This window comes from Vipera ursinii, assembly GCF_947247035.1.
Source record: "Vipera ursinii genome assembly, chromosome: 7".
In the NCBI taxonomy this organism is placed as follows: Eukaryota; Metazoa; Chordata; class Lepidosauria; order Squamata; family Viperidae; genus Vipera; species Vipera ursinii.
The window spans coordinates 18,568,685-18,781,217 of NC_139521.1; the positions used below are offsets into that span (position 1 = coordinate 18,568,685).

The 212,533-nt window shown below is 41.4% G+C and overlaps 1 protein-coding gene across 1 annotated transcript; it reads right to left on the minus strand.

Moving 5' to 3' along the window:
* Positions 1-34,174: 34,174 nt before the first annotated feature.
* On the minus strand, positions 34,175-174,995 carry GABRB1 (gamma-aminobutyric acid type A receptor subunit beta1; the record flags this gene model as incomplete). Its single annotated transcript, XM_083366933.1, has 9 exons — positions 34,175-34,599; positions 37,372-37,613; positions 52,817-52,969; positions 53,063-53,200; positions 68,831-68,913; positions 98,085-98,305; positions 173,729-173,796; positions 174,542-174,633; positions 174,916-174,995. 9 exons carry the CDS (start codon positions 174,993-174,995, stop codon positions 34,252-34,254), a joined length of 1,425 nt encoding a protein of 474 aa, XP_083223059.1. The 3' UTR covers positions 34,175-34,251.
* Between the last annotated feature and the right edge of the window lie 37,538 nt (positions 174,996-212,533).

Genomic DNA, 212,533 nt, shown 5'->3' on the forward strand with positions numbered 1-212,533 from the left:
ATGGCTGTTTCCCCTCTCCCCATTAAAGGGGCTTGTCTTTCTAACCTATAGAACGGGCCCCAACCTATGGTCTGTGGCCTGGTACCAGGCCATGGCCTGTTGGCCACCAGGCCCCAGGAATAGTTGGTGAGCCCACTTGTAACACTGCTGTGTGGGTGCTAGCAGCCCCTTTTGCACATGTGTGGGGATGCTAGCAACTGCCCCAGTCATGGGGGTGCCAGCGGCCCATTTGTGCATGTGTGTGGGTGCTAGTGGCCTGTTTGCCTAGGCAAACTGCGGTGCCAGTGTACATGCTCTGTGTGTGTGTGAACCATTAGTGCATGCGTGTGAGCGCCAGCGTTTGTGTTGTAGGTGCCCACTAGTGCCATTGTTGTGTATGTGCCTGTTTGCGCATGCATGCATAGGGCCACATGCATGGACATTTCCCTGCTGCTCCCTTTCCTTCCAGGTCACTCTGCTATAGAGTACATAAACAAGTGTCCCCAGCTTGGGGCTGAGCCTGGAGCTGAGACCGATGAAGAACACCAAAGATCCTGCGCAGTTCCTGGATGGTCCTGGCAGTAGTCATAATTGGGACAAGTGCGATCTCTAACCACTTGGAGTGACTGTCCACAATGAGGAACAGCTGTCCCTAAAATGGTCCTGCGAAATCAATGTGGATTCTTGATCACGGCTTGCGTTGCTTCCCAGCGGTGGACTGGGGCTTTTGACATTTCAGGCCGGGATTGCTGGCAACTGTAGCAATTGTGTACCTGGGTCTTGATGTCTTTATCCAACCCAGGCCACCACAGATAGCTTCTCGCAAGTGCCTTCATCCGGACTATTCCCAGATGTCCCTCGTGCAGAGACTCTAAAATCCTGTGCCTCAAGGAGCTCGGGACTATGACCCGACTCCCCCAAAGAATGCAGCTTTTATGAGCTGAGAGCTCATCTTTCCTCAAATAAAAACTCTGGAAGTTTGGCCCCAGACATTTGTCCAACCATCCTGTGTATACCCAATTCAACAAGTGGCTAAGTGTCTTGTTTGTGGCTGTCTCAGCAGCCACATCCCCAGCATGAAGGGGAGACTCCAGCAAATCCTGGATAGCCAGGATGTGGGCCACTGGAGTGGGGTCTGGTTCTATGTGTGGTAGGGACAGCCTGCTGAGGCCATCTGCATGGCCCATTTCCCTGCCCAGTTTGTGAATCAGCCTGTAATCATAGGCTGAAAGGAAGATAGACCACCTCAGCATCTTGGGAGATAGAATCTGAGGTGTTTGTTCTTGGTGAACAAACACAGAAGTGGCTTGTGGTCCGTGAAGACTGAAATGGTGGCCGTACAAGTAGTCATGAAACTTCTTTATACTGGCCACTGGCCAGCACCTCCTTGTCTGTTTGTGCTTAGTTGCGTTCCGCTGAAGATAGAATCCTAGAATAATAAGCAATGGGAGCCTGCCTCCAATCAGGCATTACATGCTCAACATGGCCCCTACCCCATATGGGGATGCATCACAAGCAATGCTGATAGGCAGCTTTTCGTTAAAGTGTGTTTGAAGACAGCAGTGATTTGACTGCTGAGAATCTTTTCTCGTGAATACTCGTCCACTGCCACTGTGCCTTTTTATCCAAGAGCCTGTATAATGGCTGTGCCACTGTGGCCTTGTGTGGAAGAAAGGCATGGTAAAAGTTTAGTAAGCCTAAGAAGGCCTGAAGCTCCCCCTTCAACTTGGGGCTGGGAGTCTGCTGAATTGCTTTGAGTTTTGATTCAGCTGGATGAATGCCTGAGGCAACTATGCGGAAACTGAGGAACTCGGTTGAGTCCACCCCAATCTTGCATTTCTCCCTCCTCAATTTCAGCCCCACTTGGCAAAAACGCTGAAGGACAGCCTTAAGCCATTCTGCCAAAACTTCAACTGACTCCCCAGCTATGAAGATGTCATCAAAATAGGGGCACACTCCTGGGATGTTTTTGAGTATGCGCTCCGTCATGCTCTGGAAGAGCCCGGGGGCTACACTGACCCTGAACTGTAGGCACCTTACTCTGAAGGCCCCCCTGTGGGTGAGTATGGTCTGAGCTTCTGCTGTGGCGTCATCCCCAGGCAGCTGCTGGTAGGCTTCAGCCAAATCCAATTTGGCAAACACATGATCTCCCTGTAGTGATGCCAAAATATGGCTGACTACAGGCACCGGATATGTGTGTTGTTGAAGTGCTCAGTTAATCGTACACTTATAATCCATGCAAATGTGCACCTCCCCATTGGCCTTAAGTGGCGTAACTATGGGGGTTTCCTACACACTGCTATCAACTGGCTGCAACACACTTTGTTCCACCAGCTTGTCCAGCCCTGCATCAATTTTTGGTTTGAGAGCAAAAGGCACTCTACGAGGCTTGATCCATATTGTGGCTATGGATGGATCAAGATGGAGGGCAATTGGAGGTCCCTTGTGGGACTTCCGGTTTGCCTATGCACCCGACATGGACGTCTGGAGGACGGTTCTCGTCTTCCACGTCCAGTTTCGCATCACTGGGGGCCCCTAAAAGGGCCGAGGAGTCACCTGGAGGGTGACCAGCAAGAAGAGGCTTTTTCAGAAATGCGGGGGAGCCGCAACCCCCTGTTAGTGCCTGCATTCCCTTTGAACCGGCGGACGAAAGACTGGCCATAGCAACATAGCCGGTTACTAGGTTGCAGACAGCCGAAGTCACACTTACCACCAGGCAACATTAAAGCAGCGTGGAAGAGACTGGTAAGATTCCTCTCTGATATTCCAATCTTCTTCCTTTCACCTAAATAAGCTGCTAAATACTTTCCCCCCTGTGGAGAGGGAGGGGGGAGTTTCAACCCTCCCTTCAAGAGAGCGGCAATCTAGCTTCCAGGGGCATTTTTTTAAAAAAAGTTGAAAAAAACAAATTGATCTCATTTAGAACTTTATAACTTGTGGAGTAAAAGCTTTTGAATATCTACTTCTTACCTCCTACTCGTATTTGAAAATTTGGCTTTGTTCTTCCAAAATAGAAGAAATAATTGAAAGAGATTTACGATATCCCCCTAAAAGAAACAGAAAAGAAACTTTCTAAGCACTTGGGAGACACTCAGTGGCCAAACTTGAAATTGAAATTGAAATTGCAATTTGATACTCTTTAAAAAAAAACAGAAGAGAGAAGAGATTTGGCTGGCTCCATAGAAAAACAAGATAAGACTAGCCTTCAACACCAGATGTGAGACTCCACCATGGAAGAAAATCAAAAACAAATCTATGTTATGTTGAAACTATCCTACCAAACATATAAGTTTCTGTCTACAGCCAGCGATGAAATAAGAGCTTTTGGAAAAACCCCAGAAAGTGTCTTGGAGAAGCAAATTCAAATTTCAACTACAACTAATAATTTATTGGGACAGAACACAACAGAAAAAAATTGAACAATTAAATACATTGATGGAAGAATTAACTACTCAACAAACACAGACACTTGAAGATAAAAGTGAAACAAATGGAAGAAAAATTGTATAGTCCTATATAGTTATATAGGACAACTACATCAAGAGATGAAAATAATGAAAGGATTTGGTGTTTTCATCAGACCCCTCAACCCTTCAAAAAGGAAGATTGGAGGACCACTTCAATACGATATAACAATACAAGAATTCTTTGATGACCCTGAAGCAAAGAAGCGAAAAATCATATGGCAAAGGAAAAAAAGCAAGAATAAGACTGAAAAGAATGGACATATCTAAGAGGCCTGAAACGGAATACCAGATTAGACAGGATTGTACTTGGATTATGAGAGATTGTTTTGATGAATAGATTAAAATACTAGCTAATTAAAAAATAAAATAAAAAACTCAGTTTTATGAATATTAACTGTTAAATTAAAATACTGAGCTGTTTAAATGAAATTGATTAAGATGTATATATGTTAAGAGTGATATAAATGTAATCAATATATGTGGATGTAGTGATATGAAAGATGAAAGGATGTATTAAATGTTGAAATGGGAGAAATTTTTGGCTAATTTTTAATATGTGGAAATTATAATGAAAACAAGAATATTATATTGTTTTATCAACTGGTTGATATGGAAATGAAATAGATAAGAAGTGTATCTATATCACCAGGTATTAGAAATTGTGTAAAGGAAGGGAGGTCACCTATAAATATAAAATTGAGAAACTTTCAAACGTTTAATTTTAATATTAATGCAAAATTAAAGCTGGAAAAATATATAAGGTGTTTGATGTCTTAAAGATGGAATGTTAAAATATAAAATATTAAAGTATTGATAAATGTAAGAAAACTACTTAATAACTGATGGATAAAAATAAGTGTTTATTTATATAAGAGATAAATTGCAGATTTGTAATAATATGTATTTGTACGAATGGAACTATTGTAACCCAGACACCACGTTGCTTTTTAAAGATATTATTGTGATATTGGAAAATCAATAAAAAACTTATTAAAAAATTGGAGGTCCCTTGTACTCCTAAGCTAGGGCTGAAAACATCAGCAAATTCCTGGCAAACTGCCGACAGATCCGCTGCTTGCGTTCTGTTAATGCCAGTCACATGGATGCCCAATGCATCAAACCAGTCTAGCCCGATGAGGCTTGCACGGTTGCCTTCAACCACCACGACGTCCAGGGGACCCTCAAACTCTTTGAACTGCACATTGAGTGTAGCTTCTTTAACCGCTACGTGGGAGTTTTCAAAATCAACATGAAGTTAGACGACTTGAGTTTAACTCGTTTGCTGCTATGATTGCAAATGTGGTTAAAAGTTCCTTGGGAAACTATAGAGAGGCCGGACCCAGTGTCCAGTTCCATGTGGCATGGGACTCCTTGAAACTTGACCTTGAGTCTAAGCTCTTTAAGGGAAACACGCTCATTCTGCTGGAGCAGTAGCCAACTCTGTGTTACCCCGGGGCCCCGGTACCTTTTCTGGGAAAGTCGTCAATTGGAGCGTCCCTCTGGTGACCCTTACAGATGGCGGCGATGTGGCCTTGCTTGCCACATGCCTGGCATGTTGCTGTGCGGAACCTGCACCCCGAGCATCTATATCAGCCTCCATAGCCCGCACATCGAGTGAAGGGAATTTCCTTGTCAAATGGCCGCTGGCTTCTTTCTGGTTGTCTCTGCAGCCGATCAATCTCAAGGTCCATGTCGGAGTCTTCGGCTCTTTTGGTGTCCTCGTGGTGGACGGTTTCCAGGCTGGGGGTGTTCTTGGAGGGCCATAAGGCTTTGACGGCACCCCCAGCGGCTTCTTCGGCCATTACCTCCTTCAGGGTGTCTTGGAACATGAGGGTCTCCCTTGCAAACAACTTCTGCTAGAAGTCCCAGTTTCTCAGCCCACATACTAAACGGTCTCGCAGCCTCTCTGAGGTCTGTAAAGTTGCAAAGCTGGGACACCTGATGTAGGGCGGCTATGAACTTGGCAACAGACTCCCCTGGTTGCTGCTCCCTGTTGTGATTCAGGGTCAGCCTGTGGGTTCGGCAGTTGGGTCGGATGACTCAGATGAGGGGGAGGAGGGGGGTGTTGAAGACCTTGCTGATGATAGCCCTCAGGCAGGCCCCTCCCACTTGGTCACCATGGAGACCCAGCTGTGTGAGCCTGACAGTGTGGATGAAGATGACCCACAGCTGGCCCTGTTCAAGGACGCCCGATGCAGGAGGCAGTCAAGTAGGAGTAAGCAGAGGAAGGCAATGGGGCTTCTCGGAAGGAGGGAGAGAGAAGCCACGCCCTGAACTCTTTATAAAGGACTTGTGTGGGGAGGGCTGGTTTGCTGAAAGCAACCGCTCAGATAGTGTTTCAAAGCTCCTGTATCTTGGTACGTGTCTTGTTTGTTTTTTGAAGTAATAAATTTGGCAGACGTCATTCCAGCCTCTTGCCGTTTATAAAGGGGTTGCCTTTTCTGCAGGGCCGGTAGCAGGCTGGTACAGAACAGTTTGCTTTCAGCCCCCCACCCCTTACTAATATTATGGAGCAGCTATGTGCTGAGAATGCCCAGCTCACCCAGCAACTCACTTTGCTGGCAGCTCAGGTGGCTCAACTGCAAGCTCAGGTTCATGCTGCACCCCGACCATCACCCCCACCCAGGGGAAAATGCCAAGTTGCAATGCCGGATAAATTTACAGGCACTCCAGAACTGTTTCCTGCTTTCCTGGGACAATGCCAGCTCTTTATCAGCGTGAGAGCAGCTGATTTCCCCACTGACCGGGATAAGGTGGGGTTTGTGTTAAGCCTTCTTTCGGGTGATGCAGCTCATTGGGGCATGCCTCTGCTGGCTCAACCTAGCCCATTGTTGGACAACTTTGTGGGGTTTTGTGACCATATGCGTCTGATGTATGATGACCCTATTAAGACGCAGACTGCTATTCGACGTCTGAAAGCTCTGAGGCAGGGTCAACGCCCCCTACAGGGCTATATCAGCGATTTCCGGCTGTTTAGCCAGGATTCTGCCTGGAATGAGGCTGCACTCGTGGATGCCTTCCAGGATGGATTGTCGGAAGAGATGTTGGATGAGCTGGCCCGTGTGGATATTCCCTCAGACCTGAATGGGTTGATCCATCTCTGCCTGCGGATCGATGCTCGGTTGCAGCAGCGAAGGAGTCGCTGTGCCACCCCACAGACCCCTGCACCCCCTGTTGTGCGTGAGCCCCCAGTTCAAAGGGAGGAGCCAATGGAGCTGGGTGCCGCCAGGTCTCATCTATCGGTGACTGAAATGAACAGACGACGATCGGGGGGGTTGTGTTTTTACTGTGGGGACCCTGGACATTTGGCTGCTTTTTGCCCAAAGAAGCGACAGCGGGCATCAGTGATTGAGTCTGCCCCGAGAAAGTCCCCTACTTTTCTGTCGGGAAACGCCCCGAGCCCGATCTAGACGGTGTGATAGATCGGGTGTCCCACAAAAACACTGAGCAATGTCTTTCCGATGCTGCCTGTGGACCTCCACGGCATCTGATATTGGAGGCACGTCTGATCCTTCCTGGCAAGCCAGAGGGGATTCCAGTCCATGCCTTAATTGACTCTGGGGCCACCACAAATTTTATGGACTCAGCATTTGTGGCCAAATGGGCTGTTCCCCAGTGCCCGGTGGATCCGCCCATGTTAGTGGAGACTATCGATGGTCGAGTGCTCCTGTCTGGGCCTATTACGGCCGCCACACAACCATTATGTATGGCCATCAGTTCCCATGTGGAGGCCATCCAGTTCTATATTACCTCAGACCTGCACTTCCCTGTGGTCTTGGGACTGGCGTGGCTCCGGGTGCATGACCCACAGATCTATTGGTCACAGAACTTGGTCACCTTCCCAAGCTTGCAGTGCGTGGACCACTCCCGCCATATCTGTGCCGGCCAGGTGGAGGGTTCCCCAGGGGTTTCCTTGCCTCCTGAACTGTCTGACTTTGCTGATGTGTTCAGCGAGACAGAGGCGGATCAATTACCCCCGCACAGGCCCTATGACTGCCCCATTGATTTAGTCCCTGATGCGCCTCTCCCAGTGGGGCGTTTGTACTCCATGTCGGACCCCGAGTTGGCTGCATTGCGGGACTTCCTGGAGAAGAATTTGGCCCGCGGTTTCATCCGGCCCTCGTCCTCGCCAGTGTCTGCACCCGTGCTCTTCGTCAAAAAGAAGTTGGGCGAATTGCGGCTTTGCTGCGATTATAGGAAACTCAACGCCATCACGGTGCGCAACCGTTACCCGCTGCCCCTCATCCCCGAACTCTTGGACCGACTCCGGGAGGCTAAGATCTTCACGAAACTGGATCTGTGTGGAGCTTACAACCTCGTCAGGGTTCAGCCGGGTGATGAGTGGAAGATGGCATTTGGTACTCGCTATGGACATTTTGAGTACACGGTGATGCCGTTTGGCCTGACCAACGCCCCCGCCGTGTTTCAGCATTTCATGAATGACATTTTCCGGGATTTGTTGGATCAGTTTGTCATGATCTACTTGGATGACATCCTGATCTACTCCCCGTCGCGTGAGTTGCACCATCAGCATCTCCATCAGGTCCTGCAGCGACTCCGAGAACATCGGCTGTTTGCCAAGTTGGAGAAGTGCCAGTTCTACCGGGTGACCATCGATTTCCTGGGTCACCGCATTTCTCCTGAGGGCATCGCCATGGAGCCGAGTAAGGTTGAGTCTTTGCAGAGTTGGCAACCCCCGCATCGCGTGAAGGATGTTCAGCGACTTCTTGGATTTGCCAACTATTACCGAACTTTCATCCCTGGGTTTGCTGCCTTGACAGCCTCCCTCACCCGGCTCCTGCAGAAGAAGACTTGGTTCCAGTGGAACGCTCCAGAACAACAGGCTTTCCAGACTTTGAAGGAAGCCTTCATGAAGGAGCCCATCTTGAAGCATCCTGACCCGCAACGGCCGTTTGTTGTGGAGGCGGACGCCTCTGACATTGCCATTGGGGTGGTGTTACTCCAGGCAATGACGCCCAGCGGTACCCTCTTCCCTTGCGCGTACCATTTGCGAAAACTGAACCCTTTGGAGCGCAATTATACAATCTGGGAGAAGGAGCTGCTGGCCATCAAAGCGGCATTCGAGGCCTGGAGGCATCATCTGGAGGGAGCGCGGCATCAAATCGAGGTCCGGACGGACCATAAGAATTTGGAAAGCCTGCAGACCGCTCGGAATTTGAACCAACGCCAGATCTGGTGGTCTCTTTTCTTTGCGAGGTTTGACTTCCGGGTTCGGTACATACCTAGCGAGCACAATCAAAGAGCGGATGCTCTGTCCAGGAAGCCCGAATATTCCCGAGTTGAAGACAAGCTTCTGCCCAGGACAGTGATCCCAGTCGAGTCTTTTGCTGCGGTGCGGGAGCCGGTTGATATACGGGCTCGGATCCGGGAAGCACAGCAGCAGGAGGTGTGGGTGGCTCAGCGGAAGGAGGAGGTGGGGCCTGATTCTCCTTGGACGGTCACGGATGGACTCTTGTATTATTGTGACCGGCTCTACGTTCCGGGAGGGCCACTCAGGGGACTCATCCTCAGCCAGTGTCACGATAACCCGGCGGCGGGGCATTTTGGCCTGTTCAAGACCCTGAACCTGGTCTCCCGTACCTTCTGGTGGCCCCGAGTCCGACACGACGTCCAGTCCTATGTCACTTCCTGCATCCCATGCAGGCAGGCCAAGTCAGCGACAGGGGCCCCGCCTGGATTACTGCAGCCCTTGCCGACACCCAAAAGACCCTGGGGGGCTGTGTCCATGGACTTTCTGACGGATTTACCCCCATCCTCTGGTTTTACAACTGTATGTGGTGGTGGACATGCTGACCAAGATGGCGCACTTCATCCCCTGTCGTGGCTTACCGTCAGCCCGCGCCACTAGTCGTATGTTCATTCAGCAGGTGTTTCGGCTGCACGGCCTCCCTGATAGAGTCGTCTCTGATAGGGGGGCCCAGTTTACAGCCCGCTTCTGGCAGGAGTTGATGCATGCGTTGGATATCAAGATTTGCCTCTCGTCCGCGCATCATCCTCAAACTGACGGGGGAACCGAGAAGGTCATCGGTATCCTGGAACAATATCTGCGCTGCTACATCAATCTGCAGCAAAACAATTGGGTGGACTATCTGGCCATAGCTGAGTTTGCATTTAACAATTCGCAGCACACCTCCACACAGATGACACCATTCTTGGCCAATGTGGGATATCATCCCCGGTTTTTCCCCCTTTCTCCCGTGGACTCACCGGAGCCGGCAGCGAACGACTTCATGGCAGAGTTATAGGCGATCCATCGATTGGTGCGACGTCAGTTAGAGAAGGCCAAGGCCGATTACAAAAGGTTTGCTGATCGGTCAAGACGGGATACGCCTCCACTATCGGTGGGAGATCGGGTCTGGTTGTCCACCAGGAACCTACCGTCAACACGGCCGGTGAGAAAGTTAGATCACTGATATTTAGGACCGTTCCCAGTCGAGGCTGTCATCAATCCGGTCGCCTATCGCTTAACTCTGCCACGTTCCCTGCACGTGCACCCAGTCTTTCATCGGTCTCTGTTGGTCCCTGAGCAACCGGCCTGTCCACTCCGCCGAGTGGAACCTCTCCCATCAGTACCTCGTGATGGAGGCAGCACCCCTGAGTACGAGGTCGCCAGCATCAGGGATTCCCGTTGGCTGAAAGGTCGTTTCCAGTACCTGATTGAATGGAAAGGTTACGGACCAGAGGACTTCACCTGGGAAGACGCGACCGCTGTTCATGCCCCGGCGTTGGTGACCGCTTTTCATGAACAATTTCCATCTCGACCGCATCCGGATCGGCAGACCCGGGGGAAGGGCCCTGCGGTGCGGGATAGTGTTGTGATTCAGGGTCAGCAGTTGGGTCGGATGACTCAGATGAGGGGGAGGAGGGGGGTGTTGAAGACCTTGCTGATGATAGCCCTCAGGCAGGCCCCTCCCACTTGGTCACCATGGAGACCCAGCTGTGTGAGCCTGACAGTGTGGATGAAGGTGACCCACAGCTGGCCCTGTTCAAGGATGCCCGATGCAGGAGGCAGTCAAGTAGGAGTAAGCAGAGGAAGGCAATGGGGCTTCTCGGAAGGAGGGAGAGAGAAGCCACGCCCTGAACTCTTTATAAAGGACTTGTGTGGGGAGGGCTGGTTTGCTGAAAGCAACCGCTCAGATAGTGTTTCAAAGCTCCTGTATCTTGGTACGTGTCTTGTTTGTTTTTTGAAGTAATAAATTTGGCAGACGTCATTCCAGCCTCTTGCCGTTTATAAAGGGGTTGCCTTTTCTGCAGGGCCGGTAGCAGGCTGGTACAGAACACTCCCATTGTTCGAACGTGTGCCTCCATGCAATGACAGAGAGCTTCGGCTCGAAATGGTCCTTGAGTTTCTTAAGATCTGCATAGGTGACCGACTCTAGTGTGGCTGGAGTGAATAGGTTTTCAGCTATGTCAAACATTGCCTGGCCACACATGCACAGGAGCGTTGCAGCCTTCAAGCCATCTTCGCTAACTTGGTTAGCTCCCAGATAGTTCTCGATGTGGGAAATGTATGAACTCCACCTCTCGGGATACGCCATGTCGAACTCCTCCAACTTGCCGACCTTGGCCATGTCTTTGACCTCTCAATGCCTTGTGCTGCTAAGGCTTCTGTGCTGGTCCTTGGGACAGATCCTTAGGACGTGGTTGCCTCCAGCATGGCCTGCTGGCAGATGGGGGCACGTAGTTTCTGCCAGGGCTCTGATGCCTGGCCTCACCCCTAGTGACTTCTGGCTCTCTTCTTAAGTTTATTATGTTCACACAGAAGCAGCGCTAATTGCTGCTTACCTTCTATTTATACAGACTGCAACCTAAAATGCAAACTAACAGTTCTGGAGACAAGCAATCTGAACTTTAAATAGTAATGGTCGTTAACCATTACTCAATGGTTTACAAGCAATTTATCTCAGTACATAACAATGGGGATGGTGTGATGTTGTAACTCTGAGGATAGGACATAGGTCACTATTTCCAAGGTTGTTAAACAAATGGTTGTAAGTTGATCTACTTGTACTATATGGTGCAAATATATCTTCTGCTAGTAGCAAAGTGAAATAAATCTCAACGACCCTTCCTGAAATAATAATAGGGAGTGTCACAGAGGGTCAGAAAGGATGGCCTGAACATTTGGTATTCAGGAAAATGAGCCTTTGGCCATGCCCAAATGGACAGCAGAATGCATTTGCAACCTGTTCCCAAGATCCCACCTATGACAAACTCTTGAGGTTTAACTTGTACATGTGGATCTGTTGTAGGATCTTCTTACCCTCTGGCAGCATAGTAATTTGTTAGTGAGCTGTTGTTTTCTAACAAAAGCATGCCAGCACTTCTGAATTTTATATGGATCTCAAACTAGCATTTCCTCATTTGTCTAAGAAAAAAATCTAAAAAAATGATAGAAAAGGATGACTTGCATTTTTTTCTAGTAGTTTTGTCAACAATGAGGTGAACAGTACAACCAGTAGTTAGCAGAACATATGGCTATAAAGTAACCCTTTGTTCAGAAGAATAATTTTTATTACATGTCTTCACTTGCTTAAAAATCTTATATACTGCTTCAGAGTGCTTTATAGCCCTCTTCAAGCTGTTTACAGAGTCAGTATATTGCCCCCAACAATCTGGGTCCTCATTTTATTGACCTCAAGGATAGAAGGCTGAGTCAACCTTGAGTCGATGAGAACTGACTTGCTGGCAGTCAGCAGTCAGCAGAATTAGCCTGCAATACTGCATTCTAACCACTATGCCACCATGGCTCTTGGAATGAAAAATGAAAATAAATACTGGTTTTTAACAAAATGTAAATTGTGGTCACATGACTATAGCATGCTGCAAATGGCTTAAATCAGGGGTCTTCAAACTCGGCCCTTTTATGACTCATGGACTTCAACTCCCAGAATTCCTCAGCCAGCATGCCTGGCTGAGGAATTCTGGGAGTTGAAGTCCATGAGTCATAAAATGACCGAGTTTGAAGACCCCCTGGTTTAAATGCAGGCTGGTTACTGAGTGCCTGTAATGCGATCATGGGACCATGGGAAGGCAGCCATTAGAACTTTTTTTGGGGGGGCTGTCATAACTTCAGATGGTTGCTAAGCAACTGGTTGTAAGTTAAAGACTACCTTTAGTGCAGAGTACCGAGGACCTATGGAATTAGGTTTTCTTCTTTCAAAAGAAAAATATGTTGACAGGGTGAAACCTAGCAGCAGATACTAAATGCTTGTTTCACTCAAAACTGGGTAATAATTTATTTTTGATTGAAATTGCTTTTCTGGTCATTTGTATCTCCCACTTTTATTCTTATTTGATCTTTTGGGGGGATGCTCAAAAAATACTTTTGATTCATCAAGCAAATGAAAACTGATTTTTTTTCCTATGGAAAATATTAGCAGCCAGAGACATAAGATGTTGGAAACTGTTGGGATTTTTATGGTCAGGAATTGGTTGAGAAGGTATCTGGGCAATCATGTGTACACAATGACATTTAAAATATAGTATATTTGAATAAGCTGTTATTTAATAGTTTCTATCTTTTTCATTCTTTGAAGGTTGTTTTACAACTAAAATGATTCCAACCTCAGAGCCTTCCAGTGGTGAGAAACTGGATATTTATTCTAAAAATGCAAAAAGATTTTTTTCTGAGATGCAAAGTTCAGCACATAAAAGAAGATGAGAAATTTTAATTGCAAGCTTACCATGAATCAGAGTGCTAATCTGTTTGGACCAAAATCAATTCAATACATTTAAGCTAGATTTCCAAACTGTGCAATAGAGCAAAACTTGGATTTTTACAGTATGTCCGAAAAGTTTTGAAGAACTGAAGGTGCTGAAAATTGACTGGAATTTATATCACATTAGCAAACATTGTATCAAACCATTTAGTGCAAAAGAAAATAAATTTTGTCAATTTGCTTGGGATTTGTTAAAATAATTAAATATTTGGACTACCATGTGATTGTCATAGTTAAAAGCAAAATACTTTGTTTTTAACTTGCTTAAGAACAATGTTTTCTAGTACAAACTGAGCTTTGTCCCCAAATTAAATGGAGCACATCCACTTAATTAAGTACATCAGTTTGAAGATGACGTTAGGAACACTCTTATTCATGTTAAGTGGACTTATGACATTAGAGTATTACTTGTATGTGGGAGAAATCAATAAATGTTTTTATAAGTAGGTCACAGAATTAATACAGTATTGAATCTTATACCTATCTGATAAGACCATTCAACTAATGCAGATTTATTAGTCTATTTCTGGATGAATTAAATTTAGATGTGTTCTTTCGGTCACGAGATATTTTAAGTTTAGGCTATTGGATAGCAACAAAATGATTATTACAAATCGAAGCCCACATAAAGCCCCTGCTATTATTAAATTCAAGCTTATATAACTTGTAGAAATGTAAATGTTCATTTACTATTGCCTCCTGGAAGCAAAATGCAGAATAAATTTGTATAAGTCTATAAATAAACTATTTAAATGAAGACTTTAAAACAATTTGCCTCTCTGTTTTATATGAAGATGTTTTGTCCTTTTTCTAGCTTAATAAAAAGCAAATCAATGTGTTGATAGTGTAAATTATGAAAATCATCTTGTCTAAAGCCTTACTTGACATTTGGAGATGCTTGGAGGGGTTCTGAAAAGCTGTTTGTTGGACAGTAGCAATCATTGTTTCATCTATCTTTAATGATGTAAATGCATGGTATTTGTAGTGTAATATACTCAAAAATAAAACAATTTAAATAGAATTGCAGGAAAAACAGGAACTGAAACCATATGTGGAGTTACAAAAAAGTGAAACCCTAAATAATTTTTAACTATTTAACAGTAATGATTTGGACTTAGACTTTAGTAAAGAAGCCTTTTCATGGGTGCACAGGACTCTTTCTGCTAAACTACCAGCAAGAATTGAAAGTTTCTGTCCAATTACCCTTGTTACACACCTCACCCAGGAAGGAATCAACATTAGATAAATAAGAACAAACAGTAAATGGATGTAGTGCCACTGAGGACTACTTGTATAGTACAGTTTGCCAGCCAGCTACAGATCCATCTGGTGATGTTGTCTATTCCACCTTTTTCTAGCTTACCAAGGAGTAGGTTGTGGTCTACCAAATGCCTTACTAAAATCTAAGTATACTACATCCACAGCATTTCGCTTTGGTGAGAAACAAAACATTTTCAAAGAAAAACCAAAAAAGTCCAGTTGCCTTTTGAAAAGCATCTTTGAGGCAATCATAACCTGGATGATTGAGAATCTCCATAGATACCTACCTGGTCATGCAAGCTGTTAAATATCAAACATGAAAACTCACCTTTTCCACTTGGCAGTGATGATGTTACTCAATAATGAAATCTTGAAAGAGAATGCCAAGGTCACAACAATCCCACCCTGAAGTATGAACTGTCTCCACTGCTGCACTAACACAACATAATGCAATTTTTTGATGTTGTAGTCACATAGTTATTCATCTTCAAGTTTTGATCTTCTTGATAATCAAACAAGTATGAATATACAGCTAGTGCCCCTACCATTACTAAGCTTTTTTATATATTTGTTTGTCATGGAGACTAGAATGATGTATTTGCGAAATGCCTCTTATGTTTTACACAGACAAAAAAGGGAGATGTAGCCCCAACATATAAAAACATGATCAATTTTTAGCCTGTTGCATGTTAACATATAATGCTCCACCAGTATTTAAGTGCCAGTATTTCAAAGAGTTTGAACAACAAACATTATCTATAACTTTGAAATGTGTGAAAGCAAGAATTGGTGTCAAAGCCTTTTCTGTGAGAGTTGCCATAAACCAATTATGAAAATGATAAAGGAAGCGAGGCAAGCAACTTAGATATAAATATTCTATAACAAATGTTTGATATGAAACCTCAAACTATCATCTTTGGAGTAAAACACTACAACTGAAAGCTATTTTAAAAATGTTTATTCGATTATTAGGAATACATTAACTAAATTTACATTTATTACACTTTAATAAGCTATGAAAAATGGCTTAATGGTAAAAAGTAGATAATGCTACTCTCTTAATTTATCTTTGTATTTTTAACCTAGCTGCTGCAGCATTTAACAGGACAATAAAAATAAATACACCATAAAAAACAGGAGGCCAATGGCAGTTTTCATATGACAGTAATGATTATTGTTCTCATTATACTTAGAATCGGTATTGTTTTTTAAAATATAGAAAGGTAAAATCAAACCATATGAAAAAGCAAGAATAGAATCAATGTGGAGAGAAAAATGGTGGGACTAGGGATACTGAAATTTATAAGTGATGAAGACAATGAAATATTTAAAAGAAATGTTCCTGTGTCACTGGAAAAAAAGATAAGTTACATGAATATACAAATGACCCAAGTGGGATGTAGTTGTTAGATCAGAAAATTTTAATTAGAAGTTGAATGGCCACCAACCAGGGATACTTGTCACCTTCCAAATTGTATGAACTTTGTCATTTTTCAAAGGTAGAGCTAAATACTTGTGAGGTCTGGGCTCACACCTGAAAGTGGACACAAAGCTCATATGGTTGTCTAGAAAAAGTTACTGTTAACCTGGCCTTCTTTCATGGGTTATTGAGAGGATAATTTAGTCAAAATGTACCCTGAGGAAAGACATTGTACTACAGGTAGTCCTGGACTTATGATCACAGTTGGGACCAGAACTTCCATTGCTAAGCAAGGCAATTTTAAATGAGTTGTGCCTGATTTTACATCCTTTTTTGTCACTGTTGTTAAACAAATCATTGCAGTTGTTGATCATACAATTGTAAAGTGATCTGGCTGTCTCCATTGACTTTGCTTGTCAGAAGCTAGCTGAGATCACAAATGGCAGCCACATGACTCTGGGATGCTGCAACCATATAATAAATATATGTCAGTTGCCAAGCACCCGAATTTTGATGATGTGATTGCAACAGTCATTGGGTCCAGTTGTAGGTCACATTTTTCAGTGTCATTGTAACTTTGAATAGTTAAACAAATGGTTGTAAGTCAAGGATTACCTGTAATGCAATAAACCCGGGGTGTCAAACTGCTGGCCCGTGGTTCAGATGCGTCATGCTGAAACCACACCCATCCCATTGCCGGGAATGGAAAAAAAGTCGCAATACGTTGCGACATGTCACTTGATGTTGCGAGTTTGACATCCCTGCAATAAACGTTAAGATTTAATTTGCTTATTTATAAAACAATAGTCATGTAAAATACAAATGGATATTTTTACAGAGGCCTTGTTTTAATTGCAAGACTGCTTAGAAAAGTCTTAAGTTATTTATTAACTGTACTTTTGAATTTAGAACACTGATAAGAGAAAGGTGGGGGATAAACCTATGGACTAAACAGAAGAGTAAACCTCTCACTTCCAACAACTATCAGAATAAATTAATGCTAAGAACTCTCAGAGGTGCCTACACTTTCATAACAAATAGGCACTATGTTAAGAACTATAAAATTATTTCCATCTTGTACTGCAACTTCTCTTCAGGTCAGTTTGTAGATATGTAGTTTATATTTTGAACATTTGAGTATTAACCAATTTAGATGCTTTATGATGAAACACTTTTCACAATTTTATTTAATGCCATATTCCTTTCTGTTACTTAGGAGAGTTCTTGCTATAATTTGTACCTTAAATTAGTCCTCCAGAGAACATTTTATGTGATTTACCTGAATTAAGGCTGTACAACTCTGAGTGCAACTTGGTCAAAAGGATAGTGGGTATGCAGAAGCACTAATCAGGAAAATAAGGGGGATAATGGTTCCAGAAGAAGCCAACTCACCAACATTTGTACACATAGAGGCAGAAATATTTGAAGCTGAGAAATATTACCATCCTTAGTTAAACACAAGGAAGGAAGCTTCTAAAGTGCTATTGTAACTGTTATGTTCTTAAAGAAAATGGCAATAAGTGACCTTAACATACTTTACTTTTATTTATTTATTGGCAGCTTATTATTTTGATGATCAATGGCATCCTGTTCCCAGCTGAAATTGGCCCAATGATATGAAATGATCAGGAACAATAGCCTTGCACCTGATGCCTTCATGTTGTTTGGGTCCTTGCTCTTATAATAAATCAGTTAAATTAGCCTATGCAAATAATCACAGTATTGTGGGCTGTATGGAATTTTGAAACATATAAAATATACAGTATAATCCAAGAAAACATTTTGGAAAAACATCTAAACATTTGTGTTGACAGCAAATAAAATTAATGCTACATTAAATGGACATTTCTTTACATATGTGTAGCACCCTCCTCAAACATGCATTTATAAACATTAAATAACTACCTTAACAAATATAATACACAAACTGTTACACAAAACACAAAACAAACTTTCAGGTTTGAAAGTGTAAAAAGCATATACAGAAAATCACATTGCTCTAACAGATCAAGAATTTGAATTAGATAATGCAGCATTTATTTATACAAAGTAGAAAAGTTAATCATAAAAACATTAGTCTATTTCTCTTCCTTGGCATTCTGTTAATTTTCATACTTCCTAGAAATCTTTCCTTTCAGTTTGGAAAATAAACATCTAAGGAGATGATCCCTTCAGCAATTAGTTCCCATAAATTGCAGTTTTGTAAAAGCTATCTCAATCCATGTCAAAAGAATGGTTCAAAAATATTTTGATTTTATCTACAAGCAGTGAACAGAATTGAAACCTTTATTTGTATTTTAAGTTTTCATGAAAAAATGTATTTGGCATTTCAAGATAGATGGTTCATTAAATGTGTCTCGAAGACTTTATACATAAGATTTCCAAGAAAAAAAGCAAGTTCTTTACATTTATAAAGGAGATGTTGCAATTGTGATTTGTATTAGTAACTTCTTTTAATTAAGTGTAAAATATTTGATTTGGGAAGACACAGTGATAGTTCTAATAGTGGCACTAACATATTAATTTCATTTATGTCTCATCTTTCTATGTAAGCAGGACAGGTAATGTAATTAACAATAAAAATTCAAAATAAGTTAAAAACAACTACATTAAAAAAGCAGAAATAAAATTTACTGTAAAGAACATACTTATAACAAAATTCAAAGCACTAAGGTACACTGCTAAAAAGAATGCTTAAAACTGTTATTCATTCCTTTTCTAAAGGTTTGTGTGGCTGTGCAAAATTCATCTATTTGCAAGCTACCTTCTGAATGAGGTGCTGAAGCAGCAGAATAAAAGCTCTGGCCCTTTACATGTGGGTACAATAAAAGGGTGGGGCTTCATTTGCACTGCTGCCACCACCATTTTGTCTTTTTTGCCTCCCCTGCAGTTGCTGCTATTCTGAAGTGTGTATGGGGGGAGAGGAGCACGTTTAACACAATTGTCCCTACAGATCACTGTAGCTAGAAAAAGTCAAAGCAAAACAAACTACTAGGTGCTAAATTGTTTTAAGGTGTAAGCATGAAATAACCAAGGCATATTTAACTATTGCTAGACTCAGTTGGCTCAGGAATAATAGAAGCAGGTGCATTTATGGAATGTGTAAGTAGTTTTTTGCCACAGATGTTACTTGGAGACAAGATACACTGTATTTGAAAATCATTTGTAGAGGATTGTATGATATGGTACTTTCAAGCAAAGCATAATGCCATTCACAAATTATTTATTTATTTAAAAGCCTTAAATGAGCATCTTAAAATCACAACTCTGGACAGCTCACAAGAGTTATATAAAACCAAACATCATAAAACAACAACAGCAAAAAACAGTGAAAGCAGAAACAAACATGCAGCACTAGAACCAATCCCCTTCAATGCAGCCAATACTATCATCTTCCGCCTCCAACTTCACCCTGTCCAGGCTTGGGGCAACGGCCAATTCTTAAGACTTAGTTGAGCTCTCATCTTTGCCTTTGATTTCTTTCTAAACTATACCCAGCCACAAACTGGAGAGAGGGGGACAAATGATGGAACAGAAAACCTGATTTTCAACTCCAAATCTGCCTTTTCTCTACCTGAATCACAGTGTTATCCAAGAGAAGAGTTTGCCTTATGACATGGCAGGACATAGCATGACATTGCAATGTATGTTTTATCGTTCTGATGACATCTCATTCAGCTGTAGGCCCCCTGCCTAGATCCTCAATCTTGTCTTTTAGAAAAAAAATCAGAAATATTATAGCCTTCAACAATTTGGCAGAAATTTAAAGGTTCTGGCAACTTAATTAAATGATGATTCCTGGCAGAGGAATTTATTTATGAATAATTTTTAATGGAAAATTATGGAGGTTTTTTAAAATTTGGAGATTTCTTAATTGGGATGCTGTAGGGGCAAATAGATTCTGGTTATGATTTTAATGGCTTTTGAATTGTATGTCTGTTTTTTTTTTAGTTTTCTGAGAGCTTATATGGAGTCAGTAGTATACAAATAATCAATCAATAAATATGTTTTAGTAAATTTGCCTAATGTCATCTAACAAAGGGGTTCCCAATGTATGGTCCAAGGCCTGTACTTGGGCCGCAGGCTCTTGGCCAGCGGGCTGCGGAAATGGCTGGCCAGTGCGTGCATGTGTGGGCACGCATTCCCCTCACTTGTGCTAGTACCTGCGGCCCCATTTGTCTATCTGCATGGGCATGAATGGAGATGCTAGTGCAGGGTAGGTGTCCACAGCTCATTTGGGCATGCGCTGCTAGCCTGGGTGGTTTGTGCATGTGCAAATGGGCTGCTAGCTTCTGTGAGGGCTGCACAGCTGTTTGTGCATATGCATGGTGCCAGCACATGCCACATGTGCAAATGGGGCTGCTAATGCTGTTTGGTTCTGATAGACGAGGACTCAGAGTAGTTTAACAATGAACGAGTTTATTGAATACACAAAAGTCAACTGTCAGCTGTCAAATGTTGCAACCTTTTATAGGGGTAGTGTTTGAACTGTAACCAATCAACGGAGTCTATTTTCCCGCTTCTAGTTTATTGCATCCAATGATTGCACCTGAATCTCCCGCTCAAAACCCTGCTATAATGCAATCTGCTAATTCCCTTGTTAGCAACTATTTACATACACAACACCCCTTACCCCCCAGTTGTTGTTATTTCTGTACAAAATCCTTTAAATATTTTGGTGGCCTATGTATTCTAGAAGGGTATCTATTACTCTGGCTGCTAGGGACCCCTCTTTCTGATTGACTGCTTGGCTGATTGTCTCTGTTGGACCTGGGCTCTAGGTTACCAGACTCTGATGTTTCCCTGTTGCTGTTTTGTGTATTAGTTTGTGTTTGAAGATCAGCGGTCACTGGCCTACTTCGCAGGGGTACCTCCCAGTCAATTTGACTAAATTGTTGTTGTTGGGTACCAGGGGATGAGTTATTTTGCCTTTCCTCTACCTCACTCTCTGGTATGTTGTTATCACTGAACCTGGATGTACTGTTTCCCCCAAATATACTTTGGTCCCCGTCTACTGGCAAGCATCCGCTAGATCTCTTCCTCAGCTGATCTATGTGTCTTTTGCTGATCCTTTTCCCTTCCCCCTCAATAGTGTACGACAGGGGACCTAATATTTCAGTAACCACCCCTGGAATCCATTTGTCCCCTTGGGCATAGTTCCTGGCCCAGATTAAATCCCCCACTTTAAATGTTCTATTTGGAATGTCCAATTCAGCACTTGGTAGAAGTCTGTCAGGGTGTAATCTGTCCAATTTGGTGGTTAGTCTCCTTCCCCACCTCATTTCAGCTGGACTTTTGCCTGTAGCAGAACATGGGGTCGTATGTTGGGCCAGCAAGAATTCGGCCAGTCTTTGATGCCAGTCGCCCCGAATGATTCTTTTTAAGGCGTCTTTCGTGGTCCTCACATTTCGTTCAGCCAAGCCGTTGGTGGATGGGTGGAAGGGTGCTGATGTCTTGTGTTTAATCGAGTTGGCCTTGAGGAAATCCTGAAATTCAATAGATGTGAATTGTGGCCCATTATCAGACACGATTACATCCGGTAACCCATGAGTGGCAAAGAGGCCCCTTAATACCTGTATTGTTCTTCCTGAAGTTACTGAACTGACTGGTACTACCTCTAGCCATCTAGAGAAGCTGTCAACCACTACCAGAAATGTTAACCCTTGGAAAGGTCCAGCAAAGTCAATATGAATCCTGGACCAAGGATTTCTAGCTAACTCCCACTTATGCGTACGGATGTGTTGTTGTTCTGGCCTAGAACGTTGGCACAAATGGCAATTGGCAACACATTCCTCAATGTCGTTGTCCAGTCCTGGCCACCACAAGTGACTCCTAGCCAACGCCTTCATCCGTACTATTCCTGGGTGTCCTTCATGTAATTCTAATAAAATAGCTGATCTGTGGATTCCAGGAATAACCACACGATTTCCCCACAGTAAGCATCCCAAATGAACTGACAGTTCATCTTTTCTTCTAAAATAGGGAATGTATTTTGCATCCGGGTTGGCGTTTGGCCACCCACTCAGGACCCAGGCCATTATTTTCTTTAAAGTGTGGTCATTATTTGTTGCCACAGCTATGTCTTTAGCAGTTAGAGGCCAATCAGGAATGTCCTGTAGGGACATTATTTGTCCCACAGGGGCAGGGTCTTCCTCCGTGATGTTTAAGGGCAGTCTGCTAAGGGCGTCAGCATGTCCCATGTCATTGCCCGGTCTGTATTGGAGGGAAAATGAGTATGCTGAGAGGAAAATGGACCACCTCAGCATTCTGGGTGACATGATTTGGGGAGTCTGTTTATCCGTGGTAAACAGTCCCAACAGGGGTTTGTGGTCAGTCAGTATGGTAAAGTTCCTACCATAAAGGTAGTCATGGAACTTTTTTACTCCTGCCACAATTGCTAATGCCTCCCTGTCTATCTGAGCATAATTCCGCTCTGCCTTGGTTAGTGTCCGGGAATAATATGCAATTGGTCTTTGTATTCCTTGGTTGTCTAAGTGGCTGATCACAGCCCCTACACCATAGGGCGAAGCATCGCACGCTAGGTAAATTGGTTTATTTTCTATAAAGTGGGTTACAGTTGATTGGCTGGAAAGAATGTCCTTTAAAGTTTGGAAACTAACTCTATGTTTGTTCAGCCACTGCCAAGGAGTCTTCTTATCTAAGAGTCTGTGGAGGGGTTCTGCAATGGCAGCCTTGTGTGGCACAAACGTATGGTAGAAGTTTACCAAGCCAAGGAAGGCCTGTAGTTCAGCCTTGTTCCTTGGTTCAGGGGCCCATTTAATTGCTTTAATTTTGTCAGGGGTAGGGTGGATTCCATTTTTGTCAATCCTGAACCCCAAAAAATCAGTGGACTTAACTCCGATGCTACATTTTTCCTTTTTTAGTTTCAATCCAGCCCTCCTAAATCTGCCCAATACCTGTTCCAGCCGCTCTACTAACATTTCCTCGTTTTTTCCAGCTATCAAGACATCATCAAAGTAAGGGCATACTCCAGGTATGCCCTTTAAGGTCCTCTCCATCACTTCTTGAAAGATGCCTGGAGCTGCTGCAATACCAAATTGCAGTCTGTGGACTCGGAACGCCCCCTTGTGGGTAACAATCGTCTGTGCTTCTGCAGCCTCTTCAGAAACAGTCAATTGTAAGTACGCATGCGCCAAGTCTAGCTTGGCAAACATGGCGCCGTCCTGGATCGTGGCGACGACCTGCTTCACCGTCGGGACCGGGTAAGCGTGTTTTTTCATTCCAATGTTCAGGGTGGCCTTGTAGTCAGCGCAGATTCTCACATCCCCATTGGGTTTGAGGGGTGTGACAATCGGCGTTTCCCACAAACCACCCTCAACAGGTTCTAATACACCTTGGCCTACAAGCCTGTCGAGCTCGGCCTCGATTTTTTCCTTCAAGGCGAAAGGTACCCTTCGGGCCTTAAGCCTGATTGGTTTTACTGAGGGGTCTAGGTTAAATTTAATTGGGGGCCCTTTGTATTTACCCAGAGATCCATCGAATACGTCTGCAAATTCATTGCAGACTGATTCGAGGGTCTTATTTTTAATTACTGAATTTATTCCCCCGATCCAAATGCCCAGGGCAGGGAACCAGTTAAGGCCAATTAGACTAGTCCTATGTCCCTCAGTAACTATTAATTCTAAGACCCCCTTAAATCCCTTAAATTTAACGCTAAGGCTAATCTTTCCTTTTATTTTTATGGGGCTTTTTTGGAAGTCAGTTAATTGAATGTTTGTTGAACTAAGTGGAATTTTTCTTCCACTTATTTGTTCAATCCTCTCAAGGGTTACACTGGAAATGACACTGAAGCCCCTGAGTCTATTTCCATTCTGCAAGGAACCCCTTGCAGATGGACTATGATTTTTAATTTTCCTTCTGGAAAATTGCAACCTTTCCCATTTCTCCTGCGGTTGACACGCGCCACCTCCCCTAGATTTGGAATTTTAACCCAGGGTTTAGGGGTCTCCTTGCCACTGAAATAAGGGGTTACCTTACCCTCGGGCCACACATCGACTTCGTGAAGGCGGTTGTTGCGAGCACGGCTCCTACAGATGGCCTGGATGTGGCCGGTCTTTCCGCACGCCCTGCACTTTGCGGTACGGAATCAGCAAGAGGCGCGGGGATGGTTGCCTCCGCAGCTGCCACACCAGTTCTGGTTGTCGATGTCGCGCGGTCTGGTTGCGGTGTCCCTCCATGGTCGTTGGGCCCCCGTCGCTTGTCTTTGCGGAGTTGCGGGTTGTTGACGGCGGTTAGGTTCAGGCCCTTCACTTCTGGGTGGTCTTGGCGTCAATTTCCCGAATCGCCTAGAGACTTCAGCAATATCTTCTACCCACTGCTGGTCCGCCTCCCCGCAGTCCACATAGACCTCTTGGTTGATCTCGGACGCCGCTGCCATGCTGCTGCGGGGGGGGGTCGCGATACCCAGTGGATTCGTACGTTAAAAGTTCATCGATCACTTCCTGCAGATCGCCAGTGGGTTTGGCGATTATTCTGTTTTGTAGCTGCTCGTCACGCAAGCCCAGTACTACTCGGTCCCGAATTCTTATTTCTAAATTGTCGTATTTACATCGTACTGCGGCTTCCCTGACGGCAGCGACAAATTTTTGTATGGATTCTCCCGGTCTCTGGTTCCTCTTCTCAAAGATGCGCCGCCAGAAGAGTTCGGATCTCCTAGGTGTAAAGTGGACCTTTAGTTTGGCTAGGAGGTCGGCATAAGGCACGCTTGAGACCGGTTGCGGTTGACACAGTCCGACAGCGATTCGATAGACCGGTGTGCCGCAAATCGTCAATAATGCTGCCGCCTTTTTCCGGTCGTCTGTGATTCCGTTCACTAACAGGAACCCTTCGACTTGTCCGATGTATTCTTCCCAATCCTCGGGGAAGTTTGGGTCGAATTCCTTCAGTGACCCAATTTGCGCCATTCGGAGAATTTTCTTATTCTGCCGCGGCCGCTCGGTTGACTGTGACTCGTTTCTGAATTTGCCGCTTTTGCGCGACAATTCCGCCAATTCTCTGGTCTTCTGTCTATCCCACCTTCGTCGCCAATTGTTTGGTTCTGATAGACGAGGACTCAGAGTAGTTTAACAATGAACGAGTTTATTGAATACACAAAAGTCAACTGTCAACTGTCAAATGTTGCAACCTTTTATAGGGGTAGTGTTTGAACTGTAACCAATCAACGGAGTCTATTTTCCCGCTTCTAGTTTATTGCATCCAATGATTGCACCTGAATCTCCCGCTCAAAACCCTGCTATAATGCAATCTGCTAATTCCCTTGTTAGCAACTATTTACATACACAACAAATGCCATGCCAATTTTGAAGCTGCTCTCCTTCCCTCCGGTCCTCGAGCCTGGAAAGGTTGGAGACCTCTGATCTAGCAAGCTGATTTCAATTCCCATAGACACATACAATAATTCATTAAGAATGATGACTTATAGTTTTCCTTCCAACCAATATAATCTATCTAACTTAAGATAGTGATTTAGTCATCTTATTGAGCTGTACTTCCATATATTCATCATGTTAAATTCTTTCTTAATTAACAGAACAGTAATTTTAAACATGGAACTACTGCATTTTACAGCAATGATTAAGCAATATTGTACAGACTTTAAGTAGTGATAATTTGTTGGGGTTATATTAGGTAAATGACCCAATGGTCTATAAAACAGATTTCTGATCTACATTTGTAAGCATTGCTAAACTATCTTCATGTAAAATTAAATGCTAAAATATATTCATTTGCACAATTTCATATTGGATAAAATAGCAGTAACAATAGCATTCAGACTTATATACCACTCCATAGTGCTTTGGAGCACTCTCTGGGCAGTTTACAATGTCAGCATATTGTCCCCAACAATCTGGGTTCTCATTTTACTGACCTCTGAAGGATGGAAGGCTGAGTGAACCCTGAGTCCATCAGAATTAAACTCCAGGCTGAGGGAAGAATTAGCCTGCAATACTGCATTCTAACCACTGAACCACTAGGGTTCAATATCTGAAAATCAAAAAAATATTCTAGGTAGATCAGATGAGGTAGTATAAGTTTGCAGAAGAGGGTGTGATTTATTAAAGAAAATCTTAACATTTAGTCTACTTTGATATTTGGTTTTGGGTTAGTAAATGCTAAATATCTACTTTCACAAAGTTGTGTTGAAAAAAAAGGCAATAGGACTTTCAATGTCTTTTCATTCAGAAGTTGTTCAGCTAAAAAGCTTCTAATGACTTTTTCCCCTAGTTTAAGGACATACATGTCCAATAAAGAGTACAAAGATGTGAAAAGGCTGAAATATGTATCATGACATCACAACGCATGTTTCATTTCCTGCCCCTTAACTCATTCCACTGATACCAATGCCTATATTTACGGGTCAATTCACTTTGGAAACATCAATATTATACAATACACAGACATAGAGAAGGAATTCAGCAGGGTGGTGGATGGACATGGATGACTTTTGTTTCCCACTAAGTTCACACCCCAAATTGATCAGAATTATAGACGTATTCTGATAGTGTTATATTTGCTCAGAGTCTTTCTGACTGAAAAACACATCTGCTTGGTTAAATAATTAACTGAGGCTGCAGAATGAATAAAACATTTCCATTGTCATATCCACCATCTACACAGATTCAATTAAATGTTGGTGCCACTTTGCTTTTAATCTTAGGGTGGCATTAGCTGTTCAGAGATGAGAAAGAAGAGTGATGGAAGTAGGAAGTCCTCTTATTGTCATGCAATTATATTCTTTTGAGGCAAACTATTCGTTCCAATTAATCTTAGCTTGACAGATAATATTTTATCAGATTTCCAAGGTCTAAAGATAAATGGCAAATGAAAATAGAGCTACTTATTTCATTAGTTTCTGTTTAGTGCCAAATCACTTGCAAAGCTTTGACAAAGTTTAATGACCTGGGAGACAACTAGTTGGGATTAGTTTTTGTTAATGACCAGTTTCAGGACTCTTAGTAGAAAACACATGAACATTTGGATATGGGGCAATTTATGAGTATATCCCATTATAGAAAAGATTTGGAATAGGATTTTGTGAAGTGCCTGTAGGAATTACTGCCTAATAGAGCTCTCCTATGGATGTGTGTCTGGGGTTCTTCTAAAATATTTTTTGGAAATCAGATTTTAAAATAGAGACTTGAACTGATATTTGGAACCAATTTTTATCAATGTCAAGAAAATGGATCATAAATCAGTTTTTTAACTGAGTTATCTCCTAACCACCACTCCAAATATATCGTTATTTGTGTCTACTTTGCATGCTAGCAGTACATGGCAATGAATTATTTTTTTTACCTAATCATAATATTAAGTATTTATACATTACAGTTTGGTAGAACAGTGAGAGGGCACACACTTCTCTATAAAAAAGGAAATCAGTCAAGGCTTATTTGAACAAGGCACTTTTGTTACAAACATGGATTCATATTTCATGGATTTCAACACCACTCTCAAGAGTGAAGGCACAGGCATAGCATGAGGAAAGTCTTTTAACTAAAGCTTAGTTCAGCTTCAAAGAAACTCTTTGCACTTTTGGATAGTTCTTGAGCTGATAGGATATTAGGATAACAGTTCAACAATAAAGAAGGAAGATACTAGTACTAATAAAACTTCAAATTTCCTTAGACATTTAGATTGGAAAAAACAATAGAGGACTTGTAATATAGTAGCTGAGGAGCAGTTGAATGGAATTAAAAGTGATAATTTAACTCAGTATTTTTCAACCTTGGCAACTTTAAGATGTTGCATTGGCTGGGGAATTCTGGGAATTGGTCCATACATCTTAAATTTGCCAAAGTTGGGAAGTGCTGAGTTAACTGTTGGCTTAATGAAGATTAGATCACACAGAACTATTCCAGTCAATACTGTCCAAAATGTTTCCTTTTTTAATCAGCTTTTATTGTAATTGTTCTGGGGCTTCCAAACCAAGATAAATGGCTTATTTCCAAATGGCTACATTGCATTAACTAAACTGAGGTTTTCTATCTTTTTTAATAAAAGATTTATTGAAAATGTATTATATTTAGATATCCATCACTTTTAGGAGGATCATCCCAATGAACAAATGCTCTGGGAGACAAGTAATAGAACACAATAGTCATATTCATTACTTATTTTATTTCTTAAGGACAATTTGTTTGGACTTTTCACCCATTCCCATAAATATTACACAGTAGGAAATCCTGTTGTATTCAGAATGACATTATAGCCTCAGTTACACAAAAGCTGACAACTTTTGATGGTGATCACATCTTTTAATAGGTAGATGACAGCCCTAGTAGAACAATACTGCCCACCCACAATTTGCAAATGTAAAATTGCTTTTTTGTATTAAGTGATAACTCTGCTGAGACTCCAAAAGCTTTGTTAGGGTTCTATATGCTCAATGCATATATGTTGTGTTGTGTGTGTACTGTCATCTGTGATCATTGTCATTCCTGAGGTACAGAACTTCGACATGTGAATGTTGCATGAGCAATAACAATGGCTGGTTTTATATTCAATGACAAATGCATCAGATTTTAGCTAGGATAACATTTGTGGATTGATCATGGAATATGTGATATTAAACTCATACTCAAATAGGAGTAAGTTTTAAAAGCCTAAACATACAACATTGAAACACATAAAAGCAGGAGAAATGGCAAGTTGTTTGGCTGTTTGGCTGTTGCTGTATCACTTTCTTGATCTTAGACCATTGAGGGATGTTTTTGTATAATTGCCAGTTAAATTATAAACTTTATTTTCTCAATACATGCCCTTTTCTAGCTAAATTATTTTTAATAGCCAACAGAAGTCTGGCTTCCTTTGAAAAAGATACCACTCATGGTATACCACTTCATTGATAAGAGAATTTTGGGCTAACATTTAATAGTACAATTTTTTCCTTTTCATATTGCTTGTTTTCTGAACAAAGGAAAACAGAGCTTATACACACACACATGCATACCATATATTTAGGATGAGCATCATGCCATGCTGCTTAAAATATCTTTTAAAATCTTAGGGAAGAGATAAGAGGTCTCCTATACTAATATGATCTCTACTGTAAGTGCTTCCCTCTTTATCTTTTAACTCTACATATTTTTTCACTGCTTGATTTAACATTACCAGTATCTCGGTTTTATTCATACCTTCTAGAGCAATGTTAGTCTCAACAACTGTAAGGTATGTGACCTTCAGCTCCCAGAATTCCCCAGCCAGAATGCTTTAAATATATCTGCTTTATCTCCTAGTCTGATGTTTTAAATGAAGACTGAATAGCAAATTTAACAGGGTTTGAATACTGCTCACTGCAAACTATGTTGCAAGGAAAAATTAGCTTGGTATGGAAACTTTTATTTCACATGAATTTTCTTGACATATTTCAGCCAACAATTTCACTTTAGCACATTTAGTAATGGGGTGATCTATGTGAGAATCAGCAACCCAATTGCTCCTTTTCTGGACTGATAATTGTTTATAGGGAGCCATTATAAGAAATAATCAGAGCAAGTTTGATATAGTCATTGGGGCATAGCAATAGCACTTAGAGTTATATATCATTTCATAGTGCTTTACAGCCCTCTCTAAGTGGTTTACAGAGTCATCATATCGCCCCCAATAATATGGGTTTTCATTTTACCAACCTCGGAAGGATGGAAGGCTGAGTCAACCTTGAGCCAGTCAGAATGGAGCTCCTGGCAATGAGCAGTGAATTAGCCTGCAATTCAACATTCTAACCACTGTGTCATCATGGCTCTTGAGGTTAGAAATTGAAAGATTGTGAATTCTAGATCTGCCTTGGGCACAAATACAACTGAGTGACCTTAGGCCAGTCACTCCCTCTCTGTCCTAGGAAGCAGACAATGGAAAAACATTTCTAAAATATTGCCAAGAAAACATAAGGGACTAATCCAGGCAGTTATCATGAATTAACAATGATTTAAAGACAACAAACAAATAAATGAAAACCCATGTGTTCAACTGTGTCATATCAAGTTTTGCAACAGATGCTTTGAAGGCAATTTTCAGCAAATAATTATATGCTAAAGTTTCCATTTTCAGTTATGTAAATACTATAGATTTACAGATTAAGTCAAAGCACTGTATTGTTCTGTATCCTGAGTTTTCAGTGATATGATAAACACAAGCTTTCATAATAAGGGCACTTTAGGATAATAAACTCACTGTATGTAACTGATGTGGTCTAATTGGTAGGTGACATTATCAAAAGTGTGAACTGAATCTTGAGGAGATGGTACACACCTCCATTACACCCATCCTCTCACATTTGATTAGTTATGATCATCCCTCAATGCGCAGAAAAAGTTAGATCTATTACATTTTTATTCATGCATCCCTCCTTAAAAACAAAAGCCTGGGATTTGAGCTATGAAGAGGTTTGCTACCAAACTATTTAACAAAGAAACCAGATTGTTTCTATAGCTTTTAGGAAATCAATTATACTTCACTATTAATGTATACATTTGGATTATTTCATGTTTTATATATATATATATATGTATATGTATATATATATATATATATATATATATATATATATATATATATATATATATATGTATATATGTATATATATATGTATATATGTATATATATATGTATATATATATATATGTGTGTGTCTGTGTGTCTGTGTGTCTGTGTGTGTCTGTGTGTGTGTGTGTCTGTGTCTGTGTGTGTGTGTGTATAAATTACTAACAAAGAATTAAGGGAGACTAAGATGCATTTCTGACTCATTAGTCTTCATCAGTCAGTCATAACCTTCTGAGATTCGAACCTGGGCTGATTGCACCTTAGGCAGTGTTTTAACTCTTGAGCCACAGGTTCTCTCTTGCTTTGTTAGCTTTCTGCAAGGGGAGAGATATGTGTCATATGTTAACTATTAGATTACCTTGCTAGGCCCCAAACACGGGGCAAATCTTTATTTCCTGTTTTCAGCCTTATCTCAAAGGCCATCGAACAGGCTGTAGTCACACCGGACAGTTCATATATTTGTGTAAATTACTAACAAAGAATTAAGGGAGACTAAGATGCATTTCTGACTCATTAGTCTTCATCAGTCAGTCATACCCTTCTGAGATTCGAACCTGGGCTGATTGCACCTTAGGCAATGTTTTAACTCTTGAGCCACAGGTTCTCTCTCGCTTTGTTCGAATCTCAGAAGGGTATGACTGACTGATGAAGACTAATGAGTCAGAAATGCATCTTAGTCTCCCTTAATTCTTTGTTAGTAATTTACACAAATATATGAACTGTCCGGTGTGACTACAGCCTGTTCGATGGCCTTTGAGATAAGGCTGAAAACAGGAAATAAAGATTTGCCCCATGTTTGGGGCCTAGCAAGGTAATCTAATAGTTAACATATGACAATATATATATATATATATATATATATATATATATATATATATATATATATATATATATATATATATATATATATGTATGTATACACACGTACAGTATATACATATATGTGAATACATGTCTGAGCACAGCATCTCTCTGCTATTGTTGAAAGCAGTTATTGTCAATAATTGGACTCTTAAAACTGGGCCCTCTTTTTACACTGTTGTGTGATAATCTAAAAAAGTGACATTGCTTTCATTAATAGCAAAGGGGGGAAGTGTGTGTTTACATTTGGTCCAAAGGATATTCCAAATTGTTTTCAAAGGATGCACTGACAAGGGAGAAAGACACACAAAAGAGAAAATCTGATGGTATATAATGAATATAACTTAAGGCTTTTTGTATGTGGCCACACATCAGTGTTACTAAATTAAAAAGGTTTCTTATCCTCAGGAAAATTTTTTAAAAACTTGATCTTTAATATACAGTCAATACAATATTGTGCCATTCTAATGCTACTCTCAATGGGGGCACTCTAAGACAGAAGTCCTCACCTTTTTGGGCACCAGGGACCAGTTACATGGAGAGAGGTTTTTCTGCAGGCCGGAGGCGGCGTGGTTTTGTGTACTGCCTGCATCTAGTGGATGGAGCTTTGCTTGTTTGTGTGGACCGGTTGCTGGCAAGCCATGGCCCAGTACTGGTCCATGGTCTGGGGGTTGGGGACCCAGCTTTAAGATGATGTAATCGAAATATATCCCTATGAACTGGGTCATTCATCCAAATTGGGGAGGGAGGGAGGAGATCCAAATTGTACTTGATCATGTTCTTCTCATAAAATAATTATTAATTGTTTTACTAATACATAAAATAAATAGCCTTCTACCCTATAAAATAATAAAGTAATAACACACCTTGAATTATTTATGACACTATTCTTTTTTCATGCATTTTGGGGCTATTTATCGGTGCTGCAAAAATTCAGATCACCAGTAGATGGCAACAAAAAGATCATGTCTGCCATCCAGGAATTTTGCTGATGTTTGCAGGCCAGATCTGGTATGGCTATTAAAGGGTTATAATTGCTATACTGTTGATTACTTAACTCTGGCATGCTTTACCCCCCTAACTCAAAAGCAGAGGCTGTTATCTGAAGGTGCAGTATCAAAGGGAGGCTTTTATTATTTACATTCCATCTTGATTTCAGTTTGGATTATTTTTCTCATGTCTGCTATTTGCATCAAGAAGAAACTATTATGGATACTAAAATCAGCTTTCCTGAAAATAGTAGTTGTATGGTAGAATGCTATTTATTTGGATTAGAATGGCAAGAAGGAAGATATTAAAGGTCCCCTTTTCTCATTCTATCTCCTACCATAGTAATGAGCCAAATTTTGGTGGCCAAGTTATGCCGCCAATATTTAAAATTTTGTAATGAAGACTGAAGACCATGAAATGGTATTGCCCAAATCACATCTATATAGTAGCCAGGTTTGGAGGAATTTGGAAGCCCTCCCCAATTTTTTTTTAAAGGGGAGCCCATTTTAAGGCTTATTGTCAGATTTCAATTTTTTCCACCTCAGAATAAAACAAAATCTGTGCCACTGATTTTTGTTTTTTAGCAATTATAGTCAGAGAAGGGCTTTGAAGTTTGAATGATCTTGGGCTGGTGACATTAGGGTTGTTCCTTGCTAAAGAAAAAACATAAAAGAACCAATGATGTGACTAGAGATACATTCACCTTGGCATTTAAAAGTTTATGCCATAGCCATAGCTTTCCCCATGGAATGTAAATTTCTATTATCTGGCAAAAATAATCCATACGGAATTCTTAATGTCTTTCCCTCTTCTCCCAACAATAATTCCCAGGATTCCTGGGATAGAGGGATGATAGTTAAAGCAATAACCTGATACAGGTTTAAAGTACTCTTTAATGGAAGTGGAAGGGATTTTTTTCTTCTTCCGGCAAAACATAATGTATTATGTTACATCAATATGCTAAAGTAAAACTTTGAAAGTATTGTAGACTTCTACTGGCATATATATTTTCTAGCACTGTCACTGCATAAAGGTATCCTTATTGACTGAATGTATGAATTGTAGTCAATTATTAATGAAAGCTATATAAATGTATATAAGAATAAAGGAATAATTGTGAAGAAAATAATTACTTTTGTTTAAAGGAATTCCATTAATTCATCATAGCAGTACTACTTTTCTAGAGATTAACTTTTATTGTGTGAGAGAAAAACCATGTTCTTTCTAAGCTATTTCTTACCATCTCCAATATTAAAAGATCTGTATTAAAAGCATTAATCGTTTGAAAAATATATATGCCTGTTTCAGCAGGAGCATATTTTAATTTACAAAAATGTTTGAAAATTACAAATTAATAAATTATTTAACAATGCAGCTCTTTTTCCCATCAATATTGGTAGACCTCTGTCTATCTGTGTACTTTTTCACACTGTAAAATTGTATATTGTTCTGGTAGCTTATTCATAATAAAAGACATGCACAGAAAACTAATGTGTAATTTGTCAGGAGTTGTGCAGCTGGGTCTCCTCAGTAAATGTATATATGACTGAAGCTATCATCTGTCTTGCTTTGCAAACAGATGTTTTAATTTTATTCGGCAAACACTATTGTGATGCCAGTAGACACTGATTTTTGGAGGGGGTGGGATTAGACATAATTTAATTTCACATTTTAAATGTTAAGAAAAAGAAAAGATTACCAGAAATAGTGTTAAACAAAACAGGAGAAAAGCATTTGTGTCTTCAACATAATTGCTCATTGAAAGCAGATCTAAAAGAACGATAAGATATTAAAAGAGATACTTTTGTTTTTTGGAGTATACAAGATTTAAATTGGGCGATATGAGTAAAAGGACACTCTAGCCCACTGAATAGCTGGACTCTATACTGCGAACCTTCATTAAGGTTGACAGAAAGTGAACAGAGGAAAAAATGGTGTCTGGGATGACTTGATGGAGGGATCACAGCATAATTCAGTGCACATAATAAAGCCAATAGACAACATTAAAAAGAATAAAAGTGATAGGAAAGACCATTCTGGACCACTTGTCTATGGAATTAACATCAGTCAAATCTGGGATTTTGACTTTGAGCTGTGATGCTCTTCTCCGTAGTCGTCCCTTTTGGTGGGTGGTACGTTTCTCCAAGTTGCTTCTGCTGTTGAGGTCTTTCATAGTAGGTGGTCTCCGGTAATGGATGCTGGCACTGTCATAAGAGTACATGGTGGCTCTCGGATCATTCAAACTCTCAAGGACATCGGAGCTGCTGACTTCATTTCTCATTTCCAAGGTAGTAAGAAGGATATTCCCACAAGTGTCAATCTAAAGGAGGGGTACACTTTAGAGAGAGTCTCTATATCACTAGTGCTCTTTACATTCCTGCAGGTTACCTGAAACAATGGACCACTCAAGATTGAATGACACCCCCCCACACACAAAAAAAAAAAAAGAATAGGAAAGTCCATTCTTTTAAAAGACATTTTAAAAACTATGTTATTTATTTGTGAATAGTCCTGTTGCTTTCAGTGAAGTTCAGATTAATCAAAACTAGCTTCAGCACAATACATCTGAAGTTCTATACTGTAAGAAGCACCAAGTCTGGATTTTTTCTAGATTGTGCTTGTTCAGGGAATATTGAGAGAATTTGCCGAAATAAAATGTTGGTCTGATTTCCTAAAAAATTTGTCATTTTATTTCAGTTTCAGTTTATTCTTTCATTTCTGGTATTGGCAACATTCTTTATTGTCAATTTTATATTAATTTTGCAGCATTAAGAGATGTACATCAGAAACTTAAGCTTATTTAATGACCGCAGTTGTGACTGGAATCTTAACAGTTAAGTGAAACAATTACTAAGAGAAACTGCAGTGCTTACAATTTATTTCAGCTTTCTTTCACTTTACGAATCTATAAAGGTTGTAAATGTGAGGACTGATGTAAAGGTACTTTTCATCACCACTGTTACTGTGAATGATTGCTCAGTGAGGTAGTTACTAAATGGCTACTCCCTTAAAATCTAAGCACTTTTTACCCTGATGATTTCTAGAATAGAAGCTATTATTTGAGCAAAATCAAGAAGAGAAACGGACAGTCTGTGATATGTTTCACTTGGGGTAGTTTCCTGCAACACATTGTCACTGAGGAATAAGTGCTCTCTGTTGAAATGGGGCAATGATGCCACTCAGTAAGGTTGGGATGTACTTAGTGGCATCTACAAGGTGGCTGGGATGGGAGCGTGGCTAGCAAATGACAAGAGAGTGTCACCCTGATACCATGTAAGCTTCCCTTCTTTTGTTCATGCCTTATGGCAGACCACTGAGACAAAGCTCGTGTTCTGCCGTGCTATGTCAATTTGACAAATGCAATGGTTCCTGCAGCTGCCTCTGGCAGTGACCCACAAGACCAGACTTTGTGTCCTGAAATGTTTCATCAAATGTTTTTCAGTAAACCTATGGCAGAGAAATCAGTTAAGTAGGAATTTCCTGAATGGAGAAATAGACAGAAGTCCAGAGTCACAAAACAGAGACAGATAACATCAAACTTTTAAAAATCATTAGGTGGGTTAACAGATGTTAGGCTGTTTATGAGAACTAAATGGAATTTCCATATCCAATGGCAATGAATACTGCAAGGAAGGGATGCTTTTACCTAAAATAAATATCAATGTTTCATGAGGCTAGAATGCATATGCTGTTTTACATATCTGAGTGATATCTAGAACAGCATCTCTCTTTCTGCCTACCATATAAGATCTAACAGATCATCTTCCTGAAGATTCAGATCTTGAAAGCCTTTAAACATTTTTTTAAAACTTAGCTTTTTCACCAAACTCAGTGTGTCTATTTGATTATACTGTTGGTTTTGGTGGTATTATATATTTCTCTCTATTATATGAGGCTCTTTCTGAATTGCTATTGTTTTCTGTATATTACATTAATTAAGATCATATATTGTTCAGAATTGGCTTGAAGCAGCCTTAAAATTAGAATTGTAAACAAACAAATCAATGAAGTATTAATTACCAAGCATTCAAAGAAATTAAATATTTCCAAATGTTGTTATACAGTCAACTGCATCGACAGTGTAAAAATAATTTATATCGTTTCTTTTCTCTGTTGTAAAGGCAAATAACCATGAGCACTAATGTTTTAAATTGGTGATTTATAGGGCCCCTTCACTTAAAGGACTTGTATGCCCCACAGCTTATTACAAGGCAAGAATGGATGAATTAGTGCTTTAAATTAAAGCATTACAAACAAGAGTACTCCATTTTCAAATGTGTTTTTAAATCATTTCAAACCACCTGATTGTGCAAATCATTGGGCTATTCGGAACTTGTAGTGATGACCTATTATTACTTCTTGTGATCTTGAGGTTATCTCTATTGATGCAGCCCAGGATCACATTGGTTTTTTTTGGTAGCTGTAGCACAGTGCTGGCTCATACTTAAGTTATTGTCCATTAGAACCCCCTACATCACTCTCACAGTCACTATTGTTGAGCCAGGTACTATTTTGTACCTGTGCATTTGATTTTTCCAGTCTATGAGCAGTACCTTACTTTTTTTTACCACTGAAGTGCATGCATCTCGTTGGATTCTTTATTTACTTTACTCTGATATTTCTTGTATCTCTCAAAAAAAGTAAACTCTCACAACAAGGTTCATAATACAATAAAAACAGATAATCAGTGTAAGTTGATCAACAGATTTTCCACACTAATTGTAAAGTTTTTGCTTTATACATATATTTATGGATGTATGGAATGCACAAATATATTTGTAGGCTAATTTTGAGAGAAATATTTAAACAATAAATACTGGTATTAGAATAACTGACTATTGAATATCTTACACTAATTACTGATATGATGAACAATTGAATATTCTGAATTCTTTCATATTCTTTAAATCAAAAATTGTTTTTCCAAAAATTATTTTCCAAACAAGAAATTAGGCCACTTTATAAAGCATATTTACATTTGTAATATGTATTCACTAACAAATTATCTTGTTAGGGGTGTTATGATCTTCTGCTTCAACCATGCTTGTCCAGATAAATAGGAAACTATATCAAGTTTCAGAAAATTGGTTACCTGAACTTTATTCATCTCCATTTTCTTCCTCTCATTGGTGGCTTTTTCTGCCGCTTTCTTCTGATGCTGAGGGCCTTTGCCAAAGAATGTGTAGTTGACAAATGCATATTCCAGTAAAGCAAGGAACACAAACACAAAGCAGCCCATAAGGTAGATGTCAATTGCCTTCACATATGGGATTTTGGGAAGGGTTTCCCTGAGGTGAGTGCTAATGGTGGTCATTGTCAGCACAGTGGTGATTCCTACAGAGAAGGAAAGAGTTACCTTTCTAAAGACATACTTCATTTCTGAAGATCCCACTTCATAAAGAATTCCTAACACAGGCATCCACCTTGCTGTCTGAGCCATTTCTATATTGCTCTAGTTTTCTATGCCTTTTAGCATCTTTTCCATTGTATCAATCAGATTTGGGAATTACAACTCTGAGGTCTTGCCACAGTGAGTAACTGAGACCTTTAAAACTTTGGGACAATGGGAAAAAATATGAATTTGTTTCTCTCTAAGGGCAGAAAAAGCTTAAGTACCATGTTCTGAATAATATATATAAAATTTTGTATATTTTATTGCCTCATAAATTGCAGAATATGTGCCAATTCTTAAGTTACAGGAATTTCTCTACAACTACATTTCATCAAGTTAAAATATTTGACTTGGATGTTTGATCTAGGAGCACATGTTCCTAGGAAAGTCTAATATGCATAAGTCAAAGATTTTGTATAGAAGTTTGTGAGTTAAATGTATATAATTCTGACAGATATACATTATTGTTGAAAAATCTCTGACATTTTGGGATAAATTTGCTTCACCATGTTTTCTTCCCACCTGCAGTATTTAATTATTTGATTATGTGCCATCAAATTGCATTTCATTCTTAGTGACTACGTTGACAGATTTTCTTCAGGATGATCTGTCCCCAACCAGGCCCTTTGTTTGTTCTAATGGTATAACATTTGCCATATAATCAAGCCTATCCACCTGGCTGTTGGACATCCTCTTTTCTTTCCTTCCTTGTTCTTCACATAATATTTGCAAAATTTGATAATTTGAGCCTAGGTATTTGTGCCTCGGGTGAGAATTTTGGATTGATTCTATGATTCATTTCTCTGCTTTCTTGGCTGCCTATGGTATTCTCAGGAGTGTTCTTCAACAAACTAAAGTTCAAAAGCATCAATAGTCTTCCTATCCTGCTTCTTCAACTTTTGCTTCCATAGAGTCATAAGGAAAACCACTGCCTGCATAGCCTTGTTCCTATATATAGAAAATATCTTTTATGGAATATTGGATGTGACACTTTTCTATACAGAATTTCATCTTTGTTTGATCTTCTTTGAATTAGTTTGGCTACACATACTACTACTAGACTTCAAGATAAAAGAATCAATCCCAAGCACATTCATTTTGTCATGAGCCACTCAGTAATGTCTGACCTACGACCACTCTTTGGATCAGCACTTTCCAAGCCCCTCTGTCTCACACCATCTCTTTCAGATATGCCATGGTCATCCTGGTGTCATCCTTTATTGTGTTCAACCAATGGGTACTAGGATCGCCTGTCAGGGCAATGTCAGGGCCCACTTCAAAACTACATCCTAAGAAAGCAGGACTCTTGGAACAGTTTCTTTCCAAAAGAATCTTTTATTATGAGAAGGCAGGATCTGAGGATTTCCCACTCAGATCAATAGGTTAAAGAGTCCCAAGTAAACCCCACCCCAATAGTTCAGCCAGTCAGTTTGAATGGGCCAATCCTCACGATTTAGGTCCAATGTGGAAAAGGAGCTGATAACAGGGTCCATTCCCATGCCTGTGATGATGTTGTTGGGTCTTCACATCTCTTCCTCAGCAAAGAGATAAGCCAGATGGTCGGAGGCACATTCCTTTCTTCCCCCAAGGTAACATCAAGGGAGAGACAGTTCAAAGAGTAAGTTTGCAGAATTAGCAGAAAGGATACATTGTAGCAAAGCAGAGAAATATACCACAGAGCCTTCCCCACTCCCCCTCAGGAGAATGGCAGAACCCTCTGTAAGATAGAATAAAGAGATGAAATAGATTTCCCCCTCCCAGGAAAAAGAATGGATTCTGACATCCTGCCCCCCTTAAAAGAAAGAGAGATCCACCTGTAGAAAACAAAACATAAAAAGGGAGACAAGGATTAGTCCTGTTTATCTGGCTTTGCAGTGTGAAATTTGCTAAGGAGTTGGGAGGCCCTAATGTACATTTCTGTACCCACTCGTTTTGGGAAGGCAGCAGATGTTTCCACGCTACCAGGGTGGAACCATGATGTTTTCTGGAGTCTAGGATTTCTTTAATTTCAAAATGTTGTTCGCCTTCTACTGTAATTGGAGGAGGGGGAGGAGCTGCAGCTGGTGTTAAGGGCAACTGCAGTTCATGTTTTAAAAGACTGCAGTGGAAAATTGGGTGAACTTGTCTGAGCATCTTTGGGAGTTCTAATTCCACTGTGACAAGATTAATTATTCTTTTAATGGGAAAAGGTCCCACAAATTTTGGTCTTTGCTTTTTTGAGGGTTGTAGGAATTTTAGGTATTTTATTGACTGATAAACTTTCTCCCCTACTGTAAATGGTCTGTGTTCGCTCCATTTTTTATCTGCTTGGATTTTATATGCTTCCCTAGCTTCATCTAATGCCCTGCTCACAACTGGCCATGTATTTTGTAATTGTGCTGGAATGTACCCCGTGCTGGAATGTATTGCATTGTTATAAGCGACTTCTGAGAATGAGAGCAGGTTGGTCCAGTTGTCTTGTTGGTAATTAATGAAACATCTTAAGTACTGAGTTCAACTGTTCAGTCCCACCAGTCGTCTGTGTATGATGACTAGATGACAACCCCTGGGTTGTCCCCAACAGTCCCAGGAATGCTGTCCAAAACTCTGATGTGAACTGCTCTCCTCTATCTGAAATGATTTGTTGTGGGGCTCCATGAAGTCGATAGATATGTTGGATGAATAGCTTTGCAAGTGTCTTTGAATTGGGGATTTTTTTGGCATGGGATAAAATGTACTTGTTTAGAGAACAAGTCCATTACGACCTAAATGACTGTGTTCCCCCCACTTTCTGGTAACTCCACAATAAAATCCATAGAAATTTACCTCCGAGGCACTGATGGGGTTGCTACTGGTTGCAATAAGCCTGGGGTCTTTCCTTGCATTATCTTAGTGGCAGCACAGATTGGACAACTGTCCACATAACTTTCAATGTCCTTTTTTATTGATGGCCACCAAAACTGCCTTTTCATCAGGTGTAAATTTGAACGAATCCGAAATGACCAGCTGATTTAGAGTCATGGCATATTTGCATCAATGTCAGTCTCTAGTTTTTTGGGATGTATAGCTTCCCTCCCACCCATGGTAAGCCATCAGTCATTGTGCATAGGTTCTTGTGGCTTAGAAACCATTCATCGGTTTCCAGTTCTTTTTTGAATTCAATCCCTGCTTGGCTCACTAATGGCTTGTGTTTGGGTGGTGACTTGTGCTGCTAATTGTCTTGATGGCATAACGGGTATGTTATTTCTGTTCTGTTGCTATTGTACTGGGGCAATCTGGACAATGCGTCCACTAAGAAATTCTTTCCTCCCAGCAAATGCTTTAAAGTGAAGTTAAACTGGTGAAAATGCTGTGACCATCTCGCTTGCTTAGAGGTTAGTTTCCTGGGTGTTTTTAATGCTTCCAGGTTCTTGTGGTCAGTCCACACCTGGAAAGGAATTTTGTTCCCCTCCAGAAAATGCCACCAGATAAGAAGAACCCATTGGACCGCATACACTTCCTTCTCCCAAACTGCCCTCCTTTGCTCTGTTTCCATGAGGTTTTTTTATGTATATGCGCAAGGCTACAATTTCCCTTCATCATTATCCTGTAATAGTACTGCCCCCACAGCCATGTCAATAGCATCAGCCTGGATCACAAAAGGTTTCTCAGTGTCAGGGTGCCTTAAAACTGGCTCTGAGGAAAATAGTCTTTTTAACCTTTCAAATGCGGTTTGACATTGTACTGTCCATTTCAATGGATGGCTTGGTTTCAGCTTTCCCTCCCCCTTGGTCTTAAGTAAGTTAGTAATTGGCAGTGTGATCTGTGCAAAGGAGGAGATGAATTGCCAGTAAAAATTTGCAAATCCAAGGAAGCTTTGCAATTTCTTCCTAGTGCAGGGCAGAGTTCATTCTAGTATCGCTCGGGCTTTCCCAGGGTACATTTCTATGCCATTTGGCAAGATGCAATACCCCAGATCTCAATTTTTTTCCTTGTGGAACTCACATTTAGATAGTTTGGCATACAGGTGAGCTGCCTGGAATTTTTTCAGTACAGCTTTGACTAACTTCACATGTTTTTCCATTGTTTCAGTGAATATCAGGATATCATCCAGGTAAACAAGCACCCCTTTATACAGGTGCTCCCAGAGCACATCATTTATTAATTGTATGAATACCATGGGTGCCCCTTGAAGGCCGAAAGGCAAAACCCCGAATTGGTAGCATCCTAAGGGGCAATTGAAAGCTGTCTTCCATTCATCTCCCTCTTTAATCCTAATCCTGTAATATGCCTCCCTTAAGTCCAGTTACGAAAAGATCTTTCCTTTTGATAGGTGGGCTAGCATGTCTTTCATGAGAGGGAGGGGTATAGGTTGCTGTCACTCACTGCATTCAGAGATCTATAGTCCACGCAGAGGCAAAGAGTCCCATCCTTCTTTTCTTGAAATAATACAGGGGCTGCGGTCTTTAGCTTTGCCAGTTGGATAAAACCCCTTTCCAGGTTTTTGTCTATGAATTTCTGCATTTCCTCTACCTCCCATGGGCTCATAGAATACAGTTTCAGCTTGGGTAACTTCGCCCCTGGGAGGCTTTTGATGGAGAAGTCTGTGGGCTGGTGGGGGGCAGTTCATCAGATTTCTCCTTCCTGAATACTTCAGCTAAGTCCATGTATTCCTCTGGGATGTCTTGTAACTCCTTCCCCCCCACACCACTACACTTTTGGAGGGGCTTCCCCATTTCAGGGCTGAGTCAGGGTTCTTGCTGCATTTACATCTGGGAATCTGAGTTCTCCCAACCTCCAGTCCACCTGCAGGTTCCACTTGTTAACCATGCCCTGCCCAGAATAAGGGGGCACTCCATGCCAGGGGTCACTTCAAATGTTATAGTCTCTATGTGATGCCCTATGCTGAGCTGGATGGGCAGTGTGGCAATTGTGGCTGGCATCTCCCCTTCAATGGGCCCATTTAATTAACCAAATGAGATCAGTTTTTTCAGCCTCCTCACCGGAATTCCTAATTTCCCCATTAACATTGGGCTTATGAGGCAGCAGGTGGGCTTATGAGGCAGCAGTCTATTAGTGCTCTGAGTGCCACCCTCTCAAGCATTCTGGGGCTAAACAGTTCTACAGTTCTGGTGAGGGGTGCGATGGGTCCCCTTACCAGGGGTTCATCCTCCAAGTTGTCATCTGATGAGTTGAGTAGCTCTTCTGGTGGTGTCAAAGTTCCCTTCCCTTGTTTTGTTGGGGTGGGGAACTCAATGACCTCCATGCTTTTCCCGGCCATCTCCTTCAGCTTTTTTGGGGTCTTCCCCAGTTTCCTGACCGGGGCTCATTCAGGCTTACAGACAGGGGTACATGAGGGGCACTTGGCGGTGTGGTGTCTTCTTTTCTGCATTTGAAGCATTCTGTCATTCTCAGTGTTGTTAGTGCTTGCTTTGTTTGTTCACGGGAAGGCTCCACTGGTGACTTCCCCCAAGATCTCCCTGTGTGTCATTGCCTTCTGGCCCAATCGATCTTCGCTTCCTTGGCCAGGATGTAGCAGTATTGGAGTCAGTCTGGGTTCCCTCAAGGGATGCAGGCATTGTACAGGTCATAGTTCAGGCCATCTTTGAAATTTCTGATCAAGATAGTTCCTTCTCTTTTAATGGGGGGAAGGTATTGCCCCCCCCTCAGAAAGGGCTCACAACTTGGGTTTCCTCCTGGATTCATGGCTCAACTTGGAAGATCATTTAACGGCCATGACCAGTCAGGCCTTTGCACAAGTTTATCTAGTGTGCCAGTTGCGCCCCTTTTTGGACCGAGATGCCCTATGCATGGTTACTCATGCCCTCGTCACCTCTCACCTGGACTACTGTAATGCTCTTTAGATGGGACTGCCCTTGAAGAGCACCCAGAGGCTTCAAATGGTGCAAAATGCAGCCGCGCAGGTGCTCATGGGAGTATCTTAGTACTCCCATGTTACACCATTCCTGCGTGAGCTGTGTTGGCTTCTGTTTGCCCTCCGGGTGCTATTCAAGGTGCTGGTAATAACTTTTAAAGCCCTGCATGGCTTATGCCCGGGGTACTTGTGAGACCACCTGCTGCAATTGTCAACATCCCATCGCCCAGTTCGCTCCCACAGAGTTGGCCTCCTCAGGGTGCCGTCGGCCAGACAATGCTGGCTGGTGACCCCAAGGGGGAGAGCCTTCTCTGTGGGCATGCCGACCCTCTGGAACCAATTACCTCCAGAGCTGCGGATGACCCCTGACCTTCGGTCCTTCCGCCGTGACCTGAAGACTTGTTTGTTCCAACAAGCGGGTCTGGACTGAATATGGTTTTTAATTGGGTTTTTATCAGGGTTTTTAAATTGTCACGTAATTATTGTATTTATTGTTTAATTCTTTTTAAAAAACTTTTCATCCTATGTTTTTTAATTTTTATTGTTGTGAGCCGCCCTGAGTCCTCAGGGAGAAGGGCGGCATATAAATTTAATAAACAAACAAACAAACAAACAAACAAATAAATAAACTGTATCGTCTGGGGTTTGTTAGGTGGGAGATCTCCCCTCCCATGGCAGGTTCTTCCCTTTCCATTCTGATATCTGACATCATTTGCTTAGCCTCCCAGCAAGAGTCTTCCTTCCAGGCTGGCTTTTACTGCAGATCCTGCCTAATATCAGGGCCCACTTCAAAACCGCATCCTAAGAAAGCAGGGCTCTTGGAACAGTTTCTTTCCAAAAGAAACTTTTATTATGAGAAGCTGATAGCAGGCATAATAGGCAGGATCTGAGGATTTCCCACTCAGATCAATAGGTTAAAGAGTCCCAAGTAAACCCCACCCCAATAGTTCAGCCAGTCAGTTTGAATGGGCCAATCCTCACGATTTAGGTCCAATGTGGAAAAGGAGCTGATAACAGGGTCCATTCCCATGCCTGTGATAATGTTGTTGGGTCTTCACACCTCTTCCTCAGCAAGAGATAAGCCAGATGGCCGAAGGCACATTCCTTTTTCCCCCCAAGGTAACATCAAGGGAGAGACAGTTCAAAGAGTAAGTTTGCAGAATTAGCAGAAAGGATACATTGTAGCAAAGCAGAGAAATATACACAAAGCCTTTCCCCCTCCCCCTCAGGAGAATGGCAGAACCCTCTGTAAGATAGAATAAAGAGATGAAATAGATTTCCCCCTCTCAGGAAAAAGAATGGGTTCTGACATTTCTTTTTCCACTGATTACTCCAGAATGATTGTCTTTTCAAGTGAGTCAGCTCACATGATATGGCCAAAGAATGACAGTCTCTGTTTGGCAATCTTGGCTTCAAATGATATTTTTGGTAAGATTTGGTTTAAGAATTCTTTGTTATTTTTGCAGTCCATGGGTTCCATAATAATCGCCTCCAGACCCAGAGTCCAAAGGCATCTGCCCTTCTCCTATCTGCTTTTCAAAGTCCATGTTTCACAGTCATAAGGAGCAATTGGAAAAATTGTTTTAACTTATTTTCATTTGGTTGTGAGGCTGACATCATTACTCTTTCAGATGTTGTTCATGCCAGACATGCAGTTCTTCCAACTGCTATGCCCCTTCTGATTTCATCACTGCAGTCACCACTTTGGTTGATTTTAGATCCCAGGAAGATGAATTCCTTTACAGGTAATCCCCGAGTTACGAGCGTTCACTTAATGCTTGTTCAAAGATACTTAATGAGCACCCCCTAGTGCTTATGAGTAAGTCCTGAAGTTACAAATATTACAGCACCATGGCAGTCATTCGCCCTTACGAGCGACCGCAGTGGCAATGCGACATTCACCCTGGTTATTCCCTACCTTTCTACCCCCGCCCGGGTCTCCCTAGGTACCAGGCCTTCAATACTCACCCTGCAAAGATCCTTCACTTTATTGGCTGCTCCAGGCCTTTAGTGCATTTGCAGAGAATGGAGGCCTAAAGTAATGCAAGATCACGCGATATCAGTGGGGAGAGATCTCACTCTACTGATCTCGTGTGATCTCATGGTACTTTAGGCCTCTGTTTTCTGCAACAGAGAATAGAACCAAAACCGGTAGATGCTTCTATGTGTCTCCAGAGGCTGGATCGAGGCTCCAGGGGCCTTTTCCATGGCTCTAATGCCCATATCTAAGGCCAGGGGAGACTTTTGCAACACTCTGCAGCCTGATCTGGGCTCCAGAGGCCTTTTCCAGGGTGCTGCAGCCCACATCTGAGGCCGGGGGAGGCTTTTGTGCCCCCTCATGACCCGATCTTGGCTCCAGAGGACTTTTCCAGGCTTGATTGGACCGTGGTGGTGGTTGCAGAAGTGTTCCCTGGCAGATCCAGGCCACAGCACCCTAGAAAAGGCCTCTGGAGTCTGGATTGGACCATGTGGGATGCGCGGAAGTGTTCCCTCGCCTCAAATCCAGGTGGCAGTAGGAACCATGGCAGAGAGAAGACAAATCTTTTCCAGGTGAGTCTGGCATGGCAGGAAGGAAGGGGGCAGCATGCGGTATCTTAGTGGGTTGGGGAGATCTTGGAGGCCTGTTCCAGCACTAGGCCCTCCAAGCCTTCCATCCTTCCGAGGTAGGTAAAATGAGGACCCAGATTGTTGGGGGCAATTAAGCTGACTTTGTAATAATGCCGCTTGGGGTGTGTGTGAAAGCCCTAACAAGCAGGCATATACATAGAATGAAGGCTACTGCTAAGCTTGTAAGCCACCCTGAGTCTTCGGAGAAGGGCGGGATATAAATGTAATAAAAATAAATAAATAAATAAATAAATAAATAAATGGCCTTATCCACCTTGAGATACCTCCTGTTTGCTTAATGAGCTGCGTGTGTTTTAACGAGAAAGGGAGTGATCTTGTACTTCAAACAAGATTCACTCTATGAGATTTCAATTTACGAGTGGAATGGGCAGGCTCCATTATACTGGTAACTCAAGGACTACTTGTATTGTTTTGATAGTCCCATTGTCAATCTGCACTCTGACCTTTGTTTTCTGCAGTTGTCATTATCTTTGAGTTTTTTCATGTTAAGGTGCAGTCTAAATTTTTCACTTTCATCTTTGACTCTCAAGATTAGCTATTCCAGATCTTCTTGCTTTCCACAAACAATGCTGTATCATCTGCATATTGGAGGTTGTTGATATTCCTACCACCTATTTTAACACCAATGGTAGATTCCTCCAAATATGCATTTCTCATAACTATTTCTGTATATGTGTTGAATAGTATAGGTGACAGGATGAAACCTTGTTGAGTGTCTTTTCCAATTCTGAACCATTTTGTGTCTCCATATACCATACTTACAGTGGCTGCCTGATCAGAGAGTACAATGACTGAATGAGTTGGATGTGGTGTGGTGATATTCCAGTTCTGTTAGGCAGTTCCAGAGTTTGTCCACACAGTGAAAACCTGTTGTATAGTCAATGAAGCACATGTAGAGGTCTTTTTAGTATTCCTTTGCTTTTTCCACCATGCAACATAAATTAGCAATATTATCATGTGTTCCTCTTCCTTTCTGAAATCCTGCTTATACATCAGGCAGTTCTCTGTTGGCAGTTGGATTCAAATGTTGCTGGATTATTTTCAAGAGAATTTTACTCACGTGTATTATCAAGGCTAAGGTTTAGTGTTTGGAACAGTTTTTCATATCACATTTCCTTGTGATAAATATTGAGCTTTTCCATTCTTTTGGCCACTGACAAGACTTCCATACACTTTGACAAAGTGTTGTCAGTGCTTCTGTTGGCAGCAACTCTGCAGGAATTCTATCAGCTCTTTGGGCTTTGCAGTTAGGCAACTTATTGAGTGCCCACACTATTTCCTTTTTCAGGATATCTGGTTCTATTTCTGGTACATCAGCTTCTCCTCTTACGGCTTGGCCTTGTTTTTCACTTGGGTAAAATTGTTCTTCATATTTCTGCCATCTTTCTCTGATTGTTTGTTGGTCATGCATTTCCTTCACATCAGGCCTCTGACCATAGCTTTTCTTGCCATAAAGGGGTTTCTGGCCTTTTTCACATAAGTGTAACACTCTCTTGTATGACCTCTCATGACTGCTTCCTCCAGTTTCTTACATTGCTCAGCCAGTACTTTTCTTTATCTTTTCTTGCCTCTTTCTGGAACTTTGTATTTAATTTTTACATTTCTTCCTTGTCACTAATGGTTTTTGCTTCCCTTCTCTCTTCTGCAGTCTCTATTGTAGCTTCTGATATCAATATGGGCAATTTCTTTGGTTTCTTGTATGTAATATGTTCGTGGGCTACTTTAGTGACAATAGTTTTTTTATTAATTTTCTAATATTGCATTAACACATTTGAAAAGCAACATGGTGGCTGAGTACCATAATTCCATTACATTTAAGTATCATCAATACAGATCTCAAAGTGTTACAACAGCTAAGTCCCTCTCTTTCTCCCTTTATTTATACTGTCTCATATTCAAGCCAACACAGTTCTTACTCTATCAATCAAACAACAAATAACTGTCTAATATCAATAATCTTCAATTTATATTTGTTGTTGTTAGTTGCGAAGTCATGTCCGACCCATCGTGACCCCATGGACAACGTTCCTCCAGGCCTTCCTGTCCTCTACCATCTTCTGGAGTCCATTTAGGCTCATGTCTATTGCTTCAGTGACTCCATCCAGTCACCTCATTCTCTGTCGTCCCCTTCTTCTCTTGCTCTCAACCTTTCCCAGCATTAGGCTCTTCTCCAGTGAGTCCTTCCTTCTCATTAGGTGGCCAAAGTATTTGAGTTTCAACTTCACAATCTGACCTTCTAAAGAGCAGTCAGGGTTGATCTCCTCTAGGACTGACCGGTTTGATCTCCTTGCAGTCCAAGGGACTCGCAGGAGTCTTCTCCAGCACCATAGTTCAAAGGCCTCAATTCTTTGACACTGAGCCTTTCTTATGGTGCAACTTTCACAGCCATACACTGCAACTGGGAAGACCATAGCCTTGACTATATGTACTTTTGTTGGCAGGGTGATGTCTCTGCTTTTTAGTGTACTGTCTAGATTTGCCATGGCTTTCCTCCCCAGGAGCAAGCGTCATTCCTTCTTTTAGACAGTCAATGACCTAATAAATTTTTCTTAATTTTAATTTTCCATAATATTTTAAAATTAATGTTTATTCTTTATCATTTCCAAATTTTAAATGACACCAATTTTTATCACGATTCCCCCACAGTCTAAAGTTATGAATACACTTCTTATCTATATAGGCTTCTTGCTGTCTACATCAACCAATTAACAATACAAGGTAGTATTCTTATTTTTTAGTAATTCTCAAGTATCGTAAAATCTCCAATTTAATAGCCAAGATTACTTTCATTTCCACACTTATTTCCTCTTTTTTCCTCTTTTAGTTTACTACCTCATATTTGATTCAAATCGTTTTTTTAACTGTTAACATTTATACCACAAACCAGTATTCAAATTTAATTCTTAGTATTTGTACTTCTAGGTTTAATTTAACCAAATTTTTTCTTTGTCTCAGCTCATCATAATATCTTATATTCAAATCTTAATTGTTTTTAATATTCAATCTTTTAACCCATCAGTGACCTAATAAGTCTTTCCCAGTTTTAATTTTCCCTTAATATTTAAATTTAACATTTAATATTTATTTTTTCCAGATTTTTAATTGTCCACAATTCCTTTATCACCATTCTCCACAAAATCTAGTATTTAAGATACACATCTAACATATAGGTCCTTATCATCTACCTTAACAAATTAATAAAAGAATATAAAATTCTTATTTTAATATTTCTACTTCTAAATTTTGCATAACCAAAATTTTCTTTATCTCACACCATTACAATGTTTTATGTTCAGAATACATATTGTATCTATTTGTGTATATTCTACTTTAGATCTCATGTGTAAATCAAAACCCTATTTCTTTTGAGTCTTATTCTAGCTTTTTTTCTTTGCCAGATCATCTTTTGTGTCTTTGCTTTTAAATCATCAAGCAGATCTCCTTGTATTGTTGTAGCTCTTGTTTGGTGTTGAAAAGACCATCCACTTGCCATTTTTTAAAGAGGACTAGCTGATCTAGCAGGTTGTCTGTGTCAGAATCCATTTATATCACATTTCATAAATGTATAGGTAGAACAATGTGCTTATTCTGGGGATTCTGCCATCTCTCCGAAGGGGGGGGGGGAGAGGATAGACTTTAGGCATCTTCAAACAACAGGGAACATTTGAACTGGGGAAGGGAGGGGGAGTGACAGATCTGGATTGCATCTTCATTTACAACAAAAAAGGAAGCAATAACCATAAAACCAAGGAGAGTTCCCTTTCCCATGGAAGGGCCTGACATCTGACCAAATGGATGAGGGGAGGGGCTGAAATGGGAATGCTTTATATAGGATTGAAATGTAACTTTGTTAGATTCCGTCTTGTATTGCCACAATCGATTCCATCCTAGTAAACATTTTCCTTTTGGACTAAACTTGCATCCAAGAGTTCTTATTTCCTAAGATGTGGATTGAGGTGGGTCCTGACAGTCTGCTTGTTTTTCCAACTGGACATGGTTGTCCCAAAGTGTTTATCTTCTCTTTCATCTGTTTTTCTTTTGAATCTTCAGATTTCTTCTGAATAATAATAATAATAATAATAATAATAATAATAATAATAATAATAATAAGTTGGAAGGGACCTTGGAGGTCATCTAGTCCAACCCCCTGCTCAGGCAGCAAACCTTATGCTGCTTGACTCCCTCTTCTTTGTGGTAGCCCCTGAGATATTGGAACACTGCTATCATGTCACCCCTCACTCTTCTCTTTGTTAAACTACCCAATTCCAGCAACCGTTCCCTATATGTTTTAGCCTCCAGCCCCCTAATCATCTTTCCTTTTTCTCTATTATCAATTTCTTTTCTGTATCTTCCATTATCTGTATTTGTTGAATAGTCGAATCTTTTGTTGTAGCATTTAATTGTTCCACTTTTTCTGTAGACTTCTGTATAGATGATTCTTTAGTTGAAATCATAGTTTGAGTTTGAATGTCCAGGCTGCTTTCTTGTTTTTTCCCCGCCGTTTCTTACTTCATCTCGAGGTGTAAGGAGAGTTTGGACAGTCGTTTTTAAGATACAGAGTTTGTTGCTGTTCTTCCTCTGTAGGAAAAGTCCAGTCCTGTTTTTCTTCCATTGTAGTATATTAAAACTGAAAGCTTACTGTCAGAAAGTCCACTAAGTAAAAAACAGAGCTGAATTTCTTACAGCTGGTATTTCAAGGTTGGATATATTTCATCTTTTTTTAAAGTTATCAACAAGTTTCTCTTAGACAATAATAGGGTACAATCTCAAATTCAGCCAGCAGATGTCACCCCAGAGTTATTTTGATCTTTTCAGTTTTTTAATTCTATTTTAAAGAAAAAAACCCAGATCTTCAGTAAAAATAGGGAATAAAAATCAGAGAAAAATAAAGAATAGAAAATTAAAAATCTTATAATCAACCAATTTTAGAAAATAGAGTTCCAATTAGGATCCTAGTATTTTTTCAACATTTTAAACTCCCCTGGGTAGTTGATCAACACTATTTCTGGAGGGAGGGCTAAAATCTCCCTTCCTTCAGCCCAGGGGGAAAAATACTTTAGCAGCTTATGCAGGTAAATAGGATACAAGATGGGTAGATCTCACCCAGTCTCTTCCATGCTGCTTTAAAAATGCCAGACGGTAGATGCAACTTCGGCTGTCTGCAGCCTTGCGGTCAGCCTTTCGTCTGCTGGTTTGGAGAGATTCACTGGCTCTAGCAGGAGAGTTGCTGCTCTCCCGTGATCCAGCGATGGCCCCTCCTTGCAGATCGCTTCTATGGGGTGACTTTCAACCCTTTTCAGGGTCCCCCAGCAATACCAAACTGGGCGAGGGAGACGAGAGTCATCTTCAACATGTCCATGGTGGCCGTATGATGAACTCGATGTCTTAGTGACAATAGTTTTTATTTACTCCCATAGCTCATCTGGTTGTCTTTCTGTGATGTTGAGCAGTGCAAATCTGTTAACTTCATTTGCATATGCTGGGGGAATCTTCTTGATGTCAAATTTTTGAATCATGTGTGGTTGTTTGACATTGCAGCACCTGAACTTCGCTTTGGCAGTTAACAAATTATATGAGGATAAAAGTGGATGTATCAGAACTGCAGACACAAAGCAGTCTAGACCCAATAGGAAAAAGCCATACGTAGGCTGGCTGAGAAATTTTGGGAGTTGCAAGTCCACAAGTCATAAAAGGGCCAAGTTTGAAGATCCCTGTGTTAAACTATAGTATACTATATGAAGGACATACAAGAAAAGAAGTGAGTAATTTTTTATACTGGCAAAGAGATGATATGGTGGTAAATGCCACATTTATCAAGCCATTGTTCTGGGACTACTTCCTCAGGTAGAGAGAAGTATTGGGTCTCAGAGCATGAAATAATGCATAATCTGACAAATTACAATATACAAATTAGTGCATGGAGCTAATGAGAAAGGGGGATGTTGAATACATCACCCCACCCATCAAGTTGTTTCCTTTGTGCAGCATAAAGGACAGATCACCTGATGCTTTACTTTCCTTCTCTATGCTGCTGCTGTTACATACATAAATGGGTTAAAGCTGGAATAAGCAAAGATCCTCTCTTTGGGATTATCCTTGCTAATCATCTCCAGTATTGCTTCAGAGACACTGGAAACCTGTGTGCCTTTTGATAAACATAGATAATGTAGATTGTTGATTTTTCTTTTTGGTGCCTTCACATTAGGGTTGGCTTCTAGAGATTTCTTGAACTTGTCCCTGCAGTTTTCTTGGCAAGATTTTGGAAGTAGTTTGCCCTTGCCATTTTCCTAGGGCAGAGAATAACTGGCCCAAGGCCACCCAACTGGCTTTGTACCCAAGGTGAGACTAGAACTCACAGTTTCTGGTTTGTAAACTGGTGTCTGAACCACTACAGCAAACTGGCTCTCTTAAATAGTTGCTATTAACTCTTGCCTATTTTTTCTCTTGCCTATTGTCCTTGCTTTTGCCTACCTTTTGTCCCATGTTAACAAATGAAATGCTTTTTTGATCTTTGATGATATTTAATAAATAATTATTAAGTTATATTTTTTTGGTTAGCTGAACTGTGTGGCATGGTCTCTGCTTCGTGCTCTAATATAGATACATGAATTGGCTGGAAGGCTGCTGGGTGCAAACTAAACCCAATAATTTTCCAACAGTAGCATTGTCCAAGAAATAATTTACCTAGTGCAACTCTTGCAGCAGATGCATCATAGTTGATCCAGAAGGATACCCAAGACAGAATTGTAATTAGAGTAGAAGGCATGTAGGTTTGCAGAATGAAATAGCCGATATTTCTTTTCAGTCGAAAACTCAGGGACAGACGGGGGTAAGCCCCTATTTAAAAAAAAAATGAAATGAAGTCATGTCTCAAATGTATTTGTTTTCTAATAATGTTCCAGTATATGTTTGCAGCTGCTTGGTCCTTACCTGTTGCAAACACTACTCTTTTTGATATCATATTGTAATCAATAATCGAGAACTGAGGGAGCTCAATGTTATTAACTCCGCTAACAGCAGATTTCCCTCCATTCCAGTAAAATTCAATATCATCAGTTGTGTATCCATCTGCAGTTGGAGACATATAAGTACGTTAGTTTGTCAGCTAAATGTTTTACAGTTAAAATTTCTTTCTAAAGAAAATTGCAAAGAAGACATAACATTAGGAGACGTAATTTAAATTATAGCACCGTAAACATTTCACAGCTGTGTAGCAATAAATCCAGCCTACATCATACCTTTTTTGAACAAGCTACTTTTGTTCCATTTAATACTGCATATTAAATTGATGTCCGTTTTTATGATACTTATTAAATTCTTTTTTAAAAAAGCAGAGAATCAAAATTAAAAGATTTTAGAGAAATTTATCCATTTTTCTGTCAAATACAGCAAAGAACTGCCAAATATTATAAAATTTAATGATATAGAATGGAATGGAATGAAATGGAATGGAACAGAACAGAATAGAATAGAACCTATACCATCTCAGACAAGTGATTATCTAGCCTCTTTTTAAAAATCTCCAGTGATGCAGCGCCCATGATTTCTGGTGGTAAGCTGTTCTACTGGTTGATTGTCCTCACATTCAGGAGGTTTCTCCTTAATTCCAGGTTGATATTCTCTTTGATCAGATTCCAACCATTGTTTCTTGTCCTTCCTCTGGTGCTCTGGTGAACAGTGTGGCCCCCTCTTCCTTGTGGCAGCCACTCAGATACTGGAATACTGCTATCATGTCTCCCCTATTTCTTCTTTTCTTTAGACTACCTAAACACAAGTCCCGCAGCCATTGTTTGTATGATCATCTTAGTTGCTCTTCTCTGTATTTTTTCCAAACTCTCAACATCATTTTTGTGATAAGATGACCAAAGTTGGCTGCAGTATTCCAAGTGTGGTCTTACTAGGATTTTATAAAGCAGTAATAATACCTTGTGTGATCTTGATTCTATGCCTCTGTTTATACAACCCAGGATTGTATTAGCTTTTTTGGCTGCTGCTGCACATTGCTAGCTCATAGTTAAGTGATTGTCCATTAGGACTCCAATGTCCCTCTCACAGTTACTGTTTTTAAGCCAAGTCTCAACTAATCTGTATTTGTACCTTTGGTTTTTCCTGCCTAAATGTAAAACTTTGTTTTTCTCCACATTGAAACTCATTTTGTTGGATAGGGCCCATTGATTAAGTTTGTCAAGATGTTTTTGGATCCTCAGTTTGTCTTCTGGGATGTTGGCTACTCCTGCCAGTTTAGTGTCATCTGCAAATTTGATGAGTTCCCCTTCAATTCTATCATCTATGTTATTGATGAAGTTATTGAAGGGTACTGGGCCTAAGACAGAACCTTGTGGTACCCCACTGCTTACTTCTCTCCATGTGGATGTAGTGCCATTGAGGACTACTCATTGAGTATGGTAAGCCAGCCAACTACAGATCCATCTGATGGTGTAGTAGTAGTAGTAGTAGTAGTAGTAGTAGTAGTAGTAATAATAATAATAATAATAATAATAATAATAATAAGAATAAGAATAAGAAGAAGAAGAAGAAGAAGAAGAAGAAGAAGAAGAAGAAGAAGAAGAAGAAGAAGAAGAAGTTGGAAGGGACCTTGGAGGTCATCTAGTCCAACCCCCTGCTAAGGCAGGAAACCCTATACCATTTCAGACAAATGGCTGTCCAGTCTCTTCTTAAAGACTTCCAGTGTTGGAGCATTCACCACTTCTGGAGGCAGGTTGTTCCACTGGTTATTTGTTCTAACTGTCAGGAAGTTTCTCCTTAGTTCTAGGTTGCTTCTCTCCTTGACTAGTTTCCATCCATTGCTTCTTGTCCTGCTTTCAGGTGCTTTGGAAAATAGCTTGGCTCCCTCTTCTTTGTGGTGGCCCCTGAGATATTGGAACACTGCTATCATGTCACCCTTCACCCTTCTCTTCATTAAACTACACATACCCAATTCCAGCAACCGTTCCCTATATGTTTTAGCATCCAGTCCCCCAATCATCTTTGTTGCTCTACTCTGTACTCTTTCTAGAGTCTCAACATCTTTTTTACATCGTGGTGACCAAAACTGGATGCAATATTCCAGGTGTGGCCTTGCCAAGGCATTGCAAAGTGGTATTAGTACTTCATGTGATCTTGATTCTATTCCTCTGTTAATGCAGCCTAGCACCGTGTTGGCTTTTTTGGCAGCTGCAGCACATTGTTGGCTCATATTTAAGTGATTGTCCACTAGGACTCCGAGAGCCCTCTCACAGTTACTACTATCAAGCAAGGTACCACCTATACTATACCTGTGCATTTGATTTTTCCTGCCTAAATGCAGAACCTTACTTTTTTCACCATTGAATTTCATTTTGTTAGATAGTGCCCAGTGTTCGAGTCTGTCCAGATCCTTCTGTATCTTAAGCCTATCTTCTGGAGTATTGGCTATTCCTGCCAGCTTGGTGTCATCTGCAAATTTGATGAGTTCCCCATCTATCCCCTCATCCAAATCATTGATGAAGATGTTGAAGAGCACTGGGCCCAGAACAGAGCCCTGGGGCACCCCACTACACACTTCCTTCCATGTAGATGCAGTTCCATGGAGGACCACATGCTGAGTACAGCCTGTCAGCCAGCTACGAATCCATCTGGTGGTGATGCTATCTAACCCACATTTTTCTATCTTATCAAGTAGTAGGTTGTGATCTACTTTATCAAATGCCTTACTGAAATCTAAGTAAATTAAATCAACAGCATTCCTCTGGTCCACTAGTTTTGTCACTTGGTCAAAGAATGCAATAAGGTTTGTTTGGCACGATCTGTTTTTGACAAACCCATGTTGGCTTTTAGTGATAACTTTGTTCGCATCAAGGTGTTCGCTGATTTGTTGTTTGATTATCTTTTCCAGAATCTTCCCAGGTATTGAGGTCAGGCTGATAGGTCTGTAGTTTCCTGGATCTGTTTTTCCCCTTTTTGAAGATGGGAACTACATCAGCTCTCTTCCAGTCCTCTGGTAGTTCCCCAGTGCTCCAGGATCTATGAAAAATATAGTTCAATGGTTTTGAGATCATGTCTGCCAGTTCCTTGAGAACTTTGGGGTATAATCCATCTGATCCTGGTGATTTGAACTCATCTAGGCTGGACAGGTGTTCATTTACCATTTTTTTGCCTATCTTAACTTGCGTTTCTATTCTGTTTTTTATGGCACTGGTTTTGGTAGGTTGGACTGTTTTTTCCCTTTGTGTAAAGACAGATGCAAAAAACGAGTTAAATAGTTCTGCTTTCTCCCTATTGTTTGTCACCTTCTTGCCACTTTCCCTCACTAATGGACCAATCATTTCCTTAACTTTTTTCTTGTTTTTTATATGTTGAAAGAAGCATTTTTTGTTATTTTTGACTTTGGTCGCAAGCCTTAGTTCATTTTGAGCCTTAGCTTTCCTCACTTCATGTTTGCAGGCACGGGCTGTTTGTTGATATTCTGACTTAGTTATGTGCCCCTCTTTCCAATTCTTATACTTGTCTTTTTTATCTTTCAGTTTATCAGAGAGTTCTTTATGCAGTCATGCTGGTTTCTTTTGAAAGCTGTTATTTTTCTTCTTTGTTGGTATTGTGCTAGACTGGGCCTTTATTATCTCACTTTTCAAAATTTTCCAAGCTTCTTGAGTTGTTTTCCCCTTGAGGATTCTCATCCATGGAATTCTTCCCGAGGTCTCTCTAAGTTTATTGAAATTAGCTCTTTTAAAGTCCAAGACTCTAGTTTGGCTGTATTCTATTGCTTGTGCTTCCATAATGTTGAATTCCAATATTGCACGATCACTTCCCCCTAAGGTTCCTGTGGCTTTGACACTTCCTATTATTTCATCTCTGTTAGTGAGAATTAAATCCAATATGGCTAATCCCCTAGTTCCCTTCTCTACTTTTTGAGAGAGAAAGTTGTCTGCTAGGTTTGTCAGGAATCTGTTAGATCTTCCACTTGGTGCAGAATTTGTCTCCCAGTTGATATCAGGGTAATTAAAGTCCCCCATTATCCAAAGCACCTGAAAGCAGGACAAGAAGCAACGGATGGAAACTAGTCAAGGAGAGAAACAACCTAGAACTAAGGAGAAACTTCCTGACAGTTAGAACAATTAACCAGTGGAACAACCTGCCTCCAGAGGTGGTGAATGCTCCAACACTGGAGGTTTTTAACAAGAGACTGGACAGCCATTTGCCTGAAATTGTATAAGGTTTCCTGCCTGAGCAGGGGGTTGGACTAGATGACCTCCAAGGTCCCTTCCAACTTTATTATTATTATTATTATTATTATTATTATTATTATTATTATTATTATTATTATTATTGTTGTTGTTGTTGTTATTGTTGTTGTTATTGTTATTGTTGTTGTTGTTGTTGTTGTTATTATTATTATTATTATTATTATTATTATTGTGATGCGCTTCCTACATACCTTAGTTAACTGACTAGCAAAAAGTTCATCTATTTCCTCTGTTTGGTTGGGCGGCCTATAGTATGCACCTATGGCAATGTCATTTTTTCCCCTTTTATATTGACCCAAATACATTCAAGTTTACAGTTTTCATCATTGTTGTGCTCTATTTCTGTAGAGATAAAGTTATTTCTTATATATAGAGCAACTCCACCTCCTCTTTTGTTTAGTCTATTTCTTTTAAATAATTTAAATCCCTCTAGCTGTGTGTTCCATTTGTGGGTTTCATCCCACCATGTTTCTGTAATGGAAACAATATCATATCTGCCCTCATTTACCTGAATTTCTAGTTCACCCTGCTTACTGTTCATACTCTGCGCATTAGTGTACAGACATTTGAGTCCTTTATGACTGACCCTGTGTTTACTTGCTACATAACTTAGGCGTGGTGCCTAAGTTCCCCTATCTTCTTAGATTGCTGGGGACAGTGATGTTCTGTATCAATTAACTCATTGTCCCCATTGTTTAGTTTAAATATTCCTTCAGAAAAGCTGTGAATTTATTGCTAAGTAACTCAGCCCCTTTCTTGGATGGATGCAGACCATCTCTTTTGTACATTTTTTCATTGGACCAGCTACAGGCATCGTGACTAATATAACCAAAACCTTCTCCTTTACACCACTCCTTTAGCCACATATTAAATTCTACTATACGCTGGCCTTTTCCATTTTGCTCCTTATATACTGGTAAGACCTCTGAAAAAGTGATCCTACAGCCTATTCTACTGAGTTCCTGCCCCAAGCTCTGGAAATCATTCTGCACAGAGAGTACATCATTTTGGGACAGATCGTTAGTGCCAAGATGTACAATGGCATCCACATCATAGTCTTTGCTGGCATTGTTGACTATTTTGAAAATACGCTTCTTGTCCCTACTGGCAGTAGCACCTGGAAGGCACCTGACCTCTTTTGAAACCTCTGTATCCTTTCCTAAATTAACATCCCTTATAATTGAGTCACCAACCAGAAGGTGGCTTCTCTTTTTGGGTACCTTTCTTTTCTTGCATGAGTGATGTGTAATACCTGATTCGCACTTCTCCCTGTCAGAAACAAGTTCATCTTGGACCACGGTCCCCTGCTTATTTGAGTTATCACAATTACCTTGACCTGTTTCCTTAATGTCCCTATTAAGGTCAGCAAGGGCACTGTATCTGTTATGCAGGGACACAGCTAAAGCTGGAGAAGACCTTGAGAAACTTTTATTAGGGGCTAGTGACAGTAGGGAATATAAGGCAAGATCTGAAGAAAAGCCCACGTGAATGATTAAAGCAAGCAGTATGCCTCCTCCTACCAAAGTCATAATGTCTGTTTGAAATCCAGCCAATCCACAGGTAGCTTGATGGGTGGCTGACTGGTACAGTAGGCGCACATCTCAAGGTCTTCTCCAGCTTTCGTTTCCTTATAACTGTCTCCTAGATAAGGAGACACATTCCATTCTCAAAAGGAGGCCAGACAAAGAAAGGAGAAAATGAAAGTTACCACTATGAATCTCCCATGCACCCCCTCCCCCAACAGGAATGGCAGGCTCCAAAAGAATAGAAGAAAAAAGAGAGCAGATGAGTTCTGGGGTCTGACATCTGCCCCCCCCCAAAAAAATATGGGAAATGCACCTGAAAGACAAAACAGGGAGGGGGAAAACAACAAAAAATCATTTAGGTTTATCTGGATATGAAGAGTGAAAACATTGTAGCAATCAAGGGGCTCTAACATGCTGCTTGTACACCCATTCATTTTGGGAGGCAGGGAGGTTTTTCCATGAAACTAGGTATTGAGTTACCCCATGGTGGGGTCTAGAGTCTAAAATGTCTTTAATTTCAGTGTTGTTCACCCTTCACCATAATGGATGTAGCTAATGGTGGAGCAGGGGGGCTGACGGTGGAGGTGACTTCTGGTTTGAGTAAGCTGCAGTGGAATACTGGGTGGATTTTCTGTAGATTCTTTGGCAGCTCTAATTTGACTGTAACTGGGTTGATGATGCATTTAATTGTAAAAGGTCCAACATATTTAGGTCCTAGTTTCTTCAAAGGTTGTAATGATTTTAAATATTTAGTGGAGAGAAAAATGTGCTCACCGACTTTGAGGGGTTTCTGCTCCATCCTCTTTTTATCCATTTGGAGTTTGTTTGTCTCTCTGTCTCATCAACAGCTTTGCGGACAACTGGCCAGGTATTTTGTAATTGCTTAATCCAGTCTTTTAACGATGCGATTTCAGGTTCCTTGATGGAGAGTTCTGGAATGGCTACAAATGTTTGGCCATTGGCAACTTGGAAAGGGATAAAACCAATACTGGAATGTACTGCATTGTTGTAAGCTACCTCAGCGAAAGGCAATAAGTCCAACCAATTTTCTTGCTGATAATTTATGAAACTCCTTAGATATTGCTCTAGAACCGAGTTCATACATTCTGTCCCCCCATTTGACTGGGGATGATGGGAAGATGTTAATCTTTGAGTAGATCCCAAAAGATCTAAAAAAGCTCTCCAGAATTTTGAAGTGAACTGGACCCCTCAATCCCAGATAATCTGATGTGAGACACCATGGAAACAGTAAATGTGTTGTACAAAAAGCTTGGCTAAGGTTTAGGCAGTAGGGATTTTGAGGCAGGGTATAAAATGCACTTATCTGTAACCACCCAGATAACCATATTTCCAGCACTTTCAGGCAGTTCAAAAAAATCCATGGAAATCTCTCTTCATGGTGCTGACTGACTTGCCATTGGTTGAAGTAACCCTGGGGGTTTCCCTTGATGCTGTTTTGCAGCTGCACATATGGAACAACTGGCTACACAGCTTGCAATGTCCTTTTTAATGCAGGCCACCAAATTGCCTTTTAATTAGGCACAAGGCTTTTACAAACCCAAAATGCTCATCAGTCTTTGAATCATGACCAGCCTCCATTACTTTAAGCCTCAACCTAGCTGGGACATACATTTTCTCCATGATCCATGCCAATCTGTCTTTTAGTACACACAGATTGCTATGATTGTGAAACCATTCATCAGTATCTAAAGCCTGCTTGAATTCTAATAGTAAAGTCTTATTTTCTGACTCTTTTGCTCTAGTTTGAGCCCTGGTAGTGACCAAGGAAGTTAGTTGATGAGGCTGCAAGAACGTTTTTAGTTATCTCAGGCTTCTTACTGTTGTATTGAGGTAGTCTTGATAAGGCATCAGCTAAAAAGTTCTTTCCCCCTGGAAGGTAATGGATTGTGAAATTAAATCTGTGAAAATGCTGCAACCATCTTGCTTGTTTGGGGGAAAGTTTCCTGGGAGTTTTCATAGTCTCTAGGTTTTTTTGATCAGTCCATACTTGGAATGGTATTTTATGTCCCTCAAGATTAAGCCTCCAAGTTAGTAAAGCCCACCATACTGCATAGGCTTCCTTTTACCAAGCTGTCCATCTCTGCTCAGTGTCTGACAGTTTCTTAGAGGTGCATGCACAAGGTTGTAACTTCCCTTCCTTATTCCTTTGTAAGAGTATAGCCCCCACAGACACATCAATGGCATCAGCTTGGATGATGAATTGCTGGTCTAGGTCTGGATGCTTCAGGACTGGCTCCATGGAGAACAATTTTTTTAAGTTTTTCAAATGCTGCTTGACATTCACCTGTCCATTTTAGTGGCTGGCTAAGTTTTGGTTTATGGCCCCCTTTGGTCTTTAACAGACTGGTGATAGGGAGGGCAATCTGAGCAAACAATTAAATAAATTGTCTATATTGGCAAACCCCAGAAAATTTTGGAGTTGTTTCCTGGTTTTTGGGGTAGCCCAATCCAGCACTGCCCTCACCTTTCCTGGATCCATATCTATCCCCTCAGGGGATATGTGATATCCCAGGTAATCAATATGCTCTTTGTGGAATGCACATTTAGATAACTTGGAGAACAGCTTTGCAGAACGTAATTTTTTCAAAACAGTCCTGACCAGTTTGATGTGTTCATCTTTCATTTCAGTGTAGATAAGCATATCATCCAGGTAGACCAAAACCCCTTTATGCAAGTGTTCCCTCAACACATCATTTATCAATTGCATGAAAAAGGCAGGCACTCCCTGCAGTCCAAAAGGGAGTACTTTGAATTGGAAACATCCTAGTAGGCAGTTAAAAGCCATTTTCCATTCATCTCCCTTTCTAATCCTTATGCGGTAATAAGCTTCCCTCAGGTCTAGTTTCAAAAAGATTTTTCCTTTTGACAGGTATGTTAACATGTCCTTCATTAATGGTAGGGGTACATGTTCTCCACACACACAGCATTCAGACATCTATAATCCACACAGAGACAAAGAGACCCATCCTTCTTTTCCCTAAATAGGACAGGGGTAGCCACTCGAAGTTTAGCTGATTCAATAAAACCCCTTTGTAAATTTTTCCTTATAAACATTTCCAGTTCATTCAGTTCTCTAGGAGCCATTGAATACATTTTTCATTTTGGCAGCTTTGCTCCTGGGATGATTTCAATAGCACAGTCTGTGGGGCAGTGAGGGGGGAATTCATCCACCTTCTTCTCATTGAACACCTTAGGTAAATCTCGGTATTCCATTGGAACGCTTTGTAGCTCTGACTCATTAAGGGTGGAGGCAAATTTGTGATGTAATCCATATCTCCCACCAGTTTCTTTAGCTATGGGTAGGGCTTCCTCCTCTGCAAACTTGAGTTGCCCCTCCCACCAATTAACCACAGGGTTCCATTTCTTTAACCATGCCAACCCAAGGACTAATGGCTATTCCATTCCAGGGGCCATAATGAAAGCCAAAGTCTCTATGTGGTTCCCTAGGCCACTGCATAAGGGTCTGGTGGCAAAACTAGCAGGCACCCCTCCCCTCATTGTTCTCCATTTCTCCAGGGTCACTGGCTCGTAGGGCCAGAACTTGACCTACCAGACCTACCTGCATTTCTTCACATACTCCATTACAGCTTCCATAGATCCTGGTTTGGGTTCTTCTTTCTCTGAGTCTTTGTCTGGGGGGTGGGCAGGGTCTGGATTCTTCTTAGTTTTTCTCTTATCTCCCCCACAGGTTAAGGTGACTTTCGGGGCTTTCTCCTCCCAGCCTTCCTTCTTTCCAACTTTGAGTGAGCCTCTGGCTCAATCTTCTTCACCAGATGGTCCAGCTGCTTCCAGGTTCCAGGAGAGGCTTTTGCTGGTTTCAAGGCTGAGGAGGTCTTTGGCCCAATACGCTGCCTGGAACTCCTCCATCTAGAATTTGGTTGCGACTCTCTCGGTAGAACAGTTTACTTCTCTGGGTTGAGTACTATGTAGATCTCGCTTTCTGTCAGGACACACTTCAACTAATCACCCAAGAAAGCAGAACTCTTGAAACAGGCATTGTCTCAAAAGGAAACTTTTATTAGGGGCTAGTGACAGTAGGGAATATATGGCAAGATCTGAAGAAAAGCCTGAGTGAATGATATAATTAAAGGAAGAAATATGCCCCCTCCCACCAAAGTCATAATGTCCATTTGAAATCCAGCCAATCCACAGGAGGCTTGATGGGCAGCTGACTGGTATGATAGGTGCACATCTCAAGGTTTTCTCCAGCTTTTATTTCCTTGTAACTGTCTCCTAGATAAGGAGATGCATTCCATTCTCAAAAGAGGAGGCCAGACAAAGAAAGGAGAAAGTGAAAGTTACCACTATGAATCCCCCATGCATCCCCTCTCCCAACAGGAATGGCAGGCCCCAAAAGAATAGAAGAAAGGAGAGAGCAGACAAGGAGTTTTGGGGTGTGACACATACATAAATTCATATGGAGCTTTAATTGTGTAATCATGGCCACCAACTTGACCCTACTCTGTGGACACCACTGATGGCCACAGAATGGTGCCATGGTGGAATGAAACATGTTTCATGAAATCACAGTATAAACCTTGTGATTGATGTGCTTGAGCCCAATGTCAGAATGCACGTACAAAAAGTTTTGATTTACACAATGCATTGCAAGACAAGTTTTTTCCTTTTAAATATTGCATTCAGTTTGTTTGGTATTTTGATGGCTTCACTCAATAGGCTTCACCCCGGGGTAAAAGAATTATATGGATATTACAAGTAACTGGGCAGTATAGGTACACCTTGAACTATGAACATAATTAAGCTCAGAATGACATCATAAGTAATGGTAGCTGTCAAGTGGGTCACCATGTAACCATGCCCAACTTTATGACCCATTTAAAAGTGGTCATTAAGCGAACCTGTTTTTTCGATGGATGGTTTTGCCAGAAACTGGAAGTAAATGCTGGAAACTGGCAAAAGACACTGAAAATCATGGTCATTTGATGATAGGAGTGTTTTAAATGAACCCAAGTAAAGTTTTCATCATTTTTTTTTGCATTTCAATAGAAATATAGCAATCTCATATATACTGTATATATATATGTGGTTAGGTTTCTGTTTTGTGGTTGTGTGTCATTATCGTTGTGGGTTCGGATTTGCTTTTTGAATGGTTGTGTGGTGGTGATGTCATGTGATGTTATCATGAGTTTGGGTCTGGTATCATTCTTGGTGGTTGGGACTCGTCTGTCAATCAAGGCGGGTTTCCAAATGGCTGGTAGGCGAGAGGTATCATCTCATTTGTTTATGCTGTGGGGGCGTTTTTCTATCTCGATGGCTTCTCTGATTATTCTGTTGTTAAAATGTTCAATTTTGGTGATAGTTCTGGTTTTTTTAAAATCAATTTCATGTCCCATAGCTTTAAAGTGTTGGAACAGGGATGAAGTTTGTTCTCCCTTTCTGAGTGAGTTCTTGTGCTCTTCGATGTGTGCACTTATTCTTCTGTTGGTCTGTCCGATGTATGTGGTGGGGCAGGTGGTGCATGGGATTTCGTATACTCCTTGGTTTTCTAACCCAATTATGTCTTTGGGGTTTCTTAGGATGGTGGATATTTTTCTGTCTGTGTAGAATGCTGTTTTGATGTTGTGTTTTTGGAGGATCTTGCTGCTTCTGTCTGTGGTCCCTTTTAAGTATGGGAGGAGGGCTTTGCCATTTTCTTGTTCTCTGTCTTGGGTTTTTGTGCCTATCAAACACATACTTCATCTACAATGGACAAAGATACAAACAAATGGAAGGAGCACCCATGGGATCACCCCTTTCACCTGTCATCGCAAACCTCTACATGGAACACTTTGAAACCCTATATATATATATATATAACTTCCAGTGTTGGAGCATTCATCACCTCTGGAGGCAGGTTGTTCCACTGGTTAATTGTTCTAACTGTCAGGAAGTTTCTCCTTAGTTCTAGGTTGCTTCTCTCCTTGACTAGTTTCCATCCGTTGCTTCTTGTCCTGCATTCAGGTGCTTTGGAGAATAGCTTGACTCCCTCTTCTTTGTGGTAGCTCCTGAGATATTGGAACACTGCTATCATGTCACCCCTCACTCTTCTCTTCGTTAAACTACACATACCCAATTCCAGCAACCGTTCCCTATATGTTTTAGCCTCCAGACCCCTAATCATCTTTGTTGATATTCTCTGTACCCTTTCTAGAGTCTCAACATCTTTTTTACATCGTGGTGACCAAAACTGGATGCAGTATTCCAGGTGTGGCCTTACCAATGCATTGTAAAGTGGTATTAGTACTTCACTTGATCTTGATTCTATCCCTCTGTTACTGCAACCTAGCACTTTGTTGGCTTTTTTGGCAGCTGCGGCATACTTCTGGCTCATATTGAAGTGATTGTCTACTAGGACTCCGAGATCCCTCTCACAGTTACTACTATCAAGCAAGGTACCACCTATACTATTCCTGTGCATTTGATTTTTCCTGCCTAAATGTAGAACCTTACTTTTTTCACCATTGAATTTTATTTTGTTAGATAGTGCCCAGTGTTCGAGTCTGTCCAGATCCTTCTGTATCTTAAGCCTATCTTCTGGAGTATTGGCTATCCCTGCCAGCTTGGTGTCGTCTGCAAATTTGATGATTTCCCCATCTATCCCCTCATCCAAATCGTTAATGAAGATGTTGAAGAGCACTGGGCCCAGAACAGAGCCCTGGGGCACCCCACTACACACTTCCTTCCATGTAGATGCAGTTCCATTGAGGACCACATGCTGAGTACGGCCTGTCAGCCAGCTACAAATCCATCTGGTGGTGATGCTATCTAAACCACATTTTTCTATCTTATCAAGTAGTAGGTTGTGATCTACTTTATCAAATGCCTTAGTGAAGTCCAAGTAAATTATATCAACAGCATTCCTCTGGTCCACTAATTTTGTCACTTGGTCAAAGAATGTAATAAGATTTCTCTGGCATGATCTGTTTTTGACAAACCCATGTTGACTTTTAGTGATGACTTTGTTTGCATCTAGGTGTTCGCTGATTTGTTGTTTGATTATCTTTTCCAGAATCTTTCCAGGTATTGAGGTCAGGCTGATAGGTCTGTAGTTTCCTGGATCTGTTTTTCCCCTTTTTTGAAGATGGGAACTACATCAGCTCTATTTTTTTCCCTTTTTTGAAAATGGGAACTACATCAGCTCTCTTCCAGTCCTCTGGTAGTTCCCCAGTGCTCCAGGATCTATGAAAAATATAGTTCAATGGTTTTGAGATCACGTCTGCCAGTTCCTTGAGAACTTTGGGGTGTAATCCATCTGGTCCTGGTGATTTGAACTCGTCTAGGCTGGACAGGTGTTCATTTACCATTTTTTTGCCTATCTTAACTTGCGTTTCTATTCTGTTTTTGTTGCACTGGTTTTGGTAGGTTGGACTGTTTTTTCCCTTTGTGTAAAGACAGATTCAAAAAACGAGTTAAATAGTTCTGCTTTCTCCCTATTGCTTGTCACCTTCTTGCCACTTTCCCCCACTAATGGACCAATCATTTCCTTAACTTTTTTCTTGTTTTTTATATGTTGAAAGAAGCATTTTTTGTTATTTTTGACTTTGGTCACAAGCCTTAGTTCATTTTGAGCCTTAGCTTTCCTCACTTCATCTTTGCAGGCACGGGCTATTTGCTGATATTCTGACTTAGTTATGTGCCCCTCTTTCCAATTCTTATACTTGTCCTTTTTATCTTTCAATTTATCAGAGAGTTCTTTATGCAGCCATGCTGGTTTCTTTTGAGAGCTGTTATTTTTCTTCTTTGTTGGTATTGTGCTAGACTGGGCCTTTATTATCTCACTTTTCAAAATTTTCCAAGCTTCTTGAGTTGTTTTCCCCTTGAGGATTCTCATCCATGGAATTCTTCCCATGGTCTCTCTAAGTTTATTGAAATTAGCTCTTTTAAAATCCAAGACTCTAGTTTGGCTGTGTTCTATTGCTTGTGCCTCCAGAATGTTGAATTCCAATATTGCATGATCACTTCCCCCCAAGGTTCTTGTGGCTTCGACACCTTCTATCATTTCATCTCTGTTTGTGAGAATTAAATCCAATATGGCTAATCCCCTAGTTCCCTTCTCTACTTTTTGGGAGAGAAAGTTGTCTGCTAGGTTTGACAGGAATCTTTTTGATCTTCCACTTGGTGCAGTTTGTCTCCCAGTTGATATCAGGGTAATTAAAGTCCCCCATTACTATTGTGATGTGTTTATTACATACCTTATTTAGCTGACTAGCAAAAAGTTCATCTATTTCCTCTGTTTGGTTGGGCGGCCTATAGTATACACCTATGTCAATCTCATTTTTCCCCCTTTTATATTGACCCAAATACATTCAACTTTACAGTTTTCATCATTGTTGTGCTCTATTTCTGTAGAGATAAAGTTATTTCTTATATATAGAGCAACTCCACCTCCTCTTTTGTTTAGCTGTGTGTTCCATTTGTAGGTTTCTTCCCACTATGTTTCTGTAATGGCAACGATATCATATCTGCCCTCATGTACCTGAATTTCTAGTTCACCCTTCTTACTGTTCATACTCTGTGCATTAGTGTATAGACATTTGAGTCCTTTATGACTGACCCTGTGTTTACTTGCTGCATAACTTGTGTGGTGCCTGGCTTCCCCTATTTTCTTGGATTGCTGGGGACAGTGATGTTCTGTATCAATTAACTCATTATCCCCATTATTTAGTTTAAATGTTCCTCCAAAAAAGCTGTGATTTTATTGCCAAGTAACTCAGTCCCTTTCTTGGATGGATGCAGACCATCTCTTTTATACATTTTTTCATTGGATCAGCTACAGACATCGTGACTAATATAACCAAAGCCTTCTCCTTTACACCACTCCTTTAGCCACATATTAAATTCTGCTATATGCTGGCCTTTTCCATTTTGCTCCTTATACACTGGTAAGACCTCTGAAAAAGTAAGCCTACAGCCTATTCTGCTAAATTCCTGCCCCAAGCTCTCTACACAGAGAGTACATCTTTTTGGGATAGATCATTAGTACCAAGATGTACAATCACCTCCACATCACAATCCTTGCTGCCATTCTTGATTATTTTAGAAATACGCTTCTTGTCCCTACTGGCAGTAGCACCTGGAAGACACCTGACCTCTTTCAAAACCTCTGTGTCCTTTCCTAAATTTACATCCCTTATAATTGAATTACCAACCAGAAGGTGGTTTCTCTTTTTGGATGCCTTTCTGTTCTTGCATGACTGGTGTGTAATACCAGATTCACACTTCTCCCTGTCGAAAACAATTTTTTCATCTTGGACCACGATCCCCTGCTTATTTGAGTTATTATCACAGATACCTTTACCTGTCTCCTTAATGTCCCTATTAAGGTCAGAAAGGGCACTGTATCTGTTGTGCAGGGACACAGCAAAAGCTTTGGGTTTATGGTTCACAGATCTCACCCTGCCAGATCCCACAGTTGTCCACACTGCCCTTCTCCTGCAGGATCTTTGTGGTAGAGGGGGCTGATAGCACAGAGGCTCAATAGGGTAGAAGGGCTGAACTGGACACCTAATTTCTGCCTGAAGAGCACAGATTACAGACCCTAGATAAATAATCTGTCCTTGTAGATGAGTGATTTGTTTACAGATAGGACAGTTTCCAAGTTTGAAAAGGGTACTGCAAAAGACAGCTGCAAAACAAGTGTTGCACTGAACTAAGCCAGACATGCTGAGTTACAACAAATCTCAGATGCACTTGCCCTGAATGTACCGCTGCTGTTTTTGATATTTAGTTATATAATTCATGTGCCGTTAGGCACACGGGCCGCTACTTTTTTGGTGCAGCCCTTCCCAACCAAACTTACAGCATGTAGCACTTTCCAGCAGCTCTGAAAGTTGAAATTCTGCTGAAAAACTGTATATATATATACTGTATATACACACTCACAAGTAAAATTGTAATTTTATGTATTGGTGGGGAATAGTAAGACTTACAGCTTTCAATTTCCAGCGTGCAGTTTTGTTCATCTAAAGGATATCTACGTAAATCCATCATGCAGGCAGCTGTGGTAGTAATCCTACAAAAAGGAGGGAAAAGGAAGAAAGTATAGTTCAGGATGGACCTTTATGTCAAACACTTAGTGAAAAATTCATCAGATATTTTGTATTTAAATTCCATATTTTTGTTCAGAACTGAAAATGACATTTCCTTGTTTGCAAGGAATCCAGATAAATCAATGGTAAACTGTCTTGAAAGCCTTTCTTTCATATTAAACATTGGTTATAAACTGGTAATCATCCATTTAGCAACCATTCAAAGTTACACCAGCACTAAAAATAGTGACTTACAACTGGTCCCTGGACTTATGACTGTTGCAGCATCATGTGATAAAAACTGGGAGTTTAGCAACTGGCATGTATTTATAATGGTTGCAGGGTCCCAGATTCATGTGATCACCATTTGCAACCTTCCCAGCCAGCTTGCAATAAGGAGTCAATGGGGGAAGCTGGCTTCACTTAATAACCTCATGATTCACTAAGAATTGCAGTGATTTGCTTAACAACAGAAATTTTGGTCTCAGTTGGAATTTGTATTTAATGAATCTGCATGGAATCTTTTGGATCCTTATAACCAAGATGGCCAACCAATTAGTTCATAGTGTGTTGTGTCATGTTTGGATTATTGTAACAGTCATTTTCCAGGTTATCCAAGACCCCATTTTACCCTCCAATCTATGGCCAGAATGCTGCTGTTCATATTATAAGTAGGTATTTATGGAAGATACCATGTGAGTCTCTGGAGATGGCACATCATGCTTTGCCCAGGTGCATCTCCAGTTTTTGAAAGTCCTGCTACTGGTTCATAAGTTTGTGCAATAGATCCAACTACTGTGTTACTGTCAACTGATTCTCCAGCATGCTAGAATAACTATTGTTGAAGGAAAAGTCTTCATCATGGTTCAGTCCAAGCCGGGAATAAACAACATGGCGACTGCTTTAGAAAGTAGGTTGCAGTTTATTTATTATTATTTTTTTATTGAAAAGTTTTACAGTACATTTTATCTTTAACAATCCGCCCCTCCCCCCACCCCTACCTAACCCTCCCTATCCCTCCCCCCTTTCCCCCTCCCCCCCGACTTCCCAGAGCTAAGTACAAGGTATAAAAACAAAGAACAATCATAAACATCCATATACTAAAAACAATAAACTATTAATTCTATCGCCCTCTAGCTCATATAAAATGACTACAAGCAATACTAATGTTACATATAAAAAGAAAAAAAAGAAAAAAGAAAAGAAAACTTATTCAAATGCTAAGTGAAACTTTTTAGTCCCATATTTGTTCTGAATATAATCAATCCACTTTTTCCACTCCATAATATAACGTTCTTGCGAATGATCTTTCAAGTAAGCCGAGATCTTTGCCATTTCGGCCAGGTCAGAAACTTTTAGAGTCCATTCTTCTATAGTCGGCAGTTCCTCCTTTTTCCAATATTGACCTATTAAGAGTCTTGCAGCTGTAATTAAATTCAACATCAACTTAATGTCCACAACAGTAGCATCTGTAATTATGCCCAGCAAAAACAATTGCGGACAAAACTTTATCCTTTGCTTAAAAATCTTTTGCATATTCCACCAAATTTTTATCCAAAAAGCCTTAACCTTTTTGCAGGTCCACCATATATGAAAACAGGTTGCATCTTCATCACCACATCTCCAACATTTAGGTTGATAATTCGGATACATGCTTGCAAGCTTTTTAGGATCTAAATGCCATCTATAAAACATTTTATAAAAGTTCTCTCTTAAGTTTTGAGCTTGCGTGAATTTTACGTTCCTCACCCAAATCTTTTCCCAAGTGTCCATTGTGATAACTTCTTGAATATTCTGGGCCCATTTTATCATACAGTCTTTAACAAGTTCTGTTGCTGAGTCAATATCTATCAATGCAAGATAAATCCGTTTAATATGTGCTGGACCCTGATTTCTAATTTGCTTTATCAAATTTTCATCAGTCATTGAGAAACCAATTTTCTGGTCTTCTTTCCACCTGGCACGTAATTGAGTATATTGGAACCAAGTTTGAACGATCTTCTCATCTTGCAAGAAATTGTATGGCTTCAAACACCAGACGTTCCTTTCCAAACTTAAGATCTCCTTATACGTAGTCACATCATGTTTGAAGCCTACATTTATGTTTTCTATTGCATGTTTCGGGATTGCCCACAACGGCATCTTGCAATCTAACTTATGTCTATACTTCTTCCAAACTCTCAACAATGCCTGTCTTAAAATATGCACTTTAAATACATTATCTACCTTCTTATCATACAACAAATATGCATGCAGCCAAATAACAAGTCGTGGCCCTCAAGATTTAATAATCTCCCTTGTGTCAAATTAACCCAATCACTTATTCCTGACAACGCAGCAGCTTCATAATATAATTTAAGATTAGGCATTTTAAGACCACCTCTTTCACGAGTATCCTGCATAATCTTAAGTTTAACTCGTGGCCTTTTCCCTGCCCAGACAAATTTATTGATACCCCGTTGCCATTCTTCCAAATTAGAGTCTTTTTTAAGAATCGGTATCATTTGGAATAAAAATAAAAATTTAGGCAGGACATTCATTTTCACTGCTGCAATTCTTCCCAGTAAAGACAATTGCAATTTTTCCCAACTCTCCAATTCTTTTTGAATTTTTCCCCATAACTTTTCATAATTATTTTTATATAACTTTGCATTTGAGGGTGACAAATACACCCCCAAATATTTGACCCTTTTAACAATCTCAAATTCAGTTAATCCTTCTAAAAGGGCCTTTTGCGGTGTTGTCATGTTTTTGGCCAAAATTTTTGTTTTTTGTACATTAACCTTAAATCCAGAAACCTTCCCGTATTGCATTATTATCTCCATCAGGTCCACAACAGAGTTTTCTGGCTGAGTCACCGTAACAACCAGATCATCTGCAAATGCCCTCAGTCTATAATCCTGATCTCTAATTTGAATACCCTTAATTTTTTCCGAGTTCCGTATTTTTATCAATAATATCTCCAATGTTAAAACAAATGATAAAGGTGATAACGGACACCCTTGTCTTGTGCCCTTCTCAATATTGCATACTTCAGTCAAACTATTATTAACTATTATTCGGGCAGTTTGTTTTTGATATAATGCCCTAATTGGTTGTAAAACTTTATCCCCAAAATTCATTTTATCTAAAACTTTCATCAAAAATTGCCAATTCAATTGATCAAAAGCTTTTTCAGCATCTAAAAAAATTAGCGCCGCAGGGATCTGGTTGTTCCTTTCCAAAAACTCCACCACATCAACTATATGCCTCACATTATTTTTCATTTGTCTACCACTAATAAACCCAGTTTGATCCCCATGAATCATCTGTTGCAAAACTCTCATCAGTCTATTAGCTAACACCTTGGCAAATATCTTGTAGTCTGTATTTAAAAGTGATATTGGTCTGTAGTTTTTTACTTGAGTAACATCTTGATCTTCCTTCGGAATCAAAGAAATAAAGGCAGTTCTCCAAGACGGAGGCACCCTTCCCCCCCCTCTGAATTGTCTGAAACAATTCCCTTAATGGCTTTATCAGCTCCAATTGTAAATGTTTGTAGTAGATCGCAGTCAGACCATCCGTACCTGGCGCTTTATCCAACTTCAATTCCTTAATTGCTATAAAAAATTCTTCTTCTGTTATCAATTGATTAATCTCCTCCTTTTGTTCTTGTGTAAGGACCGGGATGCTAGCATTCTTCAAATATACCTCAATGTCTGTTTCATTAATCTTCTCCTTAACATATAGTTTAGAATAAAAATCCACAAAGGCTTCCTTAATAAGATCCTGTTGAAACACAACCTTTCCTTTGTATTCAATTTTATCTATATTAGAAGCCCTTTGTTTTTTCCTTAACCTGTAGGCTAGCCACCTACCTGGTTTATTGGCATTGCAAAAAGTATTATGCCTAGCAAACCGTAAGTTAGTTGCCACCTGATCAGCCATCAGCTTATCAAATTGTCCTCTTAGCAGTTTAATAACCTCCTTAATCTTCGCATCCGATGGATTCAAAATTAGGGCCTTTTCTTTTTCCCTAATTTCATTCTCCAGTTCTTTCCTTCTAACTTCCAAATTACGTCTATATTTATTGTTCATATATATTAACACCCCTCTCATATAAGCTTTGCTAGCATCCCAAACCATGTCCATAGAGGTATCCTTGTTCATATTAATTTTAAAAAAATCCTTCATCTGCTTTTTACATTCTTCCACATTTCTCTGGTTTCTAAACAAATTCTCATTTACGCGCCAGGAGCGCCTATCTCTATTGTCCTTGTTGATCTCCAACCAAACTGGACTATGGTCAGATATAGTTCTTGCACAGATCTTTACCTTCTTAGTCCTAGAAAAGAGGTCATTAGTCAGTAATATAAAATCAATCCTAGAAAAAGATTGATGTCTATCAGAAAAAAAAGTACAATCCTTTTCATATACGTGTGTATCTCGCCAAATGTCTCGCAATTCCAGGTCATCCTTCATTTCAAAAAAAGATTTAGGCAGTTTAGCATGACTCGGGGCACGCTTAAAGAAACCAGATTTATCCAGCTGTACATCGAGGACACCATTCCAATCTCCCATAAAAATAAAAGATTTATAATCCAACTGGGTAATCTTTGTATGTAGTAAACTAAAAAAGTCAGTCTGTTGTTGATTAGGAGCATACAGTCCAACTAAAAGCGTTTTTTTGCCTTCTAACAGCAAATCTATCATAACATATCTTCCTTGTTTATCTACTTCAATTAGTTCCTTTGTCAGAGTACTCTTGACATAGATAACCACTCCATTTTTCTTATTAATTGCAGAAGCAATAAATTGCGTGCTCAGCCTTGAGTTCAACAAATACTTTTGGTCCATAACCCTAATATGCGTTTCTTGCAAACAGATAACATCAGTCTTAAATTGTTTTAAATACTGAAAAACTTTCTTTTCTGTGGTGAATTTAATCCATTAACATTCCAGGTTAGGAACTTAAGTCGCCATTCTTGGCGTCCCAAAGCTTCTGGAGCACGTCTGCCAGGACCCCTTTAACTTCCTTAGGCCGCGCCCCTCCCACAGCTTCACTATAAGTATGCTTTGGAGGTTCCATAACTTTCTGCTGATCTTGTTCTTGCTCTTGTCTCACTCGTCTTGAAGCGGCACGCATCATCCTCTGCTCTCCAGCAACTGCCGATGAAACTGTAATTTGATCCCCTCCAGCACCGTTCTCCTCTGTCTGTATTCCATCAGCATCTTGAGGCTTTCCCTCGCCATATCCCTTTACAGCTTCCAGAAGTGATAGAGGGGTTGCTTTTAAAACTTTGCTGTAAAAATCACGTGCCTGAGTCACTGTAACCAGACGGTGTCTTTTACCTTCGTGCATCACCACCATGCCCACTGGGATCTCCCATCTAAACTTGATGTCACATTTCTTAAGTTCCTGTGCTAGGAAGGCAAAATCTTTCCTTCTCCTTAAAATCTTTGGAGGAATCTCTTTTAAAACCAGAACTTCTTGCTCAGCAACCACAAACTTAGTGTCATAAGCAACTTGAATAACTTCATCCCCAATTGCTCTCTTTGTAAAGTAAACCACCACATCTCTAGGTAACTTCCTCTGCCTTGCAATCCATGAGTTCACACGAAAGATTTTATCTATACTTCCCTCAATTTCAGCTGCTGATTGGCCCAGTACCACTTCCAAAGCCTCGGAGATCAGCTGCTTTAAATCTTCTTTAGGATTCTCTTTTAAGCCCCTGATTCTGATAGCAAACTCCATCTGATGGTACTGGACCAGACTCAAGTCTCCATCCATTTTATCCCTTATATTTTCATTCTCTAATACTTTTACTTCTAATATAGAGTTCTTTTGACTAAGATCCTCCACTTTTTCATCCAAACTTTGCACACATACAGCTACACTTTCAATTGTAGACAAGATGTCTGCCCTCATTGCCCTAAACCTCTCTTCCAATTTCTCTTCCATTTTCTCCTCCAGTTTCTCCTCCAGCTTTTCCATCATATCTGACATTAATTGTGTTTGCTTTTCAAAGGCATCCTGTAAATCCTTAAGAGTCAGTGCCGGAGCAGGCGCGGGAGGGAGCAAAGCTTGCAACGAAGTCTGTTGCACCAGGGAAGCCCCCGCACTCCAAAGAACTTTAGAGGCTTTCGTCGCCATCTTCCCCCACTTTCACTTGTTGCGCACTTTCACTTTTAATCCATAAAATCCGTTGAGCTAGAGAGTAAAGATAAAAGTCCACTTCACCTTGACCTCCTGTACCGCTCTGCCTGCATCTTGATACTCAAGAGTCCTTCCTTCTGGCAGGAGTGGTTGCTAACGCTTGGCTCTGCTCCAAAAATCACGGAGCAGAGATGCTGCGGAGCCCGGAGCAAACCCAGGCTTCGGGGGGGCTCGATCCTTCAGCCGCCCAAACTTAAAGCTCAGGCGGCCCCGGAGAGCTCAACCCCTACCTGGGGCCTCACCCCCTCCTCTTCTCCCGGGGAGGGGGCTTCCGAATCACCTAAACAGATGATCGGCGCTGTTTTCGATGATTCAACAAAGCTGTGGAGCGGACAGCCCGGAGACGGCTGTCTTCAGCGTCGCGTCGCCACCGGAAGTCAGTAGGTTGCAGTTTATTGAAGAGGAGAGCCAGACAGAAAGATAGCTCTGGAACAAAAGAGAGCAAGCACATTTAGGGAGTGGGTTTTTATACCCTCTGGGGCTCTTGAGGTTGTTTCCTGTTCCTGTTTGAGGCTTTGTATTTCCTGTGTCATGTACTTTGACCTGAGTCTGAGTGTGCCCCTTTGGCATCTCTGTGGTAATCCTATTATGTCCTGTCTTAGAGTTTGTGTGAGGTATGTAAATTTTCGGTTTCTTTGTCTTCTTAATCTTCTAGCTTTTATTTACATCTGAATTTCTACAGATCTGGTTTCTGCTTGGGGGAGGGAGACTTGGAGCTATTAAGAGCTATTAAGAAAAACTGGACATGCTTTTCTGCCTCTTTAAGATCCTTTGAGGAAATATAATATTCTGCCCTTTTAATATTTCCTTCTCTGGGGGGAGGGGCTGACTTTCCATAATATCTAGTCAAGGGAAGCAAGTGAAAGACCACTTTGTATATGCATTTGCTCATAATCATGACTGCCTATAAAGGGAGGTAAGAATCAGTGGCCTACATCACTGGCTCAAATACTATTAGTACTTTCAGATAGAAAGGAAGCCATTTCAGGTCAACCTTCTGACAAGAGTCATTACAGATATTTCTACCTTTCATTTATAGACTAAGAAACAATTGTTGATTTTTGTTCCACAAACAGCAGATGAAAATAAGCAATAGAAAGCACCCATGAATTAGGAATAGCAAATTTTATAGAAACACAGGGGAAAGAAATGCCTTTTAACCTTAAATACTCATTGGTTTATTTGAAAAATGAACCTATTTCCTATATAAACCTCTCTATGAAAAGCAGGAAATGAATTTATTAGGGAAATAAATCATTCTTAGTGCATTAGTTTGTATTAGCAATTTAATAAAATTAAAAATTATTTTATTCATTTGGCATGATTTTGGGGGTGCATATTAAATAACTGCCTCACTTTTCCTCTTCATTAAAGCTATATACTATTATATCTTTCCACCTCATCTTTTTAAAAAATCTGTTTAATCATACCGTTTCTTGGAGACTGCCTTTTTCAGAAGAGTTTATCATTGTCTCCTTTCTAGAGCTGAAAGAGTGACTGGCATAAGGCACCCAGCTGGCTTTGTGCCTAGGTGGGACTAGAACTCACAGTCTCCTTTGCTATGTTTCTAGCCTGATACCTTAACCACTATACCACACTGATTTACTACCTCATCTTAGGTCACCACAATATAAAATCCCACTAAAATATTTCTAGTGAAATCAAAATAGCTTTAACCATAGCGTAACATAACACAATAAAGTCTCATATAAATAGTTAGTTTTCTCTGTATAGATAACCTCCAAAGAACTTTGTGGCATGAAAGCATAGTCCCAAATGGATTATGTTGATCCCAATTATTGTGTTTTGGATCAGCAAATGAACTATTTACTTCTGAGTCTAACCATTTATATTTCCTCCTTAAATCTATCAATGTAGAGATAACAAAAGGAAAAAGTGGTATCTGTGGCAACAGAACTTTCTTCTTGCCAACTGTTGCTATAGGTGTCTCTTGAGATAGCTGGTAAATAAATTTGATAATTAAATTAAATTAAAAAGTACAGAAAACAGAGTAAGAAACTATGGCTCTACAAAGGGTACCTCCGTTCAGCCAAGTTTTAGTAGATCACTTAACTGAAGCAGGTTCACAAACTGAGGTAGAAATTGACTTAGATCCAGTAAACTAAATCAGGATGCAGGAAGAATGTCACAGATCTGTGAAGAACCTAGTGGTTTACAGTTTTCTACTTTTTCTAAAGTTGTTCTAGACAAAATGCAGTGTTGTAATTTTTCCCCCATCTGTGGAGAGCACAAAGGGCTGGTGGACTCCTTAACATGGATATCAGCTCCCCTAGAGTAGCAAGGCCCTGCTTATTTATTCAGAGTATTTGAACACTGCCAATTACCATCATGGTTCAGTCACTTACCATCACCACCACCTCCACTACCAACAACAAATAGGATTCAGTTGCAGATATTTGATAATAACCTATTGTTAGAAGTAGGTAAGCAATAAAGCAATAAAGGCAATCCAGTACCAAATATTGCAAAAGTTTATTACGTATTTGCAAATACAGGTGCACATGAGGTGGACCCAGATCAAAGCAGGCAATGAGCTTTTATACTCCATTTCCTTGCACTCAACACTGTTCTGCTTTCCCATTGGCTGGATACTAACAAGCTCACAAACCATTGGGACCACCTATTAACAAACATTCCCTAGTTACAGGGCAAAGTCTAAAATCCCCCTAGCTACAGGGCAAAATCTCCTTAGCTACAGGGCAAAGTCTCCCTAGATACTGCTCAGAAAGCACTCCCCCTCCCTTATCTTGGGAGCCATTTTGTTAACTGTAATATTACTATTTTTAAAAAAAGTTCTTTAACTATAAGTAAAACTTTAGAAGCAATACTTTACATTTCGCTATTCCTCCTTTTTCTTATTTTTATTGGCTTCTAAACACTAATAAGTTCCATAATTTTGTTTAAATTGTTTTAATAGCTCTTCACTACTTTGGTCATTTTATTCTCTCATACTTCATCCCATTCAAAGGCGGCAGCGTAGGAAGCAGTATTGGATCACGGGGAGAGAAGTAACCAAACTAAGTAGGAAGGTACTAGGAGAGGGGGAAAAGAGAGGAAAAAGAAGCAGAAAGTTAGATAAGAAGTGAATTGTCTTTAGAAAGACAGACGCGAGACCGTAGGCAAGGTTTGAAAGGTTTATTCGGTTCAGCTCCCGGCAGCTGACTGTCAAAACAATCCGGGCTTTTATAGGGAACTGTCAAAACAAACAACCAATCAGGTAACAGTGTTTTTCCCGCCGTTCTGGGGCGGCCAATCGATGAACAGTATTTTTGACAGCTCGGCGGCTGTCAGGGAATTCCTTCCAGCTGAGCGTTTAGCTCACTTGGAGGACTAGGTTGAAGACTGCGGATTTGACAGTTCCGGGAACTGTCAAATCCGGCGCGTGCGCGTTGGCCTCCGGCAGCCCTTTTGACAGCTGTCAACGGGAATGGCGGCCGGCTGGTTTGTGCGCGTGCGCCGTTGCTTCGGGCGGCCATTTGACAGCTGTCAACTGTCAAATGTCGGCCGGGCCGGCTTTTCCTTAGCGGCTTGGAAACTCTTGTTTTCCCGATATAATTCACCCCCTTTCCCCCCCCCCGAACAGGTACGTTATGCATAACAACAGTTGAACATTTTGAAACAGTAAGGTTAACAGATTCTTTAACAGACGGCGAGTTTCCCTTCCATTCAAAGTCCGCGAGGTATGCGGGGGGCCTTCTAGCTCGGCTGGACCGACGGGGGCAGGGGTTGCTCTCTTCGGGTTGCGTGGCTGGAGGAGTTGTTTCTTGGTGGGGCTCGACAGGTGGTTGAGGGTCCTGGAGGAGTTCGTCAGGTCCGGGGGTGACGGCTGGTGAAGACTCACCCGGAGTCGGTTGCAGAGGGGGGTTGGGCAGTGACCTGGGTCGGAGCTGATCCGAGTGTCTGCGTTGTATGAGTCCAGTCCCAGTGTCCACTGTGTATGATAATGGTCCTGTTTGTTCCAGGATAACCCCCTGAACCCACTTATCCCTTCCCCCATAATCTCGGGACCAAACATTTTGTCCTTTGGAGAAGGTTTTTGGATGTGTGTTTGGTGTTATTTCGGCTGCCAGTCTGTCGGGGTGGAGTCTGTCGAGTCGTGTCACCAGGCGGCGGCCCCATCGTAGTTCGGCTGGGCTTTTGCCGGTGGACGTGCAGGGCGTGGAATGGTGGGCTAAAAGAAATTGAGACAAACGACGGTGCCAGTTCCCTGTGATGATTCTTTTGAGGGCGTCTTTGGTGGTCCTCACCATAACCTCCGCAAGGCCGTTGGACGATGGGTGGAAGGGAGCCGATGTTGAATGCCTAATACAATTTCTCCTCGTGAAGATCTGAAAGTCATGAGAAGTAAATTGAGGGCCATTGTCTGAAATAATAACGTCGGGGAGACCGTGTGTTGCGAAGATTCCCCTGAGGGCTTGGATGGTTGCGGCAGACGTTGTGCTGTGAACCGGGAGAACCTCCAGCCACTTGGAATAACTATCCACAACTATGAGGAAGACCTGTCCCTGGAATGGGCCGGCATAATCAATGTGGATTCGGGACCAGGGGTTTTTTGTGAGTTCCCATTTATGAATTGGAGCTCTGGGCTGGAGTGGGCGGGATTCTTGGCATAGGTAGCAGCCAGCGATGTATCTTTCTATGTCCTGGTCTATTCCTGGCCACCAGACGTAGCTGCGGGCCAAGGCTTTTGTTTTTACAATGCCAGGGTGGCCTTCATGTAATGTGTCTAGTACTTTTTGTCTGTGTTTGGAAGGCACAATTACCCTGCATCCCCAGAGTAAACATCCTAAGTGTGACGTTAGTTCGCTTTGCCTGGAGAAATATGGCTGAAATTCTGTGCCCGGGCAAGAGGTTTGCCAGCCTGTGTGTACCCATGCTAACACTCTGCTGAGTGTTTTGTCAGATGAAGTTGCGGCAGCAATGTCTTTTGCTGTCAGTGGGCATTCTGGTAGCTCTTGAATGGCTAAGATGTTGCTCGCTGGGGCTGGGTCTGGTTCTGTGTGGGGTAGGGGTAGCCTGCTGAGGCCGTCAGCGTGACACATTTGGTGTCCAGGCTTGTATATTAATTGGTAGGAATATGCTGTGAGGAACGTTGTCCAGCGCAACATCCTGGGAGATAATATTTGGGGGGTCTGGCGGTCCCATGTGAATAGTCCTAGCAGTGGTTTGTGATCTGTGTAAATCACAAAGGGGCGGCCGTAAAGGTAATCGTGAAATTTTTTTATTCCCGCCACAATTGCCAGGGCTTCTTTATCTATCTGGGCATAATTTCTTTCGGTTTTTGAAAGTGTTCTTGAATAATATGCCACCGGGGCCTGGGTGCCGTTGCTGTCTAAATGACTCAAAACTGCTCCGATCCCGTATGGGGATGCGTCGCAGGCTAGACAGAGGGGTTTGTCTTCTTTGTAGTGGGAGATGGTGGCGTTGCTGGAAAGCATTTGTTTGAGTGTTCTAAAACTGTTTTCATGGGCTGTTGTCCACTGCCAGGCTGCCCCTTTGTCAAGCAGCCTGTGTAGGGGTTCTGCGATTGTTGCTTTCCCTGGTAGGAAAGCATGGTAAAAGTTTAAAAGTCCAAGGAAAGCTTGGAGCTCGGTTTTATTCTTTGGGGTAGGGGCACCTTTGATAGCAAGGACTTTTGAGTTCGTGGGGTGAATTCCCTGTGAGTCAATTCTGTAGCCTAAGAAATCTGCAGATGGGACACCTATAGAACATTTTTCCCGTTTAAGTTTCAGCCCCGCTTTTCTAAATCTTAATAATACTTCTTGTAATCTGTCTGCTAAATTGTTTTCTGATTCCCCTGCGATGAGTATGTCATCGAAATAGGGGCATACACCTGGGATTCCTTTTAATGTTTTCTCCATGACCTCCTGGAAGATGCCAGGAGCCACTGAGATGCCGAATTGGAGGCGGTTTACCCTGAAAGCGCCTCGGTGTGTGAAAATGGTTTGAGCTTCTGCTGTTGCTCGGGTGACAGGTAGTTGCAGGAAGGCATGCGCTAGGTCGAGTTTAGCAAATATTGAACCGGACCCGATTTCTGACAGCACGTCCCTGACAGCTGGCACTGGGTATGCATGGGGATTTAAAGCGCGGTTTAGCGTCGCTTTATAGTCCGCGCATAGTCTCACGTCACCATTGGGTTTGACTGGTGTGACTATGGGAGTTTCCCAGGTTCCCCCGTCTGTTGGTTCTAGGACCCCAAGGCTGATTAAACGGTCTAATTCTGCCTCGATTTTTTGTTTCAACGCAAAGGGGACCCTTCTTGCTTTGATGCGGATGGGAGCCACCTCAGGTTTTAATTTGAGGTCTATGGGGGTGCCTGTGTATTTGCCAAGCGTTCCGTCGAAAACGTCTGCGAACGCTTGGCAAACTTGTTCTAATGTTTGGGATTGTATACGGTTGGTGCCTTCTAGGTGGATGCCCAGGGCTTCAAACCAGTCTAACCCCAGGAGGGTGGACCTGGGTGCCTCAGTGATCTGGATCGTTAATTGCCCCAGGAACTTCTTATATTCTACTTTTATTTGTGCCTGTCCCTTTAATTGAATGGCAGCTCCCTGAAAATCTGCGAGGAGTATTTTGGAGGGCTGCAGGGGAATACGGCATCTATTTTTTAACCCAATTTTCCTGAGGGTGTCCCAAGACATTATTGAAACTGAGGAGCCGGAGTCGACCTCCATCTCGCAGGGCACCCCTTGGATTTTAACCCAAACTTTAATTTTGGGTTGTAACTGATGGATGGGCGACCTCTTTGTTTCGGCTTGTATGGACAAGACTGAGGGCCGGGGAATTCCCTTGGCTGGGGGAGGGACCTGGGTCCTACCTGCCGGAATTTCCTCAAGCTCGTGGAGGGTTTCCCGGTTCGAACTGCGGCATGCTGAGCGAATGTGCCCGGTCTTCCCGCATCCGTGGCATTTGGCGTTTCTGAAACGGCAGGTGGCTCTGGCGTGAGCCCCGCCGCAGCTGGCACATTTAGGTTTCAGCCCTGTGGCGGTGGGCCTTGAGCCCGGACCAGCTGGTCTGAATGGCCTGCGGTTCTTTCCGTGGTCGGCGCTCATCTTGCTGAAACGAGACATGATGTCGTCGACGCCGGTGTAGGTCTCTGGTTGCTCGTCGTCCGGCTCCCTGGCGTGGTGGACTGAACCGGCTGGGCTGCCTCTGTGCACCGGAGAGACCTCACGGTGGCTATCTTCGTAGGCCATGATCTCTAACGTGAGTTGAGCGAGGTCCATCGTGGGCCTGGCTACCAGCTTCCGCTGGAGCCGCTCGTTAGAGAGGCCGGCAATAACCTGGTCTCTGATGCGGTCTTCCAGGTCGGGAAATTGGCACCGGCGGGCGGCGTGACGTACCGCCGCGATGAAGGCTGTGGTGGTTTCGCCCGGTTGCTGGTGGCGGCGGGCGAAATGGAGGCGCCAGAATAGCTCGGACCGACGGGGCATGAAGTGCTTGCTGAGGCGGTCGGTCAGCACGGCGTACGGGATGGTCGCGATGGGGTCAGGGCTGCAAAGCCCTACGGCGATGTCATAGACGGCAGGCCCGCTTAGACAGAGGAGGGCGGCAGCTTTGTGGCGGTCCTCTGTTATCTTATTGACAACGAGGTAGCCTTCAATTTGTCCCCAGTGCGACTCCCATCCTTCAGGATGGCGGACGTCGAATTCTCTGACGTGACCTAAATTTGCCATGGCCTGGGTCCACAGTACTGTTCAAGCTGCTGCAAGGGGTTCCTTTGCCCTCCAAGTGGCTTCAGCAGTGACTTGTCAGCGGGAGGGATCGGAACTCCCTTGCGGGGTGACTCGGCTCAATATGCAGCTCTATAGTACCGGTATCCCACCTTCGTCGCCAGGTGAATTGTCTTTAGAAAGACAGACGCGAGACCGTAGGCAAGGTTTGAAAGGTTTATTCGGTTCAGCTCCCGGCAGCTGACTGTCAAAACAATCCGGGCTTTTATAGGGAACTGTCAAAACAAACAACCAATCAGGTAACAGTGTTTTTCCCGCCGTTCTGGGGCGGCCAATCGATGAACAGTATTTTTGACAGCTCGGCGGCTGTCAGGGAATTCCTTCCAGCTGAGCGTTTAGCTCACTTGGAGGACTAGGTTGAAGACTGCGGATTTGACAGTTCCGGGAACTGTCAAATCCGGCGCGTGCGCGTTGGCCTCCGGCAGCCCTTTTGACAGCTGTCAACGGGAATGGCGGCCGGCTGGTTTGTGCGCGTGCGCCGTTGCTTCGGGCGGCCATTTGACAGCTGTCAACTGTCAAATGTCGGCCGGGCCGGCTTTTCCTTAGCGGCTTGGAAACTCTTGTTTTCCCGATATAATTCAAGAAATATAGAAAGGATAAAGAAAAAGAAGAAATTGGGTCAAGGAGGAAAATACCAGCAAACAGGAGCACAGTGAATGAATGGCTGAACATGAAGTTGGAGGCAGCTGGCAACAGAGAACAAGAGACCCAGCTCTGGAGAGCTACTAAGCAGCCCAGCACTGGAAAAAATGGCAACTGAGAGCAGTGAACCAGCACCTGAATAGCAGACGAGGAGGGAGACTGTTGGAGACAGCAAACCTGTTGTGTAGTGTTGTGTAGTGAGTTCTTTGTTGGCAATAAGTGAGACGAGAGGTTGCATTGCTTTATTGAGGCAAACAGGAACAGAACTGAAACAGAGGCTTCTGCGCAGCTACTTATACGGTTGTCCACTAGGTGGGGGCTAATAGGTTTAAAGGAACCCATTCCCGCCCCAAATCATCCAATGATCTTCTTGGAGACAGCAAGTCTGGCTAGTCAGTGACCGTTACACAGAAACACCAATTGAGCAACCTTAAGCAGCATTCAAACAGACATGTGAAACAGTTCAAGTAAAATCCCAATACATTACACACAGCATATTCTGGAATTGCCCAGGCCCACACCCTAATCTAGGCAGCCCAGCTCAAGGGGGCAGCCAGGCAGCCTGACCCAGGGCCCAGCAAAGTAGAGACAGCCTGACTACCACCGCCTTCTCCCTGCCTCCTTTCAGCCCTGCAGCACTCCCCAGTGGAGACTTGCCCCAGGTGAAGGACTGGATCAGCGTTCCCTCCCCAGCAAGATCAGCAGCCCCCCTCCACCACCTCCTGCTAGCCTGGTCTGGCAGAGGACAAAATGCCTACAGCAATCCCTTGGTTGTGAGGAATTGGAGATGGCAAAACCTGAGGTGGGGAACGCAGTAGCAGCAGCAATAGAGATGCTTGGAGCTGAGTGACCAGCTGAGAGGAGCAGACCAGACAGAGCAGCTGAGCCAACCAGAAAGCTGAACAGAGGCCTGACCAGAGCAAAGACAAGTACTGAAAGACAGAAGGATGCTGGCAGAGAAAACAAGAAGCTGGAGCAGGGAGCAATGGAAGTGAAGGCAACAGTTAAGTTTGAGGTCCCAATAGGAAGGGAGGGAAGACCCCCAGTAAGAATAAAAAGGAAGAATCTTGAGAGTATGAACCAAGTTACTTTCAACTTAACTTCATTTCAAGAACTTCCTCAGGAGAAGATAGCAGAGATGAATAAAATGGAACTATATAAAATAAAAAAACATGACTTAATTCAAAAGGGAATCATTTTAATCTGCCTCAACAATCTGGAATATAGGGGAAAGAAGATACATATGTTTGAAATTGGCTGAATAATGTGAAACATTTGAAATATATTATTGTTAGAGGGATTTATTTTTTCCTTTTCCTTTTTTGTTTTACTCTTTTATGTTGGAATGATTTAAACAGGAATAAAATCAAAAAGTTATGTTTTAAATGAGTTTTAGAGGATTAGATGATTGGAAAGATTAAGGGGAATGTTTAAAGTTTAAATGGATTAAATATATTTTAGTATAAGTTGAGAAGAGTGGAAATTGAGGAAATGGATATATTTTGAATTGGAAGAAATGAATATCTCTTTGTATTTGTCTCTCTTTTGTCTTTTTATTAAGAAGTATAAAAGTATAGAGGGTTATATATATTCTGTATATATATATATATACAGAATTAAATTCATAAATGTAAATATAGCTGAATGTTGAAATGATTGTAAGAACATTTAGAAGGTAAAGGGAGAAATAAGTTGTTTTTGTTCTTTGGTTTGTTTTTTTTCTCTAAATTGATTGGGAAATACAAAAGTATGAGAAGGTTTGCATGAAGGGAGGAAAAAAAAGATGAAATTTATCAATATGAATATAGTTGAATGTCAGAAAAAGACTGTTATTTGTAATTTTTTTTGAGGGGGGAAAACAAACTGAAATAAATATAGTGACAGGATCTATGATAAGGCAACTAAAACGATATATAGGATCATTGAGATTATATATTTAACTGTTGTTAAACAAACAAAATTGCTTTAATTTGATGTTTTGCAAGGAATGATATGTTAGGGATAGGGGAAATCAAATGAAATTAACAGATGGAATATAGTTTTTAGAAATTAATTGTTATAATAAATTATAACAATCTAAAATTTACTCATAAGCTAAATGGAACTTTTTAGTCCCATATTTTTTCTGAATATAATCTATCCATCTTCTCCAAACCGAAATGTATCTTTCTTGTGAATGATCCTTCAGATAAGCAGAAATCTTAGCCATTTCTGCTAAATTTGACATTTTAAGCGTCCATTCCTCTATAGTAGGCAGGCAATCCTTCTTCCAATATTGCCCTTCCAATATTGCCCTTGCAGCTGTTATCAAATTCAACATCAAGTTAATTTCTTTAGTATCACAATCTGTGATAACACCCAATAAAAATAATTGTGGGGTAAACTTTATCTTTCTCTTAAAAATCTTTTGAATGTTCCACCAAATTTTAATCCAAAAAGCTTTTATATTTCTACAAGTCCACCAAATATGAAAATAAGTAACGTCCAAACTGCCACATCTCCAACATTTCGGCTGTAAATTGGAATACATACAAGACAGCTTTTGAGGATCCAAATGCCATCTATAAAACATTTTATAAAAATTTTCTCTTAAATTTTGGGCTTGAGTAAATTTTACATTTCTAACCCAAATTACCTCCCATACATCCAATGGGATCGGTTCTTGAATATTTTGAGCCCACTTTACCATGTAATCTTTCACTAATTCCATTTCCCAATCCAATTCTATTAAAGCATTATAAATTCTCTTTATATGCGCTCGAGTTTGATCTTTAATCTGTTTTACCAAATTTTCATCCATCAGTGTCAAACCAACCTTCTGATCTAATTTCTACCTAGCTTGCAGTTGAGTATACTGGAACCAAGACTGTAGAATATTTTCTTGTTTTAACTCAGCTAACGACCTTAATTGCCAATCATTCCCTACCAATCTAAGTAATTGCTTATAAGAAATCGTATTCAAATTCACACCCATAGATCCACCCTCTATTGCATGTCCAGGAATCCCCCAAATTGGTATTTTATAATTCAACTTATAATAATACTTTTTCCAAACACGCAATAAAGCACTTCTTAAAATATGAGATTTAAATACCTTGTCAACTTTTTTGTTATATATTAAATATGCATGCCACCCATATAATAAGTCCCATCCCTCAAGATAGAGTATTCTTTTATTTGTTAAATTAAGCCAATCACTAACCAATGTTAAAAACACTGCATCATAATATAATTTCAAATTAGGCACCTTAAGTCCTCCTCTTTCCCGAGCGTCTTGTAAAATCTTAAGTTTAACTCTCGGTTTTTCCCCCGCCCAGATAAATTTATTAATACCCTTCTGTCATTCATCCAAATTAGCATCCTTTTTCAAAATAGGTATCATTTGAAACAAAAAAAGAAACTTTGGTAAAACATTCATTTTAACAGCTGAAATTTTCCCCAACAAAGATAATTGTAATTTTTTCCAATTATTTAAATCCTTTTGTACTTTTAACCATAACATCTCATAATTATTCTTATATAATTTTACATTAGAAGCTGTAATATATACTCCAAAATATTTAACCTTTTTCACTATTTCATAACCTGTCAATTTTACTAACATTTCCTTTTCATTCATAGTCATATTTTTAGATAATATTTTGGTCTTATTATTTACCTTAAAACCAGAGACTTCCCATATTGAGTTATAATTTCCATCAAATCTATAACCGATTGAGTCGGTTGAGATAATGTAACAACCAAGTCATCAGCAAATGCTCTTAACCTATAATCATTCTGCTTTATCTTTATTCCCTTTATTTTGATTGATTCCCGAATTTTAATCAATAAAATCTCCAATGTTAAAACAAACAATAATGGTGACAGGGGACATCCCTGTCTTGTACCTTTTTCGATTTTAAATGCATCTGTTAGTCCCCCATTAATTATAATTTGCGCCGATTGTTGTTGATATATAGCCTTAATAGATTGCAAAAATTTATCCCCAAAATTCATCTTATCCACAACTTTCAATAAAAATTGCCAATTCAACTGATCAAACGCTTTTTCAGCATCTAAAAATATCAATGCTGCAGAGACTTGGTTGTTCTTTTCCAAATATTCTATTAAGTTTACAATTTGTCTTACATTATATTTCATATATCTTCCAGTTATAAATCCAGACTGATCACTATGAACCATTTGTTTCAAAACTTGCATTAATCTATTTGCCAATATTTTTGCAAAAATCTTATAATCTGTATTTAAAAGCGATATAGGTCTATAATTCTTAGGTTGGGTAAGGTCTTGATCCTCCTTTGGAATCGGCGATATGAAAGCCCTTCTCCAGGATGGAGGCACCTCCCCTCCAGCCTGGATATTATTAAATAATTCCTTTAAAGGTTCTACCATCTCTGCAAATAATATTTTATAATAAATTGCTGATAAAGTTTTTAGAAATTAATTGTTAAGGAGTGTTTTATAAATGTCACCCAGACAACATTCTGTTTTATAATGATTTATGTTATGTTAAAGAAAAAAAATTCTAATAAAATATATACCAAAAAAAAGAATAAAAAGGAATTGGAGCTCAAAAACTGAAAAAAAATAGAGGGAAGAAAAGGATAAATAAAACTAACATAACAGTAAGAAGGTTAAATAAATAAGGTAGAAAAATGAGCACAAACAGGCAGAAAAAAGGATAGAAAAAAATAGGCACAATTACCTAGAACAAGAAGGAAGAACCAAGGCTAACAGCAAAGCACATCCACCAACCAAAAAGAGGGATTTTCAAACAACAAACTCATGGAACAGGTGACTGATACTATTGTGGCATGCAATAAATGTTCCAAGTATTTGCTTATCACCAAAGAACACCCAAATTATACATGTAAGCTATGTGAACTACTAGAGGAAAAAGTAAGGGACTTAGAGGCAACTCCAGCTAAATTTCAACCTACACAAGAAAGCTGTACCCAAACCGAACCAAATATTGAACAAATAACTCTAAGAGAATTTGACCTTTCTGATAAACCCTTGGAGGAAGACAAAGGTATGTCACACATAGAAGGAAACAAAATAATCAAAGAAAGAAGCAGGAGACATCTAACAGGGCTTTTCAACCGGTGGTACACAAGCACCTGGCTGGTGGTAGGCGTAGAACGGGTTGAACAGCACTGTAAAAAAAATGTTTAAAAAAATGTAAAAAATGCTTTTTTACTAACCTGCTTTCAGCTGCATTCCGTTTCTCCATTCCCTTCTCAGCCTTTGCCACACATGTGTGGGACAAAAAAAAAGTTCCATGAGACTTTCTAACTTTTTGCGAGATCTCATGAGAAGTTAGAAAGTGTCATGGAACTTTTTTTCTTTACCGATAGTCCCACAAACACGTGGTGAAATTTGAGAAGCAAACAGAGAAATGGAATGCAGCTGAAAGCAGGTTAGTAAAAAAAATGTGCCAGGAGACTTCAGAGCATTGAGCGCGGGCAGCTTCTGACTGCGGCTGGGGCAGCTTCAGAGTGCCGGGGGCAGGGTGGCTTCAGAGTGCCAGGAGGCTTCTGAGTGCCCTGCATGGGCAGCTTCTGAGCACAGGTAGGGCAGCTTCAGAGTGCCAAGAGCGGGTGGCTTCTAAGCACCAGGCGGCTTCTGATCATGGGCAGGATGGCTTCAGAGTGCCCAACGTGGGCAGCTTCTGACCATGGGCAGGGCAGCTTCAGAGAGCCAAGCATGAGCAGCTTCTGAGCATGAGCAGGACAGCTTCAGAGTGCCGGGAGGCTTCAGAGTGCCAAGCGTAGGCAGCTTTTGACCGCAGGCAGGGCAGCTTCAGAACGCTGAGTGCAGGCGGCTTCTGAGTGCCGGGAAGCTTCTGAGCACCCTGCACTTGCGACTTCTGACCATGGGCAGGGCAGCTTCAGAGCGCTGACCACGGGTGGCTTCTGAGCACCGGGAGGCTTCTGAGCACCCTGCACTTGCGGCTTCTGACCATGGGCAGGGCAGCTTCAGAGTGTGGGCGGCTTCTGAGCGCTGGGAAGCTTTTGAGTGTCCTGCATGGGCGGCTTCTGACCGTGGGCAGGGCAGGTTCAGAGCCCTGAGCACGGGCGGCTTCTGAGCGCTGGGAGGCTTCTGAGCACCCTGCACAGGTGGCTTCTGAGCGCTGGGTGGGGCGGCTTCAAAGCACCAAGCGCAGGCGGCTTCTGAGTGCAGCTCAGCTGTAGCTGCACACACCAAGCCTGGCTTATGAGCGCCCTGTGCACCCCATCCTTCAGCCAAGGTTGCTAATGAAGCACAGATGGCCCAAATAGCCCTGCACTCTTACATCCGAGCCCAACACACGGGTCTCTCTTTTCTCAGTTGTGTTTACAGTCAGAGATCAGGCCTCACACAGAGCCAGGCACGAGCATCTTCTCCCTCTAACCATGGCAAGAGAGCTGTCCAGAACAAGGAGGTCGGTGCAGGCCCACAGAGGTGACACTGGAGATACCCGCAGCCTCCCGCAGGCCGCACTGACAGTGGCCAGAGTCCCTCCCCTCGCGAGAAGGCAGAGAGGCAGCTGGCTGCTTTTCCCTGCTGGGAGTGGAAGTGGGAAGTGTTCGACTTCAGGCATGGTTACTGAAGCTAAGGAACTACCTTCCTACCGTACTTGTATTGTATTGATGTTTTTAAATACTTTGTAAACTGCCCTGAGTCCTACAGGAAAAGGGCGGTATATAAATTCAATAAACTTAAACTTAAACTTCCATGTTCTTTGCCTTCTGCTTTGTTCCGCTGGAGAAATCTGTCTTTGCAAGAGAGGCAGAAGTGATCACCCTTTTGCAAGCAGGAAATCTTGCGGGTCTCCTCACGAGGAAGGAAACCCCAGATGTGGGGCAAGCCAGGGAAAGTGTGTGTGTGTGTGTGTGTGTGTGTGTGTGTGTGTGTGAAATCCCCAGCTGCTATACCTATGCAAGATTTCCTGCTTGCAAAAGGGTGATCACTTCTGCCTCTCTTGCAAAGATAGGGATTCCTCCAGTGGAGGATGCCAGCAATCCAGGTTGGGGATGCAGGCAAGGAAGGAAAACCCCTTCTTGGAGCATCTGGGATGGAGAACCCCCCTGCCCCACTGCCTGCCTTCTCCTAATTTTCTACAATGTGGGGAGGAGGAAGGAGGAGGTACAGAAGCAGCGGGCGAGATTGCAGCCCAGCCTAGAGAAGGGGAAGGAAGAGCCAGTTGGAGAATGTGTCTTTCTCCCCCGACCCCTGGATGGAGAAGCCTTCCTTGCCTGCCTGCCACCCCGGCAGCATTGTGCAAAGCTGCCAGCCATGTGACATGCCCAGCTGTGGTGGGTCAAGTGGCAACTCCGGGCAAAGGAGGGGTGCGTGGGTGGCCACCTTCAAACATGCGCTCTCATCTGCCTCTGTGTGCATACAGGCAGGGCCATGATGCTGCCAGTTCACCTTGCCCCCGGCCGCTCTGTGTAGTGAGAATGCTCTGCTGCCTGCCAAAACCAGGCTGGGGTCTGGGCGGAGTAGCACAGGACAATGGGAGGAAGGGAGGAAGGGACAAAGAGGGAAGGAAGGAAGGAAGGAAGGAAGGAAGGAAGGAAGGAAGGAAGGAAGGAAGGAAAGAAAGAAGGGAGGGACAAAGAGGGAAGGAAAGGAGAGAGGGACAATGGAAAGGAGGAAGGAAGGAAAGAAGAAAGGAAGGGACAATGGGAGAGAGGGAGGGAAGGCACCTACCCCAGTCCCACCCCTCTCCACCAGAAGACCATGGATTTTGCCCCCCCACAGGAACCTGCAACCTGGGCCGGGCCGCATGGCTTTCACAGCCCCGGCGGCAGCTTCGTCCACCATGATCTCTTTCAAGGCTTCCTGGAGCGAGAGAGTCTCTTTGGCAAAGAGTTTCTGCTGCAGCTTTCTGCTCCAAAGTCCACAGATGAGTCGGTCTTGAAGACTTTCTTCTAAATTGGTGAATTGGCACAGATGTGAAGCTTGTCTCAATGCCTTGATGAATTCTGTTGCTGTTTCACCAGCTGCTGAACTCTCTGTTCGAATGTGTGCCTTCAAGCTATTACCGATAGCTTGGGCTGGAAATAGTCGCTGAGCTGTTTCTTCAGGTCTGCGTACATTACAGACTCCAGCTGCACCGGTGTGACCAAGTTCTCCGTGATATCAAATGTTGCAGGCCTGCAGACACACAGGAGCATTGCGGCCTTCAGGTTGTCTTCGGCGACTTGGTTGGTGCGGAGGTAGTTTTCGACCCTTGAGATGTATGACACGCATCTCTCCGGGTGAGTGACATCAAATTCCTCAATCTTTCTGACCTTCGCCATCTCAGGAAGTCTTCATGGCTTGGGCTTCTCTTCTTCCTTGTCCTGCTTCTTCATAGGCCCTGGGACTGGTCCGCAGGGGTGGTGGTCGCTAGCATGGCTGTGCTAGGCTGACCGAGGGGGGGGGGAATGCGTTCCCTGCCAGGCGCTTTGGCTGGCCTCACCCCTTAGTGACTTTCAGCTCTTCTGAAGAACCAGGATCCCACCTTCATCACCAGTCTTGTGTACTGGGTTCTTTGCAGCAAGCAGAAGATGAGGTGAGAGAGTTCAGGCAGGAAAATGCTTTATTGAATGTAGGAACTGAACTGTTAACCAAGGCTTCTACGCAGCTATTTATACTCTGGCCACTAGGTGGTGGCCAATAGGTTTGAAGGAACCTATTGCCGCCCTAGAGCCAACCAATGGTGGTCCTGGACACTGCTTTTCTGAGGAGCTAGCGACTGTTATCCAACTCCCTGATTAAGCAATCTCAAACAGCATTCAAACCCACGTGGTACAGTTCAAGTAAAACAGGCCCAATACATTACATGGGCCCTGACAGTAACTATGATAATTATATTTGTGTAGCTTCTTGATGATAGTAATGATGATAATAATGATGTTTATGTCATGGTTCCGATTAAAAAGGCAAATCAAAGAGCACTGTATGATTATTTATTCTAAAAAAGTCTATAATGAGCAGAACTGAGCATCAGCACTCATGGATGGATACCAGAATTTGAATTCTCCTCCCCTTGACACATCATATCCTACAGAATCTCCCTCACTTAATTATACATCATGAATCACATTCACCAATTAGTCCAACACACGAAGTTTCACTTCCCTTGAAGAGCACTATTTCTTATCTTCTTAAAACGTCTGGATTGAATCCCTCCTGCGCTTTAGTGATTCAAAGCCAAACAGTTAAAGCAAAAGGCTGCCTCTTATATTGTCAGTGCAAAAACATGTCAATGTTTACAGCATTGGCAGTTTAATTATCCATGCAATAGATAGAATATAGTGGCATTTAGAAGACTAATAACATAACAACAACAATAATAATAATCGAGTTGCTAAAATTATACATTGGAATTGCCATTAGTTTGGCTTTGAATGCAGCAAAAATTACTGGGAACACCAAATTGACAAAGTTCTTGAAAATGAGCAAGTCAAGATCCTGTGGGATTTTTGGATCCAAACAAACAGATATCTGGCTCACAACATGCCTGACATCACTATTGTGGACAAGAAAAAAGTTTGGTTCATTGATATTGCAATACCAGGTGATACATGAATTGAAGATAAACAGTTAGAAAAATAACAAAATATTGTGATTTGCAAATTGAAGTTGAGCAATTATGGAGAAAGAAATCAATGGTTGTACCAATAGGAGCCCTTGGAGCAATACTCAGAGGGCTGCCTAGATATATAGGAATTTTGAACTTAATCGACATGAATATTCTGACTTTGCAAAAAAAACCTCCATACTCGGAACTGCCTATGCTACCTTAATAGTTTTTAGTCTTGGTTAGGACTTAAACTGTTAAGTTTGTACCAGTCACAGGCTGTGAATCAAACTGAAGATTAACAACAACAACAACAACAATAATATGGCAATACCAGATACCAATAAGTGAATTGAAGACAAACAGCTAGAAAAAAATAGCAAAATATCCAAACCGACAGACGTCTGGCCCACAACATGCCTGACATCACTATTGTGGAAAAGAAAAAGTTTGGCTCATTGATATTGCAATACCAAGACATGCATGAATTGAAGAGAAACAGCTAGAAAAAAAACAAAATATTGTTATCTAAAAATTGAAGTTGAGCAATTGTGGAGGAAGAAATCAATGGTTGTACCAACAGTAATAGGAGCCCTTGGAGCAATACCCAAAGGGTTGTCTAGATACATGGAAAATTTCAACTTATTAGACCTAACTATTCCGATTTTGCAAAAAACCCCACCATATTGGAACTGAATAACTCAGGCTGTGGCTATCAAACATCAAAAAATATCTGCCACCTCCTTTACATGGACGATCTGAAGCTGTATGGAAAAACACCATCTGAAATAGAATTTGCTGCTCAATATTGTCTGTATATATAGCCAAGATATTGCAATGGAGTTTGAATTGGACAAATGTGCCACACTCACTATCAAATAAGGAAAAATAGTGATAACTGAAGAAATCAAGATGCCACAAGAAAATAACATTAAAAGTCTGGATGAAGATGGTTACTACAAATACCTGGGTATTCTTCAAGCTGACAACATCAAGCACACTGAAGTCAAGAAAAAGATTAGAAGTGAATCAAGAGAGTGAAGAAGATCTTAAAGTCCAAACTCAAAGGAGGCAATCAACACCTGGGCAATTCCAGTCATTAGTTACATAACTGGAATAGTGGATGGACTCAAGTAGAACTAAAAGTAATGGATAGGAAGACCAGAAAAATAATGACAATGAATCATGCCCTCCATCCTTGCAGTGACATTGACAGACTCTATTTACCAAGGCAAATAGGTGGGCATGGAATGTTGCAAGTACATCAAGTAGTTGAAGAAGGAAAAAAAATGGCTTTGGAAAATTATCTGAAAGACAGTGAAGAAGATGTATTGAAGTTAGTACACCAGGAAGGCTTACTGACTACTGGAGAGACCAAACTGACCTACAAGAAAGACCAAATGAAAAACAGAATGGAGGCATGGGAAGACAAAGCACTATATGGCCAGTACATTAAAAAAATAGCAGGGAAAGCAGAAAACAAGACCCAGCAATGGCTAAGAGCAAGAAAGTTTAAGAAACAGACCAAGGAACTAATTCTGGCTGCACAAGACCAATCCTTAAGGACAAATGTATACAAAGCCAGAATTGAGAAGACAGCAACAGACAGTAAATGAACCACCTGGTAAACTGCTGTAAGAAGATTGCCCAGACTGATTACAAACAACAGCATGACAAAATCGCAACAATGGTGCATTGGAAGGTCTGCAAAAAATATCATTTGCCTGCAAGCAAGAACTGGTGAGACCATAAAATAGAGAAAGTCATAGAAAATAAAGAAGTTAAATTTCTCTGGGACTTTAGAATTCAAACAGACAGGAACCTGCCACATTACACCCAGAACCTAACAATTCTTTAAGAAAGACAAAAAAACCTGTATAGTGGATGTGGCAATGCCTGGAAACAGCAGAATAGAATAGAAAAAATTGGAGAAGATAACAAAATACAAAGACCTACAAATAGAAATAGAAAGACTGTGGCAAAGGCAAGCAAGGGTAGTAGCAATAATAATAGGCACCTTGGGTGCAATCCCAAAACAACCAGAGCACCGCTTGAACACCACTGGCATTGACAAATTTGCCATCAGTCAATTGTAGAATGCGGCTTTACTGGGAACAGCTTCCATCCTGCAACAATATCTGTAAGACCATGTAACATCTGCCTATTCCATATCCTTCGTAAGGACTTGATAGGTAGAAAAAAATGTCAAATCCAATCTGAACATCTGGTTGACTGCAATGATGAAGCAGTAACTGTGAGAGGGACCTTGGAGTCCTAGTGGATGATCACTTGACTATGAGCCAGCAGTGTGCAGCAGCAGCCAAAAAAGCTAACAAAATCCTGGGTTGTATAAACAGAGGCATAGAATCAAGATCACGAGAAGTACTATTACTGCTTTATAAAGCCCTAGTAAGACCACACCTAGAATACTGCAGCCAATTTTGGTCACCACACCACAAAAAAGATGTCATGTGTGGAAAAAATTCAAAGAAGAGCAACTAAGATGATCAGGGGCCTGGAGACTAAAACATATGAAGAACAGCTATAGGATATGGGTCTGGCTAGTCTAAGGGAAAGAAGAAATAGGGGAGACATGATAGCAGTGTTCCAGTATCTGAGGGGCTGCCACAAGGCAGAGGGGGACAAGTTGTTCACCAAAGCACCAGATGGAAGGATGAGAAACAACAGTTGGAAACTGATCAAAGAGAGAAGAAACCTGGAACTAAGGAAAAATTTCCTGACAGTGAGGACAATCAACCAGTGGAACAGCTTACCCACAGAAATCATGGGCGCTCCATCACTGGAGATTTTTAAGAAGAGACTGGACATCCATCTGTCTGAGATGAAATAGGTTTTCCTGCTCGACTAGGGGGCTGGACTAGAAAACCTTCAAGGTCCCTTCCAGATCTATTCTATTCTATTCTATTCTATTCTATTCTATTCTATTCTATTCTATTCTATTCTATTCTATTCTATTCTATTCTATTCTATTCTATTCTATTCTATTCTATTCTATTCTACGATTAATCATCATTATTATCATTATCATCATCAATCATCATCTGTACCTATCAAGGCAAATAGATGGGGGTGGAATGTTGCAAATACACCAGATGATTGAAGTAATAAAAAGGGCTTTGGAAGAATATTTGAAGGACAATGAAGAAGATGCACAGAAGTTAGTTTACACAGAAGGCTTACAGACTAGTGGAGACACCAAACTGGCCTACAAGAAAGACCAAATAAAGAACAGAATGGAGGCATGGGACTACAAAGCATGACGTAGCCAGTACATTAAAAAATAGTAGGGAAAGGAGATAATAATAAGATCTGGCAATGGCTAAGAGCAGGAAAATTAAAGAAAGAGACTGAGGAACTAATTGTGTCTGCATGAGACCAAGTCTTAAGAACAAATGCATACAAAGCCAGAATTGAGAAAACAGCTACAGACAATAAGTGCTGCCTATGCAAAGAAGCTGAAAAGTTGCTATAAGAAGATCACACAGACTGACAACAAAGAATGACATAACAAAGTAGCAACAAAGGTACACTGGGAAATCTGTAAAAAATATCATTTGCCTGCAAGCAAGAATTGGCAGGACCATAAAATAGAGAAAGTAATACAAAATGGAAAAGATAAATTGCTCTGGGACTTTAGAATTCAAACAGACACCTACCACATAACACCCCAGACTTAACAATTGTCAATAAGAAAGACAAAAATATCTGAATAGTGGATGTGGCAGTACCTGGAGACAGCAGAATAGAAGAGAAAGAACTGGAGAAGGTAAGAAAATACAAAGAACTACAAATACTGTAGAAATAGAACAACTATGGCAAAAGTAAGCAAAGGTAGTACCAATAGTAATAGGGGCCTTGGGTTCAATCCCAAAAGAACTGGAGCACCACTGGCATTGACAAATTTGCCATCAATCAATTGCAAAAGGTGGTTTTACTTGGAACAGCTTCCATACTGCGATGATATCTGTAAGACCATCAAACATCCAGATCTGCTTATCCCAGGTCCTTGGAAAGGACTCAATAGGTAGACAAAAGTACCAAACACAGTCTGAACATTTGGCTGACTGTGCAATGAATAAAACAACAACAAATTTATTAGAACTTACTAATTAAATCCTATACTATTCCAATCATTTTCAAAAATGATTCTCTCAAGCTATACCTTATTTTGAACATGTAGTCCATTAGCAGATTTGAAAGGCTGGGTGTAGTCAGTGATGTTCCAGGGAAAGGAAGATCAAAAAAGGCAAGACTAGCATCTTACTTTTTTGATACCTCTACTCCACTCCCTGTTGATGCCATTGAATGCAACCCAATCTTCAGCCTGACTCATTCAGAAAATTCATCCCCAGTTTCATTAAATAAGTAATCCTGAGTTTTTCCTTGAACTTTATGCAGGAACACATTTTCATATCTTGATTATGATTTTCAGAACCACCACAGATTAGATTATAAGTAGTCCTCAATTTATAACCATTCATTTAATAATGGTTCAAAGTTTTTTTTAAAAAACTTATGACTTGTCCTCAAAGTAACAATACTTGCATAAACCCCATTGACATGGGATTCCATTTATGATGGCTGCAGAGTCTTGTAATCATATAATTGTGATTTGTGACTTTTCCAGCTGGCTTCTGACAAGCAAAATCAATTGGGGAAGATGGGTTCACTTAACTATATGATTCACTTAACATTCATGTGGTTTGCTTAACAAATGTGGTAAAAATGGTAATAAAATTGGGTTCAGTCATGGAAAAACTTGCTTATGCTTCATCACTAAGTGACCAAAATTCCGGTCCCAATTGTGGTTGTAAGTTGAAGATTACCTGTAAATTAGGCAAGATAGCATCTCTGAACAGGTTGAAAGAAAATATGTGTGTGTGTGTGGGGGGGGGGGTTGTGTGCCTGAAAATTCATCCTGCATGGCAGACCTTATAAAAGAAAATCAATTCCGAAAGAAGTTTCAAAATAGAATGAAATGTAACATACCGCAAACCATAAAGAACAGTTCCATCTGGATGTAGCCGAATCATTCGATTTTTCACAGTAACTCCATGAACAAAGGATTTCTTGTCATTCAGGAAGTATGTATCTGGAACCCAGAGATAATCAGCCACTCTGTTATCCAAAGTTAGATTTAAAGGTATGCCAGAATAGGATAATCTTTTATCCCTCCAGGATTGCTGGAAATACATAGTTAGTGTATAGTCCTGGAAAAAAGTAAAAAAATAGCAATTAATATTATAGATCTTATTAAGATTTGATTTTATAATTGCTATATAACATCAAGATTTATATCCTGATTTTCTTCCAGCAGCTCAAGATAATATTCACTGCACTCTCTCCCTTTTGATGGAGCTTGGATCGAGACAAAACAACTGATTCAATTCGCCCAGTGAGTTTGTATAATTGAGGGTTGACTTAAACATAGGTGTTGTCAGAATCCACTCCAATCCACATCTTAAGAAAGAAAGACTCTTGGAGGCAAGATCATCCAGCAGGAACTTTTGCTAAGACATAGATGATAGAAGGTATAATAGACAGAATCTGAAAAATCTCCTCACAGATCGATATTTTTAAAGTGTCCCCAAGCAAAACCCCATCCCTCAGATCATTTGGTCAGTTCTGGATCAGTTAAGTTTCAGGTGGCAAGCCCCTCATGGGAAAGGGAGAACCATCAGTCTATTCATAGCACAATCACTCCCTCCCCTTCACATTCCATCCCAAGAAACAAACCAGAATTCCCCCACCCCCTTTCTTAGTTGCTCATAAGATCAGAGAGAGAGAGAGTGACTCTCATCAATCTTATTGTGATGGGTAACAGGCAGGCTAGATAAACAAAAAGTTACATCTAAGGAGAGGAAATGGTGGGAATAAACTCCCATGTTTATTCCCTTTCCTCCTTGGGAATGGCAGGATCCAAGGGGCGGGTGAGATTTGGGTTTGCACAGAAAGAGAGTTAGAAATGAAATATAAATGGATTCTGACATCCTGCCCTCCTTTAAAAAAGGACAGGAAACAAAAATATAGAAGTTAGCCCAGTTTGCTGAGATATTCTGTATGAAACCTCTTTAGCAACTTGTGTGCTCTAATGCGACGTTTATTGACCCACTCATTTTCTGTGGAGGGGAGGTGTTTCCAAGCTACTAAGTATTGAATTGCTCTGTGGTGATTCCTAGAATCTAGGATTTCTTTAACCTCGAAGTTCTTTCAACCATGATAGGAGGTGTATGTGTGTGGGTGGGTGGGTTGGTCGTAGGGGTGACTGTTGTTCCCTTTTTAGTAAACTGCAGTGAAAAATTGGGTGTATTTGCCTAAGATTTTTGGGTAGTTCTAATTCTACTGTTACTGGGTTTATGATTCTTGTAATTGGAAAAGGTCCAATATATTTTGGTCCGAGTTTTTTACAGGGTTGTAGGGATTTTAGGTATTTTGTGGATAAATATACCATCTCTCCCACCCTGAATGGTGTGGGATTGACTCTCTTTTTGTCTGCCTGTGCTTGTCTAGCTTCGTCTAAAGCTTTCCTAATGATTGGCCAGGTGTTTTGTAATTGTGCAATCCATTCCTTCAGCAATGGGATTTCTGGTTCATTTGGGATTAGTTCTGGCATAGGGTTTAAACTTTGACCGGTGGCTATTTGAAAAGGAGTGTAGCCTGTGCTGGAGTGGACTGCGTTATTGTAAGCAACTTCTGTGAAAGGGAGTAGGTCCGTCCAATTTGTTTGCTGGAAATTAATAAAGCATCTTAAATATTGCTCAAGTACAGAGTTCCCCCCATTCCGTTTGACCGTTCCCTTGAGGATGGTAACTAGACGTCAGTCCCTGAGTAGTTCCTAAGAGGGATAAAAATTCCTTCCAAAACTTTGACATAAATTGTACTCCCCTATCTGACATGATGCATTGTGGTGCCCCATGCAATCTGTAAATATGCTGCTAAGGCTTTTGTGGTGGGGATATTTTGGCAAGGGATGAAGTGCACTTGTTTGGAAAACAAGTCTGTGACCACCCAGATGACAGTGTTCTCGTTGCTTTCTGGTAATTTCACTATAAAATCCATGGCTATTCCTTTCCAGGGGGCTGAGGGGTTCGCTACTGGTTGTAACAGTCTGGGCGATTTCCCTTGCAGCCTCTTAGCCGGCGCAATACCAGAAAGGCATACTCAGACTCAGGTCAGGATACGTGACACAGGAAATACAAAGCCTGACACAGGAAATAACTCCAAACAAAAGGGTACAAAAGGGTATAAAAACCTATGCCCTACATGTGCTCAGTCCTTTTCCTGCTGGAACCATCTTTCTGTCTGGCTCTCCTCTGCAATAAACTGTAACCTTCTTTCTAAAGCAGTCACCATGTTGTTTATCCCTGGCTTGGATGAATCACGATAAAGACTTTTCCTCCTACAATTTGGCACTCCAGAATGGGACTCCAAGTTAACCTCTCCAATGGACTGAGACTGGTAAGCCCCATCTTGCCGGCAGCAGACCCCTTGTGTCTGTGGATGGGTTTCCCAGGCCCTGCCCATGTGGACTCAGGGTAGTAAAGGGAGTTTTGGGTTTGAGCTCAAGGGCTGCTTTGGAAAGAAGGTGAAGGTGAGTACCTCTAAATTTTAACTTTAAAGTCCAGGGGAGTGAGAGAAATGTGTCTATGTTTTTTTTGTGTGTGAGTGAGAAGATCCTTTTTTCGCAATCACAGTTGGATTTTTGCTCCTTTTGGTCTTTCCTAGTCGCAGAAAGGATCTGTTCAAGTGGCAGACCCTGGAAAGTATGGGGGTTTGGCCAGAGCGCAGGACCTTTTGTTAGGGAAAAGGGAGAGGCTGTGTGAAAATGGAATGAAATGAGTGAATGAGAGAATTGGATTTGGGCAACTAGCTGGTTAGGCCCTGTAAGCAAAGCAAAGCAAAGTTAAGAAATTAAGCCCTGGGCAAGGAGTGTCCATTACCTCTGGAAAGCAAGCAGAGGTGTTCACAGACATTTGAAGTCTGCAAACAGTGGTGGTGAAAGATGAAGGTAAAGCTAGTAAGAGCATCTACGTACCTTCTGCAGGGGAGCAGAAGAGTCCTCAACAGACCCCTTTCTGGTCTGAAACCATGGTGGTTGATCCCTAAAGAAACATCCCAGTTCTCTGTGAGGGATCCAGAGTGCTCCATGGGTTCCTTTTTGACTCAAAACTGTGGTGGTAGGCAGAAGTCTCACTAGGAGGCTTCAGTGCACCGGACTAGATAGAACCAAAGTGAACCCCTGAATCATGGGGTGTTCTAGTTGAAGGGTTGAGATAGGCTCCCCAGTAAAGCTTGTTTGAGGCCTGGGATTTGGCTAAATAAATGTACTCAAAGGGAAATTAAAGAAAATAAGAAATAGCAATTCTCTCCCTCTCTCTCTTTTCTCTTTGCAACCTCTTGGTATGTTTAAGATTTGTGCCTTCCCTAATTTGAGTTAACTGAGATTTATGGTGGGAATGACTAGGATGTGTAAAACTAAGACTTCTGTTTCCTTTTCTGTTCTCTTGTCTTTGTGTGTATATGTGTGTCAAAGTCTTTGTGTGTGAGGTAAATGTGACTGTTAATTGTTTCTAACCCAAAGAGAAAAGAATTTTAAAATTCTGCTAGAAATTCTGCTTAAAATAAGCTACCAAAAGGAAAATACCCTCACACTCTTTGGCCTCTGTTTGGGCTGTTCTTAAGAGTACAGAGAGAGAAAGGGGAAAGAAAAACAAACAAACAAACAAACACATTATTCCTCACTCTGTTTGGCCAACAAACAGAGTGAAGAATAATGTGTTTGTTTGTTTGTTTGTTTTTCTTTCCCCCTTTCTCTCTCTGTACTCTTAAGAACAGCCCAAAGTTAGCAGGAGGGAATGTTTTAAGTTCATCTGCTGGAAAAGTTTTATTCTTACTACTACTACTACTACTACTACTACTACTACTACTACTACTAATAATAATAATAATAATAATAATAATAATAATAGTTGGAAGGGACCTTGGAGGTCATCTAGTCCAACCCCCTGCTCAGGCAGGAAACTCTATAACCAACTTTATCAAATGCCTTACTGAAGTCCACAGTAATTGTATCCACAGCATTCCTCTGGTCCACTAATGTTGTCACTTGGTCAAAGAATGCAATAAGATTTGTTTAGCATGATCTATTTTTGACAAATCCAGGTTGGCTTTTAGTAATGACTTTGTTTGCCTCTAGTTGTTGTTGTTGTTGTTGTTGTTGTTGTTGTTGTTCTTCTTCTTCTTCTTCTTCTTCTTCTTCTTCTTCTTCTTCTTCTTCTTCTTCTTCTTCTTCTTCTTCTTCTTCTTCTTCTTCTTCTTCTTCTTCTTCTTCTTCTATGGGAACTATATCAGCTCTTTCTCAGTCCTCTGGTAGTTCCCCAGTGCTCCAGGATCTTTGAAAAATATAGTTCAGTGGTTCTGAGATCACATCTGCCAATTCCTTGAGAACCTTGGGGTGTAATCCATCTGGTCCTGGTGATCTGAACTCGTCTACGCTGGATAGGTGCTCACTTACCATTTTCTTGCCTATTTTAACTTGTGTTTCTAATCTATTTTTATGGTATTGTTTTTGATAGGTTGCACTGGTTTTTCCCCTCTCCCTTTGTGTAAAGACAAATGCAAAAAAGAAAAAGAAAAAAAAAATGAGTTAAATAGTTCTGCTTTCTCCCCATTGCTTCTCCCCTTCTTGCCACTTTCCCCACTAATGGACCAATTATTTCCTTAACTTTTTTCTTGTTTTTTTACATGTTGAAAGAAGATTTTTTTTTGTTATTTTTGACTTTGGTCACAAGCCTTAGTTCATTTTAAGCCTTAGCTTTTCTTACTTCATCTTTGCATGCTCGGACTATTTGCTGATATTCTGCTTTAGTTATGTGCCCCTTTCCACTTTTTATACTTGTCCTTTTTATCTTTCAATTTATAAGAGAGTTCTTTATGCAGCCATGCTGGTACCTTCTGAGAGCTGTTATTTTTCTTCTTTGTTGGTATTGTGCTAGACTGTTTTTTTTTAAAAAAATTCCCAAGCTTCTTGAGTTGTTTTCCTCTTGAGGATTCTCATCCATGGAATCCCTCCCAAGCCCTCTCTAAGTTTATTGAAATTAGCTCTCTTAAATTTCAAGACTCTAGTTTGACTGTGTTCTATTGCTTGTGCTTCCATAATGTTGAATTCCAATATTGCATGATCACTCCCCCTCAAGGTTCCTGTGGCTTCAACACCTTCTATCATCTCATTTCTGTTAATGAGAATTAGATCCTGTATGGCTAATCGGAGAAATGTAGTTATTTCTTATAGAGAGAGAAACTCCACCTCCTCTTTTATTTGGTCTGTTTCTTTTAAATAATTTAAATCCCTCTAGCTGAGTGTTCCATTTGTGGGTTTCATCCCACCATGTTTCCATAATGGCAACATTATCATATCTGCCCTCATTTACCTGAATTTCTAGTTCACCCTGTTTACTGTTCATACCCTGTGCATTGGTGTATAGACATTTGAGTCCTTTATGACTGACCCTGTGTTTACTTTCTACATAACCTGTGTGTGGTGCCTGAGTTCCCCTATTTTCTTACCACCTGTTTGGCTAGTGTACTTTGTGTGGCACTTGCTATTAAAAGCTTGATTTTGCTTGATAGCAAGGTTGACATTCTTGTCCACACACACATCTATGTTACATGCACTGCTAACCCTGTAATTTTTTGATTGCTGAGGACAGGGATGTTCTGTATCAATTAACTCACTGCCCCCATTGTTTAGTTTAAATATACCTCCAGAAAATCTGTGAGTTTATTGCCAAGTAACTCAGTCCCTTTCTTTGATGGATGCAAACCATCTCTTTTTTTTACATTGTTTCATTGGACCAGCTACAGACATTGTGACTAATATAACCTTAAGTCTTAACATGTTACAAATGTTCAGTTCAGAAATGAGACCTTTCATGTATGTTCTCTTACCAGAATCCAGCATTTCTTTTGTCCTCATCTGGGATGTCCTCATTCTGTCTGCCTATCTGTTTCTTTAACAACTGCAGTATTAATGCCTTTTCAAACTCTGAATGCAAGCTACCCCCCATTCTACTTCTCCTTTTCTTATCCTCTGTTCTCCATGCCTTTGTCTGCCTCTCCTGGGAGAGTCCACCCAGAAAGGGGGGAGGAGTTCTTGTTCTCATGTCATGTTCTCAGCCCTGCACAGATGACCCCCCCAAACTTTGGAAGCAGAGCACATTGACCCAGATGCTGCCTTCATCCATCTGAGCCATGGAATTGAGTTTTGAATCCAGCCATCCACTAAAAAAGCCACCATGTAACCTGAGTGGAACAGATTTTTCCAGGTTCTACCAGTCCCCCAGATGCCTGTGAAAAGCTGAAGAAGGAAGGAGTCCCGGAGCCATGGGTCCCCACATGAAGCCTCAGAAGAAAATTAGGAAGACTATGGGGGAAGGGTGGAAACTCATTGTAAAGTTTTCTTTCTTGCTCCATTTGTATTGTAATAAGCCACTTGGATGTATTTATGGAGAAATGGCATTTGGGAATAGTTGGCACAGCAAGTCCTGAACACCTTGGGACCTCTGTCTAGTGGGAGGGAAAATTTATCCAGAATGTTTGCATTGCCTGTTTGTATTTATTTATTTATTTTATTTATTAATTTAATTTGTGTATTAGTAGCTGCACACACACACACACGCTATTCATAATCACACTGAGTCTCCTCCACCTATCTTCAGTAAAGCTCCAGCCTGATACTTGCCCTGTGTCATTAAAACTTTGTAGGAACAACTTCCTGCAAATTCCAAGGGGGAGAGAACCAGGCCCCCTCAGGTGATTTGCAATTCATATGCACTGACTGAGGAAGTAGCAGGAAAGAGATCTCCAAACTTAAGCCCTGAATATTTTCCACTGGTGGATTCACTATGTGCAACTTAAGAAAAAAAATTAATAGCCTGGCTTGCATACTGGCAAACCTCAATTGGACATTACAAACCTCAATGGACTGAATTAAGAACTAAGGCATGAAACAACCCTTGAAAATGGGCAGCCAGTGGTTATGTACTGAGGCAAACCATGGCTGTGAAGAATTTTGGGAGGAATGGGCAAACATGACTGGAAGCTAAAGGTGACATCCAACATTTGAAAATGATTGGCACAGAATATTGGACACTATAAATTTCTTTTCCACCTAACAAATTTTTTTGCCCCGACTTTTAGAACTTTATGGGTTGGAAGATCCCCTTTTGGGAGCCACTGCAGGGATCTTTTTTCCTGCTGCCTCCATTAGTGTTTTTCTTATTTTTGCATTAACAGTTTAAAGCTTATTTACCAAGTATCCCTGATCAGACCAATTTTAATCTTGTGCCAGTAAAACTGTGTCACCCACACTATTATGGCACAAGGGGGGGATTGTGGGAAGTTAGCTCCCCAGAGAAGGACATATTAAAAGGGCAAAAAAATATATTTCCTAAAAAAATATTGAAGAACCAGGAAAGCATGCCCAGGTCTCCCTCCCCCAAGCAGAAAACCAGTTCTATACACATGCAAATGTAAACCATCAGGAAGGTTGGAGCTGGAAGCTTAGGAAGACAAAGACCTAAAATCTACATACCCCAGCCCCAGGAAAGCAGGATATGACCTTTGGACATAATAGGATTGACCAACAACCATCAAGAATACCAGAAAGGCATATCCAGACTCAGGTCAGGATACGTGACACAGGAAATACAAAGCCTGACACAGGAAATAACTTCAAACAAAAGGCTCCAGAGGGTATAAAAACCTACTCCCTACATGTGTTCAGTCCTTTTCCTGCTGGAACCATCTTTCTGTCTGGCTCTCCTCTGCAATAAACCTTCTTTCTAAAGCAGTCGCCATGTTGTTTATCCCTTGCTTGGATGAATCATGATGAAGACTTCTCTTTCTACAACTCAAACTGTCCCCTGCTACATCCTGGGATAGGTTTTTGTAAGAGAGGGGCCATCAGTTTGGCCTCTGGTTTTTCCTTTAAGGGAGGTTTACTTAGGTCTGGTTGTTCTAGCTGGGATTCCTTATTTTTCCCTGCTTCAGAGCCTTTTGAATCTAATAGTTCTGCCCAGCAATACCAGTATGGCAAGAGCGCAATCTTGGTTTGAGCTATTTTAATATTTTGTGATCAAAAGTACCAACTTCAGGCCAAAATTGGTTCCCAGCCTCATCACTGAGCAGAGCCCACTTCTTGCATAGTTTGCACACATGCTTCTTTCTCATCCCCACCTGGGAAGGTAATTTGTCCTGACTCCAGGTTTCCATCTGTCTCCCTAGGGGAGATCTCAGTGGGATCCTAGACTCTGAGCTTCACAGTCTTAGGCTGTTCTTTCCACCATCTGCAACGAGACTCCAAGGTTTCTTTTTCCTTTTTTTCCCTTGGGTCCCTCACAATCTGTGGAACAGCACCGCCACCATCAGGTGAAGGTACCTTCCAACTATGGTCTGCTGCCCTGTGTTTTTCAGGCAAATGGCCTGGGAGAACTCTGTCAAAATTAATCAGAGTACAGGCACCTCTTTTTCTGCAATAGGGATTCTTCAGTGATTCTTAGCTAGTTGCCCAGGAGTGAAACCCTTTCTTTGTTTTGCACTCACTCCTCACACACTTTCTTTTCTCTTTCTCAAAAGATCCTGCACTCTGGCCAAACCTCCTTGCTTTCTAGAGTCCATCGGTCACTGTCTGGTGAAACTAGCAATGGATCTGGGGGGCGGCTAGGAAAAGCACAAAGGGAGCAGAATCTATCTTTGGCAGAGAGAGAGTCCCACTTACACACATGCCCCCCACCATACTTCTTTCGCCTCCTGGGCTTCCTTAAAACTGTCAAAAATTTAAATGGTTCTTACCTCCTTTTGAACAGCACTCTAACGCAAAAACCCTCAAAACTCCCTTTACTACCCTGTGCCACTTGGGCAGTGTCTGTGGAGCTTATCCACAGAAAAAGGGAATCTGTTGCTGGCAGGGTAGTGGCACTCCAGGCCCAGTTTGATGGTTTGGTTATCTGGGAATCCCTTCATGTTCTGTGCTTAGTGTTGGGTGGAGTATGTAAAATTCTAAATCCCATCATTTCGCTGCTTCTGTTTGTATGACTTATTTGGTTATGAATGAGCTATGGGCTGACTATTTCTGCTTCCTTATGAATGAAGACATCTAGATAAGCTGTATTTGCTTGTAGCAGGCATCTGGTTACATTGTTTTTCTCTTTAAGTGCCCACATTCGCCTGTGATTTTAGCACCTCACTAACATTCCTTTTGCAAGCATCTGCTGGCTCTCTGTGGAATATGTCTCAGATGGGCTTTTTACTAGTGGCTTGTCTTTTCACATTTCTTAAGGTATTTTCTAATGGCTGGGTTTTCTGGGGTGGGTGGGGTGAGTTTGATTTCTTACACCACTGAAGCACATTATTTAGAATGACACACATAAGGTAAGTCACTGTTTCAAAAGTCAGAACCAACATCCACACTGAGTCTTTCCTTATATCTTAGCCATCTTCTTTTTTCTCTATTTCCTGGGCAGGTGTTCAAGCTTACCCCATTTTAAGCTAATGATTCCATGCACCTGGAAATCATTCTTTCTTCCTTGGCACTCCTTTCATTTTACCATCTATGCCAAATGAAAGGGAAACAAATTTATCCTGGCCAAGCAATACTAATCAAACTTCTCAGATCAAACACATCATGTCAAACATGAAGAGCAACAGTATGGATGTGCCTTAAGGGCTACAAGTCTACAGCATTTCTTGGATCTACACAGCAAACAAGTGATTCATTCATCATAAGTGAACCTATCAAGCCTCACAAGATTACTGTAATTGTGAGGAGTTTGACCAGAACATGGGAACTCTATACAATGCCATGAGTATACTGCAGGGGTTGAAATGTTGGATTGGTATTAGGAAAACTCAGAATCAGGACTACCTGGAATTTTTCTAGGAAACGTTAGACAAGTTACTGTTACTTCACAATCTTCTTGCATGGTTACTAATGTGGGCATTAAATGAATATCTCTATGGAAGCTGCCCTGAAGTCTTAAAGAAAAAGCATGTTATAACTCTATCAAATAAAGAAATAATAAAGTCATGTGCCACTAAGAACCGGTTGTCTTCTTTTTATCACATTTCTCAAATGGTCCAATGAAGTGTTTGGTCTTGCCTCCTGCCCCAAATAAATCAATGAGATCTGAAAATGTCGCTTATTGAAAGAAAACATATATGAAGATGAATAAACAGCAAAACTGACCAAACTTTAAAAAATGTGGACAAATTTCAGAACTGGACGGAACAGATTTATCTGTTTTATTAAAACAGATAATTTATCTGTTACTTTTCTCAGTTTAAAAAGTATTATCCAGACAGATTCATCTATATTTAAATGAGTAGGCAGGAGGCCCTTTTCAACTTAATGCATGCAGAAGTCTAGGATTTTCTGAGATGGAAACTTCTCCTTTCCAATGAACTGTCCTGACCCATGCAAGTGAAATCAAGGGAGAAATCACCTTGGACGAAAACAGCTGCAGCATAATCGGCTCTATGTCCAGACAGAGACAAAAACCCAAACACACATATACTGAAAAGCAAAAGGCAGGCTAAAACTGTTTTCCAAACTGGTGCAGTTCCTGGGATCTGCTCAGGATATTTACACCTTGTTCTGACATCAGCATTTGCTTTCTTGGTTCCTTCCCACTAGGTTGGTGTGACACATTTATGAGCAATTATTTACTGAGAAATTGGAAAAGTGATGTTATTCCAGACATTAAGGAATGGCTTTTGGAAATGTGTGACTTATTTATGCTGGAAAAGGCATTTTTTTCTACCCATTAAAGGATAAAACAATACAGGTAGCCTTTCCTTAATGACTGGTTGCTTAGCAACTGTTTGAAGTTATGAAACTCCACCCCACCCCCAAAAGCTGCTTATGACCCGATTCTGGAATTCTGATGGTGGCAACTGTGCCCTGTGATCACATAAAACATTAACAGAATCCACAATAGAATGAGAATCAGCATCTCCACTAGATCAGGGCCTTTCAACCTTTTCACTGATTGTACCACTTTTAGAATATGGCAACATTCGAGTACCACCAGTCACCTACAGTAGCAAGGTGTCAAAAACTTGATGACCAAAAAAAAGGGAGAAAGTGATAAAGTACAGGTAGTCCTTGACTTACAACAGTTTGCTTAGTGACTGTTCAAAGTTACAACGGCACTGAAAAAGTGACTTATGACCATTTTCACACTTATGACCGTTACAGCATCCCCAGGGTCATGTGACTTACATTCGGATACTTGACAACTGATTCATATTTATGATGGTCATATTGTTCTAGGGTCATGTGATTGCCTTTTGCAACCTTCTAACAAGCAAAGTTAGTGGAGAAACCAGATTCACTTAACAACCATGTTACTAATTTAATCTCTCCCTCCCTCTTTCTTTCTGTCTCTTCCTCTCTCTATTTCTTTCTCTCCCTCTCTCTCCCTCTCTCTATTTCTCTCTCTCTCCCTCTTTCTCTCTTTCCTTCTCTCTATTTCACTCTCTCCCCCTCCTCTCTCCCTCCCTCTTTCTTTCTCTCTCCTTCTCTCTCCCTCTCTCATTCTCTCTTCCTCTATTTCTTTCTCTCACTCCCTTTTTCTCCCTCTTTCTCTCCCTCTCTATTTCTCTCTCCCTCCCTCCTTCTTTCCCATTGTCCCTTCCTTCCTTCCTTCCTTCCTTCCTTCCTTCCTTCCTTCCTTCCTTCCTTCCCTCCCTCTTTGTCCCTTCCTCCTTCCCTCCCTCTCTCTCATTGTCCCTCCTTTCCTTCCTTCCTTCCTTCCTTCCTTCCTTCTCCATTCTTTTACCAAGAAACCTGATGACTACTTAAGTTTAACACTTCTATCATAATCCAAGCAACCAAGCCCCTCAAATCACTTTATAGACATAAATTGAGGAAAATAAATACTCGGTATAGCCCAAACTGTCACAAGAAGACATGCTCGTAATGATAAGAAATATTTTCTGATGAGGGATGTCAGAACCCACCCCAATCCACATCTTAGGAAAGAAGAACTCTTGGAGACAAGATTGTCCAAAGAGAAACTTTTACTAAAACATGGTTGACAGTGGATAATCTAGACAGAATCTGGAAACTGTCTCGCAGGTCGATACTTTTAAAGTATCCCCAAGTAAAACCCCTCCCCTCAGTCCATTTGGTCAGTACCGGATCAGTCAAGTTTCAGGTGTCAAACTCCTTGTGGGAAAGGAGAGCCCCAGTACATTTGCAATATTATTACTTCCTCCACTTCACATTCCCGTCAGAAATACAAACTAGAATTCCCCTCCTCCCTCTTTCTTTGTTCTTCTTAGTTCAAAGAGTTTCTTCCCTGGTCTTTTGTGATGGCCTCCAGGCAGGCTGAATAAACAAACCTTGCATCTAAGGGATAGAGATGGCTCTTAACAACCCTGCCTTCTCTTTCTCTCCTTGGAAATGGCAGAACCCAGTAAGTGGATGAGACTTAGATTTGCATAGATAGGGAGTTAGAAATGAAATATAAATGGATTCTGACAGGGGATTTCTTGTTAAGAAATCAACATGAGCTCATCATTGCTTCCTAACAATAAGGCCACTTAGACATCCTGAGCCTCCATTACTGGCTCAAGAGGAAAAAGGGCAGCTGAGGGTGCCCTGAACTATCTTGTACTCACCTGCCCATTTACCAGAGCTGCACACCAGGATTGAAAGAACCACAACCTGTAACAGGAGGTGGCAGCCATGATGATGTCACTCGGTAGCTGTTTTTGTCTCTCCCACTATAACCTCCCCTCCTCTCTCTTTCTCTCTCTCACTTGCCCCCCTTGTAAAATAACCCTCACCTCTGCGGTGGCCCCCGCAGCCTATCAGAGAGCAAGAGCCACGGTGGCACAGCCTCCTGCTCAGTGCGAGAGTTTAATGGCATCACCCAATTACAAGCCACTTGACAAGGGAGTTGACTGAAGTGACAGCGAACCAATGAACGATCAGAGTTGAGGCTCTTGTGAGGTAGCGCCTCTCAACATGCAGCAAAATTGATATACAACAGGGGGCCTTCAAACTTGGCCCTTTCATGACTTGGGGACTTCAACTCCCAGAATTCCTCAGTCAGGCATGCTGGCCCGGGGATCAATTTGGAGGTGCGGGGAGCAGCCAACGGCTGCCCATGGGAGCTTGAAGTGGCCACCTTTGGAAGTACCAACGCTCAAGCCAGGCAGAGCGAGCAATGGGAGAGGAGCGGGCCGATCACCTTACCAGTAACTGGGACTCCACCACGCCTTCCCAGTGAGGCCGCGGTTCTACCAGGTGGTGGGGTGCATGGGCACAGGGCCAATCAGGAGCCCTGCAAGGGGGCAAGCCCACATGAAGAGAGAGAGAGAGAGAGAGAGAGAAGGGAAGCGCTATTGCCTCTCTCTGTCTCTGTCTCTCTCTGCAAATGGCGGAGGACTGGGAGCCATAATTGAAGGCTGAAACGCCTTCAGCTGTAACTGCTTGCACATGTTTGTGCATGTGTGAGTAGGGATCAATGCTGCTTTCCAGGTGATAAGTGGTTCTTCGGGGCTCAGCAGACGCATCGGGATCAGTGCCGCTCTCCAGGTGATTGGTGCTTCTTCGGTGCTCACCAGAAGCACCAGGATCAGCAATGAGCTCCAGCTGGAGCCTGGCGCTGATCCCAGTGCTTCCGCTGAGCCCTGACAGCCCTGAAGAAGCGCCAATGAGCTGGAAAGCGGTGCTGATCCTGGCATGTCTGCTGAGCCGACAGCCCCGAAGAAGCACCGATCAGCTGGAAAGTGACGCTGATCCTGGCATCACTTTTAAGTTTTCACCAGATTGTACATTTAGACTATAATCTATTTGTAGATTACCAATGATGATGATGATGATGATCTTTTAATAAATGATTTACTGCTTTTTTATTTCTTTGCTCAATAACAGAATAAAACATTATATCTAAGCTTGTGTTTGGTTGTAAAAAAAAGTTTCTACATTACATTGACACTGGATTTTTGATTCATTTTAGACATATAATTTAATGTTTATGCCAGACATGTCAAACTCACGACATCACATGACATCATGTGACGTATCAGAGCTTTTTCTCTATTGCCGGCAATGGGGTTGGCGTGGTTTCCTGGTGACATGTCCTGCCCGTGGGCTGGCAGTTTGACATCCCAGGTTTAGGCTATTAATCATTGTACATTAGACTTTACAGTATATTTAATTATTTACATAACTTTGTAGAACTGTAAATTTACTTACAGAATTTAGAGGTGCAATGCTTTACATGTTAGCAATATTCAATTTAATTTACTGCTGAAATGTCTGCCATCGTTAGATTTCTGCAATTTTATGTTCTTTTATGTTAGTTTTTAACTGGAATAAAGATTTATTTTGTTGTTTTCTCAATTCATGTGCTTCATGCCTGTCAGACTTCACCTAGTATTAGCTCTGACCAACTCTTGACCTCTTCTGGCTATGAAACATATAAAACTTCTTTTGAATTACTAGCACTAAGGTTTGTTTGTTTTTTAAAAATCCTCCTTTTTGTTGCATTCATTTTACTCCCTTTCTCTGTCTTAAGAAAAAAAGTTAAGAATCCTATAACAATCTGAGAAATCAACAAGAGCAGCAATATCCATTCTGTATGGCCAAAAAAGTCAAGATGGCAACCACAATAGTATGACTGTATCACACATGAAAAACAGTGGTGTCTCAAATTGCACCATTGACCACACTTTGTGGATATCCCTGAAGAGTCATTGTCAAAATCAACACATTTAATTGTCAACATGCTGTTTTGAATATAGATTCACATATTACATTTTTCTTACTATGCAAAGTTTTCATTTTATAGCCAGATCTGATATATCTAACTTGTACTATGAGAAAATGATCTGGAAAAAAACAAAGAGCTAATGTGCAAAAGAGCTCACATTATCCTAAACCAGACATGTCAAACACAAGGCCCGGGGGCCGGATCCGGCCCGCGAAGTGGTTTCATGTGGCCCGCGAAGCCATCCTGGAAACAGTGAGGGAACAGCCCCCACTGCCTTGGCCCTGGCCCAGAGACCCTCCTTCTGCCAGAGACCCCCAGATCTGTCCCACTCCTGCCCAGGCCCCCACAGGCACCCTTGATGTAAAGATGTAGAGCTGGCCACGCCCACCCAGTAGGCCATATGCACTCTAGCCACACCCACCCAGTAGGCCACGCCCACCCTGGCCATACCCACCTGGCCCCCTGAGGGCAACCTGAATGCTGATGCGGCCCTCAATGAAATTGAGTTTGACACCCCTGTCCTAAACGTTAAGGTTGGTAATATTTCCTGAACACATGATCTCTGCCCATCTCTATTTGCTGTTGATCCTAACCATAAAGGAGTTAAAACTGGAAACACCCACAGCCTCTCCTTTTGTGTTTGTGTTAATTAATCACTGCATTGTATTTGGTGGCTCTGTGCCTTTTAATATAGAGTTATAGATACAATACATTGTTACCTCCTGGCTCTTGGGCTCTTCTTCCTTCCTGCTATTTCTTCACACCTGGTTCTGGAGGTGGCTTTGGAGCTAATTATCTGCTTTTTTGAAAAAAAGAAATGTACTGAGAAAAGAGGGAATTGTGAAACTAGAAGCAGAGTGGACAGGTTATGAACTGGAGGCTACATTCAGAACACTTTATTATCAGTTGGAAGATGAGCTGGTTGGCTCATCCTCATAGGTCATTGTGAAGTTCTTGTGGTTTGGAAAATATAGACTATGTCTCTTGACTCAGTGGCTATCATGTCCTAGTGCAGAGATTCTTAAAATGGTGATTATTGCCCCCTAAGAGAGTAATTTAGGCATATCCTTGAAATACTGGAGTAATTTGTAATTGCTTGTTTGTAAGTCAAGGATCCTGTTTGGAACTGCTGCTGAAATGGTCTTTTGTGGGGGTCTTATAAACCTGGAAAGGCGGGAGCATTAGTAGTAAGCAATAGTATGACTGCATGTGTTGGGGGTCTCATAGGCAGGGAAAAATCAGTGATGGGCAACAAGGTATCCTCAGAGACTAACCTTAAGATTCCCCCGGAAAGTGCCTTAGGGCAAATGCTGGCAGGATGGAATGGACCAGTTTATAAACCATACACCTGAGGTAAAAGTAAAAGTATTATGATAAAATATTGTTCTTTTACTTGGGCAGGATGTCCAATTTGGCAAGATGCAGTATATTGGCCTACATTTGGAAGAATGGACTATTATACCGGCAGAAAATTAGTAGAATATGTAATTAAGGAAAAACCAGTCATGAGAAATAAGAGTAGTAAAGGACTAAAATAGGAAAGCCCGCTGGAATAAAGGCTAGCAGGATGGGATGGACCCATCTGGGGAAATATACTTGGGATAAGAGTAAAGGTACCATGACTCAATATTCTTATTTTGAGTGGCCAAGAAATCCTATTAAAGGCACTAGTGCATTTGGCCAAAATATGGAAGTTTTGAAGATTGGCTATGCCAAGCACTAAACACATATATATTAACAATAGAAGTTATATGCCTGTTGGATCCCAGACAGTATATTTATAAGTTAAGGAAAAGAAAAATAGTTCATTTTTCTTAGAGGAGTGTGGAGTAGTGTATATGTGTGTCTGTGCTGTGTTGTGCTGTCTTACTTCAAAGACTTGGGAGAGGGGTAAGACCCTTTAATAATAATAATAATAATAAACAAAAAGGCCTAATGGAGCCCATTGGCTTGTGAAAAGCTCACTGAAATAATAATAATAGTGGAGAAAGTATGAAAGGAAATAAAATATAAAAGGAAATAAAATGCATGTGAATGCGCTCCATCACTGGACATTTTTAAGAAGAGACTGGACAGTCACTTGCTTGAAATCGTATAGGTTCTCCTGCTGAAAACCAACTATCCTTTTTTACAACTATACAAGACCAAGCTCTTTAGGAGACCACCTGGACACTGAGCATTTTGGCAAGTGAGTCTGGAATAATTTTGATTCAGCCACATGGAAGTAATTCTTTCTTTCCTCTTGCAAAGCATGACTCAGACCTGCAAATATGCTATAGCTCAGGGTTTCTACAGTGAGCTCAGATTTTCCCAAAATGACAAAACATGACATCTTGATGCAAGCTTCAATATTGGGTGTGAAGTTGTGGCACAAGTATTAAAGAAGTGGGGTTTGTAGCACAACTTCACAATATGCATGTTCTCATTTGCCATTCTTTGTTCTCTTAAGAGATGCCCAGAATGAACTTATTAATTGTAAATGAAAATTCTAAAAGATCATGTTCTGGCTTTATAAACATTAACCCAAAATATAATATTTTAATGTACTAATATCAGTTTTTTTTACCCCAAAAACCTGAATGGAATAGGATAATACAGAGAAAATGTGTTTGCTTTTTGCTCATCTTTAACATTTAAAGATCAAGATTGATGATCACAGAATATATTTTTTCTCACACTTTTGCTAGCATTGGTTTATTATTTATAGAAAACTGTTTTTTGAATGAGTGTCAAGTATATTGGTAACATTCATCTTATCATGCCAGTTCTGCAATCATACATGTCCATTTCCTCCCCAGCGACTTATTATGGCTTCACAACATCACTGTGCTGCCACCACGTGGCTGTTCTTGGGAAATTACCAATATGCTAATTGGGTCTACCAGTACCTTCCCCCTTTGTGATGTATTTCCTATCCTGCTCAGGATGCTGCACTAGGATCCACCCCTTCTGGGTTGGACTTCCTCCTTCTCCTTGCTCCCTTGTGTTCCATCCTCCATTGTAACATCTGAACACAAGCCATGCGGACAGTAATCCTGTTACTGTCTTTCAACCTTAAAGCACTGACCAGATTTCACCTGACCACACCTTCTCTGCTGTAACCACCTTCTACATGCAAAATAAAGGTATTTCAGATGAACCAGGTGCTTTATGAGTTCACTGTCTGGAAAGGGCCGTTAAATGTGACTAAATTCACTTAAACAGACCAATAAGTGTCTTAACAAGGAATTATATTCACGATACAATGCGCCTGCAACAGAACAGTCGAAAGACAGTTATTAATTTTACTGCCTGCAATCCATTGTGTATGCATGTTATCTGCAAAAGGTTAAGTGAAATATCAGTGATCAATTTTACTGGCTGCATTGTGTGTGTTGTCTACAAGTAAGAAGTCAAGGATAACAATTATTCTTACTGGCTGCATGTGTTTACCTCAATCAAGTTTAAAATTCAGTTAGAAAATGTGTTTTAATTTCTAAAATCTGCAATTTAAAATCTGTAACGTTTCTACAATCAAGTTTAAACAGTCAGGAAATGCAATCTGAATTCCTTCTCTCTGCATCCTTCATGTGCATGTTGTTTTTGAGCAAGGCAGAGGTAACAAAGGATTTGGAGATAACATTCTGTGAACTCTTGTTTGAAAAGGCTAATAAACATCTCATTGCCTCTCTGTCAGTTATTGCCTGCAATTTAGAATGACTGTTTGTTTGCAACCTTCAAGTTTGTGAAACCAAAAGAAAGTTTAAAGAAATTTCCTGCCTGCCTTTTCGAATAGTCTCTCTCTAGAAGTTTCAGAGATTTACCCTTTGAAAACAAACTCTTCCTCTCTGACTAAGCCATTAAGTGGCAATGAAGGAACAACAAAGTAATTTGTTGCCTTGGTAACTGGCTCTTCAGCGAAGGAGACCCCCACCCTAGGAATGCAAACCAATGCATGGAGAGAGGCAGATAGCCATTGTTTTAGAGTTGAATTTTGCTCAAACAAAAATTTTGCCAGTTGCAAATGAAATCTATGACTAGCCATGCAAGCATTTCTACAGAGATCATCCTGTGCTATTAGCCATTGTTTTTAAAGTTGAACTCCAACAAAAAAGTTTGCCAGTTAGCAATTTTTTTCTCTCTTTTGCAATAAAGATTCCTGAGAAACAACAATAGAAGAGCCATTAAGCAATTAGTTGCCTAGTAACAGGCAGTGACTCCTGGTGGCCAAACTGAAATGCTTAAACTGTCTGCAAATTTGAAATGCATATGAAAGCTTGTATACAGAGAGAGACTTTGATTCACACTTATAGCAAGCTATGCAAACATTTTATTTGGATAAGCAAGTGATTTATCGTACTCTAGCTATAAACTAGGAACAAAGAGCAAATTAACCTTCGTCAGACATAGTTTAGCCTACGGTTGGTCCTCTTAATACAGACAGAAAGTCTCTCAAGAGTTCCAGACCGGCTATACGACTAGTGGTCATAAGAAGGAACATTTGCCTCACTTTACGTCCAAATTCGAGCTACAGTCAATAACAGTCTTGCATCCTAACAACGACCCTAGTGGTCAAGAGGTGAAGTTCGTTGAAGTACTCACCTACACAAGCAGCACCCAGTGGCTGCTCAGCAATTAAAAGGCTTGTCCTCAGGCACGTGTAGAGTACCCCCTAGTGGTCAAAGGGCAAACTTTCCTGAAGTCCCTAACCACGCAGAAGGTGCCCCTAGTGGCCAACAGGTGAACTTCCCTGAAGTCTCTGACCGCACAGAAGGCGCTCCCTGGTGGTCAAAGAGCAAAGTTCACCGAATTTAATCAAAAAATATCTAGGAAAATTCTGTATCTATCCTAGCTATGGCAGAATGTCTCATTGATTTCGAAGAGCCGGTTCAGCCAGACAACCCTGAATTGCATCAAGAAGTTGGAAGACCTAAGCGTACAATAAAACCAACCCAGAAACTCATAGAAATTTATGAGGCAACTAAAAATGAATTTTCCAGTAATCTGTCAGAGCTATGGGACAGAACCACACGCGCCATAACAATTTTGCTCAGTGTTGATGGTAATCCTGCTGTATTAAGAGACTTTATAGATCGCTTATCTGCAGCTTATGAACGTTACCAGCGGCTGTCTACAAAATACATAGGTTTTTTGGAAGACTCTAATGTAGACGATTCCTCAACAGAATTAATTAAAATTGAGGATCTGAACCAGCAAAGAGATCTCCTGGTGCAAGCGGCAAAGAATAAGGCAAAAAACCATATTGCTGACCTGCAAGACACCAGATCTCATAGGTCCACATCAAGTAGACACACAGTACACCCTGCTAGATCCTCTCGTTCCAGGTCTTCAACGATATATCGCAAGCTATTAGAGACCCGTGTGCTTGCAGAAGAAAAGGACATGCTTCTTTCCTTAGCCAGAAAGGAAGCTGAAATAAAAATCCTCCAAGCAAAGGAGGAAACCCAGAGAAAAATCCGCCAAGCAGAGGAAGAGGCCCAAATGAAAATTCTGCAAATAGAAAAAGAACAAACAGCTGCTTTAGCAAAGCTGAAGGTCTACAAACCAACAACAAAGAAAAACACTGATGTGGAGTGCTCCATCCCAACAGAAGTGAAGGCTCCGATGGAGCGCACCAGTCAATATGTGTTAAAGCAAAATGTTTGCAATGATGCAGAGCCATCTTCCACACTTCCTACAAAAATCATAGACATCCCAGAACTGCAAGTGCCTGCACTCCTTCAACACCGCAGCACAAGTGCATCTTCTGCACTTCCCACAAACATCATAGAGATCCCAGAACTGCAAGGGCCTACACCTCTTCTTCTAAGCAACACAGGTGCATCAGCTATGCTCCCTCCAAACAGCACAGAAGCTCCGCGCCTGACAGAGCCTACACCTCTTCTTCAAAGCAACACAAGTGCGTCAGCTGTGCTTCCCACAAACAGCACAGAAGTCCCGAGCCTGCAAGAGCCTACACCTCTTCAACCAAACAACACAGGTGCATCAGCTATGCTCCCTCCAAACAGCACAGAAGCCCTGCCAGGGCCTACACCTCTTCTTCAAAGCAGCACAGATGCATCAACTGAGCTTCCTACAGACAGCACAGAAGCCCCAAGCCTGCCAAGGTCAGCACCTCTTCAACGCCCAGAAACAGGTGCGCCAACACCTCAAATTGCATTACCTCTTGCCAATGACAACGTAACTTCCAGCAATGATCAATGGTTGAATCAACAACCAGCACAAATTTTAGAGATTACACCACAGCTAAATGCTCCTGCAACATCATTCTATCCTGGTGTACCTGATCCTTATTCACCAGAGAACTCTCACACCCAAGAGGTCCCACAAGTTTCTTCAGCATCAAAGAGTGAGAGACCAGACCTTCCTGAGTACGCCAAACACGCGACTCATCGAGAGCTCACCGCCAATAGCCTCTCAAAGTTTAATGACCATCCAGAAGACTTCAGATCCTGGAAAACAATCTTCAAAGCTGTTGTTGGTGATCTCAACCTTACCGCCAGAAAGGAACTCGACCTACTCTTTTCCTTTCCCCTATTCTCATACTTTTGCAGGTTTATAAGTCATCACGCCTGGACGAACAATGAACCCAGCTTCGACTTCGCTGAATCCAGTGTGCCTGCTCCATTACCATCACCAAGGTATCATAACACAGCAACTCAACACAGAGACTCACGTGGAGCTGTGTCTACAAGAAAGATGGACATCTTACTTCCTGTATCATCTCCTCTATGGAGTGATTCAGGTGGTAGCATTTCACCTCCTGCACCATCCTCTCCTGTTTGGAGTGATTCAGGTGGTGGCAACTCACATCCCGTACCACCTCCTTCCAAATGGAGCAATTCAGGTGGTGGGGACGAATACGCTACAGGTGCTGTGCTTCATATGGCCATTTTGCTAAAAATTGAAAAGCCTTTGACAAGTGCACAGAATGCGATAGCGACAAACACGATACAGCTACGCATCCTGATCCACTTTCAGGCAATCCACAGCAACCACCTGTATCCAACCCTGCTTCAAGTTATGGTGGGGAGCAGCATGGCGGGGAGCATCAAAGTCATGCTCCAGTCACCAACGTTTCATCTTCACCCAATCTCCAAGTTAGAGACCTTGTTCTGTTTAAGGACCAACGAGCTCAAGAATCGATAGGCACTAAAACCTCCATAAGACTATCAAAGAAGTTGTCTTGCCTCTAACTCTGGAACAATGAACTCGTTGCTTTCCCTGTTGAATCCTGCCTTCAAGAAGAAAAGTGCCTTCAACCTGATCCAGACTATTGAAGCCTGAAAAGGCAATTTTTATTGTTGCAATATATATGCATGTTCTTTTATATCTTTCAGGTCTTGAACGCAACAAGCAAAACCTCAGCCTGAAATGGCAGTTTTATTATTGCAATATGTATGCATGTTTAATTTTTATATCTCTCAGTTTTATGTCTATTTCTCAGATTTATTACTTATATTTCTTAGGTATTTTTCTGACAACAACCAACCACAAAGGTGTTTGCATTTGCATAACTACCATTATGGGATTTATAAGGTGGTATTATGAAATACCAGACGGGGAGTGTGCTGCCACCACGTGGCTGTTCTTGGGAAATTACCAATATGCTAATTGGGTCTACCAGTACCTTCCCCCTTTGTGATGTATTTCCTATCCTGCTCAGGATGCTGCACTAGGATCCACCCCTTCTGGGTTGGACTTCCTCCTTCTCCTTGCTCCCTGTGTTCCATTCTCCATTGTAACATCTGAACACAAGCCATGCGGACAGTAATCCTGTTACTGTCTTTCAACCTTAAAGCACCGACCAGATTTCACCTGACCACACCTTCTCTGCTGTAACCACCTTCTACATGCAAAATAAAGGTATTTCAGATGAACCAGGTGCTTTATGAGTTCACTGTCTGGAAAGGGCCGTTAAATGTGACTAAATTCACTTAAACAGACCAATAAGTGTCTTAACAAGGAATTATATTCACGATACAATGCGCCTGCAACAGAACAATCACCTTGTCATGACTGAAGTGATATAAAGCCTGTTTTATTGCTATTGTTTTGGCACAACATTGGTTAGATGTCTTTAGAAGATGTAAATTATTAGTGAGAAAACAGAGGTTCTACTCTCTTGGAGTTTGGATATTTCTGTTTTCAGTGAATGTTTGGAGAAATGAAAATAGACTTCTTTATATGTAAGGTTTTGTTTTTAAGCAAAAACATTGATTTCTACTTCAGTTATTTCAACTGGCTCATAAATAGATTTATTCAGATGTCAGTTTCAAGTTCAGTGAAAAATGTTCAATGGAACAAACTCTTCTATGGGAAGTATTAACTTGTCTGAAAGTTAATTCAAGAATATTTTAGAATAATTTCATTTTTAACATTAGAATGTATACAAGCCTTTATGGTAAGCATTAAAGCATATAGGGAATTCGGAGGGTAATGTATAAATAAATTGTGTAACAACTAATCCTAATGGAGGTGACTGGGAATGAGAATAAAAATATACTATTAACAATGGTTTAAACATTTTTGTATCTGTAATTAAAGTGCAATTTTGGCCAGAATGAAATAAATCAACATGGAAAATGAATGGCACTGATGGGAAAAAAGAGTGAGGCAAAGAAAAAGTAAAGAATGGAAATATTAAAACTAATGAAGGGAAGACTTTGAGGACTTAGTATGCTAATTTTATATCTGAAGTGCATATCACAAACTAGAGAAATTTTGTTTTATAAAAAAGTGCCTTAAAAACTATTTCAAAAGAGAAAGGAATTACTGAAAAACTCACAAGACAGAATATGGCATTGGTGTGCTTCTATTGATGTGATATGGTCAAGATGTACAGTACATATGGGTATCATCTTTGTCATTCCACAGCAAGGTTCCTCAACCACATCAACTTTTAAGATTTATGGCCTTCAACTCTCAGAATTACTCAGCCAGCATACTTGACTGAGGAATTCTGGGAGTTGAAGTCCACACATCTTAAAATTGCTGAGGTTAAAGACCATTGTTCTACAAGATTCTTCTAGCAATTGGCAGCCATTTTAGCTTCCCATGTTTTTGTTGAATCCTGAGAGTAGATATCAGAAACAAATTCTTCCATAATGCTCTTTCAAAATTACTTTTATCTGTAGGATGACTGTTTCTCACTGGGACCAATAAACATTTCTGCTGTGATGTTGGTCTTCTTCCTCTTCAAACTGCAACAAGTTGAAGTTTAAAGCCCCATGTCCTTTCCAGAGTTCCAGTTAACAGAACAAAATAACAGAATTGGAAAGGACCTTGGAGATCTTCTAGTCCAACCCCCTGCACAAGCAGAAGACCCTATACCAGGGGTGTCAAACTGCCGGCCTGCATTGGGAAAAAAGTTGCAATACATTGTGACACATCACATCATGTTGCAAGATTGACACCCCTGCTCTATACCATTCCAGACAAGTGTCTTCTTGAAAGCCTCCAGTGATGGAGAACCCCAACTTCTGAAGGTGAGCCATTCCACTGGTTAATTGTTCTTACTGTTACAAAATTTCTTGTCTTGTCTTCTGGTGCATTGGAAAATAGGTTGACCCCCCTTTTCTTTGTTGCAGCCACTCAAATATTGAAACACTGCTGTCATGTCACCCCTAGTCCTTTTTTCACTAAACTAGACATACCCAATTCCTACAACCATTCTTCATATGTTTTAGCTTCCAGTCCCCTAATCATCTTTGTTGCATTTTTCTGCACTCTTTCTAGAGCAGGGGTGTCAAACTCAATTTCATTGAGGGCCGCATCAGCATTGCGGTTGCCCTCAGGGGGCTGGGTGGGTGTGGCCTACTGGGTGGGTGTGGTCAGAGTGCGTATGGCCTACTGGGTGGGTGTGGCCAGGTCTACATCATTCACCTCAAGGGTGCCTATGGGGGCCTGGGCAGGAGTGGGACAGATCTGAGGGTCTCTGGCAGAAGGAGGGCCTCTGGGCCAGGGCCAAGGCAGCGGGGGCTGTTCCCTCACTGTTTCCAGGATGGCTTCGCGGGCCGCATGAAACCACTTCACGGGCCGGATCTGGCCCCCGGGCCTTGTGTTTGACATGTCTGTTCTAGAGTCTCAATAACTTTTTTATATTATGGTCACCAAAACTGGATGCAGTATTCTATGTGGTATTACTAAGGCTTTATAGACTGGTGCTAATATTTCATGTGATCTTGATTCTATCTGTCAGTTCTGCCACCTTCGGCTGGGCACCTGGCTGGCATCCTGCCATCAAAGGCTAGGAGGAGGGGAGCACAGAGGACAAATAGGCAATAAACATGTATGGGGATGTGATGGGAAATAGGGAGGATGGATGGCAGACCAGTGAAGCATGGAACTAGTTTGTGCCAGTACCCAAAGCCATGTACACTGAGAATGGAATGTGAATTGCCCAAAATATCTCAGTGATTCTCAAAACACCTATGTGGCTCTTCATTGGCTAAAGACGAACTGGTCATGTGGGGAGGGCTGGGATGAGGGAAAACATTTGTAACCTAATTTATATTCCTTGCAAACCCATTTGTACTATTCTGGTGACCCTGAGGGCACTCCAAGTGGTTTCAATGACTCTCAGAAAGAGTGCTAACGACCAGATAAGTGCAAGGAATATAAATCCTTCCATCCTCCACCATTCAGTCAGAACTGAATATACTTCTTGGATGAGAAGTGAAATGTCTTCAAGGAAAAACAAAATCCAGTTGCCTTTTGAAAGGAAAAAAAAAGAACGTTTGGGGCTTCTGAGAAGAGGGATCTTGAAGATTGCAATTCTCAATTGGACTGATGGGTCTTTCATCTTTTAATTTTTAAGCACATCTTGGTTTTAACTGCACCTTTTAAAAGTTTTTTTAATGTATACATTAATCAGCTGGTTGAATGCTGACCTATCTTATAACCCTTTGCTGGATTTTAACATATTTTTTTTGTTTTCTTATTGTTTATTTTGGAATTCCAAATTACATTCATTTGTGCTGTAAGGAAGTCAGAAAGAGAATTCACCCCTGGATAGTGAAAGCTATTTGACTTGATTTACACTTATTTTACTACAAGTCTTTGCTTTTATTAGTGTTTTTTTTAAATGGTCTTATTTCCTTTCACAGGAAAATACCTTTTTAAATTATTTTTTATTTTGGGAAATTTTATCTCAACTTTTTTGTTTGGTCATTTTGTTATGGTACATTTGCTTGTCCTTGGGAAAGGAATTGTTTACTCTTTTGTCATATTTGGACTACATTAAAATTCAAATAACAGCAAATGAAGGACTTTGAATGCTATACATTATATATTCTTTACAATTTCTACAAAAAGAGATAAAGCGCTTTGGGAAGCCTTTGAAAACAATGTTTTTTAACTTACAAGTGCTATTTGAAAACTTCAATAAAAAGATTGAATCAATCCCAGGATGATACCCAGATGCAGATGGCAGATTGGTCTGAGAATTGCAGGCTTGGTAGAGAAGGCTGAATGGGACATGAATACAAGAAACTCAGAGATGATGGACTAGATTTTCTTGGAAAGATGCATGGACTTTGGAGAATGGTTTTATTATATTTAACCAGAAAACAATTGACAAGAAATGCTGTGTTTTTCTTTACAGGGAGACTTTCTGAACAACAGGCCTCACAGAGAAATTTACAATAGAGGCTTATGACTCTGTCGGGGAATGAAATACAATTGTTGGGAGAGATTCTAAACAAATTTTTAAGGAAAAGTTTTATTATTAAGATTCAAATGAGGATACTTGATCCCAAACAGGTCAGATAATGACTACAATGATTTGTGATAGATAAGAAGACATTATTAGCTTTATATGAATTGAATAGGACAGGGCACGACAGGACAGGACAGGGCAGAGCAGAATACAATAGAATAGAATAGAGCTGGAAGGGACCTTGGAGGTCTTCTAGTCCAGCCCCCCACTCAAGCAGGAGAACCTATACCTTCTCAGATAAGTGACTGTCCACTCTTCTTAAAAACCTCCAGTGATGGAGCCACTCATGATTTCTGAGGGCAAACTGTTCCACTGGTTAATTGTCCTCACTGTTAGGAATTTTCTCCTTAATTCCAGGTTGCTTCTCTCTTTGATAAGTTTCCAACCATTGTTTCTTGTCCTGTCCTCTGGTGCTTTGGAGAATAATTTGAAACCCTCTTCTTTGTGGCAGCCTCTCAAATACTGGAATACTGCTATCATGTCACCCGTTTCTTCTTTTCTTTAGCCTAGCCAAACCCAGGTCCTGCAGACGTTCTTCATATGTTTTAGTCTCCAGGCCTTGGTCTCAATATCTTTTTTGTAGTATGGTGACCTAAATTGGTTGCAGTATTCCAGGTGTGGTCTCAGTAGGGTTTTATAAAGTGGTACTACTACTTCATGTAATCTTGATTCTATGCCTCTGTTTATGCAACCTAGGATTGTATTAGCTTTATCGGCTGCTGCTGCACATTGCTGGCTCATAGTCAAGTGATTGTCCACTAGGACTCAAAGGTCCTTCTCACAGATACTGTTTTTGAGCCAGGTCTCACCTAATCTGTACTTATATCTTTGATTTTTCCTGCGTAAATGAAAAACTCTGCTTTTTTCCACATTAAAACTCACTGATAAATAGGGCCCATTGTTCCAGTTTGTCAAGATCTTTTTGAATCCTGAGTTTGTCTTCTGGGGTGTTGGCTATTCCTGCCAGTTTAGTGTTATCTGAAAATTTGATGAGTTCCCCTTCTAGTCCCTCATCTAAGTCATTGATAAAGATATTGAAGAGTACTATGCCTAAGACAGAGCCTTGTGGTACCCCACTGCTTACTTCTCTCCATGTGGATGTAGTACCATTGAGGACTACTCATTGAGTATGGTTTATCAGCCAGATACAAATCCATCTGGTGGTGATGTTGTCTATTCCACCTTTTTCTAGCTTACAAAGGAGTAGATTGTGGTCTACTTTGTCAAATGCCTTACTGAAATCTAAGTTTACTACGTCAACAGTATTTTGCTGGTCTACTAATTTGGCCACTTTATCAAAGAATGAAATAAGATAGTTTGGCATGATCTGTTTTTAACAAACCCGTGCTGGCTACCCATTGTTGTTTGTTTGTTTGTTTGTTTCTAATTGTTTGCAGATCTGTTTTTTGATTATCTTTTCCTGGATCTTCCCAGGTATTGATGTTACTGTTTGGTCTGTAGTTTCCTGGGTCTGTTTTTTCCCCTTTCTTGAAGATAGGAACCATATCAGCCCCTTTCCAATCCTCAAGTACTTCTCTGGTGCTACAGGATTTTTGAAAGATGTGGTGCAATGGTTCTGTGATAACATCTGCCAGCTCCTTCAGAACTCTGGGATGTAATCTGTTGGGTCCCAGTGATTTATATTCATCAAGGTTGGATAGGTGTTCTCTTACCATTTTCTTGCTTATTTTAATTTTTGTTTATAGTTTGCATTTTGCAGTATTTTTTTGTATGTTGTGCTATAATTTCTTTTTGTGTGAAGACTTATGCAAAGAATGAATTAAGAAGCTCTGCTTTTTCCCTATTGCTTGTTACTGTCTTGCTATCCTCTCTCTTTAGTGGACCTACAGTTTCCTTGACTTTTTTCTTTTTATTAATATGTTGAAAAAACTGGGTTTTTTAAAATTATCCTTGATTTCTGTTACAAGTCTTTGTTCATTTTGAGCCTTTGCTTCCCTAGCTTTGTTTTTTCACATTCTGGCTATCTGCTGATAATCAGCCTTAGTTATGGGTCCCTCTTTCCATTTTTTGTACTTGTGCTTTTTGTCTTTCAGCTTGTCTGAGAGATCTTTGTGCAGCCATGCTGGTTTCTTCTTGAATTTCTTGTTTTTCTTTTTCAGTGGTATTGTGCTGGACTGGGCTTTTATGATACCATTTTTCAGAGTTCCCCATGCTTCTTCAGTTGTTTTCCCCTTTAGGATTTCCATCCATGGAATCTTTCCTAGGTTTTCTCTGAGTTTGTTAAAATCAGATCTTTTGAAGTTTAAGACTCTGGTTGGAATATTTTATATTGCTTGTGTTTGCATTATATTGAATTCCAGTATGATGGGGTCACTTTTCCCCAAGTTTCCAGCAACTTCAACTCCCTCTATTTCTTCTCTATTAATAAGAATTAGCTCCAGTATAGCTTTACTTCTAGTTCCCTCTTCTACCTTTTGGATGGCAGACTTGTCGGCTAGGTTGGTTAGGAATCTGTTTGATCTCCCGCTCGCTGCAGAGTTTGTCTCCCAGCTGATATCTGGGCAATTGAAGTCTCCCATTACTGCTATGGTATGCTTCCTATATACATTTAACTGCTTGGCAAAGAGTCCATTTATTTCTTCTGATTGGTTGGGTGGCCTGTAGTATACCCCTATGGCAATGTCACTTTTCCCCCCTTTTATATTGACCCATATAGATTCTTTGATCATGTGCATTTCTGTAGATATGTAGTTTTCTCTTACATATGGTGCAACTCCCCCTCCTCTTTTTGTAGTTCTGTTTCTTTTGAAAAAATTGTATCCATCCATCAGTCCATTCCAGTCACAGGTTTTATCCCACCAGATTTCTGTAATGCCAACTGTCATACCTTCCCTTGTGTACTTTGGTTCTAGTTCACCCTATTTGTTCCCCAAACAAATGTTATATAAACATTTAAGACTTTTATTTCTGTCCGTGGATATGTTTCCTGGATCTTCTGATTATTGTTGGAGTTTTCCTTTTTTCTCATCACTCCCTATCTTTTATGATTGGTTTTGTGTTTTAGAAATTCTAATGATTGGTCAATTTTAGTTTAAAGCCCTGCTAATGAGTTGGGCCAGTCTTTTTCTGAGTACATTTTTCCCTGTTTTCATGAGACTCTTTCTAGAGTCTCAACATCTTTTTTACATTGTGGTGACCAAAACTGGATGCGGTATTCCAGGTGTGGCCTTACCAAGGCATTGTAAAGTGGTATTAGTACTTCACGTGATCTTGATTCTATTCCTCTGTTAATGCAGCCTAGCACTGTGTTGGCTTTTTTGGCAGCTGCAGCACACTGCTGGCTCATATTGAAGTGATTGTCCACTAGGACTCCGAGATCCCTCTCACAGTTACTACTATTGAGCAAGGTGCCACCTATACTATATCTGTGCATTTGATTTTTCCTGCCTAAATGTAGAACCTTACTTTTTTCACCATTGAATTTCATTTTGTTAGATAGCAGCCAGTGTTCAAGTCTGTCCAGATGCTCCTGTATGTTAAGCCTATCTTCTGGAATATTTGCTATTCCTGCCAGCTTGGTGTCATCTGCAAATTTGATAAGTTCCCCATCTATCCCCTCATCCAAATTGTTGATGAAGATGTTGAAGAGCACTGGGCCCAAAACAGAGCCCTGGGGTACCCCACTACACACTTCCTTCCATGTAGATGCAGTTCCATTGAGGACTACATGCTGAGTACAGCCTGTCAGCAAGCTACGAATCCATCTGGTGGTGATGCTGTCTAACCCACATTTTTCTATCTTATCAAGTAGTAGGTTGTGATCTACTTTATCAAATGCCTTACTGAAGTCCAAGTATGTTATATCTACAGCATTCCTTAGATCCACTAGTTTTGTCACTTGGTCAAAGAATTCAATAAGATTTGTCTGGCATGATCTGTTTTTGACAAACCCATGTTGGCTTTTATTATTATTATTATTTTATTATTTATTAAACATATATCGCCCTTCTCCCGTAGAACCCAGTGCGGTTCACAAGGCAATTAGAACATTACAATACAAAAATTAATAACAATTAAAATAGATTAAATTTTCCTTAATTAAAATCTAAAACCCCTATGACTCTGATTAAAAACCCAATTACAATAAGTTAAAAATTAAAAATTCCTCAGTCCTGGCCGGAAAGCTCAAAGAGCCAGGTCTTCAGGTCCTGGCGGAACGAACGAAAGTCAGGGGCAGTCCTAAAGTCTATGGGTAACTAGTTCCAGAGGGCAGGTGCGCCCACAGAGAAGGCCCTCCCCCTGGGTGTTGCCCGCCGACAATCCTTTGCCGGCGGCACCCTGAGAAGGCCCTCCCTGTGGGAGCGCACAGGACGAAGGGAACTTGATGCTGGCAGCAGGTGTTCCCTCAGATATCCCGGACCCAAGCCATTTATGGCTTTATAAGTCATCACCAGCACCTTGAATCTCACCCGGAGGGCAACCGGAAGCCAATGCAGCTCGTGGAGCAGAGGTGTTATATGGGAGTATCGGGAAGCTCCCATCACAACTCGCACGGCTGCATTCTGCACCAGTTGAAGCATCTGAGTGATCCTCAAGGGCAGCCCAATGTAGAGAGCATTGCAGTAGTCTAACTGGGAGGTCACGAGCGCATGAGTGATTGTGCGCAAGGCATCTCGGTCCAGATAGGGCCGCAACTTCATGCACCAGGCGAACCTGGGCAAAAGCCCCCCCTGGTCACGGCTCCTATATGATCTTCAAGGCTGAGCCGCGAATCCAGGAGGACACCCAAGTTGCGAGCCCTATCGACGGGGGATAACACCTCAACCCCCATCATTAAAGATGGAATAGAATGGTTCACTCAAGATGCCTGTACGCACAGCCACTCAGTCTTGGCAGGATTGAGTCTGAGCCTGTTTCTCCCCATCCAAACCTGAACCACCTCCAGGCAACGGGACATCACGTCAAGGGCATCACTGAGTTGGTTTGGGGTGGAAAGAAAAAGTTGGGTATCATCGGCGTACTGATGATACCCCACCTCAAAACCACAAATGATCTCACCCAGCGGCTTCATATAGATATTGAACAGGAGGGGAGAGAGGACTGACCCCTAAGGAACTCCACAAACGAGAGACCTCGGGGCGGACCTCTGCCCTCCCATCAACACCGACTGTGAACGGCCCAAGAGGTAGGAGGAGAACCACCCCAAAACAGTGCCCCCCACTCCCAACCCCCTGAGACATCACAGCAGGATACCATGGTCGATGGTTTCAAAAGCCGCTAAGAGATCTAATAGGACTAGGACAGAGGAACAACCCCTGTCCCGAGCCCGCCAGAGATCATTCATCAGCACGACCAATGCCGTCTCCGTGCTGTACCCGGGCCTGAAACCTGATTGGTATGGGTCAAGTTAATCAGTTTCCTCCAGGAACAGAGGAAGCTGATGCGCCACCACACTCTCAACAACCTTCGCTAAAAGGCAAAGATTGGAGACTGGACGATAGTTATTCAAAATAGCTGGATCCAGGGCAGGCTTCTTGAGAAGGGGTCTCACCACCGCTTCCTTCAAGGCGGCGGGAAAGACACCCTCGCTCAAAGAAGCAGATTGTTGTGACTCAGGGCCAGCCTGTGGGTCCGACAGCCGGCTCCGACGTATCGGAGGACTCAGATGAGGGGGAGGAGGGAGACGAACCGGCTGATGATGGTTTGGAGGCTTTGCAGAGTCCTCAGCCGGGGACCTCTTCTCAGCTGCGTGAGCCCGAGAGTGCGGAGGATGATGACCCACAGCTCGCCCTGTTCAAGGACGCCCGACGCAGGAGGCAGTCGAGCAGGAACAAACAAAGAAAGGCTATGGGACTCCTCGGGAGGAGGCACAGGGAGACCATGCCCTGAGCTCTCTATAAAAGGAGTGTTTGGGGAGGGGCTGGTTGCTGAAAGCAACTTTTCCGCTTGAGAAGACAAGCTCTAGTGTTTTTGTTAACTGCGTAATTAAATCTTGGCAGAAGCCTTTTAGCCTTGGACGCTCTCCAGTCTCTTCTTTCTGATAAGGGGTTTGTTAGAAGAGGGCTGGTTCAGAACAGTTTGCTTTCAGCCTCCCACCCCTTACAACTACGATGGAGCAGCTTCTTGCCGAGAATGCTCAGCTCACCCAGCAACTCACTTTGCTGGCAGCTCAAGTGGGGCAACTACAAGCCCAGGTACATGCTGCACCCCCACCCAGGAGGAAATGTCAGATAGCTATGCCGGATAAATTTGCTGGCAATCCAGAACTGTTTCCTGCCTTCCTGGGACAATGCCAGCTTTTTATCAGCGTGAGAGCAGCTGATTTCCCCACTGACCGAGATAAGGTGGGTTTCGTGTTGAGCCTTCTGTCGGGAGATGCAGCTCGTTGGGGCACGCCTCTGTTGGCACAGCCTAGCCCTTTGTTGGATAACTTTGGGGGGTTTTGTGACCATATGCGCCTCATGTATGAGGACCCAATTAAGGCGCAGACGGCCACCCGACGCCTGAAAGCTTTGAGGCAGGGTCAGCGCCCCCTACAGGCCTACATCAGCGATTTCCGGCTGCTTAGCCAGGATTCCGCCTGGAATGAGGCTGCGCTCGTGGATGCCTTCCAGGATGGCTTGTCGGAGGAGATGTTGGATGAGCTGGCCCGCGTGGACATTCCCTCAGACCTGAATGGGCTGATCCATCTTTGTCTGCGGATCGATGCCCGGCTGCAGCAGCGAAAGAGTCGCCGTGCCACCCCACAGACCCCTGCCGCTCCTGTTGTGCGTGAGCCCCCAGTCCAGAGGGAGGAGCCAATGGAGCTGGGTGCCGCCAGGTCCCGTCTATCAGAGACGGAAATGGACAGACGACGATCGGGGGGGTTGTGTTTTTACTGTGGGGACCCTGGACATTTGGCTGCTTCTTGCCCGAAGAAGCGTCAGCGGGCGTCAGTGATCAAGCCTGCCCCGAGAAAGTCCCCTGCTTTGCTGTCGGGAAACGGCCCGAGCCCGATCTAGACGGTGTGAAAGATCGGGCGACCCACAACGACCACGCCGAGCGACGCCGTTCCGACGGTGCCTGTGAACCTCCATGGCATTTGATTCTGGAGGCACGTCTGATCCTTCCTGGCAAGCCAGAGGGGATTCCGGTCCATGCCTTAATTGACTCTGGGGCTACCACTAACTTTATGGATTCGGCCTTTGTGGCCAAATGGGCTGTTCCCCAGTGTCCAGTGGATCCGCCCATGCTTGTGGAGACCATCGATGGTCGAGTGCTCCTGTCCGGGCCTATTACGGCCGCCACGCAACCCGTGTGTATGGCCATCAGTACCCATGTGGAGGCCATTCAGTTCTACGTCACTTCGGATCTGCACTTCCCCGTGGTCTTGGGACTGGCGTGGCTCCGGGCGCATGATCCACAGATCTATTGGTCTCAGAACTTGGTCACCTTCCCAAGTTTGCAGTGCGTGGACCACACCCGCCATATCTGTGCCGGCCAGGTGGAGGGTTCCCCAGGGGTTTCCTTGCCTCCCGAACTGTCCGACTTTGCTGACGTGTTCAGCGAGTCAGAGGCGGACCAATTACTCCCGCACAGGCCCTACGACTGCTCCATTGACCTAGTCCCTGATGCGCCTCTCCCAGTGGAGCGTTTGTACTCCATGTCGGAGCCCGAGTTGGCTGCATTGCGGGACTTCCTGACAAAGAATTTGGCTCGTGGTTTCATCCGGCCCTCGTCCTCGCCAGTGTCTGCGCCCGTGCTCTTCGTCAAAAAGAAGTCGGGCGAGTTACGGCTTTGCTGTGACTACCGGAAACTCAACGCCATCACGGTGCGTAACCGCTACCCGCTGCCCCTCATCCCCGAGCTCTTGGACCGACTCCGGGAGGCTAAGATCTTCACGAAACTGGACCTGCGTGGAGCTTACAACCTCGTCAGGGTTCGGCCGGGTGATGAGTGGAAGACGGCGTTTGGTACTCGCTATGGACATTTCGAGTACACGGTGATGCCGTTTGGCTTGACCAACGCCCCCGCTGTGTTTCAGCATTTTATGAACGATATCTTTCGGGATCTGTTGGACCAGTTTGTCGTGATTTACCTGGACGACATCCTGATTTACTCCCCGTCGCGTGAAGCGCATCATCAGCATCTCCGTCAGGTCCTGCAGCGCCTCCGGGAACATCGGCTGTTTGCCAAGTTGGAGAAGTGCCAGTTCTACCAGGTGACCATCGATTTCCTGGGTCACCGCATTTCTCCTGAGGGCATCGCCATGGAGCCGAGTAAAGTCGAGTCGTTGCAGAGTTGGCAACCCCCGCGTCGCGTGAAGGACGTTCAGCGACTCCTTGGATTTGCCAACTACTATCGGACATTCATCCCTGGCTTTGCTGCCTTGACAGCCCCCCTCACCCGGCTCCTGCAGAAGAAGACTCGGTTCCAGTGGAACGCCCCCGAACAACAGGCGTTCCAGGCTTTGAAGGACGCCTTCATGAAGGAGCCCATCTTGAAACATCCCGACCCGCAATGGCCGTTTGTCGTGGAGGCGGACGCCTCCGACATTGCCATTGGGGCCGTGTTACTCCAGGCGACGACGCCCAGCGGTACCCTTTTCCCTTGCGCGTATCACTCTCGGAAATTGAACCCCTCGGAGCGCAACTATACCATCTGGGAGAAGGAGCTGCTGGCCATCAAGGCGGCGTTTGAGGCTTGGAGGCATCATCTGGAGGGGGCGCGGCATCAGATCGAGGTCCGGACGGACCACAAGAATCTGGAAAGCCTGCAGACCGCTCGGAATTTGAATCAACGCCAGATCCGGTGGTCCCTCTTCTTTGCGAGGTTTGACTTCTGGGTGCGGTACATACCAAGCGGGCACAACCAGAGAGCGGATGCTCTGTCCAGAAAGCCCGAATACACCCGAGTGGAAGACAAGCTTCCGCCCAGGACAGTGATCCCCGTCGAGTCTTTTGCTGCGGTGCGGGAGCCGGTGGATATACGGGCTCGGATCCGGGAGGCGCAGCAGCAGGAGGCGTGGGTGGCTCAGCGGAAGGAAGAGGTGGGGCCAGATTCGCCTTGGTCGGTCGCGGATGGACTCCTGTATTATCGTGACCGGCTCTATGTTCCAGGAGGGCCACTCAGGGGACTCGTCCTCAGCCAGTGTCATGATAACCCGGCTGCGGGGCATTTTGGCCTGTTCAAGACTCTGAACTTGGTCTCCCGTACTTTTTGGTGGCCCCGAGTCCGACACGATGTCCAGTCTTATGTCACCTCCTGCATTCCTTGCAGGCAGGCCAAGTCAGCGACAGGGGCCCCGCCTGGTTTACTGCAGCCCTTGCCAACACCCAAGAGACCCTGGGGGGCTGTGTCCATGGACTTTCTGACGGATCTACCCCCATCCTCCGGCTTCACGACAGTGTTTGTGGTGGTGGACATGCTGACCAAGATGGCGCACTTCATCCCTTGTCGCGGCTTACCGTCAGCTCGCGCCACTAGTCGCATGTTCATCCAACAGGTGTTCCGGCTGCACGGCCTTCCCGATAGAGTCGTCTCCGATAGGGGGGCCCAGTTTACAGCCCGCTTCTGGCAGGAGTTGATGCGGGCGTTGGACATTAAGGTTTGCCTCTCGTCCGCGCATCATCCACAAACCGACGGGGGTACCGAGAAGGTCATCGGCATCTTAGAGCAGTATCTGCGCTGCTACGTTAACCTGCAGCAGGACAATTGGGTGGACTATTTGGCCATAGCCGAGTTTGCCTTTAACAACTCGCAGCACACCTCCACGCAGATGACACCGTTGTTGGCCAACGTGGGTTATCACCCCCGGTTTTTCCCCCTTTCTCCCGTGGACTCATCGGAGCCGGCAGCGAACAAATTTATGACGGAGTTACAGGCGATCCATCGGTTGGTGCGACGGCAGCTGGAGAAGGCCAAGGCCGACTACAAGAGGTTCGCCGATCGGTCGAGAAGGGATACGCCTCCACTATCGGTGGGGGATCGGGTCTGGCTGTCCACCAGGAACCTACCATCCACTCGGCCGGCGAGGAAGCTGGACCACCGTTACCTTGGACCGTTCCCAGTCGAGGCCGTCATCAATCCGGTCGCCTATCGTTTAACTCTGCCACGTTCCCTGCGCGTGCACCCCGTCTTCCATCGGTCCTTGTTGGTCCCCGAACAACCGGCCTGTCCACTTCGCCAAGCGGAACCTCCCCCATCAGGAACTCGTGATGGAGGCAGCACCCCCGAGTACGAGGTCGCCAGCATCAGGGATTCCCGCTGGCTGAAAGGTCGCTTCCAGTACCTGATCGAGTGGAAAGGGTACGGGCCGGAGGACTTCACATGGGAAGACGCGACCGCCGTTCATGCCCCTGCGTTGGTGACTGCTTTTCACGAACAGTTCCCATCCCGACCGCATCCGGATCGGCAGACCCGGGGGAAGGGCCCTGCGGTGCGGGATAGTGTTGTGACTCAGGGCCAGCCTGTGGGTCCGACAGCCGGCTCCGACGTATCGGAGGACTCAGATGAGGGGGAGGAGGGAGACGAACCGGCTGATGATGGTTTGGAGGCTTTGCAGAGTCCTCAGCCGGGGACCTCTTCTCAGCTGCGTGAGCCCGAGAGTGCGGAGGATGATGACCCACAGCTGGCCCTGTTCAAGGACGCCCGACGCAGGAGGCAGTCGAGCAGGAACAAACAAAGAAAGGCTATGGGACTCCTCGGGAGGAGGCACAGGGAGACCACGCCCTGAGCTCTCTATAAAAGGAGTGTTTGGGGAGGGGCTGGTTGCTGAAAGCAACTTTTCCGCTTGAGAAGACAAGCTCTAGTGTTTTTGTTAACTGCGTAATTAAATCTTGGCAGAAGCCTTTTAGCCTTGGACGCTCTCCAGTCTCTTCTTTCTGATAAGGGGTTTGTTAGAAGAGGGCTGGTTCAGAACACAGATATCACTGCCTGGAACCAGCCTCGTGTCTCCTCCCAAGCTGAATAAACCAGCCAGGAAGGGCACGGGTCCAATAAACAGGTGGTAGAGCTCAGCCTCCCCATAATCCTGTCCACCTCCTCGGGAGTCACAGGATCAAACTCAGTCCAGATAATACTCTCAAGACCGCTCGATTCCTCCCCGTCAGAGTCTGCCCAGTCAGAGTCCAAACCGGTCCGAATCTGAGCGATTTTGTCCCCCAGATGCTGGCTAAACTCCTCGGCCCGCCCCTGCAAGGGCTCCTCCCTCACCTCCTGAGAAAGGAGGGAATGAGTTACCCTAGTGATGACTTTGCTTGCATCAAGGTGTTCACTGATTTGTTGTTTGATTATCTTTTCCAGTATCGTCCCAGGTATTGAGGTCAGGCTGATAGGTCTGTAGTTTCCTGGATCTATTTTTTCCCCTTTTTTGAAGATGGGAACTACTTCAGCTCTCTTCCAGTCCTCTGGTAGTTCCCCTGTGCTCCAGGATCTTTGAAAAATATAGTACAGTGGTTCTGAGATCATGTCTACCAGTTCCTTGAGAACCTTGGGGTGTAATCCATCTGGTCCTGGTGGTCTGAACTCGTCTAGGCTGGACAGGTGCTCATTTACCATTTTCTTGCCTATCATAACTTGTGTTTCTATTCTGTTTTTTATGGCACTGTTTTTGGTAGGTTGGACTGTTTTTTCCCTTTGTGTAAAGACAGATGCAAAAAATGTGTTAAATAGTTTTGCTTTCTCCCTATTGCTTGTCACCTTCTTGCCACTTTCCCCCACTAATGGACCAATCATTTCTTTAACGTTTTCCTTGTTTTTTACATGTTGAAAGAAGCTTTTTTTGTTATTTTTTACTTTGGTTGCAAGCCTTAGTTCATTTTGAGCCTTAGCTTCCCTCACTTCATCTTTGCAGGCATGGGCTATTTGCTGATATTCTGGCTTAGTTACGTGCCCCTCTTTCCACTTCTTATACTTGTCCTTTTTATCTTTCAGTTTATCAGAGAGTTCTTTATGCATCCATGCTGGTTTCTTTTTTTTTAATTGAAAAGTTTTACAAAATTTAATAATAACCCCCCCTCCCCATCAGCCCTACCCCCTTCCCTCCCCCCCCAGACTTCCCAAAGCAGAATACAGGGTATTATATATAACAATCTTATGCAAACATATGCTAAATATCTATTAAAACATTAACAAATCTTCCACTCTTTAACTCCCTTATAACAAAACTAAAATTATTATGATAACACATCTATAATTATAAAAAATTATTCATAAACTATTTGAAATTTTTTAGTCCCATATTTGTTTTGAATATAATCAATCTATCTTTTCCATTCCAAAATATATGTTTCTTCTGATTGTTCTTTCAAATATGCTGAAACTTTTGCCATTTCAGCCACCTCCATCACTTTAAGTGTCCATTGTTCTATTGTAGGTAAATCTTCTTTCTTCCAATGTTGCGCCACCAAAAGTCTAGCTGCCGTTATTAAATGTAACATTAATTTAGTTTCTGTAACAGTACAATCCGAAATAATCCCCAGTAAAAATAACTGCGGAGTAAATCTTACCTTTTTCTTAAAAACTTTCTGAAGAATCCACCATATTTTTATCCAAAAGGCTTTAACATTTTTGCATGTCCACCATATATGAAAATAAGTAGCCTCTTCACTATTACATCTCCAACACTTAGGTGGTTGGTTTGGATACATACATGCTAACTTTTTAGGGTCTAAATGCCATCTATAAAACATCTTATAAAAATTGTCTCTTAAGTTTTGCGCTTGTGTGAATTTTACATTTCTAACCCAAATTTTTTCCCAAGTATCCATCATTATGGGTTCTTGAATATTCTGAGCCCATTTTATCATACAATCTTTAAATAACTCCGATTCTGAATCTATCTCTATTAGTGCATTATATAGCCTTTTTATATGCGAGTGACTTTGATCTCTAATTTGCTTTATCAGATTTTCATCAACTTTTATTATACCAATTTTCTGATCTTCTTTCCATCTAGCTTGTAGTTGTGTAAACTGAAACCAAGTCTGTACTATCTTTTCTTCTTTTAAAACATTTAGAGGTTTCAATTTCGAAATATTCCCTTCCATCCTGAGAAGTTCTTTATAAGTAATCACATCTTGTTTCTGCTCCACATTTATATTTCCTATTGCATGTCTAGGTATTGCCCATATAGGTATTCTATTATTTAATATATATTGATACTTTTTCCACACTCGAAACAAAGCATTCCTTAAAATATGTTTTGTCATAAAATAGATACTCGTGCCATCCATACAATAAATCATACCCCTCGATATTCAATATTCTTTCATCCGTTAAATTAAACCAGTCACTAATTGTTGATAGAACAACTGCATCATAATATAATCTCAAATTGGGCATCTTCAGACCTCCTCTCTCACGTGCATCTTGCATTATTTTAAGCTTTACTCTCGGTCTTTTCCCTGCCTAAATAAATTTATTAATACCTTTTTGCCACTCATTTAAATTTGCATCTTTCTTAAGTATTGGTATCATTTGAAACAAAAATAAAAAATTTGGTAAGACATTCATCTTTATAGCTGCAATTCTCCCCAACCAAGACAACTGTAATTTTTTTCCAACTATCAATTTCCTTTTGTACATTTTGCCATAACAGTTCATAATTATTTTTTATATAATTTCACATTCGAAGCTGTGATATATACCCCCAAATATTTAACCTTTTTAAATATTTCAAATCCTGTTAATTTTTCTAACACTTCTCTTTGTTTTATAGTCATATTTTTGTTAATATTTTAGTTTTTGCTTATTAACTTTAAATCCAGAAACTTGCCCATATTGCATTATCACATCCAATAGTTCTACAACCGATTGAGGTTGACTTAAAGTAACAACCAAGTCATCTGCAAACGTCCTCAATCTATAATCTAGATGCCTAATATTAATTCCCATTATTTTATTTGATTCACATATTTTAATCAGTAATATTTCCAATGTTAAAACAAACAATAATGGTGATAAAGGGCATCCCTGCCTTGTTCCTTTTTCAATTTTACAAATTTCTGTTAAATTACCATTAACTATTATTTGTGCCGTTTGTTTTTGATATATTGCATTTATAGCCTGTAAAAAATAATCCCCAAATTTCATCTTTTCTATTACTTTCAAGGTGCTGGTAATAACCTATAAAGCTCTGAATGGCTTGGGTCCGGATTATCTAAGGGAACACCTGCTGCCGGCATCAACTTCCCATCGTCCTGTGCACTCCCACAGGGAGGGCCTTCTCAGGGTGCCGACGGTTAAGGAGTGCCGGCGGGTGATCCCCAGGGGGAGGGCCTTTTCTGTGGGCGCGCCTGCCCTTTGGAATGATTTACCGGTGGAACTTCGGACCACCCCTGATCTGCGTACATTTCGCCGGGATCTGAAAACTTGGTTTTTTGATCTATCAGGCCTGGACTGAAGGGGTTTTAGCTTTTAATATTGTTTTAATTGTTGGGCTTATGTAATTTAATCTATTTTAATTTATACTATTTTTATATCATATTTTATGTTGCCCTGTAAACTGCCCTGAGTCCTTCGGGAATAGGGTGGTATAAAAATTTAATTAATTAAATAAATAAATAAAAATTGCCAGTTCAGTTGATCAAAAGCCTTCTCTGTGTCTAGAAATATCAATGCAGCAGGGACTTGGTTGTTTCTTTCCAAATATTCCAATAAATTAACAATTTGTCTTACATTGTACTTCATTTGTTTACCAGTTATAAATTCTTTGGTTGACTAAGATCTTAATCTTCCTTTGGAATCAATGTTATAAAAGCTGTTCTCCATGATGGGGGCACTACTCCCACAAGTTGAATTGTTCTAAATAAACCCTTTAAAGGCTCTACCATTTCTAACTGTAAATTTTTATAATAACTAGCTGTCAATCCATCTGTCCCTGGTGATTTACCCAATTTCAACTGTTTAATTGCTAAAGCAATCTCTTCTGAAGTTATTAACTAATTCATTCCATCCCGCTGCTCTTGGGTAACCTTAGGAATATTCACCTCTTGTAAGTATTTATCTATATCTATACTTTGAATTGTATCACTAGCATATAATTTAGAGTAAAATTCTGAAAATACCTTTCTGATAATATCTTGTTGATAAACCTTTTTACCTTTATAATCTATTTTCTCTATAGTCCAAGACTTTTCTTTTTTCCTTAACAAATAAGCTAGCCATCTACCTGGCTTGTTAGCATTATAAAAAGTATTATGTTTAGTATATCGTATATTGGTTGCCACCTGGTCTGCCATCAACATATTAAACTGCCCTTTCAATAGGTAAATTGTTTCTTTCACTTTCTTATCAGCTGGGTTCAAGATAGTAACCTCTCCTTCATCTTTATTTCCTCTTCTAACTCCTTTCGCTTTTGTTCCTTTTTACGTCTATACTTATTATTCAAATATATTAAAACTCCTCTCATATAAGACTTACTTGCATCCCAAACCATTTCAATTGATGTACCCTTATGCATATTCATTACAAAAAATTCTCTCATTTGTTTTCTACATTCATTCACAATTTCCTCATATCTAAACAAATTTTCATTTAATCTCCAAGGTCTTCTATCCCTTTTCTCTTGAACCAGTTCCATCCACATTGGACTATGATCTGTTAATGTTCTTGGGCATATCTTGATTTTCTTCACCCTAGAAAAAAAATCATTAGTAATTAATATAAAATCAATCCTAGAAAAAGATTGATGTCTATCTGAAAAAATGTAAAATCCCTCTCTTCCATATTTCGCTCTCTCCAAATGTCTCTCAATTCCAGGTCATCCATAAGCTCAAAAAAAGATTTAGGCAATTTCGCACGACTTGAAATTCCATTAGAATATATTCTTTTATCTTTTCCTGTATCCAAAACTCCATTCCAGTCTCCCATTAAGATACAAGATTTATAATCCCATTGAATTATTTTGTCATGTAAAAATTTATAAAATTTTTCTTGCTGTTGATTTGGTGCATATATTCCAACTAAAAGTTTTTTCTTTCTTTCTATTATAAGTTCAATTGCAATATATCATCCTTGTGCATCTGCCTCAATTAATTTAGCAATTAGATCTTTCTTTAAGTATATAACTACTCCATTCTTTTTATCCGGGGCAGATGCAATGAAATGTGTTCCCAATCTGGAGTTTATCAAGTACTTTTGGTCCGTTACGCTAATATGTGTCTCTTGCAAGCAAATAACATCGTTTTTATGTTGTTTCAGATAATGAAATATATTTTTTTCTTTTTTGTGGTGAATTTAAGCCATTAACATTCCAAGTTAGAAACTTGGTTGCCATCTTTCACGACTAGAAGCTTTTGGAACAAATCCTGCAGATTCATATGAACCTGTTGCTTCAGTCTTGCCCCTCCCACTGCTTCCACTTTAGTAACTTCTTGAGTCTTAATTTGGTCTTGCTGTTTCTGTTGCTCTTGCACTTTTCGTCTAGCTGCCGCTCGGGTCACTCTTTGACCTCTAGGTTCTTCTATTGGTAACGAAGGCTGATCCATATCCACTACTAGTTGTAATTCTTCTTCAGCCAGCAAAGTCAAACCTTCTGCCTGAGTCTGCTTCCCTTCCATTTGTACCTGTTTTGTCTTTCCTTCATTTCTTTTTGTATCAGGAAATGGTGGCAAATTTGCTTTCAGTACATTAAAATAAAATTATTTTGCTTTCCCTATTGTATTAAGGCGATATCTAGTACCTAAGTTGTTGTTGTTGTTAGCTGCGAAGTCGTGTCCGACCCATCGCGACCCTATGGACAACATTCCTCCAGGCCTTCCTGTCCTCTACCATCTTCTGGAGTCCATTTAAGCTCACGCCTACTGCTTCAGTGACTCCATCCAGCCACCTCATTCTCTGTCGTCCCCTTCTTCTATTGCCCTCGATCTTCCCCAGCATTAGGCTCTTCTCCAGGGAGTCCTTCCTTCTCATTAGGTGGCCAAAGTACTTGAGTTTTAGCTTCAGGATCTGGCCTTCTAAAGAGCAGTCAGGATTGATCTCCTCTAGGACTGACCGGTTTGATCGCCTTGCAGTCCAAGGGACTCGCAGGAGTCTTCTCCAGCACCACAGTTCAAAGGCCTCAATTCTTTGGCGCTCAGCCTTTCTTATGGTCCAACTTTCACTACCATACATTGCAACTGGAAAGACCATAGCCTTGACTATACGCACTTTTGTTGACAGGGTGATGTCTCTGCTTTTTAGTGTGCTGTCTAGATTTGCCATGGCTTTCCTCCCCAGGAGCAAGCATCTTTTAATTTCTTGGCTACAGTCCCCATCTGCAGTGATCTTGGAGCCCAGGAAAATAAAATCTGTCACTACCTCCATTTCTTCCCCATCTATTTGCCAGGAATTGAGAGGGCCAGATGCCATGATCTTGGTTTTCTTAATGTTAAGTTTCAACCCAAGTTTTGCACTCTCCTTCTTCACCTGCAACAAGAGGCTCTTTAGTTCTTCTTCACTTTCTGCCATTAGAGTGGTATCATCTGCGTATCTTAGGTTGTTGATATTTCTTCCGGCAATCTTAATTCCACCTAAGTAGTTCACCACTATTCCAACTGGTATATCCCATCTGAACTGATGCTGCCTTTTTTTCAATTCATTTACCAGAAAAGCAAACTCTTTCCTTTTTCTTAAAATTTTTGGAGGAATTTCTTTCAGTATCAGTACTTCTTGATTTTCCACTTGAAACCTACTATTATAAAAAGCTTGAATAATTTCATTTCGAATTATCCTCTTCAAAAAGTAAATCACCACATTTCTTGGTAGTTTCCTCTGCTTCGCAATCCAGGAGTTGACTCTAAAAACTTTTTAAATTTCCCGTATTAAATCCTTAGTTTGCCAACCCATTATTGGAGCAAAGGCCTTTGCCAATATCTCTCTCAGATTTTCTTGTTTGTTCTCTTTCAATCCTCTTATTCTTAAAGCAAATTCCATTTGTCTATATTGTAGCATTGCAGTTTCATCTTCCATCTTTTCCATTTTATTTTGAGCCTCAGTCATCTTATCTTCCAAAACAATATTGCCTTGAGTTAATTCTTCCATACGTTCATCCATGTTTTGAATATGTTGTGCCAGCCCCTGAAATGCCAATAGAATATCTTCCCTTATTTCTTTATTTTTAATCTGCATAGTTTCTTTAATTTCTCCAATCTCTTCTGACATTAACTCCAATCTATCATTCATTTTCCATCTGTTTTCTCCATCTTATCTTCTATTTTCTCCATCTTATCTTTTATTTCTTTTTCTATTTCTTTGGTTTGAGATTTCAGGGCCTCCTGCAAGACTTTTAATATCAAAGCTTGTGGGCATGACGCAGGGGGAGGCATTAAAGCCTGCAAATTTGATTGCTGTGCTGGCGAGGCCCCTGTGCTCCTGGAGACCCCAGATTTCGATGATTGTAATGACATCTTGAACCAATAAGTATTATCAAATCAATAAGTTTAAAATCTTGCTGTTCTCTTCTTAAGATTCTTATAATTTTTTGTAATTTTCTTGTAATCCTTATAGTTTTCAATGTCCAAACAGCCACTTTCACTTTAAAAACACTTTCAATTCTTTGTTACAAAGAATCATTCAGGTGCCATCTTCCCTTTCTTTTAAAGATGACAGAAAGAAAGTTAAAATTCCAGAGTTAAAGTCTTATACTTGCTGATTATACTGCTCCCGCATCTGCTCTGCCTGTATCAGTTTCTCAAGATGTCAATCAAGTCCAGCAGGAGTGGATTCAGCAACTTGCTCTCCTTTAAAGCAGAGAAATCTTCTGATCCGGAGTATTTCTAGGCTTCTGGGGAGCTCTCACCCTTCAAGCCCCAGAGTAAACACTCTGGGGCTCTAGGGGAGCTCTACCCCTACCCAGAGTCTCCCCTTCCCCTCTTTGCTTGAGGGGAAGGGTTTTTAAGCCGTGGAACAGCTGATCGTCGGCTGCTCTGCAGCTTTAACAAAATCGGAAGGCTGGAGGTCAATCCCAACCGTCCGCGCCGCTGAAGCGCCACCCGGAAGTCCCATGCTGGTTTCTTTTGAGAGCTGTTATTTTTCTTCTTTGTTGGTCTTGTGCTGGACTGGGCCTTTATTATCTCACTTTTCAAAATTTCCCAAGCTTTTTGAGTTGTTTTCCCCTTTACGATTCTCATCCATGGAATTCTTCCCAAGGTCTCTCTAAGTTTATTAACATTAGCTGTTTTAAAGTCCAAGACTCTAGTTTGACTGTGTTCTATTGCTTGTGCTTCCAGGATGTTGAATTCCAATATTGCATGATCACTTCCCCCCAAGGCTCCTGTGGCTTGAACACCTTCTATCATTTCATCTCTGTTAGTCCGGAGGAGACTCTTCTACGGTCATCCCCCTGTCTCCTTGAGCAAGAATTCTGTTGGAGTATGCAAGCTGCTCTGTTGGACTGTTGTCATGCGGGCCCTGTGTTTGGCCCTCTTGGAAGTCCTGAGCCAGCGACTGATCCCCTAACCGCCAACGCAGCTGGTCAATGTGCCAGCAAGTGACTTGCCCATCTTCCAGGACTACCTCATAGCAGAGTGGTTCTGACACCTTAACAACCACTGCTGCCACCCACAAAGCCCCTTGCCCATAATTCCGGGTCAAAACCTGGTCACCCACTTGTAAGCTTCTTGGTGCCTTTGGCTGTGTAGTGTCTACTGGCTGCAATGCCCCCTGACTGACCAGCTTGTCCAGCTCTGTGTCGATTTTGGGTTTTAAAGCGAAAGGCACTTGACAAGGCTTGACCCAAATTGGCGTTACCAGGGGACCAAGCTTGAAGGCTATCGGAGGACCCTTGTACTCCCCTAGGCTTGAACTGAAAACATCCGTGAACTCTTGGCAGACTGAAGACAAGTCTGCTGCCTGTGTTTGGTGAATGCTGGTTACTTGAATGCGCAATGCATCAAACCAATAGAGCCCTATGAGGCTCGTGCATTGGCCCTCCACCACTACAACATCAAGTGGGCCTGCAAACCCCTTGAAATTCTCCAGAAATGTGGCTTCACCCTTGACCACCTCTCGGGAGTTTGGAAGTCTGTGAGCAGTAGATTAGATGGCCAAAGTTTGACCCATCTGTTGCTGCGGTTGCAGATATGCCTGAATGTTCTAATAGAGATGATGGACATGACTGAGCCTGTGTCCAGTTCCATTTTGCATGGAACTCCCTGAAGCTTGACCTGAAGTCGAAGCTTCTGTTTAAGGGGGCGATGGGCACCAGTGTGGAACACTCCTCCAGCTGGAGCAGAACCCTACTCGGTGTTGCCCTGGGGCCCTGGTACCCCACCTGACTGGGTCTTCCTGTGGACAGTCCCTCTGGTGACCTCAACAGATGGCGGCAATGTGGCCTGGTTTGCCAAAGGCCCAGCACGTGGCTGTTTGGAATCTGCATTCTGCGCGTTGATGATGGCCTCTGCAGCCCATGCATCTAAGGAATGGAACTGCCTTCTCATCTGGCCACAGTCTCTTGTCCTGGTGCTTCTGTAGCTTGTTGACTTTGTAGTCTGGCTCGGTGTCTTCCATCTGTTTGGTGTCCTCACGGTGGATGGCTTGAAGTGCTTTTGAAGGGCCGCAGCACTTTAACAGCCCCTCCAGCAGCTTCGTCCACCATGACCTCCTTCAAGACCTCCTGTAGCAAGAAAGTCTCCTTGGTGAACAGTTTTTGTTGGAGCTCTCAGTTCTGGAGTCCACAGACTAAACGGTCTCTTAGTCTCTCCTCCAAATCTGTGAAATTGCAGAGTCGGGATGCTTAGCAAAGAGCAGCTATGAATTCTGTAGTGGATTTGCCGGGTTGTTGTTCCTGCTGCTGAAAAGCATGCCTCCACGCTATGATGGATAATTTGGGCTTGAAGTGGTCTCGGAGCTTTTTCTTCACGTCCACGTAGGTGACGGACTCGAGCAGCATCGGTGCGACCAGGTTCTCAGCAATGTCAAAGGTGGTGGGGCTGCACACACAGAGGATGGTTGCGGCTTTCAACCCATCTTCGCTGACCTGGTTGGCATGGAGGTAATTTTTGATGTGGGAAATGTAGGACGCCCATCTCTCCAGGTGTGTGATGTCAAAGTCTTCGAGTTTCTCCACTTTTGCCATGGTCAGTTGCTTGTGTTTCTTGTTGCTTGCGTTGCCTTGTGCTGCTGGCTTCGGCGTAGGCCCTAGGATGGATCCTTAGGGTGAGGTGGTCTCCAGTGTGTCTTGCTGGCAGACCAAGCGGGGTGGGAAATGTGGTCCCTGCCAGGCTCTGTGCTAGCCTCACCCCCTAGTGACTTCAGACTCTTATGAGGAAGCAGCACATCCCACCTTCGTCGCCACTGTTATATCTTCAGTTCTTTAGGTATTAAGTGAGACAAAGTGTTGAAACAGCAAACAAATTTATTAATTCAGAACAGAAGCAGCCCTAATGGCTGCTGCGCAGCTATTTACACAGTTAGCCAGTGACCAATAAGTTTAAAGTAACAGTTTCCTGCACCAAACCTAATTATCACCCTGGAGACAGCAAGTCTGGCTTTCAGTAACAGCAACCATTACATAACAGAGAAATCTAGGTCAGACATTAAATAAGTGATCAGACATTAAGCAAGTGATTTAAAACAATTATGGCCAATACATTATAGTTTTGTCTAAATTTATTTTATTTTTGCATTTTATTTTCTTTCTTTGAAGCTTGTATTTTAACTTTCTGAATAAAATAAAAACAATTATTATGAAAAAGAGTCCCAATCTGGGTTGGTTTCCTCATACACATCATTCAGTTTTTTTAAAAAAAAACCTCGTGTGCATTTTCATTTACTAAGCCAAAATTTCAAGATGATTTTTCCCCAAAACTAGTCATGTCCCTGTTGCACAGCACTCATGTTGCTATGCTTTTACATTTTATGTCTTTATTTTTAAACCCATTCTTCTACTTTTTCATCTTGTTTTAAACAAACAGATAGCATGCCACTTATTTAAAAGACCACTTAGTAAATTATGTCATATGCATTCATTCTGGGAAGCTGGATTCTAAAATAAGGAGAATGCTGGAAAATGCAATGGGTATAAATGAATATTTTCTATGCAGTTATTTTTGTATTTCTGAAACAGACTGTGTCTGCAAGGTAACTGTTCCCATGGCAACAGTTGGTGACTCATCATAGTTATGAAGAAACCCAGCAAGTGGTTCATCTTGGTTGTTTAAATGATGGCTATATATATTTTAAATGTCTTTTTTTATTTTTAAGAGTTGGGGGTTTAATATAAAAAAACCAGAGTCACTTAGAATACAAATGAATATTAGAATCGTCCTTTCAGAAAAATAGCATGTTTCTGTGTAGAAAAGAGTTACTGGGCTACAGCATGGAGTTTTGCTATCTACCCCTTTATAAAGATTATCAAAAAGAGGTTCTTTGTTCCTAAAAGCAGAACAAAGATAAGTCATTCAAAAAGACTGACCCTGTTCATGGGAAATACATTATTTATCTGTGCATAAGGACAGTTCTCCTAAATCAAATTAATATTAGCAAATACAGTAAATGCACTTTAAAAAATTGAAGGGATCCATAAGTGGATGAGTTTGTATTTTGGAATACAAAATACTTTTTTTACTTAAAAAAATGTTATATGAATTCATTGTAATTATGAAGAGGTAACAAGACTGGTTTATGTTTAAGGCGAAAGATTTATACGATCTGAAGGGGGGGTTGGGGAGAGGGGAGGGGGAGGGGGGGGTTGTATTCAAAAATGTATTGTAAAACTTTTCAATTAAAAAAAAAAGACTGGTTTATGTTTTTTTTAAGGAAGAGTAAGGTTATATTTTTGAAAATCCAAAGTTCAGCTTTCTTAGGCAGAATTAGTAAGGACTCCAGATTCCATTGGCATCAGTCAACATGGCTACTAGCCAGGAAGTTGTAATTTAAAATATCTGGTTTGCACCATATTTCTTTCTTGTTTCAGCCTTTCCAATCAGCTCCATCTTTTCTTCTGATACAATATACAGGTGGTCCTCAACTTATAACAGTTCATTTAGTGACCATTCAAAGTTATATTGGCACTGAAGAAATGAGTTATGACTGTTTTTCACATTTATGACCTTTGCTGCATCTCCATGATCAAAATTTAGATGCTTGGCAACTGACTCATATTTTTGACAGTTACAGTGTTCTAGGGTCATGTGATCACCTTTTGTGACCTTCTGACAAGCAAAGTCAATGGGGAAGCCAGATTCACGTAACAATCGTGCCATTAACTTAACAACTGCAGTGATTTTCATAACAACTGTGTCAAGAAAGGTCGTAAAATGAGTTAAAATTCACTTAATAGATGTCTCACTTAGCAAAATAAATTTTGGGCTCCATTGTGGTTATAAGTCAAGGACTACCTGTACTTCTCAGATTTGGTTAGTTTCTGAATCCATAGCTTTATATCCTTCCTCTTTTCATCCTAAAACACAAAGGAGCATAAATAGTATTTCCAGATAATCTCTTAGCCAAGCATTGAACAAAGCCATATCTTAAACCAATGGGCCTTCTTTACCTGCACTCATACCAAATACCCACAAATGATATATGGATACACACAACAACTCTCATTAATAAATCAAATTATTCCATTGGCATTACAATTGGGCAAGAAATATAGATACCAATTGCCTAAAGAAATGTAACTTTCATCATAATTTTCAAGGCCTAGTCTGAGCTTTAGTGCCAGCAATAAACTGATTTTTTAAAACTTTTGTCTTACAATCTGACAAAAAATATTTTAAATGTTTCAAGATAATAGATTAAAAATGTTGAACCTCACCTATATTTATACTTCCAAAGATTTCTTCTTTGGGAAAAAAGTACCCCTACTTTGTCTTTAAAACTTTAAAACAAAACCTCCTTTTTTCTAAGTTGCTTGCCTACAGGTGTGCAAGCCACAGCTGAAGATCTCCTACGATATGGTATTTGGGGAATAACAATAAGCAAACTTGAAAAGTTGAATTCCCTCCCCCCCCTCCCTTTCTTTGTTGTGCTTGTTGTTACATTAATCTCAGCAGAGGCACAGTCTGAGGGAAAGAGCAGACAAAACCCTTCTCCTGGATGCTATTGTTGAACCTGTCCTACTTCCAGGGCTCCATAGTTCTAGAGGAGCGCTAAATGGTTCCATTTTTATCTGTTCTGCATTTAAAATGCTCTATATCAAGAGCAAAATGTCCCTGTATCAAGGAGAAAAAGAGATTCTTTTAAATTACTTTGAAAGTATTTCAAGATCAAAACACAGTACATCAAATTTCAAAAGTTTTGTGTTTGAAACAGCCCTTTAAATCAGCTTGAATTGGAAACATTTTGGACACACAGTTATCTCTGAATCACTCTAAGGTTCAAAGTTCAGGCTCATACAAGTCTTCTCTCTTTGGTATCAGTGAGCATGACTTATGGGTTGAAGAAGATGATGTGTAGTGAATATAGGAATACAGCCTAGAGAAAATTCCAGGTTGGAATGAAACTTGCCTTATGCCAAAGTGGCATAGCCATTAAGATGTTGGACTAATATGAGAGAGAACCAGTTTAAGTCTACCCTCAGCCATGAAGCTCACTAGGTGGTAGGTAGGTAAACTAGATGAACTAGGTAGGTCTTTGACCAGCATGTATAATGTACATATAACAATATTCTACATACACCATAGAAAAATAACCATTAAAATGTTTTAAAAGTTCAAAAGGAAAGGAAAGAATAGGCTACATTTTTGAAAGTTTTAAAGAAATGCAATTGTATTGGCCAACAATTGCTGCCACACTCTAATGGCAGTAATGCAAAATTTAGAAGATAGCGGACATATTGGTGGTTGTCTCCCCCTGGGAGTTTCTTTATGAGGGACTGAGTTAATGCATCACACAAGTTCAAATAGAAATTATAGTACAGCAAGATGTGATGCATACCCTCTACCAGTGGTGGGATTCAAATATGTGAACAACCGGTTCTCTATGTGGATGCCACTTCTGGAAGTCCATTCTGGGCCTGGGCAACAAAAAATTAGCTACCGGCTCTGCTGAAGTGGTGCGAACCAGCTGAATCCCACCACTGCCCTCTACTCTAGTGTTTCTCAACCTTGGCAATTGTAAGATGGACATACGTCAACTCTGGTTGAGGAATTCTGGGACTTGAAGTCCACCCTTGCTAAAGTTTGCTAAGATTTAAAAACACTGCTCTGTGGTGTGGGAGTGCTAAGGACAAAATCATTCATAGAAGGGATTTTTAAAAAAAATTATCATGAATGACTACTTACTAGATAACTTGGAATAACTGCTACCTCTCAGCCCAACCTACCCTATACCATTTAGAATAGAATAGAATAGAATAGAATAGAATAGAATAGAATAGAATAGAATAGAATAGAATAGAATAGAATAGAATAGAATAGAATAGAATAGAATTGGAAGGGACCTTGGAGGTCTTCTAGTCGAGCCCTCCACTTAAGCCAGAGAACCTATACCATCTCAGACAAGTGACTGTCCAGTCTCTTCTTAAATACCTCCAGTGATGAAGCACCCACAACTTGTGATGGCAAGCTGTTCCACTGGTTAATTGTTCTTGCTGTTAGGAAGTTACTTCTTAATTCCAGGTTTCTTCTCTCCTTGATTAATTTCCATCCATTCTTTCTTGTTCTGCCCTCTGGTGCTTTGGAAAATAAGTTGACCCCCTCCTCTTTGTGGCAACCTCTCAAATATTGGAATACTGTTATCCTGTCTCCCCTAGTCCTTCTTTTCTGTAGACTAGCCAAACCCTAATCCTGCAACTGTTCTTCATATGTTTTTGTCTCCAGGTCTTTAATCATCTTAGTTGCTCTTCTTTGCACTTTTTCCAAAGTCTCAACATATTTTACCAAAAAATACTCTTTCTATTTCAAACTATTCCCGTAATATTAGAAAAAGTTTTTTTTTTGATGAACTGAACACCATAATATTGAAATTTATTTGGCAAGGGAAAAAAAATCACAAATCAAAGTGAAAATGTTACAAGATGTTAGAGAAAGGGGAGTATTGGGACTCCCAGATTGGAAGTTATATTACCAAGCAGCTATTCTAATGTGGATTAAAGAATGGATAACACTCAGAGATAAAAGACTATTATATCTTGAGGGGCATGACCTGCAGATCAGCTGGCATGCCTTCCTATATACCATAGAATAAAGCCCATACAGAACCATACCATAAGAAATGCATTTCTATTAGAATGGGAAAAAATAAAGGAAAAAAACTTATATTAATATACCTGAATGGCTTTCAACAATGGAAGCTTTTGCTTACCCAAACTTAATTAATTATGATAAACTTGTAACATATAAGGACTTATTGGATAATGAAAGAAGATTAAAATCTAGACAAGACCTATATGAACAAGATATTGATTTAACATGGTGGCCATATTTAAAAAGACTTGAAAACAATGGGGCTTTACAATGAACAGACAGAACTCGATTGAATATTGTTAAAAACAGATGAGAAGCTGATTAAAAAACTCTATAGGTTTCTGCTTAATCTAAAGATGGAGGAAGAACAAGTTAAAGAAACAATGATAATTTGGGCAAAAAATGTTGGTCACACTATAGAACTTGAAGAATGGGAAAAGTTATGGGATAGAAATATTAGATTAACTAAAGCTGTATCATATAAAGAAAATTTGTATAAAATGTTTTATAGATGGCACATGACACTAGTGAGACTAGCAAAAATGTTTAAAAATACTTCAAATGTTTGTTGGAAATGCAGCCAAAGACCAGGTACCTATTATTTATTTTAATTCCATTTTATATCCCGCCCTTCTCCGAAGACTCAGGGCGGCTTACAAGCTTAGCAGTAGCCTTCATTCTATGTATATGCCTGCTTATTAGGGCTTTCACACACACCCCAAGCGGCATTATTACAAAGTCAGCTTAATTGCCCCCAACAATCTGGGTCCTCATTTTACCTACCTCGGAAGGATGGAAGGCTGAGCCAACCTTGAGCCTGGTGGGACTCGAACAAAAGGTTTTGGCTTAAGATACATTTATGGTTGGAGAAAATGGTTAAAAAACAAATAGAATTTAAACCTGAATTGTTTTTGTTAGGAATGATAGATCCCAATTATGATAAAGAGACTGGGTATTTAATACTACATGTATTAAACAGCAGCGAGAATTATGTATGCCCAATACTGGAAAAATGAGCATTTACCAACTGAAGAAATGCTTACCAAGAAAATACTAGATTGTGCAGAAATTGATAGATTAACTTTAGAGATTAAAGAAAAAGAGCATTTAGTTTATTATAGAACTTGGAATAAATTTTATCAATGGCTAGACAAACGAATTAGAGAGAAAGGAACGTGATACTTATTTTTTTGACCTTATTTTACTAAGAAAAATATTATAGATTGAAATTTTAACATTGTTTACTATAATTTGCTAAGTCTATTATTGTTATCAGTCATTATTCTTACAACTTTTATTGATGTATATCAACCCAGACAATATGCTATTTACTAAATATTGAATGTAAATGGGGAAAACCCCAACCCCTCCCTTAACTTTCCCTCTATCCCAACCCCATACCCCATCCCCGCATTTTCCTTCCCACCCTTATAAAAAAAACAATAAAATTTATATTAAAAAAACCCAGTAACTGTAAGAGGGACCTAGGAGTCCTAGTGGATGATCACTTAAATATGAGTCAACAGTGTGTGGCAGCAGCCAAAAAAGCTAGTACAATCCTTGGTTGTATCAACAGAGGCATAGAATCAAAATCAAGTGAAGTATTAGTACCGCTTTATAAAGCCTTAGTAAGGCCACACCACACCTGGAACACTGCATCCAGTTTTGGTCACTACATTACAAAAAATATGTTGAGACTTTGGAAAAAGTGCAAAGAAGTAACTTCCTAACAGCAAGAACAATTAACCAGTGGAACAGCTTGCCATCACAAGTTGTGGGTGCTTCATCACTGGAGGTATTTAAGAAGAGACTGGACAGTCACTTGTCTGAGATGGTATAGGTTCTCTGGCTTAAGTGGAGGGCTGGACTAGAAGACCTCCAAGGTCCCTTCCAACTTTATATTATTATTATTATTATTATTATTATTATTATTATTATTATTATTATTATTATTATTATTATTATTATTATTATTCCCAGCATTGAAAGTTGAAGGTTTTTCCAATTTTATAAGTTTAGTTTTATTTGTTTTAGTAACTTTACGTAGTTATCCTCTTTTATTGTTGCACATCTTGCTGTTAAGTAAATTCCCAAATACTTAACTTTTTTAACTATTTGAAGGTTTGTTTTTTTTCAAGTTGCATTTTTTGTTTTTCTGTTAAGTTCTTTGTCATAACTTTAGTTTTTTCTCTATTTATTATCAAACCTGCTACATCACCATATTATTCCATTGTATCCAACAGTTTCATGCTTGTTTCCAAGGGTTCTTTGAATATAAAAACCAGGTCATCTGCAAATGCTTGTAATTTATATTTTTCACCCTTTATCTCTAGTCCTTTAATCTCCGATTCTTGTCTAATGTTTCTGTTCAATACTTCCAGAGTTAGTATAAATAGTAGTGGGGATAAAGGACATCCCTGTCTTGTGCCCTTTTTAATCTTAAAGTTTTCTGTATAGTCTCCATTTACAATTATTCTAGCAGTCTGTTTATCATAAATTGTATGCATTGCATTCATAAAGCTTTCCCCAAAGTCCATTCCGGCAAGTTGCTGGAATATGAATTGCCAATTTAGATTATCAAATGATTTTTGTGCATCAAGAAATATCAGAGTCATCCGTTTCCCTGGATGGGCTTCATAGTACTCTAGAACATCCAGGATTGTTCTTAAATTATTTTTTATTTGTCTTTTAGGTAAAAAAACATTTTGATCAATATGAATAAATTCACTCAAAAATTTCTTAATTCTTTCTGCCATTATTGAAGCAAAAATGTTATAGTCCACACTGAGTAGTGAGATTGGTCTATAATTTTTATATGTGTCAAATCTGCATCTTCTTTAGGTATTAAAGTGATATTAGCTTCAGTCCTTGTCTTTGGTATTTTGGTTTCCAGGAGAATTTCATTACAAAGTTCTTTCAAAGTTGGAGTTAAGATATCTTGTAAAGCAGTACAGAATTGTGCAGGTAGTCTGTCTGGCCCCGGGGTCTTATCTTTTTTTTGCCTTATAGCTTCTGTAATTTTCATCATTGATATTGGTTCATTCAATATATTTCAAATGTTCTGGGAAACTTTTGGTAAATTTGCTTTTTTAAAAAACATTGCTGTATTTTTTCCTTGGGGATTTCCTTTGCTTTGTAAAGTTACAGGTTTTGAGCCTAATCCATACTTGTACTTTGTTTTTTCCTGTCTAAGTGTAAAAACCTGCTTTTTCCTGCCTAAGTGTAAAACCTTCTGATTCTGATTTTTATTTTACTTCTAAGTCTAGGCCATAGTTCTGGGATGTCACCAGTGGTTTCTCATCAACGTATTACTCAGGTCTGATTAGCTGGTTGACACCCTATTATCCCCATCTTCATTTTTTAATTTGCTTTCCTGTAGTACAGGAAAAGACCTGGATGTGTTCTCAAGGTTTGGACTGTTAGCTGGAGTTCATGAAGTTGCTGACTTGTGGCAACTAGTTTTACCTCATTTATAGGGTATCAAACTTTTTAGTGTTGTTTGCATTTTTTGTTTTAAATGCTGTTGGCTGTCTAGAACCACTATCATAAGATGGCTGCCTAAAAACATCAATAATATTTAATTAAATACAAATTTGCATATGAAATAAATTTGCATTTAATTAAAAATAAAATAAAATTACATTTATTGTAAAATATAACAGTTGATTTAGGGGTGGTTTCTAAACTAGTAAAAGCTAATTTCAAAGAATCAAATCTATATAGTTTTCGTAGAATAGCTCCCTTCTATTTAGCTCCATTTTTATTAGTATATCAAGTAACCCCTTCCTTTCAACAAATACTTTCTCTATACCAGGGGTGTCAAACTCGCAATGTCACGTGACGTGTCGTGATATATTGTGACTTTTTGACATTGCTGGCAATGGGGTGAGCATGGTTTTGCTATGATGCATCTGGCCCGCCGGCTGGCAGTTTGACACCCCTGCTCTATAGGGAGAAGACATTAGGGAAACCTTTATAAATAATACTGTTCAATAATTAATCATGTGCAGATAATTTTAATAGTTATCATATTCTAATATACATTCCAATAAATGTTGTAGTTATACCTCTGCTACTGATAAAGAAATTTTATTGTCTTGTATAAATTTCATAACAGCTTTGTTATACTGAAATTCAGTTAAATTACTATTAATGTCAGGACCCACTGTTATGTCCGGAATGACGAGCGTAGACAGCGAGGTTGAACAAGAGAACGTTTATTGAATGCACATGGGTCAACTGGCTAGCAGCCGTGGAGCCCTATCTTATATACTAAGGTGCCTTTAAACATAACCAATCCCCGGCCCAGAATCTCCCGCCGTGAATGTAACAACCAATAACTGCACCAGGTTTTCCCGCCTAGGGAAACCACTCCCATTAACTATGGACACAACACCCCTTCCCCCCCCGATAAATGTTAATTACTTAACATAGTCTTTTAGATAACTAGGTGGCTTATGATTCCTGGCTGGGTATCTGCCAGCTGTGCCAACAACTGGGGTGTCTACTGTTCTGCTGTTTGATTCTGCTTCAGGCCCTGTTGTTTGTGGCACTGACTCTGGCAAAGCCGCACTTATGGGTTGTTGGGGTTCACTGGGCCGTCCAGGGGACTCTGTTGGGCTGCCCTGGGAACATGGTTCAGTTTCAGGATGTGGTCTTTTCTGGTAGCTGCTGCAATGTCTTTGGCTGTCAGTGGGCATTCTGAGAGTTCCTGTAGAGACAGGATTTGGCCCACAGGTGCTGGGTCTGTGCCAGTATCTGCTACTGGCAATCTGCTAAGGGCATCTGCATGCCCCATCTCTTTGCCAGGCCTGTGTTTAATAGAGAACGTGTAAGCTGAAAGGAAAATTGACCATCTCAGCATCCTAGGGGACATGATTTGGGGTGTCTGTTTATCTGTGGTGAATAGCCCTAGGAGGGGTTTATGGTCTGTGTATATTGTAAAGTTCCTACCATACAGGTAATCGTGGAACTTTTTTACACCTGCCACGATGGCCAAGGCTTCCCTGTCGATTTGTGCATAATTCCGTTCTGCTTTAGTCAAGGTCCTGGAATAATATGCAACAGGCCTCTGTTGACCCTGGTCGTCCATGTGGCTTATGACTGCCCCTACTCCATAAGGAGAGGCATCGCATGCTAGGAAGATTGGTTTGTTTTCAATGAAGTGGGTGACTGTGGAGTTACTGGACAATATGTCCTTCAATGTTTGGAAACTGCTTCTGTGCTTTTCCTGCCACTGCCAAGGGGTCTTTCTATCTAACAGCCTGTGTAAAGGTTCAGCAATGGCTGCTTTGTGAGGCAAGAAGGTGTGGTAGAAATTTATTAAGCCTAGGAAGGCTTGTAGTTCTGCCTTATTTTTGGGTTCAGGTGCTAATTTGATTGCCTTAATTTTCCCTTCAGTAGGGTGTATGCCCTGGGCATCAATTCTAAATCCTAAAAATTCAGTTGATTTTACACCTATGCAACACTTGTCTTTTTTTTAATTTAAGCCCTGCATCCCTAAATTTCCCCAGTACCTGTTCCAGCCTGTCTGCTAAGATGTCCTCAGTTTTTCCAGCGATTAGGACATCATCGAAGTAAGGGCATACACCAGGAATGCCCTTCAAGGTCCTCTCCATCACCTCTTGGAAGATGCCTGGAGCTGCTGCTATCCCAAATTGAAGTCTGTGAACACAGAACGCCCCCTTGTGGGTAACTATCATTTGAGCCTCGGCGGCTTCCTTAGACACAGTGAGTTGCAAGTACGCCTGCGCCAAGTCGAGCTTGGAGAAAATGGCGCCGTCCTGGATCGTCGCGAGGACCTGCTTCACCGTCGGGACCGGGTAAGCGTGTTTTTTCATCGCTAAATTTAGGGTAGCTTTATAGTCGGCACAAATCCTCACATCCCCGTTCGGTTTAAGGGGTGTGACAATTGGTGTCTCCCAGAGGCCTCCCTCTACAGGTTCTAGGACGCCCTGGCCTACTAGCTTATCTAGTTCGGCCTCGATTTTTTGTTTAAGGGCGAAAGGCACCCTCCGGGCCTTAAGCCTGATGGGCCTAACAGCGGGGTCTAAATTAAAAGTAATGGGGGGTCCTTTGTATCTCCCTAACGACCCATCGAACATGTCTGCGAAGTTATCGCAGACAGTCTTAAGGATCTTACTATTAATTGTGTTAATTCCCCCTACCCAGATCCCCAGGGCCCGGAACCAATTGAGGCCTACTAGGCTGGTTCTCTGGCCGTCGGTGACTAAGAGGTCTAAAAATCCATTAAACCCCTTATATTTTACTTTAATAGTGGCCTCGCCTTTTAGTTCTATGGGTTTTTTTTGAAAATCGGCTAACTGTAGTTTAGTGGGTTTTAGGGGAATTCTACGGCCGCTTTTATTCTCAATGTATCTGAGGGTGTCACTGGAAATTATAGATACTGAGGCCCCCGAGTCCACTTCCATCTTGCAGGGAATACCCTGCAGTTGGACTCCAATTTTTAATTTAGGCCTCAGAATGTGATTGATTCTAGGGGTGTGATTAACTCTAGGGGTTCCCACGTGGTTGATCCCCACCCCCGCCCCAGGGTTGGAAGTGCGTGCCTTGGGTCTTGGGGTCTCTCCGCCACTCCCTTCAGGGGTTACCTCACCTGAGGCACATGCGTCGAGCTCGTGGAGACGGTTGTTGCGCGGTCGGCTTCGGCAAATGGCCTGGATGTGGCCCGTTTTTCTGCACCCTCGGCATTTCGTGGTTCGGAACCTGCACGTTGCTCGGAGGTGGTTTCCGCCGCAGCTGCCGCACCTCGCGTCAGGGTCGCGAGGCCTGGTTTGGTTGTCCCTCTGGGGTCGTTGTGGTGCTGGAGGCTGCTGTCTTCTCCCTTGGTCGGGTCCGTGTGAGGGTCTCGCCACCATCTTCCTGAACCTTCGGGCAATTTCTGCAACGTCGGCTTCCCACTGGTAGTCCACCTCCCCACCGTCCACATGGCTCTCGAGGTTGATTTCAGCCAAGGCAGCCATGTTGTTGTAGGGGGGGTCGCGTCTGCCTGTAGACTCGTACGTGAGTAGCTCGTCTAAGACTTCTTGCAGCGTACCCGTGGGCTTTGCGATTATCCGGTTTTGTAAGTGTTCATCTCGCAGCCCCAAAACTACTCGGTCCCTGATTCGAATTTTGAGGTTATCGTATTTGCAACGCAGGGCCGCTTCTCTGACTGCCGCCACAAACTGTGTGATTGACCCACCTGGCCGTTGGTTCCGTTTTTTGAATATTCTCCGCCAAAACAGTTCGGACCTCTTTGGAGTAAAGTGGACCTTTAGCTTGGCCAACAGGTCGGCGTACGACACGCTGGAGACCAGCAAGGGCTGGCACAGGCCGACGGCAATCTGGTAAACCAGCGTGCCGCTAATGGTGAGAAGAGCCGCCGCTTTCTTCCGGTCCTCCGTTATTCCGTTGACCAGCATGAACCCCTCGACTTGGCCGACGTACTCCTCCTCCCAGTCTTTGGGGTAGTTCGGGTCGAACTCCTTCAGGGATCCGACTTGCGCCATTCTGTGAGTCAGTTGCAGCAGTAGTTCGGTTGACTGCGATTCAAATTTCTTGCTTTTCGCTCAGCTGGCTTCCGTGGCTCCTTCGCTGTTCTGCTGTTGATCCCACCTTCGTCGCCACTGTTATGTCCGGAATGACGAGCGTAGACAGCGAGGTTGAACAAGAGAACGTTTATTGAATGCACATGGGTCAACTGGCTAGCAGCCGTGGAGCCCTATCTTATATACTAAGGTGCCTTTGAACATAACCAATCCCCGGCCCAGAATCTCCCGCCGTGAATGTAACAACCAATAACTGCACCAGGTTTTCCCGCCTAGGGAAACCACTCCCATTAACTATGGACACAACACCCACCCCAATCCACATCTTAGGAAAACAATGAACTCTTGGAGCCAGGTGTTGTCCAAAAGGGACTTTTACTATGCCATGATTGGTTGTGGAAGTACAAGACAGGATATGGCATTGTTTTACATTTTAACACTATATAAAGGATTTCTGTTTCAGCCCCCTTCCCTTCAACCCCATTTGGTCAGACTCACATTAATTAAATTTAGGTGTCAAGCTTTTTCGTGGGAAAGGGTAATCTTCTAGTGCTTTTATTGCTATTGCCTTCTTCCTTTCAGTTTCAAATGGAGATACAACACAGATCCCTTCTTCCCTAACCCTCCCCCTTGTTGTCCCCAGTTCAAAAGGTTTTCCTTGGTCTTTGAAGATAGCCTAAGGAAGGCTGAATAAACAACTTCTCCTTCCTCCTCAGAAGGTGGCAGAATCCAGGGAGAGGCACAATATTTTAAACATACATTTATGAATGTGATATAATTGGATTCTGACAATTAACTTATGATGTGCCAAAATATGTTTTTGGAGGACTGAAAGATACCTTTTCAATTCCAGGGTGCATGAACAATATAGCCCTAATTTTAAATTTTACATAAGAATTTTTAATTTTATGATAGCTCAGGATGGTGATACAAGCCATAAAAGCAGAAAATGATAACTTCTGCAGTTTTCATGGATTGGCTTTGAATTTAAAAACTACTTTTTGCGTGACCAGATAGAACATGTCCATGCAGAAGGATTTCTTTTTTTTTCAATAATATTCAATAATAGAGGGCTCAAAAATTCATTTGAACAACTGGACCCACATTACCTGCAGGTTTATATAGCAAGCATCAATATGGTACTAGTGGAAAAACATAGCAAAACTAAGATTGGGAGAGCATGGAAAATACTGTACATTTAAGTAATGATATTTTTTACATATTAACACCATAGCATCACCACCACTGTTGTGTCATATTGAGTCTAGGTTAAAAATGAATTTCCTTCTCCCAGATGTCCCCTTTACAAGATATGATATTGATGTAATACATAGAGTCGGCCCAAAAGGTTTGGGGAGAAAATTGCCAAGAGATATTGTGGTGTGACTCTGGTCATACGCAAAAAAAGAGCAATAAAGTTTGAGGGGCATCAGATACAAGTTTTTCCATATTTATGCAATGAGACTTTACAATGGAGGAAAGAGAGGCATCAAGTTTGTCAAATATTGAAGAAAAATAACATTAACTACAGCTGGGGATATCCAGGTGTTTGTTTGTTTTTTGAGATTTTCTTACGGTGGAAGGTTTTACAGAGTTGAAACAAAGGAGGAAGTGATGGAGAAATTAAGGGAGCATGGAATCATCAATAAAGAAGATCTACAGGAGAAAGGGAAGCTGGATGAAGCAACAGGAGTTACATGTTCATTGTAGAGATAGTATATAAGTATTTGTAATTTTACAATATATCTTTGGGTGTAGAAATTAAAGGTAAAGATGGTAAAGGGAGGTGGAGTGGGCGGCCAAAGTCCGTGCAGGGATGGCTCCTCTTCCCCCCCTTCCTGGAGGCCCGAAGCGGTGGAGAGGAGGAAGATTTCCTGAAGAAGAGAAGGGGGACAATATATATGTATATGGGTGGGTAAGAGGTTATTTATGTTTTGGGTCAATATGCTTACTTTGTAGTCTTAGTTTTGTAAGATTTATTATGTTAGAGCACATACGGAGACCAAAGGGAATATGTAATATAAGGAATAGATGGGGAAATCATTGGAATGGAATGTACATGGCTTGGGGGGAAAATATAAATGAGGAAGAATTGAAAAATCAATTAACAAAGAGAAAATATATATTGTATTTTTACAAGAAACACATCAAAAGAAAGAAGGGGTGAATGAACTTAGGTTATATTGGGCTGATGTATATGAAAAGGTATTTAGTACAAGAGGGGTAGCAATCATGGTAGCTAAAAGATGTGAATTTAAGATAAAAGCCATAAAAAGGGATGATATAGGAAGATTTCTTATAATTCAAGGTTTGATCTATGGACAAGAGGTCACTTTAGCAAGTTTGTATGCACCTAATACAAATCAAAGAGAGTTTTATAATAGGGTATATAAAGAAATAGAAGAAATAAAAAAGGTTATGTGATAATGGCAGGTGATTATAATATGGTTATGGATATAGGAATTGATAAATCTAATCCATCAAAAGCAGAAATAAATTATAATAATACAGATTTAAGAAAATTTATTAATAGAAATAGATTAAAAGATGTTTGGACAGAATTACATGGTAATCAAAAGAGTTATACATATTTTTCTAGTAGATATAAAAATTTTACAAGAATAGATTATATATTTGTAACATCAGAAATATTATCTAAAATAACAAAAGCAGAGATAAAAATAATTAAAATATCAGATTATGCAATGGTAACTATGGAAATGGAAATAGAGTGTGATTATAAACAGGCAAGTAGATGGAGAATGAATTCAAGGATTTTTAAGAATAAAGAGATTGTAGAGAAAATGCGAAGAATTAAAAGACATGGACTATAAATGAAGAAGAAGGTAGTAATATAGGTGTAATATGCGATGCAATGAAAGCAGTGGTAAGAGGTTTAGGGATAAAATATTATAATATAAAAAACAAAAAGAGAAACATAAAAAGGTTGGAGGAGGAAATTAAAGAACTAGAGAGTAAATAGATAGAAAGTAGAGAGAATAGGATTATGTTAGAATTATTAGCTAAAAGAAAAGAGTTGTAAAATATTGAGTTAGAACAGGTTCAAAGAAATTAATTTATTTAAATAATTTAATTTAATTTAATTTAATAATATTTCTATACCGCCCTTCTCCCTGAGAACTCAGGGCGGTTCACAGGGCAAGAATAAAATACAAAGTTACAAATATTAAAAGGAAATTAAATAATTGCCCGATTTTAAAACAATTGATATGTTACAATTATAAAACCCCAAAGATACAATATTAAGAATACAAGAATAAAAAACCCCACCAATCCCCCATCAGGCTAGGCCGGCTTGTACAAACAAAAACGTCTTGAGATCGCGATGAAAGGAGCAAAGATCGGGTGCCATCCGGAGCTCTACCGGTAACTGATTCCATAGTTCCGGAGCGCCCACAGAGAAGGATCTCCCCCTGGGGGCCACCAATCGACATTCTCTGATCGGTGGCACCCTGAGGAGACCCTCTCTGTGGGAACGCACAGGGCGCAGGAGATTGATGCCGGCAGCAGGTGTTCCCTGAGGTACTCCGGACCCCTGCCATGTAGGGCTTTAAATACCATTACTAGTACCTTGAATCTCACCCGGAAGACAACTGGCAACCAATGCAGCTCACGGAGCAGAGGTGTAACATGGGAGTATCGGGAGACTCCCAACACAACTCTCGCGGCTGCATTCTGTACCAGTTGGAGCCTCCGGGTGGTCTTCAAGGGCAGCCCCATGTAGAGAGCGTTGCAGTAGTCCAGACGAGAGGTCACGAGCGCATGAGTGACCGTGCATAAATCATCCCGGCTTAGATAGGGCTGCAACTGGCGCACCCGGCGGACCTGGGCGAAAGCCCCCCTAGTCACAGCCATAGGGAATTTTATGAAAATAATAATAAAAATTCTAGAATGTTGGCTAGAGCCACACAAGTTAAAAAGGCAAAAAGCCTGATTGGAGTAATAAAGAATGAAAAGGGAGAAAGATGTCACATGATGAGAGAAAAATTGTTGATATTTCAGATGTTTTTTGAAAAGTTATATAAGGGAAAGGAAATAAATTTGAATGAAAGTTGGGCATATGTAGAAAAGAATTTAAACTATAAAATTCAAGAATATGATAAAGAAATAATGGAATCACAAATAGAAGAGGAGGAGTTACTGGAAGTTATTAATAAATTGAAAATAGGTAAAGCACCAGGGTTAGATGGACTAGACGCAGAATATTATAAAAATGTTAAAGAATTATTGGTGCCAAAGATGAGGTTAATGTTTAATAAAATAATGGAAGGGGAAATTATTCTAAGTTCCTAGAAGCAATCTCTGATAGAATTGATAGCGAAACCTAACAAAGATCTTACAAACCCAGGATCATATAGACCAATATCTCTTATTAATCAGGATGCTAAGATTTTTACAGCAATATTGACAAATAGATTGAATACATTTAAAGAGAATTATATTAAAAATGATCAGTGTGGATTTATAAGAGGTCAACAAATGTCAGGTGTAGTAAGAAGGGTATTAAATTTAGGATATTACATAAAAAATAAAAAATTAAAGGCTGGTTTGTTAGCACTAGACATTTTAAATCTTTGATTGTATGGAATGGCCTACATTGAAAACATTAATAGAGAAATTAAGCTTTGGAAATTTTTTTAATAAGGTGATAAATCAACTATACTCAGAGAACAAGGCAAGAATAGTCATAAATGATGGTGCTACAGAGACAATAACCTTAAGCCGGGGAACGAGATAGGGTTGCCCCTTATCCCCAGTTCTATTTGTATTATTGATGGAGGTTTTGGCAAATGCAATTAGGAAAGATTCATTGATTGAAGGAATTGGTGTACATAAAAAAACAACAATAAATTTATTTGCAGATGATACATTACTAACATTTAAAAATCCCATAGCTACTATAGAGAGGGTCTATTCACATTTGAATGAATTTGGGAAATATAGTGGATTGCAAATACACTGGGAAAAATCAGAAATGATGTTATATAACCATAGTAAAGAAGAAATGGAGGTATTGAAAGAAAAATATAAATTAAAAATGGTATATAGTATCAAATATTTAGGTACTGACATCTCCAAAAATATTCAAGAACTAAAGAAGATAAATTATTATTTTTTTAATTCCATTTATATCCCGCCCTTCTCCGAAGACTCAGGGCGGCTTACAAGCTTAGCAGTAGCCTTCATTCTATGTATATGCCTGCTTATTAGTGCTTTCATACACCCCCCAAGCGGCATTATTACAAAGTCAGCTTAATTGCCCCCAACAATCTGGGTCCTCATTTTACCTACCTCGGAAGGATGGAAGGCTGAGTCAACCTTGAGCCTGGTGGGATGCGAACCTGCACTAATTGCAGGCAGCTGGTGTTACTTAAGGAGGCATTAGCCCACTACTCCACCAAGGCTCTTATGAGAAGTTAAAGAAAGATATAAAAGATAAAATGGATAAATATGGAAAAGTAAAATTAAAATTATCATTGTCAGAATCCATTTATATTTCATTGCTAACTCCCTCTCTGTGCAAACCCAAATCTCACCCCCCCTTTACTGGATTCTGCCATTCCAAGGAGGAAAGAGAAGACAGGGGTGCTAATTGCCCCTTTTCTTTCCCTTTGATGTAATGTTTGTTTATTCAGCCTGCTTAGTGGCCATCACAAAAGACCGATGGAAGAAACCATCTCCTTCTGAACTTCAAACAAAGAAAGAGGGTGGGGAGAATTCCGGCTCTTGCGATGAAAGGAAATCCTCTCTCTATCTGATTTATGAACAAACAAAAAAGGTGGTGGTGGGAATTCTGGTTTGCATCTCTGGATGGAATGTGAAGGGGAGGAAGTAATAATGTTGCAAATGTACTGGTGGTTCTCCTTTTTCCCACAAGGGGTTTGACACCTGAGACTTGACTGATCCGGGACTGACCAAATCGACTGACGGGTGGGGTTATTACTCGGGGACACTTTAAAAGTATCGATATGTGAAACATCTTCAGATCGTGTCTATTATATCCACTGTCATCTATGTTTTAGTAAAAGTTCCTGCTTGGACAATCTTGTCTCCAAGAGTTTTTCTTTCCTAAGATGTGGATTGGAGTGGGTTCTGACAATCATGGTTCGGAAGAATTGCAGCAATAAAAATGAAAGTTTTACCAAAAATTATTTTTTTGTTCTGGATGATCCCAATTAAGTTTTCAGATCAAGAATTAAAAGAAATACAGAGATTGCTGGAGGTATATTGCAATGGAGGCAAGAAAGTAAGAATAAGCAAAGCTTTATGGTATGAACCATTAAAAAAGGGTGGGCTGGGTCTTCCAAATGTTATAAATTATTGAGTAGCTAATCAATTAAGGGTGGTCCCAGATATTATAGCAGATAGAGATTTATTATGGAGGGATATAGAATTGAATGAATTAAGGGAAATAGGCGATCCTATAGAAACATATTGGTTTAAAAAAGATATTAGAAAAATTGTTAAGAGAATCCAAAATCCCTTTTTAAAAAAACTCAATAGAATTATGGAATAAATGGAGATATTCATTAATGCCAGGAATTTCTCCTTTAACACCGGTAGTAGAAATGGAGAAATTGCCTAAGATTGAATTGAAAGATTGGATTAATATTTTTTTTAAAAAATCAGATATATAAATGGGAAGACTGGAGGAATAAGTTAAAGAATATAATACAATTAAATAATGTTTTATCAGATACAAAATTAAATTGGTTGAATTTAATACAATTAGAGAAATGGATAAAAATGGAAGAAAAATTTGAGGTGAAACATAGTTAACAAAATTTGAAATGATTATAAAAAAGTGAGGAAAATGAAGAATATATAGGTAAAGGAAGAATTGGGAAAATATACAGAATATTAACTGAACTAGAAGATCAGGCAAAAGGCTTAAAATTAATCTGGGAAACAGGTTTAGGAGAAATAAACGATAAAGATTGGAAAAATATTTGGAACAGAAGAGTATATAAGAATATGTCAGTTAGAGTTAAGGAAAATGTATATAAAGTGAGGAGGTGGTACTTAACACCACGTAAATTAAATCAAATAGATGTTCAATATACAAATATTTGCTGGAGGTGCGAGAAAGAGATTGGAACATATAAACAATTGGGATTGTGATAGGACACAAAAGTTATGGGACATGGTGTTTCAGGAAATTAGAGAACTTTTGAAGGTAAATTTATATATGTTACTGAGGATTGCATTACTGTTACTGGTGGAAAAACATGATATAAATGAAGCAAAAAAGGAATTGATTGTAAATTTGATAATGGCAGATAGATTAGTGATGGTTAAATATTGGAGACAGAATTGGGTTATTCAAAGAAATGAGTGGTATAATGAAGCATGGATTTATGGCAAGAAATGATAAATTAACAAAAGAAATTAAATTTTAAAAAGGGATGATTAAAGTAAATAATTATAATGAAATATGGGATGATTTTATAAAAACAGCCTTGCTCAAGAATATATGCTGTTTTGGAGGGGATAAGGGCACAATTAAAATAGATTGTACATTGTTAGTTGTTATATGAGAAGAAATATAGGTAATAAAAATGGTCTCCATGGGTGTGGGTACACTGTAGTATTTGTACTTTTTATACTGTTTTTTATTTAGATTTATATGTGTTAGGTTTGTATTATTTCCATTTGAATAAAATAAAAAATTTTAAAAAATGAATTTCCTTGCACAGAAAAGAATTTTTAGGGATTTACCCTCTAAAAGTAGATGTGGAGATGCGAATCAAGATATACAGAGGCTGTATATATGGTGGAATGTATGATAAAATTGAAAATTAAGTCCAAGTGAGAAGTAAACTTGAATGAATCAGAATATATCAAGCTACATCCCACCAAACTGGATAAATGTTTACAACATTTTGGAGACAATCCAACTGAATATTGCATCTTATTCCTTACATATCCCTTTCTATTTAGGGCAGGTCCTAAATCTTCAGTTGCCTATCTCTTCATGATGAGAACAAAAACAAAACAGTTATTATGATCAAATAAAAGATTCATTTTAATTTTCACTTCCAATGATATTTTTTCACTTCCAATGATCAGCCATAAGGCATGATTAGATCCACAAGACAGACCTTTTGCACTATGCACTCTGCCCCCTATATTTGTCAGCACTGTAAGTAAAATCTAGCCCGAATGACAGCTATAATAGTTCTTAATAACCTTATCCTCCATGAGTCTGTGAAAAATTCAAATTGATGCCCATTGCCACATGGTATATTACTGAAACTTAGTTGTACAAAGAAATATTTCCTGTTAACATTGCACAACCACCATTCAGGTTTAACGAATGATCTTAGTTCTAAGCATAAAAGAAAAAGAACATACTTGTCTCTGGCCATATGCCTTCTGTGCAATTATAATTTTTGCATTTCTATTTTGTCTCCCTAATGTTTTTTTTTAAGCTAAAGAGCCTCATACTTTGTGGAACTGCTTCAGTCCCTAGACAATTTTTGTTGCCCTTCTGGACCTTCTCCATCTATACCACATTATTTTTGAAACAAAGTGATCTAAACTGTATTATAACTATCTCAGTGGACATAATTCCCTTCACTCACATCTCAAATTCCTGCTGATTTAGTAGCAATTGGGGGAAAGGGAAAAGAGAGAGAGCGCACATCCTTCTCCAGCCAATGTATAATGCTGCATAATTGTGCTAGATGCAGTAGGCTTGGCCAATGTTGTTTTCCTAAGGCTAGGTTCTAGACAGAAGAAGAAAAACACAGTTATCTTTCATATGCTACCCAGCTAGCCAATTACCAAGAAACCAGGAAAGTGAGGTGGAGAAAAAGTATTAGGAGATTATTGGTATGCAGGGAAGTGGAAGATAAAAGCAGTGAACTTCTTCCCATCTTAGGCTGGAGAAAGACTAAATGGCTGTGATGAACATCGTGTATTTCAGGGAAACATTACATGTCATCATATCTCTCTATGTAATTACAGTAAGTTCTTCTCTTTTTGTTCCTTCCCATTCTGCCACATTTTTTTTCTTTTTAGGCTAAGCAATTGATGAAATTGATTTCCTGTTGCTTAGATTGCTCTAAAGTTTATACATGTTAATGGGATTACGTTAAATGGTGTGGAAGACAAGATAATGATAGGGAAAAGATACAATCCAAAAATAGTAGAACTGATCAGAGAGTAAAAAGTGGGCTAATTAAAAATGGTGCTTCAAAAAATAAATAAATAAATTCACAGACTTAAAAATAAGCACGGGATAGCCAGTATGGCTAGTTAAGGGTCAGTAAGATTTTAACCAGAGTAAAAAGCATGGTCAATTCAAGTAACAAAAAAATTTGGAATTCATGAGGAATATGGTAAAGAAATCTAGTTGAAGAATAATTGGGTGTCGAGAAAGTAAGTTAATGTAGCAAGTTCAACCACCTTATACAAATGATACTTAAATGTGTCAATACCCTTTTAAAGAAACTGCATCTTCATAGAAGCAGAAGGGATATGCCAGTAGCATGTCCTAGTACCATGTACAATTACCAGAGGATGCATCATAAATTACAGCAGAATGGTTGAACTCATTGGTCACCCTATTGATCATAGCAATTCTTAGAAATGTTATCTATTATATCAGACATGTCAAACTTGTGACATCACGTGATGTCGCACAATGTATCGGAGCTTTTTTGCCATTGCTGGCAATGGGGTGGGCGTGGCTTCCTGCGGCCGGCACTTTGACACCCCTGTACTATATTGTAAACTATATAATAAACAATTAAATAAGACATATCTGAGAGAGATTCTTTAACCAGATTGTGGCAAAGAGATTATCATCCCACAAATTATTTCATTCTTGCCTTTTGGATCAGATCCCTACATTTTCCATTCTTCTGATCAAAAATCTAGAAAGAATTTTTCAGAAGGGATTTCTTAATGTTTCTTTTCATTGAAACACTGCTAAAGTATGGCAACTATTAAACATTGCCATCCATAATTTTAGATGCCACCACTCCCAGATGCACTTTTTACATATCTGCAATAAATCCAGTATGCTAATTCTGGCAGCTGCAGGATTATGGGCCATTTAGACCAATTCAACTCCCATAGGGTAAATTCATTATGTATGTTGATATCACCTTACAAAGCTGGAGAAATGTCAAAACATGGTATAGGTTAGATAACTTATGAGTCATGTTCTCTTCAAGATTTAGGCAAAATATTGCTGGGACAAAGAATGAAAATAAACTCTATGAAGCTCTTAAGAATCACATAACAACATTCTGGGTATACATCAACTCCCAGTCAGATTAATAAGCACTTCAAAGCATCTAGATATTCATAGACCCCATTTGTAACAAGACCTTTAATTCTGCTAGGGCCTACGGTAATTTATTTTGCAATCACATGTTCAGGCAAGGAAAATAAAACAAAATCATCTTTTATTATTGGTCTAATCTAAAGAGCAGATTGTCCAGTTTGTCATTCCTGCCCTTTGTAATTAAATCATTGTTCCCTTGGTAAGTAGGCATTTTAAGTATGGTCCTTGGACAATCATAATTCTATTGAGGAAAATAAATATTCTCACTGTAACTATTTATCTCTTAATCAATTCATCAACATAAAAACACTGGGGGTTACTGTTACTTAAATAGGTCAAGTATCACAGCACCGAGGCCTGAACCCAAGAATAATATTTGAATTAATAGGCTTGCTTGTGATTTAAGAAGTCTGTGCTGTGGAATTATTCAGGATATAGCATATAACTTGCATATTTGTGGACATAAAGAAGAGGCTAAAGCAAATGTTTGCTATAGCAACAACTATTGAAAATGCAGCAAGCCTGTAGTAAAAGATTCCTGTTCCAGTATTATCTTTCTGCATGTGAAATCTGAAACCCAGAGCGAAGAAAGGATAGGAAGTCTGAATGGATAAAACAAAAATGTGTATCTTTGCATTTGCAACCATCCAAACTAAAGATCATCTTGATCATCTTTTTTATTTATTTATCAAATTTAGAAAACGCCCAACTCCCCCCCAAAAATGTATTCTGGTTAGTGTACAGGTAAAATATAAAAACTATAAATAAATATATGAGGCAAAGATAGTTAAATGCAAAGTTAAAAAGGCAGGGGGAGGATTTTTAGGCTGCTAACCAATCCATGCTGTGTGCTCTTCTGTGAGCCCTAAGCAAGATGGCAGGGCCAGGTTTTCAGACATTTCTGAAAAGCCAGGAGAGTGAGGAGTCCACCTTACCTTTGGGGGGAGAATGTTACAAAGGGTGGGGGCAATGACAGAGAAGGTTCTCTTTTTTGGACCCAAAATCAACCAAAATTCTTTAACTGTCGTGGTCCGCTATATACCCTTCCTGCCTGACTGGCTGACATATTTTGTAAACTGTCAAGAGTCCTGTTTGATTGTATCACAGTATAAAGCTAAAATGGCAAAGAAATAAATGATGCAGCCCTGCTTCTTTGAAACAATTTATTGCATGAGATCACCCTAGTCCTCACTCGGCTGGATTTTAGGAGAACCATTAAAACTTGATTTTTTTTAAGGAAACCTTTGGAAAGGGACCTAATTAAATCCACTGGGGATGTGCTGGGATGCTTTTATTCTCAGTAGCCTTAGTTCTTTAGTTATTATTTCTTATTGTGGTTTTGATACTTTATGATATGTTATTTATTTTATTTTAATTTAATGTTTTTTTTTAAATTTTATGTTTATTTCTGTTTAAAAAGCTGATTTCAACAAAATTAGGGAAAGCTTGGAAAGGATTCCATAGATAAAAAACTTGAAGAGAAAAACAACTCAAGAAGCTTCAGAAACTCTGAAAAATATGATTATAAAAGCCCAGTCCAGCACAATTCCAGAAAAATAAGAAATCTCAGAACAAACCAGCATGGTTGCACAAAGAACTCTCCAGTAAACTGAAACAAAAAAGGATAAATATAAAAAATGGAAAGAGTGACACAACTAAGGCAGAATACCAGCATGTAGCCTGAATCTGCAAAGATGAAAGCTAAGGCTCAAAATGAACTAAGATTTGCAACAAATGTCAAAAATAATTTAAAAAGTTTCTTTCAACATATAAAAAATAAGAAAAAAGTCAAAGAAACAATTGGTCCACTAATGGGAGAAGATGGCAAGGAAGTATCAGACAGCAGGGAGAAAGCAGAGCTGCTTAATACTTTCTTTGCATCTGTCAAAAAGAAAAACTGGCCCAACCTACCAAAAGCAACAATAAAAGACAGACTATGAATTCAAATTAAAATAGGCAAGGAAATGGTAACAGAATGCCTGTCCACTCTAGATGAGTTCAATTCACCAGGACCTGATGGATAATATCCCAGGGTTCTGAAGATACTGGCAGAACAATTGAACCATATCTTGCAAAGATCCTGGAGCACTGGGATCTTTTTTCCAGAGGACTGGGAAAAAGCTGATGTGGTTTCCATCTTCAAAAGAAGGGGGGAAAAAGCAGATCCAGGAAACTACAGACCAATAAGCCTGACATCAATACCTGAGGAGATCCTGGAAAAGATGTTCAAGCAACAAATCTCCGAATACCTAGAAGCAAATAGAGTTATAACCAGAAGCCAAGATGGGTTTGTCAAAACCAGATCATGCCAAACAAATCTTATTTCATTCTTTGAGTAACCATATTACTGGACCAGAGAAGTGCTGTGGACATAGTATACTTGGATTTCAGTAAGGCATTTGACAAAGTAGCCCTCAACCTACTTCTTGGTAAGTTAGAAAAATATGGGATAGAAAGTATCACCACCAGATGGATTCATAACTGGCTGATAAACCACGTGTAGTCCTTAATCGAACTACATCTACTTGGAGGGAAGTAAGCAGTGGGGTACTCCAAGGTTCTGTCTTAGCCCCAGCACTCTTCAATATCTTCATAAATGATTTAGATGAGGGAATAGAAGGGGAACTCATTAAATTTGCCGATGACACCAAGATGTCAGGAATAGTCAATGCCCCAAAAGATAGGCTCAAGACCTAGATGGGCCCTATCTATAAAAATGAAATTCAGTGTAAAGAAAAGCAAGGTTTTACACTTAGGAAAGAAAAACCAAATGTACAGGCATAGATTTGGTGAAATGTGGCTCAATATCGTTAACTGCGAGAAAGATCTTGGAGCCCTAGTGGACAATCACTTAAATATAAGCCATCAGTAGGCTGCAGCTGCCAAAAAAGCCAATGCAGTCCTAGGTTGCCTGAACAGAAGGATGAAATCAAGATCATATGAAGTGTTAGTACCATTTTATAAGGCCTTGGTAAGATCATACTTGGAATATTGCTTCCAGTTTTGGTTACCACAATGTAAAAAAGAAGTTGAGACTTTGGGAAAAAGTACAGAGAAGAGCAACAAAGATGATTATGGGGCTAGATGCTAAATCATATGAAGAACGGTTGCAGGAACTAGGTATGTCTAGTCTAGTGAAAAGAAGGACCATTATAGCGGTGTTCCAAGATTTGAGGGGCTGCCACAAAGAAGAAAGGGTCCACCTATTTTCCAAAGCACCAGAAGGTGAGGCAAGAAACAATGGATGGGAACTAATTAAGGAGAGAAAAAATATAGAACTAATAAAAAAATCCTGACAGAGACAACAATAAACAAGTGGAGTGGCTTGCCTTCAGAAATTGTGGGTGCTCCATCACTGTAGGCTTTTAAAAAGAGTCTGGAAAGCCATTTGTCTGAAATGGCATGGAGTCTTCTTCTTGAGCAGGGGATTGGACTAGTACACCTCCAATTCTATTATTCTGTTGTTTTTTATGTTCTAGCCCTTTTTACTATAAGAATGAAATATAAGACATTCGGAGTGTTGAGGGGAGGTGGGGGGATGGCATACTTGGAATTTTTCCACTTCTGCTCTTGCTTGGGAATTAGGGAGGGGGACTATCTTCAGAGATGGGACAGACTCTTTCCCAGCGAGTTTTTGCCAGGTTCCAAAGCTGTCACACTCTGAGTGTAAACTGTTATCTGCCTAGCACCTCAGTGTTCTCAAAACATCTTCTCAGCATCACATTGGCTACCAGTGAACTGGTCAGGGGTGGTGTTGTGATTGGGAAATCAAAAGAATTGCTTTATGCTTTGCACAGGACCTTCAGATTCCACCTGACTTTACTGCATTCAGTTTCTCTTAGTAATAGTTCTTTTGATTCAACTCAATGTATTCAAGAGTCTTACTTTCCACAGGGCCTGGCTGGGGCAGATCTGATAAGTTGTATGAATCCAAGTGGCATATGTATAAATATTCATTCACTCAAAGAGAAAAACTGAAATGAATGAAGAGAACACAACACCAACGTCTTATTTTGGCTGCCTATCACAGGCTCATCTAACATCAAGTTCAGTGGGATATTTTTATTCTAAAAATATGTGTATAAAATATAGATAGTCTTCATTTAGCAACCACAGTTGGGACTGGCAACTCAGCTGAATCAGTCACTAAGAAAAATCATATAACTATGAGTGTGCTTACAAACTTACTTCAACTTTCCTTTACATACTGCAAAGTTTGTAAATACAAGGACTGGTCACAAACTTACATTTTCATTACCATCAAATAGTCTCTAAATGAGTCAGTCACTAAACAAGGACTACCTGTAGTATATAAACATATTCTCTAAATAAATAAAGCATTACTCTCACTTTCCAAAACCAGCAAGGGTATATCCTTTTGGCTAAATGTTGTCCAATTCAAAGTCTGGTATCTTGAAGAATATGCAAGATGTCATGTTTAATTCCTGATTTTAAATTCCTTGGGGAAGTTCAGAAGATATTCAGCATAAGAAATCCTCAATTACTGCATCTGCATAAGAGGCAGTCAAAACACAGACATGAAGAAGTTGGGGATGGGAGAGATCAACAGAGTTCAGTAAGACACGGCAATGCAGCTGCTAGACAAGTACATTTAATATACAAAGTACAGATTCCACGACTTAGCCTCTCAGTAAATGATGCCAGGAATTAATTATCTAAAACATATCAACCCAGCCTTACAACTGAAATAAAATTCATATGAATTCTTAACATCCCCATCTCACCCTAGATCTCATCTGGATATTAATAACTAGTTTATTGCAAAGGCTGTAGAGGCAGGAATAATGTTCCTAACCATATGAGAGTTATGCCCCTCCTCTGTTTTCTATTTTCCTATGTATTACTTAGATTTTCATCTTGCTATTGTACCATAATTTCTAGCCATTCCCGTATACCTGCCAATTCCAAAAAGCACGAGTGTGAGCTGGTCGCTGTCCAACGTGCTGAAACTCCACGCTAAAATTCCAGTACCGAGCCGTGGTAGTTGGCAGATGGCGCCCTTCTGCATGTTGTCAGCATCCAAGCTCCTCTCCCCTCCCCCTCCCGAGAATGGATTTCTTCAGCACCCAAACAAACAGGACCTTTCAGTTGGATTCAGAAAATTTTTGCGCTTTTGTAGAACTTGTTCTGCTATGGGCTCTTCCTTGCTCCATAGCTCATTCTTCTCTTTTTCAAAGACGTACTCACCATGTTGACTTCAGAGACCATGTCTATACTGGCGATCTCTATTCTCATTCCAACATCAACAGGAGAACCTGGAAACCGAGATGGGTGATTTGTTGTGGGGTTTTTTTTAATGACCAGCTAAGGAAATGAATTGGAATCTTCATTTCCAGTTTTTTTGGGGGGGGACGAGGTTGAGACAGACACAGACAGAGAGGGGGGAGGGGAGAGAGAGAGAGAGAGAGAGAGAAAGAGAGAGAGAGAGAGAGAGAGAGAGAGAGAGAGATGGCATAATGGCATACTTCTGCCCATATATTGCACTCAGGGTGTAGTGATTGATTTAACACTTCTGTGAAAGCCAGAAGCTAACAAATCTGACTGCTGGTATAAAAACTGGCAACAAAGCCAATCTTTGTCCAATATGTGTGGTTGTAAACTTACATACTTTATTGTATATGTGTGTGTGTAAAAAAGAGAGGGAGAGACAAAAAAATAAGATATCTTTGGGATAGTATGCAGCAGCCCTTCACCAGTCTTAGCTGGTTTAATAAAGCTAAGCAGAATCCTATCTGGACAAGCTTGTAAACTAGATTAAGTAATTTAAAAATACCGGAAGAAGGCAATGGTAAACCACTTCCGAATGGTTGCCAAACAACCGTGACAGTTACACACATAGATAAGTTCGACTCGGAGAAGTCTTCCCCTTCAATTCCTGAGACTGGACGAGCTACTTAGCACGCAGGTTGATTTAATATTCTTGCCAGCCCTCTGCCTCTGAAGGGAAGGCAGCGCACCGCGTCGTCTCCTAAAAAAGAAAACAAATCAGTGGAGAATTACCTCCAAAATCCGGTCTTAAACGAATGTCGTATCCTTTGAGCAATCGGTCCACCGTCTCTTTCACGTAGGACATGTTGCTGGGCTCGTTCACGCTAAACAAGGCAGAAAGAGGGAAAGTGATTTAGGACGAAGGAGATACCCTCCCGCTCCCGGCCACAATCTATTTATCCTGCCTTCCAGACAGGGGGGAGGGGAAAAAATGGTTCGAAATCATTGAGGGGGCTCAGGAAGGAAGGCGATGCATCCTGCACCATACACGGGCAGGCCAACACACGGGGGGGGGGGAGAGACAGGCAGACAGACACGCACGCACGCATATACACAGATACCCACCCCACATATGCGCCTCCTTGCGCCCAAACGCCCTTTCTCACCTCTTGGCATAGGAGACCACAGCTATCATCACCGGGAAGACAAAAATCCCCGCGCCTTCTCGGAGCTGAACTGCCCACATTCCTTCCTCCTGGTGAACAGCGGATGCCTTTTTTATCCCCTCCCCCCTTCTCACTCTCCGCCCCACCCGCGAAGATTCAAGGAATGCAACTTTCAAGCCACAGGCAGGTAGCCGCCGCCGCCGCCGCCAAGAGCGTCACGCATGCGTGGCACTGATCCAATATCTGAAGATTCCAGTCAGCGTTGCCACTAGGCCGGTCAAATGAGCCGCGCCGGAGGGCCCTGCTCCCTCTGCGAAGGGCGGCCCTCTGAAAGCTCTTCGGCCCGACAGAAGGTGAAGACCAGCCTACTGAAGCTCATCGCAGCTGGGCAGCGACAACGCCATCCCTCCGCCGGTACCACTTCTGTCCGTACCGTTGGTTGGTAAAACGGGAGCCAGTTTAGAGCGCAGTCGACCACGTTATATCGCCCAGCTACCGCTGGGTGACGCAATCCCCATTTCATCGCTGCTGGTTTATATCGCCAGAGTCCACCATTAGCTTCTTTCAAGCTACTTCTCTACTTCTCTACTATGAGGACCCAGATTGTTGGGGGCAATAAGCTGACTTTGTAATAATGCCGCTTGGCAGGGGCCAAAAGCCCTAATAAGCAGGCATATACATAGAATGAAGGCTATTGCTAAGCACATTGGTTTGTGCTTAAATTGTAAGCCGCCCTGAGTCTTCGGAGAAGGGCGGGATATAAATGGGATTAAAATAAAAAATAAATAAATACTACCCTATCTATGGCATGGCCCTGGTGCCGGTTGTCTTCTATCCAGCTACCTATCAAATCCACTGTTCAGTTTTAGAGACTATACATAAGAAAGAGCTAAGGCAAGCAAAGCAGTTCTAAATAACAATCTCTCCTTCTTTCTAAGGTTCCTTTAAAAAAAGGATGAGGGGAAATAAGTAATTTGACTTCCATCAGATCAGAATCCCCTAAGCAACAGGAAGGTTTGCACCTACAACAAGAGATGATAACCTGTACATTCACTCATTGTGGGCGTGGGCAATACAATAGTACTTAAGGATTCTGGTCCTTTCCACTTTGGTGATTTATAACATCTTCCAGCACCACTGGGCCACCACTGTGGCATATGTTGCTAAGAAAGATGGACTTTATTTTGCCACAGCAAAAGTTGGAGGTGCCATAAGATGCTAGAAATCATTAGTGTGGAAAAGGTCTTCCCCTGCACTCCTCTTCTGAATAATAGGGTGGTGAAACTGGAACAATTATTCATCTCGCCATTGCTGTCAGCTCTGCCTGGCTTGGCTGGGGCCTCACAGGCATACTGCCAACAAAAGAAGAGGGGAGGGAGGGTGAAAGGGCAATAAAGCTTTGTATGTACGTGATCGGAAATCGGAAGGGGGGGAATGACAGGTGAGAAGGACCAGAGCAGCTGGATCCTGTTTGTAACAGGATCCCTGGCCATGGCCAGGCACCTTGAGAAATATGTGGAATACCTTCAAACATCTCAGAGTTCTCGAAACATCTCAGTCAGCTTTGGTTGGCTGGAAACAGACTGGTCATGTAGGGAGGGATGGGCTGGGAGCAAGTCTACATCTTATTTTGCATCCAGCGAGCATGGTGATTTCAGAGCTGGCTTGAATTTAATGCAACCAACCCACTTAGTAAAAGAACCCTTTGCTTTAATCAAATGGAGTCAAAGGCTTTTCTTTCCTAAGGGATTGGATTGGGGCAGGTCTGACATTAAACCAGCTCTGCAGTTGTGGTCAACCCAAAGAGGAAACTGCCTCTATCATGGGAACTGTGCAAATGATATTGTCTCAAGGGAGCAACCAGGAAACGGTCAAGGCCTGGGGGAAGAAGCATCCTCAAGACCTCCTCCTGGCAGGCTGGATCAATCCAATGACTGGGAGAGAACAATTCACCAAGACCCCAAAGGTCCCTTGGGGTCAGGGGAAAAGGAAGAAAAAGAAGAGAAGCTCATGGGAATGACATTCACCGAGGCAGCCGCCAGTGAGAGATCCAAGTGAAACTGAGCAATTGGAGGAAGAATCAAGCACAGGTGAGCCGGAGTGAGAGGACTGGATGCTGGAGTAAGTCATAAAGTTCCTGAGGGGGGCTTTTGGTAGTCTCAAAGCTTGAAAAGCCTTAGCCTGGGCAGTACATCTCATTGACCAGCCAACTGCAGCCACAGCAAGTGAGGGGCCAACTACCTCTGCCACTGCAATGGTGGTAGCAGTGAGCCCCTCGGCAACTGCAACCACCCCAGTGCCTAGCACCACAGCCCAGCCTGCACCGGCTGCAGGAGCAGCGCCAGCAAAGTGGAGAGGTCCCCAGACACCAGCCCTGTGAATAAAGTTCAATGGAGACTCCAAGCAATTGGGGTTCTTTTTGGCACACATTTAAACATACATACAAGAGTATGGTCCAGAAATAGCAACCGAAGGGGCTAAAGTGTGGTGTGTGATCATCCCCATAGAACTGGTGGTTCAATCCTTGGGGTGAAAAGGGAAACCAGTAGCCCTACTGGACTCGGGGGCAGGAGATGCCTGATGAACCCTGCCCTGGTCAAGACACTGTGTGTGAGACTCAAACAGCTTAAAGTGCCCATAGCTTTTTGCCAGCTGGACAGCAGGGGGGGGGCAGCAATATTTGTTACCAAACCAATAGAGATGAGGATGGGTGCACATATGCAGACCCTGAACTTCATCGTAGACCTTTGTCTTGGCTCCAGAAATGGAACTCCTGTGTGAACTGGAGGAGGGTGCTACTAAAAATCCAGCTTGTCAGCTGTGAAGGGGGAGCAGGCTGAGGTTGCACCCAGGAGTTCTCGGGACATCTTTCTTCTCCAATGGGGAGGAATGGCGCCATCTGTGGGTGTTGCAGTTGTGAGAACTGTCTAGGTCAATTTACACCACCTTGGTTAGCACGTACCACTGGTGGAGGGTTGGGGGGGCTCCTTGCAAGATGCAGCTGTTGTATACATCAACATTGAGCCCATCTTGGAAGCATTCTATCAGGATGTCTTCTGGCCAATCAGCTAGGTGGCAGGCTAGATCACAGAACTCTTGATTGTAAGCTGTGATCTGTCTGCAACCCTAGTTGATGGTTGGGCAAGAGGGTCCTCAAACTTCTTGCACAGGGCCATCATGAACCAATCAAAGCTCCAGAGCTCTGGTGCATCATCATTGTGGAGGGAGACCATCCACTCTACTGCATTGCCTTCCAGAGTCATGGTGACGCATCTGACCCAGACTGCCTTGGTAGACAGGTCTGCCTTGTACTCCTGCATGTAGTTCCACACTTGGGTAAGAAAAAAACCACAGCTGTTTTGAGTCTCCTCCATATTTCAGACCCAGGGTTGGGGGGCTTGGCACCACTTGTCTTTGGAGGATGGCTCCCCCCTTGGGACAAAAGCTGCGCTGCTTGATCGGCTGGTGGCAGGGCTGCCTGACCTTGAGCACATCCCAATGAGATTGCTGACCCTCTGAACATGGCTGCTTGCATCACAGCACCATCTCCCATTGATTCTGGCCCCATTTGAGGTTTGGCTAACTGGACTAGAACTTTTTTGGCTCACCTGGTCCCAAAAGCATCTCTCAGTACTCTTCAAGCTTGCTCCATTAGGTCCTTCTGCTTGGCCAGCTCCCCTTGGATTTCTTCTTTGCCCCAACCACCACACCACTCTTGTCACCAGGCTCCGCAGCTTACACCAAGGGGTTTTCCCTCTACTTCCTCATCTTTTGTTCCCAGGGTAAGCAACCACACCTCCTCACTGATACATTCCCCAGCCATTTGGGTTCTTCTTTTGGGCAATGTGGTTTGGCAGGGGGGCCCTGCGAGCTCCAGTCTCTTCCAAGCCACTTTTCTGGCTTGTCATTTTTTTGCTCAGTCCCCTCAGTAGACATTGATCTCCTGGTTGACTGTTACAGCAGAGCTTGCCTACTGTCAGACTGGTCACAGCCTGTTCCCTAGGAAAGAATGAGCCTTGACTCCATAGGTGTTAGAGAAAAGGTACTTTTACTAGAGATGGTGAGTGCAGTGTGAGCGAGGCAAGCTCTGAAGAAAAACTGCAAAAAGCATATATTGAAAACAATCCTCAGTGTTCAAAACCCTCCCCCCCAGTGAAAGTAGTCCAGTCAGGCTCTGTTCCAATGTTTTGGGAACCTTTTCCCAGGGCTGGCATCCTTGAAAGCAGGAAGATAGCTTGGTTTAGCACATTTAATTCCTGTTCATACTCCCCAAATTCCTACAGCATTCTTTCACACCTCCAGCCCTCTTCCTGTCTCAAATGCCCCCTCTCCCTTGGCTATGGTAGTTGCTAGAGAGCTTCAAAGAAAGTGAAGATAGGCATCTGACACCATAATTCAAAAGTGACAGGGCACTTTGGCTTCATAAAAGCCCTGCACTTTATCAAGTGGTAATTTTGGTGGCTGTCACTGAAAAAGGACATAGACAACTATGTGACTAGTTGCCCCATTTGTGCCTCTGCCACGAGACAACCAGGGAAAACACCTGGGATTTTCCAGCCAGTAGCAGACCCCAAAGCCCCATGGACTGTCAACTCTACAATGAACCCAGCTGCAGCCATTTTTGTCATTCTATGTTGCCACAAGAAAGGAAGGGGGAAAAGGTATTTCTGGTAGTGTAAACATGAGCAAATCTTGTGGGAACCAAGGTCATTCCCACACCATAGTGGAAGAGGAGGACCTTTTAGTCACAAATCCCGCCAAGTCATTCTATTGGAAAGCATTAGTAGAGGGGTAGGAATTGTTACATTGTATTACTTTGATTCTAGGAGGGAAAGTTTAAATTTAGTTTCATTTTTGACTGTGCCGTTGCTATGTATCCAATAAACATGTTCTTTGAGGAATTTTCCTGCTTCGGAGTTCTAATGTCATGGTTCTGATAGATGAGACCAGTAAAAGCAGAACTCCAAGGCCAGAGGTTTCCTTAAAGAACATGTTTATTGGCTACAAAGTATCGGCACAGTCAAAAGTGAAACCAAGTCTTGAATTCCCTCCAAAGTGTTACAATGTTACAAAGTTGAACTTCCCATCCCAACACTATGCAATCAACTACGTTCCCCAATAGAATACTTTGGTGGGCTTTCTAATGGAAGGCTCAGCCTGCCAAATTCCCAAGCAGCGATGACCTTGGTTCCCACAGGACAAAATATTGTTTAGGCTAACATGAGGACCCAGATTGTTGGGGGCAATATGCTGACTTTGTAATAATGCCACTTGGGGTGTGTGTGAAAGCCCTAACAAGCAGCCATATACATAGAATGAAGGCTACTGCTAAGCTTGTAAGCCGCCCTGAGTCTTCGGAGAAGGGCGGGATATAAATGTACTAAAAATAAATAAAAATAAAAATAATTAAAATCACCCATTCTCCCCCTCCCAGTCCTGTGGCAACCAAAAATGAAACCAAATGGCTTCAGCCAGGATTATTGCAATGTTGATAGTTGGGTCCCATAGAGAGAAAACCAATCCTGCAGATAAACAAAAGTTAGAGTTAGGAACCTCCCCAAAACCTATGAAGATGTTTATCAAAAAAAGTCTGTATTCATCTATCTGCCTTGACATCAACACTTTTTACTCAAGTAGCTTCTGATAGTGGGTATCCCTTCCACTGAACTAAATACTCTAATTTCCCTTTCTACAATCTAGAATCAAGAATTCATTTAATTTCATAATGTGTTTTCCCCTCCATCAAAAGGGGACCAGGTGCTTTCTTAGGAACCGGGCTTAAGGGGGATTTTAGTAAGCTGCAGTGGAAAACAGTGTGGATTTTCCCCAACAGACGAAGGAGTTTTAATTCTACTGTAACTAGGTTTATAATCCGAACTATGGGGAAGTGACTGAGGAATTTTGGTCCTAATTTTTTACTAGGTATTTTGTAGAGAGATAGACTCTCTCCCACACATGAAATGGCTTCTGAGGAGACCATTTCTGGTCTGCCTGTTTTTTTGTAAATTTTTGAGGCTTGCACTAAAGCTTTTTTTTTACTTGTCCCAAACAGTTCTCCAGGAAGTCACCCACTGATCTAAGGTTTGAGAGGTGGGAGGCTCCTGTGGGTACTCAGGCATAGGAATGGATTCTTGACCAGTAGCTATTTTAAAAGGAGTAAGTCTAGTGCTGTTATGTATGGTATTATTATAAGCTATCTCAGCAAAAGAGGGAATGAATTGCAGGTAGAAGTTTGCCAATCCCAAAAAACTTTGAAGTTGCTTACTGGTCCATGGGGGCTGCCATTCTAGCATAGCATTTAGCTTGGCTGGATCCATCTCCACTCCTTCACTGGAAATTCTGTATGCCAGGTAGTCTAGATGCATTTGATGGAATTCACATTTGGAGAGTTTTGCATAAATTTGGCTTTCAGCAGTTTTCAGAGTACTTCACACACTAATTTTACATGCTCTGCCATGGTCTCGGTGTAAATGAGGATGTTGTCAAGATAAACTAGAACCCCTTTATACAGGTGGTCATGCAGCACTTGATTGATCAGTTGCATGAATACAGCAGGGGCCCCTTGAAGACCAAAAGGCATAACATTAAATTGAAAACTCCCCAGGGGGCTGTTAAAAGCTGTTTTCCACTTATCTCCTTCTTTAACCCTCACTCAATAGTATGCTTCTCTTAGGACTAACTTAGTAAAAAAAAACCTTTCCATTTGCCAAATGGGCCAGCATGTTTTTCATTAAGGGCAGGGGGTATATATTCTCCATGCTGACAGCATTTAACCCTTTAAAATCAATGCACAGCCTCAGCGATCCATCCTTCTTCTCTTTGAAGAGCACAGGGGCAGCTACACAGGATTTAGCTGGCTGAATGAATCCCCTGGCCAAGTTCTTATTGATATACTCTCACAGTTCTTTCAACTCTCATTGGGGGTGGGTCATAGAGTACATTTTGGGCTTAGAAAGTTTGGTACCTGGCAAGATCTCAATGGCACAGTTATTCGGTGGGGGGGGTAGAATGTCACATTCCTTCTCACTGAATGCATCAGTTAAGTCCCAGTATTCACCTGGGATGAATTGAGTCCCAGGTGGGGGGCCTATGATGTCTCAGAGTCTCAAGGGATTGCCCTTGGTCCTCCTTTGCAGTAGCCCTGTGCATTTCACTGGCCGGAGTAGGAAGCAAGGGCTCCATCGCTAACCTCAAAGTCCTCACTCCATTTTCCCAACAGATCATAGAACACCACTTATCAAGCCAGGCCAATCCCAAAATTACAGTCTCAGTCATTTTGGGATCACTATGAAGTGGATGATTTCCCAATGCCCCCCCCATTTCCAGGCACACTGGTTTGGTTAGGTGAGTGGCAGGAGCTCCCCCTATAAGAGATCCATCTGCCTGTTCAAACCTCATGACTATGGGCAATAATTTGCCTAGCTTAAGTACCATGGGGAGGTTGATTAGGCATCTGGTACAGCCTGAGTCAATTAAAACATGCAAGTCCATTTGGGCACCTGTCTTAGGAACTAAAAGCCTCACAGAGATGGCAAAAGGCAGGATGGGCTGACTCACTATCGGGTCATTTTTGCCCTCATCATTGCTTCATAAGGGGCAGGTGCAGGCAAGTGTTCCACCATGGTCTGCTGTTTCCTCTGGGGGTGTGTGTGAAGTGACCCACACAGCTTGCTTTTGGTTAGCCCAGGGGTAGGCAACCTTGGCTGACTCAGGAATTCTGGGAGTTGAAGTCCACGAGTCATAAAAGAGCCAAGGTTGCCTACCCCTGGGTTAGCCCAATTCAATTTCTCTTGCACTGCGCAAGGTTTTCTCTTGGGCTTTGTGGAGGTACCAGGTGCACACTTAGCTGGAGGAAATGGGACCAGACAATCAGCTGCTCGATGTCCAAGCTGCCCACATCTGAAACACCTGATCAGGGTTCCCATAGGTGCTCGAGGAAAACCAGAGGCTGTGATAGGTTGGGGACATCAGGTCACCTGGTGTCTTTCTTGGGTCTGCCTCAGTCTGGACTCCATTGCTGCAGGTCTCTGGTAATGGTCCATCTTGATGTCTAAGGTTATAGCCAGGCACTACCATTCACTGAGCTGATCAGGGATCCCCCTGTAGGTGCACGCATAGAATAACTCACTGTCTAATCTTGCCTTGAAGTGGAAAATTAGCGATTGCTCAGGACACTGCCTGATCCATCCAGCCACCTTCTGAAATTCTCTTACATATTTTTTGCTGGCCATCCCCTCTGCTTCAAGTTATGGATGTCCTTTTCAGCTTGCAGGGCTTGGCATTCGTCTTTGAGTCTGGCTCTCAGCTCACCCATAAACTGTTGTGATTCCTCACCAGCCAGTGTGTAAAGTAGTACTATAACTTCATGGGATCTTGATTCTATCTTCTGTTAATGAAGCTTTGGGGTGATGATTGATCCTTGAGTGCCAAAATGACAATGAAAATACAATTAATAACTTGAATATTGCCTTTAAGAATTTAGCATGGATTAGTTCCTGAAGGTATAAACTGGGCTGTGATTCAAATTGAACACCATATAAGATCTGTGTTACTCTTCTGTCTAAAAATTTAAAATGCTACAGTTAACTGAATAACTCAAGACAAAAAAAGTCACATTACAGAATGTTGTTGTCAGGACCCACTTCAATCCCACATCTTAAGAAAGCAGAACTCTTGGAAGTGATTTCTTCCAACAGGAACTTTTATTAAGAGTAGTTGATAGCAGGCATAATAGACAGGATCTGAGATTTCCCATGCAGAACGATAGGTTAAGGTATCCTCAAGCAAGACCTCACCCTGTAGTCCATCCGGCCAGTGTGGGACGACCAATCCCCAGGTATTAGGTCCATTGTGGGAAAAGGGGAGATAACATCGGTCCGTCTCCAGATCATACAGCAATGGTTGACGGCTCTTCACACCTTCCTCTGGGATCATAGAAACAAACCAGGCATGGAAGTTCCATTCTTTATTCTTTACCTTGTTCTAGCTGACAGTTTAGGGAGATAAGTTTGGAGAGAGATATAATGCAGGGCAGCAAGATGTTACATTGTAGTGGATCGAGAAAGCAAAGGCAATAAATAAAAGCAAAAGGTTACATTGTAGCTGATAGAGGAAGCAGAGGCAATAAACCCACAGGCACATCCCCCTCCCACTTGGGAGTATGGCAGAACCCAGGGAAAGGTGATATTTGCTTTTGGGTTAGTGGGGATAGATAGAAATGAAATAGCTATGGGTTCTGACATCCTGCCCCCCTTAAAATAGGAGAGATCCACCTGTAGAGAGAACAAAACAGGTATATACGTTAGTCAGGTTTGTTGGGAAATTCTGTATGAAACTATTTTAGCAGTTTGGGTGCTCTAACATGTCGTTTGTGGACCCACTCATTCTGTGAAGAGGGAAGGTGTTTCAACACTACTAGGTATTGAGTTGCCCCATGGGACTTCCTAGAATCTAGAATTTCTTTTATTTCGAAGTGTTGTTCTCCTTCAACCATGATTGGAGGTGGTGGTGGTGGAGTTTTGGCTGTAAGGGTGACTGTTGTTCTCGATTCAGCAAGCTGCAATGAAAGATTGGGTGTATTTGTCTGAGGTTCTTCAGTAGTTCTAATTCTACTGTTACTGGGTTTATGATTCTTTTAATTGGAAAAAGTTGTATATATTTTGGACCAAGTTCTTTACAGGGCTGTAGGGATTTTAGGTATTTTGTAGACAAATATACCATTTCTCCTACACTGAATGGTGTAGGCTCGACTAATTTTTTATCTGCTTGTGTCCCACTCATTTTTCTTTCCTATGCCCATCGACCCTGAGGTTTGTGGCTGCGTGTTTCCACCACTTCTTCTGAGGAGTAGGATGTCTCAGATACCGACAACTGGCAGGGTGCCAGCTGGAAGGAGGGCTCCCCTTTCATGGTGGGTTCTTCCTTCTTTGCCTCGTTGTCCAACATTGTAGTTTTTGCCAAGTCCCCTGGTAAGGGCCTTCTTTCCAGGTTGACTATTACTGCAGATCCTGTGTAATGTCAGGACCCACTTCAATCCTACATCTTAAGAAAGCAGAAGTCTTGGAAGTGATTTCTTCAAACAGAAACTTTTATTAAGAGTAGTTGATAGCAGGCATAATAGACAGGATTTGAGATTTCCTGCGCAGAACAGTAGGTTAAGGTATCCCAAAGCAAGACCCCAAACCATAGTCCATCCGGCCATTGTGGGATGACCAATCCCCAGGTGTTAGGTTCATCATGGGAAAAGGGGAGATAACATTGGTCCATCTGCAGATCACACAGCGATGGTTGACGTCTCTTCACATCTTCCTCTGGGATCATAGAAATAAAGCAGGCATGGAGATTACATTCTTAATTCCTTCCCTTGTTCTTACTGACAGTTTAGAGAGATAAATTCAGAGAGAGAGAGATAGCACAGGGGAGTAAGATGTTACATTGTAGCGGATAGAGGAAGCAAAGGCAATAAATCAAAGCAAAAGGTTACATTGTAGCAGATGGAGGAAGCAGAGGCTATAAACCCATAGGCACATCCCTCCTCCCCCTTGGGAGTATGGCAGAACCCAGGGAAAGGTGGTATTTGCTTTTGGGTTAGAGGGTATAGATAGAAATGGAATAGGAATGGGTTCTGACAGTTTCCTTTTGAGATAATGCCTTTTTCAAGAGTTCTCTTTTCTTGGGTGGTTAGCTGAGGTGGGTCCTTACACCGTCATTGATCTCTTTTCTAAGCAGCCTCATTTTATAGCCTGCTCAGGGCTCCCTTCTGCAAAGAAGTTAGCTAAGATGTTTCTGAAACATATATACCACCTCCAGGTGCCCAAACAGGATGATATCAGATTAGGGAGTTCAATTTACAGTGAAATTTTGAAGAGACTTTCTCAAGCTAATTGGGTCCACTCAAGGACTTTTGTCAGCTTTTCATCCGAGCATGAATGGATCGGCTGAGCAAGCTAATGCAATGGTGGAACAATAGACTAACTGGGCTGACACTTTTACCTTTTGCTGAAGTGGCTTACAATAATACTGTGCACCAGCAGTACTGGACTTACTCCACTTAAAATAACCAGTGGCCGAGAGTTCGTTCCTATACTCAAATATGCCCAAGAACCACCTGCCTCACAAACATTAATTCAGTGGGTGACATTGTGGTAGATTTTTTTGGATTAAGGTAAAAAAAAGCTCTAACGCAAGGCACAAAAACTTACAAGGAACAATCTGATTAGAAGCAGTCCCCTCAGAAACTGTTTCGGTGGGGAAAAAGGTCTATCTTTCAAATAAATATTTAAGGCTCAAATTATCTAGTAAGAAATTGGGACTGAAATTTCTTGGTCCTTTTCCTATTTTTAGAATTATAAATCCTGTGACAGTTGAGTTAAAACTTCCTCACTTACTGAGGAAAATTCACCTTGTTCTCCACTGTGGTTTACTAAAACCTGGTAGAGCATGCCCAAGGCCAGAACATGCCCAAGGCCAGGAGGCAAAAGGCCACCCCGAGCAGGGAAAGCCAGATCCCCATCAGCACCATGGCTACCCAGTTCAAGCCAAGATTGTGTGCTCCCCCATCTCTGCTAAGCCTGGGGGCCATGGCTCACCACCTCTGGTGCCTTGGGTGCTGCCAGGCTAGCCAGGGTCAGGGCCAAGGGCAATGGGGGCCAGTCCCTTGCCATCTCTGGGGCATTCCCGCAGGCCAAATATCGGCCTGCAGGCCACATCCAGCCCACCGGCCTTGTGTTTGACATGTCTGTTTTAGGGAGTTCAAGCTCTCCTGTGACTGGGTTGATGATGTGTTTAATAGGGAAGGGTGCCACAAATTTTGGTGAAGGAGATTCAGTTCTTAGTGCGACTGAAACTATAGCCTGTAGACCAGGCAGTCAATCTAGGGAGGTATATTGTCTCCCTGGGGCAAAAATCAAAGATGTAACTGAGTATCTTACTAAAATAACAACCTCCAGCTCAAATATCCAAATAAATTCCAGGACTAATTTCATTTCTGAAAATCTTACTGGTTTATCAAATACATGGCATGGTATAGGTCACGGGTCGGCAACCCACGGCTCCGGAGCCACATGCGGCTCTTTGAGCCGTCTCCTGCGGCTCCCAGCTGCCCGGTGCGCGCGCACCTCTTCGAACGGGCAGCGGTGCACGTGCACCTCTCCAAATGGAGAGTGGCACTGCCCATTCCAAGAGGTGCGCGCGCACCTCTCCGAACGACCGTAGGTGCGCGCGCACCTCCCCAAACCGTTGGAGAGGTGCGCGCATACCTCCGTGTGAACGGGCAGCGGCGCCGCTCTTTGAGAAAGCTGCCGCGGCCCGTCTATATGTACAAGCTCTGGCTCTTTGGCCTTGAAACGGAGATGAGCACTGGCCGCTAGAGTCAGAAACGACTAGCATGCACCTTTACCTTATATATATATACATATACTGTATATATATATATATAGTAAAGGTAAAGGTTCCCCCGCACATGTGTGCTAGTCGTTTCCGACTCTAGGGGCCGGTGCTCATCTCCGTTTCAAAGCCGAAGAGCCAGCGCTTGTCCGAGGACGTCTCCGTGGTCATGTGGCCGGCATGACTAGATGCCAAAGGCGCACGGAACGCTGTTACCTTCCCACCGGAGTGGTCCCTATTTTTCTACTTGCATTTTTACGTGCTTTCGAACTGCTAGGTGGGCAGAAGCTGGGACGAGTAACAGGCGCTCACTCTGTTACGCGGCACTCGCGATTCGACCCGCCAAACTGCCGACCTTCCGATCGACAAGCTCAGCGTCCTAACCCACTGAGCCACCGCGTCCCATATATATATATATATATATATATATATATATATATATATATATATATATATATATATATATATATATATATATATATATATATATATATATATATATATATATATATATATATATATATATATATATATATATATATATATATATGGATCTTTGGTTATTCGGGTTTTTCCCCGCGTAGAACTAAAGGTGTAGGGGCGACGTTTCGACGGAATCCCATCCGTCATCATCAGGCTGGTGGCTTCTGCTTCCTTCTTCTGGGAGAAGCATGTGGCTGTTTGTTCCTCTTTTTTAAACTGCCAGAGGGGGTGTGTTCTGTGGGTGGAGGTGTGCTCTGATTGGGTGGGGGATTAAGTGTGTTCTGATTGGGTGGGAGTGTGTTTTGAATGGTGGGTGTGTTCTGATTGGGTGGGGGTGTGTTTTGAGTGGATGGACTGGTCTCAGCTGCCAGCCTTAGACCTGAGCTGGTGAGTTGTGCTGCTTTTGTTCGGCTTCGTGTTTGTGGTGGTGCCATGTTTTTATAGTGGGTGTCAGTTTGCTTATTGTGTGGTTTGGAGGGGTTTAAAGTGGCTGATGTTGCAGCTGTAGTTAGGTTTCTGTTTTGTGGTTGTGCCTCGTTATCATTGTGGGTTCGGATTTGCTTTTTGAATGGTTGTGTGGTGGTGATGTCATGTGGTGTTATCATGAGTTTGGGTCTGGTATCATTCTTGGTGGTTGGGACTCGTCTGTCAATCAAGGCGGGTTTCCAAATGGTTGGTAGGCGAGAGGTATCATCTCGTTTGTTTATGCTGTGGGGGCGTTTTTCTATCTCAATGGCTTCTCTGATTATTCTGTTGTTAAAATGTTCAATTTTGGCGATAGTTTTGGTTTTTTTAAAATCAATTTCATGTCCCGTGGCTTCAAAGTGTTGGACCAGGGATGAAGTTTGTTCTCCTTTTCTGAGTGAGTTTTTGTGCTCTTCAATGCGTGCACTTATTCTTCTGTTGGTCTGTCCGATGTATGTGGTGGGGCAGGTGGTGCATGGGATTTCGTATACTCCTTGGTTTTCTAAGCCAATTATGTCCTTGGGGTTTCTTAGGATGGTGGATATTTTTCTGTCTGTGTAGAATGCTGTTTTGATGTTGTGTTTTTGGAGGACCTTGCTGATTCTGTCTGTGGTCCCTTTTAAGTATGGGAGGAGGGCTTTGCCATTTTCTTGTTCTCTGTCTTGGGTTTTTGTGGGTGTCTCTCTTCGGATTAAGTTGGTAATCGTGTTTCTTTGGAATCCATTGGCTGTTAGTACATTAGTGAGAGTGTGTAGTTCGGTTTTTTGGTGTTGTTCGTCAGCTAGGTGTTTTGTTCTGGAGATGAGTGTCTTGGCTACGGAGTTGATCTGTGCTGGGTGGTGGTGTGAGAGTGCGTTCAGATAGCGGTTTGTGTGTGTTTTTTTATGGTAGATAGTGTGTCCTAGGGAGCCGTTGGGTTTCTTGTAGACTAAAACATCAAGGAAGGGAAGTTGATTGTTAGCTTCTGTTTCCATGGTGAATTGTATTTTGGGGTGTAGGCTATTGAGGTGTGTGAGGAAGTCATCCAGTTTTTCTTTGCCGTGTGGCCAGATTACGAAGGTGTCATCTACGTATCTGAGCCAGAGTTTGGGTTTGTGGTTGGATTTTTCTAGAGCGAGGGTTTCAAAGTGTTCCATGTAGAGGTTTGCGATGACAGGTGAAAGGGGTGATCCCATGGGTGCTCCTTCCATTTGTTTGTATCTTTGTCCATTGTAGATGAAGTATGTGTTAGATAGGCAGTGGTTGGTCAGATCTAGGATGTGTTTTGGGGGGTTGTATTTATTTAGGATAGCTGTCAAGGCTTCTTTGATTGGCACTTGGGTGAAGAGGGATACGACATCGAAGCTCACAAGTAGGTCACAGGGCTGTAAGTTTAGTTTACTTATGATCTCTATGAATTGGAATGAATCTTGTACGTGTGAGGTGATGGAATTTGCGTAAGGCTGTAGTTGTTTGGCAAGAAATTTGGCTAGATTTTGTAGAGGTGAGCCTATGGAGCTGACTATGGGTCTGAGTGGGGTTCCTTCTTTGTGTATCTTGGGCAGACCATAGAGCTTAGGACATCTGGATGATTTTTCTCTGGGAATGATTGTTTTCTGGATCTCTTCACTGATGGGGGTGGCTTTTATTTTGGATTTTGTGGTTTTTTCCAGGTGGGTGGTGGGATCTGTCTTGAGGAGTTTGTATGTGGAGTCTCGGAGTAGGTTGGATAATTTGGTATGGTAGTCAGATGAGTTCATTACCACCGTGGCGTTGCCTTTGTCTGCTGGCAGAATGATTATGCTGGTGTCATTTTTTAGGTTAAGTAGTGCTGTCTGTTCCTCTTTGGGTAAGTTGCTTTTGGGTGGTTTGCTGGTGCAGAGGATGTTGGTCACTTCGAGTCTGATTTTGTTGGCGTCATCAGGGTTAATTTTGGTCAGGCTGGATTCGACTCCGCATATAATGGTTTCCGTGGGAATGTGTTTGGGAGCGACTGCAAAATTAAATCCTTTAGACAGGACGTTGGTTTCGGCTTTGGTGAGAATCCTATCTGAGATGTTGTGCACAGTTTGTTTCATGTGTTGCTGTGAGAGAGGAGGGGTTTGTTTCTGGCGTTCCTTTAGTCTTCGGAGTTTATTGGTGTGTGTGTCTGTTTTGTAGGCAGTCTCTGTTTCAGCTCTCCAGACAGCGATTTGTTTGAATTTGTCCCAAAGTGTGGGGTGGATCTTGTTGCTGAGTTTGAGGTGAAGTGTGAGGAGGTCTCTGTTGATTCGGTCCAGGAGGAATCTTTTTGTGTGGAGTTCATTTCTGATTAGGGCCAGTTCAGTTCTTATCAGGATGCGTTTGATGGCTGCAGAGTTGGAGTGGAATTTCAATTGGAAGGATGTGGGGATTAAATTTTGATCTCGTCAGTTGCGTAGGAATGTGAGGTCCCACAGAATGGAAGCTCTTCGTTTTTCATAGGTCCTAGTTACCTGGTGGATTTCCTCCCTGTAGAGGTAAGATATTTGTTTTCTGAGGTTTTCGCAGGTGTTCGTATGTGGATATATATATAAATGCGTGTTAGTCATTTCCAACTCTAGGGGTTTCCAACCCTAGGTGCTCATCTCTGTTTCAAAGCCGAAGAGCCAGCGCTTTTCCGAGGACATCTCCGTGGTCATGTGGCTGGCATGACTAGACGCTAAAGTTGCACAGAATGCTGTTACCTTCCCACCGTAGTGGTCCCTATTTTTCTACTTGCATTTTTATGTGCTTTCGAACTGCTAGGTTGACAGAAGCTGGAACGAATAACAGGCACTCACTCTGTTACGCGGCACTCAGGATTTGACTCACCAAACTGCTATATTGAGGGTGTCTTGGCGATGTTTCGACGAGGTCCCACTCGTCATCTTCAGGCTGGTGTCTTTGATTTCATGCTTGTGCGAGTGATAATAATAATATTTCTATTTCTAACAATCTATTCTTAACCATATTCAAATTTCTAATTAATAATATAGCATCCCCTCTAATAGGTCAAAGCTTCTGTTTCCTTCAATCTTATTCTAGCTTTCTTTCTTTGCCAACTAACTTTCCAAGTCAGTGCATTTGGATCATCAAATAATTCTTCATCTATTTTTGTATATATTATTTGGAACAAGAGAAACCACTTGGTTAAAGTGTTTTTGGAAGAGCTAGCCCATTGGTATTCATCAAATCACCTCCCTCCTTCTTCAGTTCCCCACAGTTCTGTTAACAAATTTATCTTCCATTCCATCAGCTTTCCTTCCTTGTCATCCAGTATGTTCTGAAATTTTGGTTTACAAAATATCTTTTCTGTTTCCAGTATTATCATTGTGTCTTCTCAGTTTTCATTTATCTGAGTCTGGTCATTGGATTTTTCCTTTAGATCGTCAATATTTATGTAAGCATTCTCTAGTTTTCCTTCTATTTTCTAGGTTGCTGCTTCCTTCTTTCTAGTTGTTTTCTGAGTTTGTAGATTTAGGTTCGAAAATTGTTCTTTTATCTCCTTTGTGTTATTATTAACCTGCTCACAAGCTAAAGTAATTGGTTTTTGTATTAATTTCATCATGGAGAGAATTTCTTTCTTTATTTCATCAGTGTTTTCTTGGTGATGTGGCAAGTTAAGGCTAATGGGAACAGATGTTAAAGTTGATGTTTTACTATTTAATGCTGAGTATGGAAGATCCATTTTTTTAATTTTATTTTATAAGTAGTCTTTATAGATTTATCCAACCAACTGTCCATTCCTGAGTCTCCTGTAAGTGGATATAGGTAAAGTTCAAATTTTTCTGTCCAGTAAAAAATGTATCCTTTCTGTCCAGGGAGAAAAAAGAACCATTGAAGGTTGTTCACCAATCAAGATTTATAATCCAAAGTGTTCCATATGTTTCTTCTACAAGAAAATAATTCCACAATACAGTTCTGAAAGTCTGTATTTATGTTTAAAATTCAGACAGGCCAAATTTAGAATATATATCATCTCTGCCACCCAGATAAGCATCCCCCAAGTCTAGTCCTTATTTCTCAGCTGAAATTACCAGTGGTAAAAGCTTCCAAGCCCAGCAAAAGTCTTATCTAATTCTGGGCTTCAAGCCAGGCTTCTTTTAGGCATAAATAGGTTGTAGTGCCGTAATTCACCACCAGATGTCATAAACACCGCTTTTCAGTTTTTAGATCAAGAACTTTTATTGTAAACTTTTCAAGTGTTTTTTCTTTAAAAAATAAAGGTCTTAAAAACACTTTTAGTCCCCAAATTTTCAAGCTGTATTAATTACAAATAGATCTTATGGGTTTCACCATTTTCCCCACATAATTAATCCACCGCTTTTCTTTTCTGAGGCAATGAAGCAAAAATTCTCTTTCCCTCTTTCATCAGGAGGAGTGCTTTGGACAGATTTTCAGGAAGAGGTCTTAAAATCAGGTCTCACCCAGTTTCATCCACATTGCTGTAACATTGCTTGGTAGTTCTTGTTGACTTCTGTTGTCAGCAGCTTGGAGGGCTTCCTCAGATCAAATGGGAGGGCTGCTGCCCCCTGCGATCAATGAGAATCCCTTCCTTGCTTGCCACCTCTATGGGTGACTTTCGACCCTTTCCAGGGTCCCCCACAGGGCAAAACCAAATGCGAAAGATGGAGCCCCATCTTCCAGCATCAGTATTGCTGCAACGTCAAAACTGGAAGTCCCTTGCCAGATAAATTTCAATATCAATGTATTTAATTCATTGATTTTTTTGTCAATTTTTATCGGTATTGTTTGAATAAAAAGAGTAGCTTTGGTAAAATGTTCATTTTCATAGTCACTATTCTTCCCAAGATTGATAGTTGTAGATTTTTCCATTTTTCCAAGTCTAGTTTTATTTGTTTTAATAATTTTACATAATTATCTTCTTTTAACGTTGCACACCTTGCTATTAGATATATCCCCAAGTATTTAACTCCCTTAGCTACTTGAAGGTCTGTTTTTATATAATTGTTTTTTTGTTTATCTGTGAGGTTTTTAACTATAACTTTAGTCTTTTCTCTATTAATTTTCAGTCCTGCTACTTCTCCAAATTTTTCAGTTTTTGCTAATAATTTAGGACTTGTCTCCAATGGATCCTCCAATATAAGTACCAAGTCATCTGCAAATGTTTGTAGTTTGTACTTTTCATCTTTTATCTCCATTCCTTTGATTTCACTTCCAGAGTTAAGTTAAATAATAGTGGAGATAAAGGACACCCTTGTCTTGTGCCTTTTTTAGTATGGAAACTCTCAGTGAAGTCTCCATTCACAATTATTTTGGTCTATGATAAATTGTTTGAATTATATTAATAAAGTTTTCTCCAAAGTCCATATAATTTAGTTGTTAAGCCAAAAATTCCCAATTGACATCATCAAAAGCTTTCTGTGCATCTAAAAAGTTCAAAGCTATTTGTTTCCTTGGGTGCATTTCATAATATTCCAATGTAGCTAAAATCATCCTTAAATTAATCTTTGTCTCTTTGGTAAAAATCCATTTTGGTCTGAATGTATAAATTCAATCAAGAATCTCTTTAGTCTTTCTGTTTTTATTGAAGCAAAGATTTTATAATCCACATTTAGTAGATATATTGGTCTGTAGTCCTTTATCAGGATCAAGTCTGAATCTTCTTTGTGTATTAGCGTAATATTGGCATCTATCCATGTATTTGGTAATTTGGCTTTTAATAGTACCTCATTACATACTTCTTGCATTGGTAAGATTAATGTATCTTGTAAACATTTGTAAAATTCTGCTGGTAGCCAGGCTGGACCTGGAGTCTTATAACATTTTGTCTTTTTATAGCTTTTGTCAACTCCATCACTGTTATTTTCCCATTTAGCATATTTTTTGAAATTCTCTGAGATTTTTGGTAGCTTAGCATTTTCTAAGTATTGCCTCATTTTTTCCTGTGGAATTTCTTTTATATTGTAAAGTGTTTCATAAAATTCTTTAGTTATTTTTTTATTGCATCATTTTGACATTGTAGATTGTCTCTCATGTCTTGTAGTTTGTTCATCAATTTCTTCTCTTTTTCTTTTTTCAGTTTTTAAGCCAAACATCTCCCTGGCTTATTAGATTTTCAAAAAAAGTTTTGCTTTGCTCTTTTGATTTGTTGAGACATTTCTTTGGCTTCTATTAGATTTAATTTGTGTTTTATTATCTCCATTTGCTTTTTAAGAGTTTTCTTTTGTGGCTCTCTTTGTAGTTCTAATTGTAGTTTTGTGAGTTCTTCTTTAAGCTTAGTTTGTTATTGTTTTTTGTCTTTCATCTTTTTCACCCTATAAGTTATGGCTACTCCTCTAAAATATGCTTTAGCTGTATCCCAAACATTTTGGAGTGATGTATCTCCTTTCTTATTTTCTTTGAAGAAAAATTCCATTTCCTTTGTATAAATTCTTTCTCTTTCAATAAGAATTGGTTTAAAGTCCATCTCTTTTTTTCTTTGTTCCTCTCCAGGACATCTTTATTGGATTATGGTCTACCCATACATTAATTTCTATCTTGATTTCTTGTATATCCCTTTTTAATTCAGGAGCTATCCTTATCATGTCAATTCTAGACCATGATTTGTGGCTGTTTGAATAGAATGTATATTGAGATTTCTTAGGATTTATTTCTCTCCATATATCCTGTATACAAATTTCTTCTGCCATTCTGAAAAAAGCCTTAGGCAAAATGTTCCCTCCTTTTTTCCCTATTTTACTACTCCTTAATCTAATTTTCCATCTACAATTGTGTTGAAAGCTCCTACTAAACAAATATTTTGGTACTCTGTTTCCACTATTTTCTTGTGTAATCTCTGATAAAATTCTTCTTTCATTATTCAGTGCATAAATTGCTACCATCAATGTCTGTTTTTATATATCATTATTTTTACCATTAGTATTCTTCCTTCTTCATTCAAGTAGATTTGTTTAGGGTTCATTGTTTCTGTGATATATAAAGCTACTCCTATTTTCTTTTGTTGTGCTAATGAGAAATAAAGCTTCCAAATTTTCAGGCACTCCAGAAATTTATAATATTGTCTTTTAATATATGTTTCTTGTAAAGAAACTATATCCATTTTTAAATTTTGTAATCATGTAAAGAGTTTTTTCCTCTTTACAGGGGAATTCAGTCCATTTATATTGAGAGTATCCCATTATCGTTTTCCATCTTCTTCAATTATATTTAGGATTTATTCTCCTAGTTGTTCTAGTTTGTCTCTGTTCTTTCCCTTTGGCCCCTTCTTCTTGGTTTATGGTCTCTATTTCTTCCATGGCTTAGGCCTGGGATATTTACAGGACCGTCTGCTGCCAGGAACGACTTCCCATTGCCCTGTACGCTCACACAGAGAGGGTCTCCTCAGGGTGCCGTTGATCATCTCTCACTCTTCTCAGTATTTCAACTCTTATTGATCTTTTAACAAATGTGACATGGATCTCTCTCTGGACTTTGTTTCTTCTTGCGTAGCTTGAATTAACTCTAAATATTTGATCTATTTCTCTTTCCAGTTCCTGCTTCCCCACTTCCAGTGCACCAGCCAGCAGTTGTATCATCAGGTCAACAAGGTCCTCCTCCTTGTATATTCTGGAATCTTAAAAAATAGGATGCCTTTTCCATATCTAAGACTGCTACTGAATCCTCTAGTTCTCTATTTGTCTGCATCAAACTTGGGTTTTCATCTTTTATTTCTTCCATCTTTTGATCGGTCCTGCTGATTTGTCTTCAGTTGTCTCAATCCTTTGCTCATTCTTTGAGATCTTCTGTTGGAAGTTTTCAATTTGGGATTTCAAATCATGAATTTCTTCCTTCACTTTATCAAAGTTATCTTTTGTTTCTTCATGATTTATCTTTGTATCTTCTTTAAGTGATGTAATTGCCTCCTGAATGCATTGTAATTAGTTTGCATATCCTTCTGAAATGTATTCATTTTTTCTTACTGTAGCATTGCATCAATTGATATCTGATACACAGGACTGTGGGTAGTAGAAGATGGAGCTGAGGATGGTTTTTTTGCTAGCTTTGGCTAAATTAGAGACACTCGTTTTTGTTCCTATCCTCACAAGCTTTCTCAATTCTATTATATACCCCTATTATCAATTTTGTATAAAACCTCCAATCTTACAACCAATATTCTTGTATATCCTTTAAATTCACCTTTAATAAGTCTTATATTCTTCCCCTTATAGACTTCCCCCATACAGGGGGAAGCAGGAAGAAGGAAAACCTTCTAGTCCACTTCTGTCTTTCAGTCCTGGTTTCAAAGAATTGTCCAAAGGTCCAGTTTTCACTCAGCCCAAATTTGTAATCCAAAAAGTCCTGAGTATAGGGTTAGTAATCCTTCAAATGGAGTTGCCACAAGTCAGATTTCCATTGTCTCTAAATAGTTCTTGAACATAGGGGTCTCTTATCCAGTTTAAGGGGAAGCAGTAGCAGATTTTTTTTAAACAATCCACTGTAATCCACTTTTAGCTTTGTCTTTCAACACCAGTTATCCAAAAATCCAAAGATTAAAAAAACAGCCCAAATTTGTACTCCTCAAGGTCTTGGTATTCCAAGTTGGTAATCCACAAGGCCTCTTCCAAGGAAAATAAAATCTAATTTCCTCTGCTTCTAGATAATTCTTAACCAATAGTATTTGTAATCCAGAAAAGCCGGATGGCTTTTAAGTAATTTATAGTTATAATCCATCATACAGACAAACAGCCCAAAGAGTTTTTTCCTCCCTTTTCCAGCTGCAATCTTCAAGGTTAGGAAGCACAGACACATCAAAAAGTCTAGTATGCTATTTCATTTCTTCCAGGCTGGATAAAAAACAAAATCTTGGTGATGTTCCTTTATTCCACCATTAGATGTCATGAAAGGTCTATCTTCAACCAGGACTTATTTCTTAAAAGTTCTATTTGGTATTTTTTCCAAAAAAGGAAAAAGGAAAATAATAAAATGTTCAAAGTTCTTTTAGATTGCCCAGTTTTTTCAGTCTTAAAACTTTAAATTGTTTCCAAGTTAGTTTTATACTGTCTTTTTTTCTCCCAAAGGTTTTGAACCACTGCTACTTCTAGTGGGAAGGGTGCCATAACCCCCCCCCTTTCTTGCTTCTGGGAGCCATGATTTTGGGATTTTTTTAAATAAGGTTTTTACAATTATAGAGCAGGAGGGTTAGTCTCACCCAGTTCCAAACGTGATGCATTTCTGCTTGGTCATGCTTTTTTCCCAGCTGTCAGCAGCTTCTGCCTTGCTGCTTGCTTGCAGCCAGTCTTTCACCTGTTGGTTTAGAGGGCTTCCTCAGATCCAGAGATTTGGCTGCCGCCTCACCATGATCAATGAGGGTCCCCTCCTTCGTCACTTCTCTTCTTGGTTTTACTTGTTGGAAGCCACCTTTGAAGATTGCAAATGACAATCATATTACTGCCGGATGCTGCAACCATCATAAATGCATGCCAGTTGCCATGTGCCCAAATTGTGATCATTTGACTGGTTGTAAAACTACTTTTTCAATATCATCATTACTTTGAATGTTCACTAAATCTGTTAATGAGGACTATCTGTATATTTTTAAGTTTGAACCATAATGAAAAAAACTAGACTTAACATTTGGCATATAAAAATAGTGTGTGTGTTAAATGATTATGCAAATATCATCTAATAATATAAATTTTGGCTTGAAATTAAAATTTCTGAGAAGTTGATCTTTTGATTCTTCTAGATTCAGATTTTTTGTAACAGGACCTGCAGTTGCTTGACAAGAAAATATTTTGAAATGAGGCAGCAGATGGAGTGCAGGCCATAGCTCCGATAGAGAGTGTGGCCCCGGTGATGGGTGCAAGACCAAAGGAAAGAGAGGTCTAGCAGGAACTCTTATGGTCATCAGAAGGGATTCTGTCTAGTGGAGACAATCCAGCTGAAAAAGAGCTCTGCAAAGGTCGCTGAAATTAAATTTCCACTGACTGCTTCTCATGAATCTCACTTTCCTGATTGAACATTTGGCACCTTGGAATGAGTCAGGGGAGTGGAAATACCTGACAGCAATTTGGAGCCAGTTGGTTGAACTATTGAGAGAAAGGTTTGAGGGACTGGAGGTGGGAGGAAAGGAACCAGTCTCCTGTCAGTTACTTTCCAGTGAGCGGGATGACAGATGACCCCCAGACCATCCCCAGTCCAGGAGAAGTCCCAGTCCCATAGCCAGGGCCAGAGCCACCTCCCCACGATTGAAGCCACTTTGAGTCCAGAGCAGGGGCAGGGGTAAAGTCCAGATCGGCATCAGCGTCATGTTAGCCCCAACCATTGTAGGCAGCCACTGAGTCCTGATTGTCATCGACGTTATGCCAGCCCAATCATTGAAAATGGTATGTTAGCCCTGAACAGTACCACCGCTACACAAGCCCTGATCACTACCTATGCCAAATCACCCCTGAACGTTATCAGCATAAAGCAAATCCCGATCACCGCTGATACCCTGATAGCCCTGACAGATACCCATGTTGGGCTAGTCCAGATCGCTACCAGTACCAAGCCAGTCCAGACTGTTATCATTACAGAACTAGTCCCAAGTGGAAACCCTGGTGACTCAGCCCCAACCACTGTTACTGGTGCCACACCAGTCCAGGACCCCTGCCAAGGATTGATTGGGCAGTGGTGTTCCCACAAGATCAATTGCAACAGTATGGGTGGCTACAAGCTCTCTTAGATTGGCAGCGACCTGCAGCAGCCCCTCCTTTCAAACCTACGTTTGATGGTGATCCCAAGAATTTGATTTTCTTTTTGAATCAAGTGCGCTCCCACATGAAACAGAATGCCAATGTCTATACAGACCCTGCTGCTATGGTCAATGTGATAGTGACAAACCTAGAGGGAGAGGCATCAGAATGGTTGAACAGCTTGTATAACGAACAAGCACCTGAGCTATGGGACTGCAATCTATTCATCCAAGGGTTGAGAGCCAGATTCGAGGATGGATCCATAGCTCTGCAAGCTGAAAAGAACATTCATGAAGTGAAACAGAGGGGTCGGCCAGTGAAGGAATATGTGCATGAATTCCAAAGAGTGGCTGACAGAATTGTGCAGTGGCCTGAAAGACCACTGGTTCATCATTTCAAAAACGGTCTGAATCCAGACCTATTCTATGTATATACAGGGGGATCCCTGACCAACTCCAAGAATGGTATTGCTTGGCTGTAAATTTAGACATCGAGCTGAACCGCTACAAAAGCTGCTGATTCCTGGACCTGGGCTGAGGCCTGACCCAACGAGATGTCAATTCCCCCAATGGACCCCACCAAGTGGGACAACTGGGACTCCAAAGACATCAACTGAACCACTGATCAAATCTTTTCTTTGTGGTCAGCTGGGCCACTGAGCTGCTGTTGGTCCAGTTCCATTCCCTCAGCAAAAAAGCAGTTCAACTGCTCCAGATAAACAAAAAGGAGGCTCACAGCCTACCAGAGAAAAATCAAGCTGGATTAATCAGGAGCAAGCCACTCAAGTCACCTCCCCTGCTCAATAGAAGGCCAAGGCCCCGACTGATGCTGCCACTTACCTGCTCCATATCACAGTGATGATGAGGGAGAAAATGATCTGTTCCACCTTTTTCCCTCTCCACAAAGATCATAGTCCCTAAGACAGGCACCCAAATGGACTTACAAGTATTAGTAGACTTAGGGTGCTCACGATGCCTGATCAATCTCCCTACTGTCCACAAGAGCCTTGGTGGAGCAGTGGGCTAATGCCTCCTTAAGTAACACCAGCTGCCTGCAATTAGTGCAGGTTCGAGTCCCACCAGGCTCAAGGTTGACTCAGCCTTCCATCCTTCCCAGGTAGGTAAAATGAGGACCCAGATTGTTGGGGGCAATTAAGCTGACTTTGTAATAATGCCGCTTGGGGTGTGTGTGAAAGCCCTAATAAGCAGGCATATACATAGAATGAAGGCTACTGCTAAGCTTGTAAGCCGCCCTGAGTCTTCAGAGAAGGGCGGGATATAAATGGAATTAAAAAAAAAAGTTAGGCATAAGAGCAAAAAAGCTTTCATCCCCCATGAGGTTCAAACAAGCAGATGGATCTTTCATGGGCAGAGTTTTAGCCACCCACCTAATGCCCCCCATTCTCTCTTTGATAAGAAATATACATACCTAGAACCCTCAACCATTCATCATATGATTTAGTCTCCAGACCCTTTATCATCTTTGTTGCTCTTCTCTGCAAATTTTCCAAGTTCTCAACATCTTTTTTTGTATTGTGATGACCAGAAAAAGCCAGGCAAAAGGTGGAAAAGCTGGAGTACCTGTGTTGGTTAGGGCTTGATCAGCCATAGGCCCTATGACATTCACCTTGAGTCCTTTTCTCATACATCTTTTCCTTTTCCTGCTTCAGAACTGCCTGCCAGCCACTTTTCTCCAGCCTTGGAGCAATGTGTGAAAACTGCAAGGGGATTGTTACAGTTGCTCAGGGCAACAGGAATTTATGATCAGTTTTGCCTCATAACATTCCAAAGGGGAACATTTTGTGCTGAAGTGTTCTCCCCAAGACTTCTCCCAGCAGCCTGCCTTGGGCCTCTGTTGCTGTAGGCTACAGGAGCTGAAATAAACATAGTGTGAATTGCTGAAAGCAAGCAAGGAATGAGAAAGCTGTAGTCTGTAAGCATCCTTTCATTCATCTGCCTCCTCCCACTTTTCATAAAGAGTTTCTTTCCCAGAGGCTTTGCACAAACAAAGTCTGGAGCAAAGAGCTCCAAGCTCTGAATTTATTTATTTATTAAATTTATATGTTGCCCATCTCATTCTGAAAAGCAACTCTGGATAGCTTGCAGTTATACTTGTAAATATAAAAGATATAACTACAAAAGTTCCCGGAGGGGGAGCATAGGAGCTTAAAACCCCAAAGCACCCCTCCAACCTGAGGAGAGGAGAGAGCATTAGTGGGGGAAGAGAAGGGGTTACCAGAAATACTGGAAGAAGACGTGACCTTGCTGAAGTTTTCAGTGAGAAACGGGCAGATGAGCTTCCCCTTCACCGACCCACAGACTGTGCTAAAGAATTCAAACCCGGGGCAAAACTCCCAAAGCCCAGGCTGTACTCTATGAGACAAGAAAGAAGTGGCAGAGATAGAAAGATTCATTAAAAAACCTAGAAAGGGGATTTATTGAGCCTGTAAACCCAAAGTGGCCGCCCTGGTCCTGTTCAGGAAGAAGGATGGCACAATGCATTTGTGCATGGATTATAGAGCCCTTAACACAATTAGTGAATGTAATCTGTATCCCCTACCCCTAATGAAGGATATGCTATCCCACCTGTCGAAAGGAAGGATTTTTACCAAACTAGACCTAAGAGAAGCATAATACCACACTAGGATTAAGGAAGGGGATGAATGGAAGACTGCGTTCAATTGCTACCAGTTCAAAGTCCTGCCATTTGGACTGCATGCCCCCCCTCAGTTTTTATGCAATTAATTAATGAAGTGCTAAGACAGCACCTATATAAGGGGGTCCTGGTTTGCCTAGATGACATCCTTATCTTCACTGAGACCAAAGAGAAGCATATTAACTTAGACAGAGGAGTTCTGAAAAAGTTGCAGGCCACCCACCTATATGCAAAATTATCAAAATGTGAATTCCACCAGGAAAGAATAGACTACCTGGGATATCACATATCCCCACAAGGCATCAAAATAGACCCCGAGAAAGTCAGGGCAGTATTAGAATGGGCACCACCCCACACAAGGAAGCAATTGCAAAGTTTCCTGTGGTTTGCAAACTTCTACCGCCAATTCATCCCTTTGTTTCCCCAAATAGCCCTGCCCCTCACAAACTTGTTGAAAATGAGGGGGGTCCCCAGTGAAACCCAGACAGCTGCTGAAGCAGCATTTGAGAGGCTAAAGGGCTTTTTTCTGCAAAACCTGTACTGAGACACCAAGATCCTGATAAACCTTTTATAATACAGGCAGATGTGAGCAATGTGGCAGTGGAAGCTGTATTATTACAGGAAAATGATGAGGGAGCATTGCAACCATGTGCATATGTGTCCAGGAAACTCACGGAGACAGAACAAAATTGGGCTGTGTGGGAAAAGGAGGCGTACGCTGTGAGGTGGTCATTGCTTACATGGCATCATTTCCTTGAAGGAAATAAAATCCCCTTCCAGGTCTTGACAGACCACAAAAATTTGGAAGCACTAAAATCACCCAGGAAACTCACTCCTAAGCAAGCCCGCTGGTCCCAGCACTTTCACCAATTCTGTTTCACTCTCAAACACTTACCGGGAGGAAGAATTTCCTGGTGGATGCATTATCTTGCATGCCCCAATATAACAGCACACAGGCCACTGACTCTAAACCACTTACGCCTGAACAACAAGTAACAGCACCAGTAACCACCAGGGCCCAAGCTAAAATAAAGCCACAGGTGGATAGCCAAACCGGAATAGAATTCTGAAAGTGTTTGGAAACTGATGAATGGTTCCAGAAAAATAGACATGTGTGCACAATCAAAGATGGACTACCCTGGGTGGGTGAGAAGTTATACATACCTGCCACCCAGGGGATCAATTTCACACAGTTGTGCCATGATACAAAATCAGCAGGACATTTTGGGTTTGTAAAAACCAACCTAGCAGTTTGAAAGCACGTAAAAATGCAAGTAGAAAAATAGGGACCACTACGGTGGGAAGGTAACAGCATTCCATGCACCATTGGTGTCTAGTCATGCCGGCCACATGACCACGGAGATGTCCTCGGACAAGCGCTGGCTCTTCAGCTTTGAAACGGAGATGAGCACCGGCCCCTAGAGTCGGAAACGACTAGCACACATGTGCAGGGGAACCTTTACCTTTAAAAACCTTACACGTAACTAAAAGGCAATTTTGGTGGCCATCCATGAAAAAAGACATAGAAAGCTATGTGGCCAGTTGTCAAACTTGCGTGACAGCTAAGAGGCTGCAAGGGAAGTCACCCAGGCTGTTACAACCAGTGGCAAACCCCTCAGCCCCATGGAAAGAGATAGCCATGGATTTTATAGTGGAATTACCAGAAAGCAACAGGAACACTGTGATCTGGGTGGTCACAGATTTGTTTTCTAAACAGGTGCACTTTATTCCATGCCAAAAGATTCCCACTGGAAAAGCCTTAGTGAAACTATTCGTGCAACACATTTACAGACTGCATGGAGCACCCTAACACATCATATCTGACAGGGGACTACAATTTATGTCAAAGTTTTGGAAGGAATTTTTATCCCTCTTAGGAACTACTCAGGGACTGAAATCTAGTCACCATCCTCAAGGAAATGGTCAAACTGAACAGGAGAACTCTGTACTTGAGCAATATTTAAGATTCTTTATTAATTTCCAGCAAACTAATTGGACAGACCTGCTCCCTTTTGCAGAAGTTGCTTACAATAATGCAGTTCACTCCAGCACAGGCTACACTCCTTTTCAAATAGCCACCGGTCAAAGTTTCAGCCCTATGCCAGAACTGATCCCAAACAAACCGGAAATCCCATCGCTGAAGGAATGGATTGCACAATTACAAAACACCTGGCCAATTGTTAGGAAAGTGTTAGATGAAGCTAGACAAGCATATAAAACACAAGCAGATAAAAAGAGAGTCGATCCCACACCATTCAGGGTGGGAGAGATGGTATATTTATCCACAAAATACCTAAAATCCCTACAACCCTGTAAAAAACTCAGACCAAAATATATTGGACCTTTTCCAATTAAATGAATCATAAACCCAGTAACAGTAGAATTAGAACTACCCAAAAATCTTAGGCAGATACACCCAATTTTTCACTGCAGTTTACTAAAAAGGGAACAACAGTCACCCCTATGAACAACCCCCCCACCTCCTATCATGGTTGAAGGAGAACAACACTTCGAGGTAAAATAAATCCTGGATTCTAGGAAACACCATGGAGCAATTCAATACTTAGTAGCTTGGAAACCCCTCCCCTCCTCAGAAAATGAATGGGTCAATAAACATCACTTTAGAGCACCCAAGTTGCTAAAGAAGTTTCATACAGAATATCCTAGCAAACCGGGCTAACATCTATATTTTGTTTCCTCTACAGGTGGACCTCTCTTTTTTTAAAAAGGAGGGCAGGATGTCAGAATCCATCTATATGTCATTTCTAACTCCCTCTCTGTGCAAACCCAAATCTCACCCCCCCCTTTCTGAATTCTGCCATTCCCAAGGAGGAAAGAGAATAGACAAGGGCGTTTATTGCCCCCATCTCTTTCCCTTAGATGTAACTTTTTATTTATTCAGCCTGCTGTTGGCCATCGCAAAAAGACCGATGAAAGGAACCCTCTCCCTCTGAACTATGAACAACTAAGAAAGGGGGTGGGGAGAATTCTGGCTGTTGCCAACGAAAGGAATCCTCTCCCTTTCTGATCTACGAGCAAACAAGAAAGAGGGGGGGAATTCTGGATTGTATCTCTGGATGGAATCTGAAGGGGAGGAAGTAATTGTGTTGCAAATGTTCTGATGGTTCTCCCTTTCCCAAGAGGGGTTTGACACCAGACACTTGACTGATCTGGGACTGACCAAATGGACTGAGGGGTAGGGTTTTGCTCAGAGACACTTTAAAAATATTGATCTCTGAGACAGTTTTCAGATCCTGTCTATTATATTCTCTGTCATATATGTCTTAGTAAAAGTTCCTGCTTGGACAATCTTGTCTCCAAGAGTTTTTCTTTCCTAAGATGTGGATTGGAGTGGGTTCTGACAATTCCAGTATTTGAGGAGCTGCCACAAAGAAGAGGGGATCATGTTATTCACCAAAGCACCAGAGGGCAGGACAAGAAGCAATGGTTGAAAATTGATCAAAGAGAGAAGCAACCTAGAATTAAGTAGAAACTTCCTGACAGTGAGGACAATTAACCAATGGAATAGCTTGCCCCCAGAAATTGTGGGCACTCCATCACTGGAGATTTTTTTAAGAAGAGGCTAGACAGTCACTTGTCTGAGATGGTATAGGTTCTCCTGTTTGAGCAGGGGACTGGACTAGAAGACCTCCAAGGTCCCTTCCAGCTCTATTCTATTCTATTCTATTCTATTCTATTCTATTCTATTCTATTCTATTCTGTTCTGTTCTGTTCTGTTCTGTTCTGTTCTGTTCTGTTCTGTTCTGTTCCTCTCAAGAGATGAAATGCAGTGAATAAAATGACCAAACTATGTCACCAGTAAAAGCTTCACAAGAGGGTAATACTACAAAGCAAATAGCAGACAAGCATCAGAGTCCATAAGAAATATTGTTACTTCTTGGTCCTCCAGATTTTTTAAAATTTCTATTATAATTTTACTAGAAAATTGTAAGGTCACCCAACTCTACAACAGTTCTGGGACACATAATTTTTTTTTCTTCCTAGCATTTTCCTGCAAGTGCAGGGTTCACTTCCCTCCCCCCATATCAACCAAATGTTGAACCACTGGCTGCAACAGGAATTAACTAACCAGCTTATTAAGCAAGCCTGACATTGTGGGGTGAGAGAAAGTGACTGGCTCCAAATCACCCAGTTGATGAGACCTAGAATATGCTGACTCTGCCTGGTAGTACAAGCTGGGCAGAAGCCATAGAAGGCCTTCCTTTAAATAATCAGGCCCTACACCATAAATTGATTCATAGGTAGTAACCAATACCGCTGCACCTTACCAAACAGAAATGTTTCATGGACCTAATGAGATATGCCCATAATTGTGTATGCTACCAGGTGATATGAATCACATCAAGTGGTTTGTTTATTATTGCCAGAGGGGTGAGGGTTTATTGGGTTTTATATTTGGTGTTTTACTTAAAGAAGCCATTTAGAGTCACCATGAATGAGTTGGGAGGACATATAAATTTTCTTAGTAAATAAATTAACAGAAGTGTCCAGATGGTATGTATCAGGTCCCCTTTTTGGGTGCCCTGCCATTCTGGTGTAGGGGGGAGCATTCTTTGCATGTTTTTGCTTTTGCAGTAACCACATGGGAATTAGGGAGGCAGGATCATTTTTGGAGATGGAATGAACTCCCTCCCAGCCAGTTCCAGCCTGACTCTAAGGTTGCTGCACCTTGAGGATGACCCATTATATATCCTGTACCTTAACATTCTCAAAACAACCTTGCGGCATTTTATTGGCTGCTGGTGGACTGGTCAGGGGAGTTGGGTTTCAAAGTGGGAAGAATAGCTTGGTGCTTTGGGTGTGAATGTTAGATTCTGCTTCTCAGTAAAAGTTTGTTTGATTAACCACATGGTATCAAGAGCCATACTTTCCTGAGAGAGCCACTTGGGGCAGGTTCTTACATTAAGCAGAATCTGCAATAGTGGTCAACCTGGAGAGGCACCCACCTCTACCATGGGACTGTGCAAGGAATGTCCGCACAAGGCAGTGACCAAGAGGAAGCTGAGAGCTGGGAGGTAAGCTTCTATCAAGGCTAACACTGGGGCAGAACTTTCTGGATGGATGGAGAAGGTCGCCAGCCTGGGATATTCATCAAAGCCCAGATTGTCCATTGGGGTCAGGAAGAAAGATGACTGGGAAGGGAGAACTAAAGGAGTAACTTGCACTCAAGGCAGCCAATGACACAAATGGCAAGTGGAGCTGGAATAAAGTAGTGTTAGCATTCATAACCTGGTGTCTTAGTCTCATCTGTCTTGAAGGGATGACACCTACTGTATCATCTCATTTTGAATTTCAAGATATATGAGATGGTGACTGACTTGCTATTCAGTAACTGTAACAGTGGTAATAAAAGAGGAAGATCTAAAATGATTCTCTAATTCAGTTAGAAGGAGAAAAGCAACAAAGATGATTAGGAGACTGGAGGCTAAAACATATGAAGAACAGTTATAGGAATTATATACATTTAGTTTAATGGAAAGAAGAACTAGGGGTGACATGATAGCAGTGTTCCAATATCTAAGGGGCTGCCACAAAGAAGCACCTGAAGGCAGGACAAGAAGCAATGGATGGAAAGTAATCAAGGAGAGAACCACTCTAGAACTAAGGAGAAATTTCCTGGCAGTTACAGCATTTAATCAGTGGAATAGCTTGCCTTCAGAAGTTGTGAATGCTCCAACATTAAGAAGAGATTGGATAACCACATCTGAAATGGTTTTACTGTCTCCTGCTTGAGCAAGGGGTTGGACTAGACGACCTCCAAGGAACCTTCCAACTCTAATATTCTGTTTTGCTGTTATCTGCGTTCATTTTAGGATTGAACAATTGCAAATCCTAGACATTTTCAGAAGAGAAACAACAAAGAAATTGTCCTTAGAAATGAGATGATAAGGTTTCCATGTTTTATGGGATTGACAAATCACGACAGAGTAAGCCTACCAAATATGAACAGCAAAAATCCAGACAACCAGTAGGAGGCAGCAAAAAATGAGAAATTTGAGTATCTTTTTACTGCTACCCAGAGAACTCCAAGAAATGGAGTAAGTGCACAACTCATAAAGGAAAATATAAGTTGGGCACTTTTTCTATTTTTTTGGACTAGGCTGCTTCTTTATGGCAACAGTTAAAACATTTCTACTTCCATTAGAAAAGAAAAGAATTTTCAACTCAGTCAATGACCCAAAAAACCAAGAACAGCACATGGAGGTACTTCTGAGTAATTCTTTGTAGTTATTTGCCTACAAACAAAAATTTTGTTCATATTTAAGTGATTGTCCACTAGGGCTCCAAGATCCCTCTCATTGTTACTTCTATTGAGCCACATTTCACCTAATTTGTACATGACATCATAGGGTTGGAAGGAACATTGGAAGTCTCCTAGTCCAAACCCCTGCCAAAGGCAGGAGTCCTTATACCATCCTGAAAAAAATGCTTGTCCAATCTTTTCTTTGAAAATCTTTGAATGTGATGGAGCAACCACAAGGCTATACTCCCGACTTAAATAAATGAGTGACACTTCATAATAAGATATGTTTGGTTTTTCTTGCCTAAGTGTAAAACTTTCTCTACACTGAATTTCATTTTCTTAGATAGGGCCCAATGTTGAAGTCTGTCAAAATCCACCTGGATATTAAGCTTAAATTTGTAATCTACAGATATAAAAATGATAAATAAATATATAAAATAACAGATGAATAAAAGATGAGAGCAAAAAAAAGTCACAGCTGAAAAGGAAAACTGGTGTATCAGCTGAGAATAGAACAAAATAAAACAGAACAGAAAAGAAAAGAATTGTTTATCGACCAAGAGTGATTGAACACACAAGGAATTTGTCTCCGGTGAATGAACTCATAGTATAAGCAACAAGTGATAGCTAATAGACCATATATTATAGTTACAATCATTAATCATAAGTTACAAAAAACAAATGATGCATCATAAAAAACCAATAGGAGAAGATAGTAGGAAAGATGAGAAGATGAGAAAAGATGAAAAATGAGACAGTGCTGTAGGGATTAAGTGTTCAGCAGAGTGATGGCAAGGGGGAAAAAGCTATCTTTGTGTCTTGTTGTTTCAGCATACAATGCCCTATAATGGTGTCCTAAGGGCAGAAGTTGAAATAGATTATGTCCAGGATGTGAGGGGTCTATAGATATTTTCTCAGCCCTCTTTCTGTTTTGTGCAGGATACAGATCCTCAATGGAAGGCAGGCTGATTGTGACTGTTTTTTCTGCAGTCCTATCTGTTGAAGTTTGTACCTGTCCTGCTTGGTTGCTGTGCCAAACCAGATAGTTAATGAGGTACCAGTTACAGATTCATTAATTCCTCTGTAGAACTGTATCAGCTGATCCTTGGGCAGTGTGAGGTTTCTGAGTTGACATAGGAAGAATATTCTTTGTTGTGCCCTTTTAATGATCATTCTAATATTAGGTGTCCATTTCAAGTCCTTGGAGACAATAGAATCTAGAAACTTGAAGGTCTCTACTGTTGATACTGTGTTGCCTAATATTGTAAGAGGTGGTAGAATAGGAGAGCTTCTTCTAAAATCTACTATCATCTTTACAGTTTTAAGAGTATTCAGCTCCAGATTGTTCTGGCTGCACCACAGGGCCAGTTGATCTACCTCTTCTATATGCAGATTCATTATCATCTTGAATGAGACCAATGACTGATGTATCATCTGCAAACTTCAGTACTTTAACAGAGGGATCCTTGAAGATGTAGTCATTGGTATATAGAGAAAAGAGTAATGGAGAGAGCACACAGCCCTGGGGGCTCCTTGCTTTAAGTCTATGTCTATAAACAGATACAAGGTGAATCATACAGTGATCAGAGTGTCCCAGAGCTGCTCTTGGTAGAGAGCAATAGGCATCTTTCACTGTAGACAGCAGTGGTCTAAAATATTCTTGCCTCTTGTGAGACAGCTGACATGTCGAATGTATCTTGGTATTTTATGTTCTTTATATAACAATGTATCTTATATAACTGTAATATCAGCTTATAGTTAGTGTACAGGTATGTAAAAGTATGCAGTTTGACGTTCATGAAAAAAGAAGAAAAAATTATGAAGTTTATAGTGAAAAGTTAGTGTATGTTTGATGTAAGACAAAAGAAGTTGCTGTGAACAAAGGGAAGGACTGCTTTCTCCCTAACAAAGGATGCCTATAGCCGGACTAGGTCACTGGTTTGCTGCTGTTCTGCTGGACTGGGTCTTTGGTTCGCTGCCCATTCACCACTACTTATCTGGGCTGCTGGGCTGCCTGGCTGGGTCGCTGGTTCACCACCACTCAGTGCCATCTCTCATGTGGGCTGCTGGGCTACCTGGCTGGGTTGCTGGTTTGCTTCCAACTGCCACAAAGCTCTCGGCTCCTGGGTCTATGATTCACCTCCTCTCAGCTGGGATCCTGGGCTGCCTGACTGGGACACTGCTTCACTTCCACTCAGCTGGCCTCTAACTGCCATGAATTCCAGGCTCCTGGGCTGCTGCATTGGTTAATGTTTCACTGGGCAGCCTCTCACTCCAACTGCCTCCAATTGCCTTGAATTTCTAGACCTCCATCTTCCAGGCTCCTGGGCTGCTGGGCTGAGTCAATGGTGTGCTGGACAGTCTCTCAGGTGGGCCACTGCCTGCCTCTTCTTAGCGTGTACTATTTAGACTTCCTTGCAGTTATTACTTGAATTTCTAACTACAATGAAAAGGATCCATTTTAGTCATCTCAAAATATTTTGTGAAAGTTCAGCATGAACCTATGTGGTTAAAAGAAAACCCCACTATTTTCATTGGAACTTCTGGCCAAGTACTATAGTTACCCTATGTTAAATTTGCATATACAGCCACACCCAAATATACTCACACACTTGTATACACTTTGTGCAGCAAGTCTGCTGGCCTTGACATCATGCATTTTTTTGCCCTTCTAGATTTACCACTATACGGCTAGGAGTCAGCCCTGAATACAGACTGCAAGCCAAAAAATTGCTGTTCTTTTTTATGATTTCTTAGATGGGAGAGAGACAGTATGTTGGAGTAAGCAACAGGAAGAACTGAATTTAGCTATCTGGAATTCAACAGAGGAAAATGTTTGCTTTTTTTGTGATAAGAACGAGAAATGTTGTTAACCAGCATTTGTTCCCCTGCTGCCACTTATTTAAATCACTTGGAGCTCCTACTCTATATCAAGTTGTACCTATGGACCACTTGGAGGAGAAAGTGGCAGATAGTGAACTAACTCTTCACTTCAATCCTTCCCAAAGTCAACTGCCAACATCTTGCAGAATGATCATTCTCCACTCTTTCTGCTTATAGTATGCAACAACTCAGACTGCATTCTCCAGATTGCTAAATCTGGCTCTTGTTCATCCAGGAGCTGATCCCAAATAATGAATAACCAGTTCTGTGCCCCATAAAGCCAGCAATCTTAGTGAATATGAATAAATAATTATTTTCATGGCACAATCAGAGAATCCATGAAGAGTGTTGTATGGGAGACATCCAGATCTGAACAGAATTGGATGAAGTAAATTTCAGAAATAGTGTCATTATATGTTTGCTATCCCAAAGGATTTTCAGAAGGCATTTAGATCTCAAAGAAAATTTGGAAGCATTCAAGCATAAGGTGGAATTGAAGGCAATCTAATACATGGTATATTTTCTTACAATTTCCAGATATCTTGGACCTAAAAGTCCATCAGTTCAGTGGTTATTGTGTAAACCAGTGTTTTTCAAACTTGGTAACTTTAAGATGATGTGGTATAAACCAGTATGTTTACAAGGCCCAAGAATACAGAACACTGTTACACGTATTACTTACAGTAGCAGTAAGCCCTATGGGTATCAGTGGGTATCACTTCTGAATGGTCTTGTGTGGGATTGTGCAATAAAAATCCAATCTCTATGTAGTATTTTTAGTGGCCCAGATAAAACAGTCTGGCATTCTGATTGGAGGAGCCTTTTCTACCAGCTGAGTCCAATAGAATTCTGCTTGCAAGCTTTGATTGAACAAAAATATTTCTTTATTCTTGAAAAGTGGTTGATGAATACCTTGAAGGAACTGTGATACAAATTATTTGGATCATCAAAATCTGATTTGATAATAGTGAGCAACAATGTAAGGGCACACATGTAACCAATTAGTTCCCTCTCTGTGACTTTGACATTTCTGTGTTTTGTGTTCAGTGACAATTAACCCAACTGCATACATTGATAGGTTGAGAGACAGTTTTTAACAAAGCAGTTAATTTGCATGATTTTGCATGCTGCCTGCATCCCGCGATGGGGCTTCACTTGTTTGCGTGGCCCAGTTGCTAGTATGCCACACACTAGTGCCATTCCACAGATCGGGGGTTGGGGACCCCTGTTCTAGGCAATTCCCATCCACCCACCCCTGCTCTGAGGACCAATGAATAATTCAACTTGATATCAGCCAGAAAAAGAAGAAAGACAAAATCTGCAAACCAGCCAGCGAGTGGAGGTGACAGTAATTCATATATTATGGACAGTAGAGTCTTTCAAGAAATGGAAGAGAAGATGTCACTCAGGCTCTCCACTCTGGATTATAAAAAGCTTCATGGCAGCCAAGTTAGATGTTTCCCTGTTTTTGCTGCCATCTGTGGTCAACTGGACTTTTGCAGGCCTGATGTGATCACCCATAATACCATTCAAGGAGGTCTGTAGCATCTGGAGCAGAGGAAGGTAGAAGACAAATTAAGTGGGGCAATGTAAAGCCAGGTTGTAGAGAGAGTTGTTAATGATTGTGTTCGTTTTAAGTTGGAAGCAAAATTTATCCTCAATTCTGATTATTTAGCATATGGCATATCATATGTGGACTAGCAAAATATATATTGACATTTCATCTTAATCCTGGTTAAAGTAATGTTTAATTCTAGTTAAGGAAAAGATACCGTAGAGTTCTCCTAAAATAGTTGGTAATTTTAAAGAAGCTTCCTAATCCCAG